At 39.2% G+C, this 253,853-nt stretch overlaps 1 protein-coding gene across 2 annotated transcripts; it reads right to left on the reverse strand.

The window, feature by feature from the left end:
• Window positions 1–3,282: 3,282 nt before the first annotated feature.
• RAPGEF4 (Rap guanine nucleotide exchange factor 4) lies at window positions 3,283–166,840 on the reverse strand. 2 transcript variants are annotated; one of them, XM_076342597.1, is made up of 31 exons: window positions 166,719–166,840; window positions 153,653–153,795; window positions 152,434–152,522; window positions 143,887–144,033; window positions 86,176–86,248; window positions 85,044–85,108; window positions 60,821–60,874; window positions 60,416–60,522; window positions 58,373–58,494; window positions 56,708–56,891; window positions 49,626–49,710; window positions 46,534–46,594; window positions 45,705–45,781; window positions 44,442–44,588; window positions 43,003–43,118; window positions 39,664–39,752; window positions 37,288–37,366; window positions 32,662–32,812; window positions 31,249–31,337; window positions 30,748–30,778; window positions 30,440–30,518; window positions 28,469–28,615; window positions 27,120–27,217; window positions 23,972–24,097; window positions 23,331–23,509; window positions 19,661–19,751; window positions 17,368–17,418; window positions 16,642–16,729; window positions 16,241–16,305; window positions 7,722–7,776; window positions 3,283–6,194 (listed from the first exon to the last, which is right to left on the reverse strand). In XM_076342597.1, the coding sequence occupies exons 1-31, from the start codon at window positions 166,781–166,783 to the stop codon at window positions 6,067–6,069; spliced, it is 3,081 nt and encodes a 1,026-aa protein (XP_076198712.1). In that variant the 5' UTR covers window positions 166,784–166,840; the 3' UTR covers window positions 3,283–6,066. The 2 variants fall into 2 exon arrangements, with proteins under 2 accessions (XP_076198712.1, XP_076198713.1); XM_076342598.1 differs by lacking the exon at window positions 60,821–60,874.
• Window positions 166,841–253,853: the final 87,013 nt, after the last annotated feature.

Consider the following 253,853-nt stretch of genomic DNA (forward strand, 5'->3'; position numbering starts at 1 on the left):
GCTGGCTCGGACAGCATCTGAAGAAAGAACTATTTAAAAACACAAGAGGTGGTGTTATAATGAGGAAACCATGGAGAGCAGAAAGCTTATGATTATTGACAGAAGTTGATTAAGAAATGGATTATTGTCTGTTAGGATGTTGGAGTATCTACTGTCACCTCTATTCTATGTATCTTTATGTAAATTTCCTATAATTGAGGTATTCATTTACAATCATTATTTTCATTGGTAACGTGCTTTATTTGCATTTGAAAGCAAAAAGAGGAAAAAAATTAAACGCGACTGGCTGACCCCTGCCATGTGACAAAGGCTTTGCTTTTTGTCACTCTGGCCCAAATGGATTAGGGCCAGGAAATAAAGGTCAGTCTCTTACCAGTACCCCTGTGTGTCACATTTTTATTACATGGAGTTTCCGAGAAAAATAATCCAATTTGCATCAGTAATTATGCATTCTTTATGCATTTTCATGTAGTTTTCTGAGTTTATTTTGAATTCAGAAATTACCTATGAGTGCCAAACCTATTAAAAATGAACCCTTTGTGAAATATCCTTCAGCGGTTAGTTGTAAATGGTAGATTTTGTAGCTGTACGTGCTCTCTTTTTTGCCCTTTTAACTGTAAGAATCTTCCCGTTTACAGTAGTCCCCCCATCACCTGGGTCATAAAACACCAAGACCATGGTTGGATTACTTTCCTTTGTGAATTTACAAGTTATTTCCTTAGTTAGGTGCTGTACGAGAGCTGTATTTTATTGCTAAAGCAGTGCACGGGGCAGATGAAGTAAGAGCCAGTCTTACATGTTCTTGGATGCCATGCGGGTAAATGCATGGAGGATGTACCCTGGGTGCTCCTATGGCACACTGACCACGGCCTTTCACCACGGGGAGAAGCTGGAGATCAGGTTTTAGCCACCAGCCGTGTCAGGGAGCTCCCTGTCCTGCAGGAGCTGGTTTGGGGCGGCAGTGCCTGTTCCCAAGAGAGGTGGAGGGGTGAGGGACCCCTCCGGCCGCTGAGGCCGGCCGTGCCGTCACCCTGGCCGAGGGCCAGCCAGCCCCACAGCACTGCCGTGGGGAGACGTCCGAGGGTGGCGGGGGTTCCCTGGGCACAGCTGCAGCCCTGGAGGCAGGGCTCCGCTGGCTGTTTGTGCTCGAGGTAAAGATAAGCTGCTGTAAAAGTTTCTGGTTTAGTAATTCTAATGATAACTTTTTAATCTGGTCATTATTTTCTTTGATTGCTACTACCTTGACCTCTGGTGACAGCTGCTGCTTGTGCCTGCTAAACTTTAATGCAGGCTACAGTAAAGAACATTATGATTATTTGAAAAGGCAGGGTGTAATGCATTTCAGATTAACAGTGGAAGAAAAGCTATTCAAGTTAGAGGTTCACTTTGCCATCTCACTCTCTATGCTGCTTTCCTTATTATCAGTACAAAAAATGAAATGAGAATAGCACATCTTTTAATTTTCTTCCACTATTACCTCTTGATTTGCATTCAGAGCTCCCAGAAGAAATACTGCTGAATTCAGAAGTAGTCTATTTAAGCTGCGTGGTGTTTAAAAATTGCTGGAAGAGGTTAAGGTACTGTATATTATGCAGTTGACCTTACTAAGAAGCTATGTTAACAATTTAGACTTATAATTTTCTGCCATTACATTTTGTTAAAATATTTCTTTTTTTTTTTTTTTTTTAAGCAAAATTCATTATCTCTTTTGGTACCCCTGCAGGTTAAACCTTTTGATTTCTCTCTAACTTATTTTGTAAGATTTCTAAATTGTATTTAAACTTCTTGTACTTTAAAGGTTGTTTTGCCAGTGTCTCTTTGAAAAGAGGGATTTTTTTTTGTCTCTGTCTCTCTCTTTGTACCTGGTCTGCAGAGGCTGTGTGCCTTCACAGCATTTTCCATAGAAGGAAAAAACCCAACCCCTCCGTCTGCAGAGTCCTGCAAATACACGTGAACTCTTTTATCTGGCACTATCATGTCTTTGTGGCTGATCGGGTTTGAACAAGATGTCCAGGGAAAATATTTTGGATCCTGCCTTTACCAAACAGTAGTAGCCTCCTGGTATGTTGGATTCAGGCTCCTCGGACTGAACCTTTGTTCCCTGGCTCTGTCTAGCGATGGCCAGCGCCGGGCCTGGCCATTGAGAAAAACAGCAAATCCTAACAAAGCAACAATAGTGAAATGTGCCAGGGGAGGGGGGAGCTGTACCCTGTGACTCTTTAGGCTCTGTAGCCCTAAATAGAGGCGTTTGTGCTCTGTACTGCTGCTTGAGCAAAAAGCCGTGTCCATAGTGGAACCCTGTAATGCAGAACTTTTTCTAAAATGTCCAAGGTGTCACCATCCCGGCTCCATGGGGTCTGCGGCTTCACAGGTCCCCGGCAGCAGATGTTTGTCATGGACACTGCCTCCCGGTCATCTCGCATCTAAAAACAATAGCTATGACTCTGCCAGTAAATAAAACAGGGTCAGGGGCTCTGGGGCCTGAGGCCAAGTAGCATGGACTGGCCGTATCGGCATTGTACCACCTGTGACCCACAGACATAACCGTTATTTTGAACAGGTTTATATTTTTTCAGACTGAAATGTTGAAATGAGGAGGGGGTTGTGCTGCAGCCTTTATGCTGTTCGTGCAAGCGAGTGTGGTGGAGGTGTGAAGCCTCCTGGGATGCGCTGGAGGACTGCGGGGCGGGGATGGAGGTGAGCTGGACAGGCTTGTCCGTATTTCCCACTGGCAGTGGTCCCTAGTGCATGCTCCCCCCCAGATAACGGCTGGACACTGTCATGAGGTGCTAGTTGGCATGGGCCAAAATCAGGCCAAGCAGTGTGCTACAACTAAAGCAGTACGGACTATCAGCGGTGCAGGTCTGGGGATTGCCCGACCCTCTTTTGGTTGGCTGTGTTGGCACAGCATCTGAGCCGGGGCTTGCAGGCCGGCCCCGAGAGTCAGCAGGTAAAGGGGTGTCTCTCCCTTGAAGCAGGATCAGGTTGTGACTCGCAGCTGCAAGCACAGGGTGAAGACGGTATGGGCATTTTGACATTTCAATGTTTCCTATTCATTCTTCACACTATTGCAACGGTCGCTTAGACTTCATACAGCAAGAGCAGTATGTCAACAGCTGCCTTCCTGTTGTAAAGTCAACACAGGGAGCGAGAGAAGCCCGGTATGGATCCCAGAGCCAGAAGGTGGTTTTATTCGTTTAATCTCTAGGTATGCAGACTGTGATCAGCACCATAGCAACTATCTGAGCCACTTGAATGAGTTAGATAGAGAGATAGCAACACTTGTTATTTACACAGCACCCTTTATTGGAAAATTAAAAAATGCCAGAGACCAGTTTCCGTGAGTAGGTAAACTGTATTCATTTGTCGACACGGAGGTGCCGTAAAACCTCTAGTTGTATCACTGGGATATATCTACATGATAGAGACTGTTTGGCAACAAATAAGTAAAACAGTTAGAGGTTCTAAGGAATAAAAGAATAAACCAAAGGGATAAAAACATACAAAACGCATGAAGAATCATTCTATGTGCAGAGCCAAGCTGAAACTTGGCAGCTTTATAAACCAGTTAACATTGAAATAAATGCAAGTCCAAACAATAGGAACAAATCTGGAACAAATAAAATCATGAACTCACAAATGTTATAAATTGATTGTAAAGATAAAAACATCTTTTGAATTGTGTCCCTATAGTTTATTCTACTGCATATTTCGCTTCTGGGAAGATTCTGTATCTGAAAAAGTCACATGAAGTATCTTCATAGAGCAGTACAAATGGAAATAAATATTTCTCACTTGGAATAAGACGACACACATTTGTCTCTGTGTTATTAGCTGGCTTTCCTCTGAATCATCTTGAACTTCTAGTCAGACAGCAAAGTTAAAATAAATTATTTCATCATGCTGCAGAATATTTCTTAACTGTGTAATTCTTTCCTTTGCAGAATGCAGGTACTGAGCAGATAGTCGTTCTATGTGTGAGCATTTCCCTGGTGACTCTCAGCTTTTGCAGAATTACGTTTTGACTAAAAGGATGTAATTATTTTTATAGATTAAAAAAAAAAATCTTTATGTGTATACTGATGCCACACAGTCCTGGTCAACGCCAAGAAAAGTATACGCTGCGTCTGAGACGAAATGTAGACTGTATCAGTGAGGTCATCTCTGAAGCTTAATTATGAGATAATAGTTGCAACTTGTAATTTCAGGCTTAATCAGTGTTATGACACCCAGCTTTGCGGGGCCGGTGTGAATGCAATAGGAAAGCCTTTTGCCATTTGAACATCATCATTCCCTTGGCACACACTCGGCCACCATCAGTGCTTGCCCAGCAGTAGCACAGCCATCCCGTGGAGTATTCAGGCTAGCACAAATGATCTTGGAGGGGACGGGTACGTGCCGGATCACCTCTTCCCTTGTGGCTGCAGGACCTGATAGACCTCCTGGGGTGAGTGAAACCAGAGGCCTCTCGAGTGCCACATTAGCTGGGGTCTCAACTTGAGTTAGCCAACCTGAGGTAAAACCCTGTCCAGGATAAGGTAACTTGTAGTGCTCACATTAGTGACCGAGCAGGACAAATTAGTCAGATAGCTAAAATGAAGAATACATCCCTTCTTCATATAAACCTTTCCAATTTAAATGTTTTCTGTCGTTACACAGGAGGGTAGGGGGGGCCTCCTTAGAAACTCTAAACAAACCAGCTAATAAAACCATAGCGTCACATCACCGCAAGACTGTCATCCCCTGTGGCAGGGATGGATCTGACTGGCTTTACATTGGTCATCCGTATCACAATGGATGTAGGCTAACTGCGGTTTCGAGGCCCAGCAGAAGACAAGCGAAGTTTGCTATATCAGCCAATTAATAGCATCGGTATTTATGCAGGAATGAAGCTGAAAGTGCAAATAAGGCCAGCGACTAAACCTTTCCGGCAATTACATTTAATAAGGTACTGCGTGTTATTTACAGAAAACATACATCACACAATTGCTGCACATAAATTGCACACGAAGTATAAAGACAGAAGCTGCACTCCCGTAACATGCTAAACAAAATAAATAAAACTGAATTATTTTGGCACAATAGCTATTACATAAATAAATATTCTAGAACATAATGAATTAACATTTATTTACAGTCTATTGAAAGTGCAAAACAATTGGCTGAAAATTAAGATATTTGTAAATGCTTAAGACCAGAAAACATGTGTTAACCAGCCACAATTAATTATAGCTGCAGTTTAAGGTTTTAATGTCCAGGAAATTATTCTCTTGAAATCCATTTGTGCATATTGTGCTCTTTTTGAACCAGTCCTTTGCTACCTTTATGCTATTGATTTCGACAACCTTACTATCGTAATGGAATTCTGTAAAAACCTGATTGGTAGTTTAAAAAAAGGAGTAAAATGTAAACACAGATTAATCTATTTATCATTCAAAATATTTTCAGTCCTGTCAGTTTTCTGAAATGGCCATACTGCTTGCAGTAGTAGGCAGTACGATTAAGATTAGAAATTTTTCTTAGTATCTGTTGTATTTCAAATGGAAATATTTGTAAGTCTTCTCTGAATGGAACTATACCTTGGACCTCTCTTGAACCTACATTCTTTCATCAGATGCTTACATACATCTTCTACTGAGGTCAACTGTAGCTGGGCAAGCTAAACTGATGATCAGTTTTGGTCCTGACCTGGAGAATAACTCATAAAATACAGATTTTTAATTAGGGAGAAAAACACTACCTCCCTTAGAATTGTTAGAAGCTTTTTGTGCATTTTTCACGAACTCTTCTGTTTTACCTTTTGCCTTTTTTTATCCATATGAGAAATCATTTACTACGCTTTAAGATGAATTAACAGTTCACAACATGGCCAGCCGTACAGCTACAGTGCACAAATTCTTCCTCAGCCAAAGTTCTCTGACAGGCTGGTACATTGTGCGTTGCCTAAGACCTTAGAATATGTTTTTGCTTATTTTTGTAGTGGCAGTGCGGTAGCAGAGAAAGTGAAGTTCTTTACAAGTGACCTTGACAGGATAAAAGATCATCTCTCATCATTGCTTCAAATGTTTATGCTCGACGCAGTTCTAGTCGGTGAGACATGTGTGATAAAGTTCTCTGGTTGTCAATCACATTTAATTGCCGCACATAGCTCCGAACATCCTGATGGTTCTTATTAGTTAGGGCTGCGTCGGGATCTGGTGAAAGAGAAATGATGTAGGATTGATACAGTTAAACGAACAAATGCCTGAACAGAATGCATAACTCTTTACAAGCTGTCACAGGAAATGCCAGATCCTGGTGAGTTAAAAAAAAAATTTAGAAATTGCTGTCTTTGAAACCTTTCCTCCATATCTGATAGTCTTTCTGGTTACGACCCCCACAAATCAACTTTTTCTCTCGGATATCCTTGGCTACATTTACTCAAATTGATGGCCCTTGGTTACAGTTTTACACATCACCTTACCGGTCAATAGCTATAAATTATACAGCTAACTAGTATGATTTAAAGCTGCCCATCTGCTTTTGAACCAGCAGCTTTCACACAGATTCAAAACTATAGAATTGATTTAAGCCTCCTTTCATGAAATATTCCCATTTCTAGCTCAGTATTAAATATTTCTAACGCTGTAGTGCTTAGTGGCTGCCCCATTCAAGCCTCAAAATTTACTACCTGTTTGCGTTACTTAACATAACCGCGTTATACCTACTCCAACAACAATTATGAAAAACCACCGAGTTAAAATCTGAGTGTCTTCAGCCTCACAGTGAAGAGCTTACAATTTAATGAAAGATGTGTTAGGTAACTTAAACTTCTCTGAAAGAAAGATACTGAAGCATCTACTATTTATAAATACACATATACACACACAAAAAGCATGGGACTTAGATACAGTTCTATATACTGACATTTTGTTATATCGTGTATAGTGAAAATCCACTTCCATTTCTAAATATGTGGAGGTCTCGCTAGCGCTTAATACATTAAAATTACATAGCCAGAAAAACCTTGATGGTGAGAGGGAAAACAAAAAGCTCCCTTAACTTGATCTTCTCAAGTTAAGCTTTGACCCAGATGGAAAGAAACTATTTTTATAAAAATGTATTGTGTTATATTATTTATTCTGTTCTTTGAGAAAGAGGAAGGCTGCTGTGAGGCAAAATGGAGGAAGCACTGAGGAAATGCCAGCGTGACTGGGACTGACAGTGCACCTAGATGGGCTGAGACCCGCAGAGCAAGCCTGTTTGACCATACAGCTCTGTCATCTTACATGGCCTCAAGTAAGTTCTGGTAATTACACTGACAAACAGGTTCATCACCTTAGGCAGTTACGTAATTTATAAACGTCATGGTTCCAGACTGGTTTCCTATAAAAACAGGGTTTATCCAAGCAAGTATCTTGCATGTATCTGTGTGCTGCTGTCTGCTAGCCTTATTTCAACCACTTCTGAACCCAGTGGCTAATTACAACCGATTCTAATTTGACAGATGTGTAGAGACCTCACAGATATTTAGCTCCTTCACAAGCTTGGAAAAGAGATGGAGGAGAAGGGGCTTATTAGAGCTTCCTGAAGGATATTTCACCCTGTGAAACATTGGAGGATCCAAACACGGAAGAATCACTGGAAACCAGGCTTTTAAATTCTGGTACACAGAGAATTACTTGTAATTACTGTAGCTACTGATGATAATGCTGACTGTGCAGATGTTGTAATACACTTACTGAAAGATTGGCTTCGGCAGAATTTCACCGTCCTGACAGTGTTGGCAATCATGCGCTGGAAAGAAAAGATGGGATGCAATCAGAGAACAAGCACTGTATTTCATCATCATTTAAACGAAGCACCTAACTGTGCCTGAGTGTGAAGACATATGCCAATAAAAGCAGTCATATGAATGAAAATATAATTTTAATGCTGATACCCTCATATGTAGGGTGTGATTTGCATTTACACAGGCTTTAAATGAGCATGAGTGTAATTTACATGCACTCAGAGAACCCTTTCCCTTGCTTGGATGCTGTAAAAAGCCTTAACTAAGAATGAAAATCAGCCCTTTCAATGTGCATTTCTTTGATAACATCTTCCCACATTAAAAAGTAAAAGGAGTATCATGTAGAACACCTTGGAGTATGTACACATGTTAATTTTAAGACCATCAGTTCCTAACAGCAAGGCCATTTCTAGAACATACTCAGCAATTAAAGAGCTTTCACCTTTCATATGAATTTGAGTTTAAAATGCAGCCCTCCTGGAAAATGACAGTGTAAAATGAGCATATGAGGGTGTATGTTCACTGATTCCCTCTGGAAGTATGCTCGATTAACAGGTGAGAAGGCCACCGTTAGAATGTGACCCTGTAGGCAAGTTTCATTAAACAGACCTGTTAGACAGTGTTAGCTTGCACAAGTGTATCTAACCCGACACGAAAAGTGGATTCACTTTTGGTGGACACTTCTACTGGCAATTCACAAAAAAAGCAGAAGTCACTTCAGTCCTTCTTGGCTGTGCTTGCTCTTCAGTAAATAAGCCACCATTTCACTCACTTAGCTAAGAAAGTATTAATCAATACATTTTGCTCTGATAAATCAGATGCTATTTTACAATAGTTTTTAAGAACAGAAATGAAGGTAAGTCATAAAGCAAAACATTTCAGATTTAGTTCTGGACTGCAAAATTTTAACTGGCACCACACAGGTAATACACCCACCAGCGCAGGGGCAAAATGAGTTCTGCAAAACATCAAACAAACTGAAACTTCAGCAGTAAAACTGACTTCCTTAGCTAGATAGTTTGATTCAATCACGGTTATAAGGACAACATTTGTTTCAGTTTCTTTTGCTTAGATTAAGAAAAAACAGAGGAGGGAAATGCTATTCCTAATCGTAGTCTAACGTTTGTTCCCGCACTTTAACACGGTCCGACAATTACAACACAGCTACATGTTTTAACACAGCACGCTCTCACCAGACTGCTTCATACCTTCTGGAAATTTTGTGTGAGATTAATAAGCTAGTTATAAGCCCTCACACAATGGAATGATATATTTCTTACTAGTAAACAGAAAAACCTAGGGCATACGCTCCTCAAAATTAATACACAATTGTAATCTTACATGAAAATGATGTTATAAATAAAATACCTTTGTGAAATCTGTCATTCCAGAAGTGGGAAGCACCAATGTAAAACATTCCTTACACACATACTGAATAATCTTAGACATTTTAATGCACTGTCAAGCATACAAAAATGGGTGTGACTGGTGGTCAGCATTAGAAACACTGTTGATATATGATGTACTACATTTTTGTGGATTACACATTTATAATCAAATGAAATGTAGCTATTCTGAAACCGACCTAAAATATTTTAATTCTAAAACACAACTTCCCAAAAGATCTAGGGAATTTGGATATGGGTCTGCTTATATTGTTCCTGAAGTCGTATGTATTTACATGTGGAAAATAAGTAGATTTCAAGTAAGAATCATTTTTATCCTATATTAATTTTCATACCTCCTCAAGCCATTACTACTAGGCAGATTTTCTAAGGCACTTACCTTGCAAACATTCTCATATGTGCCCAGCATTAAGCACGTGAATAAGCCCCATTGACTTCAGTGGAACCTCTTAAATACTCAAAGATAAGCACCCATTATAATATTGGATTGAGACAGAATGCACTGCATATTACAGTGTTGGTTCTTCAAGTCTAACCCAATCAAATGAAAATCAAAATGACATGAACATGTAAACATGAATATTTCATAACTCTATGGATTCATATTTGGCTCTGTTATGTGATGCTGCTATTTTGATTTATACCATTTCAAAAAGTACTCCCCTAAAATAACTATTTCAAGGAGAGACCATAAACCTGAAGTGCACCAGCCAACCTGATGAAGTTTCAAGAGCATCTAACTTCAGGGGAAGCTTGAACTTCATTTTCATGAAGATAGCTAGTGTTGCTTGATGTGCTTTCTAGATGGACTGTTAATACACACTATAATTTTTCATACCCGTAAATGTTTAGGTTTTGAAGCCTCATTTCATAATGATCTTTGGAGGTAGACTGTAGGCACGGTCTTTGATTAGTTTAGTATTAAGCCTCTTAGGTGAAAACTTAGATCTATCAAAAAAGCGTGTTCAGTGAAATCATTTTACTCTTTTTTTTCTTTATGTGGCGACTTTGTTCTGAAAAAAAGCCTAGCATTCAGAATAAGTACTGTAATGCTGTATTGTACTGAAAGACAAATTATGTGTGTAGCGAAGGTTTTTAAAAAGTTTTCACTATTTCTGAATTTCTCATTATATGGGCTATTCCAGGCAAGGAAAACCGAAGTGGCAATAAATTCGTCTGACTTCTGGTTAAAGGCTGAACTAACAGTTCAGCTGGCTTCCTTCAGTTGTCTGAAAGGCTTCATTTTTAGGAGTTACTTTGCCTATTCCTGAGGATAATCTCATTCAATCTGTGCATTCAGAAGTATCCTGGCAATGATGAAACACAAAAGAATGAGGAAGTGGGTGTTAAGGCAAAATAAATGGAGAAACTGCGGCCAGAAGACAGCACCGCAACCCAATGGGGAGATTCTGGAGCATTATGTGTCCTTGAAGAGCTCCTTTCACATTGCTTTTTTCCAGGTGCTGTTGTACTGTCTAATATAAACTCAAAAGAGCTCCTCTTTGGAAGGTGCAAATTGAATAGGAAAAACAGCATATGAAGCGGAAATGAATTTCCCTTCCTGAATCTTGTAGATAAGTTGGATTGTCTCCTTTTGATTCAAGAAAACTAGAAACACGTACAGAGAAAATGTTCAGATGGAACTTTAATTGCCAGCTCCTTACAATTTTTCTTCAAATAGAGGATTACCTCTTGTTAATGCCTGCAAAAATTAACCTCTGTTTACTCACTGTGCTAAGAAAGACCATTATCGAAAAGCCATACAAACCTAAATTTGGATCTTTCTGAAATAGAACCAACTGCATAATATAACAAGCAACCGCTACTACCAGCATGCTATATATATACAACAATACCCTTTCAAGTTTTAGGCAGTCTGGAATAGTGGCAGCAGGCCAGCACATTATCTTCTAATCCATTCCAAACCCAGGTTTCTAAATGTTATAAATATTCATATATGCCATAGAAAACTACTAAGGGCTTTAGTCACACACTTTTTGCATAATCTTTATGTTCCAAAAATGAAAGAATGTTTGCCCTTTTTTTGCATAAGGATCAGAGTGTGAATTCCCTTTTGTTCATCTCCACAAAACCTGAAAACCAATATGCGCAGATTCTCTAATCCTCATTTCACACCTGAAGGGTGAAGAGGCTTGACAAAAAGAAGCATCAGTGGCCAGCATCATGGCACTGTCTTATGCTGCCATGGCAGGTCAGCACTTTCAGAGCTCTTTCGTGACTTCTGCTCCCTCTACAGGTGCCATTTCTGAGACATGCTGGGTAGTGCGACATGGAGATGGTGCCACAGAAAGTGATCTTTGTTCAGGCTGTCTGATGATTTGAGAAATGGCACTGATAAAGTTCCCAAGTAATTGCATCTTCCCTCTGTCTATGAATACAAAATTCTGTACTGGCAGTCAGAGTGCATGATTATACAGCTGAGGTTTGAAAAAAGCGGAAATCAGTAAGTGGTCAAGAGTATGACATATTGCCCGTCCTTAAGGACAGTCATGCTCAGTACTTTCCTCACTTTCCTCTCTCTTCTTTCCCTGGCAAGACATAATTCTAGGAAAGGGCTTTTAAATGTTTTTCTAAATATATAGCTATAAAAGCAGTGTCACTTGAATGTTATCTATTGCCACGTACTGCGCTGCAGGTTGTAGGTTGTCCTGTATCTGCTAAATCATACAGAGTTTATAGGAACTAATACTACTGACAGCTTTGGGGGCTCTCCTTCACCTGAAAAGAGGGTCATTAATGGGCCTAAAAGACAAATGTGTATTCTAGATCACAAACTAATTGTGTTTGCCATCTACTGCCATCTTTTTATCTTTCACCTACTTGCAGCTCTCAAAATGTCCTCAGCCTGCCAAACTACAACTACAGCATTTTAAAAACATTACAAGCCTATTCATTCCTTGTTACATAGACGGGTCTTCTAAAGCAACACTTACAACTAACATCTACTGTCAACTCACTAGTGGAGAAAAGATGCAGGTACTTTTTACCACACAAGGTCATGGAGTATATGCCAAACTAGAAGGTACATCTGAGCAACACCATGGTGGAAACAGCTTGTACCTTGTCTCCATCAGCTTCTTACAGTGAGATAAGTAAAAGACCTTCAATACTTCTCTAAAACCATGTCTTGTTTTGTAAAAGACAAAGCCTTTTACTAAAGACTTATACTACTAATACCAGTAATTTAGTTACTCTGTCTACTTACTGATAAAAGCATAACTAACATGTTCCAGGCTGGATTTTAAGGCCAAATGCTTGTTCCCTCCATGCCCCACCCCTTGCTTCATGCAATTAAATGGCATAGTAAAGAGCACAAGTACAGTGCAAATGCAAAGAGTATACCTATTTCTGACATATTCAATATTGTTTGCCCACATCTTGTACAAACCAAATGGGTCCGCTTACAAACTTCCCTCTTCACACATAGCTGTGGCTCTACCACACATGGTATTCTCTTCCCTGGCTAGCTGTCCCTGCCCTCCCACTCCTCACAGCCTCCTCCAAATAAGAGGCATCCATGGGGATCAGGAGATGCGGAAGGGGAAGAAGGAGCAGGCAGTTACAAAGGCAGCAGCAGATAAAAGCTCAGCGATGCTCTGCAGAGTGATGTCCCCCCACTACTGCCAATACCACAGTTCTGTCACTATACCTTTGAAAAGACCGATTTATAGGAAAGTGTAGCAGGAAAAAATTGACTCGGTCCCTTTCCTTTTTAGCTTGACTTGCTAAAAAAACCTAGGCTAATGTAGTTTAACACCATCTGTCTGTTTTTCCCTTCTTCTCTAGATAATTTTGTCAAATTTGAAAAAAGAACCCAGAGTTTTCAAACATAAGAAAGCTCCTACCAATTTTCTGTGAAAATAGATGGCTGTGGACAAGAGAGAAATCGTGTAAGCGCCCTCTTCTCCTGTCTCCTTCAGGGAAAAGGCTGTAGTGCAAGTTCCTATGTTATGACAAAAGCCTATTCACACAGAATTCCCCAGCCATGAAGAAACCACACATGCCCTAGCCACGAGGAAAGCTCTGAGCAGAGCTCAGGCAGCCATGAAACACAAACATTTAGGAAACCAGGCCTCTCTGGCACTCAGGGAACTCCTGGCTCAGACACTGCCTGACAGCTCCTGCATGTTTTAAGATGCATCACTTAATATAAATAATAACAAAACCATCAGAAAACATAAAAGATTTAAAGGAAGCTGTTTCAGCTGAAGAGATGCCCCTAGATCAAACTTCTACTTTTGGCTGCCAGTTACAGGAATAAAGTTGTCAGCAGCACATCAGCTGTCGGGATCAGAGCTCTGTGGTGAGAATGAAGACACGATGCCAGAGGCTGTTCTCTGTTTCATCACTGTGCTTACACAAGAGTTGGAAGGACCCACCTCCTCCGGTGGCAAATGGCAACTACCAAGATATTTTTATTCATAAATTTCAGCAAGCATCAAAGTTAGGATGGATCAAGGGAAATCATCTTCCAAAGAATGAAGATGTTTTTGACAGATCAGTAAGAGTGGCTCCCAGCAATATTCAGAGGTATCTCCATCTGCTTGCAACAGAGCATCATGCAGCAGAACAAATAGGCAGAAACAACAAATGGCAGGACATGATTCCCATGAGGAAATCTGGTTTCTGCTTTTCTCCTGAAAATGGCAGAATAACATCACAGATTTACCTTGAGTTTATACTTATGTAAAAGAGCTGAATTTATCTGAGAGTTATCTGTCTGAGTGGTCTTGTCTTCACTAGTTAATATCTGGCAATTATGTGTGGATATGACAGTTGTAAGCTTAACACAAGTAGGCGGTAGCAACTGAGGTTTAACAGTAGGCTTTTCTTCTTTGCTTGACCTGATGACACATGCAAAAAGCTAAAAACTGCCAGGTCCACATTAGGATTTGTATGAATTATGTGGGTGGAATCTGAATACATGTTGCTTTGAAGAGCTATGGGTTGAGAGAAGCAGTAAAAACACCATAGAAGCATGCAGAATAGCTAGTGAAGAACATTAAAAACACAAAAGAGAAACTTGTAGTAAGGCCTGGAGAAAAAGCAGAGTGAGCTTTTAGGTAGAGCACTAACTGAAGAAAGCTTTAGAATACTGAGAAAGGAGAACGTTTCCCTTTCCGTTGTGTGGAGGAACATGAGAGATTATATTGATTCTTTGAAAAATATATAGCATCAAAAATACATTAATTGATCTTCACTTTCCCCTCCTAAAGGAAATGCTCAAAGCTCAGGTTACTGGTCAGAGTGATACTACATTCACGCAGTACAAAATTTTATTGAATACTTTTGGCTGCTACTAGTAAATCCATGTTCTGGAGATAACATACTTCTGAAGATAAGGCAATGTGCAGACTAGGGTGAAAAGGGCAGACCTGCAGGAGCTTAGATAGAGATCAGTTTAAGCTGCTATAAAATTTACTCTTGGCCTTGGGAGTGCCAACCTGTGGTATAAAGTGGTGCAGAACCATTTCTAAATGACAAGCTTGGGTTGAACTTCTGTCTATGGGCAAATGCGCACAGGAGAGCTCCTGCCTCCTGTAATGGCTTTTACATATAGTCAGGCATAAAGAAGAGCCTGAGGCATACAGCTTTGAGACCTGCAGATGTACCAGCTCTTCTGGCTCAGGAGGTGTAAGTAGGCCAAGTGAGGGGGAGAACATGGAGCCAGCCACATAGCCATGGCTATTGCAATGCAGCTGCCATCCCTCCTGGTTTGGAGGTGCTCCAGCCAAGTCCGAGATCCCTTTGTGTTCCCCAAAATATTTACTGTCTACACTAAAATATATACATTTATCTATCTAATTAGAACAGGCAGTCCAGGAAAAAGTCCTTTTCTGCAGATAGAAGGCTCAAGGAAGGAGATGGCAACACAGTCTGCGTATGCAATTACAGAATGTCATTATTGCAAAGTGAGGTCAGGCCCTTACTCAGGCCTTAGCACTACCATTTACCCACAAAAAAGTCTCAGCTTAGTAGAGAGGTATTTTCACCCTAGGACAGAGGCTGTCCTGGAGCTACAGACTAAAATCTAAAAGAAGAATTCACTCAGAGTGATGATCACTTTTCTGTGAAGTCTTCTAAAGAGCTGAACGTCCTCCTTTTTTCCGCTCTACGGTATCAGTGCTCAGAAGGTAAGACAAGCTCCTCCATAGTGCAGTGGAAATAACCATGGAGTGGTTCTGGTTACTATAGTACTAAGAACAAGCAGATGTAGGTGCCAGAGCAGATATGCTCTAGCATGGCTGCTTAATGGTGCTTTATTGCTGGAACAGTAAGTCAGGTTTGATTTTGCAGGGTAGCCGCTCATAGCTGGGCTTGGCTAACCCTGGTTCTCAGATGCAGGTGTCATTAACCACATTAATTAAGAACATGGCCTTAGCAACCAAGAAAATGGCTTCTCGCTGCTGAGAAACTTGAGTTTCAGCTGAGATTTCTGCCATGGGAAGTTGCCTGCCTGCAGTTTTTGAAAACGGTGTTTGAAATGATGAGAGCTTAGGTGCAGGATTTAAAATAAATCAAATTTGAGCATAATCTAGCCTTCTATCATTGATCCCCCTTTCCAATATGAAAGCAATCAAGTCACAGAAGTCTCCTTTCACTTATTAAAGGAAAGAAGAAAATTAGATGTTGTGCGCGTTCTGTATTAAAGCTCCTTTCATTTTCTGAGGAGCAATGCAGAACTATCCCAGCCTGAGGCAGTTCAGTCCTGTTTGAAGGAAAAGCAGTTAAAATCACAGCTTGGTCCCAAACTGGCTGTTAAAAATTGTCTCTAGCAGCTCTGCTTCCTGTCACTGCTGCTGCCTCTCCTAGGAAACATTTTGGCTGTGCATGGCTCAGTGGGCAGTTTCTTCTCCACCTCTGTGAGGTTTTCCAGAAACCCAGAGGTCCCAGGCACTGTGCACAATGCAGACTGTTTTTGCCAGCTCTTGGTCCTGCCTTCACTTTCTCTAGCCCTGGAAGTCATTGTTGAGAAGTTCACTCTTGAAGTGATGAATAGGGAGGTCTTTTTAAATTTTCATTTCAAATATGTCATACATACCATTTTTTCAAAGTTTACTAGATTGTCAGTGAATGTCTTGTTTCCCTCATGAGTAAACGTCATGTCTGTATAGAAATAAAAGCCACATAAAAGCCCATTACTGAATCATGGCCACATAAAACAGCAGAACATTTTATCTATCCCTTACAAAAATCAAAGCAGCTATAAAAGTAAAACATTTAGTTTTTAATTTGCAGCATTTCTGAGACTAGTAAAATTGAGGTATGATATTCAGATGCACTAAAGCAGTTTTTCTTGTCTCTGTGTCATGCTTTTTATAATGGAAAAAGATCATACCTCACACTGAGATTGATTTTTGCTTTTTCTTGCTGCTACTCTTATTCTTCAAATATTTGACAAATAGCTTTCAAGTTAATAATTCTGGTAAGATCCAAGCTTACCTTTTATAAGTAGTGGCATGAAAGGAATTATTGGAGGGTCCAATTTAGCTACAGTCAGTCTGTAGGCCCTATGGTTTCTTGATGGATCCTTAAGAAAAAAAGAGAAATCAAGTAATTACTAGTATGTATTATTATATGTATTGAGACACTGTATGCATTCATTTAGATGCCATGGCATTTATTAAAATCATTATTTTCTCCTGTGGCTTTAAAAGTGCATCTGCAAACTAAGACACCTTTTATCATTCTCCCATACAGCTTAGATGATGAGAATGCAGCCACTAAACATAAACATTTTTCATGCCAAATAGCAAGGTAAGATATGATTACCAAAAAATTGTTCATAAAAGGAATCACACATTTTTCCTCCCTCCTTGCAGCTGCAGATCCAGTTTCGCATATGTTGTAACACTAAAATGTATTGCCTGGAAAAATCCAGGTTGGAAAATATAATGTCCCATATGTAGTATCAGAAAACATGTGATAAAGCTTTTCTGAGTTCCCAGATTAACTTTGAGTGGTACATAAGTTCTCTCAGAGTAGGTTCCTAAGAGTATAATTTATTAGTCATACATACTTGTTTTAGCAGCTCTAAAATGGGATCATAAACTTCTTAAAGTCAAACAAGGACATATAAAATGTTCTGAATCAAGGAACTGAAATCAGTTACTCAGAAACTGAATTAGCTCAGATTGTGCATAGAATAAGGGATCTATTGCTATTCACCATTAAGCTTTCAAACTCTGCATAGATCTTCTTGAACTTGCTTGGAAGTTTCTGTTAATAAAAACAAAAATAGCAAACCTTAATTAAATCCAATTTGTGTGGCAATTTTACTGTAAATGCTAGTTCCTTCTACAACGCCCTAAGTCAGGAAAGTGCTCTTTTTGCCAGATATTTCTAACAATGTGCTAATCTAAAATACAACATGTTTCCTAGCAACCAGATTATAAATAGAGACGGGACCAGCCATGAAACCTGGATCCTGATTTAAACCCCAGCTTGAATTTACTCCTTTGGGATGTTTAGATTCAGATTTTTGTTTGGCTCACATCGCAATCACTGAATTCAGAATGTTAGTGAAAGTTCAGGTCAATGGTTTCAGGACATTCCTGATTATAGCCTATCTGAAAATATAATTTACACACAGCTTGCGTAGGGGTAGCTCAGCTTAATTATTCATACCTATGATGAACTGCCCTTGCAACATTCAAATCCATGCCTGGGCATTTCCAGGAGGTTTTTTTGTTCATGCTTATGTATCACCAACTATTGCTCAAATTCTTGACATGCCCAGCAGCCAAGGGCCTCTACAACTTTCTGGGGTATAAATTAATGAATAGTTTTTCAGTCCACAACACCTACACAAATAAATCATGGTCAGTTGATCATGCAGTGATTGGGATGAAATGGGCTTTACTAAATATTTTCTTTCCCCCTCATCTTATGTTATACATATTAAATAATTTTACTCTAAAGACTGTATGTTTTAAATTAGTTTCAGAGATCACAGTAATGTTTTATGCACACTCAGAATATGTCAGCTTTCTAGTTTTAATAAGAAATTTCTCTGTATTTGCTGATTAAATCAGACTACTACTGGCAGCAGGTATCATTAAAAATTAATAGAGACTTTATAGTGCAGAAATGATTTTTTGCAATACTTTCTACATTTGGAGTGTGTACCCTAGCAAGATATTTACACTGTGCCACAGCAAGGGCCTAATTTTTAATGATGTGTGTCAACAACTGTGTGCCTAGTTTGCATATGCATGCAGATTAGGTATTTGTGAAATAAGTGGTATAATTGGACATTTGCACCTGCAAATATCTAATTTGTGCATGCAACTAATGTAAATGCATGATAATATAGCAAAAATCAGGTCTTGATATGTTTGTTTTTAAGTATATTCTGTATATGTATCTGGCTAAAAATCAAGCTGCAGAGATTCTCTTGATAAACTGAGTGCCCTACAGAACCAGAGTGATAATATTTCCCTGAACTCAGGTTCATACTGCACATCTACAAATGATCTGTGCCCCTCCAGCTCAGACCCTGTGCCCATTTCAGACTGCTGTATGTAGTATATACATTCAATTCCCTCTTCTCTCTTCATATTACTCCTGTACTGTCTCAGCTCTCCCAACTGTTCCCCTCAGTAGCCACAAATGAAGGGTCATTATTTTGAGAAACTGATCTGCAAATCTTTGCCTTTAGCACGGATTGTATGTGCCACTTGCAACATGCACTTTTGAAAACTGGGCTGGTGTCTTCTCAGATGTGTTAGTCTGATCTCCTATTTCAGAGCACTTTTTAAAAGGTGTTCAAATTTTGGTCTCGGTTGCATCAATGACTATTTTGAATTTCTAATGAACAAAATACATGCACATTCAAAACTGCACTGCTTTTGACAACCAGTATGTTCTTAGTGGTTACATGTGCTTACTACCTCACCCTGCTGGACATTGCTCCCTTTTTATATACTCACATAGCAAAGAGCAAAGCCACAGAAAAAGGTGGAAGCTCTGAGAATGAAGACCAAACTGATAGTAAGCAGGGGAATGCATGTCAGAGAGAAAAACAGAACTAGTTAGGACAAACCCACATTTTAATAGGGCAACAGAGTCCATATGGAGATCAGAAAATAATATGTATAAACAGAGGGTGGACTTTAGAGAAGTATCTATGGAGTGATCTCACTAAATGATCAGTGAAGTCAAACAGAGGATGGACTGATGTAAGAGGTTAACTGGCTAACTCGTTCATGCTGTTGGGCAGTTTAGCTCATCAATAGAAGCTGCTGTTGTCACTCTTGTTAACTGCTTGTGAGTATTCAACACATGTATGGGTATACTGCCTTACTAATAAAAAGTGTCAGCCTTAGCTAAAAGCTTATGCTCAGGAGCTGAATTAGTAGATCTAATTTTATCAATAATAAAGGCCCAAGTCATGTTTTTGCTAACTAAAAGCACAAATCCCAGTCAAACTTCTTGAAATTGGATTTTAGCTAAGACTTACCTCCCATGTTAACGAGAGACGGCTCACAGCAACATTACTCAGTCCCATAATAATAGCGAAAAAGGAATTCAGATTTTTGTATTCTTTACAGCTGAAACACAAAGGGCCAGGTTTTAAGTTGTATGTATCAGTCAGGGCAAAAGTACACATGACAACCTTAAGAGAGCTGAACCCAACGCGTTCAACACTGAGCGCGTGAAAAAATGATCTCTCCCATCTGATGGCCTGTCCATTGGAGACTGCTGCCCCCTCAGATCTTCTGTCAGAGCTGCTCATACAAATTCTCCCACATCAGCTTAGGGACAGTGAGCAGGGTTAGTGAAGATAAGCTGAAATGCTAAAGCTACCCCAACTTATTCTAACTAGAACAGGTCAGGGAGTGCCTTGTTAGTGGATCTGAGGGGAGATAAGGATGAAAAGCAGCCAGGATAGGCTGTCAGTGATAACCTCTTCCCCAGGCACAACTAAATCCAGAAAGGGATATCTGTCCACAGCCTGTGACATTGAGAATGAATTGTGGCACGGTAAAAATAATTAGTACCACACAGCAGTAGTGCTCAAACATAGTAGGCAGCTGCAAATATATCTGCAATATGTAATTTGAATTTATCTTTCATTTTAAAAAGGAAAAGTTTTGCCAAATACCCTGTTAAGCAATGTAATTTGACAAAGTACTTGTTAAAATCCATCTAGATGCATGACATTCTACACCAAATATTCTGTAAATTCTACAGGCTCTACACTAAATAGCTCAGTTCCAGATAGCGGACCACTGTAAGGAAGGAGAAACAGTGCTGCATGGCTCCACTGCATATATGCTGCCTGTAAAATGTCAGAAAGTGGATCCTCCAAAGCACCACAGTGTGCTCCGAGCAGAAGTCCCTCTGCCTCCCAAAACAGACTGTATTGGAAAAATCTTCCTGTTAGTATGAATTGTGAACATACACCTATGCACACACGCTTGTCTCCAACACAAACACACATATGGTTAAAATCTCTCGGTACTTACAAGAGCATATTCATCTTGGCATTTTCCCTGTAAACACACACCCTTCAAAAATTTCTTACAGGCTTCTTGGGCTTGTAACATATGCATGTGTATGGAAAGAATGATTTTCAAAAACTGAATGAAAGTGTCTGAGTATAGCGATACGCAAGAAGGCTTCTAAATAGCCTGTGGGTATATTTATATATATACAAACTGGCTTTGTGGATATCCGTAAGAGTATGTGTGAGTACATCCTAGAAGGCCTTTCTAATACAATTAATATGGGAAGAACTCACTGTAGGAAATATAGTTTGCGTCTCCCCTCTGTTTGAAAGTTTAATCCTACAATGGCTGGAGAAAAGAGATGAACCTGGTAACCTCTACATCCTTTCCCAGCAGATGCAAAGGCAACAACGGCTCCTGGAACTGAAAGCACATGTGCACAGCACTTGGAGCCAGCACTTGGCCTTGCGCTTGCCCACACAGACAGGGAGCACCCATCACAGGGTGCGTGGGGTGGCAGACACTGTGATGTGCCTTCTGCGATGGCGTCTGAGCCCCCCGTCACAGAATTGAAACAGGGTTCTCAGTAGCAGTTATCTTTGAAAATCTGTACGTGCAAGGCATCTCGTTACCACCAGTCATGCCTAAGATTAATAGTGCAGCACTGAGCTGTTCTCCCCGAACACTTTTCTAATGAGTCTAGTACTTCTAGGTAGGGTAAAGTTCTCATTAGGTCTCAAGGATCTTCACAAGCAAAACTTCCTCAAAGATATTGCTTCAAGGCCTGGGCCCGCTTCTTTTGATCCAATTCCTTGGCTTTTTCTCCCCCCTAACTTCGGTGCACTTTGTGTTTGTTTTACCGCATGCTGTAGCACCTGTTACCATGGCAGCGCTGCACCGAGGGCAGCAGCCTGGCAAAACTTCCCAGCGCCTTTCCAGCGTCTGCAATTAAACCTGCCCGCTCAGTTTGCACGGAGGAAAATCTTGTGCTTCGGATTTCTCTGCTTTTAGGAGACAAAGAGGACTCAGCAGAGCAGACCGCTTTTAGCTATTTATTTTTAGCATTGTAGTGATACCAGAAACATGGAAGTAAACAGAAGGTTGTCAAGCTGTTGTAAATAGCATAGGATTAAACCCATGACACTGAGGAACCCACAGGCTAGGGTGGTTTATTAAGGAGATATTTAACTGTAATTTTTAGGATACTTGATTTCAAGTGTTTATGGAAATTACTATTGTATCTTAATTTACCACATTTCAACATTCTCCCATTTCGTGCCTCTGAGTTTAGAAGAGACCCCGACGTGTCTGCGTGTGGGTGCCACTGCCCTCTCCTGGACACAGCCCGCCAGACCGGCGGCTTCCCGGTTTTGCTCTGCGGAATAAGATCATGCAATATGCGGTATACATATTTTTAGAAACTAAAGAGGTAAATTCTGTCCTCCGTTCTGAATATAAACCTGATCCTGCATGCCCACTACTAGATTTTGAAAATCTTCAGCTTCGACTAACCGTAATCCGACCAGAGGGCCCAAAGCAGTTCCCAGAAGGAAGTCAGTACTTGCAGAGCGGGGCCCTTCCCGGAGGCGGGAGGCACGCTGATGCAGAGTTTCGATGTGAACACTGGTTTCAGCTATGTGGAATTATTAATTGGGAGGAGGGCAGCATCACAGCTGTAATAGTAATCTCTTCTTTCACACAACTACATTTAACGATGCAAAAAAGTTAAAACTCATGGTTTAACTGCAAGTAATAACGTCTTTGTTTCGTAAGACTGCCTAAAGGCCTCTAGTCACAATGCCCAAAGTCGTAGACAAACACTTAAATAGACAGTTCCTCACTGTACACCTCAGCAAACTGTTTGTTCAGATGGCGATGAATGTACTAAATACACGACAAACTGGAAAGGAAGGAAGAGGGTAACAGTGACAAAAAACTGTAGCTATGCAGGGCATGGGCATGCCCCTGCTCCTTCTGAAGTCAGTCACACCCTTGCCCTTGACTTCAGTGATAAGGAGTCAAGGCCGACATCTTTGGCATGAAGGCTCCAAAGAGTTTAAGTTTTAATATGAATAAAAGAATACAAGACAGCAAGAATTGCCTGCTACCCAACCTCAGACCCAGCAGTTAGTAACAAAAAAGGACATTCATATAGTTGCATTTTTAAACAAAAGTATTAGAAAAATATACCAAGCAGACTAAAGGTAACGTGAGCCTCGTCATCTCCGTACTACATCTCTTTGCTCTCCCCTCTTGGTTTTCCCACTCAGGGCAATTCTGAGAACAGAATTCCTGAACAGCGCCAGAAATACTTCTGTCCTCAGGAAAATTAAGGCTCAGTTTTGTTAATATTTACTAATTCACATATTAATATTTGCTAATACATGTAAGGGTAAATGAAGGATTCTCCTAATGAACTGAAATACATTTACTCACAAATTTTATGTGAAAACATGGCCCCAAGAGATCACAGATCAAGGAGCGATGGAGAGTAAGACAGGAAAGAAGACTACATATTAAAAAGGTTCTATACAGCCCTATAAGGAAATGGACAGAATTACCAAATAGAGAACATTTTAACCTCTACTGTGTGTGGCTGTCTGAAAATAAAGAAGAAAAATAACAACAAGTTGACTATACTGAACCTCATTTCCAGCTCACAGATGACTGTATACTTACTGGGCTGCTATCTTAATATACTTCTTTAACAGCTGAACACGCTTGCTGAGTTGAGAGCAAAGACAAATCTCAGTGACCACCCAGAACTGAATTTCATTAAATCTTCTTAAAAACAAGTCCAGATTTGCTGTCGTCTTTTTAAAATTGTGCCTTCCAAAAGTGTGATAGATCAATTCCAGCTAGGAAAAAGAAAACCATTTGGGATTTTTTTTTAGAAATCTCATCTTTTGGACAGAGGAAAGAGGCTAAGAATGACCAGGTAAGTATCTAGCCTGAAACTTGCTCTGCAGTTCATGTTTATTGCTGTACAGATGACAAGAATTCAGGTTGCAAATCCAGTAGACAATAGCTGAGGCATACTAAAAGCATAACTACAGGCTATGTATAAATAGCTTAATACCTTAAAACATACAAAAGTAGTTCAATAAGCAGCACATGTCCAGGAGAAGTTTAACTTTATTTTTGCATTTTGCCTATAATATTAAGAATGCCTTATACTTTCAAAACTTGTAGGTAGCTTTATTGCAGTATTTTTTAAAATCAAGGTTAGAGGAAGTTTTGCAAATAAGGCACAAACCTACAATGTCCAACTAAACATTTTCTAACAGATTCTAATCTGCTGAATAGATAGATCCTCATACCTCATGCACACAGTTGAAGAGCTCCCAGTCATAGATTGTCATCTGATGTGCTAAGTCTTTGGAGCTCATCAGTTCAAACGTTCCCACTGTACCAGTAGATGGTCCTTCTTGTTCTGGTAATGGTGCCTACAAATGGCAAAATAGTATAAAAATATTTTATAAATACTAAATTGCATGATTGGTACTTTTCTTCCATAATATTTCTGATATTTTTTTCCAGTGTGACCACTTTCCTAAGCATGTTTCTAATAATAAAACTGAAATTTGCTTTTAACCACAGGCTGGCATTAGGAAATGAGAAGCCCTGTGCAAAATCAGTATCCACTATGCACAGGATAGTCAGGGAAATTCTGAAAGCTTTTCGGAGGCACTGTACGGAAATGAAACAGACTGTTCTCAGTGTGTTATTTTTAGCATTGTTCTAAAATTTGAAGCCAGAAATAAATACTTCAATACATGCTCTGCTAACTAAAGCGTGTCTGTTTAGGAGCATAGGTCTTTCCACAAAGCTTTTGTTATCGGTTTCCTTTTTCACATACGCAAATAACTAGGCCACAAAGCACAAGCCAAATACTTTTGCGAATTACAGATTCTAATGATGAGAATTATTACACCTGCCATACTTCAGAAATCTGCAGTGATTGCAAGATCTTCTGATTGTTTATAAAATAAGCCTCATACTTTCTCTTTGACAGTACAGGGATGTACTACTTGTGATTGCAAAACTCCTGGCTGTGCTAATTAAAGTTATATGCACATCGTCTTTTGAGAAAGAATCCTTTAAAACATTCAAGTATAAAACATTTTTGAAAGACTTCCATACCACCCAATAAATGAGATGTGATTTACAGTTTTGCACACAAGTAAATCTTACATTAAAGAGAGATTTAAAACATGGCTTGAGATCAAGTCAGATTTGAAGTAGTCTGCTGTATATATTAGGGTCAAAGCGTTTGAACCAGCACTGCTAAAATACTAACAAACAACCCTCTTGCAAATTCAAATGCGTTACATCAGTAAAGCTTCCTGTGAACCCACGTTTTAATTGTTTTGTTTCCAGGAGAGGGCAGTAGAGTTCACTTACAAGTTTCCGAATTTCTCATCGGGTCTTTGTTAGACAATTACAGAGCAGGGAATTGTCCACAGGCTCCTTTCTGAGTACAAACTCAATGTACAGTCTGCAGGGTTAACAGACCATATTTACATACTGGATTATAAAAAATGAGCTTACTAAAATGAATCCCCTTTTATATAAGAATATTATATTACCAATAGAAAAAGGACTCACTGGATTCATACATCAAATCACCTTCTCAATAACACACAGTATGTAGGACCTTTATTTCTGTATGAGTTCTTGCTTTGTACTCTAGGGAAAACTTGTTGTTCAAATATCATCATAATACAAACTAATTAAAAATTATTAAACTAAACCACAGGCATTATTACCTTAAAAGCTCCATCTACAATTATAAAAAATAGTGTATATAAGCAAAGTATTATCTAAAAAAAATCAGGACATCCATCAATATTGTAACAGCCTGCAGATTACTCTGAATTTGTATGCACAAACACAAAATTTCTTTAGTTCAAGACAGAGTATGAATTAAAAGTACAGCAGTTTTGTGTAGAAAATCCTAATTTGTGGAAATCTGTGGAAAGAGAATTGCCCACAGACTGAAAAAGGGCTTTTTTCCCCTATTTGGAGACAAACACAACATAGCTGTTACCATAACAAACACATATTTTCCAAGGCTAGGAAAGAAGCACTTAGTTGTAAACTCACTGCATATTTGAAAATTCATCTAACCCAGAACAATTTTCACATGGGCATTTCCAAGTGTAATGTGAATAAATGTACAGGCAGCAGCCAGAAATTGGAACGTGAAAGGATTAAACGAGGAGGCAGGTAGGGTTGTAACATTTTTCAATTTGTTTATACCTATTGGAAAAAATGCAATTGACAAGGGGATGTATTCTGTTATGCAGTGTTGAGAACCTTTTTTAAGGTGCTGAGTGTTCCCAATTCCTACTGAAGTCAGTCCAGTTGACGAAAACTAGCACATTGCAGCCCTGTATCTTGGAGCTCCCTGTAGCATTTTGAGTACTTGATCCATGGTAAATAGCACAGGGGAAAAGGCACAGAAAGTCATGACAATTTGCTGCCAAAGCTATGTCTACACAGACAATGCAGAGCCATATAAAAGTACCCAGCGTAGTTGTGCTGATGCAATACCCCTGCTTTAGAGTAGCATGCCCCATGAGGGTATCTACTTGGCAGGATTAATTAACCTTAAGGGAACACCAGAATTTAATAAACTGAACAAGAGGTATCTCTGCATGGAACTACAGTATGCTGGATGTGTATTCCCTGGTTACTAAATTGAAAGCAGCAGCAAAGCATAGATTTTACCATATCTATAAAAGAAATCAGGCATACATACTAAGTGGCTTGTTAAAAGCATACAGGAGGCTGAAACAAGGCTAGGAGTAATAGAGTTCATGCTGACATGACTTGGCAATGACATTTGTTTTTAATGAAATAAAAGGAACAAAAAGTACAGTCAAATCAAACTCTATAAAAGCAGACCCCATGGAGATCGTTAGAATTACTGTATAAACTGTAACTACTTATGAACAATTCTACCTAAGAAAAAAACAAGACTTTATACCAGGAATATTTTCTGTGATTCTACTTAGAATCATCTGAGATTTTGACACAGTATTTTGTGGTGCTGAGAAATAAAAGATTTTAAGGAATTTACTGTTGGAATCAAGTCTCCAGAATGCTTTAATTGGTAAAATCTATCTTCAAGAATACATGCCTGTGGCCTTGAGGAGATAATTCTGTAATCAGGAATTACTGCAAGTCTTAGTGACAATATTCAGCTCTTCCTAAATGCTCAGTGTGACACAGAGAATACTGGGATCAAGTGCTGTCATGTGGATCAGATGGATTTCTGCTCTAGTTTAGGAAATGACAACATTACCTTGTTTTAATTTCAGGGCTCATCCCATAGCACTGTGACAAGCCCTTTGTTGTGAATGTTTCCACTAGTTTTTACCTAAAGCATTGATAATGCAAAAAGGGCCAAGTGTTCAAATAAACTGAAGAACTGAACTTCCTGAGAACTGCATACATACATACCAATGAATCGAACTGATCACGTGGGCAAGCAAACAGCCGTCCATTAACACTGAGAGTTGTAAACACTGAAACATCATGAGGTTTGAGCACAACCTTTTCTGTAAACATGAAACAAAAGATTGTTTATTATATATATGTAGAATTTACAGCAGGACTGATCCTACAGCTGCACAGATCACCCTTCTGGTAACAAATTTTGCACAGTAAACCAATGTCCAGGATACAAAATAGATGACAACAAGGTCCTCTTTATTGAAGAAAGGTGACAAGCAGCTCTGCCCAAACCAGTTTCCTACAGAACTGGCATACAGAACTAGAATCCCAGCCTCAAACTGTACAGACAGGTCAAGAAGCCTGTGCTGCCATCTCTAGGAACTACCTGCAAAAATTCAGCCATAATTAGGGACTCCATTCATTCTTCTCTGAGCTGTAAGCATTTGGAAAGCTGTTCTTAATAGAAGTTGCCTTGGAAGACAGCAACTGAATAAAGAGGTGGTGAAATGCAACTGTATTCAAGTCTCATTTATAGCAGTTCTAAAAGAGCATCACATCACAGGTAAAGAAAAGATAATGAAGTAACTTACAAAACAGTCTCTTCCAGCATGTGCTGGCTGTCAGCAAATCTGACAATAAAAAATTGCTGCAACTGCAAAAAGTAGAGCCGCCTGGTGTCAGTTCTCAGGAAGTGAGCTGTTTTTGGCAGGCATCACTGTTTGCAAAAATGCCTTCCAACACAGCTCTCATTAGCTCTGTGTGTGTCCACACAGTCATATTCAACCAGAGCACTTCAGCAACACCAATTCTCCAGCAGAATTCACCTTGCAGTTACTCTCCCATTTCCACATAGCGGGGAAATTACAGCCCCTACAGCCTACAGTGGGGGGCTGACTCCTGACCCTTCGTGAATGCTAGGTCAGTGGGCTTGGCACAAAGTTGCTCCGTAGTGTTTTACGTGGACAGAGTGGCCAGAATGATAGTGACCACTACTGGAATGTCTGCACTGCAGTGCTTTCTGCTGTTGCCGATTCATACGTCTAGCCTGAAATTATCCATGCTTACTTCCTATTTCTGTTGTTAAAAAACTCTTACAAGTCTTAACAGTGAAGGAAACTTAGAGTAGCTCTGCTCTGTAACATGCAGATACACAAGCTTTTCCATTTTTCCTGTCTCCCATGTGAGCTCTAGGCTGTGCCTGTAGTAGGGAAAGGACTTGCCTCTGAGACAGAACCTGTGTACCAGCCAAACATGCACATGAATATAAAAGCCATGACTGAATTAGTCTTTCAGTCCCTCCCGACATTCTGCTGCACTGTAAGTGAGAAGTGTTAAAGGTGATGCAAATACAGTACCTCCTCCTGAACTCATCTTTACTATGATGAGGCCTTCTCCAGAACCCAGCTTATCTGCTACTGCGCTGATCACTTCCTTCACAGAGGAAGACACTGGCACCCGGATAGTGGTATAGGTTTGGTCTATGCAGTACACCTTAAACAGAACTAAAGAAAAAAATTGCACTGTGTATGCCATGTGTAACAACCACAGAGACTTTACTGTACAAATTACTTTCACGTCAGTAACCACTCCTCACAAATTAAACAAAGCAACAATAAATCACTACAGTTTTGATAGCTCCCCATTCCTCAGATGTTCTACAACTTCTAGTATAGAAATCTCTGATTTCCTAGCGCTTTTAGTAAACCATGAAGTACTAGTGTTTCTGTATTGCTACATTATTTATGGATGCCAATTTAATCTGGCACTTGGTTATGTTCCAGACATTATAATATTTTAAATTAACACTTCTTTTCAAGAGTCAGGAAAACTGGTTGCAAACTCTCTTAATTACAGGAAAATAATTTTCATATTTACAAAATAGATTTGAAAATAGTTTTGGTTACAACCAGAACTTAAATCAAACTGTGTTGCGACCTGTTTTTTACAAGCAAGTATGTAATTGCTGAATCAAGAATGTTGTAGACGATGAAGAAAAATACCCTAACAGTAAGAATGCTCTTGAGTGTACAGTACAAATCGGCTCACAGAGTAATACATGAACCTAGGCCTCTGGCTGCCTAGAAATCAATATGATAGTACATTAGCCTGCAAAGCGGCCCTAGGTGACATGAATTTAAGACAGAAGAAGTTAGCAAAATACTTCTTCAGCTCAGCTGTCAAGCCAAGCCAAGCAGCCCCTGGGGTTATAGCTGTCTGTGGACTTTCAGTGTTCACTGTGCTGCCTGCCCTACGAATGAGAAAGGTGCAGCCATACGCAAGGGGCGGTTACTGCCTGTCCACACAGACACGGGAAGTAGTACTTCCCTGGCAGCAGCAACTGTTTCGCTCTTTGTAGACAATGATATGGACAACAGAAGCTGCATGCCTGGCAGGATGTCTGCTGCTCATACGCAGTTACTTCCAGCTTTTGAAACGGCTCTTCCGTTGGTTTGATTTATGCCACCAGCTTTCTCAGCTGTATGACCTTGCATTTTGTTCCCTTATTTTTACTGTTGTTCAATAGGAAGAGCTACCCTTTAATATCAAACACCTTGAAGCAGAAGCTATTTTCTGTGATGAAGATGCACCAAAACAACCATTGAGAGACTGGCCCTAACAGTTGCAAAGAAATCCTCAGATTTATGTGTTTTAAGGGGCGTGTATCTTTGTTTACAATGAACAGATCTCATCAGCAGAGCTCAGGATTTTGTTCACATAGCAGTGCTTTAACCTGCCTGAAGTAAAAGACAATATGAAAAGCCAGTGCAACTGAAAATGATATTCTGATACACTGCCATAAATTTTACCTTAATCTCTTCAGAGAATCAAACAATAGCAATAGGGCAAACCAGCAAATTTTGTTTTCTAGGCTGTGTGCCACAGGGCAGAGATCCACTGCATGATTATCTGCTCCACTCCTATCTCGCAAAGGAACAGCTGTACATGTTAGCTCAAACTACGTAGGGGAGACAGAGGCTCAAACATGACCTTCAGCACCCACTATTTATTGCACTGCCATTACCTGTATGGACAGTGTCTGTACTGGTTCTTACCTGTTTTGTTCATTCCCTATTTTAAAGGTTTTTACATCTTCCTCTGAGGAAGCACAGTGTTTGACAGCACAAGTAACTAAGGGAAAAGACCAGGAGCACTTCAAATCAATGATGGAGAATGTTGGGCTAACAAAAGCAAACAGAGTTTGCTTCAGGCCAGGCTTCAAAACTGTAGGTAGGTACTTTTATTTATTTTTAGACCTTTTTTTTGAGAGAGACAAATTTACTGCAAATCTCAGTGGCTCAAGAAAACTTTGCAGGGAAGGAACTCACCTTCGTCGCTGCCCCTGATAGGCTGGCGTTTCTGTGCTCTGTCATCACTTGTGTTGAACAGCTGTAGAAGAACTTTGTGCTGAAAATGAATCATCAGGATTCACATTAATGCAAAAAGAAACATTATGGGATAGACATGAACTACAATAGATCTCATCGATGTCAGGAAAAAGAGTAACAATGCAAAATTTAAAAGCTATTTCTCAATGTGTTGTTTTAATATGCCCATGATTACTGAAGAGAAGATGCTTATGGATTTGCTGTGCTAAAGCTTTTATTTTAGAAAATGGGCAAATAAATTATCTTACCTTCTTTTGTGGTGCTTTAGATTCTTCAGAACTATAAAAAGGTAAAGCATAGAATGTATAATTAAATATTACCTGGAAGATTTTGTGTACAAAATCATCTATCCAACACAGACACTTGTCAAACTACAATATCAACATATTCATGTTTGCATATATGAAAAGACTAGATAATACCATAGTTAATCTATGACCAAGGCAGGAAAAATACTATACAAAGTCCATGTAAGCATGAAATAAGAATCCAGTTTAGTTTCAATGGTGTGTACATAATTTCTTATTCCTTCTGTCAACCTTTTAATGAGAGTTTGGTGTTTGAAAGAATGTTGTGGAAAGAGAGGGCCATAGACATTCATTCAAACAAGTCCGCAAGCAAACATTCACTCTTGTATGACTGAGTGCCATTCACAGAATGGATTTTTAATAGAGATAAGCAATAAATTTTTTTCATCTATTTACTGAGAAAAAGGGTGGGGGGAGGAAAGAAGCAAAAACTGTACTTACACTTGCTTTACAATTTTCTCTAGCTCTGGAAGTTGCTCCCTTAGTGCTGCAATCATTCTAGTATCATCTGATACAGATACATAAAATTCCTGTAAATGACACAGAATAGTCTTTAAATAACTATAGGGGTAAATGAGCAGTACTCAGGATAGAGGATTATGAGATGACATCTGATAGCTTAATGATTATAAAGAATGATAATCTGCATAGAGGAACACATGCTGGGCCCAACCCTCTATTACTTCTACTTGTTTATCTCCAGCTGATTTAAAGCAAGAGTTACACATGCAGAAGGGAAGCCTGATGAGGCTCCTTAGCTCACTGTGTAACCACTGACTGCTTGTGCAAAAACTGCATTTTCAGATTATCAAGGATAAAGACTATAAAATTCACAAATAGTCTGGCATGATAGTTTCTTCTTTACCCACTGCTGTTGTAGTCCTCAGTGGTTCATTTGCTACTGAGTTGTTGACTCTCAGCTACTCCAGTCCACTACAATATTACCCTCCTTTAAACCCTACTCAGAACTTTTCCTGCCACGCCTACATAAAACTGACCCAAAGAAGGATCTATGTGCTTGCAACTAGTAATTGTTCTTTAACTTCTGGACTAATGAAAGACATTATGTCTGTCTCCAAAGTTTGTCTATTATGAAAAGCTTTCCCATGTGGGCTTGCTATGTGTCTGTCATACTTAAGGCCCCTCTCTATTCCCCCCTGCTAACTCTTAGATTCAATTTTAAGCTCTTTGGGGCAAGAACTTCCATTCAGCCAGTAACATACAGGGATTGTGTTCCATAAACACAATATATAATAATAATGGCAATCACGATGACTCAACATGACATTGGCAGTGCATCTTATCTTAGAAATACAAGGATATGGCACCTACCAAAAAGACCTTACAACCAATGTCTGAGGAATTAAATTATTTTAAGGGATCAGAAGGGTTCTGAAGACAAAGATCTTAAGTTCCAATAGCTGCAGTACAGCTTTCATTCACATGGAAAGGATTTTTGGTTTTGTAGACTAAGAACCTTCCAGCTCCTTCCTGGCACACCTCAGGCAGGATAAACAGCCCCCCAGTTCAACCTGTAGAGCCTCTGAACTATTTACAAGAAAATACTAAAAAAAGCAAATTCATCTATTGCTATAAAGCAATCTACTCATGCAGTGCTTTAAAGGGGTCTGCAACTCAGGCAGATATTTTCAGAGGTCCAGAGGTTGACAATGGTTCAAGCACTGTTGTCGTGCATATACTGTCTGCAGCTAAAACTGAGAAAACAGTTTTGCACTTTGAAATTACCTACTTCTCTTTAGTTCACAACAGAATTCTACAGACCGGGAACAGGCTTTCAGCTTATCTTGCTTGGTAGTTACTTTTCAGTACAATGATACAACGATTCCTTTATACCTCCAAAAAGGCCATTGCTGCTTCATCTTCTTGTAGTAAATCTCCATATAAAGCAGCCCACTGCAGAACCAGTCGAATGACTCGCCTTTTATTGTTGAGGGCATAATCCATTTTCTCCTGCTCTGTACCCTGGGAAGGCTGGGCATGATAGGTGCCACGGTGTCAAGGAAAACGCTCAGTGATTGAAAATATCAAAACCAGTATGAATTGACAAACAACTGACTTCCAACAAACCATTTTCAGGGTGTTCAAACATAACTTTCCAATATATACTTTTGATTTCTTACTGCTGCTAGCATAAAGACTTGTGAACCTTTCACGTTCATATTAAAAAGTAAAAAGACAGTGAATTCTCTAAAGAGCACAGGAATGATCACAATCCCACCAGAGAGACGGTTGCTGTAGGGGAGCAGAACAGAAATGACACTTGGAACAATAGAGAAGAGGATTAGCTGTGGAGACTGAAGAAGGACATTTTTCCTTGTTCTTCTTTGGACATAGTTGAAGAAAAAGAAAAATCTCACTTTGTGTTTATTAACAATTCCAGCCTTCCATTTGTGAGGAAGACTACTGGAATGAACCACCAGTGTCATTCCTTCTATTTTTAGAAGTTACTGTAACCCAAGGTGAACCTCAGTCCCATTATGGTAGGGGGACCTGAAGTTTACAGCCTAGACTGACTATAGAGACATGGGGTAAAATAATAAATTCTGTAGTAGCCTCATTTTACATATGAGGAAATCAGAAGTTTCCACTCTATCAAATAAAGTGTATTTGGGATAGTTATTTTGTGATAAACAATAAGAAAAAATGGGAAACATTTCATTGACCTTTTTCATGATGAAGTATCAACATTACAAAAATATGCAAATAGCAAAAAGGCCAAAAGTAACACTTATTGAAAGGAAGAAACCAAGAAAAATTAAAGGCACAATGGGCAATAAACTGAGAAAATTTCAGCCTTTAACCTATGTGAAAATGAAGAAGAATCCCCAGCAGAAACAGGACATGACAATTTGTGTGCCTACTTCTCACTGATCAGAGGTTGATCATTTGAACTGTTTCCCAATAAACTGATGGCTGAATGTAAAGTAAGCACAGAATGAGTGCAGTTACATCTTCAACTTTTCTTTCCGGATACCAAAATTCTGATTCTGGATTGTCATGAATAATACTATGCCCAATTATATAGCAATGTTTAATATTCAAATACTGACACTCTTTCACTCACAGCGAAGTCCAGCATTCTTTCAAGGTGCACTTTCAGTTGCTCTAACAAAAGATTTAAAATATTAATTAGAAAATTAAAATATTAATTAGAAATCAAAATTATCTAAGATATGTATTTTAAGCTTCTCATTTAGAAGCATTTCTTTAACAAATACTAGTAAAATATAATGGGAAAAAGTATGTATTAACTCACACTTTCCAAATGATCCTTTTGCCCCCCAAAACCCCTGCAGAGATTTGACATGCTACCAGGGTTACTGGGGCACTCATTTGACTGTCAAACTTTTAGAAATCTGCATCTTAATTTCATTCGGAAAGGTTTAAAATGACTAGAGAACTAAACATGTCAGTACATTTATGGGAGTAAATAAGTCAAAGGGTCATAAGAAGTAAATAATATATTGTAAGTTATGTGCTCTAATGTCTCAGGGAGCAAGTTTAATATTCTACTGAGTTATTTTTCTCAGGCCATTTTTACCTTTCAAACACTGTAATTATTTAATGTATTTTTACTTTCTTATGAACTGACTCACCACAGGCACTGGTAATTTTTCTGTATTTTTACTGCTCATTTATATTAATTGGTCTTTTATTAACATTATCACAGGGAAAGTCAACGAAGGGTTCTCCCATTTTCACGGGACCTACAGGATGCAACTTCACTGCAGACTGCAATCAGCAGTAAAATATGTATACTTGCAACAAGTGTCAGATAATTATAAAATATTTATCAACACCAACATGGTTAAAGTCCAATATATAGATTGAACTCTATTCCTAGCATATGCTAGGAAATGGAAGCGATTCTGAAGTCTGTTCTTCCCTGCATGGGAACACTTGAACATATCAGGAGCTGTACAAAATCAGCACTCATTACTACAGTAGAATGCAAACTGTTTTGCTGGCATGATGGTAAAGGAGGTTCACAAAACATTCATACAGAAACATGCTAAAGGACTGTCATCTACAGAGAGCAAAAGAGGAGTTTATACTTCATAAGTATTTAGACAGTGGTCTTTTAAAGATGCACACCTGCACACATGCTCACACACTTGCACTATCACAAGTGCACTTTTGGAGGTGCCACTCTACTTCAAGTTTTCTTTTAGGCTTTGTCCTGCCTCCCTCTGACAAGCTGTAGCTCTGAGAATTTGTCCATTTCCATCTCTGTGAGGAAGAGAGGGAAACAGGGGCCTTGGTCCACACACAGGACTGATGTCCTGATCCAGGACAGGGGAGCATGCCCTTTGCTTCCCTATAAAAAAGAAGTATGTGATTTTTTTTTTAATATTGCAGGATCCATATACTTTAATGACTAAAAAAGAGTGGTGCGCCAAGAGACAGCACAGTATAAGCACTGAATCCGCAGCAAGTAATAATGTTACTTAGCCAAAATGGTGCACCCGTCCATCCCTTTCAGGATTAAAGAACTTACAGATGACAAAACGCTGCTGTAAAAGAAGTGAAAACCCAAATAATTTATACCCTGTACTACGCTTGAAAGCACTACAGTGGTCTAGCTCTACTCATACTTGCATGCTGCCAGCTAAAATAGTATCCTAAGTGGGTGTAGGAAAATAGACTTGTATTGATTCAAAATTGGAGCTGGAGCAAAAACAGTGTCTCTGACTGAATCACCTTTCTTCTTTTTCTTTTTCTGTTTTAATTTCCTCACTGAGCATAACTAATCTCTCCTTAGTGTCACAGCACCGGCAAACATTTTTGTAGAGTGATTTTGCTCAAAAAAGATGAGCTTTGTTAGCAACCTTTCAACTCTAACAATAAATTTCAATGGTACAATCAACAGAGCACAGTTTGATTTTCCATATTCAGAATGGACCAAATAAACAATAATTCAGCTCTAGGAAAAGCTGACACTAAAGCAGTGGGATACCAGTTACTTCCAGCCTTCCTCCTCCTCTCTGAAAAGAATTAGCATGATGACTGCCATGACCCACTTAAGACCATGGCCTTAGCCTCCTCCTCAGAATAGATTTCATCACAAGTGAATATGTATACATAAGTGACACTATCACTTTGATCTTCAGAAAAGCTTTTCCCCTATAAACAATGAGGTACATTTTGCTTATGCCTCTGATTTTCGCAGTTATTGGATATCAGAGATATACTATTATAACTGAGGATAGACAAGCCTGAGTCTCAAATGGACTGATTGAATAATACAAGCTAGATAAATCAGAAAAAAAAACCATTAAAAGTGCTGCCCTTTTCTTCCCCTCTCAAAGCTGTCAGCAACAGCATGTCATAATACTTTTGATATCCAAAACTATGTGGTTTTGGAAAATATGTTTGCTTCAGGTGTATGAACAATTTTCTGCAGACCAGTTTTATGGGTCCAAAGGTTTTCAAAACAATTACTGTCCTTGCTAGGAGTAACATAAATGGATTCTCAAGCTTGCCAAACAAGGACACGATGCTCTATTTTGTGGTTTCAGGGTGTTAGCTTTCCCAGATGTCACTCGCCCCGCTGAGCTTCAAGGAAAGCACACTTTCACACCAATCTGATTCTAAAAAAAATAAATAGGGAATTGAAGTTATTATACCCCTGTCAGAATTCTATAAAACAGAAAACATTATATGTTTATTTAGTGCTCCCAGTCACTTGATAGCTTCAAGTCACTGTGCACAAGGAAAACTCTCAGTGCCCAACAGCTCCCAAACTAAATGATCTGCCAGTAACTGACTGATGGACATTTCAGACTCCTTCTGTAAAACATGGAGACAGTACAAGAATCACCTCCAGCTCTCAATGCTATCCACTGTAAGCTTTCATCTCCTAGGTATTCGCATGCAATTGAAATTTCTTGCAGTTTGTTAACATTTGCTATAGACTATTATTATAGATTATTATTATTTTTATTCATAACTATTATGACAGCATCAAGGAACTACTTACTTACTCATTATTCTATTAGTTTAGGCACCCTTTTGCTTAAGGCAGTTTGCAGCTTGTAATCTATAAAGTGGACCATTGAAATCACCAAAACTTAATTATCTTAGTTAAAATCTAGATGCTGTAGTTCAGCAAAAAACAAGAAAGACAGAAAGGATACAGGAAGGGTAATCAAAACTTTTATGTAATGTCACTTATCTGGTGGAGGGACAGTACATTTCTTTCCCTTGGAAGAGTAATCAGCACAGGAAAGATGCAGTTTTCATGCTCTGGGACTGTATCTCATCATGGGTATGAGTATGACTATCCATTTCAGAGTTGTTGAGCTATGGACAGCTTTTGGTCAGACACTGAGAACCTACCCACAAGGCACAGCCTCCATGAAACGTGATATACTTCTTGAGAGAGAGAAGTTTCAGTCTTATCACCGATAGGGATAGCTGTTAAAGGGATGTTAACTTTTGTTCCTTACAAAAGGATATTGTGCCATCAAGGCTGGGCAGAGCTGACTATTTGGCATAAAAACACAGTGCATCATAATAAAATCATTTAAAACAGAATCTGTGAAAAGAGGAGAAAGAAAACAGTCAATTAAGCCCCTGCAAACAGCTTGGGGATCACAAGGAAGAGTTTTCTTTCAGCTAAAATATATTATTAGCCCTCTGCAGATAATAAAGGGGTCTTTTTGCACTTTGTTTGTAGGCATTAAGTATGAAAATAGGGAATGAACAAATATGAGCTGAAATATTAAGCTTTTATTCTTGTCTGCATGAATTTTATTCCACTTATGTTAACAGGCATTTGCCTGTGTCAAAGGGAAATTTGGCACACCAAAAAAAACCCCATCTGTGCTGAAGTGAAATATTTGGATATACTTCTCTACAAGTGTAGAGATCTTAGCATGAGAAGAATCAGGTCTGCCACACTGAGTACCTAAGAAGTGCTGCTGCATTTGGCTTTAGGGAACTACAATACCAGACAGCACATTTAGTATAAATTACACAGAAGGCAAATAATTTATTTCTTTGCTGATTTCCTAACAATGAGCAGAAGGCCTAAAATAGGTAAATGGACAGTCAAATTTCTGGTTTTATTTTGATTCAAAAGTATCACAGCTGCTACATTTACATTAAAACGCATATGAACAATATGGTTGACATTTTCTCTGGCAAAAAATAGCAAGCTATTTTTTCTGTTAAAATGACCTGTGGTAGTGCTGGTGTAAATCCCAGCTTGCCTTATCTTTGTATTTGTGACAACAAGAAGGATTTATAAAGCCTGGCTGCAGAGGCCAGAATAAGTTTGGCAGTGAGAATAAACTTTATTTTACTTTTAAACTATGCAAGTCTTACATGGAATCACTGAGAAACAATAAACACAATACCCTGGGGTACCACTTCTACAGTGCAACTTTTGAGATAAGAGAAACATTTAAAAACCCTGTAAGTAAGGGATGTCAGAAAAAATATGGTGAGATAACTGTGTAATGTACTATTACATCATTGCTTCCACTGTAATTCATATAGGAAAATATCTCTCAGTTGACAAAATTCACCTCTGGAAGGGTGGGACTTTTTCTTTGCGTAATATCCAGAGCCAAGTGGATTTTAACTGTTCTTAAATAAAAGGAATGCATACGCTAAAAATTCGATTTTCCAGCACTCTCAGCTTCTATATCCTAAAAATAGCTTTGTTTGTGAATTGTGACATTTTGTATCCCGTTAGGATATAGGTATAATCTTGTCTTTGGATGTTTTGGGGAAAAGTTTTAAAAGATTTAAAAAATAATTAATTTTAGAAAAATGTATAATACATGCATACTATGAATAGTAAACTGGTGATTATATACTTGCAGGCTTAAAGAACAACATTCTGCTTGTAATGTTAATAAACAGGTATCTATGAAAAGGATCCTTTTTATTCTTAAAAGTGGTTAAAACACACACGGTAAAAGGATTTCTGTTATCTTTCAATTCTTCCACTATTTATGGACCACTATACAGGTTTCTCCAATACTATGAGGTCAGTAACAGATTAACTGGATTTAAGACCGCCTTTGAATATATACTTCTTAGACATCTGCAATGTAAAAAGAACTTGCTAAAGCGATATTATGTAGCTTAATACAGAAGTCTCTGCATTACTTTATCATAATTAGGAGGAATTTTTTGTGCCTGACTCTTTTTAAAAATTAAAATACTCACTAATAGCGACTCAGCAAATATCTATATCCCTAGATGTAAATTCTCTGTTCTCTTTACACTAATGAAAGGCAGCCTATTAAGTGCAGCTGCAGCAACCTGCATTCTCAGGACTTGGCCCATGGTATGCCAAGTTCTTCTCTTTTGAGGAACAATTCTTCTTTCCCTACACATGGGAAAGTACCACAAACAAGTAATTTAAATTGTGATACTTTAAATGTGATATGGGTATGAAAATCTGGGAATACTTATATTAGCATAACGCAATGGCTGGAGGTATCAAGCTAGTTCACAGTATTAAGTGACATCCAGAACAAGAAGTATGAGTACCATTATCATTGGGTGATAATGCATGCTCTGTCCTGGCCTTATAGTTGTGCCTAATTAAAGTCATAATGAGTGGTCTGGCACCTTTTGAGTTTTTGCTGTTCTACTCTGAACCAAAATTACAAATACAATAGAGTGGGCTAGGAGGAGTGGATTGTAATCTTTAATTCTGGATTTCCTAGGTTTTCTTGGGGTTGTTTCAGAGCAGTGGATAGTTCTTATTCTGGGAAAAACTACCACTAGCTACTTTTCAAAGCATCACATTGCGGTGTTCCCCCAGCAAGACCATCTTATGCAGCAATAATAACACAGCCTTTGTCATGTAGATACCTGTTGCTTCATTTAAAGTTGCTTCAGGGCGCATAGTTTCTAGAAAGTGCTCTAAAATTTTCTCTGGGGTTCCTGACATCACAATATACCTGAGGGAGGGAAAGGAGCAGTTAGTGTCGCATAGGCAAAACGGCTAATCAAGAAACAGTTGTGTACCAGTGAGAAGAGCAGGACCGATGAGTGCCAGAGTACAAATACCTGCTCTGACCAGAATCTCTGCGTGGCTTAGGACAAAACCACTCACAATCTTTGTTGGCTTCCCCCCTGTAAAATGGGAGCAATAACTCTCTCCACCCTACCCAGGGAGTGTGAGATGACAGGCAGCCCCCTCCCCACACAAGTACTCCAGTATAACACCACCACAGTTACACCGCAATCAGCAGAGCTGCACTGGTACAAACCTGGGGAAGTGCAATCAGAAATGCTTCTCCACTGAGAATAAATATCTCAGTAACGATAGCAATTTGCAGTCATTAGGGGGTCTTAACAGACTTACTATGAGCATGAAATGAGAACTGGTGTGTATTGGTGTCAGAGCAAGGAAACAATTTCCCTTCAGCGTCACTGACAGGGGTTGGTCTGAGAAGAAGGCGGTAGATAATGAAATAGCACACTGTATCTTCAAATTTGTGCAATGCCTTAGATAGCTGAAGTAAGTAAGTTTTTCAAGTGGATAAACTTAGGATTGTACCGTTTCCTGGAGTAAATTTAAGGAGGTAAGAGAACTAGTGCAATAGTCAGGTTTTTCTGCTTCATGCAAAAACACTGGCAAGATTTTAACTACCAGCAGAATATCATAGGACATTGCTAAACTTGTCCTGTCATCTTTTTTTTCTTTCTTTGCAGATCAGATTTTTCTATCTTTCCCTCCATTCTTTCAATCTTTGCATCTTTTTTTCCTTTTTTAAGTATGAAACGTAAAAAAAAAAAAAAAAAAAAGGAAAGAAAAAACCCTGAGAAGTGAAGATACTCTGCTCCTGCTGAGAAATAAGTGGTGGAGCTGAGCTCCTGGGAGCTCCTCCTCACTTTGAGCGCTGACCGTCACAGTTCTTTTACCTGCCAACCCCTTTGGAAGAACTGTATTGATGTCCCAAGAACACAAACACTTGTTAAGCCAGTGCACATTCTTGCAGAGATACTAACCAAGTATCTAAGTGAGTGAAGCAGAGAAATCACAGGTTGCTGTACTCTGAATATGAAAGTGAAAATGAACAGTGAAGTGACTTGCAGGGCTGCTGAATTCATCCTGCATGAGTGTGATCACCCATAAAGAGTTAGATCTTGGGAGTGAGAACTTCAGAGCTAGTCCTTCGCAGCGAAACTGTCACTGTTCGGAAGCATGGCTCGGGGAGCTATGTAGGAGCTATGCCTCCTCAGTAGAGGAGGCAGTAGAATCCAAACGGCAACTGAGAGGATCTGCTCCCAAAATGAAATTTTCCCCAAGACTAAGATGAAGAAAATGAGTTTCTTGGTTGACTGGATATCTCAGGGAACAACTTTGGGATGCAGAACACTTCTCTAGTGCAAATGCTATGTACCTGCTTAGGGAGCAAAGCCCAAAGGGCAGCTCATCTGAAGACATATCAGAGATGTAAGCTACCCAATTAAGGGCAAAGCAGCAAGCCTTTAAGAAGAGGTCCCTGTTAAGCTTCTCTTTTGGGCACAGTGATTTTCAAAAGTACTGAACACTCAGCTAACACATTCTAGTAACACATTCTGGAAATCAGAATACATCAGTAACTTTTATTTGGACTCTCAAGCATAAATGTAGCCACTTACTCTATTTACTAACAAAAGAAACAAAAGAAATGTCATCTTCAAAACCAGTGAACTCACTTTGAAAGATTTTAAACAAAAAGACACTGCCAACGCACTATTAACAAAGTAATCTGACTGCTGAAAAGCAGACAGTTAACTTTCAAGGTAGCTTCCTCTTTTGTGTAGTTTATGTCTATTTGTCATTGTTATCAGCAAAAGCTCCCTTGCTGGCACATTGATAGTACCCAAAAGCTAACCAAATGCATAGAATATTTACAGAAATGAAATTCTGAGCTTTACCTGAAAACATTCCTGGAATGTAAGCTCTAAAATACAGCCTAACTTAACCAGGGACCATAAATGTTTCTAGCTATTTTTATCAAATTCTGAACATGTTAAATAATACAAATAATGCTGGTGCAAAGAGTTGGCAAGGAAGATAGTGTTTGAAATATGTTTAAATGAAACTTTCATTCTTGAAAGCATGAAAAATATATCAGATCCAAGAAAATGGATTTAAATCTATGACCAAGTTGCTGTGCACTGCAGCTGCTGATGCAAATCCACTGGCTGCAGTCAAGTTCCCCTCATTTAGACAAAGAAAAATTTGTTACAACAGTACATGTTTTCCTGGTAGCATAGTTTGTTTTTCTAATAGATCAAGTGAAAGATGAAATGGCAGTTTCTGAAATATGTGAAATGTGTATATAAAATACAAGGAATGGTTTATTCAACCCTTCACAGTTCTTTACAAATCTTTATACTCAGTTATGCAGATAAAATAGGTATATGAAATCCCAGATCAGATAAAAACCGTACCCAAAATATCTCACAGTAAATTAGCTCTTTCTTTGAGAAAAAGTAAGGTCCAGGGTAAAGGATTCAAAACTTCTTGGTGCTTATTTTGTTGGAGTTGTTCGAGCGTTTCTGAAGAAAATTGTGCATCCATTTGCAAATAACGCATTTACAAAGCCTTTAGGGGTTTTACCAACATTTGGAATGATAATAGCCTCACTCTACTCTTATCACAGTAGTGTCCAAACAGAATTGTACTTTTTCCCTTTCAGTAAAGAAAATACAATGAATATTGTTATTACAGTGCAAACCTATTCTGTAAGATAAGCTGTGCGACTTTCATTGCATGAGATCTTTGTTTTGTATATAAATTGTACCTAGCAAACTCTTACTAGAATCCAGAGATCAAAATCCAAAATGAAAATATCTGTACTTAACAATAAAACAGTGTATTTTCCTCATGTCTTTTACACAGTAGCTCAGCTTAATAGGGTTTCAGCATTCTCCATGTGCAGTCTATTTAGAAGCTATTAGAAGCTATTACATGAGATAAGTATTTACAGCGAGATCTTTAGAGAATTATTGTGTAAAGACATAGAACTGGTGTGCTGCTGGAAATGGATATATATCCAGTATGGGGCATGTGATCAGCTGATGATTAAAAAAAAGAAAACTTTATATGCACTGCATTCTTCCATAGAAAGGGGGAATATGCTATTGTTAGGATAATACCCTATGAAAAGGTTAATCATTGTCTGACATTTGCACTATTGAATGAAAACATACTTGTGCTGAGGCTGTGAATTTCCTTGATTAGAAACTCTGTTTCCTGCTGGGACCTTCTCCAACACCAAGACATCTTGGTCGTGTTCTTTGAGTCTTACTGTATTTGCTTCCACATCCTGCAAGACAAGTTACTTTTAATAAAGTAACTGCACCCGATTTGGCTGATTAGTTTACTCTGAAAAAGTGCATGACTTTCAAACACAAAAGACACTGGGGTTGGTTCTTTTCCCCTGTACTTATCTATCTTTATCCTGTTTTTCTCACAGGCAGAATCAAGAGGGAAGCACTGGCACCGGGGGAAGAGGCAGAGAATTGTGGGAGGGACTAGAGCAAGAATGATGTAAAAAATCTCTGGCTATGGCAAAGGAAAAAAAGTTTGCCAAAAAACAGAGTCCCCCCCCAAACTTTCCATATGGAGTGTAATCTCTATCCCCACTTATATATGAACATTATTATGTATAATCTGACTTTTGTCTTTTTAAAAATAAAAGAAAATGGCACTTAAAAATGGTCTTAGCTCAGTAAACTGCCAGTAAACTTTTCATTTTCTACTACCAGATCACAGTAGAAAAAGAAAAAAAGAAGAATTAAATATAATGTACATTCAAATAACACAGATGAAAATCAGTAAGACCACGGACTTTGATCTTCTTTGAAGTACCGACCAAAGCTAAATCAGCTGTGAGTCTCCATGGCCAACCCAACCTTACTGCCAATGGGATCCTCATTCCCTTTTGTATAGTAAACACAATCTTATGTCATTTTTCTAGCACAGTACTCTGTCTGGAATGGTTTTATTGCTGCAATAGTGGGCATGTATGTATACATTCAAATACAGGATGATACTGGTTTTGACTTCCTATACTACGAGTGATCGCAAAACAGCCTGTATTTACAGAATTACAGCTGGACTTTGGAACACATTTGCCCTAATGTGAATAACTGTAAAATTAGTCTGGGAATATCTTTCTAGAGCTCTCTGATAAAGACATCGGTGTATTTACCTGTAGCTTATTTAATTTGCCAATTGATTCTGTCTTGAATCTATTGAGTTTAAGGTACCTGACACTGACCTATCTGGGAGAACGGGTGAAACGGGTGATCTTGTTTTATTCAATAGTTGGATGGAAGATCACCCAGAAATCCTGGACAGCATAAGGAAAAACTGAGCACTTGGCAAATTCTAGACCACAGAAATGTGAGAGACAAAAGATTCCATTTGGTCCCATTTTCATGGCTGAGCTAGGAACAGAAAAAGAGGAAAGATGATTAACATATTCTTTACTTGATCTTCTAGACTGTCACATCTCTGTTCTGCAATTAGGGACACTTCAAACAAGGTTATCAATATCAATATATGTCCATAGAAATAAGACAGACTCTAGAAAAATTTGCAATTTCTGATACCACGCTGTCGGGGTGGCCCTTCCCACTCTTACCCTAAGGATCCTGTTGAAGTCCTCCTTGTCTACTCTCAAGAAGTGGCAGTTGTCTTCACGCAGAACAATGGATGCTGCTCTGGGAGCATCATTCACAAGCGCTAACTTGCCAAAATCATCTCCTTCATGTAGAGTACATACCACACCCTGCACAGAGCAAAACATTTACATGCAGAAACCCATCATTACTCTGGATTCTATTGAAAGTCCTTGTACAAACACCGGACTTCACAATCAAATACCAAAACAAATCTATTTGGCAGGAAATCAACAGCCAAAATAATGACTAGGAAACAATACTCGCTAGCTGGTTATTACTATTACTAAAGAAAGGCAAGAATAGAAAAGAATTGGCTTGTTCTCTGAAATTACATTCAGCTTGAAGGACTCTTCCAGCCCTGCTGAAGACAGAAAGTTGTTGAGTTGTTTGTTTTTTATTTATAGAGGCCCTAAAAAATAAGATCAAGTTTGCAGAAATAACATATAACACCACATCCTCAGCTGGTGTAAATCAGCAGTGTTCTGTTTACTCCAATTTATAGTAACAGAGGATCTGGCCCATCCAGTGATGTAAAAAATGTAGCTAAATATGGGTAACTTAGGAACAGACTTAGCACCAGGGCCTCTATGCTAGATTTTGGTGAAATGCTTGGTGTTCAGAATGGAGGATTCTCAGTCACTGAATGAGAAATGAATAGGGAAGTAGGGATTTTTAAAGACTCAAGGGATTGCTGTGTACCAAAGTCCTATTTTTTGCCTTTAAAAATCTCTCTCATAAACAGGAAATTTAATAGAGATCGTTTTCAGCTTAACTAAAATGAAGAGCTGGCATAAATTTGGGAGGGGTTCATCCAACCTGAGAACCACTAGTCACAAAGCAGTACTTCTGTCAGACATGCCTGACATGTGTGACAAAAGTTAGTCATACAAATGCAAGAGAATATGGTGGTAAAGGGACAGGGCAAAAACCCCCATGAGACAGAAGTCTGGCAATTCACCAAATTCCAGCAAATGACTGTCCTAAAGATACTGATGTAACTCTGCTGAATTATATTCAGAAAGTGTGTAATATATGCCGAAATTATACAGCAATCAACTGGAAGTATAATCAGTGAAACCACTGGATCATTTCTTAATAAAATCACATTCAATTTGTTTCTTCAGACAAAGCAATTTCGCTCTAAATTAAACTGTATTCCTTCAAAGTTTACTCTTACAATTTCAATAATAAGAATCATATAAAAAGGCTTCTGAAAAAAATACCTTGCCATAAATGACTACGTTTACTGATCCCTTTAGGATAATGTACCAAGAAGTACCTTCTTCTCCCTGATTAAATACTACAAGAGAGAGAAAAGATTTTATGGTGAGAATATAGTTATTCAAAATATGAATGGGCCAGATTCTGCACTCAATAAAATTCAAGGTAACTCTACTGCAGTCATATTAATGTCCTTGAAAAAGGGCATACTATGATTTTAAAAGCAATTGCCTTCAGATTTTAGAAAAAAAAAACCCACACCCATATAGTAGTTACTTTATTACACTGATGTGAAAGGTACTTTTATTTTCCATGACAATTGCAACCACCACTTTATCAATACATGTCAGGTTATCAGTTACTAATCAGCACACAGATTTTGATCCCACCAGTAGCACCATGTTCTAACCCAATTCTCTAGTGGCTGTGTGTGAATTTGACACTCATTTGCTAAAACTTCTCAGTATAAACAGGTCTGAGTAATCTAACACTTTAAATCCTTTTTTTTGTGCAGCAAGATTTTTTTTAATACAAGGATAATATTAAAATACATTTTAAACAGAGATTGGTCCAACCCAAAATTTTAGATAAAAACACACCCAAATTGTAGGTGATACAGACATCCAACCAAGGATATAGAATTAATTTTGGTACTGTCCCTGTAATTGGGAACAGACTAAGCCAACACCTATTACCCTAGGTTTTAAACACTGAGTGCCAGTCAAGTTTGAAGAGTGCATCCAGGTTTTGCTCTTGTCATTTAAACATTAAGAATTTAAACATTCATGCTACAGATGAGAAAGAAGATCTGACAGGAATCCATTTACTTACAGACCGTTCCTGCTTTGGGATGTGACTCAAAAATGAGGACACCTGCTAATTCTCGCTTTACCTTAAAATAAAGAGAGAGAAATTATAGTTTTTATATGTATCTCATTCTTCCTGGTGAGAGGAAGTCACATAACACACCCCAGTCGCTGCCTTCCTTCCCTCTGCATCGTTCAGCACTCATTCAGAGTCACACAGCCAGAAAATGGTCTGCTTCACTTGATGTCCTATTTCCTACTGATTGGCTTTACAGAACATGAGCCTCTACATTTCCTGGCTCCAAATGGCTCAGACAAGGGCATCTTTAAGACACAGGTCTCCACATCTTTTTCATATGCACACACGTGAAACCATCATTAACAATTAACGTTAACATGATGGAAAATTTCAAACTGTAATAGCTAATCTATTACAGAAGATAGCTAGCAATTGCCAATTACTCTGTGGGGCTCTGCGGTACTCCTGTTCTTCCCTGAGAAATCCCTGATGTAAGTCTGGCCACTTCTGCTGCGTCGAGCTGTGAGGCACAGCCACCTGGACCTGCTGAGGCCCCTCTCCGCCTGACAGCTTTCCAGGCAAAATGTCCAGCCCACTACCTCTTCCAGGCACTGGAGAACGTGACACTGCCCTTGGTGTCAGCCTGCTCCTCGTTGGGTTTGTATTGCTCTGGTGTGATTAGCTCTTACGACTGACTGGGCAGTTGCCTCTAGTGAGACACTGTTAACAACCGCTTTTTTTCACTGTAAACACTGTTAATGTTACTTTCACAAAATAGTAGCAGCACTGGGAACCTCATATTATCCTGAGTTTTCCTATGTGCTTTATGTCTCTCTTCATACAACCGCAAGTCTCCAAGGACTTTGAGGCCAATTTCCTAGCAGTGGGATTCTTGTTTTCAGAGAATGTCAGCTGGTGACAATCCATGTTTCAGAGGTACTACCATGTAACTTAACTGTGCCAAATATAGATCAAAAGCTGGCTCCAACATATATTTAGTAGTAGTATTTTCACACCATTCTCCCAACTGTTTAAACTGAAAAAATTTTTGGGCCATGAAGAAAAACTTGGGGAGGAACTATTAAATTCTGGACACAATCCAGATGAGAGTCTGGTGGCTGCATCTCCTAAGATGGGTGGACAAATTCAGGCTCTGATGTCCTAAAGGCACCCACCAAACCTTTGCTCAAGCACCAAGCATAAACGTACCACACCAGCCACCTCTCCCAAAACTCTTTCCTGACAGCCAGTGCAAAGCACTCCTGTTTGCAGTCTGGAGAAGAAGAGGGATAAATAGAGGTGTTTGGACAGGTTTTTTTAGTACACTGACCAGTGAATGCACCCACAGGCCTGTGATTTCTATAACAATTAGCCCACCAAACTCTTTTATAACTTCTGCCTGAAGGCAATGATGCTTTCATACGGACAGGAAATAAAACCCCATTAGCACTGTTCTGCACATTGTAGAGAGCATTCCTATCCATGTACATCTTCAGATGCCTTCTCAGTTGCTTCAGACATTTGCCTCTGCAGTGAATGAATCCTCTTGATGAAGCCAAGAATTTGATTTGTTTTTAACACTGTGTTATATAATTGTTTTTCATTCATACATTAACTTCACAGGCTTCTCTAGCAGGGATTAGTTCACCGCCATGCGACATGAGTTTTATCCATTTTACTTCCTGCTGCTCGTGGCGTATCTAGAAAACGTATGACTTTAAGAATTATGCCTTGCTTAAAACACATAAACATTCCATTTGCTTTCAAGTCGATTGACCAGTAATCTTCTGGTTCATAGGAGCAATGCTGTCTGTTGCTCCTCTGAAGATTTTCTCTAAGCTAGTCATGGTTTCTGTCCTCTGCTTTAGTTCATGCTGCATGTAATGCTGACATTTCCAAATTCTTACTAAAAACATGGAAACAACTGCACTTCTTCAAAATGCCAAGTTTTCTTGCAGTTTGTATCATTTGCCATACTTGTTCTATATGCTACTCGCTGTGGATTCGGACCTCAAGTCTGAATTTCTTCTGAGCTGGAAATACTTTGTGTTTCGGATTTTTTTGTTCTGGTTTATGTCAGTAGTATCAAGAGTGTTCTCCACTCCCTCTCAGTATCTGTCTATCTTGGGTAGTTTCTTTTGTTTGATATGAAAAGGGTCATTTCTGGATCTTACAGAAGTCTGTCTTTAAATACTTTTTTCCTACATCCCAGAGATGTTTAAGGATTTTGGCTGGCTGTTCCTTCTTAGTTCAGTTACCAACTCTGGATGCATATTCTTTTTGAAAAACATTGCTCAGGTGTTACATGTTTGCACAGAGTACTATCTTTCTGTAATGCAGTTTCATAATTAGCTGCATCCGTCCAAGTTAACTGAGAATTATTGAAAATATCAAGAGCTTCCAAAGAAGCTATTGTCAAAAATAAATCTACTTTCTGACTGGCTTCCTTTTTCTGAAAGCACCCACATCTTGCTGCTACCAAGTAAAGTGCTATTTAGCTTGTTTCAGTTGCCTACGCAGTGTGTCAACAATGGTGAGACTTTAAACAGTTGCATTGTCTCCTCCAGGCATTTTCTCCATTTCATTTATTCTTGGTTCTCTGCACTGTTCTTGCCCACTCAGAGAGAAGGTGTCTGATGAGGTTTCCTTCACTCAGTGACCAAATTCCAAGCAGCCAGCACTGCACAGTACACCTTTCTGCACTGTGTAATTCCTCCTCTTAACTGGTTCAAGCCAAGACTTCTTATAGTTCAGAAATCAGACATCTATTCTGCAAAATTCAGTAGCACCACAGTCCCAGGTGTCAGGTCAGATTGCATGCATCTTAATTTAGACTCAGATGTGGACCCAGACGGAGGCACCCGTGCCAAGTGAGTGAGGTAGGGGTTGTGCAGAAACACATGAAGAGAATTATATCTGATATCCAAAAGACAACCTACATCTGCACAGTGCTTGGGTGGTCCTCACAGGTGGGAATAACTTGTTTGCATAGAACATATAAATGGAAAGGGCTGTAGGCGCTCCAATTCTAATAAAGCACCAGAAGTCAAAATTCAACCTCCCTTTTGGTGATGAGTTATATTTTTAAAAATACTTACTGTGGTAGAAAGATGAGATAAGGCCTTAATGTGAAGAAGTTCTTCATATATAATTTCTAAGTCATCTACAGTTCTCTGGCCAGGCCTATAGGGAGAAGATAAAAAGGACAGCAAAATGCAATAAATGCCCAAAATAAATGCTTCAGAGAAGTACAAAACAACACAAAATGCTGTTGTACTGTCTACTGGAGGGTACGTCCTCACTAAACAGGGACTGAACGATGGTTCTGGTTGGAGGACTGAAACACACAAAGGATGGAAGCGCTATGAAACCACCTGAATGACACTGAGCAGCAGCCATAGCAACCACCTTAGAGAGATCCTGATTAGGCAGCGTTCCTGATGAAACCAAGTGTTCTATAAGTAAAATGGTCAGATAAATCAGAAATGGTACATAAAGATCTGTTCCTTTCAAAAGGACTCCCAAGTGTGGGACCTGCACTATATTTCACATGCGGCACTAATTAGTTGTAGCAAACAGACAGTAGTAGTGGTTTGTAAAGGAGCGCGTGAATTTCTGCTGAACAAATTGGAAGAGGCAGCAGTGCATCTTAGAGGACAGTAAATGACTGCTACAGAGTTAATGCTGCATACTGTTGTTTAGCCACAAAGGTAAATAAGAACCACTCAGTAGTTTCACTGAGTGAAACTCAACTTCTCTCACTGAAAAATACAAGAAGCTGCCATTAATAAAAAGCATGCATTGATGAAGGAATAATCCTCCTATAGCATAATGAGGAATGAGGCTGCCACTGTGACTGAAATAATTGCATTTCTGTAGTCTACACACTGGAAAATTTTCTGATTGCTAAAAAAGGACACAAATGCTCTTAGGACTGCAGTGTGTCAGAGATGCTTTGGAGGATCTAATAAACAGTACCATGAGAAGGAGTTGTAGGAGCTTGTGAGTAACTCCTAATCTTTTTCCCACTCACAAGATTCTCTTCAGTTTAAGCGTCTAATACAACTTTATTTTCTAAATGGACAAATTCTCCTGTGATATAATTTCAGACAGCACATTGGAGTTACATACACACAGAGAGAAAAAATCCTTTAAAGCATTATCTCAAGTTACTTTTATAGAATGAAGTACTTTCAAACAACGTGTTTTAGATTTGTGAAAAGCAGAATATAAGTAAGTAAATTAATGGGCCAAGAACAGAAGAAAAGAGCAACCTAGTCATAAGAAGGAAGAGAGGATAAATTTAAGATGTGAGGAAATGGGATACAGGAAGTCGAGTCCAGGGGCAGGAGTTTCAAATGAGAAGGTTTACATGCTTGTATTAAGAACAGGCTAGTGAGCAGTTCCAAACCCCACTGTCTGCAATGTCTGGTGTCAAAAGAATTAACAGCACAGTTGAATCTTTGTACAGCCCTAAAAGAAATCATAGAATCATAGAATCATAGAATCACTGAGGTTGGAAAAGACCTCTAAGATCATCGAGTCCAACCGTCAACCCAACACCACCATGCCCACTAAACCATGTCCCTAAGTGCCTCATCTACTCGTCTTTTAAATACGTCCAGGAATGGGGACTCCACCACTTCCCTGGGCAGCCTGTTCCAATGTTTCACCACTCTTTCAGTAAAGAAATTTTTCCTTACATCCAATCTAAACCTCCCCTGGCGCAACTTGAGGCCATTTCCTCTCGTCCTATCGCTTGTTACTTGGGAGAAGAGACCGACACCCACCTCGCTACAACCTCCTTTCAGGTAGTTGTAGAGAGCGATGAGGTCTCCCCTCAGCCTCCTTTTCTGCAGGCTAAACAACCCCAGGTCCCTCAGCCGCTCCTCATAAGACTTGTTCTCCAGACCCCTCACCAGCCTCGTTGCCCTTCTCTGGACACGCTCCAGCACCTCGACGTCCTTCTTGTAGTGAGGGGCCCAAAACTGAACACAGTATTCGAGGTGCGGCCTCACCAGTGCCGAGTACACCAGTGCACGATCACTTCCCTGCTCCTGCTGGCCACACTGTTTCTGATACAGGCCAGGATGCCATTGGCCTTCTTGGCCGCCTGGGCACACTGCCGGCTCATGTTCAGCCGGCTGTCGACCAACACCCCCAGGTCCTTCTCTGCTGGGCAGCTTTCCAGCCACTAAATGTCACAATGAACCTTTCTGATAGAAGTTTTCCTCCTAAAATGTCAATATTACAGGAGATTCTAGCACCTAGAGGATCAGGAAAGTCATATAAAGAAATACAGTGCTCTACAGGTGTTCTGCCTAATCACCTCGTGGTTCAACAGTCTGTCTAAATCATATGTGAGGTAGAGGAAGTACCCATCAATCCTGTCACTCTGGAGTTATACTGCATCTTTTTGCAAAAGAAGTTTGACGGAGACTTCTTTTGGATGAAGGAAGTACTGAAGAAGTCATAGAAAACATAAGGACAACTGACATCTCTGCTAAGCAAGCTATATTTTTCATCTGTTCTTCACTTACCAATGACATGCATTTATTATTACCCAGATTAAAGACCAATTTAGACAAAAAACGTTTTGGATGAAACTATTCTTTTCTCATACAGAACGGAATAAACTGTTAAGGGAGAAAGAGAAACTGGTTTGGTACTGCTATGCCCTCTAGTGACTCAAACTACTCTTTACTATTTCTAAATCTGGCTTGACATTATAAGGCTGCCACTCCTACTGATTTATGTGGGGCAGTAGCAGCTTAATTAAGTACAGAATAAAGCTAAACCTGTACTAGCTACCTTTCACTGGAGATTTAAGAAATACAAGGTAAGGATTTTAACAAATAATACTTCCTATAGGAAGTAACAACTTTAATTTTATGACATGCTTGCAAAACCAGCATGTCTTGGAAAAGGGAAAACATAGTGTAACAAATGAACAAATTTCTACATGAACTTAAAATATAAAAGGATGATGTCTTACTCCATCAGACCTCTATCAAGACAAAAGTGTACACTCTTCTTTCAGTATGTCCATTTGCCTCCTGTGTTAGCACATTGGGAGGACTGACAATCTATAGTGGATGTACCCAGTCTACTTCTGCTTCTGCAGATGTCACATGGAGAGATATTAGGCATCACTGCTTCTGAAAAACCTGTGTGGTGACCCACTGATGTCGATTTGTAGGATCCTGCTGTGTAAAGACCTAGTTTCTGCAGGGGACACATTCTAACAGCAACAGCTGGTTATAGACAGGATAATAAATGGAATAGGTAGAGAAGGAGGCTACACATTAATGAACAGGAGAACTCAGGTCATATTAAGTGATCAATAAAACCTGTTCAGTGTTTGGAGAATTTATCAAGGTCAGAGACATTGAGCTTCTCTGTGACTAGGATGTTGACAATAACATAGTACTTTGCCATTAATAAACCATGTATGTGCAAGCAATATCATTGATTATTTTTATTACACAGCTAACCAGAAAATTCTCAGATAAGAAGAACAAGGGAAAAGATCAGAGACCCCATAACATTGTGTTTATACGTCAAATAAGCATATATTTCCAGAGTACAAATTTTGTCTTCAAGTACCATAAAGAATATATAGGAGACACAAATAATTTTACCCCCTACCTGTGTCTGAATGTGGAATTGAATGCACGTTCACTTATCTAGCACGGAAGCTAATTACGTAATCTTTGTACTCGAACCAGTGCTCCTTGATTAACTTCATAAATATCATTTATCACATATAATACCCGTAAACGTCAGTGGATATGTGGAAAGATAATCTGTATTTTCTGTCCTAGGAATAACACTTTGTTTATTAAATGTCATTGGCAGGAAACTCCACCAAGGACTATGGAACTTAATATAGTCTTTATGGAGAAATCCAGTATGGTTCTTACTACTAACAGCTGGGTGGAATATCTAAATAAAAAAATTTTAAGAACAAGAGAATAAATATATCTTGCTTAATTTTTACAAGACCTTCAAGAAGCTATAGATTCTTAGCAATAATTAAATTGTTATTTTATTATGCTGTTTACCATGTTTAGGTTTATTTTCACTTCCTCTCCCTAGCATCCTGTCAAGCTTACTTCTGCAGCTGACACTAAAATTTGATTACTGATCACATGTGGAATCAAACACTCTTTGTACTGTGAAAAATATTTGCTGAGTGAAGTCACAAAGAATATATAACACAGATTTATTGTTTCAGTCATACTGCTAACTTACTGTCACCTAGAGTATTAAAAAAGAATATAATCCATAACATCATCTGAGTTAAATACTGTTGTCTGATGAATATCAGTCTCCCTTTAAAGACTCCTGTTACTATTGTGTTTAGTTTTGTATTATAGCATCCTATTTCATTAGGATTTACCATCAAGTTAGCTGTATCTGAACACCATTAAAATAAAATAAAAATAACTAGAAAAATGTTTTCAGGACGTATTTTCATATTGAAGGTTTGAAATGCTTGTAAGGAATAGCTGTGTTAATTCTACAGTATTTTTTCCAGGGATTTGCTCAAGGTCTGCACCTGTGCTCCAGGCATTATAAGGAGCAGAGAGCTGTGTTTGCTACTTCACAAAAAGCTATTTTCACATTCACAGTGTATGTGTTTCCAAAGAAAAAAAAAACAGCCAATAGCAACAAGAGCCTGCCAAAAATTTCCCTGAGCTCTATTCTGTTTTTTAAACTATAGAACATTCTTTCACAGTTTGACAGTTAAAATGCTGCAGTTAATGTAATAAACAGAGAATTTTTTAAGTTGGCTGTCAAAACAAGTGACACTTTTTGCTAGAGATTTTCAGATTTTGAACAATAGAAAGTACCTTTCAAAGCAACAGCTTCATTATACAATCAAATTCTCAAAGTAATCTTCTCATCAAAGAACATTGTCTTATTTCTTTCAGGGTAATTATCTGAGTTCTGCAACCTCTCCGGAAATGGTGACTATTATAAAATGCAGCTGTGTTAGTTTGAAAATTGTGGGTCCTGCTCAGGTCAGCTAGAGCCAGTGTCTCTGAAGCCCTGACAATTCCTTGAACTTTTGGCAGCTGTAACCGTGTCTAGTCAAAACTAGCAGGACTCTGAGGATTCGTGGAGATTTTAACAGCTTTGATACAGCATAGCCCAGGGTGGATTTTCAACTAATAAAATCATAATGTATGTAAACTGAATACTAGAACAGTAGTTAATATGGTGCCTGATAGTACAAGCTTGCTTCCATGAGCAAAGGGCAGCAAAAATAAGCACTTTCAGGGATAAGGATAGGGAAAGATGATTGATGGCTGTCAGTCTTGAGAAAACCTCTTTCCCCTCACTATATTGCATGAAAAATCTCCTATGAATATTCTTTCAGGTGATGCTGTGCAAGTGACAACACAGAGGGGAAAGCAGTACTTTCCACAGCATCATTCCAGCCTGTCAGCTCTCTGCAAGGAGTGTGGATGATAATCAACATTGATCCTGCCAGGGTAAACTTACACTGGTTGCTCTGAAAGTCATGATGGAAAGCAAATGTAGTAGGAAGCCAAAAACTGTAATAACCTAAGGGAGCAATTCTCCAAGAGCTAACCTGCTCAGTCAGCCTGAGGCAAAGGAGATAGTACAGAGGTGCAGGGTCACAGCACACATAGCACTGTTCACGGTCTCCTAATGACTGGCATCTGCTCACGGGTGCAAGAAGCCCTCTTTCGCTCCTCAGTGGAGAATGCACAGGACATCTCTGTGAGGAGAAAACACCTCACTTCCCTGACACCATAAGGGTTTATGGAAGCGCCATGCTCCCAGTCTGGTTTGTCTATGTATTTTGTGTGACAGGGAGTGAGTGCTCCTTTGGTTGTGTTTGACTAGACCTCTAATAAACAGAGGAAAGAGAATTTATACTTTTAAAACTATTGCTGCATGGCAGTGTTACCTATTTTTGTAAGCACAAGTATCTGATGGCACTTTTTGAAATGCAATGCTTTTAGCAAGTTTTTGGAAAAGTGCCGTCTAAATGAGCTTGCTATCTAAACAGACAACACAGGGACAAGAATGGAGCAGGGAAAGGATACAGATGGAAACAGAACAGGAGCAAGCACTTGTGTTAAGTGGATTCAAAACATTTTTAGTAGAAAAAATGTTCTCACACTGTAGGCAGGGCCCAATCCTATCCCATAGCAAAGACAAACTTTGCCAATGGCCTCAAAGGAGCAGGATCCAGCTTTGTGTACTTATCTTTCTTGAACTGACCCTTACAAGTAAATCTTTGGTGAAGATGACCTTAAGTAATTCATTATTCTCAGTGCGCTTAATTAGCAGTAAAGTATGTCTTCAGTGGCGCCTAAACACTACCTGCAAAATGAAGAGGTTGCCTTCAATGGAGGGTCAAACAGAGTTTATACTGGTTGCTTTGAAGTCACTATAAAGCTGCCTGTAAAGAAGGCCTTTAGCACAGTTTTCAGTGTGACCAGAACGTATTGCTGAAAGGATGGTTAGCCAACTGATGAGAGGACATGATGTGATAGCTATGAAAAGGTTAGGCAGACATCCTCTGTGGCCTAGGTACAAAAAGCATTTTTTTTTAATGTATTGATTTTATAACAATAAGAATGGATAAATAAACCCACAGAGCCACATTTCACACCTTGCTAGCAAACTACAACAGGCCAAGTCCAGCCTATCTTAATTCAATAAGTTTCTACCAAAGATGAATCTAATTAACGGCTGCCACTGACGACTGCAATGGAAAGGTACCTGCTGTGCTGCCATCCTACCACTCTACTCACTCACAATAACTGAAAGCAGCATAGTTAATTGAATGGCACGTCTACACAGAAAGTGTTAACGGAACAGGACTCTTCTATTACCTGCAACTTACTTTTGGGGAGACTCAGAAATGAAATAAAAACTCACAATGCAGCATTTTCCTCAGGGTGAGTATGATGGCATTCATGGCCTTTGATGGTTATTCTCAACACACAGTTCAACTTATAAGCATTAATAAGGATGGGAAATGACTTAATATGGACTTAAAAACTTTAGAGGTTGAACAAACTGGCACTGACATGAAATAACTGGCCAAAGGATGCCCGATAATAAATGTACATTTCTCCTCTTTCCATGTCACAAGGAAGGCCCATGTACAATTTTAACACATTAATCTGCTTACGGTTTTCTGAGAATCATCCTCATATGAGCATCTGGCCCAATCTGAGACAGAAGAAGTATAGTGTCCTGTAGCTCCTCATCACACTCCTTTTTCTCTTCCTCGGTTGGCAAAGGGGCATCTTCACGCTCATCATCCAAAAATCGATAAAATAAGTATTTGTCTTGAAAGTGGTGTTCCTGATCCACTGAAAACAACATAACATACCAAATACTAAGCTCTCCTCATTAAAGTCAACCTTGTAGAAATCTGTGTAGCATTGTGTATGTCACAGATATATTAGTTAAGAAGGGAAAGAAACTGCAAGAGTATGAAACACCTTTATTTCCCACATATGTCCAAATTATGTAGCTTGGAGGGTACACTTTTAAATTGTGTACTACAAATACTTTCCAAAAGGCTTCTATATATGTGTGTTGTGGGTGTGTATACATACATGTGTGTGTGTGCACGCGTGTGTGTGTTTTTCTTATTAGATCTGGTTTTGTTCTTATTGTTTCAAACCATTTCAATTAAGCAAACAATTCACAGTGGGGAAATGGTTACCTCATGAATTTCTAAGAGGTGTTCTCTAGCATGAACACCTTGCCCTACATGTTTCAGACAGGGCTAAAAGGTAACAAAAGCATCTAAACTCTTTCTGATGTACCAGAAATGTACATCATCAAGATACAATCCCAGGGGCAAGTTCATTGACCTGTGTCCTGGTGGAAGAACTTAATAGAAAGACTACCAAGAGAAGAATTCTAAAGAGAGGCTATGATATGGCAAAGGACAAACCCTTGGTCTTCCAGGCAAGTCAGAGTGATGTGTTGAGTTGGAGACTGTGATGCAGCTTGCAACAGCTTGCCCCTGGGAGTTCAAGGGAATATTTGGCAGGAATTAAAGCTAGAGCCCTGAGGGTAAGGAAGCAGTGGAAACAATCTGACTTCTCAGTGTGGAAATTTCTCCCTGGGATATGGGAAGCACAACACAGGATAAATGGAAGTGTATTGTAATAGAGCTGCTCTTCTGGACTTAATAAAACTGTACATGCAAAGCTTCAAATACAAATATTGCTTTAGAAAGCTACCGTTTTGAGGGCTATAATATCCTGTTACCAAGTAAATCCTGCCAAATGGAAACTGGAAGTCAATGTAAAATACAGTCAGAAAACTAACATAAAATCCCAGATCTCTGCACTGGAATATTTGGAGTGCTGAACTTGGGAACCACTCCAAAAACCACTGAAAATCGTTCCAAAATTATGGATCTGAGCAAACACAAATCTTCACACTCACTTCCAAATGCTGCAAATCTTTGATGAAGATCAGTAATACTGATGGTATTACTGTGTGTGTATGGTAATACTTCTCTTGGTTTTGGCCTGAGTGCTATACAGTTCTTGCAACATAATCACAAGCTGGTATACTCCTAAGTATAATTAGAGTTATCATTATAAATTGTTCATTTACTTTTCAATATCTCATAAGTTAAAAAGGCATATTGGTAGCAAGATTCACGTAATACTGTCTGTGTGTTTCGCTTGCACTTATGAATGAACAGGTTGCTCTGCAGCATTTTCTTTGGGCTCATGATCCCTTACTTTTTCATGAAAGAGATCTACAGAGGCACTCATGTCACACATTGCCCATGTTTTAGTCAAGATGCTGATTTTCTTTATCTTACCATGGTTAAGAACACCTTCTTCCAGCAATACTTGCCACATGCCAACAGCCTGGGTTCGTGAATGGACACAAGTACTTTGCTGCATCATCCAGTCAACTAGTTCTGTCCCCACACAGCATTGCCTGAAGGACAAATAGATAGAAATGAAAACGGAGCTAGTCAAGAGAGAGATTGCACACAGTGTCTGCCAAGAACAGTGATATCTTAAACTCTGTATAACCTTAGACAAATCTCCCTACAGAAAACACAATGTCACCATCTACGTGTATATGCTTGAAATACCAGTGAAGGTGTTCAGTTTTGAGAGGGTCACCTCAGCAGAACAACAAGTGTTTGAGGAAATGCAAAGTTCAGAGGATCAGAGTGACCCTGTGCCACCTGGTACAAAACCTGTTGCACCAGTGCAACAACCTCCAACCCAGATTTCAAAGGAAACCTTCTCTGTATACCGTGGGATAGCAAAAGCCTCATGCTTTTCAGAATGCTGCATGAAAACAAACATCTAACACTGTAAAAGCTTTGCCAATGAGAACAGCCTCCACAGGAAGAGTGAGTATTATGAAGGTGTTCCTCCATTTGTAACCAAACTCCAGCCATACTGTATTTGGGGACATTGGTTTGTAGGTCTACAGTGCTTCTGAGGCTCTCTCATGCTAGGTGCTGGTCACCTGGCAGCTCCTGACTGACGCAGAGGCAGACAACAACAGGCCTCAAGTTCTGGAGAACGCCCAAAGAGGGGGAAAAAACCAAAAAGCGATGTGGTCACTAAGTAAAATTCTTTGTCATAACACTCCCTAGCTCAGCAGAACAGAAGCAAATGAGCAATGTGATCAAAAACTTACAAATCTATAACTGATCACACGTAGAACAGAGAGGAGGCTGGCTAGTCCTTCTAGACAGGCTCTCATGGCTCCACACTTCTTGCATCACTTTCAGAGACCAAGGAAACGTAATACTGAAATTGCTGAAATTTAGCTTAAATAATGCTCTTCCAATTAAAATCCCATTTTGATGACAAAACTTTCCCTCACCTGGATCCAATCTAAATTTTGGCATTCCATATTTAAAAAAAACAAGGATAGAACAGTAAGAGTTTTTCCCAGTTATGTATAAGATAAAATGGTGCAGTTGTTTGGACCAGCATTGGTCTTCATTTATCATACATGCTCTTTTGTTCTTCTAGAACGATGAGCAATGTCATATCAATATATATCAAATCATATATTCTCAGATCAACTCACAAGCTCCAAATACCTTGCATCATATTAAATACATTTCGGACTGAAATATGGAAAATCAATGCACTTACCTCAAAAGCAGATCAGCAACATATTGATTTACTATTTAGAAAAAGACATACTCAGAGATTTTAAACTAATTTTTATTTAAATATACTCCAAATGATGCATTAGGTATTTGATTTAAACATTAGACACTAAAACAAATTGATTGTTCCTTAAGCCAACAATAGATAGATCCTGACTCCTTCAAGTCAGATTCCTATTCTACAAGTGCCATTGTTATCCCACTTCAGCAAGACAGTGCTGCCACCAGCAGAAGGATAAGAAAGCCTGGCAATACACTGAAAAAGAAATTTTAAATATAACAGAAAATCTACATAAGGAATGTTTCTCACCAGGTTAATTTTCAGAACTCCACACTGAGCAACACCACTGTAGCAATCAATACAGTAACATAACATATTAATGAGCTTTCCTATTATCTCTTACTGATATACGAAGAGAACAGAATCTACATTTTAACTTGATATTGCACAGAATATTCCAGCTAACTATGCTATTAACTTCGGAAGAGTTTTTGTATGTGAATACTTTGTTCACAATCATGGACTCAATTTCCAGTCAAATTACTTCAGAAAAGATTTACCAGGCCCATTAAAGGCTGCATAACATCCAGACTCAAATAGCATCACAGAATAATTTCAGACCTTTTGAGACCCGCAAGTATGGTAAGGCATAAATCACAAATCAGAGAATGGCAGGCATAAAAATTCAGAGACCTCTATACAATCAGCTCACACACCTGTAAGTCTTCAGATGGTATTTACGATCTCTTATCATGTGAGGGGCTCGGGACAGAATTGTATTCCGCAAAATCTTTCCAGCTCTGAGGATCTTTTCTGAAGGAACCTTGGTGATCATGGAGAAAAAAAAAGGGACCAAGACACACAGATTTTAGCTTTCCACAATCTCTGTACTGCCTTCTGCAAAACAAAACACAAGTTCTCTTTTCCCTAAATTAAAAATCCTTGCACAGATGCTTACTTTTGCAAAGCAATGTAGTATATATTTGGGATTTTAAGTCTCACATACTTATCACATCTAACAGAAAGCATCACTTCAGCTGATACGCGTCACACTGTTGGAAATAGGAGTTATTTCCATTTGTCTAGCGGCCTGGCTCTACAGCACACCTATGCCCTATTACCTGTGTAATGGTTTTAGTAGGACGATGTGGGATGTGAGGTTCAATAAGAGGTGTCTGAAAAATAAAATGAAATGAAATAAATTTTTAAAGGTTGAGCAGTAAAATAAAATAAGGCTAAAATTAAAAACTGAACAAAGAAGCTGTAAAAACAAAGAAGGACGTTTAAGTCCAAGCTTTGCCCAGGGGCCGTGAGTAGAAAAAGCTCTCTGAAGACATCCTAAAGACAAACTTGGCTCTGAACGCTCAGCAAATTAAAACAGTGACATGACACGTGAAGATTAATAAACAAATGCATGTTAAACTTTCTAAAGCACTAACGAAGTGTGCAATGGTGAAACACCACACCAAATCTGAGGCTACGCGGGCATAGCTAGCTCTTCCACTTGCTGCTTTCGACCTGCAGTGGGCACAACAGCATTCCTCCACATGCGGCTGCCTCCGCCATTCAGTCCCCCACCACAGAAACTCTCTCCTCCTTCAGCACCTTTTTCTATTCAGCTCTCTTCTCCCTTACAGCATCACACAAGAAGACAGGAATGAAGAAAAAGCTCTGCTCCCACGCTCTGTCTTTTCTAAACTATCAGGCCTAGCTGGCAACCCTTTTATAGCCGCTCACCAGAGCTCTCTGAAATGTAAGAGCACGCAGGCCACTCGCAGAGACCTTAGTAAGGACTTTCACAAAGGGGCTGGTAAAGGAAAAAGAAAAGAGTAGAGCAGGTGACTTGGTTCTGCAAAGGGAAGAGTGAAAGGGAAGGCTATCAGGGCTCTCTCTATAAGAGAGAAGCAGAGAAGGGGATGAGAGAAATGGGAAAACAGGCACTTAACAAACAGGTGAAAAGAGAGGGGAGACAGGAAGCACATGGTACAACACAGAGGAAAAAGGAAAGCAGAGGGTTAAAGGACAGTAGAAATGGAGACAAAGGAGAACAAAACCAAACTTCAGCAGCCACCTCAGAATGATGGGAAGACGTTTTGCTCTGTCGGGACTTGTAGTTAACAGCATGGACCAAATCTCCTTCCAGTGTGAAATGTCAGGAGACACGACACAAGGGCTGAATTTGGCTGGTGTTGTGGGCTTGCTGACAGGCCAGATCATACCAAACACAGAGGTCTCCCACAAGGGCAAGACCTTGCACCTCAGCCCACGGCAGCCGTGGCTCCCTTACACCCGTACAGCAAAGGCAGGACAGCCAGGTCGGAAGTACAGTGAAACATATGCCATGTACTGCTGGGTTGCTGGGTATCGGTTTTCTTAAGCTGGGCACCTGTTTGTTAGCTCCCACAGGATTTTAATGATGTGACAAAGTCCTTGTAGTAATCAAATAGTGCTAGGAGCTCCGAATGCACCAGGAGATTATAGGTCAGCCAGGAAAAGGCAAGAATGAGGGAAGCACATGATAGGAATCAATAAAGATAAGATAATCTTAACGGAGAAGCCTGTATATGGAAAACAATGCAAATGGTTTTTCATTTCTACTCATACCTTCCAAGAAGTCTCTGAAAAGGCAAATCAATGCAATTAAATTGGGATTCCTGATTTTTCTCATTAATAAGTCAACAATTTTTCAAAGACTCATTTAAGCTATAAACATTTCTGTCCCACCAGAAGGGTGGTAGAACATCCCTCAGTATTTCTTCATTTCTGGAACTGTGTGGAGCATGCTTTAGACAGTCTACATTTGCAGTTAAAGCATGCTAAGAATAGCAATAATCTTTTGAAATATGCCTCTAATGCAAACAAAACCATTGAATAACAGTTTCAAACAGGTATATAAATAATGAAGTCAGAGATATCACTCTGAGTATTAATGATTTTTGCTTCCATTTTCTTTTAAAAGGATTTCAAGTCCTCACCAAGTTCAAGGAGACTGAAGGTAAATACATACTTAAATGGTTGGCTAAATTGGCATTAAAGTAATTATGAAAATTATTTTTAAGTTCTACATTCTTAAAAGCTTTTTTTTAAAATCAATAAAGCACAATAAACTCAATTTAGCTTCAGATTTTCATTCTAGTTAGGAATATACTTCAAAGGAGAGATAAAATGCGTAAGACAAGAAATATAAGAGACTTTTACAGCACCAGACTAGTGGAAATGAATCACATTTTAGTTCTTCAGAGTTTCCATTAAACTACAACAAAAATGCATAAAACTAATAGTTGAAAAAATTTAATTTGGATGAAGATTTGTCAATAAATCTCCCATCTTAAAACAGAATGTAAGAGAGCATTTAGAAGAAATCTGATTCAACCCAAAAATACAGAAAACACCCAAGGTGAAAGCTAAGGCACAGCACAAGAATCTGCAGAAAGCAGCAGGAAGGCTTGTTCACCTACATTTGATCCTGACCAATACAGAAGGATCAGCTGCGAAGACAGAAGGTATGTTGGGTGAAGGTGATCATGAAATGATCCAGTGTCAGAACTTTACAGAAGCAAGTAAGAACATCAAAGTAGAAACAATGGACTAGGAAGAAAAATTCCCATACAAACAGAATACTGATAGCTAAATTCCTGAGGCAGGTCATGGGGGAGCAAGTGTAAGGTAAAAGGAGTTAAAGAAAGCTGGTAGTTACTTAATGAAACAATACTAACCACACATACAATATATCCTAGCACAGATCTAGAAGTTGTAGTAAAGACTCATCTTAGCTAAAGAAAGAGCTCTGCACTGAAATACAAGAAGGAAATGTACAGAAAGGATAAAGTAAGGGGTTTACAAAAGGCAAGTGTAAAAAATAATTTGAATAATGAAGGACAAAATTAGAAAAGCAAAGGTATAAAATGAGACAGACCTACCAAGAAATGTCAAGAGCTACAGAAAATATTCCACAAGTACATTAGTAGTAAAACAAAGAGAAGGAAAAGTGTTGATGCACTGCTCAACAGAGGGAAATCTATTGACAGATAATTCAAGTAGGCCAGAAGCAGTTGATTTATTTTTTGTATCAGTGTTCACTAGAAAGATCAGTGGCAGACAGATGGCTAATATCCTAAGTAGTAGAGTGAAAGGGGTAAAATCTCAGCCTGAAAAAGCAAAAGAATGGATGAGAAAATATTACATAAATTAGCTATTTTCAGATTGGCTGGGTTTGTAGAATTTCATGCAGGAAACTTGAAGAGCTTGAAGAAACTTAAAGAGGGCTGCAGCCATCTCAGAACCATCAGCAGTCACCTCTGACAATTCTTGGGGACTAAGGAAGGCAGCAGAAGACAGAAAAATGGGAAAAGGAGGAGCTGAAAAATTATAGACATGTCAGCTTAACTTGTCTTCCTAGAAAAAGTCCATTTGTAAGCACCTGGAAAAGAACAGGGAGATGAGTCACATGTGACGTATATTAATCAAGAACAAATCATGCCACACTAATCTAATTTCTTTCCATGACCGGGTAGCAACACAGATAGATTGGGGAAGAAACAGTAGTTTTTCAACCCTTTACTTTAGTAAGACTTTGGCACTGTCTCATACAATAATCTCTTCTGCAAAGGGCAGATTAAATTCTTACAAAATAGGTGCAAAGCCAGCTGGAAAAGTATATTTTGAAAGCAATTACCAGTGAAGCACTGTCCAACTGGCAGTCATACCAGAGGTCTGTTCTGAGCAGCATTCTAAAGAATATGTCACATCTGATACTATTAAATGTTAACACGGGATGAAGTAGAATGTACACTGATTGATTCTGCAGGAGACTTCAGGATGGGAGGGACTGCATGTACATTGGAGAATAAGTTTGCAATTTGATACAGGTTTGACATTGGTCTGAAGAAAATATGATGCTGTTATGCATCACAGATAGTGCTGACTACTTTTCAGGCAGAATCAGCTATATAAAGACAGGGTAGGAAACAAGTGTCTTAGCAGCAGTTCCACAGAAAAAGAAATAAAGTTTATAACAGGTATTAAACAGAACTGAGTAAGCAATGCCATACTTGTGTGAAAGCAACAAATACTGTACTGGGATGTAGTAACAGGTTAGATACATAATGCAGTCCTGCTTTAGTCAGCCTAGATAAGACCTAAGCTAAAGCACTGTGTCTCAGTTGCCCACTTTACTTTGAAAGTATCTAAACCAACTAGACAGAATTTAGAGGAGAGCAACAAGAATAATCAGAAAGCACAACATAAATAATCAAAGTTGTTCAGCTAAGGAAAAGGCAAGTCTTAGCAGAAGTGTGATAAAAAAGACTTCAAATTTAAAAGGCCTTTGAAAAGAAAAAAGAAGTTACCTAGTCCATCGTGCAGAGATCAGGAAATAAAGAGTTGAAATTGCTGTAAGAAAGATTCAGGTTAGACATCAGTGAAGCTTTTCTAAGTGTGGACAGTGAATACTGGCACAGATTGCCAGGGAGGTGTGGTTCCTCCCTGGAAGTGACACAGCTATAGTGAATTGTGCATGTGGCTCAGGGATGGACTAGATGCTTTCCTGAAGTACCTTTTAGCCTCACTGTGTGGCACTGTGCAATTTTCGAGGACACCTTTACATGTGTAAAATTAGTTCAACCACAAGGTGGTGCTTAAAGGGATGATCAATAATACGACCCCCAGAGCAGCAAGCCCGGACTCAAGAAAGCAAAGCAGTCACTCCTACTGTGGAACAACGTCGTTGCCATCCAGAAGACATGCCCAGCAAGGAGTCCCCCCGACGTTACACCCTTTCAAAGCTACTGCAGTGAACTCTGGCTGCAATAGCGATGAGATGAAATGCAACAAATGGAACCACAGGGCTTGGACCGAGTTTGCTACAGAAAGGTAAGCTGTGCTTCAAAGGCAGAGAAATGTATCATCAATTAGTTAATAGGAGATATGATGTTCCTGCAACAACTTCCCATCAGAAAAAAATGGATTCAGTAAGGGATTGTATCTTAGGATAATAGTCACAACTTGGCTGAAGTCCAAGAAATGTTTTGTAAGTCTTTACAACCTTCGCTCTCCCAGTAAGGGATACTTTGAAAGCACTTAGAAAAAAAGAAGTAGCTCTCCCTATAAAACAGCAGAGAGTGAGCAGAGTGTTTAATTCCCTTCTTAACACATTCTGGTACCTCTGAAGAATTAATGTGACTAAAGCACATACATGTTGCACAGAGCTGTATGACTGCAGCTACTTGATCATCACATTTTTCAGGACTTCTGAATAAGGGAAAAGTTATCAGGTGAAGAGCTCAAATATGCAAGTCAGTTAGAATAGTTTACAAATTATTACCCATCTCCTGGCCACAGCAGTGACACGTGTACCTGCTCTTAGCTTTCCTTTAGCGTGAGAGAAAGCAACACAGCAGTACTGTCTTGAGCTTTAGCTACGTCGTGCCCTTTTCCAACTAGCGCACACACAGACAGTTTACTGTGATCTGCTGATCCCCCCTGTAGGGGAGAAGGTGCATATGGGTCTGGAGGGTAGAGAAGGGAAAGCTGCAGGTGCTGGTAGGGGGAAGCACAAAATGATCATGAGAAACTGTGATAAAATGGTTTTCAGCGTTAACGTTGCCAAACTTCATATCTGTACATTTATGGATTCACATTTGGGCCATTCAAACAAACCCTTCATGAAGCCAGTCACAAAACTTCCTATTTAAATTGGGGTGAAGCAGGGAAAGTAATAATTTTAGCCTCCATTCCTTTGAAGATTCAAATATTTATGCATGAGAGCAATACCATAGATTTAAATAGGACTATTCATGTGTATAATTTTATGCACACATTTAATCTCTGGAGAAATAGGCCTTAGATTACAAACTACAGGGCAAGGGCTGCCTTTATTTCTGTGCTTCTTACATCACTGAGCAAGCCATATGCAAACAAATAAATAATGAACAACAATAATAGAGACCTAACATGAGGTCTGTATTTGTCAAGTTATTTGAATCTGCTAAATAAAATCCAAGAACATCTCTTATAAAAATACATTTTTCTATTCCCCTTGTTAAATAGCTGTAAGAGGATGTTTCTTCTGAGCCTTTACATATGAATGAATGCTTTAGACCTACAGCGATTTGGATCTATAGAATCAAATGATAGAGGGGCCTATCTTACTACTATCAAATATTAATGTAGGAAATGTGTATTGCAAAGAACTAAGATGAAATAAAACAAAAACCAATGAATCATGTTTTTCCCATGACCTCAGTGTAGCTCATCTTTGAACAAAGAACAACTTTCTGTATTTATTGGAGTTAAGCATGGCATGTGAGGTTACCAAGGTGATCGGATAAACCTGTGCACTACTGTTGATCCCTTTATTTCCAACTGGGGCACTGAAAAGAGTTGCAAGTGACATCTGTTTTCCTGCTGGCTGGCAGGGGATCCAGAAGAAACAAAGGACAAAAGCCACACAAGTCCAAAGGTGGCAGCAGCAACAGCCACATCACTAAGAGGTCTGTTTGTTTTACACCCTCAGTATTTACTGCTATTGGTGATTTAGGGCCTAATCCAAATCCCACTGAAATCACTGGGAAGTCCCTAATTGACTCAATGGGTTTTGAGTCAGGCCCATAGCATTTGATTCTCCTAAGTGTATTTCAGGAAGTGGAGCATCTTTAGCCCTTACTGGTTCCAAATGACTTCTGATGACTGCCATTTATGACTAACATGCTTGAATATCCTTGTATACATCTCCTTGAAAGGCTATCAGTGCCCTACCTGTTTCACATGGGAGGAAATAAAACATACAAAAAACCTTTCCCACAATATTGGTGAAAGTATAGCCAGTCAGTAAGATACAGCCAACAATTAGCAAAAGTCCCCACAGCCCTCCCACACAACACCTCCCCCTTCTATTCTTATCATTCTTTCTCAAATCCATATATCCATTTCCAAAAAGTTGCCTTTTTTGTAGTATGTCATCTATCTGAGCTACTTCAGACTAAAGGCATAGATAAGAATTCCAAAGATGAGGGGCCTTTGTAGAGATGACTCTTTTTCCAATACAAACCAGTATTTCCAGCGCTACAGAATAACCATATAGCAGGGAAAAAAGGTCCTTTGAAAAGCATTTTTGTCAAAATTTGAAAGAAAATGTAACCAATATTGTAGGAATTTCTGTGCTCTGTTAGCCTGTGCTGGATCTCTGGAGTAGCCCTATGTAGAACATGCTGATACACTGACCAACTCTTGTCATCAGAAAACAACCTATGTCATGACCTCTAACCAACCCTGCAGGGTGCACAGTCTGTAAGAAACCTTGGCACACATTCCCTGCCACAGGGACTTCTGATGGTTGGGACCTGTTACCAGGATTGAGCTCTGCCCAACCGAGACCACAGTCATATCCGCAGAGAGACCTTACCCGCCCCTCCAGAGGACAAGAAAAGTGGAAACAGAAATACAATCATCACTACTATGCTGGAAACATTTCAGTCATCTCTTCACTATCTCCCCACAAATGCATGTAGCAGCTGAGAGAACGAACCTGTCCTCCCCAGCACTCTCCTCAAGACAGTACTGGCAGCCAAAGAGCAAAGTGCCTGCTCATGTCTCCTAAGTCCAAAACTGACAATGACTGACTTCATGCCAGGTCTGTAGGTGACTTAGCAACAGTTTGCAATTAACAAAGGACAAATTACCCAGAAAAAGCACTTGTTTCTGCTCTTCATCTATGTTTACCAAACAATGCAAGTATTAAAAGGACCTGTAGCCAGTCTAGATAGTCTAAAATTGTATTACCAAAGCATCTTCAAACCACCCATGCTCACAAAAGACAACCATAGAGCTTCTTAAGAAACATCAAAAGTGGGAAACAGGGCAAGGTATGGACAGAGGAAAACACAGTCACAAGGATGTTTGCAAAATTAGGGAACTTCCACAGAAACAGGAATTAATCACATCTTAAAAATCTTCTGAGTTTCATAAAACTACAGCACCTGTAATCTAAATACCCCAAACTACAAACTAACTAAACCAAGCAAAATAGACTAGTAGAAATTGTCAGGACCAGTGGTTAAGACAGCTCAGTTTTATTCTTTTTTTCTGAATTAATTGACTGCACGACCTTGCACAAATCACGTAATCATACTGTGTTTCATTCTCCCCTTTTTGGAGAGAGGAATACTAATAATTTCTACCTTTGTAAAATGCTTTGAATACTGTCAGCAAATGGACTACTATCAAAATATTCAGTGTAATGATGACTGTTTTAAAATCTATATTCTTTAAATGTAATACAATGTGAAGACTAAACTGTATTTTAAAATACATTCTAAAATTGCTTTTCTTTAGTAATCTACATGTATTAATAGCATAAACAGGAAAATGTGTCCCTTTAAATTCTCAAATACAATCAGTGTAGCAAATTTATTTTAGAAAGCTAAATTGAAATTGCATTATTAACACTTCTACAATGTTTCTTTAACAAACTGTAAATGTCCGTCCATTTAACGCAAAATGATTCAGCCATTACCAAAAATGATACTTCACTGTGAATGTCAAAGGGAAAAAGAATATTGAAACAGCTTATGACCAGTGCACAAAAACCCCCAGAACATGGCTAATGATGTCTTATTTTCCTGTCATTTTTCTGCTTCCCTGCTACAATGAAACAGCTGCTATAACTACACTGCATGCATTGAATAAAATGTCAGAAAATGCTAACTCTGCTGTAAGCATTCCTGATATTCTGATAGAGGTGTGACTACAGTTGCCATAAGGAATCTCAAGCCAGCGTTGTCATGGGTTTCTCTGCTGCTGCATTTTTTTAACCTACAAAAGAATAAAGCATTTTTTTTCAGTCTCTCATGAGAATTACTGGTTTCTTAGTATCCATGGCTTTAATAGTATGTTTACATGAAATTATTTACTTCTTGAGAAACAAACTATAATGATGAAGATGAAAAAGTATGATAAATACTAGGCAGCAAGGTTACTGGTTTTTAAGACCCGCCTCTCACCCATGCTATAGGTACACAGCAACTATTCAAAAGGCAAACTGAAGGGAAGTTAAAGATTAATGAGCTTCTGGAGGATTTATTTCACTTGTTCCCAGATACCTTTGTAACTTCTGCACACATCTCCCACCTCCAAGTCTCCCAGGAGGCATGCCTCTAGGCAAACAGGACTGGATGGCCTCTCCTACACTTCGATCACACCCAGATGCCAGAACTGCCCTCTGAGGACTAGGTGGTGAAATTTTAGATGAAGTGGTTTCATGCCAAACATAAGGGTGCCAAAAACTGGATGGAGTGTGAATTAGTGGGTGAAATTGTGAACCTATTAAAATCAATAGTGAAACTCTTGACTTTAGTGTAGTCAAAACACCACACAAGTGAGGCAAGAGCACTACTGTCTCCTGGGTGATAGCGGTTTATGTATTGTGTAACCCCAGCTAGTCTTTCCACCTCTGAGTGTTTCAGCTTCTCCATCTGTTAAATGGGGACGACAGTATCTACTCACATCTCTGACAAGTGATGAGAATGAGCAACTAAAAACACTGCTGAATGCTGCAACTAAAATCCTGGAAGTCTACTGTCTACAAATTCATCCTGAGCATTTTATAATGATTTTTAACACAGAAAGGAAAAGTCATCAAAGTGAGACAGGGCTAGAGGGCATTGAAGGTTACCGCCTGAATTCCCTGGGGAGGTCAGCAACAAGGTAAAGCCTCTGGCAAGCGGCGAAGAGAAGTTAATTTAAACCCATTTTGTGTCTCCTCTGGTGATTCCAGGTTCCTTCTTCTCCAAGTTCAGGACAGCGCATTGTGTGAACATACATGAAATGATGAAACATTGAAGGAGTGCAGCACATCTGCTTCAGATTCTAGCTGCCCTATCTACTCCTCATTCTTCTTCCTGTCATCCTTTTCAGAAATAAATTTTTGCTAAAAATGAAACTGAAAAAGAATGATCTAACAATATCCAGTGCAACACCTTCTGTTATCCTACTTCACAGAAGGAGATTTTTAATGATCTATGTAGATGTTTTCCATCTACATACAATATATTTCCTGAAAAAGGTAAATGGTTGTTTCTGTAGTATATGAAAGTAAACAGAAGAAAGAAATCCCACACTGATGGCTAGACCAGAACACATTTAAAAAAAAGCACATTCTTCTTTCAGCCAAGTATTTCTTTACTTCAACAGCTTTAAGTCTTCTGTCATAAACATAAAAACCATTAAAGCACTTCTGTTTAATTTACATATTTGTGCGTCAGTGGAAAAGACAAGCATTCTGCTCTTGGCAAATATCCACAAAACAACCTTCTTATCTTCTTTAAAACTTCTATTTCCCATGATGTCTACAAAAAGCTTGTCAAAGTGGAGGATACTGATGTGCTGAACCTGCTACCTATCCTGTCTCATCCAAGTCTTTCAGACTGTGCAGTTTATCTATTAGGTGGCTTTGTTCCAAAATTGGATTGTAGTCTCGTTAGGGTAGAGCCCTTCCTCCTAGAGCTTCTGATGCAAGAGACAGCTCCTGTCCCTGACTGGGATGTGTCAGCACCCCCACAGCTCTGCTAACTACAATGAACCTTCATGACCAGACATATCTAACCACATGGGGTGACCTCATCGCAGTCTACAACTTCCTCAAGGCGGGCAGCGGAGGGGGAGGTACTGATCTCCTCTCTCTGGTGACCAGCAATAGGACACGAGGAAATGGAAGGGGAAGCTCAGATTGGACATTAGGAAAAGGTTCTTCACTGAGAGGGTGGTTGGTCACCGGAACAGGCTCCCCAGGGAAGTGGTCACGACACCAAGCCTGTCAGAGTTCAAGGAGCATCTGGACGACGCTCTTAGTCATATGGTTTAGTTTTAGGTAGTCCTGCGAGAAGCAGGGAGTTGGACTCGATGATCCTTATGGGTCCCTTCCAACTTGAGATATTCTATGATTCTATGAAAACAGAAGGGACCTGGTCACGAGGGACAACATGCATCTTCTGAGGACAACCCATCAACATCACTACCTTCTCCTGCTATGAGGGCACATCATCATCTGATTCAGTCATGGGCAAAGTCCAATAGCATAAATTCAGGGGGTAAATACTGGCTATGAAGGGTAAGGGCATTTCTTTTTCTTTTACAGTAAAATCCAATTGTAGTCTCACACATTTAACTAGCATGAAATGAAACTCATAACGGCTGTATTAGTTAATCAGTTAATTCCATGTTCTTCAGATACTTTACTGGCAGTAATTGTATTGATTAAAAACATACAAAGGCATTTGGAATTAAATTATTAGATCTGAACAACATGGATTAATATACCCCGTTTTTCACATTAATTCCATAATGCAATGGGAATAATCAGTAAATAAAATACAAACATTAAGTTAATGTACATCTGTGTGAACAGTAGGTATTCCCCAAGAAAATAGTAAAAGAATAATACTAATGAAGTTTACTAATAAAAGAATAATACTCATGAGGTTTAACAAGGCCAAGTGCAAGGTCCTGCACTTGGGTCGGGGCAACCCCCAGTATCAATACAGGCTGGGGGATGAAGGGGTTGAGAGCAGCCCTGCCGAGAAGGACTTGGGGGTACTGGTGGATGAAAAGCTGGACATGAGCCAGCAATGTGCGCTCGCAGCCCAGAAGGCCAATTGTACCCTGGGCTGCATCCAAAGCAGCGTGGCCAGCAGGTCGAGGGAGGTGATTCTGCACCTCTACTCTGCTCTGGTGAGACCCCACCTGGAGTACTGCGTCCAGCTCTGGAGCCCTCAGCATAAGAAAGACACGGACCTGTTGGAGCGGGTCCAGAAGAGGGCCACGAAAATGATCAGGGGGATGGAACACCTCTCCTATGAAGAAAGGCTGAGAGAGCTGGGGTAGTTCAGCCTAGAGAAGAGAAGGCTTCGGGGAGACCTTCCTGCAGCCTATCAGTACTTAAACAGGGCTTATAAAAAAGATGGTGGCAGAGTTTTTAGCAGGGCCTGTTGCGACAGGACAAGGGGGAATGGCTTTAAACTAAAGGGGGGTAGATTTAGACTAGATATAAGGAAGAAATTTTTTACACTGAGGGTGGTGAAACGCTGGCACAGGTTGCCCAGAGGGGTGGTGGATGCCCCATCCCTGGAAACATTCAAGGTCAGGTTGGACGGGGCTCTGAGCAACCTGATCTAGTTGAAGATGTCCCTGCCCACGGCAGGGGGGCTGGACTAGATGACCTTTAAAGGTCCCTTCCAAGCCAAAGTATTTTATGATTCTATGATTCTATTCATTCCTGCCAATCTGAAAAAAATACAATTAGCATTGGAAAACAGTAAATATTTCGTATTTGTAAATTTGCTCCTTTCTTCCTCCTAACTTTCTACAGAGCTTGCAGCTGCCTAACTTGATACCATTTAAACCAGGCCTGTTCACATTTGTTCTTATTGTTTTGAATTTCAGCTCATCTTCCCTGATAAGTAGTGAGGGACAGATATTTCTAAACATACTCTGAGCTGCTTCTGTTGCTAAATGAATCTTTATTGCAACTTGAGAAAAAATTGGCTCCACAAATGCACACAGAACACTGCAATAATTAACCCAAGACTGATACGGAGATGTGAAATTACTCTACCTGACATTTTCCCTAGCAAACCACATCTCTTTACATCCCAATTCACCATAGTATGTTTCTGAAAGAGGTGACCTCTTTTTACCTCTCTCAGTATGTAGCCCAAGCTGTGTAAATTCTGTGATGTCTGGCTTTTAGGGATATCACAGAACCAGCCCTGTCCTTCTGAAATGGAAAGGGACCTACGGCATGTATTTTGTAATTTATCCCCTTTCTCCTATTTCTACTTAATGTTGGCGTTAATTTTCACATCATCGCTAAAAATATTGCTTCGTCCAGCTGAAATTCTGTCCCTGCATCCCTCAACCACTCACCTCCTTTTTAAACATAACCTCAAAATCTTCTTTGGCTTAATTGAGTCTACAGTGTCTCTTTGTGGACTGCATAAAGGATAAGGACTGTTGCACTATGTTAAGCAAATCACAGTGTGAAAATGTTTGCTGTTCCAGAGAAGTTTAATTACTGTAATCCAAACCAGCTTGCCTGGAAATACTGAATGTACATAGAGTATTCCCAGCTAACTTGTGTTAAAAAATCCATCATTTCTGCAATAATGTAGGAATCTTCAGCTTCTCCATGACAATTGGTTTAGGAGACTGTCTTGGGGAAAGGAAGATGCATCCTCCCCAGAGTAATTTCTAGTACAGTGAAGTCCAATATTATTGCAGGTTGCCCTGTGTCTGTATTGCCACAAGGTCACACAGCACTTTCCAGGCAGTAATCCAGGTTCTCTACCCCAAACAACATAACAGAAAAGCCAGACAAAACACAAAAGACAGCATTTCAAGAACACTGACTAACATTGAAGAAACCAAACAGACTAAGTAGCATTCAGGAGCTCTAGCAAGGCAACCTCCTGGTTTTCTTCTCGCTCTTCCTTCCCCCAGTTTGGACCAGTATACCAGGAAGACGAGACAGCCATTCTATTACACAGGCCCAGGACTGCTGTGGAGCAGTGGCTATACATTTACAGTATAAGGAATGCCAGAAACCTTACTGTTACAGTTTCATTGACACAGGTTTTTCCAACATTCCCCTGGAATCTGCAGCAGCTAACACTGACAGCAGAGTGTGAACTGAATTGGGGGAAACAAAAGGGCAGGGGGAGTGTTAGGCTCCTTTACCTTGTGGACCCCTATAGTTTTGCCAGTCAAGATGAGGTACCTTGTGCAGCTCGTGACAATAGGCTTTTCTTAGGTTTATTTCCTAGACTCATTTGGAATCATTGCCAGAACCCAGCAGCCTGCAGACCACAAGCTGAAAATCCCTAATCTAGACCGGCTTTGAACACAATTAAGACAACTCAAGAGTAAGGAGGGAGAGGGGAACAAATATTTGCCTGGATCTGTATGTGTATTACAGCAGTAACAGGAATACATCATACAAATCTGTATGTAAACACAGGAGACTGAAATCATACAGATTCATTTGTGATTTAGCAGAGAATTGCAACGGAGCTGCCAGCTGGCCTGACAAAACGATCCCCTGCCAGTTGTCCCTCTGCTTCCCCTGCAGCTGACGTGGGCTGGCAGAAATGCCAGGTTTGGGGCAGGAGAGAGTCTCAGTCTGTAGCTGACAGACCTGCTAGTGCTTTGTGCGGAGGTTAGACATTTAAGGCTGCAGACCGTTCACAGCAGCCTCAAAAAGGACCGCTGTTGTCCATCCCCTCCTTGAACCCCACACCCCGGCTCTGCCCTGTTGCTTGTGCTGGCCCTGGCCAGGAACCTAATTTTCATCCAAAACAGCAGAAAATTAAGCTCAGAAAAAAGGTTTATGCGTTTCTGACAGTTCTGCTCCCTTACCACCAGGCAAGGAGGAGTCTGTGATGGAAGAGAGGGCACGCGTAGCTGGATGTAGAGAGAAGGGACGTCAGGGGGGACACACGGGGGAGCACAGGTGCCCTACAGTCCTGGTGCAGGTCACTAGAAGCTGCTGTGGAAGGGCAACCACAGCCCCACGGTTCTCCCTGGGCCCAAATGTGCGCTGCTCTGGGAGGTGATGCTCCCACCATCTTCCTATTGCACAGACACCCTCTCCTACCTCTGCTCCTAGTGTCACTGCTGGCCTTCATGTGGCTCTAAGGTGGGCTGGGTCAGAAAACGGGTTCAGGTGAAAAGTAACCACCTGGGCCATTATGCAAAAGGCTACAAGGGAAGAGTGGCATGAGAGAAGATGTTTCTTTAGCCCCCTCAGATTAATGCATTTGAAGTCAGATACTTTAAAGAGTGAGGATGGACAAAGCAGTACTGGGAGGTTTACAAAGACTTAATCATAATTCTCCCCTGTTAAGCTACTGGCTCTTTCTCCATCCAGTTCATATCTAAGGTTATTATACAAATTGTTTTTATTATTTCATTTCCTAAGATGAAAACATGTGTGGCTGAGTAATCCTAATTATAAGCAGTGTAATAACTGGTATTGGAAGTAAAAACTTTTTTTTTTCTTTTTTCTTTTGGAACCTAAATTATGTATTCTTTTCATTTCTCTACTAGTCAACTCAGCTATGTATATTTGTATTTCCTCACTAACTGCTATCTTTAATTTTAAGACAGCTGCATCACTGATGATAAAGCACACAAAGATCAAACATGTTCACAATCTTGTGCCAAGCTTTCTTCCAGAAGGAAATTTACAAAAAGAATAAATAATGAAAAGTCATAAATCTTTAAACACCTGAACAGCACTTGCTCCTTAACCATCACTGGAGGTAATAGTCCAATTACATTTTCGGCTCTGTCATAGATATCTGACATTTTTGCCTCAGCAATTCTAACTCGGAATGGCTCTAAATGAGCGCCACAAACCGAACACTTGTTTTGGTGGCGGTGCTCTTTGCGTGGAGCCAGCACAACAGGCACCTGGTTCTTGACTAGCCAACACAAAAAGAAGAACAAAATCACTGGACAGCTTTTCCCCACTATTTATTAACCTCTCAAATTTTTGTCATCTGTACACAGACAAAAAAAGATGCTGCTAAATGATCAGATCAGACACATTGATTACTTCTTACTGACTCAGAACTATAATTGACTTTGTGGAATACCAATGTCCAGCAGGTACTGTAGGACAGGCAGTCAAAATGCTCTGCGAGAGATGATATGAGTGACTAGAAGGAATCTGATTTTAAGATCCCTGATCCAATTTTTCTGCCAAACTTGAGAAAATAATTACAAGATTCAAAAAAATTCATTTTGCTGTTTCAAATATAAGTGCCAAATGTGTTACTTGTATACGCTTGACTTGTCTGAAGACATGAACCTTGAAAAGGACTATCTTTTTTTCTCAGTATAATTACCCACTCTTTCTGCCTTTCAACTGCAAGAGATAAATGGAGCATATGTGCATGTTTTTTATGGGTTGGGACAGAATCATAGAAGACACAGCCAAGGAGCAAGAGTCATCAAATGTGACTCCACAGTATATATTATCAGACTGCCCTTGCCAGCACTGGCAGGTAAGGCAATATGCTGTTTCCCCAGACAACTGGGACTGAGAGTGATGCTCCTATTGAAAGAAGGTCCCACACCTACTTCACAATATTGAGTGTTTTACAAATTCTAGCGTTTTCTAGGAATTTCTGTTATTTTTCCATTATTTATTTTATTTGTCTAAACTATGATAGCAACACTCATTCAGCTAGGCAAGAGGAGTCAGAAAGGGAAAACACCTCTTCAGCCAAATTGCCTTTCCCATGCTACCTCAAGCACCTCCATAACCCTTTTGTGGGGAGAAGGTTACTGAGGGAGGAGGTGAGTACTTGCTTACTCTGCTACTCTGAAGAAGGCCAACAGTGTGAGTTAGATCCCCTCCAAATTACAAGATTAACAAAGAAACATATATAATTTAGTTTTTCATTTGTCTATTGATTTCTGAACTTCTTCCTCCCATTCACAGTGTCTCTTAGGGTTATCACACCAAGGACTGATCACGATAAGCTCCTGTAAGAAAACTCATTTGAAATGTATGAACACATATGAATTCCATGCCTTACAATGTTCTGAGTAAACCAGCGTCTTTCTGTCTGACAGTCACTCCATCTTTTCTGTGACTGCAAGCTCTTTGCAGCAGAGGCCTCCATCCCTCCTTTGCATCACAGCACACAGGACAAACAAGAATCGCAAGGTTTCAGGATAAACATAAATTGCAATAAAGGCTGACATAAAAATTAAAAAAAAGCAAGAGAAGCGGAGAGCACCAAAATAATAACAATAACTGCTTGAGGGGACTCTTCATTCAGACAAATACGGTGGAGATCATACACATTAATACTCAGATGTAAAAGTCATGGAACTAAAAACTCATACAGTTTAGCTCTAACATTGACTCGAGTATATGGATTGTTGTGCTGGTAACAGAGGAGCGCTCTCTCTCTCTCCTGTACCTCTCGTTCCTCATCTTTTCACTTCTCCCTCATGATAAAACGCCCACTTCCCTGATTCAGATCTTGCAGGTAGTTTCACAATGACTCAGAAAGTCATTGCAGCACTTAAAGAAGGATACAGATGCAGACACACTTTTCCAAGCTCGGTTTTCCCTTCCTGAGCAAAGGGCAGTGGTTGCTTCTGGAATGTTTTGCAGCTGTGACAGGAAAGGGAGGCTCTGTCTTCAGGTGCTGACAATTCAACTGTGCTGTGCTCTTGGACACTATTCACTATTTTTCCCATTATTCATCTTCTCCCAGGATAAATGTGGCAATTTGCTTATATTTTAAAACTGAAATACACCTACATATATTTAATCCTCTGTTGTTACTGCTCTTAGAAAATGAGGGTAAAATTTAAAGCAAGAATATTCCTTTAGCATCTGTAGGTTGCAAAATTCTGCCCTTTTCTGCAAAAAGTTAAATTCATCTACCAAGAGAAGTCTTGCCTCCATCTCTTACCAATCTCACTATCATTGTAGACAGCTCTGTTTATCCTTAGAGCTGTCCGTAGAACCACCACAATGAAAACTCCTCATTGTGGAAAGAAGGGACCATATTTTTTCTTCCAAATTCAAGGAAGGGCTTCAAGGAGCAGGGATCCTTGCACTGGATCAAGTACGCACTCAAGAGAAATTAAGTTATTTTGACACGTACGCTGGTAAATACACAGCAACCCGGACCAAGGATTCTGTTCTTTTTCTCCACAATGCTACTCATTCCTGTACAGTAATAGATCAAATGAGAATCACTAATTGCATCGGCAGGTTTCATATTGAGACTACTCTGGCTAGTTCTGTATTGGTCAGATTGGAGATTATACGGTCATATTATATTGGTCAGCTTATACGATTAGACACAGCAGAAGAAACTACTTCCAACAGAAACTGCCATTAGCATCTCCAGAATTCAGGGTACACAATGAAATCATGGGTCATAGATATTTAATAGATTATCAGGCAGCTGAACTGGATAACAGAAGATGGGGTGGTGCAAGCTTTTCTTTGAGGCATCACTATTCACACTGGCATTTGGGAGGGAAGCCTACAGCTGTGTATCATTCTCCATATGGCCGGAACTGGAGATAGCGATGTACCAAAACCTTCCCTGGCGGTTCTGCAACAATTTAGTTTATGCAAAGCCTACTTATGTAAGCCAGCAGACCTGCTAACAATTTTGTTTACATTAAAGAGCTCTGATGACATATAAAGACCTTCACATTTTTCATGATGAAGGTCATTACTAACGTATGAAAAATGTTTCACAGGCTCCTACTCATCTCACACTCCTGTCTTTGTTATCTCTCCTGCCATATGCTGTAACCATGCGACTCATTGCCAGGGACTATATGCACAGCCTCTGCACTAGCCAAATTGTTACAGGCTGTGATAATGATTGAACCCTGAGCACTTCCACTTAGAGCAAAATGAAGAACTTGAACAGACCTCTAAGCAAATTACTTTCATATATGTGAAATTGGTGCCAAAATATCAGAGCAGCCCCTAAAAGTAATCGGTACAGTTAGGACTGCATTAAGACATTATTTAGAAATATTTGCACATAGTGCTTTTATGCAACCACTTTAAAAACAGAAAAAGAAAGGGAATTATTTTTTTAACCCTATGCTAACATTGTATAGGAGAACTGACTCTGGCACAGAGCCCCAGAGAGGATAGGAATTAATGCACACATATCACTGGACAGTTATGTAAACCATCCACATAGAAAATCAGTTCTGTTATAACACAGTTTTCATGTGAATGTTGGAGAGGTTACCACTTCCAAACAAACATCTTGTCATTGCATCTATAATCTTGCTAGAACACTGCCTGCTTTCCTGCTCTCTCTCTCTTTTTATTCTTTCTTGTAGGCTCACAATTTCATGAGCATGCGAAACATTTCCCTTAGCATTCTGCTAATGCTCTATCAAATTCCACATTTGACAATCTACTGAATATGTTAAAAGATAAGCTTTCTTCTCGGTCATCTGGGAAAAGTAAATTGAAATATAGGGAAGTCAGAAGTAAAACTATTGTGTTTATTGCTAGAGTAGCTAATATGGTGAATGAACGTGATTATTACTGGTGTCTTGTGTGGGCTCTTCAAGGCTGCATCTACATCTTTACAAACAGTATACTTTCAAATGCCCAGAGCTATATTTAAGTGCTTGAAAATTGAAATAAGTGAATATTCATTTGCCTGGCAATGTTGAAAATTGCAGTATTTTGAGGATTAACACTTAGATTATGTCCTTCTCTGTCAACTGAAAGATCTTTTTGATATAATTTTATTAAATTAATTTAGAGTTGATAAAAAAGTTAATCATGTTTTCACAATCACTCCAATTATTTAAACACATAAAAATCAGCACAGCATCTAAGCCTTATTGAAAATTCAGTAAAGAAAAGGAATCTACATTTTATCACATCAAATTAACCAGGGAAAAAGATGGATGAAAAGGTAACTTTCAGAGGTGTATTTCAGCACATCCTATAGGAGCTTTGCTATACAAAATGTCTTCAAATAAATCACTTCCAATAAGCTTCCTGGCTAGAGGATTTGGAGTCATTACATGAAAAACATAAAGGGGACGTTTCAGCCTGTGAGCCTCACAAACTCGATCCATGTGTTTTTCGAATATTACTTCGTGCACTAGGGGGAGCTCCTGCAACTCTTTAGCACAATAGAACCCTAAACACAATATAGGGAACATAATGGAAATAAAGCATGAGAGAGATTTCGGAAAAAAGACATATTCTTCACCCAATAGCAAGAATGACTGTATGAATCTGCACAACTTAATCTGCTTATATCTTCTGTGTTCAGTATGGTTTCCTCAGTACAAAGGAGATGAAGAAGCATTTTCCCCCTTTCAGGATGTATGCTTTCAATGAAGAAGGCACAACTTTATCTAGGTTTTAAACAGTCATAGAGATTAAGTTGTACAAAGAAAGCTAGCGTGGTTTTTGAGGTGAGATGTTGTTTTAATTGAGTGTGTCACAGGAAAAATATATGTGAGCAGGTAATCAAAGTCTGTACCATAATAAACACGAAGAATTGAAGTCCATACCATAACAAACACGGATAAGAGGACTTCATTAACACTGCTCAGTCAGCCTCCATTCTTGAAATTCTCTGCTTTTGAGCACTTAATTTTTCAGCCTTCCTTTCAAGCAGAATTTTTTTTGCATAGTTTCTTGAGGATGTGGGGATTCTTTTAGCAAACTGCAATATAGGAGATTCCATTACGGAAACTTGGATCATTAGCAGGGTTAGGACTTTTTAACTATCGACTACTTGAATAAATAGAACAATTGTAGTTAATCACAGATTTCTATTCTTTCTGTGGATCGTTCCTATGCTCTCTTAGGCACAGCATCCACAGTTTGCAAAGGAGTTTAAGACATTTACTGATAGCAGAAAAAGGCATTCAGCACCACACTCCATAGGAGAGTGGAGATTCATGCTCTCGACCGGTCTGTCCTCTGTTCTTACCCACATTCATTCCTGTGTCTCTACAAGACATTTCTGCAATGCCCTCTTCTTTAAAACTACCATATATCCCATGCCTCCAGAGAAGAATGGGCTATTTCTTTACTCATTTCCTACTTGGGCACCAGTGGAGAGTATAAAAGCACAGGGGAGAGAACTGTGGTTTTCAGTTAGGGTCTGGCTTTATAATAATCAAAACGTTGCTCTAGCAACTAGAATGAGTGATTGTGAGAAAACCCACACCGTTAAGCATTGACACAGGAATGCCCAAGCAGCCCAGGACCAAAGATGAACAGTGTGGGAATTCTGCACACGCAACACGCACAGCCTGTGTTCACAAGCTTGCAGTTACACTGTAATGAGCCTCTAGTGAGCTGGTTTCAACTGAGATTTTTCAAGGCTTAACAAGACGCTTTATTTTGTAGGGGGTTGCAAATGGCACTCCTTATGCCAGAACAAGCCCCAGATGTCGAGCTGTTAGTCCAAAGAATAAGATTGCTAGTGTATCACTGGGAAAAGCTATTTAGTATGTGCTATGTATTTTCCCTCAACCTCCATGTCAGAGAGGTTTGATCCATTTCAATTTAAAAATCAGCCAGAAGCATACTCTCAGCATGGCAAATTCAGTGTAAACAGTGAAAAAGTGGCCAAATTGTAAGAACAGGATCTTGTAGTGGGAAGCACCATGAAACCCTGCTGCCAGCTCTGCTGGTAATGTATGGAAACAGAACCACTACCTATTCTGTCTGCATGCTGGAACCCGACCTCCCCCGCGTTCTAAGTACTCTTCTGTATCTTTTCCAAAAATGTATTTGAAATTATTATTGATTTTGTCATTTTGGCTTTAGGGTTATATTCATCTCACAGATCCAGCTATATCCAACTCTACCCCATGAGAATTTTTGAAAACTAGATCTAGAGAGACCGGTGTACAGATATTAGACTGACTAGTTAAAAAGACCGAAGCTGTGTTATTTTCCCTGATGTAAGACAGCTTTAAATTGACTTTGTTTCCATTCCCCAAAATGTAACTGAGGACAGTAACATACTCTGTCTCAGTATTTTATGCTCAATTTAACTGCTATATTCCATTAAATGATGTGCAATAATGTAACCCTAAATGCAAATGAATTCGTGTTTCATAAAAGAAAATCTCTTTGCTGCCTTCTCCAAATAGAATTTTTTTATAGATTTTAATGAACTAGGAAAACCAAACATCCCCATATGGTGAGAAAATTTCAAGGCACGTATTAAAAGAAAAATCTTATGTTACTCATCAAAAACTAATAGATGTGACAGGAGAAAAAAAATTAAGCTATGAAGATGAAACTCAAATAATTAGCAAATACGGAAAATCATCTATTACAGTGCTTGTAAGAGACTCAGCACAGGCTAAAAGACAAAAACATGCATTTCATATTTCAAGAGTGGAATATATTAAATTTCTTTTGAAGCAAATTATTTATAGTTATAAACTTCCCTGGAAAATTAAAACAACACACACACCCTGAAATAAATGCATCATTATGATCAGAACTACTGAAGACGTTCTGTCTAAGAGTGTAATGTTTTCTTACCATATGAAAGACTTTGAGGAACTTTCTCTGAACCTCAGAAAGTTCCTCACTCAGTCTTTTTCTGGACATTAGAGAGTAGCCTGCAGGCCTCTCCGAGCTGTATTTGCTGCTAGTCCCATAGGCATCATTCTGGCAATCTAATGATATAAAGTAAAGATACCCTACAAACATTTCCCTTTCCCTGGATGAATGCCCTTCCCTGATGCAGTAGCCATTTTGAGAGTCATATATCACCCTAAAAGAAGCAAAATATATAAAATCTACAAACACGGGGCTGTTTTCTGGTACCCGGTTATTTTGTATTTCAAATAGCTGGCAAAAATTCTGGCAATTTGGCCCTGCAATCCCAGTATCTCCCTGATCATTCAAAACTGACTGCAGGGCATGAAGATTGACATGTTGCGTAAGCACTGTAACAGTTGTACAGTTTAAAATTGCAGGAATGAAGCTCGCTTGCAGTAAACAAAATACTTGCGTATTTATCTCTGCTGCACTTACCTTTCACTTAACACAATTAAAGAGAACTGTGGCCATATGGCAAAAACACAGAACTAGGATTCATGAACCATTTCTATACTGTGTAGGTACTTCTGCCACATTTGTCATGGGACTGTCTGAGCTCCTCCAGGATGAAACAAGGTGACAAGCATCTGTCACATATTTACTCTCTCAGCTTCTCTCCACAGAAATGCGTACAGTGTGGGAGGGAGAAGGATGGCTGTTTTATATATGTGTCTTGGAAAGGAAGTTCATATGGTTTTGCAAAGGACCTTACTCCTGTAAAAGTCATTGAACAGTTTGAGCCTGCCCCAGCCAAGTTCTGTCTCCTACCCAGGTGAATGTTACTTTGTGCGGGAGGAGTCCTGTTGTGCTAGAAAAGCCCAGCTATTGGCAGCAGTATTAATCACTAAACTTTGCTCAGTTTCTAAAATACTTTGTACCTGAAAGTGTATACCACCCTTAGCTGAGCATCACTGCCCATTAATGGGGGGATATCACTTTCTAGGAAAGACAGGTGGTTTTACCTTGTTACCTCTATCTGCTTCAGAAAATACAACATCTTTTAGTTTGGATTCTACACCCGGTGCTTTCATTGAGAGGTCAAGCAAGACCCCTGATCTAGTTTAACTCCAAGTGTAGCACTGAAATGCCAACATCTTAGAGGCGCACTGAGACTTAACTCGTAACTGTTTGTAAAATGCTTACAGAATGAAAGGTGCTATCTAAGTATCTAAGAATTATTACTCAGTGCATGGAAAAATGTTTATTTTCATACAGGATAAGGCTGTGTCAGGAAGTGGTATAGCATTAGTGAATAAGACTCTAGAAAAAGGAACTGCATACCGTTACATTTATACATTTAATAAAGGCTGAATGTGACAAGTAAGAAAGGTCAGTACCCTTGAGGAAGCAGGACAGACAGACAGGGAGAGGTGGAAGTAGTTATTTTCGCATTAAGGAAACACGCTAAAATATTCATTGTCTTTATCGGCTGTCAAGAGATGTTTTTTGTATAACAAAAATACCTTTAACCTTTTAAAGACATCACACAACTGCATCCAATTAAACTCCTATGTCCAGAAAGAAGGCATCCAAGCATCTGTTTATTACTGTAAGTTTTCTACTCCTGCCATAAAAAAATCTGAAAGTTGTTAATCTTCACAGCAATGCCTGATACTGTTTCTTCCCACTATTATAATTACTTTAAACCCAGCATATAAATATTCATGAGTTCTTTCATGTGGGTCCTCATCTGGTGAGACCGAAGGCACAGAACTATTTTACAAAGGGGAACTGGGACGTAAAGTTGCTCTCTGAACACAGGAGAAAATTCACCCTGAGCAAAGGTCCAGAACAATGCCTATGCATCAGTTAAGATTCAGTTAAGCCTTAAAATAGGATGAATTATGAATTTTATGATCCATTGGCTATGCACTGGTCTTGTCACGGTGCTGCTTTTCTTCTTTACCCTCAGCACCTTTCTGACAAAGATCGCACAACCAGATTGTAACACAAACTTCGGCAGCAGTACACTTTCTAATAATGCTGATCCTGAACCAGTTGCTTTCTCCAGTTATATGATACAATGTCTAAAGCATCCTTATAATTTGTATACTGTACTCACATGCATCAGCCACATGCTTTGCATTTGCACATGGTTCTTTTCAATTTAATGCTGTACTTTTGCATTTTTCATTACCAAATCCCCCCACCACCACCAAAAAACAAAGGCAAAACTAGGTAGGATTTACCTTATTACAATTTTTAGAAACTTGGCAAAGAGCACTGCTTGACATACTGTCCTTATCTGGCAGTCCTAAAAAAAGAATACAGAAAATAAATACATACTGTATATTCTTTAAGTAACAGTGGAGATATTTATCAATAGAATAGCGAATTGGAGCGTTCAATACTTTGATAACATACACATTAATCTATGTTTTTTTAAGAGCAAAACAGATTTATTCAGACAAGTTTTCTCTTGCGAACACAAAAAAGACAAAAAGCTAACTTGCGTCAATACTATAAACAGCTTGCTAAATGTAGTACTTTCTCACAACTTAATATTTGAAGTATGTAGACAGGAATTATTTATATTTTTTCATTTAACATTATCTGTGTTTTAGTACCTTGAAGTCAAACGTGACATTGAATTTGCACTAACTAGCATTGCTATGCTATGCTATGCTATGCTATTGTTTCACAAATAGAACATATTGAACACACAACATACAGGGCAAAATTTGCACATGCAATTGCTAGCCATCAGATATTGTCCTGGTTGGCATCTAAATAATCCTCTGGCAACTAAATAAAAGTACCATGATTTACAGAAGTGACAAGTTCCAAAGGCTACCCTTGGATTCACGTCTACAGCACTATCCCACAGTTTGACAGGTTCTCATGAGGCAGACATACCCAAACTTACTTAGCTATGTAACTAAGGTCAGACAGCAGCATGTTTACTGCAGGCTGTCTGCCCAAGCACTAACCTAGGTTCCCAAGCAAGTTGTGTAGCCCATCCTAACTAAAAAAATAAGCCAGTTGGTTATATTTATTTTACTAGCAGGACTCATGGCCGTGTTCCACGGAATTCATGTAACACCTATAACCAGTTAAATGTTGCATGACATCATACAGTATGCTTTAGTCAACAGGCCTGGCTCATAGTGCAGATTTGTGTACAGCTTTGTGTACACTTTTATACAGTTGGGAATGCAGTTAGGCAAGTTCCAAAGTACTTCCTACTATATGAAGTATTAATACAGTCGTAATACTGAATTGAATTTAACATTTAAAATCCAACACCCAAAACCAGAGGACTTTCATCTTCCCCTTTCTTCTCTTTTTTCTAACATCTGACATCTATTTTCTCATACTTACTGTCATTGTTGGAGCCGGCTTCCATAACACCATAAGGAGGAGTGAGAAGTCCAGACATATACTGTCGATATTTCTGAAAGACAGCGATGGCACATTCAGTCAGCTACAGATGTATAAAGCCATTCAATGGATGATGTGGTATTTACATCTGTGTGTCTGCTGCCTTGTGCTTCACATGCATACAAGCAATCTGAGGCAGTCAGACATGTCTTTACTCTTAATACTACAAGGCCCGCTTTCTTGACTGGAGCACACTGCCTTTATTTTATCAAAAGTTGTGCTAAAACAGTTCCCTCCTCCATCTTCCCCAAAGCATGACTTTGAGGGCCCTAATAAACCAATATTGTACTTAGTTGTGTGATTTCCCATAAAGGCTGTTTTAAAGCTCGTTTGAAATTACACTACTCAGCTGAACTCAAGCTAGAAAGCTACTTTATTGTAGGGATGGAGACGAGGCTGTTAACTAAGAATTCATGAGAATCATGTACCACTACAATTTTGGTGTCAGATTTGAAACATACAAGATTTAGTGCAAAAATATTTAATTCCAACACACTAAGTTTGGTTTTCAGAAACTACAAGGTTATGAAACACCCAAACCCAGCACCTCATGTTATGCATACACACACACAAAAACTGTATTATCAGATGAAACTTTGTAACACTAAAAATAATGTCCCTTGTACCACTGTAAACTACATAATTGCAACTGATGTCAGTAACTGGTATTTTTCTTCAGTGAATGCTGGTGAAATGATCAATAAGGTTCAAAGCTCTGTCTAGGGCTTAAGAAATTCACAGAAGCTAAAAAATAACACCAAAGGAAAAAAATGTCCTTTTATCAAACACAAATCATTCAATGAATAAGTGAGACATTTTTGTTTTCAATCATACTATATTACTGTCATGCTTAAGGGTAAACAATTATAATTCCCTTTTGGAACTGTCAGAAAACAAGCTTGTGCAACAGGGATGCTGATGATCAGCATAAACAAAATGTTTCATGCTGTCCTTAGGGTGTGCAGTGAGCTGAACGTGAACAACCAACCAGCCGAAATTCGTGCAGGTTTCAACTAAGCACACATAATTGAGACGGAAAATTTCCCTCACAGTACAATTTTAATTTAAAAGTTTTATCCTTTGCTCTATGGAGCTGTTTGGATGTATTTAAAATATTCTTTATTATAAAGAATATTTTATATATTCTTTATATAGAATATATTTAAAATATAACTTTTAAAATGTTGTTTGCTGGATTGTAACAGATGCTTGAATTATCCTTTTAACATTTCTTTCTCTTGGAAATAGATATGAAAATATCACCAATTCTAGCACTAAAGACTGCCTGTCTTGCATTCTAAATAATAACAAGCTACACGTATTACATTAATCTTAATAATCCAATCCTATTTTTAGACAAGCTATTACATCCTAAAGCTTAGTAATGTATTATTTAAATCTCACCCATAATCCGGCTGAAAACTCGTAGGAGCAAGACTATGTTATATCCCTGGTCAGTTACACAAAATAAATGCTACTTCATTTGAGGATAAAACTCTCCTATTTTCTTTCCCAAACTGTTTGCTTTCCCATACTCTGCATCTAGTCCTATGCCTGCAACTCAGTAAAAGGAAGAACATGAGAAATAATTATTTTCTCAGTTCAACTAGTAAACCACACATGTAAAACAAGGGAAAAACTCATTTTGGTTGGCCAAATGAAAAAAAGGAAGGCATGTCACAAGGGGTTGAAATAACACTTTATTCAAACAGTAGATAAGCATTTTGTTCTATCTTCTACTGAATTTGGTCTTGAAATGTGATTTAGAAATGGAAAATTGAAATGTTTCATTTGGGATATGATAAAATCAAATTTTATAGGGTTTTTTCTTTTGTTCTTCCTCACTGTTCATATGATATTCGTTTCTTTGTTCTGTTTTTCCAAAAATAACATTTTCCCGGAAATACATTATTAGTCCACATTTAATCCACCTTGATAAGGAACTTGAATTGTAGGAAGACAGTCATTTTCTCTTTTACTTCCTACACCACGTTCACAGTCATCATACACTGCATGGCAGTTTCCCTTCTGATTAATTCTCTAATATTTTTCCTGATTATTATTCTCATGAAATGAAACATAGAACACACCATCTAATTTCCAAAAGATTTGGGGGCCTAGCTTAACAAAAATACCTACGGGTAGAATAAGCCAGAATTGCCCGTAACACTTGAAAGGAGGCACCTAACCCCACTCAGCCCCACCTCCTGCTCAGGATGCCAAAGCCCACCAGGAACAAAAGCACGGGCTGCCAAGGACTTCAGCTCTGTCATCTTCCACATGAAGGTCCCACCCTGCCATGGGATGAGTCTACTTACGAGTCTGACACAGCAAGCTCAGTGAGCACTGCTGCCTGTGAAGGAGTTCAGGCAGCATTACCAGAAGAGGCACTAATTCAAGACATGCACTCAGAAAGCTCAGTTGTTCAGACTCCTCCAGGGGACCTCTGTGTAAATGAAACTACCTTCTATATCTGGGTATCTGGAGGGAAGGCTGATCTGACTGCCTACACATGGTCTCCCATGAAGATACCTCGGTGGGGTGCGGGCTAACATAGGAGGTATAATTTACACCTAAAATTGTGTCACTGCATCAGCCAAATTAAATGTCAAGGGACACTTATTTGTCAAGAAGTCAGGGAAACACTGTTTGCTGGAAAACCTAAGTATCCAAAGAAAGACTTAAGTAACTGCATAAAGATTCACAGTATCAGGTGGAGTAATGAAGTTCCAGGCATGAGATCTCTCAAAGCTGAGATAATGAGGAAAACACAATACTGACTGTGAGATCTATCTTGTTACCATAATGTCTGTAAATGAAAAGAAAATGCAATAAGTTAAATTGTACTGGTAGGTGGCATTTAAAATCATCCTGAAGATTAAAAGACTAAATATTTACAAAAGGCTTTTGAAAACATATTCCACTGGTGGTATGAACTCTGGAAAGGCTTTCCTTATGAAAGACAACAACAGCTATCAAATCATCATAAGCTTGTTTATTACCAGAAGTCTCCAAGTTCTGTAAATCCAACATGACAGCAGGTTTTAAAACTACAGTCAGTGACCTATTCACTCTGTCTTCAGATATCTACCGATTTATAAACTCTATCATGCAACAGCTTAAAGATCAGACACTTCCTGCATCTAATCTGACAGCACAAGTAATAAAGACAGTATTTTTTCTTCCAGTTACTGACCGCCTCATATCCATGCAGTGGTGAAAATTAACACGACCTTTTCAGCCACTGCTATAGCCTAAAGCACAGAAGAGTGCTGACAAGGAACAGTTGGGGATGGGAGAAAAGGAGGAAAGAGAATCACACGCTTGCCTTACTGGGGAGGTGCTGTGGGTGAATTTTCATACCAACAGTTTTTAAGGCCACTTATTGTCAGGCTTTTCAGTGTGTTCCTTCGCATGCTCTTATTTAGACTTTATTTGCAGTTAGCTGCAGTTAGTTTCAGAGGTTTTCATGCCTACAATAGATTTTCTTTAACTCTGTGAACATAATTTGGTATATTTTCATATGCTAATGTTTAGAAAGGCAATTACTATAATTCTGATGCAACCTATCTTTAAATTCCTTACAAATTTTTCTAGTGTACATAAGGTATATAAAATATGTCGTTGTAGTTAGTCCCTCTCTTCTGCTGCAAGTACTGAAGAGCTAATAGCTGTTTAAAGGGAAAGAAGGAGCAAAGAAGAGACCTGTGCAATACAAACACTCCAAATCAAGCCAGGCAGATGTAAAGAAAATAATGAGCCTTTGTTGTCTTCCATGTGCATTGCATAGCAAAACCACAGCACTCTAACGGGAAAGACTCAGGACTGTTGAAGGGAAGACCTTCTGGGTATAAAGCTTTGAATGCAGGTTCCACACCAGATACTCCCCCAAGTGCAGCAGTTCTCCAGTCAGCAGAGTATCTGATGGGCTGTGTAATAAGGATCCAGGTAGTGATGGTTTGTAGCACTAGGGAGTCAAGCCAGCTTCTAATGCTTCCCCATCCCACGGTAAACCTCTATGTGGCCAGATACTAGGAAGTGAGGGTCTTGTTAAATTGCAGAAGGTTTTGTAGACCACAACAGGTTCTTCGTTGAACACATGATCTCTCCTTTCCCTTTCTCTTTCTCCCCGACTCAGAGTCTCAACCCACAGCGTCACTTTTGACCAGATGCACTTGTGCTGCTTCCTGTTCTGCCTACCACTGGCAGCAGAGAAGGTGACAAGGCAGAGCCTGCATTACTTGCAAACTTGGGAGTAACACAAAATAATTCATTTCAGTTGTAGAAATCCTAGGCCAAACGTCAAGGTGCCCTTTCTATACATGCTTTTCAAAACCTTGTGTAACTATTTTATTAGATGCTGTTATTTTGACTATTACCTGAGTTCTGCAATCCTCCTCTACTAGCTGTCCATACTCCTGTAATGGTTTCTCTTGGGGAACACATACCGTAGCTTGACAATGTGGGCCAGCTTCTCTATTTTCTTTTGACAATAAATAATTGATCACTGATGCTCTCAGTACAGCTCTGTTCTTCCTGTAAGTTGGCTGCACCAGTCATACCATTTTGGCAATGAACCACCTCCCTTGCGAGCATTACTCACAAGGGTGTGTCACTCCCATGGTGCATTGTTTCTTCTTATCTTTTTTCCAGAACAATAAGGAGTGATGTGAAAGAGCCCTTGAAGATCTCTGGACCCTCTTTTCACCCACCAAACCAAGCAAAGATTGCTGTCTCAAAGTCTAGATCTTTGCTTTGATCTGATGCTCCAAAGATTGCTCTTCACTGAACTGCCACGTAAAATCTCAGGTCATCTGCCTGCTATCCGTTAGTGTTTTCCAATAAAAAGTGCCTAATGTTCGTACAGAATTTCACAAAAAAACCCCCCTGATTATCATATTCATAGTTGTTTTTTACCCAAATCTTGTTACAAAGGGGAAACCAAACAACACACTTGCTGTTGCCCAATAGTATGTGCTGAGACCCACAGAAGACTCTGGCATAATTCTGATTTCAGATATTGCCGCCTTAGTACGTTTACAAATTAGTAAGCATATTTCTTCTAAGCAAGCTCAATCAGAAAATTTCCATACATTTCAGGTCAATGCCACTTAACTGGATATCACAAAAAGGACCTGACCCATGGCTGTTTAACATTGGATAGCAAATCATTGCTTGAAGCTGGTGCTTCACTCTAGAACACCAAGTATCTTGTGTATTACTAAACACTTGCCTTTGTCATTCACAGGATATATATATTCACCGTCACTCACAGTATAGGTAAGAGAAGAGAATTGAGGTATTTCTAAAGGAAAGGATAAAGACAAATTAGGAAAAAATGCTACAATAGCGAAAATACATCTTCATGTATTGTGGAAAAATAGAAAATAAACCATGTGAAGATCTTACCACGACTTACTGAACAGAGACTGTTTTGTATATGTCAGTCTATCAAGTCATTAAAATGAGATAGACAAGGCCTGAAATAGCAGAAGTGAAGTACCATTCAGTCATATTTAGACAAAATAAATACAGGAAATGCCTGTACTGAAATTGCTGAATCCTGATCCCAGAATTAGTACAGTTTATATAATAGCAGATGAATCTGCGTCTTTTCCATTTATTTACCTATTTACCATCTTCTGAATGTTTCTGCATGGCTCTAATCAACTATGCTTTAGATTTTATTTGATCTCTTTGTTTTGGAGGCATATATTTTTCTGTCACATTCCCACTTAAATCAATTTATCGTGCTTGAAAAGCTCTGTGTGCAGAATTTGCTTGATCACAGAATCCCCTTGAGTTTTAGTCAAGAAGAAAAATGCACCCAGCTCCCTGAAATCATGCCAAATAGCAGACTTGGCTACCAGATAGAAACCCAAAGATAAGACTGCACTGTAAAAAATCAAATCCAAGGAAATTAGAGCATGAGCAGTGATTAAACAAATTACACAGCCTATTCTGCTCCATCTAATTTAAATATAGAAATGACATCATGCAGCCCTCCGATTCTGTCTGCTAGAGGAATCCACTCAGGAAATGCAGTTGGGTGGAGACAGGACTTGGTTGGGAGGGGTGGGAAAGATTGCATACACTTAAAAGAGGACAAAGAAAATATATAAAGAAGAACAAACAGTCCACTTGATTTATGTGTTTTCTTTTACTACACTTGTGTAACCACAGAATAGATAATGTATTTATAGGGAAAAAATATAACAATTTAACTGCTTTTAACGTGAAGTTCAAGTTTTAAAAAGTGGCTGAAAAAGAGCATTATACAATTCCATATTTACTTTTTCACAGGGATTCTGTGTTGAATTTGTTCACTTTAAAATCAGATGATGATGACTGTCAGCGGCAGTGCTTCAAACTCAATACAAGATCAGAAAATCAAGCTGTGCTCTCCTTTCTTCCCCTTTCATTATCACTTGTAGGAGAGAGGCAGCAAATCACACCTTAGCTGGATTTTTCATATCATCTATGAATGATGCAAGTGGCAGAACAGAACCTCACTCTTCTTCAAACTGTTCTGCGATGCTAACAATTGTAAACCTGCATCTTTATTAGCAAAGCTAGCAGATATGTCTCGAAAACAGAAAGCAGAACTACTAAGAAAAAGGTACCTTTTTAATATAATTTTTCTTACCACTACAGCCAACCTTTAAACCTACATTGACAGCACTTAGGTCAAGCTAAGTCTGGCATCATCTCATGGGTCATGCACAAGGGAAACCTGTTCCAAGAACAACTTCCTAAAGTTCTGGGCACAAAATACTTCCTTTTACCCTCAGGCAGTCACACCTCCCATTTTCAGATACACTGTTTTAATGAGGGGAGGAGCAAAGATGCACTCTTTCAGGTGAGCTCAGTCTGGGTGTGCTATGCAAGAAGTGTACAAGGAAGATCAGAGACAGGTAATATGAGACTCGCATATTATGCCAGCTGAAGCCATGAGACTGGCTTTGTTCAGCTCCTCGCCTGGGCAGCTACAGGCTGCCTCCTACACTAGTTCTTCCATATGGGGTGCCTCCCTGAACTGATCTTTAGCATTTCTCTGGAGCAGAGCTTCAGCTGAGACAAAAGGTCACACCAGGAAGACATTTATGTTTGTAAAGTGCTTTGACAGAATGGTAAATTCTGTAATTGCAGCAACATACGTGTCTTGTTTCTGATCACCTATCTTAACCTGCAGAGCAAGCAAAAAGCAAGGATTGTGTGTACTAGAGAAGTCAGAAGTCAGCAAGAGCCCCTAAACCAAGTTATTGTTCCACCCTGAGGTTGCCACCTTGAAAATACAGAAGGCTTGATACACGTGACCAACATATCTTTGCATGAATGTTATGAAAAAGGCTTCATCTGAAGAAATGTATGTGGAACTAGGTATGTACCGCCGAGATAGAGAAGAGCTGCAAACCTCCCAGTGCAGGGTGTGCTCTGACAGTGGGTTGAAGTCATGCTCTTCTGTAGTGAAATTCTGCAAGGTCACCACAAGGTCTGTGCAGTACTTAAGTCCTAAAAATAGGTTTTAAGTGCAACTTAAATGACACATTGGCCTTATGTTGACACTGTGTGCAGCAGTGGCTTTATCCATTGTTCATAAACAGTTTCTTTTCTTCCCTCCCCCAATATTTTTCTACCACAAGATTTGAAACAAATAAAGAAAAAGCAAAATGGTGAGCTGATCTGTAACCCTGCTTTTTGTATTTACAACCTCTAAGAACAGAATTATGTTGGTCTAGGAACCTCTTTTCATCTGGAAGAAACTCTGGGTTAAATATTAATTCCTCTACAATCAATATAAACCTCTTAATGAGTTCAGTGGGGTCAGTCTAATGCCATGCTTTTGCTTCTCACAGAAACAAGCACATATCAACTTCCAATACTCTTCTAATATTAAAGGCTTCCTTTTCATGGATAATTCCTCAAAGTGATTGTTTCTACTCAATTGTGCCTAACAATAATGAGGATATTTCATAAGTGTAAATAAGTAAAATACAAGGGAATTGCCCTTATAACATTAGCCTTTCTTCAATGCTTTTTAAATATTATTTTGATTACAGTGTGAGCTGCTTTAAAAGCAGCTTGTGTAGCTCACTCAGTAACACTGCTGTGAAATCAAAACAATAAGTACAATACAAAATAAAAGGCAAAAACCTAAAGACAAACTAAATAATTATAATTCAGGAAGTATGACTGAACATAGTCTACTCCTTCTAGTGCATGGAAAAGAGTGTATTCCATCACAGAAAATCACTCACCATCAGATTGATGTCACTTAACAGCACCCCAAAATACCTGGGCCTCCAACTCTGCCAGCAGTCAGTGCAATGGCACCACTGGAATTACCTTGCCAGCATAAATTTCTCATAGGTCCAGCTGCTCAAATCCAGTCCCTTTCAGGCATAGTGTAGTATAATAAATGCTGCCTGTGGTACTTCCCCACTGGAGTTCACAATAACATTTCAGCTATTTTGTAATACAGTGTTTAGTTATAGTGCCTTACATCCTCATACACAGTCCAACATCTCATGGCCCTCATGTTTGAAGTTCCCTATAAAGGCCTGTGAAACACAGTCTCTTCTGATAGACTTGTACAACAGCATCTTATCTGAAGATACCAAAACGTATTGGACGGGAATGACTGACTTTTATCAAACTGAAATGCAAACAACATTAATAACGGTGATTCAGCTGTGCTGTAACATAGGGATTAGGTAAACCGCATGACCAATCTGCAATGCAACAGATGTATTTGGATGGGGCAGTTTTCAAGGTTTTTCCCTCTGACTGGAGTCAGTGCAAGTGACTTCCTCAAACCAAAGACATTTTATTTAACTGCTATTCCCTCACCCAGATTAAAAAAGCCCTCACACCAAATGCTGTTCTGCAATTCTAACCCAGAGTCTTGCTGTGGCTGTTTCTCACGCAATCCTTTCTTTAGGCAAAAAGTAAAGTAACATTATTCATTTCAGCTCAGCCCTAGAAACATTTTCAAACCTTATCACGAGAGGGGACAGTGAGGAATGGAGGCGTGCAGGGATGGGAAACAAGGAAGAACGTCCCACTGGAAGTTAAACGTTAGAAAAGAAAGAAACGTTAACAAGAAATAAGAAGGAAGGAAGTGAAAATGTTTTAGGGAGCAATGGGTGAAGGGTAGGAGGGGAGTGCAATACATAGCCTAAACAGATTCCTTCAGTCCACTGAACAGATGAGATATCACAGGGAGTGGACAGACTTCGGGGAAGAGGGCACACTATAAGAACAAAAGAAAAAAAAAGAGACAGTGTGAACTGGCTGACCGATATGCCTGATAAATGAACTCCCTCCTCTCTCTTGTTGCCACCGAAGAAGCAGATCTACCTGTTGATGTCTTAGAAACAGATAAGCAATTTCACAATAGGCAGAAGCTAGGCTCCTTAAATCTGGCTGTCATTGAGACAGTTTAGGCTTAAAGATTCTACAGATCGAGATGAACAGCACATAATACAACATAAAGCCTCTGCCAATTTTCCAATCACAAGCTTAATCTCTATTTTCCATAGTGAAGCATTGTTTATGTTTGTTATTTTTTATCTTGTGGCACCGGGATGTCAATTATAAGCAAAATTAGAAGAAAATAAGATAGAAAAATGTGAGTTTTAAAGGATTAAAATAGTATAAGCCAAGCAGAGTCCAAACTAAGAGTACTCTGAGATTCTGAGGAGTAACTTGTTTAAAGAAATTACAGAACATTCTCCCAGATTAATTCATCTGGGTAAAAATGATCCAAATCCTTTTAGTTACCATTTAAAAATTACTCAAATTGTGGTTTTTTCCAATTGAGCTGAGCATCAAGCATGTAGCTTAGTTTGACTAGGCTGACACTTCGGTGTGGGCTGGAATTTTGTATTCAAAAGCCTTTGTTTCCCATTTATTTCATTTTTTGAATGGGAGTTTCTTTCACAGTACAATACATAATCACAAAAAATGGTCACCTTGATTTTCATTCCTCATTATCAGCCTTCATTCTCACTATGATCTGTCACGTTATCTATCATCAAGATTAAAACAGCATTTGAGATATGCAGCTGGGCACAGTAATGAAGATGCACTGTAGATTTTAAGTGGAAAAAATAGTAAAGAGATGTTAAGGCTGAACCTACACATGAGCAAAAGAGGAATATGAAAAAAATGGAGACAACTCACAAGACAATCAAGGGTAAAGTACTGAACTAAACTGAGTAATAATCTTTCCAGAAAAAGAAAGAAGGGTGGAAGGAGAAGAGTGTAACATCGTATCAGACTCCTCCTCTGTCCAACAGAGCCCTGAAATCAGCTTGACTGGGGTCCAGCTTTGCTAAGTTCTACACATAAACTGAAAGGTCAGATCCTGTCTCTCCCTCCTCCCATCCAGAAAGGCTCACAGTGCACTTAGAGGCAGGATGGAAGCAGGCAAGTGGCACAGCACAAAAGGTGCAGAATGGCACAAATTAACTAAGTACACGAAGAGGATGTTTCACCAGGGATTTTTTTTCAAATAAAGCAAGTAAGATTATATCGGAGCCTGAGGTAACTGAGAACAAGAAGTTCACAGCTTTGGCATCCATCATAGGACAGACCTCCAAAGGCTGAAACAAAAATGCCTTAGGAAACACTCTCCCATTTGAAAGAATGATATTTGTTACATCCTTGCACTAAAGCTATACCACCAAAAAGGGATGCAACTAATAAAGAAACTGAGCCAACACTATCCCAAACAGAGGTTTAACTACACATAACCAGATTCAAAGAGACACAGTTATTACTATTAAGTTTACGTGGAAGGACTACACAAATGATGATGATGGAAGACTGTAAACAATCAACTGTAAGAGAAAGAGAAAGGGGGTTGCTGAAGACTCACTAACAGACCATTAAACTTTGCCATATACTACGTATATAACAACACAGCAGTTCTGTGAGGCAATTTGGCAAGGAAATTCCACATCTGAGGGGCAAAGAGAAAAGCTGATTCCTGCACTGAGAATCCTCCAGAAACAATTTGCCAAGCCCAAGCATCCAAAACCTGTCAGCACAAATGCTCAAGTACTGGCCTCTTGGGGGAGAGACAACTTCTGTCAAACTGGCTAAAAGATGCTCTCAGTGAAACATTCATGGCACTTAGTTTGCCATTCTGAAAGACTTGGCTTTTAAAAGTATATTCTAAAACTCGACTTGGTTTTAGAAGTTATCTATTTGATAGCAAGCTCACTAGGAACTGAAACAATTTTCTAAACTTTTATGTTTCTGTTCCACTTGGGCAAACCGCCATTTCTTCCGGGTACCCCCTCACACATGGCTAAAAATAATTTCATTAGCATATTGAAATCTCAACCTACTCCACTAGATGGATACTAGAAGGATAGGTTTAATACAGCTAGGACATACAATAGATCATTAATTTTGTAAGTAAAACATCTTTCTAGTCCATTGCTTTCAATTGTTCACTTCTTAGATATCTTTGTATTTCCTGCTCCTTCTTTATAGAATCATGTTTTATTTGCTTGTTTAAAGGATGACAAAAAGGTATTAAAATAAATACATCAGGCTGTGCTGGGTAGGCCCCACCACCTGCTTCTCATGAACCCTGGCTGTTCTTGTTCCAAACCCATTGGAAATGAGGTATTACAAGGGATAATATTTACACAAAGCAAACAGCAGTACTAGATAAATATGCTGTTTTTACATGGAAAGCAAACTAAATTGGTTTTCAGTAGAGGAGGAAAAATAACAGTGCACAATATTACCGCACTATGATTTTAAATCATTTCTGTAGATTATCAAATGAAGATGAATGGATTGTTTAAGACTTATATTGCACGAGTACATTTGGAAAATTCAGAGGCTCAACATGGACATTACAAAATTCTTTTTAAAAGGCCTTGCTAGGAGGATGCAGTAAATAACCCTGGCTCTGGCTGTGCAGTGGCAGCTGAGACGAGAGAGCACCTTGTCCACTCATCTTTCTGTCCATTTCTCTTACACTGAACAGTCCCTGATAATTTTCCCAACTTTCTCATTAAAAGCATACCCAAACAAAGTTCAATTGTTGTTTGTGTAATAATTGTGGCCACAACGTGCCAGACCTCCTGTACTCAATTGTGGGTGCAAAGACCCTGTTCTGCTGGTCTGCTTTCCTAACGAAATGTAACCACTTTGCCTGGCAGGAAATTCCTCCCTTTTCTCCCTTCTTCCCATAACTTTTTGATTCCAGTGGAAAAATTTTAAGCAAATTTGAGATAGGGCTCAAATAAGGTCCTAGAAGCCAAATAAAAATTAGTGATAGGAAAGAGGTCCCAAATATAGCGTCACTACTAAGGGAAAAGAGGGCAGCACTCTTTGTCACCCATTTCACTGGGTAACAGCCAGCGGACCAGTCTGTACACACACACCAGCTGGCTAATCCTCGTGGGTGTAACTCCAAACACCACATACGTTGTCTACCATCAAGTAGATACATCATGGAAGTTATGGTGGCAGGAAAGAGCAAAAATGGAGAGGAAATAAGCTTTTTCAGTCCTTCCACTCACAGAAAAACTTTTCAATATCATTTTCATTGGCTGTGATTATATTTATATCCCAAACTTATTTTGCAATTTCAATTCTTATTATTAGCAATTCTTCTAAGTGTTATCATCATGACCACGCACCGATGTCCTGAAGTTGCAATTTTTCAGGTTTTTGTGGACACCAGTATTAAAGGTGCTAAGCAGCCCAAACAGGCAGCTCTGGCTTGGAATGCATCATTATCACCTGCTGTTGTAGTGGTGAAAAATATACATGGGCATTCTTATGCACTCCTGATAGAAGAGAGGCAGGTTTTACTGAGAAGTAATCTGCTACACTTAACCCTTTTTCTGACAGCAAGAAGAATGATTAATTCTTGAAGCAAGTGCATTGCTATACTGGGACGAGACTTTCAGTCCCTCTAGAAGACAAGATGAGGTCACTAGTAATACTAGAGTTAGAACACTTCTTAATTGAAGGGCTACCTAATTTGCAACGACCTACACTTCAGTGTATTTTTGTAGGGCTCTTTCTCTGTTGTGAAGCAAGACAGACAAAGCTTGTTATTGTCACTTTGATACCGTGTATCCACTCACCGTTCAAAGGAAGTCTTTATATAGAATATGCAGTAAAATAAGCTACAACATGAGTCACACTGCAAGAGTCCATGCTTCTTGAGTGTTATGAGGCACCAGAGGAATCAAATGACTTGCATATGAGAACAAGGCATTATCCACCAAGCCACAAGTGTAATTATAGAACAGCCTTTAAGAAAGGTTTCATTAACAGAGAGAAAAAGCTGCCTTCACATCTAAATCCACTTCACATAATTCTTCTCTAAAACCGTATTAGAGACAAGTTTTGCAAACCGTACTGTAATAAAAATCAAACACATTGGAAATAAGGGAAAAATATTTTTTAAATTTTATATAATTATAAATTATATAAATATAAATTATATTTTATATTAAATATAATTTTTTTTTCACATAGTAACTGCTGTTTATCTGATCTGTCTTCCTTTGATAGTACTGAGACGAATTCAGCGTAATAGAATAAGGAAGCTGTACACATATGCTTAACATATTTAACTGGCTACTTTTCAGTTTACAAGTATTCCCCTGCATACTGCTAGCTGCTTGTTTAGGGAGCATCACAGAGCGCAATTTTAGCATTATACTGTCACTTCAGTTTTATAAACTTCAGATTTCTATGAAAATCTTGATATCCTTTAGAGAAGATAGCCACTGTAATCTCTGTCTTTTATGTAAGATTATTATTTGCATAACTCCTATGGAGTTAAAGTCCATTATATACAACTGTGTTAGAATGGATCCTCAGCTGACATAATTTAACAGCTTCACTGGCTTCAGCAAAACTGATTTGTATTCGTTTATGTTCCAATAGCACTAACGATCATCCGTCTTCTGACAGGAAGGCATATTGTCCACTAACTAGTACTGAAGACTAGATCTCAGGAGATCTCTGCCGTATTCCAAAGTATGCCACTCACTCACCATAACTGATACTGGAACCAAAACCGGTTCAAACTGGGAAATGTGATGTCTGACTACCCTGTAGCCTTCAGGAGACTTGCTGTTCATTTCTGCAGTGGGAAATTTAATCCTTGGGAAGGGCCACACGCAGACAGCCTACGTTCCAGCCGTGTCCTGGCCCTCTTCTATTCCCAGGCTCTGTTGCATTGCCTTACCAATAGGGAACACAGATGAGCACAGGACTTAAAAGGCCCCCACCACAGCCTTGATGCTACAGAAGAATCATATAACAATTTCAGAAATTGTTTTCACCTCCAAACTTCAGGAGGCCAACTCAACTGGTAATCGTCGGCTTCCGAGAAGAGGACCGGCTATGGTTTCCACTCGGCCAAAAGCCGTCGCCAGAAGGAATGTGGCGACCCAGACGGAGCTCACACGCAAGCATACAGCTGTCCAGGTCTCTGGCTGCAGGGAGTGCCTGAGCCTGTCAGCTGTGCCGGAGGGCGGCAGAGACAACACCTGTGTGCGGTGTGACCAGGTGGATGATCTGCTCGGCCTGGTGGCAGAGCTGAAGGAGGAGGTGGAAAGGTTGAGGAGTATCCGGGAGTGTGAGAGGGAGATAGATTGGTGGAGCCGCACCCTACCGTCCCTGAGGCAGAGGCAGCAGATGGAGGCTCCGCGAGAAGCAGAGGATCCCCTGCCTTCTTGCCACCAGGTAGAAAGAGGGGACCTAAGCAACGGGGGGGGATGGAAACGGGTCCCTGCTCGGCGTGCCAGGCGAACCCCTGCCCGGCCTCCCTCACCTTCCCGGTTGCCTTTACACAACAGATACGGGGCCCTGGAACTTGAGGGCGAGGCAAGCGAGGATGCAGACGAAGGTCCATCCGGGGGGTCGCCTAGGGTGAGGCAGTCAGCCCCACGCATTACGACTGCCGCTGCTAAGAAAAAAAGGAGGGTAATTGTCATAGGCGATTCCCTTCTGAGGGGAACAGAGGGCCCGATATGCCGACCGGACCCGTCCCACAGGGAAGTCTGCTGCCTCCCTGGGGCCCGGGTCAGAGACATCACTAGGAAGCTCCCTGGTTTGGTACGGCCTTCTGATTACTACCCGCTGCTGGTTATACAGGCTGGCAGTGATGAGGTTGCAGAGAGAAGTCCTGCAGTGATCAAAAGGGACTTCAGGGCACTGGGGCGACTGGTTCAAGGATCGGGAGCACAGGTAGTGTTTTCCTCTATCCCTACAGTGGCAGGGAAGGATACTGAAAGGAACAGGAAAACACACCTGATCAACAGGTGGCTCAAGGGCTGGTGCCATCGGCAGAATTTTGGTTTTTTTGATCATGGGGAGGTTTACATGGCACCGGGCCTGCTGGTGACAGACGGAGTCCAGCTGTCTCACAAGGGAAAAAGGATCATGGCTCATGAATTGGCAGGGCTCATTGAGAGGGCTTTAAACTAGGTTCGAAGGGGGAAGGGGATAAAACCAGGCTCGCTAGAGATGAGCCGAGGGGTGGCGTGCCGATGCCGGGGGCGAAATCGATAGCCCAGCTCAAGTGCATCTACACCAATGCACGCAGCATGGGCGGCAAACAGGAGGAGCTGGAAGCCATTGTGCAGCAGGAGAGATATGACTTAGTCGCCATCACAGAAACATGGTGGGGTGACTCTCATGACTGGAGTGCTGCAATGGATGGCTATAGACTCTTCAGAAGGGACAGGCGAGGAAGGAGAGGCGGTGGGGTGGCCCTGTATGTTAGGGAGTGTTTTGATTGTATAGAGCTCAACGACTGTGATGATGGTACAGTTGAGTGTCTATGGGTAAGGATGAGGGGGAAGGCCAACGAGGCAGATATCCTGCTGGGAGTCTGTTATAGACCACCCAACCAGGATGAAGGGGCGGATGAAGCGTTCTATAAGCGGCTGGCAGAAGTTTCTCAATCGCTAGCCCTTGTTCTCGTGGGGGACTTCAACTTCCCGGACGTCTGCTGGAAATACAACACGGCAGAGAGGAAGCAGTCTAGGAGGTTCCTGGAGTGTGTGGAAGACAACTTCCTGACACAGCTGGTAAGTGAGCCTACCAGGGGAGGTGCCTCGCTCGACCTGCTGTTTACAAACAGAGAAGGACTGGTGGGAGATGTGGTGGTCGGAGGCCGTCTTGGGCTTAGCGACCATGAAATGATAGAATTCTCGCTTCTTGGTGAAGTAAGGAGGGGGGGCAGCAAAACCACAACCATGGACTTCCAGAGGGCGGACTTTGGCCTGTTCAGGACGCTGGTTGAGAGAGTCCCGTGGGAGACGGTCCTGAAGGGCAAAGGGGTCCAGGAAGGCTGGACGATCTTCAAGAAGGAAGTCTTAAAGGCGCAGGAGCAGGCTGTCCCTGTACGCCGTAAGAAGAATGGGCGGGGAAGACGACCGGCCTGGCTGAACGGGGAGCTCTTGCTGGGACTCAGGAAAAAAAGGAGAGTTTACCGCTTGTGGAAGAAGGGGCAGGCGACTCAAGAAGAGTACAGGGATCTTGTTAGGTCGTGCAGAGAAGAAATGAGAAAGGCAAAAGCCCAACTAGAACACAATCTGGCCGCTGTCGTTAAAGACAACAAAAAAAGTTTTTACAAATATATTAATGACAAGAAGAGAGCCAAGGAGAATCTCCATCCTTTATTGGATGCAAGGGGGAACATTGTCACCGAGGATGAGGAAAAGGCTGAGGTACTCAATGCCTTCTTTGCCTCAGTCTTTAACAGGCAGACCAGTTATCCTCAGGGTACTCGGCCCCCCGAGCTGGAAGACGGGGACGGCGAGCAGGATGAACCCCCCGTAATCCAGGAGGAAGCAGTCAATGACCTGCTATGCCACCTGGATACTCACAAGTCTATGGGGCCGGATGGGATCCACCCGAGAGTGCTGAGGGAGCTGGCGGAGGTGCTCGCCAAGCCGCTCTCCATCATTTATCAGCAGTCCTGGTTAACGGGGGAGGTCCCGGACGACTGGAGGCTTGCCAATGTGACGCCCATCCACAAGAAGGGCCGGAAGGAGGATCCAGGGAACTACAGGCCTGTCAGCCTGACCTCGGTGCCGGGGAAGATTATGGAGCGGTTCATCTTGAGGGCGCTCACAAGGCATGAGTGGGACAACCAGGGGATCCGGCCTAGCCAGCATGGATTCATGAAAGGCAGGTCCTGCTTGACCAACCTGATCTCCTTCTATGACCAGGTGACCCGCCTAGTGGATGAGGGAAAGGCTGTGGATGTGGTCTACCTGGACTTCAGCAAGGCCTTTGACACTGTCTCCCACAGCATTCTCCTAGAGAAGCTGGCGGCTCACGGCTTAGACAGGTGGACTCTGCGCTGGGTCAAAAACTGGCTGGACGGCCGGGCCCAGAGAGTTGTGGTGAATGGAGTTACATCCAGTTGGCGGCCGGTCACGAGCGGTGTTCCCCAGGGCTCAGTACTGGGGCCGGTCTTGTTCAATATCTTTATCGATGATCTGGATGAGGGGATTGAGTGCACCCTCAGTAAGTTTGCAGACGACACCAAGTTGGGCGGGAGTGTTGATCTGCTCGAGGGTAGAAAGGCTCTGCAGAGGGACCTGGACAGGCTGGATCGATGGGCCCAGGCCAACTGTATGAGGTTCAACAAGGACAAGTGCCGGGTCCTGCACTTCGGCCACAACAACCCCATGCAGCGCTACAGGCTTGGGGAAGAGTGGCTGGAAAGCTGCCCAGCAGAGAAGGACCTGGGGGTGCTGGTTGACAGCCGGCTGAACATGAGCCGGCAGTGTGCCCAGGCGGCCAAGAAGGCCAATGGCATCCTGGGCTGTATCAGAAATAGTGTGGCCAGTAGGAGTAGGGAAGTGATCGTGCCCCTGTACTCGGCACTGGTGAGGCCACACCTTGAATACTGTGTTCAGTTTTGGGCCCCTCACTACAAGAAGGACGTTGAGGTGCTGGAGCGTGTCCAGAGAAGGGCAACGAGGCTGGTGAGGGGTCTGGAGAACAAGTCTTATGAGGAGCGGCTGAGGGAACTGGGGTTGTTTAGCCTGGAGAAAAGGAGGCTGAGGGGAGACCTCATCGCTCTCTACAACTACCTGAAAGGAGGTTGTAGCGAGGTGGGTGTTGGTCTTTTCTCCGAAGTAACAAGTGATAGGACGAGAGGAAATGGCCTCAAGTTGCGGCAGGGGAGGTTTAGATTGGATGTAAGGAAAAATTTCTTTACTGAAAGAGTGGTGAAACATTGGAACAGGCTGCCCAGGGAAGTGGTGGAGTCCCCATCCCTGGAGGTATTTAAAAGACGTGTAGATGAGGCGCTTAGGGACATGGTTTAGTGGGCATGGTGGTGTTGGGTTGACGGTTGGACTCAATGATCTTAGAGGTCTTTTCCAACCTCAATGATTCTATGATTCTATGATTCTATGAAATCACTGTAGGTTCCAAAAGCAGTAAACAAAAGCTGTATGAAATAGGTATTATGTACTCTTGCCACTGTCTTCAAAAACACCTGGTGGTATTCTCTCATGGCAAAATCACAAAGTTTTCACATCACCGGTATCACCTAAGTTTAGCATACTTGACAGGTATTACAAATCTGACATGATTAGAAAGAGCAGCGCATAAACAGGCCTGCAGACCTACTGAATGACTGCGCTGCCCAGCGAGTGTCAGTAGTGCTAGCTTCAGACAGAGCTAATCCTTCCTGCAAACAGAAACATGTGGGAAAAGCCAGACAAGAGGAAAAAGTGCTAGTGCCTGAATACTTCATACGGAATCGTTTGTCAACAATAGCATGGATCAAATCTGGCCTCTTAAAAAGGAAAACTGCTACAAGTGTCCAAAGGTGCCATTTTAATAAAGAAGTGAGCAAAAATAAGCAGATGTAAAATTAACTAAAATGCCAAGCAAGACCAACACTGCCAGCACAGGCCTGCTGATTTGCTCTGCCTCAAGACAGAAACTAAGGGTCTGATGCACCAATGTGTTACATTGGTTGCATTACTGGCATGATTTCATGCCAGTGTGACTTTTTTCCGAGAGATGTAAAACTCAAGTAATGCTCATATACCAGGTTAATTAGAGCAACAGAGATGTAACTCAGAAGAGGTTTCCAGAGTGCATACTAGTAGCAGAAGGAGATGATGGTGGCCGGAAAAGCTGTTTCAAGCTACCAGAAGATGAAAGGTAAAAGTGACAAGACTTTGGAATCAACTGACACTTTCTTTGTTGGAGCAGCAGTCCCAGTAGAGAAGTCGACTGTCTTTTCTCTAACTTGCACAGAGCTACATTTTATCTAGATCTCTCACCACCGTCCTAAACAGTTCAAAGAACAGTAACACACATGCATATAAACAACTCCTAAAGTGGCTCTGTTGAGTAGAAAAGGCTACAAAGAGCCTGACCCAAATCATCTCTGAATTTATCAGTATGTTTTAGAAGTTTCTGAAAGATAAAAGAAGTATCCCCTTAGAACTATAATTCTCAGTGTCACATGTTAGGCATTGCTTACTAATGAGAATTGATACCATGTTTGATGTGTTCCTTTATGGTTCTCTTCTCAGGCTTGCAGCAGAATGGTCAAACCTTGCAGCTACAGCATCCAGAGGCCAGTTTTGTGGTGGCCCCTTGTCACGCAGCCCAGGCCACACTCTCTTCCTGCGCGGACAGGTGGCAGAGTTCAGTCTGCAGCACCAAAACAGCCTGAGGGGCAGCAGGAGGCACTTGGCTATTAGGCAGCATGGTGGCCAAACAGCTGCTCCCCGGTACCCGACAGTAAAAAGCCATAGGCCAAACAGAAAGAACCTGCAGGGCAGGCGTGACCAGTTGGGCACCAGGGTTGTTCATGAGGGACTCTTTAACTTGAACTCTATAATCAGTGCATCACCATACCTGTGAACACAGTCCTGTGGAATGCTACTGAATTAAGTTCTTAATATTTGTAAAACACTTCAAGATATGTAGATTAAGGATCCCATAGAAGTGCTAACCAAAATAATATTATTCTGACATTGCATTCCTTCAGGAACAGACAGACAAACACTACAGTACGTAATTGGGCTGATATCTCTTTAAATATAGATCATTAGAGCTCTTCTGAGATTCCCATCAGTGTCAGTAAATGTATGTACAAAGAACTCCTCATTTGATTATCTTACAATACAAAACTCCATGCATATATCCACAATGATTATATATTCAGTACATTCCCTTTAATGTCAGTACATCAACTGTGTTTCAGTTGAGATTTAACATTCATCGTCACACGCAGGCAAGTTTTGTCTTGCTTTCTCATCTCCCACATTTGATCTGCCTCTTTAAACTTGGCATTTCTAGCAACCTCTCCCAGCTAGGTTTTAAAAGTAGATTCTTCCCTCTGCTCAATAAGCAAGAGAACAGTATATAATTTCCTGTTTTATGTATAACATCTGGCACTGTAGAAAGAACCATTGCAAATCTTACCAAGGCAGCAGAAAAAAATAGCTGAAAATCCTCCTGCATGGAAAACGGCTCTGCAGCACTGGCTGTGAAACCTATTACATATTATATGAAAGGTTAGCAGATTTCCAGGCAGAATATAGTACAGTATGTGGGATTTGATTGCTGTATAGAAACAGAGCACTGAGAGAGAGAGGGCCTTCCATCAAACACTAAATGACGAACCTCAATCTGCTTTTCTCTGCACTAAATAAAAAATGTCAAGAGAAATCTGGCAGGAGTCTACACTTCCTAATGTTAATATTTTGAGTGATAGCCTACACAAAGCATCTGCAACAAAATAACCTTCCCTATTTAACTAGCAAACAGGCTGAGGGTACAAAATTTCCCAAAGCATCAGAATGACTTAAGCAACCACGCTCCATTTATAGCAATGACTTAGGCATTTCAGAAACTACGCAGCACTGACACTCAGTGACCCCAGGGACAGAATTTAAAGATATTTAAGCATTCAGAGACACAGTTGCCTAAGTGCTGGCCTTCTTAACAATCCCACAAGAAGCATATGACAACCTGGGGCTTCCATGTGAGGTTATGAACTCCTATCTTTATCAAGCCTCCAACTCCAGTAAGAGGGTTATTAAATGAAGATGACCCTCTATTCAAATACAATCACAAAAAGGGGAACTATGATGGGGAAGTTCACCTTTGCAATGACAGCACATGACAAGGGCATGCAACTGCCAGTTCAGACTGTGCAGGGAGTGATCTTACAGTAGCATTAGAAGCTTCTAAAGCTGCAGAAGATGAGGCATTTGGTGTTTCACTCAGTTGTCCAAGCAGAAAGCAGACTGCCTGAATCAGGGGCCCAGTGAGGCAAGAAGAAAACTTGTTTCCCTGGTTGCACACTGGTAGACATCCCTTCCTCGTGGACTCTGGAGAGCACCAGTAGGATGAGAGGGCATTTGTCTTCCAGTGACTTTTAATTGCTTGAACTTTCCCTGTTAATAAAGCAATGTTGCTTTCCAAACCTTTCCATAACATTCTAGCTCTTCAGTTGCCTGTCAGCACTAAAGTGTCATGTGCTCCTTGAAGAAGCAAACTCTTCAGGAGGAGTCTGGGAAGGAAGTACCTGAGATACTGTAAGTGTCTGAAGCCAGGACTAGACCATGGAGCCTAGATAATTGTCAGGTTGTTTTACAGCTCCTGTCTGCAAAAGCACTGCCTAACTAGGAATCAAATACCTACAAAAACCTGTCCTACACATTTGTGGAAATAATAGCCAAAATTAACTTGGAACGTTGCCATGCACTTACGTAAGGTCATGACATGATGCGGTTATTTGTCGGTACTGATATTTATTGAAGTGGAATAAAGTGCTATTCATGAGCTAAAAGCCAACCCAATGTTTTATTCAGAATTAAAATGCTCTTTCCAAAGAGGATGGCTTTTCCAAAGTGGTAAGCATGGGGCCAATTCTGTTTCCCTTAATGTCAGAGGCAGCTTCTGAAAACAGCAGCCCTAATTTGAACCAATATGCTGGCTGTTCAGGGCAACTCCAGTCTGGCAAGCCTGCACTGTCTCCCCGGGAGATGAATATGGCTAAGGGCAAGCAAGCAAGCTGGCACAATAACAGGAGCTTGGGTGCAAAGGTAACTAGGGATTGACAAGGCTCTCCTGGCTAACTGGAAAACCTTTTCCCATTGTGAGTAAGCTGGGGGAAAGCTGGAGAAACTCTGTTATGATAAACTACATTTCAGAAGTGTTCTGCACAGAGGATGACCAGGACCATCAGTGAAAGACCAGTAGGAATTTTAATTACAATTCCATTACGACTGAAAATATTTCTGCCCAGTAGTATTACAGGGACTATATATTCCTCCCAGGCCTCCATTCTGTCCAAATTCAACACAACATACCCGGAGTCTAAACATTTTCGTTAGACCAATAATTTAATCTACCGTGTGCCTTTTTCTCTAAATACTTCTAAATACATTTTCACTGAGCTATTGCTGTTGTTGCACACCATTACAATTTAAATTACAAGGGTATATGATACGTACAGCTGATACTGAGTTCAAATTGTTAAAGAGAATGAGGTACTACTGCATATGTCTCATTACCAGGCCTTATGACCAACCCTTGAAATTTCCAGGAGGAGCAGCCCTACAAAGATGATGACAGCCAGTCCATTGTGTTTGGGGCATTGCTACCCAACAGTAAGGGCAGCCCAGATTCAAAATCTTTCTGTGACGTTTCAAAATATATCTTGCAGATCACTGGAAAACCCATTCCTGGCTCTTCAGTGTCCTCTTAAGAGGTGACAGAAATCACCAATATTAGTAAAACCAAAGCTACTGGCTAAAGCCAGGGAGTCCTAAAAGAAGAGTGCACCTGCAATGCACTCGCTGAGACTTTTATGTTAGCCATAGAAGTCATCTCAGCTGCACCTTTTTTTAACCTTGAAACTATAAATAAAAGTTGTAACAAAACATTTTTGGAAATGTTCTTTTTCCCCTAACATAATAAGGCCTACTTCAACAAAGATCTCAAATGCTAAGCTTTCATTCAGGCACAACTCTATCTACTGTACTCTTCAAGGAGTTCAAGTCAATAATGGATGTAGCTATTCAATATCACCCTCTAGCAACCCTCTTGCACCCTCTTCCCTCCCTCCTGCAGTCTATTCTTCATCAGCATCTAACTACCTATATTCCCAGCTTTAAAACTTTGTAGCAGACACTGATGATATTGAGTGACAATGCATGGTGTTACTCTGTCTATAAATCTCTTTTCTTGGAATTCCCTTTCTGAAGAACCAGTGCAAATGCAGATTACATCCAATCCCTTCATACGTTCCCATGCAGCCCACGGCTGTCAGCCGTGGTTCCACAATACAAAGCATTCAACGCAACAATGGCCTATGCCCTGCCAGCCGTTGGCTCCCACTCCTGTGCCCAACTTGTCATCTTCTTGGCCAGGTCTGCAAAGATTGGGGAGGGGGCCCTACTGTGGACAGGGATCAGTGAACAGATTTGGGTCTTTAAGAAATTGCTGCAGAGCCAAGAAAGAATGGCCAGAAAGGGGCAAGGCAAATCTTGAGGCAATATTTGCCTCTTTGTAACACGAGAAAATAGCCACATTTTTCTGCACAAGACCAGTTACACATTCACAAAAGTAACCAAAGCACGCTCTAAAACTCTAAAAAAGTAACAGAGCACTTGGTTTTGCTTTCCAATGTTACAGTAAATTGTTTTTACATCTTGTATATAACATTTTAGCAGTCTTTCAATGGAAACGAAGAAGATGCACACATATGTACATACTGCATATATTCCACTCTATGCTGCATTTCAGAGTATCTCACTGAAGCAATTTAATTAACATTAGCCAAAAAAGAAAAATGTAACATGGAGGTGATTCAAGATCTTTTTGTGCAATCTTTCTTCTCATTAAAAATAATCGCCCGTTTTCCACTGAAAGAAAAGCTAAAACAGTTGACTCCTGTCCACCCTGAATTTGCATGCAATGTCTCATTGTCTCCAACTGTACAAAGATGAATACCCAGATTAGTCAACCATTTCCAATGGTTTGTCTTCCAGATCATGGAGCATGTAAAAAAAATCTCTGACTGCAGCTGGCACCACTAATCCTTGGCCTGTCCACAGGGCAGGAAGAATCTAGGTACTAGAGGTTGCCCGCACATCTCACTTCTACGAAGCTTTCTGGTTGAAAGAGAGTACTTTGGAAATAACAGTAGACCTTCAGGCTTTGTTCTTTCATTTTAAAATACCTTCTGCTGTTCTGTTTCTACTAAGAAGTCAGCAGCCAACTATCAAGAAAAGAAAACTAGTCAAAGACCTTTGCAGGAGCCCCATGCTGACCCAGTAAGAGACATACTCAAAGAGCCTGTTTCTGGAGCCCTTTGTGTCTTATCTTAGTTCTCATGAGCTGTTACATTGCATTAAATTACTTACAGAAGCAAAGATAGAAACATCAAACTCATACACATCAAATGGGACAGTATCTTCTCTTTACAAAGTGCTGTCAAGACTTTCAAACTCAAAATTAAAATTAAACAGATTCAAGCTATGCTTCTTTCCTTGTCCTGATACCCCATTCCATGGTATTTTCCAGTAGACTGATACAGTGTTAACAGTTCCAGTAGTGTATTTAGGTGACTGTACAATAAGTCTACCCATTATTTTCCCTCTCCGTAATGACTGTCCTAGAGTCTTCTATAGAGCACATAATCATATCTAAAGATTTGGCTGTCCTTCTGATCCATCAGAGTATTAAAATGGACAGGCATTTGGTCTCCAAGCCCTTTTGAGAGCAGATTTTATCAGCATTCATTCACTGGAGTTCGTAAAGAAAGCAGCAGGCAAACAGAAGCAGGCAAAAAGAATGGTGCAGCAGCTGCATGGGTCATATGTACAGCCACCACTAAGATGACCTAAGCTCTTTTGATGTGCGGCTGCCCAAGTCAGGACCTGGGGTTTTATCCCATGTTTTAGAGCATGTCCTCTTCCTCATTTCCAGACAGGAAATTTAAACTGAATCTGTGGATGCATCTGGGGATTTAGTCATCTTCAGACTATCTCTAGGAATAAAAGTAGTAATGAATTTATCTAAAAATCAACTAACTCCTCACCCTCCCCTCCAATTCCCCCTGAAGCATTCACTGAATAATTTGCCAATTAAAAACTAGACAGTCCACACATTTGCTAGTCATTCATTTAAAAAAGACACAGGGCACCCATTTTAATGCTGCAGTCACATTTTAATCAAATATTCATCCTTAGAGGTCTTTGAAGGGAGAGATACGTTCCATTTGACAAGCCAATCCTTAAAATAACTTTTTTGTTTTAACAGTTAACAGGTCAAACGAGAATGCAGCAGGCAAGTCATGGATTAAGTAGTATGTTCAACAAATAGGACTCAGCGACATCAAGCAAGAGTCAGAAAGCACAAGCTGAGGGGGATGGGACAGTAATCAGGACATGCATTAACTTTTAAAGTTTGCCATTGTCCAATTGTTTTTGGATAGTGTGCAAGACAGTGCAGGTCATCTACTGGAGCAGGCACCTTCAGACTAGAGGCTGCAAAAGCTCAATGCCGTCTTGCAGCAGAAGTTCCATAAGGAAATGTGACTTGATCTAATTTTGGAATCTGGAAAAAAGACAACCATCAGGAAGGAAGTTTAAAAATATTTGGAAAAAAAGTCCTTTCAAAGAAAAAGGAAACTCAAACCAGATAAATTCAAATAGCAACAAGTCAGCATCAAACTGCAGTGACATGCCTCTTTGGAAACAGCACATAAGGATTGCTTGTCCCTCTCTGGAACACTTTAGACAAGGAGCAGGAAATCACTACTGTCTTTGGATGGGTTTAGCCCAGTGGTTTCCAGTTGTCCCTGTTACATACTGGTACTGCAGCCCTCCATTTGTGTCCAACACACATTAAACTCTGCTGAGTTAGGTCTGCACAGAGCTCCATAGACCTCCCCTTCAGTTTCAGACACTCCTATCTATAGATCAACCTTTGAAACAGAAGTCTGGAATACTCCAGACCCCACGGATGATCAAAGCTAACAGGAGATCTGCTAAGAAAAAGAATCATAACGGAGGAAACTATTTTCAGGTTTCTGGGATAAAGACACAAACCCCTAATTCCACATGAATTTTTCAGTACCGTGCATACACTGCCAGCTAGCACAATCCCTTGTGGGTTTCTGTAGGACTGCTTAGGCCAATAGGGAGTACTTGATAAAGCCTCACCCATACCTTCGTGGAAGATCAGGATCACCTCAGTCAGCTCCCCTGATTCACCTGGTAAATACAGTCTCTAAGGGACTAGTTTGCTGAGTCAATTCATCATTTAACTTGTTCAGTTTTTAAAAATTCTTGGGTCACAGAGAAATGAAATTAAGACTTTATTAGCTAACTCCCAGTTGTTGGAGCGTAAATCCTCATTATGCACTAAAATGGTCTAATTTACATTACAGTGATTCTCAGATGGGTGAATGGATGCATGTTTGCCTTACAATGATCCCAGAGGGCGAAGGTTTCCTCGCATTCTCATTTTGTTCTCCTCTCCTCTTCCTCCCTCCCACCCCTCTCTTTCTCAGAGAAAGTCAGAGGAAGGAAAAGGAACAACATAAAGCATTTGAAAAACACCCATTCTAAAAACGCTAATTTTCAAGGAAAGGTGTTGAAATGTTAGAATTGAGAAACATAACTGAAGGGAAAAGAATTCCAACTAGTCTTTCTAAAATGAAAGAACATTGGCTCTAGGCTCTTTTCCCTCTCTGTATATGAGATGGGCACAAGGGTCAACGAGATTTCACATATAAGGAACGGGAAAAAAAATCCATATACCAACCTTCTTCCATACCACCGTTGCTAAACTTTAAGTACAACTTCTCCTATGAACATATTTTATACATTTCAGACATTTTTAGTATACCAAAAGACAGTCTATCCTAAGCCTCCCCTTTGGTCTAATATGCCCCAACACTCTCTGCTGTGATCAATTTTGAATTCATAAACTAAACAAGGCCCAGCTGGGTAAATAATGAGCACCGACAGCACTGTAGGAAGTGGTTATTTATCCTAAATCGACCCTCAAACAACCTCATACGCTCTTTCTTGGAATCAACGCAGTGCTGGAATTTCACATTTCAGCAATACAATCTATGTCTTCACCACAAGTGCTAATTATAGAGAACTCAGCTGCTGCTTCTCTTTTTAAAGCAGTCTACCATTGTTCTCATACAGTCTAGCATTGTTAACTCACCTATGCGTTCAGCTGAGTAAAGTATCCCACACTTCCCGACCTGAGCTGCTACGCAGTATTGCTGTATGGTCTTTCAGGGAACGTAGTAGTGAAGCCCATCTGTAGTCATATTTCTGCATTGCCAAAGTTCTGTGCAACCATGGTGCAGTCAGTCTGTTAATTTTCCCTCTGACATGTGCACGTCAGTACTAAATCTCTGCATCTGTAAAACACTTTGGGATCCCTGACAAAGAAGGACTTTATGTAAATGTCAGCTTAATAACTTTCTTCTTGAGCAAAAACATTTTAGGAGAATTTAAACAGACATACAAGCCTAGCATTCTGGAAATTCTCACAGCTGCTGTTTGCTACCTAAACTCTGTGCTGCTTAGAGTCATGTGTGTTCACATGATCTGCTAAGCTGGGAGCTGGGGGCTGTCTCTTGCTCTTGAACTTTTTCCTCCTGGACTTTAAGATCTTCCCAGCAATGCTTTTATTGTATACTGCTGCGTACATGAGCACGCATGTAAAGGGCATGTGATGGCAGTTGCTTCTAAATGGTTTATAACTAGTCTCTCCTTTATTACCATTTCTTTGGGTATTGAAATAAATTCACTAAAATTTCCGGACTTTTTTTTAAAAAAACAATCAAACCAAAAACTAAAATAAATGCAACTTAGACCACACTTTGCCTCACATGGCAACCACAGAGTAAAGGAACCACGTGTTCAATTTTCATTTTCTCTAGATATGAAAATATGTATGCTAATTATCTTTAAAGAGTATTGATATCAATTTTGCTTTCCCAGGACTCAATACACAGAGCATACCTCATATAGGCTACAATGTTTTCAAGATTTATTTAAAGGCTAGGACAGAATGGAGTACTAATAACATCATTGCAGGCTTCCTGTGAGTAACAAACAAAGCATTAACTCTCTGGAAAGACATGAAGCTTATAAACTGAAACTCTGTCCAACACTATAGTGATGAGCATTTAGAAATATAAGCAATCATTATAAGAATAACATAACCCAACAAAATCCATAGGTCAGTCAGCTTTCTATTTCTGTGTTGTAACAGGAACTGTTGCATCAGCATAGGGCATTACAGGGGGATTAATGACTAGCTGGAATTAATGGCCCTGGGCTATGCCTGAGGCAATCAACTCCTCCCACCTACTCACTAATCCCAGGAGATACTCTAGTCTCCTTTGGAGCATTAACATCCAGCTTTTTAATAAAATCCTTTCTGCGCAGGATTTTTGTGCTTAGATTATTTAGACAACTTTATATACATATGTGTCCTGGTTTCGGCAGGGATAGAGTTAATTTCCTTCCTAGTAGCTGGTACAGGGCTGTGTTTTGGATTTAGGATGAGAACAAAGTTGATAACACACTGATGTTTTAGTTGTTGCTAGGTAATGCTTACACTAGTCAAGGACTTTTCAGCTTCCCATGCTCTACCGACTGAGAAGGCTGGAGGTGCACAAGAAGCTGGGAGGGGGCACAGCCAAACTGGCCCAAGGGACATTCCATACCATGTGATGCCATGCTCAGTACATAAACTGGGGAAAGCTGGCCGGGAGGGCCACTGCTCGGGGACTGGCTGGGCATCGGTCGGTGGGTGGTGAGCAATTGCACTGTGCATCACTTGCTTTGTGTATTATTATTTTTTTTTTATTATTATTATTATCATTTTATTTCAATTATTAAACTGTTTTTATCTCAACCCACGAGTTTTTCTCACTTGTGCTCTTCCAGTTCTCTCCCCCATCCCACCGGGGTGGGGGGAGTGAGCGAGTGGCTGCGTGGTGCTCAGTTGCCGACTGAGGTTAAACTGCGACAATATATGAGTAAAAATACAGTGAATTAGGGAGAGCATATTGGGGTGAAAAGCAGCATCAGTGCCTTCAAGACTACATTCAATGGGAACAAATGTTCTCAGATAACAAAGAATGCAAGTGGGCTTGTATTTTTGATCACTTGCTCTCTGTATATTTCAAGTGAGAGCTATATTGCATTAACAGCTTCCTGTTAGTCTTCCAGTGCTCCAGCTCCTTCAGAAAGTGTGTGCTTCACCCCTGCTCAACTTTCTTGTTTTGCCACACCCCACACCACTACCACTATTATCACCACTGTATAAATGTCACAGACTCTTCTGGATAGGTGCTAGGCACTTTCAAAATTGGCTATAATGCATGTACAACAAAGATGATAACCATTTTAGTCATCACTGCCATGAAGTTATTAGCACACTACAGACCTTAATTTGGGGGGGGGGGGAAGTGATACATCATATGTTACTTTAATCCCTGGCACAGTCTCTCCTCAGTTATGCTTTTTTACTCCTCACCCAAAAAAATCCCTTTGCAAGCATTCACTGACTGCCTCTTGGCATAGACTACAAATACATTACAGACTTTCAGCAGTTACAGTTGCATAAAGTATTGACTGCTTTTCTCAGGTGAGTCCACCAAAACTGCAAAAGACCCTTCAAATGTGGACCCTGGATATTTTTTTCCCCAGAAAAGCATTGCTCTGAAGAATAATCCATTTGACTGAGATGCAATCTGGAACGTTGCCACTCACCACCGCAGCAATTCTTGACATGACTAGCAACAAATGAAATTGAGAGAGGTCTTTGACTGCTGAGCACTATGTACTAACTCTCAGCAAGCTGAGCTCCACACTTACATTCAAATACTCTCTACTAACATATAGCCTACCCATAGAGTAAAGAACTCAGCAATCAGAAACACTGTTATCACATGGTATGAAAAAATAGGCTGTCTCATGCGTGTTTAAGCTTCCAGCTTGCTTGCTTGGTTATCAACCACTCTTGGTCAAATTCTCCGTCAAATGCACGCAAGGGCTTTCCCACTGAAGCCTATGTGGTCTGTGCATACATATCTAGATTAAAGAGGACAAAGTTTTGATTCCTGTAGCCAAACGTTGAAAATTTTCATAATTACATTTAATTTTTTTAAGCTCCTGAAAAATCTCACCTGTGCCTGTGTGTTCCTTCAAAGACACGGATCCAGTACCAGAACATGGTACTGGCTGTAACAGTTAATTGTATATGTAGCAATACAGCAAAAGTAGTAACAGACATAAAACAAACTTATTTGCCACCCTGTTGTTTCAGAATTGTCCACAGATTACTTTAATAGTAAAGGCATAGATCCATATCGAAGTATCTCCCCACTGTAAAATGGAGCTGGCAATTTTATCACTGCTTATCGTGGCCTGGGGAAATTATGCATTTGTGTATAATTATCAGTTTTCTGTAACCTTTCACTGTCTGCAGATTTTTTGTTGCAGCAATGGTGATGTTACTGGGATGGTTAACTTCCTTCCCCTAAAAAAACAGATAAAAGCTGAAATGACAGAGTTTCTGGCAAGAGAATTTCTGGCAGAGGAAGCAAAGTAGGAAATGCAGCTCCTGATATAAAACAGCCCACTCTGTCTTGTCTGAGAGAAGGCTTGCTGCCTGCGTATTTCTCAAATCGCTCTCCTGGATGAAAAATTGCCAGGGTTTAAAACATCTGAAGCTTTCTTGTTATGAGAATTATGTGCTTTACAGATCATGATAAATCCTGACTAAAATATGAAAGTGTCAGTGTTTCAAACAGTTCCTTTCCTTCAGTGAGGTTACATTTACAGTGCAATGAGTGGACTTGGATTACAGGGTCCTTTTTCACTTGAACAGACTGAAGATACATGTATATATTGTACAAGCAGTGTTCAAGCACCAAATAAAAATGATGAGAGACACCTCCCTGAAGGAATTAGTCCCTCAAGAATTTTCCTTGCATTATTCCTCACACCTTTCTTTCTGCCTTCTTCCTTCCTCTCACCACTCATCATCTGTCCAAGGAAAATAATGCCAGGTTATTCAATGGCCTTGTTATCACAAGATTTTGTTATGGTAAGTTGGTAAGTTGAGAAATGGGGTTTGTATGGACTTGTGGTGAAAAGTTCAACCTGTGTCTCCACCCCTTTTGGTGGGAAGTTCAGCTGGAGTCACTGAGGAAATACAAAACAGAGGCAGGAACATCGAGTTTTAAAAAGAGCACTGGCAGCCTAGTACTGTGACTGGCAACAAGGAACAGCCACCAATACTGCTCCCCCAGCTCAAACTGGAAAGCTAATTGGGACATGGCCCAAGTGTAGTACGAGAAGTCACACTATACTTCTCCCATGGTCTTGATCTCTGTCACCAATGCTAAAGGTGAATTCTATATTTTATCGCTCACTCTTCCTTTCAGTGATTGCTCCCTCCATCTTTTAGTTATTTGTTTAGATTTTCAGCACATAAAAATCCTGGCATTGCCATTATGGGCTCTGAGCCATCTGAGCAATCTTCTTAAAATACGCTAACACATCATCCATATGGTTATCCAATATGTAACTATTTACTTTCCAGGATAATAACAGAGAGGTAACAAAAACTGTTAAAAGCTTCACAAAACTTCATGAGACATTGTCACCCTAATTAGGAGTCTATGATTTTCACTGAATAGCAGAGTTATAGACATCAGTCTGCATGATCCCCTTTTTGAACATGTTTTCATTGTAAGTCTCCCCTAAACAAGACTGAAAAATCAGACGAGTGGTTGTCCTTAGGAGCTATCTGTTTGAGATTGTTGTGTGCACCCCAGCAGAGTCTGATACCATGCAGTTCACTACGTTCTGGAAGAAATCCCCTTCAGAGACAGCATTTTGCAAGGCTGGGAAGACTATCTGAAAGCTAGAAGGAGAGATACCAAGGAAATTCCTTTCCAGGTATGATATTCTTCCATAATAGCTTATAATTGTTAAATGGTTTTCAACACAGGTTCCAAGATTTGGTTAGAGGACACAATCAAGGTATAAAACAGTTTGGTTTTCTTGTAAGCTGTAGTTGGTACTATTTCTTTTATAGTCAACTTACATGTAAAATTCTCTTACCCCTTCCAGAGATTCACTGTTTCCCTAGAAGAAAATGGTACTTGGACGAGAGTTCACTTTGTTGAGACAGTTTCCACGTGTATTCTCTTCGCAGCATGTGCAATGCTGTCCAAGGGCAAAGTCGTCTATCACAATTTTCTAAGTGTACTTCAGGTGGTAACTGATGCTGTGAAAGTACGTGAGTTGATCTGTGGCTACTTTATATACTGTAGCTTGTGAGTTAACATTTTATGCCGGAAGTTGGTTGTGCTACGGAGTATTCCAGACACAATTCAGTGGATGGATTAGTGATTATTGAACTTGTGGAAGAAATCAATGAGCTCTTAGGCCTGCGTGCATAAAGCAAGATGGGAGCTTTTCTCGCATACTTCAAAGATCTAGAGTTCTTAGGTCTCTTGGGATAGTTGCAAAATGGTGTCTCCTTTTATCAGAAGTGACTAGAGCCCAGAAAGGACAAGGAGGAGCAGGAGGAAGGAAAGCCATGTCACTCCTTGTCCTGGCCAGGAGAACTGGTAAGCTTCAGGATGGGAACACAACGTATTCATTGCAGCAATACAGCAGTACACTTTCTCCTTTGGTATCACAGAACTTGAAGGGCCTCTCCTTGGGGCAATACAGTTTTCTTTTGTGACCAACAGAGAGAGAGTAGAGGCCAGACTTTCAAGTTCAAGTAGAAGTTGTACTGTTTTGTAGACAGAAAACTAGAAGAAATGCTATTTAATCAAAACAGTTTGAACCCCTGTGATTATACTCAGGTATTTTTCTCGGGACAGCCTTTTGTTTGTGTGAGATACCACCACAGGGCTCATGCTGCTTTAAGGTTTCAGGCCCTGCCTTGGTAACCTTGGTTAATAGAAGCTTTTCCATTAAACTCAATGGGAGCAAGAATATTTTGTATGTTGTTTGCCTGAATATCGTAGGTATAAGCAAATTCAATATACTGAAATTGGCATCAGTGAGCCCCCTGCAGCTCTGAAAGTGCAGGGATTAGTGTCCATTAGCACACTTTTCTCTAAAGTCCAAGAAACTATAATTAGCATAAATTTATTGACTAAAACTGAAGGTAGAAATGAAGACCAGGCTGGAGTCTAGTGAAAGAGCTTACAGGTAACAGTGAAACACTCAGCATAATAAACAGATAAACTCAGAATTTCACTCTAGAGGAAGAGGATGTGCCTTGTTTTGACTAATGGAAACTGCATCCAAGGTCCAATTCAGCCTACAGAAGGCACTCAATAGACTTTGGTCTCTTCAACTAAAAAGGAAACTTAAAAGAAGCAGTAACCTAAGTCCAGTTTTGTCACATGCAATGCAATTCATTTAGCATCCAATTTAAGTGTGACTGCATTATGAAACTTCACAGAAAGACACAGAAGCAAATGTTTGTTTTAAGATCACAATATGAGCACAACTGTAGGCTACCTTAGCAGACACAGCACTTCTAACTGTTCAAAACAACTTTGGTAGGAATCTTTACTGATTGTGTTCAGTTACAAGTAAAGGAAAACTACTTACTTGTTTCATTATCTTTGTAAACCAGAATAATCTCCTGCTGTTCTGATGAACACAGATCACAGAAAAAAAGGATGTCTCTATTTTACCAACAGAAGCCTAACTCCATTAAGAGGAGCCAGATTGATTACATTATTGTGTCACATGTGAAAGGAGAATATTTCACAGAACAAAAATATAGGAATCTTTGCCATGGAGTTTACACCTTCATGCCACATTGGGTACATTAGAACAGAAGTAACAAGGTCAAAGAAATCACCAATCCTCTTCGCTTCCTGTTCCCGTAGAGCTTTCCTCTTTTTGTGTTTATTATTTTGTAAGTCAGACTGTTAAAGCTACGGGTTCCCAATGGGACCTCAGCTTCAGGGGCTGAGTACAACTGAGAGCCTGTGTGATCATGCATATGCATATTTTGTACAAAAATAAACTCTCCACTCGGTCCATGTTTCATCTGCCATTTGGCCAGGTTGGTTATTTATTCTGCTGGGAAGAATGAGCATCCTTTTTGTCATAAAGCCTTACCTTCCCCTTTCTCCATTCCCATTTATCATTCTTGTAGTGAAGTTGCAACTATTAATAGATAAACCTTAACTTTTTTTTTGGTTAAGACCTATACAAAATATCTGTGTCTCAAGACCTGAAACTGGCCCACATTCTGAGTATTTTAGCTCTGTGAAGGGGACAATAGCCATACAAAACTATCCCTACATTTTTCAACTGCCACAGAAATAAACCATTTGTAGACTAACCACACACAGGCTACTTCTGTTCCTAAGCCTCCTGTTATTATATTTGGCCATAGCTACAACACTATAAAATAAATGGATGTTCTTCTGTATCTTTACACTTACTTTATCAAGTTCCTATCACTGAAGCATCCTTCACTCCTCCTTTTTCATATTTCATAAATTTGTTTGCTTGAAGCCCCTATCTGTCCCTAAAAATAAGTAAATAAATAAAGCATTATTGGGTTTTTTTTAATAAATGCTTCCAAATTTCCCTCACTTTCAGACTGCACGACCTGTCTCGGGTTTCCCTGCCTCTTTCCCTAAAGCCATGAGGGAGAGCCTGAAATTCCACATCAATAGCTTTTACTATACATTTTTTCTCTTTGAACAAAGCATCACCTTAACATCTGAACAGTAAAATTCCACCTTTCCTTTTTATTTTCCCATGCATTATTTAAACATACTGCTCTGAATTCTACAATTAGGGTATTCCTGGGTAGCTACGATCAACAACATCCTTATAGTCTGATACAGCAGGAAATGTGGGCTATCCAGGATAGTTTCACATATTTGTTTGCTATACAGTAGCCTCAATTTAAATATGATAATCTAATTTAGTAAAAAATGAACTGAAATCAGATTTACTGCAAAAACTTTTAAAATTTAATTTTCAGACTAGCAATCAATGCTTATTCAGTTTCCATCTCATCCCTGCCTTCCCTTTTTGCAGATGCTTAAGTGACATTAAATTAAACAATTGCACAAATTTTAAAAATTGTAGGAAAATTACCATCTGCACTTAATTCAGGAATAAAAAGGTCCACAGAAATCACTCTTTATGAGCATTTTTCTTAACAGAAAGAATAAAAAAATGTAAAAATTCTCACGGTAGAAGTAATATATAGAGATTTGTGGCATTCTGTCTTTCAAATCATTTTGAAACGTAAGATGACAGAAATGAAGAAGAGAGATCTCACTATCATCTCACCCAAAACCTTACTCAATTTCTGAGGTATGACTATTAGGATTAAATATTAAAACATCTTCAAAGAAAGAACTATGTTGAGACACACAGTAATAAAGCCCATTATTATTCACAGACATAAACAGTATCAAACTATTATCTGCTTAGTATTATACTTTGCTCCATTATATTTCCCCTAAATCTATGCAAAATAAAAATATAATCATGTAAACAACAATAATTACAACAGAAGGAAACAGAAAATAAAGAAATCTTAAACTTACATTGATGTGTTATTATAGGTCCTGCACAGCAAGTAGCCCTAAGGGTACATTTTAGTTTTTTTATCCATGCTCCGTTCTTGTTGCTGATGTGACCACTTAGGCACATGGTCAAGTTGCAATCAGCTTCTCTCTTAGTGATGTATGAGAGCTGTGCTGATTTATCTAGTCCTTCTGCAGCAGATTAGCACTAATGTTTCTGCTTCTGCATCCTACCTTTCTCTAGCGGTAGACTCTGCATTATCATTGGCAATCCGAATTAAAGAGCCAGTGAATGTAGCACAATTTTTTTTTCTTTTTGAAACCATTGCAAAGCAGGTAGTCTCACACAAATACCATGTTTTTATCCACTGAGCCTCTTTTTTAATATCTTTGGCAGGAACAGTAGTCAGAGATACAGAAGACTGGTTCCAGTACGTCTGCTCTAGTCTTTTAAACATATTCTGTTAAAGGAATATTCTCCTATGCAGATGGCCCTAGGCAAGAGATGACTGTAATACACCAACATTTCAGCCAAAAACATGGGATTTTCACTTTGTAACACAAAGGTATTATATGCATGCAGTGAAATTCCAGTTTATCCCAAAGAAGTAGACAATGTGAAATTAACTAATGCAAACAGGGCTTACAAAAAAAACAAGTTAAGTACCTTATATGTTAAAGGTACTTAACATATAAACTCATTTGGTTAAAAATTATTTCAGTGCCTTACAGTGTATGTGTTCATTACGAATTCTCTCTTTTCTCCTTAGGATTGACATATTTTACACCATGGGATTGTCGAATTCAGCTATTGAAAGTATTACAAAGAACCTGATTGAAACTTGTAACTATTTTGACTTTCCAGTAAACAAGTAGTATTTTAGCAGTAAAATGCAATTGTTAATTCATGATCTTTTCAATTCAAGATACCATGAGACACAGCTGTTTAAATTTTCATTAGGACTTTGAAAAATATTTAGGAAAAAATTGATGTCTTAGACCATCTAGTCTTGAAAATGTGAACATTCTGACAAGTTTGCTCACTGTCAAAATGACTCATATCACTGCTGTTACTGTATTGCTGCTGCTACTCTTTCGGATCACAGAAGTATTCCTCTCTGTCTTTAAGAAACAAATGCCATACCTGAATATTAAACAAGAAATATGTGCTGCTTAAACATCAGTAATATTTGAATAGCAGAAAAATTTCAGCTACTCATAAAGGCCTATCCTCTGTTTATTATCAGCATTCATTTTAAACAGACATTACATGGAGTGTCTTACCCTAAACAGGAAACCAGGAAAGAAAGAAAGAAGGAAATAGAATTAACTCATTACTTTATAATAAATCCTAAAACAAAGAGGGGCTATTTTTGCTCTAGTGTGAAAGTCTACTGTGGCAAAATGTGGCAACATCCATTTGAAAGTGCTTTCTGGATTTTACATATGCTTATTTTTACACCTGCCACAGGAGCATAGCAACCTTGGGGGCAGAATATAACAAAGACCTAAGCATGCTTGTTAGCACAGAATTGTTACAAAGGCAGTTTTAGATCTAGGTGCCGGACTGCACATGACTTCTTCAAGCTTCCCCTCTTTTTGTGTGTTGTTGATAAGGAATGAAACAGGTGACTGCAGAAGGGCATCCAGAAGCCAGAGTGAGAATCTCCTGAGGAAAGGTAACTGAAAAAAGTTTCAAAGCATCCCCAATGCTGAGCTGCCCACAGCTGGCTCAATGTAAACACTGAGGAGCTGATGTACCTTCAACCTCATGCCCTCCCAGCCTTCAGGCGGCTCCTTGCAAATGCTGAGTAAACATCTTATGATTTTGAATTTGAGAAGTCTCTCTGGATGATAGGTGCCTACCACTACACATTCAAAGACCTGAAGGTCTCTATTTCAAGAAAGATGGAGGCGGGGTGCTGCGCTTCTGCCTGGCTTTGAATCCTCCTCAGGACCAGACTCACCCAAAGAGCAGTAATTCTACTTTCAGTTGCTTTCTCTGGGCAATGAGATTCAAATTCCCAACTCTCATGCCTCAGGACAGTGTCCTAAAGAAATTGCTCTACTCCGCTAGCAGTGCTCCAACCCACATCCCTTCTGTGGAGAAATGTGCTACAATACCAAAAAAGTATTCAAGATTCACTACATCAGAGAGGGGACAGAACAGTGCTGACCTTCACAACAGGCTTCCACCAACAAAAAGGAGCGTGACTTGGATGTGGCAAACAAAAGTGGAAAGTGCTGTCAATTCTAAAGGCAGTATCAGTTGTACAGATACTTTTTCGCTAAGAACGGAAACAAAATTTGGACCCCATGGTTTCATGTAGGTCTTCGCTGTACTAGGAAAAAGGTTATGTTAGCCAAAATACTGAAACCTGGTACAGAAACAGCATTGGAGCTACTATTGCAGGTGTGACTCTAAAAAAAAGAATTCAACTCCACTTTAAACATATCAATTTTTTTGCCCCCAGACTCCCATTAGAAGTTTGTTTTAGAACCTCATTGCTCTGATGGTTAGAAAGAAACTTCTAATGTACACTCAAGCTGCATTAGTAGCTGAGCAACACTGTCCTTTAAGAGGTTTTTTCCCCTGAGCAGTGGTCTTATGTACTTGTAGACAGCAATCATATTGCCTATCAGCTCTCACATCAACAGACTAACCAAGACTTTGGTCTTACCATATGAAATAGACACTCCATCTCCCTTACCATGGTAGTCCTTCTCTGCACCTACCCCAGTTTGAGTTCATCTCTTCTGAATGTGGGTCAGCAAAACCATATATACTATGTTCCACTCAAGGACTTAGCACAGAATTTATTTTAGTAGACCAAACTGTGGTTTTAATACATTGTTGCAATAAAATGTAAACCTCCTACTTCTCATCTCCAGCAGCTAAAAACTACAACAGCTTGATCTGTGATGGAATTCTGACACATACCACTGGGATGTGTTAATATATATTTTCTCTGGTACACTACATGAGGCCATGAAGTAAGAATCAACATCAATCTCCATTACAGAATCACAGAATCACAGAATCGTTTAGGCTGGAAAAGACCTTTAAGACCATCACCATTAACTTAACACTGCCAAGTCCACCACTAACCCATGTCCCTAAGCACCACATCTACACGTCTTTTAAATACCTCCAGGGATGGTGACTCAACCACTTCCCTGGGCAGCCTGTTCCAATGCTTGATAACCCTTTTGGTGAAGACTTTTTTCGTAATATCCAATCTAAACCTCCCCTGGCGCAACTTGAGGCCATTTCCTCTCATCCTATGACTTGTTACTTGGGACAAAATGGGAATGGGCATTGACTTATATCAAGCAAAAATATGAGTATAACATTACTGCTGGCCCACTTGCTTAACTCCCAATTATTTACTGAAACAACATGTCAGTTTGATAACATAATTTCCAGTTCCCTCAACAAAGTTGGTTCCATATCTATTCAGCAGGGAGAATTAAAAATAGCCATGGTATCACTGTTTGCCACTAAAAAGCATCATCTGTCCTTCCTAAGCCCCAGTGGTTTGCTTAAGTGTTATACACAAGCTATGCAAATGACACACTAATACTTCAAACATGCAAATGGATTATATGTATTTCTACAGGAAATTACTCAAGGCAATTGAGAGTGTAAAGTCAAACAAATTATCATCTATAATTGAAAACATGCAAGTAATTTTTAATTAAACATGACTTCTCTACTGAAAAAACACATTAAAACCTTACTAAAAGGGAAGATAGCTAATTGGGGAAAAAAAGGAATGAACAAAACAATGTTTTGTAAAGAGGGTGTTGCTCAGGAAAAAAAATATTTAAAAAGCAGACTTTAAAATGTATTTCTAATTTATTCTTGATTCCAAGCCTACTTCAATTTCAAATAAATAAATACATGTAGGTAAAAAAAATGCAGCTTCTCAAAACCACAGATAAGATATCCAAGTGCTTATTTATGCAAGAAACTGATTTGTTTAAAATGTCAAATATTAGATTGAGATAGGCAGGAAGAATGTTGGAGGTTAAATGATCAATAAGATTATTCTTTGGGAGACATCTAAAACCTAGCAAAAACTACACACACAAAAAAAAAATCACAGAATTTTTAAGCCACATTCGGAGTCCCATCACAGAAAGGGCACCTAGCTGCTTGTGCTGAGGCCCCAAGAAAGCATAGTAAAGGGCAATCTCTTCAGTTGAGAGTCTGTGAGTTCAAGTAAGTGTTCCATATAATACATCTGGATGTTTATAGCTCGTTCAACCATTCAATAATCATCAAAAAGCTTTCAGAAAACAAATATATACTATCTTCTCACTTTGCATATGGAAAAAGCAAGAGGGTAAAATTAAATGCCTTGATCAAAATTGCAAAAAGACTTATGATTTTCATGTGGCAGGTTTATATCACCTGTCTTTTTGCAGCTAGAAATCACAATAGCTGCATAGCAGAGCTGGCACATCTTAGGCTTTCCATGGGGAGGAACACAGGAATTTACTGGTAGTCTATCTAACCCATGACAGCCCATTCCTCCCATGGAGCACTGCCATGACAGGGAAAAATTAAGGGAATATACCACAAGTTTCAAAAGGCCAACTCAGAGCTTGCCCTACATTTTAACCTCAGTCAGCAAATTATCATAGGGATAATACAATTTATGCCAGCAAAAGCTCTTTTACAACTATTCCTTATACCAGCCCTTCATTAGGCTAACTATACCACACAAAACCCCTGTTTTCCCAACCTGACACTATGACATTTTCCCCACAACCCTGCCAGCAAAATTTTAGTAGAGACCTCTTTAGTGAATAGAAGACCAAATAATCAATAATGTTTAGGAAAAATAAATCAGTAGGAACACTTTAACCGCAGGTATCCAGTTTACATTTCAAGGCGCTCTCTGCAAGAAAAACAGCAGGGAAAAACAAAAAAAAACTCTCTGCAAGAAAAACAGGGACCTTTCTTTCAAAATAAAAGTTGAGAAGGGATTTGAAATACAGAGACCTCTAAAATCAGGGGAGTCTACTAGCTGCAAACTGCACAGGCCACAACGTGGGCTACGTAAGCAGCAAGGATCAACCAAAAACAAAATAGAAGAGACTATACATATGCTGTCCCATGGACTACAGAATCCACTTGCCAAACAACAGTGTACTGACAATCACTGGAAAAAGCTGAATAGATAGAAAGCACAAGCCTACATTTTATCCTTCTAAATAGCAAACAGCCTCATGTTTTTCCTTAGAACAAGTGTTACAATGAAGTTGAATTTCTCACTTTTCTCAAAATGGCCCTATATGTCTGCTTGCGTTTTAGTGGCAGTGTTGTGAAATGTTCTTTTCCACTTCCCACATCAGGTCAGACTACAGGTTGAAGATGAAATAAAGGATGACAGTTATAAACTGTCTTACTGCATGGCAACATAACATTATAAGTGTTTCATCCCTTGCTTTCCCTTAAAGAATCTTTGGCATGCTGAATCTATCATTAAATGTATATTTAATAACCAAGAGAGCTAAACTTAGCTTTAATGCCTTCCAACCCAGCCAGATGAAATAGCTTCCTCAACTGAGACTAGTGCATCTGCCCAATGGCAGATATGGCCTCACAAAAAAATGTTAAACTTCAGAAAGCCCATGTGTAAAGGCCATTGTAAGACACACTTTAGATCACACTTAGAAAAAACATTAGAGAAGGTCAAAACCCAACTTGGGTGAAGAGAACAGGGAAAAATTGTTTCGGCAAATGTCAACAGCTACCCTAGGTAAAGAGGTAACATCACGTACAGTGAAGGTGGGACAGGTTCTTTTCAGCAGGGGATTCTTTTCACAGTTTTCTTTGTTTTTAACAAGCCTGGATTTGATTATGAGAACTCATGATACTTAGTGCATTTTTTTCACTTTTCTGTGCAGAAAAGCTTTTATAAGTTTCTGGTTCCTAGCACCACCCCCTAATCTCAATCAGTAAAACCTGAATAAGGCAGTTTTCTCAAAGAAGTATGCTACAAAAGGTAAAGGCAATCATGCACTAGTAAAAAGGCAAGAGTCCAAAAAGGAGATGGACCTGGTACTAAAATGTTATTGAAAAATGAGCTGTGGTTGTTTAACATTACTGCATTTTGGAAATCAAAGCCACTGGGAGAATGTATATGAGTAATCAACAAGCATCACGTTTGTTGAGTGGGCACAGAAACAAGAGTTACTTGTTTCAGCCATGTCAGAGGGATGAGCACAACATTAACAATCAAACTTCTGATGAGCAATTTCATTCTGAAAACAGAATGAAGTTTCTTAGTATACTTTCACTTGAATATTTACAGAAATCCTGCATAGAAGGAGATTGGAAATATTTTCTACTAGTCACTGAAATCAACTGTGCATATTTTGAATATTGCAGCTTCTGCAAAATATAGTGTATAATTATTACACTTCTGCTTTATCTTCCTGACCTTAATTAGCTGCTACCAAGCAGTTAGCCAGACAATTTTTGACTGGAGAACAAAATGTGACATGAAGCAAAAAGGTGAAGTTGGAGGTGAGTTGGGGTCACTCCTTCCTCCTTACACTTTCTTGCAACAGAGGCACAAAGGGATACTCCACAAACACCAGAACACATCTGCAATATGTGGAAATAAATACTTTATCATATTACAGAGTAACCAACAGTATTCACTGAGACAAGAGATCATTCAGAATTTATGGTTTTTATTTATTTAATGATATACATATTGATAGAAGGGCAAATGTAGCAGAACAATAATCATTATAAGAGGTCATTGTGAGGCAGTGCCAATAAAAACCTTCATTTGCTTTAATTTAAATGTTAGCAGATGTGCCAAAGAATAATGGAATGCAGGTTGCACCAGTTTATGCTGTGGTAAATTTTTGCCCTGGGACAGCTAGGAATAACTCAGAAGAGGAATGAAGTCTTTGGGAGAAAACAGGTGAGTAAGAGAGAGAAATAATTGGAATTATATATTCTTGTCAATACCTTATTTTCTAATTCACTTTTCCTTCTTTCATTTAAGAGTAAATTTTTACAATTGATTCTGTAAACATTTACAACACCAGAACTGCGGTAATTTTCCACTATTTGCCATCCAATGCACATGGATGGCATAATTTACACCATCACTAACCACTTTAGTTCAGACCAGGCTGTATCTAGCACCATGTACTAAGGTACCTTACAATAAACATAAAACCAAATACTTGGAAATTACTTTTCAAGAGTGAAGCAGCAAACATCACTACAGTTAGATCAGAGAGCCCTCACTCATAGTTAACAGAAACAAACCTGTAAAGCAGCAACACTGATTTAACCAAAGTTGGAGGCTTTTTATGTGGGTTGCTGTTGGTTTTTAATCTTAATTACTAAAGTAGTGGAAGAAAGGAATGCAGTAGCTGTCACATATTTAGATATCAGTAAAATATTTAATGGTCATAGCTCATCTTAAAAAAAACCTTAAAATGCTTTGGGTAGAAGCACCGTCATGCAAATTAACAATTGGCTAAATGACTGCAAACAAAAGGTAATGAAACATGGCAACACAAAAAGGAGGTGTCTAAATGAGTACTAAAGGGCTGGGCTTTGATTTTTTTATTCATAATCTCAAAAGGAGAATAAAAAACTTTATAACATTATGAAAACACTAGAAGATAAAAACACTGGACAAAAAATAAATATAATACATAAGACTGGGGAAATAGCAATGCTGAGGAAAAGATCCATTTGGAAAAATTCAATGGAGACATCATTTAAGTAGAGCTTATGAGTGAGACAAGTCTGGGAAGCAACAATACTGAACATAGTTGGAGTATACAGCACACCTCCTACTGCCATCGTTTCTAGCTCTGTATAGATGTTTATGTAAGTTTAACTACAGTGACAGTCTTTCTTAATACAATAGTAAAATGCTGTTATCTCAACAATTATCAAATTCTGGCACGAAAAACTGATAGTAAACATCAGATTAGGTATGTTCCAGATATAGATGAAAGACAGGGTTATATAATTTTGTGTTCCAGAGAGCTCATACAAAGAAGCATGATGGCATTTCAGTAAAATTAAAAACAGTTATGTGATTTTTTTTTTTAAGTTATGACAAAACATAGACATGACCACTGTGTGCAAATAGTGAAGGATATAAATACTGAGGACAGAGAGAAATCATCTGAGGGGCATGAAAGCAGTACAGACAAGAACCAAAGAATGAACTCTGAAAACAAATTTTGGAGGGGAAATCAGAATAAATTTGTTAGTAGCATGTGATGCACTTGGCTGTGGAATATTTCTCCAAAAGCAGCACCCATTCACAAGCCATTTGGCATGGATACTTAAAATGTGCAAAAACAAAACTTTAGAGAGCATAAAATACGGACCAATACCTCTCCAAAGGGGAGATGGAGAGAGTGAATGGAAAGAGAGAAATGGAAATAAAGATCTCATTAAATAAAGACATCATTTTCGTTCCAAAAGAAGGGACAGAACCAGTCCTACTCATGAAGACTGATGAGGAGGAAGCATGACAGGTTTTTATTTATGCAGTATGCTATGCTGTTACACTCCATTTTTACAATACATAAACAGTTCACCAAGGGCTTTTCTACAAGCTTCTCTGAAACAGCAGGTATTGGTCACAACAAGAGACAAAAGACATAGTATGTGGAGCCTTTTGCCACTGGCATGGCAAATTCTACTGTCCATTATTGCAATTAAATCAGTGCAATCGGACAGGTTTGGCTTAAGAATATTGTGCCTTTCTACATAATGTTAACAAGAGTAAACACAACTTAATGGAACTCCACCATCTTGTTTTAAGATTCCAAATGCTTAATCCATGCTGCTGCTCTCTCACCATGCAGAGTATCTAACAAAATAAGAGTATCTTCCCCCCACTTCTCCTATGCAGCAGTTTGTGATTAATGCCTAGTATGAATAGATGAGCACTGCTGTGGCAGTAAAAATGCCAAGATAGAGGTCCCACTACAGAAGGCAGCACATTCACGACCAGTAATACAGCACATGCCCAGCTTACAGTTTGAAAATTAAACTAGCAACATTAAGAGATTTTCTTTTCTATAGTATCAAAACTTCCATGTATGTTTCTATTTATTTTCTTCATGCTGAGCAATCTGATTTTGGGGACAGTCACATGGGCATCTTATAGCAAATTCTACTCACACAAAGCAAGCCATTCAAAAGCGTTCATTTAAAAAGAACACACCTAATATAAAGATAGCATTCATTATTACTTTAACAGCTTTCAAAGTAAGAGTTGCTTTTTCCTCCTGTAAAAAGCTCTTTAGCATATTAAATTAATAATTTTCATTTGTACATGTGGCAACAGCATTATCAGATAATGAAGATATGCATATGTAGACTGAAATAAAGAAGAGAAAATTTTAACAGTAAAGGTATACTTAAAAGGAAAAATCAACAGAAATATTAATTGGCAAGGACAGAAGAAACATGCTAAAGCTTTCATTAGCTGGGCACAAGGAAGAATAAATAGTCAATCATAGTCAAGAATCTATTTCTTTCTAGACATTTGATGTTATTTTTACATATACATACCACCACAAAGGATGAACTTTGGCATTGTTCTATGACCCCTCAGGGGAGTAGGCAGATATAAAGTACCTCTCCATCTCCCTGAAAAGGCTACTTGCACAAGAACAGCATCACAAGGGTTGCTTTTTGTGGGTCTACTGTTTTCTCACACATTAGAAAGCATCAAATTCATGCTAGTAGTATGAATTATTTTCTTAAATAAGGAGGGAAAATATAACTCATGGTCGTCTTCTGGATATCACAGCCATTCATTACATTTTATTCAATACAGATTAACTCAATTCTTATCCAAAGACATTGTCCAGTTAATGGATACCAGGAAAGGTAATTCACCTACCATTCTGTAATGACACTTGGATTAACACTATGGATGCTCACATAAAATCAATCCCTTAGAGAATTCTTATGGTAGTAAAATACGTATTCCTACCATTGCTAGGGCTTGGAGCATTTCCAGGATTTCCTGTGCCTCAGACCTTTACATAATTTTAGAGTACAAAGTTGACAACAATCCATTCAAGTATCAATACTTAAGGGCTGACCGGTAGCATGCATCATTTTCTGAAGTCATATCAAGTAATTCTTCAGAAAGGTTAAAAGGCAGAAAAATCCACATTCTGTTGTTAAAACAGGAAAAGTCTGTCTCAGAATAAAATGACACAAAGTACATTTTGTATATGAGATCAGATGGAATTAACACCCTCTATAAGGCAACTCCATATGGCAGATGTATGTAAACACATCAGACAGAAACAACTTGCAAAGATGAGAGTTCTGATGTGAACTTCTGCTGTAATCTCAAATCATATAATCTTTCAACCATACCACAGCAACAGCATAGGTAAATGCTCCAGCTATTACCTGCTCAGACTGAAGTGTAGCTCTTCTTTGATAAAGCATTATGTAAAATGGGTACCTTCTTAGTAACCAAATCTGCTACTCCACCAGTGTATTCAGACATATCTGCTTAACTGTCTACACTTTTACTAATTTCACTCCTTTAGCTCTGCAGAGCCAATGTACTAAGAAATACTAAGTGATGGCATAATTCTCACCAACTTCAACAGTGCAAGAATTATTTCCTAACTGCTTGGTGATCCCTGGTTATCTAATAGGATCTAAATGTCACAGATAAACCTAAGGAGAAATACCCAATGAACTCTTAACCAGAGATCAACAAAACTGACATTAAATGCCAGCAGGATCAAAAGTGACAAATGCAGAAAGAGAAACCACATTCACAAATCTGTGGCAGAGAAGCGTATCAGAAAACTGCCTGAGAAATGATGGCAGAAAGAAAAAAGGCCTTTGAAAAATGATTCGTGCTTCTAGAGAGGATACAGGCTTGAAGGGTATTGGCAGAAAGAAGAGAGAAAATAAGTCTGTACTGAGCTTTTAATCTTTCCTTAATTGTACTCAGAGTCTCCAGCATTATCCCCAGAGAGAATTAAGCATAAAACCCTAAGTAACTCAAACAAGTTCCCTTATAACTCAGTCCTTTCAGAACAGCATGATTTCTCTGAAGGACTCAGTTTCTCAAAGACCAGGTCATACAAAAATCATATTGTAATTCCTATTTTTATTCTGCTAAAACAAAACAATGATATTGCACCTGTTTCCACTAAACTGTACTCAGGAATGTCTGGATAGGGTTTTGTGGAAATTAACAGAATAAAGCTTGTCTCTCTGTTTTGGAAAATGAAGTGGTTAATACTCCAAGAAAATGGTTTGCATTGGTAGTCAGAAAAGACATTTTTCAAAGGTCACGAGAGAGGTGGAATACAAAATTAAATAGAAATTACTCAGGAAACAGTCAGAGGTTAAAATGTAAGCAAGCTGAATTTCATCAATAAATACTAAACACAGGTTGGCAAGGTTTAATTTTAAATGCTGATTATGTATCACCCTCAAACAAATGGTATGCAAGCCTGGCTTAGAGCTAAGTACAGCATCTAGAAGGACAAGAGTATTTTATCAAAGTAATTTAAAATTAACAGAAGTAAAGTTAGAAGATATTTAGTGTGTAAACTTTTATCTGTGAGTTTCAGGGTTTTTTAACTTCTTCATTTGAGATTTAACTGAGAAACTATTTTAAGCAGAGTTCAGAGGAAATACACACTAATGGTCTTATCTAATCAGGCATGAGATGAAGGATAAAGAAATTGAGCCTTAAGCATCACACCAGACTGATGGTATGAATCCACAAATTCTGATAAACCACCAATTTCAACAACAGCCTATAACAGAAATATTAGATGACAACATGAATTCTGTGAACATTCACTTCATCACAGAGTATAAAAATACAGGGAGCACATGCCCTAGGCCACCATGTCTTATTATGTGCTGTTCTTGAATATTTGTGGCATAAACAACTGTTCACCAAAAGAAAAAAAATATAGCCCTGAACACGTTGTTCCATAAATCTCCTTGAGATTTAAACATTTCAGAGGGCCTGCAGGCCCCTCAGGGCATGTTTCAGGCTTGGTATTTTCACATTGCCATTGAACAGATTTCTAGGAATTTCGTAGCTCACTGAACTAATGGAATTAGAGCAACACCCACTAACCCTGAGAATTTTAAGTGCTGGAGCTCCAGTGCTCAGATGGAAACAAGGATTGATTCAAAAGCAAGCACATGGATTATTTGGGGTTTTTAAATCTCTTTCTCTTCTTGATATCTGGGACTGGCCATAATCAGTGCAGATGACAGGCTGGGTGGGCCCTGTAATTCTTATTCTCTGCCACAGGAGAGATATTCCATATTCAGTTCTTAGTCTTTTATATCTTCATTTTTAAGTGTACCTCTGGGATGCCTAGAGTTTGTAAGGCTTTGATACAATTTACCTCAGTACAAGTATTGGGTTGACCATTTTGTTAAGCACCCCTCAACTACTAAGCCACAAAATCGTTTGAGTGATTCCAGCCTCATGCTCTCATGTTGCATCAGCTATGTCAGTAGATAGAAACTGTTACAGCAGGGAAGAGGGTAAAGAGGATTTAAACCTAATGCCAACAGCCTGTGCTGAGTATTATACAAGGAGAAGGAAGCAATTAGTAATTACCTGGGTTGAAATCCCACAATGCTCATTGACTTCAATAAGGTAGGGTTTCACCATGGATGAAAAGAGGGGAGGACCCAGTCTAAGGGAAAGGGCAAACATTGAACCTTACAGCTCTGATTATGACCAGAAACTGAACCATACAACTCTGATTATGACCAGGAGAAGACATCTATCAGAACTGTTCTATCTAAGGCAAGCAAAGGGCACTCTCTTTTTGAGCCCATTTATTAATCCATGTACCTAATAAATTGATAATGTCTGGGGTTTAGCTTGTTCTGAGTTTTAAGGTTTGAATGCTCATTCAGGGAGTGCTTCCTTAAGGAAGGAGGAATTTACATTGCGCTAAATAGGACTTGTAGGTTACATTTTTCTTGCTACATGAAAATGAAGACTTTTACAATATTTTTACAGAATATTTTATAAACTAAACAAGACTGTCAGAATAAAAAAGAATAATATATAATACAATAGCCTTGTTTTCAGTACGTGGTAACCTGCATAAGCTCTTCCACTGCCACAGATCTTACTGTCAAAGATCTCTAATTTTTTTTAATGCCAGCAGGTTTAAGCTAATGGATTTTTAAAATGTCAATATTAAAACATATCCATTGATCTAATAAATGGTATCACATTATTTGCCTGACCCATTATATAGTACAAGCAGAAAGCACCCATTCAAATGCAGCATGCAAGCACAAATTCTACAGGAATGCCTTGGAGGAACACATAATATCCATTGCTGTAAAGCAACAAAAACTCATTGCTAAAAGGAAGCTTCTAAGGGTTTACTAATTTTCTCAAGAACCTGGAGGAACCAGTAATAATAGTCAACCTTTTGTGTGAGGAAGAAAAAGCACAACTCATCTGAAAAGAAACCAAGGATTGAGTTAACACTGTCCAGAAGGTCAGAAAGGGTCAATCTCCAAAATAACCTCATCCATGTATGACCCCATGGTTGAGGTAAGGAACAGACAGTCTGTGTCAAATCCAAAAGTTTAGAAGTGTAAGCAAACCTTATGCAGTTGATCACTTTGGTATCCATTCTAGGGCAGGAAAGGACACTGCCAACCACAAATGCAGTTAGAACCAAAGCTCCAGGCAATTTGACACAGAAGTTTGACAAGGCAAATATGAATTTAATGTAGTAATATACACACACAATACATATTAGATAGATAGCAGATTATACACACACACACACATATCTACAAAGACATAATTGTGTTATGCATGTTTTCTCTCTGTGACAGATGAGAATGAGACACATATTTGATAGTTAAAATGTACAATTGGGAAAAAAGCCAGAAACTATTTTATAAGCCTCAAATCTTATGATTCTTCTGAAAGACATTTTTACCTAATAAAAATGAACAAATGAAAGACCAGAAGTTTGCTCCCTGAAATGAGATTCGTAGGCTCCCAGTTGTGTTTTGCAATATATGTTTTTGCCATTTAGCATATCATGCTTAGAGATACCACATTTAATAATACAATCTGCTGAGGATGAAAAGCATTTTCTTTGCTAATAAAAAAGCTGATTATAGAAAGTGCAAGTTTGGCAGTAAATCTTCAAAGAAAAATAGCAGCCTCAAAAACATCTGCAGACTTTAAGTGTATACATTTCAGCTTGTCAGATGTTCTTCTGTAATTTAAATATTTTAGGAATTAATCAAAATAATTTCTTTTCTTGAAAACCGATGAATTCATATTTTTCAACTTTACCTCTAACCATGATAAAATATGAGAAAACCAATAAAGGCATTATTTAACAGGGAGACTGACATGCTCGCTGGATGTTTCTATTTCTTTTTATCCACGAAGGAATCTCAAATAAGTCAAGCTTTCTGCAATATAATTTAAGACTCTTTGAAGTGCTAATAAACATATAAACATTTACAAGGGTTGTAAATAGGAATGACAATATATTTTTGCACCGTGTCTGATATAATAGGATTCAACAGGGGCTTCAAGCTGATGGGAATTACTACAGTGATACAGAATTGCACCTAAGAGAAATTACATGTTAGTATGGTTTAAGAGAAATCAGGCCTACAAAGCCTTATTCCATCTCCACATGGTAATCAGTGACACAGTCACAAAATGTTGCTATTGAAATAGATTCATAATAAAGAGGGAGGCTGAGCTGAAAACTGATTGTAGGGATGACGTATAAGAACATGCATGAGGCAAGTTTGTTGCAGAGAGACAAGGATCAGGCCTTTCCAATCAGCTTGTTATTTTTCAATCTTCTCAGTCGCTTAAGGGATGTCTGAAGTGCCTGCGTCTGTCGCCTTGAACCAATGATAACAACAAAGAAAGGGAAACTCACAGAGTTAAAACTAACTGGATCCCTTGATCTTCTGCAGAAATTGTGCCTCATTGACAATATTGACTATCATACATAATGGCACAGCAAATTATCTGAAACAGAGTGGATACTTATTGATTATGAACTTTTTGGTCATAATGCCATTATTTAGAAAAGAACACATCATAGCAAGACTCTATCAAAAGACTTGTACACTTCTATCAGTACATATCACGCCAAGAGAAAAGCTGTGTTACTGAAGTGAAAAATCTAGATTAATTCCTAGATATGTTTCTCTACTGCCAATGGCCAGGAAGGTTACCTTAGGAGATACACTGTCATAAACAGTGTTCACAAAATCTGCATCCATTTCTTAAAACATGAAGTGATTAATACACCTGAATGAAAGCAGCAGTCACTGTGTTGCTATGCTGACAAACATGTGGCTTGTTCTGATGTAAGTCTGGCTACTGAAGATAGAATGGCATTCCATACTCATTTAAATCCGCTCTACCAGACACAGCATCACTCATTAAAATTAGCAATGTTTGACAAAGCAAAACAAGAGAAAAAAAACCCTAAAAGCATATTACAAGGATGGTCAAAACCAGTATAGCAGCAGCACTAAAGGCCAGACTCTGCTCCCGCTTAGCTCCATGTGTAGCAAAGCAATTGTACTGTATTTACTTGAAATATGCTCAATTCACACCAGCAAAACTGGGAGTGCAATCTGACACTTCACAATTTTGGAATCTTTCCCTGCTACTCACTTGCATGCTTTATCAGTATTAACACAGAAGGTTATGAAGGTGGGATGTTAGTTACTTTCAAAGCTTTGCTCACATCTTGCCAATTCTGTGTTTACTGTCGTATTCTAAAGCTGGGGAGGGGAGGAGGACTTTTTATATTCCTCCTCCTTCCATGTGTTACTCTAGGAAAAAAATCTGCTTGCCTATCATCACTTCATTTTTCAATGTCTCTCACACTAGCTCTGTTTCTTTGCATACAAATTTGAATTGGTCATCAGCTGAAGATTTGCAGACAGCATAAGGCAACAGATTCCATACACTTGGGTCCTTCCACGTCTTCCTTCTGTGTTGTATTCTGTATCTGATAACATTATTCTGACAAGATGGCTATTTGAGAGGTTGGTGAACACAGTGTTCCAGCTACATTGCAAATGCAGGCTACTACAATTTGATCACTTTTACACTCCTCAAATAAAACCCCATTAGAGAGACAAATCATCAAGGTAGAGTTTGAGCAGTCAATGGAGAGTGTGACATGAAGCGGGTGAAGACAGCTGAGTGTTCCATGACCACCTTTTTATACTTTTGTGGGTCTCCAAGCACTTCACTATTTTAAATCACATGATCATCCATCCTGCAAAACTAAATATTCTGTATTTTATTAACTATAGTTTTATACCTCTACTATGTTCGCCTATGGGAAATCAGTACATCAGAGCAAAGACTTCTGCAATTGATTACTGGGCAATAAACTGGCGGAACAGTATACCATAAATCAAGCTGATAGTTTAGGGGCTGGACATGAATCTGATTTTTTGTTTGATTCCCCCCTCCCAATATTTCATTTCTCAGATCAAATTTAATCTCTCACTTAAATGAACTGGAAAGAATTTCTGGTATGGAATACTCATTGGTGAGAAGGTGCATTAGAAAGTACTGACATTTACATGAGATTCCTAATACTCCTTAAACATGTTGAAGTATTCCGGAGTCTACCAGAGAAAGAAGCAAGAACATTCTCAATGAACAATGTAACATATTTTCCAGCAGCCTAAGGCAAGGAAAAGGCTGCCTCTCTGAAATGCTGCCTACTGCATTACACTACAAAACACCTACATGAGATTCAGTAACATACTTCAATAAATAATGTACTTACAGCATGGCCAAATGGATAAAACAAATGAAAATCCTTACATGTTCATTTTCATTAATGTATTTTTACAGTGCCTTCGTAATTCCTACTGCCATAATTCTGACACATAAAATGAGGCATAAGATTATATTATACCTTGATATAAGGGATATGATTAGATATACCTTAAAAAGACAAACCGATATTACACGCAAATGCACTGAGAGCTGTGGTCTCAATTCTGATTAACTTAAGCCTTATTCAGAAATCTCACTGAACAGTGCTACAACATTTAAGTCAGCATGCCATTTCATATGTGTATTTCCTACACAGCACTCCATTGAAACTGTATGTAACATTTCTCCTGTTCTGACAGAGGATCTGTTTCTAAACTAGCTCATTAAAAACTAACATTCACAGTGTTCAGAAAACAAAGACGGTAAGAAAGCTGCTTCTCCCAAAGCTATCATTTCGGAGCAGTGAAGTCTGCTGAGGGCTACTGAATTATCATCAGATGGGCAAAAGCAGGAAGCAAGTTACGCTACTGTTTATTAGGCTACAAGATGTGTAAGTGCTGCTGAATATGAATAAAAAAGAATTAAAATATTCATTCTGACCTTATAGGGGCCAAGACTCCCTCTCTCCAAAGTTACTGCATACCGAAGTAATAGCTGTTCTTCATTTACTCGAGATCAAATGTTTCTCAAGGCATGTTCAGTAACTTCTAACATAATCTTATTCCACACAAAAGGAAATTGGTTATTTGTATGTTATCCAAGGAAGGCTGAGTAATTCCCTGTGGTAGGAAAAACCTCTAAAAATAAGTCACCTCTCAGCAGAATCACTCCCTTCCTGTCTGGGTATGAATTGGTTTGCAACTGCATGAAAGGACAAAGCTTGAGGATGAAGTACAGAGAACTTCTGTAATGATAACACTGCTCAAATACATTCATTTCACTCCTACTTGGTTTAAAAGAATCCAACTATTAGGGGTGGAGCAAGCCAGTGACCCAACAGGATGTGCATGACCAGAGCTCCTCATGTGTGGCCTTCTGCTTTCATGTTTATTTTTGGATGTATTTTCCTTTGTGCTTTGAAACAGCTTTTTGGGCAAGGTAGCGAGCACCGCACTAACTCATTGATGCTAAAGAGGGAAAGCAAATTCTTATCAACACAGAGTACTTCTTCCTACGGATTAATAGAGCATCTTGGAAGTCTACAGTGTTATAACAGTGATTAATAACTTTTTTCATGTTAGTGCTCTTCAGAGATGAAGGCCAGGGACAATCAGTGCACAAAGGCATGTCACCAGTGACTCCCATAATCTCCTAGAGCTTCTTCATCAGGGAACAGCGTTCAGCTGTGTGAGAACCTAACCAGAGATTTCATCATCTCCAATCTGCTATAGCAGCCACTGATAGAAAACAAGTGTCCAAGGACAAGTAAGCTTAGAAGTTCAACAGATGTTCCCGAACAGGATGCTACTTCAACAGATATAGTCATTACAGAAAACACTAGGCCATTTTAACTGGTAATTGTTGTTATCAGGACAATATCACTTGTTTTGACCAGCATTCCCTGACTGTTAAAAATGGAGGTCACAGAAAATCTTTCTGTATTTAAAGGGTTGATTGAATGTGTGGTTCTGTATATTACAGAAGGAATCTTATTATATTTTTGATAAAGAATATCCTATCTTTTCCTCAAAGAGTATTTAAATTTATAAGACTGACAGAATAGTGATAAAAAAGTCTCTTTAGAAGTAGCAATCTCTTTCTTTCAGGTATAGACCCAATTGTAATTGCACTCAAAGAAATTAATACACTTTGCTGTATGTTGTGCATTAAATATGTTTATAAGCCACATCTGGTCTGTGAAACATTCTATCAATACAATTGTTTCTTAGAGCAATACCGCTAATACAGGAAAAGTTACTTTTCAACTTAAACAAAACTCAGAAAAATCTGTAAATTCATAATATGAAGTTACAGAGATTCTGAAAATTCTTTCTAAACTTAGAAATAACTAAAATAGATAGGTATTATATCTTTCTCTCTCAAAATCTAGTTTTAGGATTTATACTAAAAGTTTCATAAGCAGTATAAATGGGTATTTATTTGTCTTTCAAAGAACTGCATAGATTTGTGGTAGAAAAACATTTTTTTCAAACATGAACTTCATCAGTAGGTTTCAGTGTTAACAAATTTTTACTATCAAGGTAGTTCATAGCTTTTAGTCCTATCATTTCAGATTAGTTGCACAATAAATTAAAGTCAATACTGAATCAATTTATACTGGTTCATTTTACAAGATTATATTCACAACCTAAAAATAAAAAAGAATATTAAAAACAGCAGTCTTGGAATGTCTATGCTCTGTATGCCAAAAATCTTTAATCAGCTAACAGAGAGTTTTCATTTGTTCTTTCCCTCAAAAGAAGGAAAAAAGTAAATTTCCTCAAAATTAAATTTCATGGGGAAAAAAAAACGCAAACAAAAAACTTAATCATATATAAAATATATTTTTTGCACTTCTATTATTAATCATAAAAACCCTACATTCATAAAAGCAGTAACCATTTTAAGAATTTCAACCCTACAGTTTATTTAGGTTGTTGTTAAACTACACTATTATATTATTTTGGAATTATTCAACTTTTTTTTAATGGAGAAACTACTTCTTTCTGGAATTAAATTCTCATTATCTGGAGAGTTAAAATTTGTATGCACTAGATTTTAGTTTTTACCACAGCTGGATTGTAATGACACTGACATTGTTGCCCTTTCCCATTTTTCCCACAGCACCACCGATAATAAGTATCTGCGATCCATTTCATTAAAAACAAATAAAAAAATTATCTGAATGGCACGTCACTGTATCAATAACCGTTTCCTCATATGGGCTTTGTCACAGCAAAGATATATGAATCTTAGGATAAGGTAGACAGAACAACACAGCATCCATAACATAACAAAAAGTTTCCCTGAAGAAAAGTATTTACTTTAATAATAATAATAATAATAATAATAATAATAATAATAATAATAATAATAATAATAATATACTGCTGCTATTGCTAGTATATTTGGGGGGAATTTTCTTAAATAATTTTCTGTCTGTTTTGAACATACTCTGTATATCATACTTTAGCTGCAGTTTATGTAGGCTTTGGGATTAGTAGATAGCAAAGAAACAAATATTGCCTTGGAAAAAATGAGCAACTTAATTCTACCTCAGACTAACCAGCAAAGCTGTATTTCGTGGCATAATTTTCCACTCACTAAGAGCACAGGGATAGCCTCCTTGAAAGAAAGCACGATAAATGAAAAGTTCACTGTAAAACTGCACAAAAGGCAAAGAAGCATCACAAAGCTAGACTGTGGTCTGTGACTGACACCTGCAGCATCTGTGACATGCTCTACTACACAATTTCATAAAAATTGTAATATACAAGATGTGTGCTAAGGCTCCCTATGATAGCTCCCAATACTTTCAACACACATGACCTTTCCCAAAATTATCTATCACCAAACAACTCATCAAAATCAGAAAAATTGTTAGAAACAACATTGTATTAGTGATTAAAGAGCAAATGACATTGGCGGGTTTTTTTAAAACAACTTTAAATATGCTTTAAGGTTCAAAATTTTTAAGAAGGGAACTTAACTTCCACTCCCCCAATATTTCTGATAGGAAACCAACAATCTCTGAATGCTTAGCAGGAAAGTCATATACATAGCAGAAATGACTCTGCTTATACCAATTAAAAGTGAATTAAAAAAAAAAAGTTACTCAAGAAACCTACAATTGGATTTATTCTCCTCCATCATGAGCTTGTAAAGTACTATCTACATTAAAATTTCTGACCACTGGCAAGTGTAGCATATGTTAAAACAGATGAGACCACTGGCATATTTAATCCTTTAATGCCAGGGTCTAAAACTATAATGCAACTCCTGTAGAGAAAAAAGCATGACCTGCAGAAAAATATTGCGTTGTGAATTTCTTCAAATTTGCTAGGAGACTTTACGAGCATTTTATTTTAGCTGTAAACATTGCCGAAAACCCAGTACAAATTATGGCTATGCAATTCGAAGAATGAAATCTGATACTGTCAGAGCATTAATGGCAAGCACATTTCATTCACACATTGGTCTTTCATGCCTTGGTCATGCTGCACCATTAACTATGCTCAAGGCAAAGTATTTGCAGGCAGGTGGTATTAGTGCTGTTTCCTCAGTCAGCGTAGCTAGTTGTGGATTTGATTTTCTTTCTGATACCCTTACAATTATTTGGAGTATAATACTGCTCTCTCTCAGGAAAAGAGAAAGCCAAAAAAACCCCATCTGTCTGCACTTAGGAGCGATGCTGAACTAAAATGCTACTACCAGCATCTATTTCTTAAATATAGTGTCCCTAGATCTGCAACTTTAGGACACTGTCACACCATCTGACAGCTCTACACAACACCTAAATTTGTACAGTCATCATTTAAAACAAGCTGGCAGTACAAAATGGCAGTAGTGTAGGCCAGGCCAACAGGATGCCTTCCAATTCCTAGAACACTTGTCAAATCAAGTGTGATGCTTACAAAAATGCAAACTGATTGAAGTTCAGTAACTTAGCACAGTAACATGTTAATGAAGCCCCCTCAACATGGATACCAAAGTACACGCAGATTATAGAAAGAAGAACCTCAGCAGTACGTTCTCCACAAAGGAAAGTTTTAAGGGAATTCACAGTAATCAGTAACTTAATTTTTAAGTGATCTTGATCCATCTGCAAATTCTAAACCCCTTACAGCTGCTGATGAGACAGGAGTAAAGGAGAATAATTTAAAATATCAGAGTATATTAAGGACAGACTCTCCTCGTAAATGCTGGCAATAAAAGCAAGTTTAAGGCTAAGAAAGCAACACCTGCAGTATATAAATAAATTCCACCAGAAATTTCACCTAAGTTATCTCATTAGAAGAAGCCCGCAGGAAAGAAATACAGGAGTATGTAATCATGCAGAATATGACGCACTAAAAAGAAGTAAAAAGACTTTTCTTTTTGTCCAAACTAATTTAAAAGAATTATTACTTTACTTATGGTATAAATGTGCTTATATTTCATTACAAACACTTAAAAGGTTAAATCACTTTTTTCTGCATAAATTGCAAATAAATCTGAATTTACCTCCCAAAGTGCTTTAAAGTCCTTCTGCTCAATTCGAAGGAGCTCGCTATATTCTCTGGTAACGATGGTAGCATGGCGAGGAGTGTTATCCAGAATGGACTCTCCAAAAGCAGTTCCTATTCCCAGAGTGCATATTGTCACAGCATCCTTTGAATTAAAAATAGAAGGACACATATTAAATATTCCAGGATGTTTTAAGAGTCTTTATGTCACATTTGCTAGTAGCACTGCCTGAAGATTCTTCAGCAATTTGCTTTAAAAGAAAATTAATTAAAACTGCCAACAAAAAAATCAATATGCTGATTAACAACACAGGAAGCCTCAATGTGGAAGCAAGTAGGACTTCTGTTTTCTATGATCATCAGTTGAATTAGACATTTCTGTCTGCAAAGCAGAGAACACAAGAGTCACCTTCACCTTTGGAAGAAAGTTATGACCTCTGTTCATCTACCTCTAAAGACTGTTGTGATGATGAGATCCTTTAGAAATGTCAGAGGTGATCAGAAGATAACTAGCATCAGAAATGCAATCTTGGAAAATAAATTTCTGCCCTATATAGGCTACCCTCATCAGAAAGAAAATTTGACTGTTATGTTTTCTCAGTAAATGTAACTTTCAATTATAATATCCTCTTGTATTTATAATGCTTTTCTCTATTGTACAAGGTCTGTGCGCAATGCAGTCGTACAGTTTAATCAACTCTTGGCCTTTCTGTTGAAAATGCCACTAAATCTCTCAATTGTTAATGGATGCCTGCCAATTAAGTACCAGACTAAAAAAAAAAAATAAATTCTTCTCACATAAGTCAGGGATTTCAAGAAAACTATTAAAAGTCCAAAACAACCTGGAATAGAGTATTCAGGATGGTCCCAAACATGCAGTAAAGTCCACTTCAAAAGAGTCTATGTGAGCACATGCCATTCATGTGATGGAAAGACGTCTAAATCAATCCCCCTTGGCCAGGAACTCCTCTGTAATAGCTCTAATATAAATTATGAGCTACTGCAGACAAAAAATTAGAATACTTGAAATTAAATAACTTGCTGAATCAAGATCTTTAGATACATGTTGTATTTTAGGCTTACAAGTTGCTATGTTCCTGAGCACAGGCTTGAAGCTGAACACTTATGTATGTCTCTTTCTAAGTTGGGCCTTAACTGACTGTCTTTTGAGTAACTAAAAAAAAAAAATAGCAAGAACATTAAAAACTTAAACTGATACAAACTGCACTTTAGTAAGGAAATCATACATGCACACAGACAAATACACATAAAGATATAAAAACACATGCTAATTTTACTTGATACAACATTAGAAATATAGTTTAATTCTAAAATATAGGATTCATGAAATGTCTACAAAAATAAAAGCAGAAAATTTTGTCATCCCATCCACTACATCCTTGGGGCTGATAATCCAGGAGAGATGCATGACCATATTTCAGTATCATTTTCTGTGTTTAAAATTGCATTGTTTTCCTTTCATGCATCTAATAAGTGGTACTAGGCAAATGTTATTAAGATCAAGTTAGTAGCTTTGTAATTGCATTACAAAGACAAATGCCCATAATAGTCCAGTTCCCTGAACCATAGCAAATTGCTTTTGCACAGATATTACCATATAAAATTATGCGTTCAGGAAAACAAAATCAATTATGTCTTAGAAAAGTTCTAGGAAGAATTTACCAATTGTTAGAAATAAATTTTCAAGGAAGGCAAATATGAACAGACACTGTTTAAAAGAAAAAATATTTGGAAATGAGCACCTAGGCACCTAAATAGAACTCTCTACAAACAGCCTATAATACAGGCTAGACACTAAAGTTCTGCCTTAACATGCTTACCTTTCAGAGCTCAAACACTATATGCATGCTACCATCCTCACTCAGCTCAAAGGAGCTACAAAGAAGATGTGCCTACTGCTCACACAAAATTTGATCTCCAGGTCTCCAATACATTATTCTCAACTTTATTTAGAAAGTTCAGATAAAAGATCTCTGTTTAGGGTAGAATAACCAAATAGCCTGGCAGAAAAAGAAACTTTTCCATTAGGTGGATCATAAACAATATTTACATCTTCCAACTTCTTTCTCACTCCCTTCCCTCCGTCCAAAAAAATAAACTCCTTTGAAACGTTTCACTTTTTTTGATTCTTTCCAACCCTAAAGAATGTATCTTCAAAGACAGAATAGAGAATAGGAGAAAAGGAAAGGTGTTGGTTAAGGAACCACTTTCTAAGATAACTTCTGATCAGGCAGCTGTTCAGCCTGAGAAATAAATAAACATTGTGGGGTGTTAAGTCAAGGAGCTGGAATGGTCCTATCTATGTTCATTAAAGAAAAGTCCAGGCTTCTATCAAGTGAAAGTTCTTTCAGTTTTTTGCCCCAGCCATCATTGCTCTCCATAGAGATGCAGTTTCACAGCCAGCTGGGGAGCAAGCCCATCTGTCTTCTTCAAGACTTCAGAGCCCCATTTTCTCGCTGCCCCTTGTTTGTACATCTCCAGCCTCCTGGGGAATCAGGTGTGCATTTCCTATTACGCCTGTTAACCTTACACTCAAGAATCTCCTGCTGTTCAGTGTAGACTTCAGGAGGATTGCTGGCAGCTCAAAACTCAGTTTGCTGTTCCCCTCTGCAATCCCAGAAGCAGTAGGGGTTCTAGCTGCTGGTAACCAGCTAAAATTCACACAGCTATTTAAAAGGCAGTATTAAAGACTTAGAAAGATGAGATTGTTTCCATTGCTATCTGTCCTCTGAACACACTATAAAATGGTAGCGTTCAAATCAGAGGCTGTTTGCGTATCCAGTTTCACTGACTCTCACTGGCAGGTGAGACACATGCAGTGAAAGAGTTGTTAAATCTCCCCCCCATCAATCTAAACATTATTGAATTTGTAAGACCATTCTATGGAATGGATGAGAATCAGAAACAAGGCTCTGCCTTATTCCTTCCCCTGCCATCACAAGGCACATCCCTGCATGCTCCTCCCTGACTTGTGACACTTTCTATTTTCCAACCTGGCAAACGGAATTTTTGTACTGTGTGTAAACAAAACCATGGTGTCTGAAAGAGAAATTAAGAAAACAGGAAAAAAAATTACAAGTGCTAGGTTGAAAGGGACTGGGCACTTTTCTTTGAAATCTTAGTTTATTCAATATTTTGAGTTTATAAGGGAGTTGATGTAGCTAGTTTGTTTTTAATTTCATCATTTTCCCACACCTTGTACCTTTAACTCACCTCTGCACCTGTGTCCCTCCAGGACTCCATACCATCTCCATGTTTAATTGGAGATGTGCAAAAGCTGGCATTTTGAAAAGTTTGCTTATTATTACTTCAACACAGTTCAGTTTGTCCTCAGCAAAAATTTCCTTTTATAACAGAGAAACCATGAAAGTAAACTATCTATTCTATGAAGTAATTTTCCTGGTCCATTACCTCTACTGGAGTATGTTTCAGCCATTCAGATAGGAAATCCTTATCAAACTACTTTTAAAGATAACATAGAAATATCTTCCCACACTGGAATTGCAGTTTGCCAACATATGTTAGGCCATCCTTTTTACACAAGACAAGGTGATTTGCTTAAAGGAAGCATTGTGCTTCTAGAAAGACTGTGACCAACTTCTCTTCTAGCTCCTAATTAAAATATTTACAGATCAGATTAATAGTACCGTAATAACATTCATTATTTCCATACCTTTCTATCTGATCCTCTAAAAGCTACCTGCAACATCTTGGACTTTTTGCCAGGTTACCTGGCAGACAGAATTGAAACGATTTTTCTATATTAACTTTCAATAAGCTAAGTTCAAAACCAAAATTAGGACAACCATGACACTGTGGAGCTCAGCATGGGCCAACACACGCTGCTTCTCAGCTGAGTACATTAGTCCAGCCAATCTCTGTGTTACAATAGGTAGAGCAGTTCTCATGCTCAAACGAAATAATTTAAAGGTAGCTTGGGCATATTTACACTACACTGCAGACTACAGTACAAACCTATGTCAAGACTTCACATAGGTTATCTCCAAAATACGTGATGGCTATTTACATGCATACAAAATGGCATTTACATGCAGAAAGCAGTATTGCAGGGACTGTCCTGTTTAAATCCTGTTCCTTGTTTCCACTACATCTTATCACATACCTCCTTTGTCCTCAGTTTCAAACAGCCAGGAAATTCTTCCCTTTCTTACGTGGACATCTGAACCTCTTTCTTCACAGTCATTCTTCTCAACAACCCCACTAACTTATTTGGCTTTTGATCCCCAGCCCTCTGCACCTTCCTAAACTGACACTGACGTACCACCCAAACACCCACAGCTACTCCTTTAAAGCTTTTCTAAAAAAGGCTAATTGTTTGTAAAGTCAATGCCCTGCGTTCAGTTTGGTCTGTTTTTAAAATCTGATCAGCTTAAAAAAAATCCACCAAAACACAGGCAAGATAAACTAGCAATAGCTCCCAGTGCACTCTATGATTCAGCTGGCAGACTACAGCAAAACTGCAGATCAAATTGCTATTTGGTCTTTGTCTTTCTTCTCTTCATTCCTTCCCATTTTATCAGATAGGAATATAAATCTTAATCATTTGGGGTAAAAGGCTCTGAATCTAGTTCAGTAAAACACAATGCTGCAGAATCTGGCAAAGATGTCACACTGATGCTTTTGTCATAATGCATTTATTCCCAGCTTTATTCTGAGACATTACCAACAGTCATTCTTCAGAACCTGTTCATTTTTAAAATAGAGTTCAAAAATTAAACATACACAAGGCAGTCAGCAGTATTTTTAAGACAACACCAAACTAGGAATATCTCTAAGAGGAACTTTTATTACTGCATACCTTGGTTGTAACATTGGGTAGGTAACAGTGCCAAATAAAAATTAAATTCAGAATATGTTCATAACTGAGGGTAAAGACCTCTTTCTGATAGATTCTAAACAGGCTGCATTTTCTGTTTTTAAGTACAATATTTATCAGGTTATTTGTTACAAACAAGTTGAGGCAAGACCAAAACAGTTCATTACACTGACCTCTGCAATTCAGAGTGTGACATTTTTACCTTAAAAAAAAAAAGTCCTCTTCAGTCTCTTCTTGATTGTTGAATATCCAGAAAATTCATAAATAATGTGTCTAGAAAGCAGACCAGCCACAGATTACCCACTCTGGATGGGTAATCCTGTCAGAACTCTGTATCATAAACTATATTGTCCCCTTTCAACGGCAAATGAAATTACAACCATGATTAGCAGCAGCTAGAATATTTTACCACCTCAGTGAAACAGAACTAACGGTAACAGAGAAATCTACTCTGGTCAAACTCTTTAAAACAGGTATATTGTGAGTAGTTGAATATGATTTTCAGATTAGCCATTTTAATTTTAAATAGTGCCTGTACTCAGTTTGTTATATATTCTAACACTGCCCTCTTGTGACACAATACAGTTTTGCAAGCAGTCAGAAAGGATTTTTCCAAACCAAGATGAAAGTGAGGCTTTATCTATGAGATCCTAAATATGTGTTTGTCTTTATTAAAACATTTAAATCAGTACATGGAATGCTTCCTCTTATCATAATAGCAAATAATAGGTAATGTTAATATTTCTGTTTATATGAATTCTCAACTTGGTCCTAATCAGTATTACTAACATTTTCTGTGAGAAACCACAGGTGTCCGCATGAGTAAGCTCATGTGCAGCAAGAATGTCTATGAATTAACACTTCACTAGCTACACTGAAGTCTTGATCCATTAGTGCATTTAGATATAATTTCTAGTGCAAGACATGTAACTACATGCCTCTGTAGGAGCAAAGGCCATTAAGACATTCTTAGTAAGCATCAAGTGCACAATAACTTACTGCACTTTTAATGGGAGAAAGCTACCAAACACCAAAGGTGACTGCATAAAGAGTTAGCACATGGAGGCTGCTACACAACGCATTTATTCCCAGGTTGCTGAAATTTAAGTTCCCCAGGTAGACAGATAAACACCTAGTAAAAGTGGGACTAATATATTTTTAATCAAGAGAACTGATTTTCCATATTTACATTAACACTGTAGGCATCATCATATAATCATAGGATAATTCAAGCTGCAAGAAAACTCAGGAGGTCATCTAGTACAACCTCCTGCTCATCTTAAGTATTAAAAGATTATTAGTCATGTCTAAAGGCTTTTTAACCAATAGGAACCTAAGTACAAAGTTCGCTTCTCTCTTCCTAGAAGAGATGGCATAATCCTTCTGTACTTTCACATGAGACTAAAACTTCTAAACTTGTAAACTCAGGTAAACTTCTGTATCTCTTCTGCTCTGCTGGAAGTTTCTCATTAGCATTAGTGCCATTTATGGTATAACAGTAACAGCAGAGCAATTAATCATTACTATGACTTTGCAAAGGAAACTTTGGCTCCTGGGTGCTGTTATTGGAAAATGTGCTCCAGGGTAGGTTACAAGCATCCCTACATCTTAAGCACTGGTCATCCATTCCCAGCTGGGAGCACAATGCTGACAACTGAGTCTGTCAGGGCTGCCCGCCTATGGAGCTACACTGTTATTTCCTCCATCATCTGGGTTTGTAGCGAGCACAGTAGGCAGGGAGTGCTAGCAAGTACTTCAAGCTCAAGAATGACTAGCACTATGCCAACAAGGAAGTACAGGCAAGACTGGAACAGGGCACCCAGGAGCTAAAGGCAGAACAAGGAGCATGAGACCAAGCATGGACAAGGAGGGACATGGTATAAACACCAAGCTGGAGCAAAACCAGAGAAAATACTGGACTCAAATACTATTTAGGAGTCCCCAACCACCAAACTTATCCAGCACTGGAATGGTAAATGCACAAGCTGCTGTCCTTTTGGCAGTGAGGCTGTATCCTATGGCAACTAGGCAGTGGTAAGAATTCAGTTCATTGTTCCTGTGAGAAGGAAACACGAGGTTAAGAAATTACTGCAGAATATAATTTCTAGAACTAGAACTACATGAATTGTAGTTCTGTAGTTTCCTGTTGGCAGGAAAATGCAGTGAACCTGAATAAGCTGAACAAAATAGTTACATTAGATTTCTTAAAAGGCTGAAATGTTCCATCCTCCATCTAATGGAACAAATCAACACTCCAGATTCTTAATTTAACTTCCACATCCAGAACACTTTTGTGGATATATTTCTTTCTGATTCAGTAAAGAGCATTGGTCCTTAACAATAGTGTAGTGCCATCTTTTGGCAAACACCGGAAAATATTCTTGAGTGCTTTAGACCTGCACAGAAAAGGGTCTCCAGAAGAGCTCAGTACTGTTCCAAATTGTGACAATACCAATGACAGCCAGGCCACGCTGAGAATTGCTCAAATTAGGCTAATTATACTCTCAATAAGTCTCTACTTAGTATAGTGAAGAGGTTGCTAAAAATAAGTATATGAAAGAAGTTCCTTTTGTATCTATCATTTTACTGTAAGAAGCAGTGCTCACACTAAGATAGTATGTGAGTAGTGCTCACATCAGCAAGAAGACCCAGTGCTCACACACTGCCCTGACTTGCATTCTGACCCAATTTCACTGGTGATGCAGTGCTCAAAAAAGTGAAAAAACCAATTTCTGCCAATCTTCTATGAGCAAGAAACCTTCCCCAATCAGCCAAACTGTGGGCAAAGAATACACCACCACCCCACGCATGCTACATTCAATCAAGGTGGGAAAACGGGGTAGTGTTATACTTCAAGTCCTGGGTAGCTATACCACTCATGTGAAGGCACAATGAGTCACATGTCAGAGGCACAACCCCATGCTGAGCTACATGACGGGACAATCGCAGATCTCAAACATGGGAGCAGGGAACGGGACATGATGCCTTCCCAGAAGACTCAGCTCACAGCAGGAAGTGCATGACTTGTCAGCATAACATTAGAAGACATGGGTGGGAGACTCTCTCCAGGAGAAATAGCTCATCCTTTTTTTTTTTAATTTACTCTAAATTCCCAATTTTGTAAATCCAGGAGTGCCAAGATACTGAGAAATCACTTGCAATTTGGGGGGAATTTTACTCGTTCTTCTATTTCTTAACACTGAACAGGTATTACCTCCAGGCTTCTGGTCTAACATGGCAGCAGTTCCAATACTCTGCTATTACTATAATACTTCCCCATTCTTGCAGTGGAGACTGCAGTATGCTGTTATCAGACTGCACTGTTGGTGGGTTTGGTTTGAACCTTCTGAACAAGGACTAAATTAAAATATTTCCAGGGAATGAATTAACAACTCTTAGATCTTTAGCTTAACTTCATATGGCACTATTAGAAAAGACAGAGGAGTCTTGTTTCATATTAAAATGTAGACCCCTTTTCAGAGCATTACATTTCAGTTTTCTTGAAATCAATGGCATGATTTGCCTCCACAGACAAAGGACAACTGAGACTAAAGGAGACTCAGAGAAACATGCTTGTGATAAGACAAAATATCTGTACGATATATGTCATTGTTATCTACCTCAGCATAAGTCATACCCTTTCTTTGTACTAGTGACTGGATGGTTTCAATGAAAAATCTATTTTACCTGGTGGTTGCTTGTATCAGAAACCTTCACATCCAGTGATCCTGTCAGAACAGCATACCAGTTCGTCCCAATATCACCCTGACGGAATACTGGAAAGATGAAATCTTGTAAATAAAAGCTATCTCATTAAGTTTAGCAACATTAACAAACATTTTCCCTGTACATTACTGTAGTCACTGCTGACACTACAGAATTGACCGTATCAGACTACTTACTTACTATTACAATAATATTTCCAATAACACTGGAAAGCACATATTTTAGTAAACTGGTCGATACACTACAGAAACAATGAAAGCACATAGAATTTCTTCACTCTTCTCCCCAGTTTGCTTCTCTTTTACTGCTATCTTAGTTAATAAACAAAACAAACAAAAAACCCCAAACAAACAAAAAAGACTTTCTGAACAATGTGCCTTTGAAATTCAGAATCTTCCAGGGCAGACACAGCTCCCACTGACTTCAGTAAGAGTTCTGGCTGAGAAGCAACTGCAGGACTTTGATGTTCAGGCATTCCAACCCTGTGATTACAGAGCATCAGAGTTCCTATCACTCTAAGCAAACCCCAGTGCTGTGTGCCTAAAGCATGCCAGATTTACCTGAGGGGTACCTGAGACTCTACCAAACACAACAGGTCTCCATCAGCTATTCCCCTGGTACAGCTCTAGGAACTCACATATTCCCATCACAGGACCACCGCTTATTTCCATCTCAGCTTCATAGACCAAGCACAGCTGTCCACCTTCATCTGGCACACAGGCTGCCAGAGCAGGCACAGAGCTGTTGCACCCCACAGCAGTATGCAGCTCGGCAAATCTGTCTTGTGTTATCCAGAGTGACTGCAAACCACACGCTATTAGCAATATGCCTAGGTGATACACTTTTGCCCCTGACATCACAAAGCACCTACAAAAGAGATCAATAATACATTTACAGGGGAAGAATGAGGCTTAAGTGCAATGACTTGCTTCTAATCTTTCAACAAAACAGTGGCAGAGTCCTAAATCCAATAATGTGTGCCTTGTTACCACAGATTCACTACACACTGTATTTGTAGAGCAAGCAGCACTTTAGTCCTGCCTTCCCCCATGACTATGACTGTAAACATTTTTATGGCCGTTCCCCTGACCGTGCTCTCTCATCGATCTCCTAGAGACAATCCCAGCCTCACCCCCAATTTTATCTACATAAAATAGATCATCATATGAAGCTCTCTTACATGTGATTCCTTTTTCCAGATTTTCATAATATCCACAGAGACATATTTGCTGAAGAAGGTTTGGATGAAATTTCTCAAAAGCTTTCACTTCTTTCAGTCGTGTGAATATTATATCTACATCTTCACTGGAACGTTCCAAAGGTCTGCAAGAAAACAAAGGACAAAATTCTTAAGGGCTTTATCAGAGAAATATCCCCACCTGTGCGCACCAACTTACAAATGTTTGCATTAAATGTCACACTATAATATAAACCAATTAAAATGCATTTTACAGGTACATAATGGTGAAACCCTTCCAAAACATCCTAACAACTGTCCGTTATCAACTTGAGCATGATTGTTATCATTTCAACACAGGCAGTGTCCAGAAGCCCCATTTAGCACCAAAGTCCTGCTGTAGCAATTACTGTAAAAGTATATATGATGATACAGTATATATGATGATACGAATAAACAGATGTCCAAACATACAAGAGGTATGTGGAATCGGTGCTCAAAATAGAAGTTCTCAATCTGGCTAAAAGAAAAGCTTTAGATATCAGCAGTAACGCCTATCTCTTCTGCATTCTACTGGGTACAAACTAACTTGAGTGTTCTGTTTTCTCCTGCAAGCAAGAAAGACAACTTTAATAAAGTACATTCTCTTTCACGCAGTTCCTGTCTCTTAATGTTGGACAAATTAAATATGCAAGCAAGAATCTTAACTCTTCATTGGTAAAAGTAAAGAGTTTTAATCCAAATATTTAAAGTATTTAAAAGCTATGACAGTAACACCTTCAAAAAAAGAAGATTTCAAGAAAAATAAAATTGTAGAACAAAGTAGCATGTGGATCAGCAGTCCAGCAGGTTCAGAAAACTACTACATATTAATGAAACTAAAGTGAATTAGCTCCATAACATACATTTTAAATGTGATTATCAAACATTATGAATCAGCAGGTAAATCAACCACTAACTGACAGCATTAGAAAGAATCTTTCATAACAGACTAAATGCCTATCACTACGCATAGAAAGAAACATAGAACATTCCTAGAAGATCATGCTGGATCAGATGCAGAAAATCATTTATCTATAAAGGGGTACCAGAAAGACAGACAACTGTCGGTGATCATTAGACCTATCACTCATTCAAATGCTAATTTTACTGACAAAAATGTTCTTTTAGCTAGTGGATGAGCTTCTAAATGAATAGAAGTCAGGTAGCTTACAATGAACCAAGACTAAGTTCACAAATACATCTTTATCATCTTATTGTTGCACCCACAGTGTAAGCACTCCTTCCAACAGGATTTTTTTAAAGATTCCTCTTTGGAATCAAAGACTTAAGGGATCCAAATCTTTGTCTCAGGGAAGAAGCCCAGATCCTACTCACATTGCATCTCTGTCTCGTCTTTCTTATTAAATTAAGTCTAGGAGGGATTAAATCTCTATCCTCATTTATACTCCAACTTACCCTTATTAACCACAGATGAAAATAATAACTCTCTGGTGTATACAGTTGCTTCTACATCACAGTGACATCCTCTTATCACTTCAAACCACAACCAACTACAACAGCTCCCTTTTGAAATATTTCAGGTAGGATTTTCACCCATTCCTTTTTTTTAACTGTGCACTAGCTGACACGTACTAATAAGCATTAACTCTCTTGTCAAAATCCTTTTAAGAAGATTAGGAAGTGCCGCCTGCAAACAGATTTAAAATCCATTTATACAAGATCCCTATCCAAACTACACCAGTGCTTGGAACATTAACTCCCTTAATTTAGGGACTCTCAAAATTAACAGCAAAAGCCGACAATGAAAAAAGGGAGATCATTCTCAAAATATCCCCTTTTCCTAGAAAAACTGTGTCTGAGACTGTTTCATTCATACAACTGCTCATAGCTGACTCCGTTCAAGTCCATCAGTTCATTTGCATAGAATTGACTGTAGGATCTTGGTGTTTAACACAAACAGGGTTAGCAAGCAACATGCATCAGGTTGTATAACCTTAATCAACACTGTTCTCTCAGTGCTCTTTCTGAAATGCGAGTGCAGAAATCTCTTCCACTTCTGGTTCTGTCAAAAGGACAAGATTTGGGGGGATTTAATTCATAGACTGTGCAGCTTTTTTCCCTGAGAGTTGCTGAAGGCTCAAGAGACGGGGTTTCCATCTAGTTCAGAAGAAGGTGAGAGCAGGGCTCACTTCCACTGATGTGGCAAGGAGCGTCTTGCGTCAGGCAGATGAACTGCAGGAGCAGCTCTTTTTTCTGACAAAACTGCTTCATGACCCCAGTAAAGTGAGTCATCACGGAAAGGCAAGCATTCTCACAGGTGCTTTTCACTTTTCAGAGCCACACTTTTCAGAGTTCTAAACATCAGCACAGCAGTGAGAAACCAAACTCTGTATTTATTGGGAAAGACAAATTCAAGTTGTGTGTTCCTAGTGGCTTACTTTAGCAAGCAGCTGAGCTACAGCACTTTGTATCAGTAGCAGTTACTTCCACCTGGAGTACATGAAGTGGGCATTTGAAGGGGGACACGCGGACATGCTCTAAATAAAAAGAGGAATCCAAATCTCTAAGTAATATGCATAGTAGTAATCTAAAAATTGTTATATTCCTTACAATGTTTCTTAACAATTCATTACTGCCAGCCATTTGTTTCAGTAGCCTTTCTTCAAAATATACTGGGTTTAATATTACTGTGTGCAACTAAATTTCCACAAATATTTTTACTGGGAGGGCACACATTTTGATCCAGCACATTTGGAAACGAAGCTATAATTTGGGAGAGGCTTTCAGTGAATGATATTACTATTAATCTATCTTAGAAAAGGTACCTTCTCCTCCAGCTGTGTTTTACAGAAAAAAAAAAGCAGCAGCCAGCACGGAAACATGCAAGGAATCTTAACTGTGCCCCAACTTATTAATGTCTCTCAAATGAGACACACAGACAAACACCTAGTTTAAGATTTAGCTGTTTGGTTAAGAACGTGAATAACCATAAAAAAGAACTAGGGTCCAAGTTGTTTGACAACAAAATGCCTTTGGACTTGATCAGAGCTCCTGGGAAATGTCCCCAGTGTCTAGGAGGAAGGAATTAGCTAACACTAGGTGTCCCAAGCTGAGGTGGCCCGTAGTCCTTACTAGGACATGGAATTTTGCCTGTGTAAAAACTCCAGATTGCAGCGTAACAGTAATAGCAATAGCACTCAAACTCATTTCTATTAAGTGCTTATAATCTATAACAATGAGACTGGTTTCAAAAAGATAGTTTTACTTAGTGAGAGAGCATAATGAGAATAATAAAATACCATGGTGTCAATTAACTGCTTTTCCACATGCCTGCAAAACTCAGGCAAAGTTTGACCACTTTCTACAAAGTATCTTTTAATAAAATTATCATCATTGTAACTGTTGTCATCATCATTAAATTAACATTAATGAATCTATTTATGATGCCAAATTCTGTTTTCTATTTTTTAAGTACAAGCTGCCTAGCATGGAACAACATCGGCACAGGACAACATAAATTTACTTCCTCATTGCAGCTATCTTACTAAATTGCTGTAAATTTGGCTTTTTTAAAGCATAGTTTGGAATAATATTTAAACAGCTAATATTATAATATATTCCTTAGAACATTAATGATTAAACCTATTAATTAGAAAAGTACTACTGATGGCAGATGGAGAATTATTCAAGCTTTAGTGTCACTGTAGTCACAATGATAGGAGGCAGTGGTATTAATCCAGAAAGGAACCATTCCCCAAACCAGGGAGACGGGCTGCAAAAGTCAGCCCCAAGGAGGTGAATCTCCCTACACCCCCTACATGGCTCCAAAAGCCTCTGGAAAGGCTTTTCCAGAGACCGTATCAGAGCACCTGAAGTCACTCCTCTGTGATCACCACTGCTGTTCACTGGAGAGCAATCTCACTAAGCTTAGCCCCCTTCTGCTAAACCAGTGCTGGTGAGGATGTCCTTCTGTTCTGTTCTGTGACACTGATGCTGGTATACTACCGGTGTCCCCTTACTGCTGATGCTGCAGACTTGTAACTTGATATCCGTGAGCATAAGAAGTTAAAAAATGCCTTTCAGTGAGACTTCAACTACCACTGGATTTTCTACTAAAGCTTCTGTCCTTTCCTATATGTACTCCTGTTTCTGAAAGCTCTAGCCCAATGTATGGAATAGGACCACAGATGAATCTAGAAGTGTGAATAATTCTCTCAAATCAATTAAAATTCTTCAGCTCTCAACAGTTTGGTAGAGGTATCAGCTAGAGTAGAAGCACTTTAAGGCAAGGCCATCCTTCTTGTAGAACATCTATGACTCTATCCAGTGAAGCACCCACTGCCTAGGCTGCCTCACCCAATTTTAAAATAAATTTTAAGTAAAACAAACTGTGGAAGTGTTACATCTGTCTTCATCCTCTTTGCTTAAAAAACCAGCTTCTTACTCCTTTTTCCCAAATTTTCAGCATCTTTGTGAGGCAGCTGCTGCTATACGTCCATTTCCCTTGTTTGCACGTTACAAGCCCAGAAAGAGCTTTAGCAGCTGCTGTAGTAACCACACTTCACTAACTGGACCAGCAACCATAAGTGAGTAGGTATCATGCCATGACGATAGCAAATGCCAGGACAAAACCACGTGGGAGGAGTGACTGATTTGGAAATGAAAACTTCACACTTAGCATCTCTTACCATGAAGGATAATGCATGGGTGACATTCCTACACCCCCTGCTCCAATCTTCAATTTAATATGATTCTCCCTAAATTTGTATCTCAACAGGGTACCACGCTAACATCTCATTTCACTGTGGCCAAAGTGAGGTCAGCATTTCCAGTGTTGCAAAGCAAGGCTACAAAATGATTAGGAAATGATGAAAAGCAAGAGTATTTAATTTATTTTCACTACCCTACAAGCCTTTCTGCTTTGTTTGACCACTGAACACTTTATCCAGCTCCTTATTTATTTTACTAATTTGCCTCTTCAGAGCATAGTTAAGTCTTATCTGGCAGTAATATTTCCACACAAGACGTCATCCATCTTCTCCTTCTGCTTCTTCAATACAACATCACAGCATACATATCCAAGTGACAGCATCAATGCTAGTTATACATCTCCATTCAATTATGTCAATAAGGCTTCTTTAAAGGATATTTTACCTGATTTATTTGGTTGTGAAGATTTCAGGCATGTATTTTATAGAGGTAAAACAATTTTCTTGACAATGTCTGCTTGACTATCTGTAAAAGGAGATTATAAAAAAAACTTGCCAGAAGTGTATCTTCAGAAGGCCATTTCATATTTTTAAGGGCAAACTATTCAAGCTTGAAGTTTAAATACAGACAGAGGATAATTTCTACAATTCTTCACATACACAATTTGGGCAAGTATTTCTGTTCATGTGTAGCACATATAGCTTTATACAACAAACTATTCTCATGGTGTTAAGATTAAATATTTGAATGTTTATATATGCTGTGAAAGACTTGTTAACCTAGAAGAAAGGAACAAGTTGGAGTTTTTTGTTTTATTTTCATCAAGTTTATCTAACTATAACCTATTACTTTCTCTTCTACCATATATGTTCTTTTTTTAGGTTCTTCCTCATAATTGGTTTGACACTTGAAAAAGAAAAGATAGAAGATATGTAGTTTTACCTTCTTTGCCAAGATACCTCTAGAATTTTAAAATGTTTATTTCTATAACGTGTGTTCAAAAATCTGAACCCTGCTCTAACTGAATGGAAACACTGAGGTCCATTTCCTTCCCCTGCTCTTTTTAACTCTTTAAACGGGCAATATTGCATTTCAGACAGCAATGAACAGCCCCTGAAGGATGAGCAGATATGATGTATTTCTTCCACTGGGGAGGCTGTTTGTAGAAAACAGGAGTATCACACTACATAATAGACAAATGAAACTAGTTCATCTCTGGATTAAAACTGAAGCATCTATTCAAAGATGCAAAGGCAAACTGTATGAGCTGGAAGGTATCAGTAACACTACCATGGACCATTTGGTGAATTTTAACAGTATTTTGAAGTATATTCTGCTTTGAAACATGAGCAAGGAGAGAACAGCAAGGAATGCCACTGAAACCAGACCATTCCTCTGTGCTACCTGTACTTTCTCCTACCCTTTCCTGACATGCAGAAAAGCAAAGCAGTAGGATGCAGAAGAATACTAGTACCAAGATACCATTTTTCTTTAGTGACAGCAGGACAACACTGAAGCACCTCTCTCCTCCAGGCAATGCTGTAAGGCTCTTCCGACTTTTAATTTCTCTTTGAGAAAGGAAAGTTTAAGAGAGGGATACCAGTGACCTATCAAAGCACTTTAGACTTGGGGTAAGAGATTTAAGTCCTAGATATAAATGAAGTTACTTTTAATCTTAAGTAATGTCCAGGTAAGGGTTTACTTTGCACTTGTTACAGTGGTATTACCAAATTCCTGTTTTCAACATTTACATTTCAGCTCCTCTTTCCCTTGTCATGGGAAAAGCCTCATTATGAGGCTTTCAAACAATAATCAAATTACAGTTCTTTTCTTTTGATTTCCATTTTATGAGACTTTGGGATTCCGGTTTTCACATTTCCTCTGACGCACAGGAAATAAAATTTTATTTAAACCCTGTTCCCTAGGATTCTTATACATACAAATCATTCCAGAGTTTAAAAAAAAAATGCAACACAAGTAAAACTGCTGATGCTTAGTTTCCAACAAATTACTACTGTCACCTACACTCAGAACCCCTGTGATAATCTCTCATGTCCTGCTATGCAAGGCACAAGAAATGCTGTAGATAATCCTGTTCTATGCAGGTACTGATTGACCAGTCAGTTAAATGCAGACCAACTGGCTGTCACCTGCAGTCAGACAGAATTGGTAATAGTTGAGTTCTGTCTTCCTCAGTGAGGGCCAAAAGAATGCAAGTATGGGGGACTCTCCTTTACCTACACACTCATCTCATTATTATATTACTCAATTATATTTGTGCATTCAACTCAGTTTGGCCAATGCACTGAAAAACTATTGGAGGATTAGACAGAGCAATCAAGTGTGCTTCATTTCTTTACATACCCTGCTCTACAAATTATGCATCCTTCCAATAGGTCAATTTTTAGATCTTTATAAACAGTGGAATGGCAAAAGATGTATTTATTAAGTAATGACATTCATAAAGATTTATCTCAAGTTAAAAATACACTACCTGAACAATACAGCTATAATAGGAAACAAAACATAAAAACAATTTTTTCGCCTTCATATGCTTTTTAAAAAGACAAAATACTTCAAGAGAAAAAATAAAATTGCAAGAAAATTTTCTCCTTTCATTTATGAAAATTTTTATGTATGGTGCATGTTTTGCAACCAAGGTGTGACTAAATCTTATTGAATAAACTCTCCAACTTTCATAAACACGAACTGGAGCTCTGGACAGTTAAAATTCCATTTGACAGAAGTAGATCTGGATGAAATTACATTAACCAGCACTGTAGCTTCATAATAGACATTAAAAGCACTTTAATATGAAGACAGACTCTGAGATACATTGCAAATGAAATTTGTAATTGAACAATATGCACAAGTGATGAAATCCTTTGATTCAAACTGGCCACTGCCATCCACCAATACACTATGCTAAATGCACCTTTACCCATTTAGGATCTGCATTGTTACAGCTAATGAAAATTTAAAGCTTACAGCAACTATGAAATAACTTCTACAGGTTTATATTGACATACATTTTGACAACTGCTGAATTCAAAGATGAAGTGGAAAGTCAGTTCAAGAAACGTTCATTGAGGATACTGATAAAGCAGCAGGAGCAGTAAGTGACCATGCCAAATATACTGCAGAAAATACTAACAGAACAAAGGCAGTATCATAAGAATGATGAGCTTGTTAAATGCAGCAAATTGCAAGATGCAGACGAAAACAGATGTCAACACTGGATAAGAAAAATACTTGTATTTGAAAAATACCTGGTGGCCACCTGACTTTGAGGACATGATTTCAAATAGCTGGTTTGTTGTTTTTTTATTCCTTTGCTGGAATATGAGGTTTTGTTATAAAAGAAATTTAATCTGCTCACAATACGGGATTTTAGAGATCAAATCCTAACAACATGCCATAAATAACTCAGGCAATGACAGTTCAGACAAGTTCCCAGTTTCATCTGGTAAAAGAGAAAACCTACGGTGGCACAAGTACCACACCAACCATGCGGCCACTTCACAAGACTACCAACTAAATTTGAATATATCATGTCCTAATAAGCATATGCACATACTAGTTTGCTCTGGTGGGCCATGACAATGTTTATACACATGAATGCTAGGGCAATCACTTTTTCTTCCTCTTAATACCTGTCCATAGAACAAGTGTGTAACTTACTGCAACCACGTGTAACAAATGGAAGCTGATACTAGAAATGCCTAAGCCCATAAGCAGAGAATAAAACACCTTGAATTTGTTTAAAATACAACTCTTGCTCTCACTATGAGTTATTTTGAATTCATATATTCAATAAAATGCACAGACCTACAAGCTTATGGCAAGCTATATTAACAATTATTTTGGTCTCTCTGAGGAGATATGGAAAGAAAAAAGGCTTTTTTATTATTCATCAAAGACTGCACCTTTGCACTGGACTAGAAAATGAGCTGCATGATGCGGAAAGATAAATTTGTTATTATTCATCACTCTCAGAAGACTGCACCTTTGCATGAGTGCTAGAAAGCACTTAGACTATGTCTATACTGCTCTGTCTCCGAGTTTCCACATTGCGGTGCCTGCTGTTGATACATCCCCATGCAGACTTGATCCAAGCATACAGCAGCTTAGCCACGTACTACATACAGTGAGAAAACACCAAGCACACAGGCCAACAGGAGCTGCAGTGTATGTCCATGATTTTGTTCAGAACCAAACTACGTGAAAAATGGTGGTGTTATTTCTAGGGATTTGTTACAAATAAAAAGCAAGGGTAGAAATTTAAAATATATAGAAGTCAGTGTATGTTTTACCAATCACATAAAAACGTATTTTAAAAGTAAATAAAATAGCATCGTAAAGCAATTCTAAAATATTAACAATATTGCCTGATTATAAAACTATATCCCATTACCTTTGACATAATTATAGGTTATAGAGGATGACAAGCATTTTCCATATTTCTTTTACAACAATTCTTTCAGAATATCAGTTCTTCATTCCAGCCTATCTGTATAGGTCTCTCACAAGAGACCTGTTGACTACCAAGCATATACAAATAACTTACATCTCAAATATATGTTACAATGAACTAAAAACCAAATCCTGATTCAAATATGTTGCTGTTACAGCTTCAGTCTGAATTTACACTCAAATCTATGGGAGCTTGGCTTAAGGTACAGATCCGAGATATTACCCTTAATGTGTTATTTTGGTTTTGTTAGATGTAAATGATGCAAGTCGAAAGTCTAACAAGGATGACAAGGATATAAAAGCTCAGTATGTACAATATGTCCTTGAAACACCCATTCATTTTTAAATAATTTATAAATAGCTGAGCAAAGATCATAACATTCTTAGCACAACAGGCTAGCAAAGTTACATGCTTTGCTCTGTGATCCGCTCCTCCAGTCTGCTAGGGCACTGAAGGTTATATTTAATACAGAGAAAAACACAAGATGCCATAGGCAGGTATGAAATCCTGGCATCTCTGACTGTTGTGAATGCTGTACATCATTAAAAAGTTTGTATCTGAATCCAGTTAAAACACTTATCTGAATTCACAACTGTGATCAGGTTTAGACAAATAATAGTTATGTAAAAAATACTTTGTCTACCATTCAGTAAAGATATGTCAACATGGAAATTTCCTGGTTAGATAGCCTTTGGTGTGAAAGAAACCACATGAGTAAAGACACTGTTCCTAAGACAATTATACACACTTGCTTAAATCAGCAACCTTCTTTTACTTATGTGCAGATCGGACATACAGAAAAATGCTAAGATGGTAGGCATGCTTCAGCTCCCTAGGAAATCAGTGGTAAGGCAAATATTTACTTCAAAGATAAAAAGACTGGTTTCCTGAACACAAAAATTATTTACGTCTCCAGGTACAACCAGGATGTACAGTTGCTTACTGCTGATCACCTCTCTCTCCTGCAAAAATAAAATATTCTTGATAGAGCACAGTGTTCTGACCTTTTCTGTTCCTGCTTTTCCTTACCTTTGCACTTGTGACTTTATATATAAATACTGTCGCACTTGTGACTTTATATATACTGTCCTGTGTATTTGATTTTTAAGTGCTGATCTTTGGCTTTTGTGGTTAGTAACCACACATGGAAGCTGCATGGTCGAAGCACTGGTGGCCCTAGCCCACAGTACCCTACACACTAATAACATTTCTCCTGAAACATTTTGGTGGTTCTTCATTTTTATATGTGCTCTCATTTTAGATGTTAGTAGTTCCAGTTTGGTATGTGACTTGGGGAAAACATGACAAACATATACAAAGTACAACGTTTCTGTACATTATGTATTTTGTTATTTCCATTTAGAGTTTAATTCTCCTTTTTTGCAGAATGAAGTTGGATAATCCATATTACATGCTAAATTAATTGTCTTTGCTGAGGCTCATCTAAAATTCTAAAGCATACCAGTTTTAGAATTGCCTTCCTCCTGAAAATATAAATACATTCATTAACTAAAACATATTAAAACTACATTTATTATTTAATAAAAACACATGGTATCCTACAGAGAATTGACTCATTAAATGATCCTATATTTACAGAATCCACACCTAGGTTAGAAAATGCTGTAAGATTTTTTAAAAGGCTTAAAATACATAGAAATTACATAATAATTAAAATGAGTACACTGATAGATCATCTATAGAAAAGAAATACACTCTAGAAATATGTGTGTAAATTAATTAAAAATGCTTTCTCTAATAGTACTTAGATTCCTATAGTACTTTTCCAACATAGCTTTAACTGTATTTTTTAAATGGAAAACCAGAACAAAACGCGTACATGCATTTCCTATGATCACAAAGCAAAGCATGGCAGAGACCACGAAAAAACCTACAATCTCTCATGTCTTGGGTTTGTCCTACATCCAGGTTGCCTTCTAGAAAAGAAGGATATTAATACATAATCTTTCAGGGCACCTGGAACTGATTCCTTCCATGCAACAGATTGGTGCTACTAGCTTACTCCAAGTAACAAAAAGGGAAGAAAAAGTTTCCTCTTAAGAGCGCCAATGAAATTCCCATTATAAAAATGGTCAGCATATTAATTTTCATATAAATATAATGGCAGAGAGATTTCTAAATGAAATGCCTCACGTGTTTCCTAAAAACATCATTCACTCCGCAAGGCTACGCGCCTCATTAAGCATGAACCCTTGAATTTCAGTTTACAATTTAGATCTCACAATCTATTGCATTTAAGAAGCCTGAGAAATGACAGGATCACCTATTTAAAAGTACTGGGGCTCATACTCTGCTTCTTCACATCCGCTCAACGTCAGTTTACAGGGCAGAGAATCAGGCCCTCTGCTTCACTTCGGTTTTTATATGGCTAGGCTACCATCACCAGTTCTGTTTATATTTACATTTAGAGTACTTTGAACATTTATACACATTATTTAACCTCTAAGAGGTTATTCTTCTTTTAAGTCACATGTTACAGAGGGGAATCAGTATTTGTGGTAGGTGTCTAGACCAAAAGTTTCATTAGCTTCTTACAGTTTGCTGCCTGGACTGTTAAGGAAAACCTAATTAGAGGTGCAGTCCTACAACACTAGGAGGTTACCTGGAAATGGCAGAAATGGTGAGAAGAGGAAGATTCTTTCTGTGTGCACGAAGGGTTCTCCTCACAGCACAGCCGCAAATGGCATCAACCGTCAAAAGCTGGGTAATGATGCTCAGTAAACCACTATACGCCATGTAAATGAAGTCTCTCCAACAGCTTTATTTGAACCGTATAGCGTACTTATGGTCTAAATTTTTGTTAACTGTTTTCCTAGACTACAGGAGACACAGTGAGCGCTTGGAAATCAAATGACTTCACTTCTGACCTAATCCAGTAAGTGTTGAAGGTAGGAATACAGCAAAGGACATTCAAACCACCCACCATGCAACTCGACACTGCAAGACTCACTTTCTGCTGCAACACCCAGGGAAAGCACTCCAAAGAATTTATTTTTTAAAATAAATAAATAATTTGCCTGTATTTTTAGAAGTGAGCGCACCACCCCTGAGCACACGTTGGCCAGCCGTAACTCCCACCCACGCGGTGCTGGCCGCCCGCCTCTGTCTGACCCGCAGCAAACGCTGCCGCCAGCCTGGGGGACAACCGCAGGCCCCCAAGACGCCGCAGCGCGGAGAAGAGGCTGTCGCCGCTGAGGGAAGCCTCCGGCGGCCTCTTTCGGGGCGGACATTTTCCACACACCCCACCCCCCACCCCCCTTCCGGCCAACAGTCCTTGCACCTGCTTGCGCCACGGAGCGCTGAGGCGAGGGTCTGTCCTTTCTCGCCCGACCTGTGAAGCGGCTTGGCCGGGGGCTGTGAGGTGGGGGGGGGGGCCGTGTGCTGAGGTGAGGCGAGGCGGGGGGCGGTGTGCTGAGGTGAGGCGAGGAGCGACGTGCAGAGGCGAGGCGGAGAGCGGACTGGAGCGCGAACGCCGGGGGCAGCGGGTCTACCATGGCTGGCACGCCCCGCCCGGCAGACCCAGGCCCCCGACGCCCTCTCCCCGCCCTGGAGCTCCCTCTCCTCTACCACGTGCAGCATTTTCCGGGCAACAGGGCCTGGCGGAGAGCAGCTGTCCCAGCGGGGACTGCCCGTCCCCTCCGCTGCCAGAGCATTTCGAGCCCTCCTCCTGCCCCGCCGCCCCGGCTCTGCTTCCTCCGGGCATTTTGCGTCCCACCTGCACGGTCCTTATGTAAGGCAGGATCTGATGGGGAGCGGGGGGGGTGTCAGCACACACACACACACACACACACACGCATGCAGGGGGGCAGGTTACACGCGCACAGCATCCCTCCGCAGCCGCTCCTGTGAAGATGCCGATACCTTTTATCCAGGCAAGCGATCCACTCGCCGGAGGATGAGGAATGGGAGGTGTGAGCGGCGACCATGTTGGACAGGGATCAGGTCCTCGCACACCCGGCTGGCGGCGGCTCCCCCCGCCCGCCCGCCGGTCGGTCGGTCCGTCCGTCCTCCCTCGCTCCCTCCCTCCGCGCACGGCGCGATGGGCTCGCCCAGGCCCCCGCGGCAGCCCGCCCTGTCCGCCGCAGGCAGCGGTGCGCGGAGGTGCGGGTCTGCCTGACCGCTGCCCGCCTCGGCGGCCCTCCCGCCTCGGCCCGCGGCTGGGCTGTGACCTGGCGCCGCCTCGGCCGTCTCGGGGCACCCGCCGGCCCGGCCGGGAGGAGCGCCCGGCCCTGCCGCCCCTCAGCCGGCAGGTAGCAGCCCGGGGAGGGGGCGGAAAGGAGTTAGTTACTCCCCTCCTGGAAGGTGTTGTCGTCCTTCCCTAGCTTTCGTGAGCTCCTCAGTACGCACACTTGAGCCCGGCTTACGGGTCCCTGCCCTTGCTTTACCAGAGATGTCCTTGACTGGGTTTGGGGTAGGGGGGGAAATGCAAGCTTTTTAATTACAGTAAGCAGCTCAGGAGTATTTTGGCAGCTGTTCAGAGCCTTGTGTGTCTGTCCCCCCAGTAGTAAACCCACAGTAGCTGAGCAGAAGGAAGGTGCAGTCCACATTTCAGGAATTTTTCTGAAGCCTTCCTCCAGCCTGCTGTCCATCCTGTCATCGCCCATGAAACTCTGTCCTAAAGGCTCTGGTTTAATGTAGGTGAAAAATAAGCTGGGCGGTACAGCCCATGAATAGGATTTAACAATTGGAAGGAATGCAACACACAGCATGAGAAAGGTGAGTCTAGTATACAATGAAAAACATCCATACTCCTGTTGTGATAGTGTGGCCTGCAAGATGCAGGTTTTTTAAGGATGCTAATGCATACATGATTAAAAAAGTGATGAGCAGAGGAAGGAATGCAGAGTAGCAGGTCTCCCGGTTTTGCGAAATTCTATGTGAAATACTTTCTACAAAATATTTCAGGATTTAGATCATATCTTCCCAAGTAATCTGTGTATAACCATAAGATTCAGCTTACAGTCAACAGAACCTGCCTTGAAAAGCATGGGAGAAGGGTAGGAAGCTACACAAACCTCAGCAGGATGTTTGGGGTTACATGTAGATGATAGCAAAGTAAAACTCAAACTGTGCCTTCCTTCAGGCTTATATCTCCTTTCTGCTTTAGTGTGGACACAAATGATTAATTCAGATGCTGATAATTTGCCAGTGCCTTTTACAGTTCTCCATGGGCTATCTTCTCTGCCCTCTGTTCTAGTCATCTCTTTTGCTGTACCAAGTGTAATTTTCTCATATACGTGTGCTACTTCACATTTCACATCTACCTTTTAACAGCCTCATTGCTGCCAGAGCTTCTTCAGCACTTTAACAGAAATAAACGTTAACATCAGAATACTGAACAGTATGATGAAAAATCTAAGGAAATATATCTAAAAATCCCTTTTGCTAGAAGGATACAGCTAAGAAATTGGCATAGCAGAGGAGAAAGAATGCCACAAAAGCCAATTCTTTCATTTTGCCTTAAAAAAACTAAAGTGCATGCCAGAGGGATAGAAGAGGCTGCCACTCAGTGAGATCAAAGCTGCAGCTTTTCCTTCGCTATAGTCCGTGGGGAAAGAAAATGAGAAATTCTTGCATCTAAGTAATCAATCTACTTGAGGAAAATCTATGCTATTCATTCCTCAATATGTGAGTGTTTGGGAACCAACAGAACAAGAGCTTCAAATGTAAGAAACTAAATTCTCAAATTATTTATAACATAGTATGTACATTACATATGAATCAATAAAGCTCACTAATTTTGTATTTCCATTATAAAACGTTCATCACGTTATTCCACATAATTACAGTTTTTCTTCCAGAGCAATCACACAAGGCAGCCCTTACTGCCCTTTCTCCCCTCAACCCAGTTTAAGCTGCAGTAGATGCTTTTTCCTCTTAACTGGCATCAGGCCTGAGAAGGAGCCCAGAAATGACTCGTAGCTGAAGGCCTTTATCTTTTCTCACGGGCCGTTTCACTGACACAAACAGCATTACGCATACCAGTACCAGCAGTTTTGTACATAGCAACAGCGTAGCTCAGTCAGCAAAACCACAGTGCCGCAACTGTTTAGTGTTCGCTCAAGCCACCTCTGTCAAGTCCTCTCCCATGCGTATAATGTTTAATGACCCAACCGCTAGAGGACAGGCTAGGCCTCCATAAAAGGTAGCAAGCAGGGATATTTCCTTGGTAAGCAGATGGCTAGGAGAAAATAGTCCGAGCTTGAAAAGACAAGACCTTTGGAATGCCCTCCTGGGATGCAACTTGTGAAAACCTTTGTAGGTGCTCATGAACCTACCCTTGACCAAGCAACCTACCTTCCCTGGGACAGCCCTCTGCAGTTACCAATGCCTTTGATTCCAAGCAATGCGGTGCCTGTAGGCATGAGGGGGATGTCGCTCCAATGCCTGGCTGTGGGCAGACACAGCTCAGAGATGTACCTTTTTGTGGAGTAACCATTAAATGAGAGTTTAACCCTTTGTGGATTGTGCAAGCTAGGCAGGCCCAGAATGGGCTAGGAACACTGGGTATATCCATACTTCATTCAGAAGTCTCTCAATTACAGAGCAATTAGAGCAAGACAGCCAAAATACACCTCTGGCAGTTGGATTATGAGTAATCATGTAGCTTTCTGATTAAGACATGAGTGAAACTGCTCAGAGAAACTTAGGAAGCAGGGAATAAATATTTGATTGGTTCAGATATCAGCCTGTGTCAACCAAAGGGTCTCCAAACTGCACAGAAATGTCAGGAGCTCCTGACTACTGAAATCAGAAATCCTGGACGTCAGCTCAGTGCGTGTTCTCCTGAGATAAAAGGTACCAAATAAGCAGTATATATCTCACATGACAAGTCAAATAGAATGCAGATTATCCTGTGTCTCTTAAGAATTCAGACCAAAACAAACCTAGGAAACATATCATTTGAGAATACTGGCCTTATTTTAATGGGGTTAAGTGCCCATTCACCTGTGAGTAAGAGCATATGCTAGAAGGAAAATGCTGAAGCACACTTCATTAGTATAAGGACCATATCTCCTCTTGGTGCCTCACAGTGCCCATTCTTCATTACTTTTCTAAGTTATACACTTGTATGAAAAAGAGATGACCCAAAAGATATTTGAGACCCAGGATTGTTAATGGCCAAATATGCACTTATGGTCAGTCTTACCTATATCTACACATACCTTCTACTACACCTTTCGTGAAGTTTCACCTGAGAAAACATTAAGGATTATGCATCATTAAAATGACTGGTGGTGTGAAAATATCTTTCTCAGAAATACATCCTTCTTTTGCAGCATTCGTGGAACTCCACAATAGATTTAATTTCTCCACATTGAACAGAAGGCTAATGGGACTTTTTACAATCTGATTTGTGAGACTTGATTATGCAGCCAGAAATTTGGGATGGCAGCTGCTTTCAAAGGAGATTGTTGCTGGGAAATGGAGATTTGCCAGCTGCGGTATGTGAAAGATCAACTGGCCTTTTAACTTTTCACAGTTTACAAAGGAGTGACAGGGCCATGCAGAAGCCCTTAAGCCACAGAAAACCAGAAATCGGCCAGCCTTCAAGTTATCCTGTGCCTGTAAGACTAAGAGTCAGGAAGTGTAGGGTCCAAACTGTTGTTTGCATTATGGGACATAAGGCAGATCATGTTGAATTTCATACCTTTACTATTTCTTTGCTTTTTCTTGCCAATAAAAATACTTGTTCCTTCACTTTTTTACTCAAATACAGCCAAAGAGCTCTTGCTAAAATCTTCCAGAAAAAAATAAATTCCCCTCAAACAGGAGCTTGCTATGAAAAACTTGAACCAAAAGACTAAATGATAGTTGTTAGAGCTTGAAAACAAATTACTAAATGTATTTATTAAGGTGTGCATCACACAGTAATAGGGTACAAAAGAGGGCTACTGTGGAAACCTCTTTACACCACTACTTATATCAAGAACTTCAAGAAGTTTCAAGCAACTGCAATAATACTGTTAAAACAAAGGACAGTAAGGGTTGTCCTATTTTCTACAGCAGTTTTGGATGCTATTGCAATGAAATTGCAGTTATGATATAGTGAGGAATTAGTGGACACAGAATCTATGACCTGTCCATTGGCATCACAGGGCTAGCAAACTAAAGCAATTTAATTTCAGAGCAAGCTCACAGAAAACCCCAGAAGCTCAGTCCTCAGTTCTGGCCATCTGTGTTCAAGAGAGTACCTAGGGGAAACAGCTGGCTTCCAGCCACCAGTGTACTCCCCTGATTCCTATGTCTGTTGAAGTATTGCTCAGCCTCAGGACTTTTCTAATTCAGACGGACTGTACTGAATCTAATTGATAGCACAAGGCATTGGCTACAATCCTTTGTCCCCAAAATACAGCTGGGATACAGGGTAAGATAAGGCCAGCTCCAGCAGCTTTAAAACATTTAAGATTTCCTTTCTCTAGAGGAATCTCAAGTTTGTCACTTAAGCTGATTTTAAACATGTTTTTTGTTGCTATATGGAGGCCAAATTAATTACGTAAGTCCAGCATGAGCACATAAATTCTACCTCAAACACTAGTTTAAACTAATGTATCACTCGGAAGTCCTGGAATTAAAATTGAGCCTGACAGAACTATGATGCGTGTTTAGAATCCAGCAGTGCCACATTCAGTGTGGTTAGGGTTGAGGGAACCAAAATGTATTATCATTTGTACATACACAACACCTACTGACTTCAAAGGAGTAATCAGGATATAGTGGAATAAGGACAGAGAAACCTGCATATGAGTTCTTTTGGGATTTGTATGCTGTGAGGGCTGCGAAAGATGTGATGATGTACAAACTTAAAACCAATGCATATATTAATAAAACCGTCCTATAAAGCCTACAAGCAACATATTAGTTCTCCCCTCCAATGCTAATCCTTAAACCTAGCATATAATGACATAGCAAAGGCTTTTTTAGAACAAGTAAGGACTTCCTTCCCAAATCAACTTCCTGCATCATTCCTTGTTCTCTTTCTTGCTCCTGTCCTCACTGATTCAGGACAACTCCCCAGTTACCTTCAAAGCACCTTCTTCAGAAATTCCACGGCACCACAAGTCTTTCCCCCCATCATTCAGGAAACCCTTCCACCACACTTCTCATGATAGCTCTACAGTGATAGCTCTACAGTGATATTCTGGAAAAAGTCTCAGTGTTGCCAACAACAAAACAGATATAAGTGAGATAGATACCAGATAGACTGGTAAGAAACATATACTGGAAAGAAAACATACAATGTCCTATATAGAAGACATAGCACGAGCACAGGTGCAAGGTGGAGAAAACACAGCTGAGCTGATGTTTATGTGAATCAATAAAGTTCAGATTCTGGACTCTCTAAAATTAGTTGGCAGTTTGCTGTTGTGTTCAGCAGGACCAGACTCTTTCTTAAATTCCTGAAAGCAAAAGAGGCAACTGGACTTACAGCATATGTCCAATTTTATATATGCCTTACTAGTTATGCAGATTTTCTGAACAGTAAAGGATTGCTTATTCACTACATATAGTGCTGCATTCTGCATCATTTTACCCATCCTTATTTGACACTGTCCTTCCTAATGAATGTAAAATAAAAGCATTGTCCATATCATAGTAAGGGCCAAACCAAGGAGGATTGTATTAGTTTATACTCCTTGAAATAAAATACTCTCAAATTCGTAGCATGAATTACAATGAGTCTGTGATACCATTTCTCATGATGCAGCAATCACCTTTTGTATTATTACTTGGCCCAGGTTTAGCAGCATGTTGCACAGAAGTGCTATAAACATTTTTCTGTTTGATGACCAATATCAAAGCCTTTCTGTGGAGTCGCATTTTGAACAGATGGTCATTTGATTTGCACACCTGAAATCTGAGCCCATATCCTGAGATTAATTCCAAAAAGACTCAGAGAAACCATACAGTAAGAAATATGCTTCAAATTACTAATGTTGACAACATTATGAGTATGCATAGGTTTCATATTTTTACTTTAACTACTTTCTGTTGGATAGGGGTTTTCTCTATAGGATTTTTGTCAAATTCTTCCAGTCTTACAAAACTAGGTGAGCAGGGGAAGGTATGAATGGGGCTATTCTGTTTAATCCACTTCCCCAGTTATGCCAAGACGTAGATAGCTAGGCTGGGAACGGAAGGCAGAATCTCAGAATCTTATGTCACAGGGAAAAAAAAGTCTACTGAAATAAATAAACAACAAGTTCTAACTTAGTCACAAGAGTATTGTAAAGATTAATTAGCTGACGAAGTATAGCTCTTTGAAGATACAATACATAAATGTTCTTTTAATTTATTAGGGTTTAGTTCTACAGACACATCAACATACTGGGTTTAAACAGAACTCTGTATGCACAACTCAGGACAACATAAGGAATTTCAAGATGATAAATATCAGGAAAATACTTTGCAGTTGCCAAAGATACGAGGCAGGCTGGGACTCAGACTGTGCTATGTCCATTTTCAGTATAACATTCAGGAGGCAGTAGAACTTAGCGCCACACTAGACCCACACAGCCTGCCATCGTGCTCCTTACTCTGAGTATGGGGCAGACACATCAGTGCTTCTTAACGGACCCGAATCAAACTGATCAGCTGGGGCTGAATCACAGACGTGGTCAAGAGGGTCTGGCTTTATGCCCAGTCATAGGAATAGGGTTCATGGAGTGCTAGGCTGGCTCTCCGCATACTCACAAGGGCCTGACAGGTACGTTATTTCAGCTCCTCGCTGTCTGAAAGCAGCTGTGCTGCCTCTGGGCCTAACCTGACCCTACAAGTGTTCATTTATAACATAACAGCATGCACTTAGAAACTCCACTGTACCTTATCCGCACTGCGCTGTCAGCTCAAATGTCTCACTTTCTCTGGGACATACTTAACTTACCATGGCTAATGGAATTAATCATTGGATTGTAATTATTCATTCTTTCACCCAAGGTACAAAAATGAATTAAGTTCTTATAGTCTATGTGTTTAATTCCTTATTCATTTATCCTTCCTTGCCAGCTTTGGTGTATTCCAACAATGGTAAATTTTCATCAAAGGCTGAAAGGAAAGGTGGTTTTGCTTAGCTGCAGAGCCAGATGAACACATTTTTAACTGTTTGAGCTGAGTTTTATCTTAACAACTTAGTGTCAGCTCTCTCTGCTAGATACAGAGGGATATGCGTCTGGGCAGGAAGAGCATTAGTTCATGGTCTGCCCCTAAATCTGCTGCAGCTGCTATTGAAACCATTAGGCTATCCTAATTTGTTATTACGAAATAACTAGTTTTCATCATTTTACTGGGTGGAGTCTGAGGGAAAGCCTGGGAATTCCTAGGAGCAAGGTACCCCATTAAACATCCTTGTGGTCACTATGTCCTCACAGATGATAGCTCAGCAAGAAAATTTGTAATGGGTAGAAGGTGATCCTCCTTAGGTCCCTTATTTTCATAATAATTGATCTTTCCATACTAAATTCAAATAGATTTCATTTTCAACCTCGCTTGATCACTATAGGAAATTTATTTTTCCTAAAGTCTGTTCCCCATTTCTCCTAGCAATCAGTTCCAGAAATCAAATATATCTATTTATAATTCTTTTCACAATTGTGTTTTTATATTGATGTATAGGTACTTAAAAAACAAAGCTCTGATGCAATGTCGAGATTCTTCTATTTATCTCTATTTTTGTATTATTCATGAGATGTGTGGCATAAAATCAGTTGACTGCAGTCCCCCTGAGCTCCTTCATGATAATTCATGAAACAACCTCTCAGTTGTAGAGACTTTTATTTATGTGAGTACCATACCTCTCCTTAGAGTTAAGAGGTTTTCAAGGGAAAAAGGGACATGATACTTAGAATCCTGGCAAATAAAATTTCTGTCCTGTGGTTCACAGGTGATTTCAATAGCCTTCCCTCTCTAGCTCCCAATGCCTGTTGTTTTTAAATAGAGATGAGCAACCTTAGCTGTCCCACTGATTCCTGGTTTGTAAAATTGAGATCTGTAAAATATTATCCATATCATAAAATAAATGCTTCTAAAAAGCTTTGTCAATGAGTCCTATATAACTGGGACATGTAATTTAATTAGACCTTATATGAAATAATGACTTGTGATCTGCAGTGAATAAAGAAACAAGTCTTCTAATTATTTTCTGCAAATTCTTTCAGTCAAGAAGATAGACAACTATGAGTCCAATTCTGTAAAGTGAACTCAGATAAAACCCACAAATTATTTTAGTGCAAGTAATAATTTCATAAATGCATTCAATGAAAGTCAAGGACATTCAGTAAGTCTGAGACTGTCCTGTTTACATAGGTGTTCTTCACTACTCTAAGGACAGGATTGTAATTAGCATCACAGGAGTACTCCAATGAAAGCATTCAGAGCTTTATATTTACTTGTACAGTGCAGTATGGTCTGTTACAGGTAAAGCTCGTACATGACACCCATTTGCACATGACAACACATTTATATAGTAATTCATTGTGCAGTTTCATATACATTCAGTGCAGCTATTCTATTCATCACAATACAGTAAACAAGTTAATTCTTTCTGCAAGGTTTGGTTCACAGGATTACAGATTTAGTTTTTCTGAGAGCCTGCTGGGGGCACCAACACACACCCGTAAAAAAAAAAAAAATGAAATTAGGCAAATGAAACAAGAAAGACAAATTCAATCATTTATTTATGTGGTAAAAATGTCACAGTACACTCAGATTATATATAAGTTTATAGTCTTCTTTTCACAGCTTTGAAAATACACCTTACAATAAATTTGCTTGCAGGCTTATACACTCAAATAATTCAGACCAAATGGCTAAAGAGTGAGCTGAATACAGCATAGGCAGCCCTAATAATGTATTCTGTCTGAGAAAAAAAGGTGAACCAATTGGTAAGTGGGGAAAGAAACTGCCGTGGCTGTGGGCTGCATCCCGGCTGGTACAGACAGGTGGCATTTGTTGTTAAAAACCAGGCTGTTGAGTTGCGTAACAGGAAACTCGGCTATAGCAGCTCTGTAGTCAAATAGTAATCATGAGGTGCTACCTCATGTGTGTAAAAACAACAGGAGGAGACCTGGGTGGATTAAAAATATGTTCATGACACAACAGTAGCATAAAACTAATAAATACCTAGTTTGAAGCATGTTTTTTTCACACGTAAGTTGCATGGGTTGTAGAGAAAAGTTACACAAATCTGAAAGCTTTAAGCGGAGACTGTACAACGTACAGCAAATCTTTACAGAGATGCTCTGTTGTCTTCAGTGTTCTCTAATTTTCCTGATGGAAGAAAGACTCCGCATTTCAGATTCTCCCTTGTCCCCTGAAATTAGCAACATTCATGCCTGACGGCAGCTTTTAAATTATCTTGAAGTGCCCATTTTTCTAATGCTTCTTTCATAGTGGAAAGATGGGAAGGGTAGATAAACAAAAAAAGCAAATGGGAGGCCGGCACAAAAAAAGGGTAAGAGGTGAGCATCAGACTGGAGAGAAAAAAGATTGCTCGGTCAGAAGTTCATTGACTCCAAATTTGTACAGGATCTGAATTTCTCAAGGGCCATGGAGAAGAATCTCATTTACAAAATACCATGCAGATAAAGAAAAAATGAAGTTACCACTGGGGAAGTAACAGGAGACAAAGACCTCTTAGACCCTAAGCAGAAGAGGTTGGGCTTCTAGAAGCAGCCAAGAAATGCAGTGAGGAAGCACCTCCTCATTGCCCTAATGGCTCATCAACTGTCTGGTATTTGGAAGTGTTCCTGAAAAGGGAAAGAGAAGTGACAAAATATTGCACAATTGCTGGCAGCTTTTATTACCCTCCCATAGCCACAACTTGCTCCTGACAAGGCAGAGATTCATTCCGTATTAACATTTTCTGACATTTTGATTTTTGTGTTCTTGTTCTATTTCTATTCAATCTAACCTGTTCCATTATTCAATCATTGTTACAGTAATTATTTTTTTTTTAACATTCAAGTGAAATTTCCTACACTTCAATTTGTGCCTGTTGCCTCTTGTTCTGTCTCTGGACATCCCTGAGGGGAGTCTGGCTTCGTCTTCCTTATTCCACCCCCCCATCAAGTATTTATAAATATTGATAAGATCCCCCCTGAGTCTTCTCTTCCCCAGGCTAACCAGTCCCAGCTCTCTCAGCCTCTCCCCATATGTCAGATGCTCTAGTCCCTTAATCATCTTCATTACCCTTTCCTGGGCTCTCCCCTCTAAGTCCATGTTTTGTCGGGAGCCCAGAACTGGACACAGCACTCCAGATGTGGCCTCATCAGTGCTGGGTAGAGGAGAACAATCACGTCTCTCAATGTGCTGGCCATACTCTCCCTCACGCAGCCCCAGATGTTGTTGGCTTTCTGTGCTACAAGGGCGCTTTGCTGGCTCATGTTCAAATAAAATGAGATAAAACAGATACGGGAAATAGATCTTTCATTATTCCAAGCCTGGACCTTGAAATGCATTGTAGTTCACAAGTCAAGGCCTGCACAGTCAGCTCCCCATGGAAATGCAAAATTCCGTGAGTTTGTTTTAGATGACTGCTCCTAGAAAGCTTAAACTTCATTGTACGATTGTTAGAGTATTGCAGCCACAGGAGGTGGAAAAGGAAGTGGGGCTGGAGGGCTCATTCTGGGACCTCACTGCCAGACTTCCCGTGGCCAGTACTGCCAGAGCTACCGTTGGTCATGCTGGTGACAAAATTGAGGTTCCTTTACATGTCTCACACTTGGAGCCTTTTTTCAGACATTTATGGGCTTGTCAAATTTTAAGGTCTTAAACTGAATTTTTCCATATTTGGGGTCTATCGTCTGTCAGAAAGCCTCAGCCAATGCCATTCAGTCACCCTAACAGCTTAGGACATATACATTGTTCTGCTATTGTGAACATTCTGGTGACCTTTTCTTTAAGCGCCTTTATTTTCTTCCTGGTCTCAAACAGGGACCTGAGATCTGAAAGGATATCCTTTCTGAAAATCTATCCAGGTTTTTGTTTTTTTCCAGTGAGAGTACACACATGCAGGATGTTTCTCTTAGAGGCTGGAGCTCAAGTCTCTTAAGTCCATCCTACTGAGCCACCTGAAAAGAGGGAATAACAGTGATACCTCTGTATTTCCCAGCAGACTGGGAATTTCACTGTTGTGAAAGTTAATAATATTTGAAAAGCACCTTCATTCTACAGTGATGAGCACAGAGAAAAGCTCATAAAGGTATCATTAACCTTGTGGTCACAATAGGGTCTGAACAGACCGTATTAAATTAAACACAAGACATGAGCAACACAGAAAACAGTTCATTGGGGAAGCATAGTCCATTTGTTCACTGTGTGGAAGGAGCATCCTCATGAAAAAAAAAAAGGGGGAATCTGATCATAAATAACTTCAATAAATATATACAAGTTGGCTATGGATGATTTTAATCCAGTCATTTCCTAGATTTTGAGTGCTTGACCTTGCAATTTTAATATTGTTCAGATACACATAATTTGTGACCACTGAGAGTGGCCAGCTTTCCTTACTGCCTGTAAATATTTCTTCTAGTCAAGAGCCATAAAAATTAACCTACTGGGTACCTCAGAGGGCTAGGACGGAAGAGGATCTCTAGGGACAGTTCGCTCCAGGATTCCCTGTGATGCTTTTACTTCACAGCAGGATGGGTATGGGCTAGATCTCAGTACAGCCCAGAAATACTGCCCTCAGCCGACCTTCTTGGCATACTTCCAGCCCTCACGGGATGTTCAGAATATCCAGCAGGCCTCACGTTGCCATAATCCCCAGGGATGGTTATGTGGCACAGCCCCAGCATGAGGGCTAAAATTGATCAATTTATGAGCCATGTGCTGATCAAAAAATATTAAGTCACCCCTAGACAGTTTTTAGAAGCACATGCACCCATCCTTCTCCCTTACCTCCTTAGCAGAGCTCTCAAAAGAGAAGTTCATGGAAGTACCTACGTTTGCTCTCCTTAGTAATTTAAGCCCTCAAAAGAGCAGTAGTTTGTTAGCCCACCTTTGCCAAAACAGTTTCTAAACAATGTAATTAAAAGGTTTGAGGAATTTTGTTACGTTTGTGCCTTTTACACAACCTAATAACTTTTCTAGGGTGAAATCAGTGTGGATAGGGATACAGATACTACACATTTCTTTCTGCTACAGCATGATCCCAGGAAAAAAACAAGGAAAGTGCTGATTCACTGCTATTGTTGATCTTTTTCAGGCTTACTTACATAGAATATTTTAGGTTTTCAGCTAAGGTTTTTGAGTGTTGAGGGATGTACACTCTACAAGCACACATTGTCTCTGACTAACCCATCTCATTTCACTTTGGCAGAGGGACTGATTTATTCTAGGCTTTCTCCTCTCTGGAAGAGATGAGGTTACAGTATCCTTCTATTGAGAACATATTACACAAATCCACCAAAAATGCTTCAGTTAATATTTGCTAGCAGACAAACCAGGGAAACATGCAAATCGTACAACTTTCATTTGTTAAGGCATTTTTGGTTTTGCCCTCAATAAGCCAAGAAATATTATGTCATCTTATTATAATCTTGTAAAACATTTAAATATTTGAAACTAACATAGGGCTTCTTTCCCTCTGGGAAAGAAGACCGTGAGGATAACATGCCACTGTCCAATTACAGCAATATATGTATTGAAGTAAAAATATTTAAACAGAAGTTATAAAAGACTTCATTTCCATTGTACAGCAGAAGCACATCTGCTGTACTTTAAATACTTCTTATCCATGCCAAAGGGATACTATGAAGAGAAAATGCATTTTTATGTGCTTTTCCTTTGAGTTTACCCTATGTGAATACGGAAAGAGTCTTTTCAGTAGGAAAAAAGGCACTGATTGTGATCACTTGACATTTTGTGTTTGCCCTACAGCTGCCATTTGTGAGTAGTATGGAAATCAAGTCCCGGCTCTTGATTTCTGGCCTGATCTTTTAAAAACCTTCAATATTGTTAAAATAGTATTGGGCAGGAAGGAAAGGAGGGACAGCATGGTGTGAGATCAAACTAATATAAAAATGCTGCAGTGCTACACTCACTTCCTACCAAAACATTTTCAGGCATTATCTTATTGGTATTGTTCTTTACAAAGAAAGTATTTTATGTCACATTATTATCACCAGAGATGAAGTGCACCATCATAACTGATGTTATTATACAGCCTCATTTTGGGGACGTGCTTGGGTTTTAGTATTAATGCTTCAAGCACATATGAGGTCCAGACTTAGGCAGCAATGGAGTGGTGGCTTTAGAGTAGTAGCCTTAATTACTTATAAGGTAAGGCTCTTATGTTTGCTCACTGGTGAGTCTAGAAGACTTTATACAGTTATATTTAGCGGAGATATTTAGCGAGAAGCATCCACCTCTATTAACTATGTACTTTACTAATGCAATAGCCTCAACATTAAAAAGCACTCCAGCAGGCAGTCAGCCTTCCTTCCCAGAGCTACTTATGTTCACAAACCTGTTATGCGTTCCTAGCTGACACAGGTACCCAATCTCTTACTTTTACCATATAAGTTTATCCATAAGATATTATTTAAAGCTAACAGCTGGATGGGGCACAGGAAGAAGAAAACCTGAAAGCTTTTGTTTTATACAGATTCTTCCGGGAAGCAAGTGTGCAGCAGCAGTCTGACAGGGGATCCACATCAAGCTAGTGGCACTGCTTCCATGTGGTGCCAAGAGCCCAAGAAAAAGCTCTCAGGGACACAGAAGTTTTGCCATTAACCCAAGTGAGATTGGAGTAGGAGTGGAATATAAAAGTTACGCACATGGAGGTGATACAGAAGTGGCCCTGTAGATCCTGTAGACCCTAAACATAGGACACAGAGACAACATTGCTCATCACTATCTTGCATGGGGTTTTGGAGAAAGTGGAATGGGATCTGTAATCCATTACCTAAGGCTGCTGGGTACAAGAAATACAAACACATTCACTTCGTAGGTACAAAAATTGCCAGCATTTTGGTACTATTAACAAGCACTCTGAGAGGATTAATGTGCTTGTTATAAATTGTACTGTTGCCATTATGCTTTTGCATTTGTAACTGCTACAACATGAAATCAGATTAACTAATATTATGCTCTAATGTACTCTAATGTACTCTACATTTTCAATTATTTCCAAAGCACAGTTTATGAAAATGATGCTCATTTTCTGGCAGAAGAATATTTTATGCCATAGCAGACACCTCAATTATAAGACATTATACAAGAGAGATTTGAAAGTAATGTTTTTGTGCTTCACTTGTCTTCATTTGTAGTGCAAGAAGCTTATGAGATTTGTATCTCTTCTGATAATACTTTCCTTCTGCTTTCTTTAAATTTTTACTGTGCCTTGGTTTAGAAATTTCAACTATTGCCTTTTGGTTTTGGCATTTTTGTTGTTCTAATTTTAGTTTTAACCGAAACCACTTATCTCCTTATGGTGCACAAAGTAGGATTTGTATGCAATCTTAACAACAGCTTTTTAGATTTCTCATAAATTAAATAAAAAAGGAACTGAATGTGAATTAGTTCAGAAGTGTAGCCAAGTGACCTTATCAGCCAAGTGACCCTAGCGGTGCTTTGTAGAAAGATCATTATTATTTTTCTCAATGTTTTTGCTGTTTAATATTCCACTGCAAGAAACAGAACTGTTCTCCCTGTTCCTACCACTGCAAAGTGAATACCTGCTACCTTCTCCAACATTACCATAAAACAATTTGCAAAGTGAATTGCATTCACCAGTGTGCATGGTCCTTGCTTTTATTCTTCACTCTATGAATGTAATTAAATTTCGCTTTCCAAACAGTAGACAGAGAAATAAATACTTTTAAGTGAACTGCACAGCTATGTATCAAACCAGAAATGAAAAGACCATCTGACTGAGAAATGTGTTGAAAAGCTTATGTTGAGAACTCCAGAAATCCTCTTCAAAACAAACTATCTGAAAATAACTTTCTTCATTTATGAAACTGGGCTTGTTCAATTTCTGATAAAAATAGCAAATCTTCTTAGACTGTAGAAGTTAGATAAAACTAAATCAGATGTAGTTTGAAGACAGATACAACTGTCAGCTCACAAGCTGCTGGACAATAGCTTGCTGGAGGTAGGGGAGGCTTTGGCTGTCACCAGAAATGTTCTGACTTCATAATCATGAGAAAAAAAGCCAACCTTCTCTCCCACCTCCAAAAGCAGGATTAGAAAGCCTTTCAGTACGAGACTACACTTTTGCAAATAACATGGAAACAAGGAAAAAGAATCTGGAAAAATATAAGTCTAAGAAATGTCTGGTTTAAATATATGGGGCAATGGAAGTATATTCCTAGATTATTCTAAGCCAAACACTGTTACTTTATTTATCATTCTAGCTGTTGTCAAGGATCTACAAATCATTTTAAAAAGCATGCAGAAATTAATTAACATTCTATGTTCATTTCTGAAAATTTTTACACATCTGCAGCATTAGAGCATTTGAGAATTCCCAGGATTCCAGTGGAATAGGGAGAGTCAAGTATGCGTATGCTGAAGTCTTTATGTGATCAGGGATGTCATTCCTATTCTTTTTGTAATTTCTTTTCAGGTTTTTATTGTTGTATCACTATAAAGGTGATGGTTTAAAAAGTAACAACAAGAAGTCTCTGACAGTATTATCCAGTTTATTAGGGCCAAACCTGAAAGGTACTACAGACAGTAAACCTACTTTTTGTCAGTGATTGTAAGCATATTTGTAGAAATTAAGGTTATTTAATTTCATAAATAAATCATTTCTCACCAAAAAAACAGTGACCTCTAACAGCAGTGAAAAGCACCCATTGTGTAAAGATGGTGCACAATGATTAGGGTTTCCCTGGTTGGTAGTTTCAAAGAAGCCAAGAAGATGCACAGAACTGACAACTATCAGACTGACAAATGACAAAACAATTGAACTGAACTTAAACTGCACAATCATAGTGAATTGTTACTAGTATTTCCTATACAGCATACTAATCCTTTAATATTTTTCTTTTTAAAACTACCTAAGTATTCAGGATAGTGAAAGAAGCAGTATATTGATATTTCAGGGAAAAAATGTCAATGAGATTTCAGGCATCCTCTAGTGTGGGTATAAATACATGGCTTCAGGAGTACTGACACTGACTTGGGATGAGTCAGTTTGAGTAAGGAGGAATCGGTGGTATTTTTCATTGGTGTTTTTAATATGTCTGTCATAATGATTCCCCACACCAAATACCAGCTGAAGGGTCATACCAAATTTTGCTGTAAAAGACCCTATCAGCCACTGATTAATATGCTGTAATCTATAGTACCTGTTCATTCTTCTTCTCTAGTTTTATGAGATTCCGTAGTTGCAGTTTCTGAGCTTTCTCTGCTGGATAAAGTCGTGTAAAAAAAAAAGGAAAAATACTGAATTTATCATGACTTATAAGATCACAATTTTACCATGTAAAACTATGTGAAAGATGATTCGTACTCCAAGAAAGTTAGAGAATGTTGTTATAATTGTTTGTCTCGGCCACAAGTTCACCAACTGTATATATTTAAGTAGTTCTCACTGTTTCCATTTGCAGATAAAAATGTGATCATATGATCCTTTCAAGATAAGCTACCACTAATTTTAAACACTATGGTTAGTCCCTCTTTATTTTTCAAAATAGGATCTCACGGAATTTCACTGTGTTGAATGCAACTCCTTGAGTTGTGAAATGCTTGCCGAGAACTTTTAAAATTCCAAAGATATTTTAGTCCTGACAACATGTGATGTGTGGTATGTCATTCAACCCCTCATGAGAATACAACATTTTTGCCTGTATGTTGTAAATGGATCCATTTGCTCCATTTACATTTTGTGTTCCTGCAGCTACTCTGAACTCTGAAGTTACTTCAGCTGACAGTACAACCAAGTCTTTTGTCGACTGGTTACTTTAAGACTCCTAACTGCATTTAAATCCAGCACATCACTTAAGCTTCAAATCTGAGGGCTGTCTCAATGTCTTAAGATTAATTCTTCCCAGGAAAGTTAAGAATAGGTATTTTTTCAATTATTTTAATGAAAATTTTGCAGCTTAAAATGAACAAGACTGAAATCATCACCATTCCTTACCCTACCTCCAAACATGTCCACAGTAAAAAACGGAGGCGTTCTTACCATTGGAAGCTCCAGAGCAGATGGAGTTTGGCTGTTCTGAGTCAGGGTCACAAGGTTTCATATTTCCCTCTGCTTAAGCCTTGTAACACTTGGTAAGTATTAGTCATATACCAGGCTTCTGCATGTTGCCCTTATCAGTGTGGCTGGAAGGAAAAGTAGCTTTTTTGGTAAACTGGGGAGGCTGAGCAGAGATTTCAAATTGGCATAAAGTCAGCATCAGCATCCTGAGGCCATTAGTACTGCCTGGCTTCTGCCAACCAGACTAGCAAATTGCTCATATTTGCTCTTGAACTTTGTTCTGCATATGGCAGGGCAGAGAACAGCTGAAGAAATGGACCAACCAGTGAAAACTTTCTGTAATTAGCTGATTATGACTGTGCGCTTCAGTGTTGACTCTGCAACTTGGCAATGCTATCCATTGCTCACATTTGAGGAGGTATATCAGGCAGACATTTAACAGTATTTGAGTTTATAAGATTACATGTGAACACACGTTTGTAGCTGTCAGGAGCAGAAGCTAAAATATTTTCAGTTAACTCCATTGCCAACTAAACAGAAACTGTAACTAAGCAACACAGAAACACCACTTCAGTTATTCATGACTCGGAAACACGATTTAACCAATGTCTGCCTCCCCCTCATCCCCCAACTAAAATGTCTAGATTTACTTGGCTGCTTTATTTCACTAATCTGCAATATGTTATATATCAAAATTTAAAAAGCCAATATGAAACTGAATCCTCCTCACCACAAAAATTAGTAGAGCAGTTTGATAATGCTGAGTCCAGGCACAACATTTTCAAAAACTAAAAATAGTTTAACATTATTATATGGAGAACGAGATAAGGAATAAATTAAAGAAATGCTTTTCAACTACATTTTTTCTTTATAAAACTGCAAGTGGCTTTTTACTTAGAGGTTTAGAAGGACACCTTCACAGGCAACGCCGGTGTTACTGTCCCAGTAATACAGGCTTACACCTGTGCCTAAAGCAGTAACCCATCACTTGAACTAGGTCAAAAATACTTCTTCCCAACAATACAGTAGTATGGGCAATGTGAACTTCCATTGTGACTTTAAGGCAGTATGTTATGCAAAATGTTTGCCCTGGTGATTCTCCATCCCTACTAATCCTGTTCCTTCTTCCCTTTCTCGGGGTCTCAGTGGGTGAAGAAAGGTAGCAGAGCTACTGTTAAACTCAGTCCTGGGCTAGGAATTCTTATAGAGCATTTAGCATTATACAGGAAGCAACTTTTCTCAAAGGCAGGATGGTATATGTACTGGTTTATACAACTGAGATGTGTAGGCGTTTATTGAGAAGCCAAAATTTTTCTACACCTCTCAAGTATAAAGAGATCTAGATGGTCAATAATACACGTTCCATGAGAATGCTATGCTAATTATCCCATGAGTCATTCCACATGAAATTATACGTTTCTACAATCTGCACCAGTATTTAAGCTTCTGTCTCTAGACAAATAAGCAATGTACAGTGAAACATACTTTTCAAGCTACTACCAGTGGGTTCATAAGGAGTATTGTAAGTTCACAACTCCACTGGAAAAAATGGGGGCTGCACCTGAAATTTACTTCTGAGTCCAGAATTTTAAGCAGAAATGAAGTTACCAGTTTTGTTAGTTGCTGCCTTGGAAGATGTGCAAAGTCCAAGTTAGAAAACTTCATAATGCCAATATTATGGGAATTCTGCAGGGTTGTATCTGTGAGGTATTTTCTGTAATAGCACCTTAAATCTAAAAAGAGCAAAAGGCTATTAAAACCACAAAAGAAGTCTGTTTTGCTTTTCATTGATGTCACATCAAATTAGCTCTAGTGTGGAAAAATACATATATTCACATATGAAAATGTGCAATATACAGCTACTGCTTACTTGTTAAGGGGCTCTGGGAGACATTTTTCATCTTTTTCAAATGGAAACAGATAAGATTTTCAACTGAAAAAGAAATATGTCTGCACATATGACTATTTCACCACCTTATTAACATATGCTGAGCACTTTGAAAGCAAAAAACAATGTCTCTGCCTTCATCACTTTAATATGTATGAAGAATACTGTATCTCTTTTCCCAAATTGTCAAGGTACAGAATGAGCATTCAAAAAATATTCAAGTAAATCCTTCATTTGCTGTTATAATTACTTCTTGGACAAGTTATGGAGTTTGAATTTTTATACCAATTTTTATCACCGTTTCAGATTTCAAAAAATAACTAAATTTTAAAAACATAAATTAAAAATATTTATTTTGGCCATCTAAAGAACTTGGTTTATGTTTTCATATTTTGACACAGGCATTAAAAAGGTACCATTTTGAGTTTCACTGAAAAGGAATACATTTTTTATTTTAAAAAACCCAAAACTTTTTAACCAATGGTAGTAACTATTTTAAATAGTTCTTTATGGACAACAGAATGAGACACCTGAGCTATCTTGGGTCCTGGGAGCAATCTCACAACATTAGTGCTGACCTACATGTATTTTGATTAGCTCACTGAGAGCCCCAGTGGTATCCAGCTATTCCGTTCTCTTTTGGATAATGCATGTCCCTCAGGCATAGTAATTAACCTTACACAGGCCCTTCCCTTGTTATGTATTAATCACATTTGTATGGGTTACACACATCATAGCACTATAGGATTTCCCAGTTACAGGGTTTTTTCGGGTTTGGGAGAGGACAACTCCTTTCTATTTTTTATTTCTTTATCCTTGTCATTGTACCTCTGTAAGACAGGTACCTAACATGATGGTTTCTAAAGAGTTCAGATCTACCTTTATGAGCTAACATCCCCCTAAATGTTATTATAGGCAAAAAGAGCTTCAACAAAAGCAAACTAAATAGGCTGCTTCTTGGCTGAGCTCGGAAAGAGACCTGCCAACAAGACAAGGAGCTTTCAGAATTGTAAATGGTGCAAATGAGAAATAAAAGAATTATAAGCCTAGTGTTCTCCTCAGCTGTCATCCTCCCCCTTGGTTGCAGTCCAGCAGCTTTTCAGAGACTTGTTTTCAGGCCAATAAAAGTCCTCTTCCTCCTACCTCAATCAAGAGCCACATTTAGGTTAGAATTAATCCCATCAGCCAGAATGTTCTTTGTGTCCCTGCAACTTGTACCTGTGTCATTCAACAGGCTTGAGAAAAGTAGGTATCACTCCTACTAGGCTTGAAAGCAGAAGAAACACGTGCAATCTGGCAGATTTCCTGATACAGCCCAGAACCTGGATACTTGATGTCCTGAGCCCGTTTTGAAAGAGAGCAAGGGAGATGTAGCAAAATATTTTTCAGCTTTTCTTGTCTATCAGACCAACCAATAAAGAGTTTCAGAAGTTCCTACTTCTTTTCAAAATCTATCTTTTAAAGCCAAATGTCTTCTAGGTGTTAAGCCCTGAACAGATTTTTTTTTTCTTATTCTGGAGCTCTTACCATGTGGGATCTGAAAACACATTTACAGCTTGTATATACCTGGCAGGTATAGACAGCAACATTTCTCATGGTCTGAGTCCCCATCATCCAGATTTGAGACCTGTTTGGAGCACTTAATGCTACTTTTTGCCCACATGTGAAGGGCTTTCTGTTCATGAAAGTTAGAGCTCTGGGGAGAAACACTGCTCAGGTCTTACCCCCGAGTTGAATGAGGATGCAGTTACAATGCACAACTTGAGATCACATCCCGTACCCCACTAACGACAGCTGTTTATTACCATACAAATCTGAAAGAGTCCAAATCTGAATGGAAAAAAGCAGCTTTTCGTAGGACTTATGCTATGCTCTTGAAGGATCTTTTAAAATAAATGGCAAATAAAGTATGATTTTATTCTCAGAGGAGATGACAAAATAAAAATGCCTTAATAGAACTACATGCATATTTAAACACATTTATACTTCCTTGCAAGTATGATAGATGGGAGTCCTCCCTGAGTTACAGCACCAGAGCAAAGCCCACTACATTTATAACAGCCCCCCAAAAGCTGTAGACAGTGTGCTTCATCCCAGTCTAGCCATAAAGAATATATTTCTCTCATGTGGAGTTTCCTTCATTCAAAGTATTTCCCATGCCCCGGCTCCATAGCCTGATCCCTTATTATCCTATATTTCAAATACTTCTGTTGTGGACTTCCAGTTTGAAACTGTCATTTTGCCCATTTTCTCTCTTTCAGGCTGTTGGGGCACCTATGTTCCTGTGAGCATGGATGAACCGTTACATCCTCTAGGACTTTGTGACCTTGCAACAGTGGATAAGTGCCCTGAAACTGCCCCTGCCCATCCATTTATTTTCCAGCACAACCTTAAAATCCTGTGCATTAGAATGTTTTGCTTGTCAAAACAATATTCAGTCCTGAGTGCACTTATAGTTGATGGTGTGAAAGATAGTGTTAAACAGTTTAAGGGATTTTCTCATGCATTACTGTTCTTCGAAATACCCTCAGAGAAGGAGGATAGTGGTTGTGTGTGTCATCAGCTTCGGAAACCGTTTGGTTTTCATCTCAGTCCACTGACCAAAAAGAGATGAGTCACTTATTATTATAAGTATCCTGTCTCCCATTGCTTTGTTTAGGTTTGCACCTACCTCCTCCTGAACAGAAGAAAAGATTAATCACACAAACATGCCGGTACACAGATGATACAATGAGGAATTAAAACACTGTTCTCAGTTTGCTGTGTTTTACTACCTAAAGAGCTGTGTGCTAGGAGTAGTTCCTGGAAAGACTCCCTCGCTCAGAAAGTGGTCAGCCCAGGCAGGGAGAGGAGGGTTCTGAGCAGCACAGGGCTTCCCAAATTGCCCTGATAGCATTTAAAATGCTAATCTGAACTTTGTAAAGAGCAAACTCAGTTTGGGAAAGTACAAAGGAAATTTAGTAATTGACATCAGATAAAGATGATAAGAAACAGCAGTATCCATAGAAAGGCTCTCTAAGTCTTCTGTCCTTTCCTTACGCATTCAGCCATTTAGAGTAAGAGAATAAAATTATTTGAAGTGTGTTTCTGTGTTATTTTCCAGAAGAAAATTAGAACTGCAACAGGGCCTCTTCATTTCTTTTGGGCAGGGGATCAAGTTGAAAAGCAAAACGTTCCAGGAGCTTAGTGCCAACACCATGCTTCCATAAGAATAAATCAAAATTATGACAGCTACTCCGTAATAAGCACCTTTTCATGCTTATGTTCATTAAGTCAATGTATGAACCAGACACTGTTAAGAAAAGGCAATCTTTGATGCACAGTTGATCATTGCCGTAAGTAGTATAGTACCTGACGGAATTTAATTGATTTTGGGTTTGAAATTAACCTGAAAAACTAAAAAGTGCATCCTTTTTTATTCTATTACTCAGATTAACAAGAATGGTGAAGCAGTTAGAAGACTGTGGTCAGCAGAATGACAGTCAGTAACTTCTATTACGTAGATGAGTGTTTTGTGTATAAAATTGCTACTTCTTATACCACTTTTAAAATCTATGCTGAAGCTTTTAATCAATGCCATTCAGGCTTCGAAGCAGCTCCCACACTCTCTCAGGATTGCCTTGCCACTACTGTCTTAAAGTGCTCTCCTCCTACAGAGGATCTGGTCAGCCATAGCAGCAGCTGCAGGAACAGCGCGTTCAGCATGCCAGACTGAAATTCATGTTTCAGGAATGTCTCCTAGGGGGGTTGAGCAATTCAGTCAGATTCATAGTTAAAAGCCTTTCACTGTAACACAATTACCCTGCAGTAGAGAAGAGGAATGGTCAGCATTTGTTTGCTACAAATGTGCTTTGCAAAAACCACTATTACGAAATCCTTCCTCAGGTGAAAATTCCACTGACAATGAGATTTACCTCTGCTAAAATTACAGACTGTTGGATTGGGAATATAAGGAAAAAAACAAAGTGATCAACAACATTTTATATGGGTTTCAACATCCATTTGCTAAAAAATACTAGGTTTTTTTCTGTCTGGAAAGTAGTAACTACCACTGTCCAGCAGGACCCCACCAGTGCCAGGAACCTGTGGTTTAGGGGCTGTTTAGAAAAGCATATATTTTATTTTTTCTGGTTCTGATTGATTCTCATTATCATACAAAACACAGAAGGTCCTTGCAAAGAATATATCATCTGCCTTAGGCAGGTGGGGTACTCTCACTGACCAAGTTACAGATTTAACTGGCCTGTAGCCATCCAATTCGCAATTTCCATCACACATTCTGCAATTCTGGCTTAGTCTGAGTCATGGCCTGAAAAAAGAGAGGAAACCACCACTGTCTGGCCAAACTGTCTCATCTTGCAATATGAGTACTGTGTACTCCTCTGCCTCATGATTCCCACAATCAAGTTCTAGCCTTCCAGCCCACCAGGGAACAAAAGTGAGGGTATCCAAACTTGTCCTTCTTTAGACCACCTTTCTGCCTGCTGGTAAGTGAAATGAAGGCTCACACACAGCGAGTGGGGCAGAAGATTGAAGCACGCATATGCTAGCGAGAGTTGTGTGATACAGGGTAAGAAGAAAAGAGTGAGGGGTGACTTGGATGCTTTATAGATTATTTATGAGAGTCAGAGGTTGTGACGGTAAGTAAAGCTTGGGGGGGGTGGGGGCTTGGGGAGGAGGTAGGGCCAGACCACAGACGGAGGTAGTTAAGGCACTTGTTTCCCACTCAGCTGAGATCTAAGCAGGGGAAAGACAGAAGAAAAAGGAAAAGAGAAGTAGTGAGTGATGATGCAAGCAAAAAAATGGAGGGAAGAAACTGTGAGGGGTAATGCAGGGAATGGGGGAAAGCTGTCTGGAGATTGGCTCTCAAGACATTCGGGTGTTCACTCAAAAGACCCAGGGTACAGAAGGTGGTTTCTTATCTCAGGATACGACACAAAACTAAGATGTTAACACTTTGTGCATGTACCCATCAGCCAGCAGTATGACAGTGAAACACCTAGGCCAATGCACAGGTTGATTCTGCCAGAACAGACATAAAGGAGAGAGCTTGACCAGTCAGACCTGCGCAACCTCTTTGGCTTTGCAGGGATTAGTATCTAATTTTTGGCCTGACATGAACTCCCCCAGTCAAGTAAGTTGAGTGGTGTGAAAGACAAAGGTCTATAATTCAGTTGAAGGATTGTATACTCCATATTGTCTGAACAAGCAGTGTCATGGGAACATAATTTTCCTCCTTTCCACACTTACTTTCTTTTGCAGTCCAGAACTGATATGCTTTCAAAAGTACATTTTGTAAGGGATTATACAGATGACATGGTCAGTGCACAGAAAAGAGGCAATTCATGGACTCGTCAGACAAATCTGTAACCTGGACATAGGACAAAAAGAGAAACTGACATGATAGCAAGGTTGCTGGTCTGGACGGGGGAGGAGGCAGAACATCTAAAACAGAAGGAAAAGAGACTGAATTTTTGTAATGTTAAATTTGAGCTGGTGGTCCAGGTGATGTTCACAAGCACCGTGCTCTTTTCTTCCAAGCTGCTACAGAATAATAATAATTGCATGGGTTAAGTTCAGTTAGGCTACTGAAACAAATGTCTTGTAGCTAAATTAAACAAGAGAGGCTTCAAATCACAGTGCAAGTGTGTGTAATCACTCCACAGGTACATGTAAGACTGCAATGATTTTAAATGCATTGGGAAGAGGTGATTTCAGGAAATATCTATCTACCTTCATATAAAGGAGAAACAAGAGAAACACAAGAAATAGGAAAAAACTACTGAGAAAACATTAAATACAGCCTGAAATAGCACTAGGAGAATGGTTGTTAGAAAAACTTCCATATATTTTGTGCTGAAACCTGGTGATGCTACAGGCGAACGAATTTGCTTCTTGTTGTTCAGATCCTCCTATAAGCACAAAATTAGATCTTCATACATTCTTCAATGCAGCTCTCTACAGAGATCCCCTGCTTTTATCATGAGCTTCTTTTCCAACAGAAACAGTCTGCAGGAGCTCAAACTCTGGATAACCACTTAGGCCAAAAAGCAATAAAAATAATAAATACCTTTTGTGTCCTTCAAAATGAGTCGTGTTGTTCAAAAGGTAGGAGGGATTTACTCATAATGGACAGGCAGTGATGATTCAGCAATTACATTTTCAACAGACTGTCAAACAGACTTCACTGAACTGTAAGAATGCATCTGTACTGATCTCATGGAAATATACAAAGGGAGTTGTTTTTACATGACTAGAAGCGAACGCATTACTCAGAACCAGAAGTATAAAAGAGAGACTGATGAGCAGCCAAGTCTCCTAGCAGACAAGCCGAACAGATTTCTAAGCCCTCTTGAAGCTGTCTTTGCGTTCCTTCCTGGAAGAACATGTTCATAAGCAGTTATCCGGATTTCTTTCAAAGATGCGCTCCCATCATACAGCTCCGGGTCACTACTGCTAAATGCCAAAAACACACTGATACTTCATTCCCTGCTTCCAGAAAGACTTGAAAATGCATCAAATGTTAAAAATGTTTGACATTGCAAAGTACCACATGATTAGTTGATCACAAGTGAGTTCTGGTCTATCAGAAAGTTTGCATATAAAGATTTTTAGGAAATCCTTGAAGGGAAATAACATCTACCTTTGCAGCACCTAGTGAAGCCTAGCCTTTATATATATGTAAAATACAGGTAAATCCCTGCTACGCCAATCTATTCCGAATGAGTATGGTCTCTCTTTCTGGAGTCCAGTTGATTTCAAAAGGCCCACATAGATATTAATGTCTATGTATGTAGGACAGAAACTTAGAAGTCTATGTGGATACAGAGAACTTTTTCCATCAACTTTAGGAAGAGCTGGGTAGGACTCAAATGCCTGTGATGCAGTTGTCTTTGAGACTGAACCAACCTTTCAGCCACCTCCACCCCCTTTGTATTCAGATGAAAATGATACATTTAAATCTATTGACAATGCTTACAGAACTTAACAGTTCTGTATAACCACCGCTTTCTAACTTGAAAATCAGTAACAGTTTATGATTATTTAAAATGAAGAAATACTTTTCTTCTGAGACACAAGTCAAGGAAAACTTTAAAGGGAATATGATATAAAAACATTCTAAAAAACAGTTCCAATGTGGATGGAACCATATACAAATGGCACTCAGTCAAGAATTTCTTAGAACCATCCAACTGAGAGGTTAGAGTTCAAAGACTTTAAAATTCAGATTTATTTCTGGCTGAACGAAATATGTAGTGTTGACTTCCTGCTGCTTCAAGTAAAAGGCACTGGGCAGATTCCACCAAAACAAACGGAAAATGGAGCTTAAGTAGGGTAGCATAAGACAGACCAGCCAAGCTCCAGCACTTTTGCATTTACTCTGCTTTTCTTATCCCATAGGATGGAATACAACAAAATGTGTTTGTGTGTGTGTACCCATGCAGAAGGCTATGTGAAAGTATATAAATATATACTTGCACACAGTTATTCTTTACAATAAATAAATAAATATAATACACTTTGTTCTACACATTAGCATTCAGGCTCTGGCTGCCAGATCAGAACATTTTGTGTGTATGCATTGCTTGGAAAATGACAAAAAAAGGCAGCTGGAATCTTTGGCAAGTTATGTAGTGCTCCTCACAATCAGCATGCAGAAGGTTAAAATTAGAGTCAGAGTTTGTTTTTGACATATTTTAAAAATAACTGACATTTGTCCTGGGAATGTACAACATCTAGCGTGCATTAGAAAAAAAATCTTTCTACATCTGAGCACACTGTAGCAAAACAAAAAAGGAAAGCTTTCAACAAGCAAAAAAAAGCAAAACAGCAACATGGTCTTGAGATGCATAAACAGGAGAACAACCTGCAGGGCACGAGAAATAATCCCTCTGCTCTGCTCTGTGTTGCTTAGGCCACAGCTAAAGCACCATGTCCGATTTTGGGCACTGTATTTCAGAAAGGTTTTGGTGTGAGAGGACTAGAGGCAACATGATGACAGTCTTCAAGGATAGAAAAGGCCATTGTAAAGAGGAGAATAATATTAAGTGTTTTCCCTGTCTACTTTGCACAGGGCAAGAAGTAATAAACTGGAACAAAGTTTAAAATTAGACATTGGGGGGCGGGGGGAATCTAACAGTGCATGTACTGAAAGACTGGAATAGATTGCCTGGAGAGATTGCGGGTTGTCAGTTATCAAAGTTTTTTAGGAAGAAACGAGGTAAATGTCTGTCAGGAATGATAGAACTATAACTCATCCCATTACAGGGCAGGCAGATGGGCTAGGTGACTTCTGGAGGTTTTTGCCACATCTACAGGTCCATGATTCGTTGAGAGGAGTGGTAGCATGCTAAGACATGAACCTCCCTCATAAGTTGTGAAATTTCCTGAGTGTACAGTGTCTGAATGGACAGATTCTGGTTCTGTTCACATTCAGTTTGTATTAGTTTCCTTTCAGCACAAGTTTTTACACAGTTTAGGCATCAGTCTCTGATAATCTCTTTTTGCTTAATCACTCAAATACGAAGTTTTCAAATGGATCTTTTGGATTTGCCTTGGAGAGGCAATACGTCACACTACTGAAATTTGCATCTCTCAGATTATATTTATATAATGTAGTGTTATGTATATATTATAACAAGCAAGTAAAAACTGTTTTATGATGAAATAACTCAGTGCTTGAAAATTGGATCAGCTGTTACGTTTATGGTTTAATGTCTTAATTACTGTTGCCTTAGATGGATTTTTTCCTACTGATTGTGCTACTACTTCACTTATTCACAATATGTGTCCAAATTGAGGGCCACTAGGAGTTTCATGCTATCAGCATGGCCCAGAGCCATTTCCCTTTTCTTTCCCTATTCTTTTTTTTTTTTCTTAATCCGTTCATTAGGCTTTTCCCTCACCTCCAGACTTAATAAGCTTGATCGATAAAGGAAACAACAATGAAAAAAATTCAAGAACAGTACTCCCCCTCTGCAAAAATACAATTTTAAAGCAAACAATGTTAATATAGAACTGCTGGAACCAGAACATAACAACAATAAAACTGACTTTTTCTTGACCTCAGATTTGCTTTTAAAGTTATGGAATATTTCCAGTTGTGTGGGTGTATAAAAGAAAGCAGGAACTCTGAATACTAACTACACCAGCTTTAAGTTCTCTTCCCACTCACAAAACACCACTTACATGCAAGCAGATGATAGGATATCAAAATACTAATACCGTTCAGATCTTCGTTACACATGTACTAATGCTGAGGCTGAGAAAATGGCTAGTAAAATATGTGCTTAAAATGCTTTGTAAGTTCAATTCCAAAGCATGAAGTGTTTTTCTGCACACATAATATTATCGTGAATAGCTCTCCTGATGATCAGTGATCTCCAAAGACAGCATGAAGAACCCTCATCCAAATGCACCATGAGAAATGGCTACCTTTAACATGTCCTTTTATTATATTCATGCTAAACAGGGCTATTTTTCCAAAGGAAAGGCAATTTCTATAATTTCTAATCACATTTTAAAATGTGTTACTTATTTTTGGTAATCCAGCTCAGATGACACATACAAGCTACAGGGAAGAGGAAAAGAAAGAATGAAGGTGAGACAATTCCTGTCTGAGCGTGACAGCAATACAATACCCCACACAAGTAATACACTGAACTGTTTTGAAAGCCAGGTGTTTTCTGTTGTTCTTTACAAGAAGCAGCAGTAAAAAAAATATTTCTACACTTAACACAAAGTATTTCCCAATTTCCTCATTAAAACCAGGAACTCACATCAAGAGTCAACATACCAGTAAATAAAAATGGTACTACTACCACCTTCCAGTTATATTCATATCTGTTTTGGTTTACATATGTGATGCAGTACATTTAGCTCAATCACCAGCAATGAGAACAGGACTTCTGGCCAGCCAGAATTTTGGGGATCTGAAACTTCAAGCTGAGCATACACACTCACGTTAATTTTTGGTCCAACAATTAGAATGAGAAAGAATACCGCACAAGCATCATGGCTAAAAAAAAAAAAAAAAAAAGGTGCCATTATGTGTATAATGTAATACCATCTGCAGTAGACTGCATATTAAAACAGCAATAAATCTAGCGCATTAATCCAGGCTTTGCAATTACCCTATATGGACTGGAATAAAGGGAAGAATAATAACAGATCATATTAATTTTTTCTGTTTTTTTAAACTTTTGCTGTTGTTCAACATTACACAAAGTTTGTACGGATTCTCCATAAAAATAAGCCAGTGGTTTATTTATTGTGTGTAAGCAAGTAGCTATAAATGAATTTATTACAAGTGTCTGAAGGAATCTTTGTGAAACGTGTGTTAGTAAAATAGCATTACATTCAGCTAAAAATGAAAATCCAAATTAGTTGCAAAATCCTATCATTATAGTGATTAAATCCAAGGCTTACCTAAGCCTATATTTCAAATGAAATGTTTCTGAATTTATTTAAAAGGCTGTGACTAGACTACTTAACAGCAAGAGCTTAGCACAAAAAAATGCTGCTACAGCAGCCTGTCACCCTTCAGCCAGCAGCTTTATCTTTCACTAGATTCTAAAATGCTTTTTCCCTTTCATTGTAGATGTACAGTTGTAGCAGCATATTTCACAGCAACGCTGCAGCTGCACTTTAAAGCATAAATTCAAACTTAAATTTTCAGAAGGTGAGCCAAATTTAACCTTATTTCCATATTTGGATGCTTACCACTGTAACTGAGATAAAGAAAATGAAACAAATCACTTTCAGAAAAGTCTTGCTGTTTTTCTCTACCACAAAAAGCCATGCATGAATTTGACAGTTCAACTACCTGTGCCATTTAGTCCGGTTCATCTCTTCCCCCTCCCGTGCCCTCCACGTGGATTGAACAGCCCCTCCAGAACGGGCCGTGTTCCTCTGGAATTACTAGAAGGGCATGTAACGTACCAGCATGTCACGAAGCCAAAACTAGTCTGGGTAGTAACCATTTTCATCTGTAGTCTATGAGATGACCTATGTGTGGCTGAAGAGAAATGCACAGTCAATGCATTTCCTTCTAAGTTCTTGAATGCTAAACAATAAGTAAGCAGAAATTTGCCAGAAGGAATAACCTTTGTCAGTAGTCTCAGAGGAAAATGCTAAAATAGCATGCAGGAATTAGCCTGTTCAGTGATTCTTCTGGAACAGAAACATTACATTTGTCACTATTAATCAAATCATTGCTTTGTCCAGCCCATCATTCAGCCTCTGACAGTGGCAAGTACTAGGTATTTCAGAGAAAGTGCAAGGAAACCCTATAGAGGACAATAACAAAATACCTTATTCTAGATGTTTTCTCTTTCTGGCCCAATCAATTTTTTTTGTGTTGTCCAGAATATTTGTGGCTGTTCTTATTACCCTTCAGAAATTAATTGGTTTTTTGTTCAGTCCCACTAATCTATTGGTTTTGCAGATATCTTGTACTAGTGAATGATTCAATTTATTTATGCATTGCATCTAAAATATATTTCACTAGCTCTAAACTTAGGTTTTAAATGTGTGACACTTCTCTGTTTCATCTCTGCACTGACCTTGGATTGGGAGAAGTAGTAATTGAATGTAGCAAATCTATCTTCCTATTTTTTATATCTCTACATTACCTGTTTGCTGATCTTCATAAAGCTACACAGTCCCAGACTTTTCAGCCCCTCTCATTTGGAAATCTACACATTTAGCTTTGCATTTGATCCCTTTTCTTATTTTGCCCATCTTTTTGAGAACATGTGTTCAAAACTTGAACGTAGAGTTTCAAAAGGAAGTAAAATTTGAGGTCTTTGCATGCACACAGGCAGCTTAGCAGAACAGATTTGCTGTGCAAGCCCAATCAGCTGCACAGCATACAAGCAGTACTTGGGGTACACTCACCATCCGGTGAGAACGTACTGTCACAGGGTCCCTTTCCTCTCTTGGTCCAGAATCTGAGCACCGGGAGCCGATGCCTTCAGGCAGCACTGATGTGGTGCCAAAGGCTGTGTCATACTTGTTTGGAGGATGGTGAATCATCTGCGTAGGTAAAGCACAATGTATTGCTGAACCTTCACTGGCTCTGTTTAGCCAAAATCTAAACCGCTGTTCCTGTAAAAGGCCCGGTTGCTGTACTGTCACCAACTCTTAGGCTAGCTAGCTAGAAAGGACCAGTGTGGTCAGTTGTAGGCAAGAACCAGCAACCATTTAAACTAAGAACTGACTACTGCACTCAGCCATGTCCTAGTGCTTCAACCCAACCTGATGCTTTTATTGCATTGAAGACATGGGAAAGATTTACGTTTTATTATCTGTACAAGTTAAAAGACAGAAAGTCTGCACACGCTGTGTTTCATTACGGAGATGAGTTTTCTTCAGGTAAGTAACTGGATTTGCATGAGATTGCAAAGACAGACACTACAGAAATTGTATGATGACCAAAGTTATTTTGTAAAAGATCGTATCCTATTTTATCTCCGCTGTTGCTAGAAGGGGGATCACAGTGTTACAGTGGGTGTGGTTAGGCTAAACATTCTGTAGTGTGTGACCTGCATATTCCCAGAAGCACAAACATTTCTCTGAGCGAAAGGAACGTGCCCTTTCAGGCAGCTTACCTTCTGAATATTCAGTATACCCGTCACAAGTCTTGTTTAGACTAGTACAAAGTATGTGGGGACTTTCTTACTGGGTCAGCAAAGCTTACTATAAGGAGCAAAAGGCAGATGGACATGAAGCTGGCTGCATGCTGCAGAAACCAATATGCCTTAAGCATGTTGACCCAATGGGCTGCCTAGGCAGGAACAGCTCTTACTAAAGTTCATTTGAACTGACAGAGTTAATGCTTTTAAATGTAAGTGAATAGATCTAAGACACAACGTATTGGCTTGTATTGCAAGCTGAGATAGTACAGGCCCAATTCACCAAACCAACAGAATAAAACAAGGCTGTTTTAATATACTTCATGGTATATCAATATTCTGATGATTGCAACACTTCTTGCTCAACTCCAAGTTTCAAATTCATTTTTGTACGAAGGAATTCATACCGCTTGACCCAGAAGAGATGTAATAAATACAGTAAGGCTGAGAAATTTTTCATATAATTGAACTCTCAGAAAAGATACTACAGCATTTGGAGAGACGAGGCAAATTGCTTTTATGCCTTTCTCCTACCAAATATTAACAAAAAGATTGATACCTTCTTGGCACGGGCTGCAGCCAATGAATGAAAACCCTTTGAGGACAACAGGGATTCTGTGCAGAGCATTTAAAAGACTTTGCTTTACCTTCCAGACAGCTCTTCATCAACACACCTGCATCTCAATGACAGACTAATAATCTGGAACTTAGAAAAAAACCCCATCTAAATGTATATATTCCTTTTTAAATGACATGAATATGATCATATCAATCTAATAAAATAGTCTCAAGAATTTTCAATCACCTGAAAAACCTTATACCAGTCAAGTACTTGTACCAAAAAGTGAATCTCTTCAACACAGTAATATACTTACTATGCTTAAGAAAGAAGAACAGAGTGGGAACTGGCAGCCAAGGAAAGATGATTTTATACATCTTGTAGGCAGTTCAAAATAACCATGTCAGGACTTGTTACACTATTATCAGCATATATGCTAGTTGTGCACAAGTTACATCTTGTTATTTCTCGACCATTAGGTATAGAACAGTTTTACATCTCTGAGCAGTCAGATATAGCTGAAGACACCAAAGAAAACAGAAAGTACCTCTAGTTATGTATCCTGAGTTCAAATGTCAAAAAAAAAAAATCAACATTTGCCTAAAAATTCAACATTTGGTATATTTCCAAGAAAAATTATTTTCCAATTAAAAAAAAAATCAAATTTCCAGGAAAAATGCTTTTTTTAACTACACATGGTGCTTATATCTAAAGAGAATTTTAAAGAATGAAGATCACATAAAAAATTCATAAGACTTGGCAAAAATGTCTGCTTTATAATTAATTATTTTCTTTTGGAGAAATATTTTTCATCCTGAAAACGAATCCATGTTACAAAGAGCAGATTATAGTAACCATTCTGGGTTAAAGCTAAAAACAAAACTAAAATTGTTTTACTTGTCTTTCTTTTATCTAATTTAATTCACCACTAGCCAATTAATTTAAATAACAGCAACCAGCTCTTAAATAATCTTCTGATGAAAAGCTAAAAACAGACTTATTGCCAGTGATGACAGGAGATTTCCATATGCGTATAAAGAAATTCTTACATATCTGTGTAAATCACTTTGTATTGGTTGATTTGATAAGCATGCAATTAATGTCAGTTTTGGGGGTATGATTCCCTGGGATGGTAATGCTATTGCTGAAACATATACATACACACACACTCTTAAGTTGCTTGTTCTGGGTAAATTCCTGTAAATGATCAAATATAAAGACCACATGACCATTTAGTTTATATGCAGAACAAAATTATGGTTCACAGAATCACAGAATCGTTGGGATTAGAAGGACCTTTGGAGATCATCTAGTCCAACTTCCTTCTCAAAGCACATTCTAGATGACTCATATCAAAATGCCCCTTACCGATTCACACTTCTACGAATTTTCACTTTTTTCACCTATTACAACAAAGGCCTTAAATCACCTTTTCATGCTATTTCTATACAGTGGTGATAGGTGCCTTGGAAATCTTCTACAAAGCAGGTAGTTGGTTTCTTTGGAACACATCATCTGTTGAACCAAACTAATCATATTCATTATTCTGAGATGCTCATGACATAAAATCTAACTGGAATCAGCTTTGCTATGACATTATTTGTATCCTTCAGCCTCTTCAGTCTACAAAATTCATCTTTTCTTATTTATACTTTAATTTTGCTCTCTAGTCTTTGTATAAAAGCCACATTCTTTCAAGAGCAAGATCTATTAATAGCTTAGTGCACTGAAGATACACATGCTAAATAGCAACACTCCTGGACTGAATATTCGACTCTGAGTAATGCAACAATAGTGGTCCTTCACAGAGGACTGTAATATAACTACACATGCTATATATCTGGGATATTCTTTGTAATAATATAATAAGTAAATACCAGTCAACAAACTAAGGTTCCAGTTTTCCAGGCTCAGATAATAAATAATGCTTCCTGTTTCTTGCTTGTTATTTTTGAGGTTCCTTCCTCAGAGCTCAACACAGCGATGATGGGATACTTCCCCCGCACCAGAATGGCAGTAGGGAAGGTAGTTTTCATTTGTTCTACTGCCTGGACTGAATTATTTTGCAATCACGTGGCCATTTCCTTTTATTGTAGTGGAATTCCTTAACTGAGCAAGATTAAAAGTGAACTGTCTATATAACAAAGAATACTGAAGCAGAAGGAGTGGGAGGAACACCAGAAAAATAGGGAGCATGGAGTAGGAGCAGAGAAATATCAAAAAGGGTTGTGGAGCACATTGTAGAAGAGGGCGAGAGATCATCAAATAGTCCTCTACAAATCTACTATATTAACCAATTTCTAGGGCAGAGGGTTAAGTGGTATTTCTAGTCCTATTTTGTTACTCAAAGAAACTTCCTATATCATTAGCCTCCTTTAACTACAGTATAAAAATGTCATAGCAAGGGGTTTGTTGTGTTTGTTTTTAGAGAAATTAAAGAATGACTATGAGAGATACACGTGACTAGTTCCTAAGGAATGCACGCAGCAATACTTCTCTAAATATATGAAAAACTTTTATGGAAGCATCTAAACCACTAGACTTTGTATCTAGCCTTCTTTGGAAAGAAGGATGAACTGGCTTGGCTTTGCCAGTCTGTTAGACATATTTAAAAGAAACTCAAGAAAAGGAAAGAGTCCGAATAGACGTCATGAAAACTAAGAAGATAAGAAAAGTTGAAGTTCTGAAAAGAACCCTTTCACCGAGCCTGCTAATAAAGACGGTCCATCTCTTCATTACCATGCTACTCATCCACCTCTCTTACACTGCACAAAAGGGAAAAAAGCGGTCTTTATAGTTGTACATGATTATATTTTCCTTTTGTATTGAGTTCAAAGTCTTTTCTAAAAAAGCAAGAGTAGATTGCTCACAATGTAATGGGCCATTCCCAGGAAACGAAAAAATGGCCTTACCGTTTTATATTAATACAATAGGTTATGTATAAAACAGGTTTTAAAAAGTTAATGCATATTAGCTTAGAACAGCCATATTTTAACACTGTGCGACTGAAAGTTCCAGTAGAGCAGATGAATGGAACTACAGAAGAAAAAAACCCTCTATGACAAAGGGATAAAGGTTTAACTAAAAGGACTCAAATCTGTATTTCAGGTGCCTCTTTACCTTCCATCAGGAAACGAGTTATTAGGAGTAATGAAATCAGAGATAGAAAATACAAAAACTTTTTAGATCCTTCTGTGCAAGGCGGCGACACTGGCCTTTACTTCTTCACTTTATAATGATTCCTTTGAGTTTTGGTTCTGAAAAAGCTGTGAAACATCTTCCTGTTATTTCTTTTTCATCTTTCCAAACACCGGCCAGGAATAACCCCATCCTATTCTTTTCTTGGGTTTTTGAAACACATATTGACTGTAATGACTATAAATTATCTGGTTAATGTGCTGGATTTATAAAAGTGTTAGAGCTCCTCTACGCTGCTACCAGGTGCCTCTGAGAAGGTGTGAGGCACAAGACAGAATCTTACTTTTTCCATGCCTGCTTCTACTTTAGACCACTGCAAATATTTAACTTTTGAAAATTTTGTAAGTTAACTGGATTTTAGGACAGTCTCACCACATCACTCTCTGCCTGATGGGCTGTTAGCTCTTTCTTCACCAGAAGCAGCAGTAGTTTGCTAGGCAACATCACCTCTGCCGAGTGCCTCCCTATAGTCACCGTCTTGATGGTCAACTTCTGGGTGATAATCTTCCTTAAGTTTGCTTTTAAGTTTCAGATACAGGCTTTTACTGAACTCCATCACATCTACATATGTAAAAGAAGCAACTGTAACATAGCTATGGTCACTCTTAGTATACTGTACTGACTACTCTAAAACCACCACAAGTACTGAACCAGTAGAAGTTTTCAGGATGCGTTATTATACATAGACACACTGCAAAATACAGGAAGCCAGCTGATAAACCTTGCAGCACCTGCATCTTCAGCACTTGTCTTTGGCTGCTGACCTAGGAATGTAGTTGAATGCCTTAAGTGCTGCACGACAGAAATAAACTGGTACTACAGAATTATATATCCCCTCCATAACCTATTCAGTCTCCTAAACCAACACTGGAACAAAATCAGGGTCTTGGGATAAAATGTCTTAAGAAACACCAAAACCACCTCTTCTTACCTCAAAATCTTCTTCAGATCATTTTGATCTGAGCAGAGCCATGACAACCAGAACCAAAAAGGAAGCATTTCAGTGTCCAGAGAGGAGCTTCTGCAGTAGAATATTCCAGGCTCTGGGATTTCTCATGACAAAGATTAGCAGCAGTCATATTAGAATTTTTTTGAAGACTTTTTTGGACAGCTCAACATCTACTACGTAAAGGAAACTTCCAAAATTTAAACAAGTGCTCTCCTCCAACAGTTCCTCCCATCCCACCTAAAATCCAATTCAAAAAATACAAACCATCTTAAAAAGAGTTGCCAGTAGTCTGGCATTATCAAACATTGGCTGACCTCATCTCTTACAATGCCTGTTTCTTTGCTGATGGCATCAACCAAATTATTTAGATACATAATACTATTTGGGATTCCTGCCATGCTTTGCATTTGACTGGTAATTCCTGATAGAAAAGTGCCCTGTATACAGGAAGCAGGACCGCATATGCTAGTGATGATCTCAAGTAAAGGATATTACAAAACCAGAGCTTTGAATACAAATTTATCTACTATAGAACTAAAAAATACCTATTTTCTGGTAGAAGACTTTCAGAGTTTCTGCTCTATATCAACCATTCTCAGGAGAAAATGTATTTGACCTTCTTCATATCTATAACTATTGTTTCATTTATGCTGTGGTACTTCCTCGTGGTCCCAGTTTGGATTGAAACCACTTTTGATCTACACCATCTGGCACTGTATGCACACCATCGAAAGACAACCCCTGCCTTGTGCAGCAGAAAGTTTAAAAATCAACAGTACTTGAAGATAGAATTTTTATTATCTTTCTAGAGGTATATTATCAGGTTGTGAACATACTACCAAAGTGAAAATGGCAGACCTGACCTCTCCCCGACTTTTCTGAGTAGCTTCATGAATCCAGTTTTTGTTTGCACAAATGGTGCACATGGAGAGAATCCTTTTATTCCTATGAATGAAAGTATTTGTGTGCAAATGAGCACATTCACATGCAAATGAATGTATTTGCACAACAAGCATTTGCCCACCTGCCACATGAACCTTGGCTTTTCAACTTTCAGCGCCTGGGTGCTCAGAAGCAGAGAGTGAATAGGAGAACAAGAATGCCAGCAATATTTCAAAAGTTGAACGGTCAGTCACTATGAACAGGGAGCAGGAAGGATAAAGGAAAACAAAGGGGAAAAAATGAAGAAAAATGGAAATGTACAGAGAAGATTCTTACAACTGTTCAGATAAGGCAAGTAGAAAGGCCACCACTTCCCAGAGCTGAAGCAACGGCAAACTGGAAGCAAGGAAAGACGAGGAAGTACTATAAATGAAATCAAGGCTTTTGACAAATTCCTTTGCTTGCCTTCTTATTTAGCAGCTAAATAAATTGCATGCAAGGATAAAAATTTCTCTGAAATAATGGAGTCTTACCACACTGAGATCCTGTAGATGAGACCTGGAGAGATTCTTAAAATACAGGAAAATTAGTTTTTTCCATTCACATATTTCCATTCTTTTTCCTTCTACAAATAATCAGCTCATAAGAAATAGAAGTGCTGTTGCTTTCTAAACGTCCCTGTGCTGCTCAGGATCACTGCTACTTTGACAGCACAGGGTGCTAATCTGTTTCACCAGGCCACTTTGGCCTTCTAGTAACAAAAGTTTAACAGTCAGTACTGAAAAAAAATCTGAGGGTAGTGCATCATGCAGTTGAGGACCTGCATCCTTAAACCCCATATTATCAGAAGCAGCAAGACTATCCAGCTCATTTCTTATCTGTTTCTCATTACACCTTGTATGCAGCCAAGAAATTGGAGCATATATCCCAAAAGTCTATCCCAAAGACAAAAAAAACCACCAAAACCCCATTGCACTGGCAATGGCTCTTCAGGAGCTGGCTGCTGACATACGCATGCAGCAGGTGGACATTCAGTGAAGCATATAAATCCCCTACAGAAGACCAAGTGAGCAGGCTTTCTGGATATAGAGCAGCCTGCCAAAGTATGGCTGCTAGGTGGCTGATGCATTGTATCTCACAGGAGCCTTCCTGCACCCAGCAGAAGATTTTGGGACTGTGCAGCCCCCAGAGATTATTTTTTTCTTTTTAATTTAAAATGTGTGATTACGCCTTACTTTCTGCCACCTGTTCTGCTTATAAACTTCTGCAGGGCCCCTCTTTCTGCTCTAATTTCCAACAAGCTGTCATGTTACCCTAACCCATGGAGCTACCTCCTCCCCTAGGCATTGAGATGACTCATGTGCATTCATGTATGCAGAGTGGCAGCTGGCCCTAAGGCCAACCAGAGATGTGATCCATATATCAGATGCTTAATTTTCTTGAAACTCTGCACCCTGCTAAAATAAAGTAGACAACTCATGTAAAGCTTCACTTCTAGCAACATTTCTGTCATTTCCATGCCTGCTATAATGGTTTCTGGAAAGCTACAGTTCACAAAAAATGTATGGAAAAACTGGGAACACCATTAAAATTTTCAGCATTTCGGACTCAAGACATCCTTCTTCCTACAGGAACCCCAGGTGCAAATTCAGGAGGCCCCCTCAGACAAAATTAGATGTATTCTCTCTGAAATCATAGTCAGCTTGCTACTACAGGGTAGCCATCCTTACCCACACACTCCTCCTCCTCTTTCTTCACTTTCCACCAGCTCGCCAGACAACAAAGCCTGTATGATGTATATCACTTAATTTTGTGTTACCAAACCCTCACCAACATAATTTCAGCTAGTACCAAGCATAGTCTCTGTAAACATTTCTTCAGGGTGTTTGTGCAAATCATTGCAAAACCCCACAAGGTACTATTGTCCAGTAATGCTGCAAAATGTGACTCTCATGACTGGAGTGCTGCAATGGATGGCTATAGACTCTTCAGAAAGGGACAGGCGAGGAAGGAGAGGCGGTGGGGTGGCTCTGTATGTTAGGGAGTGTTTTGACTGTCTACAGCTCAATGATTGTGATGATGATACGGTTGAGTGTCTATGGGTAAGGATGAGGGGGAAGGCCAACGAGGCAGATATCCTGCTGGGAGTCTGTTATAGACCACCCAACCAGGATGAAGGGGCGGATGAAGCGTTCTACAAGTGGCTGGCAGAAGTCTCTCAATCACTAACCCTTGTTCTCGTGGGGGACTTCAACTTCCCAGACGTCTGCTGGAAATACAACACGGCAGAGAGGAAGCAGTCTAGGAGGTTCCTGGAGTGTGTGGAAGACAACTTCCTGACACAGCTGGTAAGTGAGCCTACCAGGGGAGGTGCCTCGCTCGACCTGCTGTTTACAAACAGAGAAGGACTGGTGGGAGATGTGGTGGTCGGAGGCCGTCTTGGGCTTAGCGACCATGAAATGGTAGAATTCTCGCTTCTTGGTGAGGTAAGGAGGGGGGGCAGCAAAACTACAACCATGGACTTCCGGAGGGCAGACTTTGGCCTGTTCAGGACGCTGGTTGAGAGAGTCCCTTGGGAGACAGTCCTGAAGGGCAAAGGGGTCCAGGAAGGCTGGACGATCTTCAAGAAGGAAGTCTTAAAGGCGCAGGAGCAGGCTGTCCCTGTACGCCGTAAGAAGAATGGGCGGGGAAGACGACCGGCCTGGCTGAACGGGGAGCTCTTGCTGGGACTCAGGAAAAAAAGGAGAGTTTACCGCTTGTGGAAGAAGGGGCAGGCGACTCAAGAAGAGTACAGGGATCTCGTTAGGTCGTGCAGAGAGGAAATGAGAAAGGCAAAAGCCGAGCTAGAACGCAATCTGGCTGCTGTCGTTAAAGACAACAAAAAAAGTTTTTACAAATATATTAATGACAAGAAGAGAGCCAAGGAGAATCTCCATCCTTTATTGGATGCGAGGGGGGAACATTGTCACCGAGGATGAGGAAAAGGCTGAGGTACTCAATACCTTCTTTGCCTCAGTCTTTAACAGGCAGACCAGTTATCCTCAGGGTACTCGGCCCCCTGAGCTGAAAGACAGGGACAGTGAGCAGGATGAACCCCTCATAATCCAAGAGGAAGCAGTCAACGACCTGCTATGCCACCTGGATACTCACAAGTCTATGGGGCCGGATGGGATCCACCCGAGGGTGCTGAGGGAGCTGGCGGAGGAGCTCACCAAGCCACTCTCCATCATCTATCAGCAATCCTGGTTAACGGGGGAGGTCCCGGACGACTGGAGGCTTGCCAATGTGACGCCCATCCACAAGAAGGGCCGGAAGGAGGATCCGGGGAACTACAGGCCTGTCAGCCTGACCTCGGTGCCGGGAAAGATTATGGAGCGGTTCATCTTGAGGGCGCTCACAAGGCATGAGCGGGACAACCAGGGGATCAGGCCAAGCCAGCACGGGTTTATGAGAGGCAGGTCCTGCTTGACCAACCTGATCTCCTTCTATGACCAGGTGACCCGCCTAGTGGATGAGGGAAAGGCTGTGGATGTGGTCTACCTGGACTTCAGCAAGGCCTTTGACACAGTCTCCCACAGCATTCTCCTAGAGAAGCTGGCAGCCCATGGCTTAGGCAGGTGTACTCTACGCTGGGTCAAAAACTGGCTGGATGGCCAGGCCCAGAGAGTTGTGGTGAATGGAGTCAAATCCAGTTGGCGGCCGGTCACGAGTGGTGTTCCCCAGGGCTCAGTTTTGGGGCCGGTCTTGTTCAATATCTTTATCGATGATCTGGATGAGGGGATCGAGTGCTCCCTCAGTAAGTTTGCAGACGACACCAAGTTGGGCGGGAGTGTTGATCTGCTCGAGGGTAGGAAGGCTCTGCAGAGGGACCTGGACAGGCTGGATCGATGGGCCGAGGCCAACTGTGTGAGATTCAACAAGGCCAAGTGCCGGGTCCTGCACTTCAGCCTCAACAACCCCATGCAGCGCTACAGGCTTGGGGAAGAGTGGCTGGAAAGATGCCCAGCGGAAAAGGACCTGGGGGTGTTGGTTGACAGCTGGCTGAACATGAGCCGGCAGTGTGCCCAGGCGGCCAAGAAGGCCAATGGCATCCTGGCCTGTATCAGAAATAGTGTGGCCAGCAGGAGTAGGGAAGTGATCGTGCCCCTGTACTCGGCCCTGGTGAGGCCGCACCTCGAATACTGTGTTCAGTTTTGGGCCCCTCACTACAAGAAGGACGTTGAGGTGCTGGAGCGTGTCCAGAGAAGGGCAACGAGGCTGGTGAGGGGTCTGGAGAACAAGTCTTATGAGGAGCGGCTGAGGGAACTGGGGTTGTTTAGCCTGGAGAAAAGGAGGCTGAGGGGAGACCTCATCGCTCTCTACAACTACCTGAAAGGAGGTTGTAGCAAGGTGGGTGTCGGTCTCTTCTCCCAAGTAACAAGCGATAGGACGAGAGGAAATGGCCTCAAGTTGCACCAGGGGAGGTTTAGATTGGACGTGAGGAAAAATGTCTTTACTGAAAGAGTGGTGAAACATTGGAACAGGCTGCCCAGGGAAGTGGTTGAGTCACCATCCCTGGACGTATTTAAAAGACGAGTAGATGAGACGCTTAGGGACATGGTTTAGTGGGCATGGTGGTGTTGGGTTGATGGTTGGACTCGATGATCTTAGAGGTCTCTTCCAACCTTAATGATTCTATGATTGATTCTATGAAAAAAGGAAACAATATGAAAACAATTTAAATAAAAAGCAGTTGTCGATGCCAAAAAGGCATTATAACATGAATCTTCTTCAAACAGAAGTTGCCAGTGCATCTTAGTATGGAGTTTAAATGTGAGATTTATACTGTAAGAACAAAGAACACCCCAGAAAACAGATGTGATCATCACTTTTTAAGGTTTCCTGAATGCCCCTGAATGAGATCAATGAAGGAAGATGTCCTGATATCTGTCAAAAATTTGAATACTTCTGCTATTTGAAGAATGGGATGTAAAATTAGATTAAGAAATACAGAAGTCTCAGCCTTTGATCTCCAACTGTTTGCAGATTCAAACTTAAAAGCCAGCCAGAAACAGAAATGCTAATTTATTGCTGGATAAGCTTATTTCATTTCTTCATAGTATTTCTGGCTGTCCACGTGTATACATCCCAAGACAAAGCACAAGAAAGACTCAGCAGCTGAGACTGTGGTCCCAGTTGTGTCACACTGAAAATACATAGAGATATCTGGACACCTGGTTAGCTGGCTGATTGAAAAACAAATATTGAACCACAGGACATTTCCCTGTCACTAAGGTTTAAAAAAAAAAAAAAAAATTAAGGCAATTGTAAATCTATACCTTAAAGATTTATTCATATCATTATATAGAATTTCAAAGTTATAATAAAGTGAAAGGTTACCCTTATTCTGAATGACCAGGAATTCCACATCAGCCACATGCAGTCGCGAAGATCCTTTGCAGTACCAATTTAAACAATTCTTAAGGTAACAAGACAGACTAATTCAATATAAAGTATGTTCGGTAACAGGGATTCATCTTTTGATGAAACACATCCACCCCCAGGTTTTTTCTTAAAGTAAAACTTTCTCAGAGTGTACCATCTTTGTTGTCACTTTATGTGTCCGCTGCAGGGGTCAGCTGTGCTAACAATTGTAGATGTAGGCAGAGAGGCTGAACTATGCCAAAAGGTGTAAGGAGTTGAGCCAGATGCTAAAAACTTGTAAACAAACAGTGTCTTCACTGCAAGCTTGATCACTGCCCAACAATAGATTTTTCTAATCATCTCAGTAAAGAAATCATACATGGTTATACTCATGTATAGACAACAGCAATTTTAATGTAAAGATGACCAGTAAGGCATGATACCTCAGCAATGGAAGCCAGGGCAGGAAAAAATCGACCATTCACATTATGTAAGGACTGCACACATCAAAAAAAAAAGAAAAGATATTATGCACATGAAAAAGACATTATTGACCAAAATGAACAGAATTACATGGGATTATTGGTTATATGTTAATGTTCTTGATATTTATAGGAGAGTCGCAGAAAACAACCTGCACCATCGCTGTCCCAGATCATCTCTAAAAATAAGATGCAGTAGTACAGAAGTAGCCAGAAAGGGGTTGTTTAATGAATGCTATTAAAAAAAAAATTCTAGTGTCTTGTATTCTAACAATGGCTATTTTCTAGCCATTCTTTAAACATGTGTTGTTACGTAGAATGACTAAAGGGGGGTTGATCAAAGGGTACAAGAACCCTTCATCTTTCTGTCACGTGCTGAAATTCAGCCCAAGAGAATAGCAACCAGTAGATATCCAGATGAAATTCTTATGGAGTCCTGTATACACACAATGACTTTAGTCCTTCTTCTATATTTTCCTCAGAAAGAACCAATTCCTAATGGTTTGATTATAGTAAACAAGCAAGCCTTTCAGGGTGGCATGGAAGGGAGGTGTGCTGGTGTGACTCTGAATCTCAGTAGCTTGTTTTTAATAATAAACATACACTAAAACTCAAGAGGGATATGTTTGCAGGACACTATCAACTTCCCGTTATAGCCGCAAGACATTTACAACATTTAAGAAGTAACATTTCCAAGCAACGTTTGGAATGAGTTTAGGGGTGTTTGGTCACTGGGCAACTTTTGGTACATTCTTGGATTTTAGCACATTACCTTGAAAATGTTCCAGTTTGACCCCATGAGTAGGGACTGCCTGGGTAGCTGAGTCAAAATGAGAAGCAGGCTGTAATGCAGGAAGGAGGTTCAGGCGATGAAAGCAGTCCCATTGCATTGTATGAACATATTTCTCCCTGAAGACGTCACAGTTTGGAGGTTTTCTTGTGACCAAAACAAATAAAAGCTTTTGGGGCTTTCTGAGTGTTTATACACCACAACAGGAGCAACAGGGGAAAACCACAAAATGCGTTTCCCTCCTCCATTTCTAGCTCTGAACGGGAAATGAAGAGAAAGAAACCTTGGAAGATTTACTCGATGCTTTAAGGTTTCTAAAAAATGATCCTGAAGTGATCATTGCAGGATTTCACTCGCTGCCTCTAGAAGTATTTTCAAACAGGTTTTCCTCCTTCACACACATTGTGAATTTGAACAGTGCCTCGATTAAGCATTTGATTTCTCCCCCCCGCCCCCCCCGGGAACTGAAATAGATTTCAGTGTCTACACAAAGTGTCTCACTACTATATGCAATGTAGCCTGTGAAATAAACCCACATGACTTTATTTACCATGTCAGCTTTTATAAAAATCTGGTTTTAAACTTCTCCAAGTTTCAGAACCTCAGGAGCTGTTAGAAGCTTTGCCTGTTTGCTGGCCTGTTGCCTTCTGCTCTAAGCAGTGCCGAGAGCTGCACGTCTCACTGTCGTGGCCAGTGCTTTCGCTGGCATGCTCTGAACAGCTCCTGCTCAAATCGCAGCTATAATATTTTATTAAACCATGCAGTTATCACCATAATCCCACACTAGAGCCTGAGGAACCTAGCTCTGATAGTAGTGTGTATTTTCAGTTCAAAGCCTGCAGCCGGGAGATTATTAAATCCCCCAGATGTGAGAAAATTTTCCCATCCCAGAGTCAAACCAGTGAGAAAGCACACAGCTCCCCCAGCCCCCTCTTTAGGCTGAAGTCAAGTAATTTACTCCACGTTTTCAGATTGGTGAAATTAATTCCCCTCACACCCCCAAACCCACCACCATGAGGTTTTGCATCTTCTCCGACTGCTGGATAAAAGATATATGACTTGGGCTTTTTACAGGCACTAGTGGAAGAGTACAGGAAAGAAAAAACTAAGACTTTTCACCCCATTTCAGAGTTCCCAAATTTCTTATGCCCAGCTGTCCACCCAACTAATAATGTTTTGCCTGGACAGGGCATCACACAGCACTTCTTGCCAGAATTTGTCACCCTCTATGAAGCATTAATTCATATACAAATTACACTTAGACACACGAGACAGTTAAAGGAGCAGCCCCACAGACAAACAATGATGTTCTTGCACTGAAACAGCACCAAATACTACAACCACATGATAGTAATGAAGAAGGTTGCCCATCTCACCCCACCAAAAAATTAGAGAGCACATTTGCACATATCAACAGGCTTGTACAAAACTGGAACTGAACTCATGAGTACATCTCCAAAAATACAGGCTCAGAGAGATGAGATAAACAGCAGCATCACAACAAGGAACTAGATATGTTTCAGGAGGTCCAGTATCTCTTATCCCATATACCACTACACCACACTGTAAGTTAAGGGCTTGGAGCAAATGTCGATTCTCTCTGCAGGGGAATAAAGCCTGTATCTACAGCACATAAAAAATAAAATTCCAAGACTGTTGAGAATCAAGAGTAACAAAGCAACGCCTCTCTTATTTCTAATTCCACAAGGCAATGATGTTAATATTAATGAGCCAAGAAAACCCTTGCCACTCATTTTCGAATGTTCATTCGTGTTCTGCGCTCTGCACCAGATCCTTCAGCGACTTGCAGGTTCAAAGACTGCAAGGGAGACAGGGTTACTCAGGGCTACAAGCAAAGAAATAATGTAGTGCTTTAATCACAGACCATCCTTAAGTGGAAACCATAAATTAAGGATCTATACCTATATTACAGCCTTTCTTGAGAAATGTTATGTATTTTACAGAATTATAATTTCAGTTCTAAGTAGACTTTATCAATGTCTACAGGTGTTTTAATTGTCTATTGGTATATACTTACTGGTAGTTTGATGGAGCGTGTTCTACAGCACTAATAAAAAATATTGATCTATAGCTCTAAAGTACCTTAGCATTGAGTCATAAACCCCATTTCAATAGGACTTAATAATGTGATTTTCTTCTTTTTTGTGATTTAATGCACTATGGCTATTTTATGCTAAAGTTAGCTTTCCCACTTGAGGCTCATAAACCAGAGAGCAAGCAAAAGAATGATGATAAACTATGCCATCACAGATAAATGTAAAAGAATATAAATTAGACACACATCTCTGTCAAAGATTTAGATGGTCCTGTTGGAGATCCTTGACCATAGCAATAACTGTTCTCCAAAATCCCCTCATTTTCTCCCTCCCTTCATTTATTGATCCGCCTTAAAGACCTCAGTCTTAGTTTCACCTTGGCTTCCAGATATTCACACACACAAAGCGTAGTAATGGTCATAGTGCCTGACATCAGTGAAACTCATGAAATATTTTCAAATTTTGACACCTAATTTTTTTAGAAGTGGTTTCTGAACACTTTAAGTGACAGATTCAGGGCTAGATGCAGCTGCAGTGTGGAGGAAGCAAATGAAGCAAACTGCTCTTGCATCCCATGAACTGGCAACTCTGTCATACAGCATGATGGGGAGACAGGCACCACAGTCCCTTGGGACTCCCACTAATCCTGTGCCAAAAATTTGCTGTCAAATCACCTTTGAAGATTCTAATGAGAAGGCTGATTCACTGCGTATATTTTTTGATATTATGAAACTTTGCGTCTTCCAGAAATGTCACTGATTTTTGGGCTATTTTACAAGGCAGGTGTGAAACAAATCAGACGTTATGCCTTGCCAAACTAAAAATCCAAGAAATACTGGACTTGAGCATCATGCAGACGAAATTTGATAAAAATTAGCAGTAACTATGTAGCTGACAAAAATCAAGGTATAGTTTCTGATGACGAACCCCATGAATTTGGTTTTATTGTTACATTATGTTACTGACTGAGGTCCTTTCAGCTGTGTTTGGCCTGTAGCAGAGAGTCCCATTACTTTGCTTTTATGATGTTAATGACAATAGCAATAATTTTAAAAAGGCAAATGTCAGCTAACACAGAGCCATCTTGAGTTTGTTTTGTGGCTGTGCATCTAGAAATATTTGCTACAATTACGTAGCTGGGGCAGCTGTGTGCATCATATTTTGCTGGTTTGGGAATTGTGTGCTCTTTTGGACAAGCCAGGCAGGCCTTTTGAATAAGTGGCTTTAGTGTCTTTCTTGGTAGATGGCAATAGTGGCTAAATGATTAAATGCAGGAGATGGCAAAAATAACAAGTCAGTACTAATTATCAAATATTTGGGGTGTCATAGAATAATGATGGCACACAGCTTTTGCAAGAGGAAATTATCCAGCTTTGCTAGTCGATTCAGATGCCAAGCTCCAAATTTGCTTGTTTGATTGGGCTGGCATTCTTTCCTCAGAGACTAGAAAAAGCTCCCATAAGCTTTCATTGGCCTAAATCAGAAACATCTGCTAAAAGCATGAATCACTCGTTGGTTGAGATCAACAGTCAGAAACCTGCACAAGGGCAGATTTTTTCCCCTCAGATAGGTGACAATTCAGTCATATGCCATCATTACTCTGCATGTCAACCTATGCATATATTTCATTGAATTGCTAACTCAGCCCAAGCCTGCATCTTTCTTTGAGCTTTGTGATATTCTAAAATCAAAATTGAACGTCCTACACATTTCTGTCTTCCCTCAGAGCAGTGCTTTGTTATGCTTCACAACAGCATACAAATGCATTAGGAGTTCCAGAAAGCTAAGGGAAAAAAAAAGTCTTACAGTCCTTCAGAGTAGCTGAAATACAGTGGAAACATAAACTCAAACATTAATTTCTTTTCCACCTCATACTCTTCTGCTTTAGATATAGAGATTTGATTTAGAGCATTCTGTGAAACTACTTCTAGCTGATGCACGCTACAGACCTACCAGGATCCACATCATTACTGTTTTTGAGGAAAAAAACCTCCTGAGCCCCATCTACAGGTATCAGCTATACCTCACTGAAAGTAAGCACAAATATACAGGACTATTCAGCACGTAACTGTGAAGTGTCCGTGTTAGGGTATGTTTGGCCGGCTGTGCTAATTGCATCCAAACCCCCACGCCCACACTCCTGCTGGCACTGCTCCATCTCCCCATTTACTATAGCTCTGCCTCGTTCCCTCTAATAGATTCTGGCATATTCTCCAACCCCACTATTTCTAATCCTGACATCCCTTTGCCAAATCGTGGAGGCAGCTTGGGGAAAAGGAAAAACAAAACAAAGCAACCATCATCTTCAGCTGAAACTCACCAGCGTGCATGGCTGCCTTCCAACATGTCTGGCAATGCCTGGTTGCTCCAGGAGCTACTGCAGAAGTTGGAAACTTGAGGGGAAGGAGAAAAAATACACAACAGGCACAGAAATTAATGTTAGTGGCTTCAAAAGGAACAGCCATCTGTTTTCCTTACTCCCTGGCAGCAGCAGGAGCTCCCTGCAGTGAGGATGGGGATTTGGCAGGTTTCCGTAACCCTGTTGAGCTTTTACTGTCCCTACCAGCTTCCCCTGCTGCTTCTCTCCACACCCTCAGACCAATTATACTTTGACTTTTTCCTGCAGCAGCAGTGCCTACGCAACCTTACACTCATGGGCACTTTAATCAGCAACACCTAGTCAAAACCAGCATAGTTCAACTACCGCTTAAGCATGGCATTCCTAAATTTGGAATTAATATGATTTTGCAGCCATGCTGCACCCAAATCACAGGAAAACTGGTTTTAAAATGTAGCTGAGGCAGAGTTTACACCTGAGAAAAAGAACTTGGTTTAGTTCTGTGATAACATGGTCTGACCTATGTCACCCAGGATGTCAAGAAAAATTGTGTTATATTTTCCCACCGTGGCTGCCATTTGAATTTTTATTAGCATAATGCTGCTTTCCCATGCAGAAGGTTGCCAAGAAAACAGAGCATGAAACCTGTCACAGAAATGCAACAAAGAGGTTTCAGAGCCTTTATTTTCAACTAGATTTGAACTGATTTCAGAAATTTGTTCAGTGTTTCAGTTTATTATTAATATTTCTCATCATGGTGTGCTATAGATCAAATTTTAAGAAAAGCAGCAAGTACTAGAAAAAATGTAACAGGTAAAAGAATGTAAGAACATACATTAGGCACAGTAAAAAAAACCAGCTACCCACAATCTTCCCTTAGAGTAGCAGCTTTTTAGTACAGTTCTTCAAGGCTGTTTCTGTTCTCAGTTATCACAGTTTTAATATAACTTACAATCACTTCCTAGAGACTTAGTTATCCGGATTTTACAAAGCGTTATCTGCTTTAGGGAAAACCAGAGCGCTGCATACAGTAATCTGTTGTGCAAGAGCAAGAGCAGCTGGTGTAGCTTACATAAAGTGGCAAATAGCCCAATGCAATAAAATGTAAGCATGTTCATAGCAACAGCAACTATTGGCATAGAACAGATGCCAGAATGTGTTTCTATTTGGATCACAAATAAAATGATCTGTTTATCTTCTATCATAATGAAGACAAAACAACAGGATGCCATTTCCGTAAATTTGGGGGTGACAAATTCTCTTTGAAATTTAGATTTTCTTATTTTTATTTTACATATATTTCATGCTCCCAGTTACAAGGTCTGGGTTATTCACATAGATTTAAGCAAGTTGAAATCCAATTAGTTAATTTATCTATCACCTTATAATCTTAATTGTGGGTTTGGAAGGGGTTTGTTTGTCTGTTTGTTTTGGGGTGGGTTTTTTGTTTTGTTTTGGCTTTTTTACATAAGAGCAGAACTAGCTAAATGGAACATGGAATCAGTGAGTATTTATATATATATATTTTTTTTTAAAGGAAGGAGATTGGCCATTCAAACATATAGTCCCTGTCTCAGACAGTTTATTCTTTTCTTACGAGTTGTGCTGCAATAACTTTAACCACCAGGTGTACTTGGATCACAGATTACTTAACGCTCTGCTCTTGTATTACCAGAAGCACATTGGAAGAAGGCTTGAACTAGGCTGCATCCCAGCTGCAATATGCATTGTACAAACATACAGTAGTTGACAGTACAACAAAGATTCCTGGGATAGGGATGAGGAGAAAGATGTGACCTGCTTAAGACTTCTGAAGCTACTGAAATATAGACTAAAAATAGTAGCAATGATCTCCATCACATCAGAATCCATTCTGCCCATGGACTTAGTGGCAATTTTATCACTGTCTGCAGAGGGTGCAGTTTCAGACCCTGTATTTTCCATATACCTCCAAAAGAAAGGTGATCTTATGAAGACTCTACATGCTGTCCGAAGAGTTCAGTTCTGGTTGGGAAGGCGTTTACAAATCCTCTTCAAGACTGTATTTTATCTCTTTTTTCTTTTTTAAAGGAACATGCACTCAGTTTGGTTCTGCAAGATGATCAGATCCCCATTTTCTACTCCAAGGGCCTTGCCAGAAATGCTTAGTGTTTCGAAGAATTAGTCCCTTAGAAGTCTATGTTTCCTTATCATTGAAAGCAACACAAACTATAGGCCCAGAAATACTCGTAGCCAGAGTTTTCAACCAACTCTGCCTATAAGCCACTGGCCAAGTTATTTGCTGAGGAGTGAAAGCCCTCCATGGGTCTATGTTAACAGGTATGAGATAAAAGGAGGAGGTAGGGAAAGGAAAATGGCTGCTTTGATTAATTTTCTCCATCTTTTTGCGGGCAAAATTGTAATGATACTGAAACTTAACATCTTGCCTTTTGCATAGTGGTAACAGCAGGAAGCATGGCTTAACTATATGTGACAGCCACAATGACTCTTCATGCAATATATTTAATGATCTGTGTTTAATGAGAGCTGAGACACTTCATGGGCACTGTCCATAACAGTCCTTCTCTGAGGCTATAGTTACACATTTAATGTGAGAAGAAACTCTAGAGGAAGTATTTTCTCACTCTCTCTGCTATGACTACGAAGTCATCCAAAGTGAAATGAATGTTGGAATGACCCTGTGAAAAACAGGAAATAAAAGCTCAGCAGAGGGAGCCACCCCATTCTTCTGAGTGGATTAACCCAGCTTCCTCGCAATGATAATTTTAACAGTGCTATTAATAAAGCCTTCCATTTTTCTTGTCAGGTCATTTACCTTCCATGAGTAAATTCCCATTTCAGTGTCATAACTGGGTAGGACTTGGGATGCAGTGCTTACCTCCTCCCACCTCCCTCCCCATAACTTCCTAGTCAAGAAGGTGCTAGTTCTAAGGAATCTACAAGAACCTACGGGTGGATTGAAACTCACCACAAAAAGCAGCAAACCGGTCCTACTGTTAATATCTCCAGAGTGCCACCAAGCCACTGGGAAGTGAAGGGCACTTAGAGGAATAAACGCGCTCTGCAGAGGAACAAACAAACAAATAATATTTTTTGTTTAATAATTCCACAGTTGTGACTTCCAGCACATTTGAGCCTCCTCCATTTGCACATAGGAATACCTGCAAAGCACATCAGAGGCCATCACAGCTAAAGGACCGAAAGTTACACTTTGCACATGGATCTCTGCGAACAAAAAAAATGAGGGAAACACCCAGTTTAGCATGAACATTATGGTCTGGATTGTGCTTTAGAGGCTTAGCCCTTTCTCAGTTGGCAGGAGGAATGAGGAGTTGTTCTGTTGGTATTTTGGCGTTTTAGCGCAAATGCCTCCTGGGGCCTAAAAAGCACTTTCTGGAGCAGCAACTACCTGGTGGGTTCAATGAGTGCAGCTTGGACTTGGCACCCACTAGCAGATCTAGCACATCACGCTGCAAAGGAATGGGGCTTGGGACCTTACACCTATCACCATCCGCAGGCTCAGAGCTTTTCATACTGCATTTTTGATTCCTCTTATGTCATGGATCCAGTGTAAATTTGACCCTGCTTAGGAAGATCATCACTCCCAGCAGAGACTCTGCTCCCTAGGAAGAGAAACTGAAGGAAATACTCCTTGAGCTCTCTCTATCCTGAAACATTAGGATTACTAATAGAGCTCCCAGCTGCTATGATAGTTTTCATAATATAAACATGTGCCTGCTGCAATGACACAACCAAAGTAATAGACATTTGGCCACTATACAGCTAGAAATTACTTTTCAGCACTACAGAACCAGGCCAGTTACAAACAAGTAAGCTATAGCTAAAAGATAGGATAATCCTGTCCCGGTCTGACAGCCATCCAATCCTCTGGATGCATATATGTTTTTAAATAGTCACTTTAGCTCTGTATTAAAGGTTTGTTTGAAGCCAAGAGCTCATTACTCTAAGAAAACTGCATTCCTTTGGGTTAATATTTCACTTGACAGGAATCCTTTCTGGCTGGAGGTCGACTATGCAAACAGGTTTGTATCTCATTGTTTCCAGGAACAAGAGTTTTTCAAACCCTTCTCAAACACAGCTGAATCAAAATATATACTCCCGAATTCTCTTCCTTCTATTTAAATCCGTAACTCCAGGTGTACTCTTTTCTCTAAGAATAGCATGTTTCTTTACATTAGTTACATATTATTTAAGTACAGTGTATTTATATTAATAACAAATTGAATATCCTAAAAGCATATGGTTTCAGAGCTCTCACATAAAAAGCCATTAAAATTATTTAGTCTCAAGGGGACATTCAGGACAACAATTCCCTTTCTTTTCCATCTGGGACTATCTGGCCTCACTGGGCCTGATCTCATGTCAGGAAATGTGTCTTCCTGCTACATCTATTATTATTATCTCCTCTGAGTAACATACAAGACAAACATACAACAAAAATATCACATGCCACTACATTACCTAATCTTCTATTCCTGTCCTACAACACATTGGTCACTAACAAAAAGCACTACCTTTCTTCTAAAATCTTTTATATCGGCAGCCGCTGCTTATATCTTACCTTACATACAGTGGGCACAGAACAGTTTGGATTTTATGCTCCTACTTTCACATTTCACTTTTGTCTCCCTGGAGCCTACTACAAGGAAGTGCACCAGAAATTTGGGCATTAAGCTGGAAACAGGAAGACTGGGAAAAAAGCCCCACAACTGAGTCAGAAAAGCTAGTAAGTGATTCAAGTGTGTAAGATGAGTAAGGACAATGAATCACAGGGGCATTATAAACTGGATATTGACAATAGTTTGCTTTCAATAATTTTGTAAAATGCTTACTTCTTTTTGAGTGCTTTGAGTCTCCCAACAGCAAATCTTTATTGAAAAATATGTGTAGTGAAGATAAACAAGACTGCTTCAACATACTTCTGGGCCAAAATCTCAGTCCAACTCTTTATGCAGGATAGAGGTACTATTGCTTTTTGGCTTCCAAAAAGTGCATCAGCCATTACCCAGCAGCAACTTTTCCAAAAAGGTAGAACAGAGTATCATTGTATATCACTTACCAACACACTGATCATAAATACTTCTGATTTACAATAATATATCAGAAAATTTTTCAGATATTAACTATTTATAGGACTAACCTCAGATTGCCTCTTCAAAGCACATCTAATTACCTCTCTTCTGCAATAAATCAGCAAAGGAATTAAGAAGGGAGTCCTGAATCCTTACCCTCATAAATACAGGCAGGAGTTCCCAGTCCACATGCTACCAGTGAAATCAATGCAGCTTGCACCTTGTGCCCTTCTTGGCCTTCTCAAACACAGGCAGGTGATGACTCAGAGTGTATTGCCTATTTCCTCCTCTACCCCAGTTTCCTGAGGAAGCCACAGCCCTCCGTAGTATGATACGCATCAATCACGTGATTTAAACAAGTCCCTCAGCCCAGTAACAAAGGCATGTCTGTTATGTTGGGGAAAATTGTAAGCATTCTGGGTCATTCAACAAGACTGCTTGCATGTCCTGTCCTGTTACTGGGCTTGTACCCACCACACGACAGAGAATGTCTGAATTTTCATCAAATTCCAGATATGTCTTACCCCACAGTGAGAAGCCATGTCCCATGATCCTCAAATGCCTCTGTAGGAAGCTCTGCGGCTTCTTCTACCTGAAATGTTGGGCATCATTAATGCTGTAGGGACAAATGCACTCATCTAGTCTCAATGACAGTAAACAGAAGACTAGAATGGTTTAATTCCTGCTTCAGTTTCAATAGCTGTGCTTGCATCAGAGTTCACCTTTCCTAAAACATCCATTCTTGATTCAATAATTTCTAGTGATGGATGATCACTGGAACCACTGGTAGGCACAGCCTTTGGTTACCAGTTCATTAATCACTGTAGCCATTAAAAACCTATCTTTCATTTCTGGTCTAGATACAATTTCCTATTTTGTATTTGAGCAGTAGGCTGAAGATCCTTATTCTAAAACTTCTGTGCCTTCCATTATGTTTTTAATAGATTGTGATCAAGCTGGCTATTCACCTAATCTTTTAAGAGCTAAATAGAGTGAACTTCATTAAAGTTTTTGCTGCTATTTTTCAGCCCTTAAATTACTCTTTTGCTTCTCGTCTGTACAACCTCCAGTATAGCAGGTCCCTAGGTCTTTTGATTCCCCTACTGCAAAGTGAATGGAGGAAGGGTATTTGAGATGTCCTGAGCATTTGCAACAGCCTGATATGACCAAGAGCGGGCATATTTCTGTTGCCAGTGCTCAGAGCAGGAGGGAGGAGAGGTAAGAGGGAAAGCCCTTCTGTCCCTTAATCGTCTTTCCCTTTCCAGTACCTCTATGCTCTGCTCACAATGACATACTAAAAATTATCATTGGGACTGTTGTAGTCCATATGACATTTGTCCTGTTGACTTTTCTTTTGTTATTCTATTTTATTAACCAAGAGGCCTCAAGTCTAAAAGTCTTATAAAAAATCTGTGCTTATTGTATTGATATTATGACAGAAGTTTGTAGCCTCATCCAAAAACATTAAGGTAATTTGATAAAACCTGATGGGGGAAGGGTTGGGGTTTTTTGTTTTTTTAAACAGATCTCTCTTTTCTGTAATGGCGCTCACATTGATTGGCTCTGTTAATTACCTTTCTTGGCCCAGGTCTCTTCACACCCAGTCTGCTCTACCTTTTCATTTGAATTCACTAATTTAAAGAGTACGCATGGGTGTAAATAAGGTGTCAATGTTATCAGTCCTTATTCTGCAATACCAGGTCTCCATTTATGAGCTTAGCTTTTAGAAGCTGTTATTTACCCCATCACAGGATTCTTGCAGATGACAGTAATTCTTCAGATTGTGACTTGCTTTTTCTGTCAATAAACATTGGCTCAACAGTATATTTAGCAGCTTAGAACATCAAAAAAAGGAAAAAAATTGTCCAAATCCTGACAACAATTCTGTAGTCACCAACTTACACATTATCACACAGGACCACAGAATAAGGAAGCTGAGAGGAATCTCTAGATTGACACCTGCGCTGTTCCAGCCAAGCCCTCTAGGTTAAGGTCTTCTCTTACCAGAGATGGAGCAATCCCGGCCAAGTGTTTCTATGGATAGCAGAGCTTCAGCGTGAAGGAAACCCACTGCATGCCCCACTTGCCAAACTGAAGGTACTTTTGTATTTGTGTGGCCTTTCTGTAGTATCATGTGTTAGCATTTGAGTTACACAGAAGCGTTATGATAGTATTTATTTTTCACTCTGAAGATATGTATTAGCCAGAACTGGAATATTCTGTTAATTTTGAGAAACTCTGCTTAAGGAACTCTGTTTAACGTAACAAGTGCAAAAACATATTTTTAATTCTGTCAAAACTTATTTCATCACCTAGACCTGTATAACTCACAGAAACAAGAAACAAAAACGGGTTAAAGATTTCAGGAGAAACAAACAAGCAAAAACAGAATACTTCAGCACACAGAAAGATTTTATATATAAGATTTTTATATATAAAACACTGAAATTGAAAACTGCATTGATTGCAATTCCTATAGTATGTAGCTTCTGGGAAAATGGGCTGAACATTTTCCTCCCTTGTTTATTTAATGAGAATACTTCTCTCTCTCCCCCCCCCCCCCCCCCCCCAGTGACACAGGTGTTGGGTTAATCTTTCAACTCTTACAGAGGACACAAGAGTAGGACAGTAATGGAATTACTGTGAGGTGGCTGGGCATGATTCACCCATTACTATATCTCATTCTTCAATTATTGCAATGTAGTGATAGAACACCCATCAAAGTTAGAGATATAGTTGCAGGCAAAGGTCAAAGGGAGATCATTTACAATCCAGCACTTTATCTGTTCCTTCTAGTTATGAGGGAAAAGAATCCTCATGGTTATCCTACTTTCATCAGCAATGACATGGAACAAGTACCGACAGACCTCGGCATATATGGGGAACTTACGACTATCTCATTCTCCAAGTGCTGCTGGACTTGTGTGTAAATTAAAGCTTTATGGCTTGATCCAAAGCCAGCTGAAACTACTTATTTCTGCTGATTTCAATCAATTTGGAATCAAGACTTACCTCAAAAGTGTTCTAAATCATTAGGATAACATTAGCTACTACCTCTTTTTATTGCATCTGAATTGTGCTGTGAAAAGTGTTCAGTGTCTTAAACAATAACATCACATTTATTCAAAACAAGGCTAAATGAGGGATAGGCCTTGTACTAAAGAGGAAAGCCTAGGGAAAGGTGCATCTTCTCTCCTGTATAAAATATATTCCGGTGGCAATTAGTGCCCAAAGTGAGCGTAATCGTAACAATATTTAAGATGAAAGTCCATCAAGACAGAAAATATAAAGGGACAATGACCAGACTGAATAAAGATTTTTTGGTTATATAAAGCATGCTATACAAGTGCATAAGGTAGAACACATACATTTTGCAATCATCAGCATCATCTTTAAATATATGTACATAAATTCAAACCACTCTAGCATATGGCTATACTGATGCACGCTCAAGGGCACTCCCCCGAGCAAGCCGCAATGACCCCTTCAAGTGGCAGATGGAGTGCATAAACGGGCCTTGCTCAGCACAGAACGGATCGAAGAGCTGCCGTTCCACCTCAGCACCATGTCTGAAGTTCTTGCGTTTGGTTTCATTCAGAGTGGGACAAACCCAAAACCTTTCGCACGTTCTCGTTATAGGCAATCATTTCCACACATTTGTTCAAACCAAAGCCAGTGGTTTATGATTCAGAACAGGGCAGAGGGAGAGGAGGAATGATTCTGTAATTCCATAACTATTTTAGCATTTTACTAGTCTTTGAACTTCTGCAGATAAATTGGGCTACAGGAATAATTCTAGGAAACAGCAATGTATTATACGCTAAATACCTTCTCAGATGTTTGGATATAGAGAGGGTATTTGAATAATTGTGTTTAGGTTTTATTAACTCTGTGCAGACGTGGCTGAAAATATTAGAGTGATCTAGTTGAAAACAAATGCAAACAAGCAGAGTTAAAGCATGTCTAGTGTGAGCAATAGGGTGTTTATGCTATCCTCACACATACCAAACAAGCAAGTCTACCCACCTTTTTATTTGCGGCTTACCCTTATGCACTATGTACTCTACAACTGTCTTAACATGTATTGGCACGTCTGACCCCTATGTGAAAGACGAAGAGGATTCTTTGCTTCACTTCATGTGTACCAGGCATTAGACCCATGCAAAGCAAAGCAATAAATTATTCTTCTGATTTGGTTATGCTACCCCCTGACTTGATAGTGCTTCTGCTCCTTTTCTACTTGTTTTACAAAGGAAAAAAAAATAACCAGAGAAAGCAACAACAAACAGGAATCTGCATGTACATAACTTTCAGGTTTTGTTTAGCTTGAAACAAAAGATTTTTTTTTTATCTTTAAGAATTAAGATATGAAGTACAGAACAAAGGACTACACAAATAAGATGGAAAGAGCAGTACCCAGTTTTCTGCTGACCTGACTCTCCAGAGCAGACAGTACCTTTCCTTTGCAGATTCCTGGTCATATTGAAGTGGAAATTTTAGTTACAGCTATTTTGTTTCATAGTGGCCAGTCTGAAACACCTGCTACCCAGTTGACAGAAACATTCATGACTGGAATGAAATTAAATTTGTTCAAGAAGATATAGTGCTACAGAGGACTTCATCACTTGAAGGAACAGGAGTCAGATCACAAAGTCTTCACATAGTCACTCAGAAATAGCACTTGAAAAATTCAGCTTTGCAACCCAAATATACTTCTATAATGGACGCTTCTAAAATATATTTTCCCTTTGAACTGATTTGTTTGACCTTTCTACAAGGCTTGCTGACGTGGAGCAGTGGGTAACTCGAAGTGAGTACACCTGCATGGGCAATTAACCGCACATGTCTGAGCCAGGCTCGGCACATGGAGGTGCACTAGGGATGGAAACAGGCAATTACAAGAACCCAGGCGTTACTGAAAGGAGGTGAAAACACAGGTGGAGTTGAAACAAGTTTTTAAAAAACTGTTTAAAGGGATGAAAGGGCAACCATTAAAAAAGCAATGTTTTGTAGATTTTTAGGGTGGAGAAAGCCACATGTAAGCGTTAAAACCTGAAATTGTAATCACTTAATTTTACAAATCAAAGTTTATTAATCTGATTAAGTTGCGAAGCAGCTAGTTTTAAATAGTAAGTAAAGGGTACATATATATGTAAAAAAGGTAAGTGGAAAATGTTTACCATTTGAGTTAGTCAAATTTTGCTGTTGGACAGAGAGAGGTGCAAACTTGTATCACCTTCATAAAAGATGTTCATTTATGAAACAAATTTCATTTGTTGTTCATTTACTAAAGATTTAATACAAACAAATACAAATAAACTGTGCTGGTTTACTAACATAATTTGGCAAACTACGCAATCCTTTTAATGAGAGTTTTAAAAGGCTGAAAAGGCAAAACAAAACTTTAAATATAAATTAACTCAGGTTAGAGGGAGATGATGTTTCAATACCAGGAATTCAGCATGAGGAAGAAAAATATTTTCAAACACTACTGGAAGAGAATTCTAGCTGCAGAAATGCTGCTGTTTGTTTCCTTCTCTGAAAAGGAGATAGAAACCTCCTCAGGAACAAAAAACCCAAACCATAGTTTGTATTGTATACAGTTTCAAAAAAGCCAGGACAGCTCACCGCAGCTGGGGTGAGCTGTGTTCAGCACCACTGCCGCAGTCACAGAAGGTTTGTGTGGAGGAGTCGATGCAGACAGACCCATTTTGTGCAGCTTCTGGTCCAGGCTGGTGAGGTGCAAATCATTTGCTCTTCAGAAGTGTGCACCAGTGCTCTGCCTCAACTATTATGCACCGACTAGAATATCAGTGGGGTTAATTGTTTTCATGGAAGTGTTGTATTAACCATGGAAGTGGTACCAACTCACCAAATCTCCATCATTCAAAGAGGTTACTGTTTTAGGGAGGGCATGGCAGGATCCAGCTTTGTCCAGGAAGAGGCCTCTCAGCAGCCACATGACTCTTCCTTCATTGCAGGAGCAGTGCTGAGGGGCTACAGCCATCTTAATCTCGCAATAAAACCACCTGCAATCCAGGTGCATTTCTGGTGAAAGCCATATTCGTAAACAAAATTACCTTTCTACCACCTCTCCTGGTGGCAGAGGGGACTAAGAGACAGTGGTACAGTCAGATCACTCGGCAGGACTGTGTGGGCAATGAGAAGGGTCAAGCGCTGATGTTGGTGATTTAGGAGACAGTACTAGGACAGAAGGGTACTATTTCTGTTACAAAATTTAAATTGAACCAAAATTAGATCATACTACTGGTATCTGGAAAGGAACACCTGTTACAGTAATATTAGAAAGTAGAACTTTAAAAAAAAGATCTTTCACACTGGCAGGAGATGCTATTTCAGCCCTAACAAATCCCTGTGGATGGCATAGCAAGAGGCTTGACTGGTAGTTCCTTATCCCAGAGTAACTTGTCATAATATCAAATTTTGTATGTATCTAAGACTAGATTCTGGCCCTTAAGGAAAGAGGCAGTGTCCCCCTAAACTAAATTCATAATCTCAGAAGTTTTTATATCTAATCCAGGCTCTTTTTGCAGAGCTTATTCATGGTTTTAGTACATATATGGTTGATGATAGTATTCACAAACAATCTTTTTTCATGCCTTGATCCATCCTAAGTAAATTAAATTAAGGGGGAAATATGATCCTGCAATTATAAATTAAATTATCATCAAGGTAATATTAAAATAGAACACATTAATGCTGCATAGACAACTCTAATTCTGACTGCTTCTAATTTTTAAGTGCTTGACTTTGCAACCAATTTTATTTCATTTTAACACGCATGTGAAGTATAGCATTTACATGAAACTTCCTGCATTTACAAAAAGAAAATCTGCTGGGTAAAAACAGATTTTAACCATATGGAAGTATGGTTATAATTTACTTACTTGCAAGGGGTCATCAGCAATACCAGACCTTTAGATCTATTTTTTTAAGCCTTTGCTAGTTGAGTTCAAAAAGCAACAGAAAGCTGGAGAAGGCTTTTTTTTCCAGCTTGGACCACTTACATTGCCAGTGGGTTTCATAGCTGTTTGCAGAGCGTCTGTAAACCCCAGCACTCATCTGCTGGGTCCTACAGTGCAGTTTGGGGAATAAGGCTTCTTTAATGGTTACATTCTGCTCCTGGTTCCTGCCATATTATTACTTTGTTCATATCCTGTAAGATGTCCCTGTCTACAGCCTGTCCCATCAAGCCCTTCCCGCTCCCTCTGTTGCTGACTCGGCTCTGTTTCTCGTTCCTTTGTTTTCAGGTCAGGTTGCCTTCCGCTTCTCATTTACACTGCCTGGGCGTCCTAAGTTGGAAGACAAAGCACAGCCTCTGGTCTGGCACTGTAAGGGCCTTGGCCCCTTGCTCAGAGCCGGGGAATCCTCAGACAGCTTCACCACCAACCTCCAGCTGAGCACCCACAAATAGGCAGATCTGTACAAGAATAGCAGTGGTTATTTCTCTGAGCCTGAGATGACAGAGAGGTCCTTACCCTCCTTACTGAACCTTGCTTCAAAATATGGAAGGCAGCATTTCAACAACATGGCTATAAGAATTTAGAAATTGCTTTCCTCTTATTGAGCATCAGTTCTCTCTAGGACTTTCATGTCTACTGTGTGCAGAAGGAACTCTTTTGGGAAAGGTATTTTCTTTAGTCACTGAGGTGGATTGGTGAGCTGGAGCCTGTTGCATCTGATGTTTTTCATGACCCCATAGCACATTCTGCATCTGTCACCAGAAAGTTCCCTTCAAGAGAATTAAGGCCCACTCTGGGTTTGTTCAATTGTTTTTCTTCCTATTATAGGAAAGGCTTTACAAAATATGTGTGACAAACTGCCTTGGTATGATCTTGTACCTTAGACATGGCCAGCTTTTTTCTGTTAGGAAGTTTTCTTTCCCACTTGCTATGAGGTCAGCCTTTTGGCATTCTTGTAGCATTTTCTTTACTTGCTTCACCTAAAGTTAAGTCAGAGATAATTTTCTTTGCTCACAGAGCTTGTTAAATTTTGCCATCAAGGTTTTTGTCTTTCATCCCACAAAGTTCCCGAGCAGATGATACTAATAAAGCTCTGTGACATGTATTTGACTATTTTATTCAGTGTTATGTACAAATAATTTCATTTAATCTCATAAAGCCCATACCAATTATTTGCCATTGGTCCTACCCCTTCCACTAACTCCTCATAATTGACTCTGAAATGGTGGGCTTGAAATAAAAGTGCAAGAATGGGCCACTTGGGAACCGGCAGAACATACTAAATCGTGTCCACCCCTCAATGACAATATATTGATTCCCAAGGTAATATTAATATTCAACAGCTAGTGCAGCTACTCATATTTGTAAGCTGCACTCCACTGATACAAGGTATTCTTTTCTGTCTAACTTAAATAGAGTTGTATTAGCTTTGGGCCAAGAACAATTAGGAACCTCATGAAGTTTCGTTGGTTCCTTTGTGTTCTCTTCCCTGCGTTACTGGAAATTTTATTCTTGAAAACATAATCTGACATGGCAGTACATATATCTTGCAAGAGTGGGACATCTTAGGTTTTGCAGAATATATTTAACATTTCTAACTGGTTACATACATGGCTAACTCACATTCATTATTTTTAAGGAGGAGGTTCATTCTACAGAACCTTAGCCTAGCCAGAAATGTTACCCACATGATATTTGTCTGTATTTATGAGCTCTTCGTAGATACTCTGTCTTGGCTTCCTTTTTTATGTTCTATCTAAAATCCCTTTCTCAAGTTCTTTTAGTATTGGATTGATTCTTAGATTTGTGTTTCTTTCTGAAGTATCTCCAATTTTGCTTCCGAAATCAGGAGTTGTGTTTGAGTTGCATTTACTTCAGACTCCCCTTCATGAGCCTTGTTTCTTCCAGCTTAACATTAAAGTTCTCTTTGACCTCTCCAGAAGCCACATTAGTTAAGTTCAACAGTTTGTGTTAGCCTATTATCCCGTCACTAGCAGCAAATGCCTGGGAAAGAATAAAACAGGGCAAGACCTTAGTGATCCTTTCCCAGACTACCCTCTCTGAACATTGAATAATTTCCAATTCGCCTACAATTTACTTGTTTATTTTGATACATGCAACTGGAAATATAAGTTCTACTAAAATTATTTTCAGGAGTAAAATTTAATTTAATTCCCTTTCTTCTATTTTAGATGTCCTACTTGCATGAGGAAGATGCTATAAAGAGACATAGTCACCATTAAATTCAAACCAAGATAGCATAAGGGTAAGAGCTGGGTGTTTAAGAAATAATGCTTTTATCTTGTCACACTGTGCACTGAGATTAATCTTTAACATTTTATAATTCTATGACGCATGTTGGATTATGACTCAGTAATGACATTTTAACTGTCCATACAGTGCAAGCTTGGAGTCCACTGTAAAAGAGACATTAAATATAATGAAAGTAGAAAAAACAAAAAAATTAGAGTGTCTAAGAGGTTCCCTTTTCATATTGTAACGTGTAGTAATGAGTCAAGAAAAGTAATTAAGAGAATGACACGACAAGAAGACCAGTGGGTATTTTGGTTAGTTCATGGTACAACTAAGGAAACCACAAAACCACATCACTCCCTAGTCTGCTTAACCAGTTACAACAGAAAATATTTCTGGTTTTGTTTCTAGAACTGCAAACCACAAGAATAAAGAAGGTTTAGCTTATTCTCAGGAATTAACCTACATTGCTTTCAGAACCTTACTGACATTTAAAACTAACATCTCGGTGCTTGGATGTGACATGAAGCAAGCCATATAAGCACTGGTACTGTGTATGCCTCATGAACTGTAAAAACTTAATTCTGACTATTTTCTGCTTCTTCCAGATGGAATAAAATTACTTCTGATTCCTGCAAGAATCAACATGTCTCCTAGCCATATTTTATGTCATGCTACAAAGGGAAAAGACAGTTATCAGTGTATTTAAATAATCAAGTTTCATTTTCATCTATCGACTGTTTCACAAAATAAACAATGAGTAATACAAATTGGGGGAAAAGTTTGTTCTCTGTTCTTGGCAATTCTTCAGTGATTGTGTATAGCTGGGCCTGACAGCTACTGTTTGTTGTCTGCTAATGTTGTTTTCTTTGCTTAAAAGGTATACCATGACCTTATGCCTATGCTTCTTACTCAGCAGTACCTGTATGCAGCAGACAGATAGAAGCCAGCATGCATCTGTCCCACTGGTTTGGAACAGTGCTGAGATCAGTAGCCAGTATTTCAGCCAAGCACCTGAGGGATCTCGAATTTGGTGGTTATGTCCAGCCATGCTCCTGGATGACAGTGCTGACCCAGAAAGGGTCCTGAGGGCTTTCTTAATGGTTTCCACAAAGCCTTCTCAAAGCAGCTGTGCAAGATGTTACAGGATCCTTTAGTATCCCTAGAGCACAACAGATATGCTCCCTACCTCAGAATCATTGGAGGAGTATGGAGTAAAAGCACGGCCAACCCATTTAGAAAGTTAGCCCTACTAACTTTCTGGTCACACAGACAGCCCCTCCACGTTCAGCTATATTGGCTTCTGGGTATGCAACGGCAGAGTTGTGTAAACAGCTGCAGCACAGCCAGGAATCCAGGAACATAGCTGGAAATGTTTTCTGCTTCTGAAAAAGTCTGAACTTTGCAAGTATAATTAAATCTTTCTTTAAATGGAAAGCCAAAGAATGGCATTTTTCTTCGATGCAGATCATAGTCAAACAGCTCCTAGTTGTAAGTATAGCAGTACTTTAAATCAATCACTGCAGTCTTTAAGCTGGAAATAACCTAGAAGCACCTCTGTGTTTGACATCTGTAACAAAATGAATGACTGGTTAGCATTCTTCCTACTGCAAATCCTGTCGGTTCTTCTTTTTCCATCTGCCTATAAAAGGTTATCTAGAAATTAGCTCACAGGTTATTATATACAGACAGTAATCTGTTGACCAAATACCTGTCAGGAACCGGGATTTTCTTCTCCATTTATGAATCTTTTAATAACATAATAAGCAGAGCAAATATATATTGATGTTCCAGATAACTGTTTGTGACGACCAATATTTTTTCGTGTATTCATGATTCAGTAAAGAGAAACATGAGGAAAACCAACATTATTCAGGATAGCCAAATCCAGAAGGACACCAAAGAATATCAGAAAGATTTAGTAATAGTAGGTGACTAATACTGAAATATCTAGGTCTTTCAACTTTTACAAAGGATCAGTAAGCATATGGTACAGCACAATAGTTCAGTTCCAAGATTTGTTTGTTTATTTAGCAAGGGATTGTCTGAAATGGTGGCAATCTGCAGAATGTCTATAACCTGTTTAAAAATTTACTCAAAGCATCCTCCATTTGGGTGTGATTCCTAGGGAAACAGATAGACCTCATATGGCAATCCAGCTACGCTCTCACAACTGCCTCTTAAACTGTTTCCTCTTGATGACTGCTTGGTGAGAAATATTTTTGAAGTCTTCTGTTAATCATCACTAGAGTAGATAATAGCTTAATATATTCATTGTTCAAGAAAGCAAACATTTAAATAATTATATCAGAGCTTTGCAGGGTACAAATGATCAAAATGTGTTAATCCTTCTTCTCATTCCTTACAGAAGCATTCAAATAGTCTGTTGACAAAACAACATTTTCCAAAGAACAAAGACAATTTTGGAAGACTAAAGAATAGCTTTCCTAGTCTAAGTGCCTAACTATAAATCATACTTGAGTACTATATGATAAGTTAAAAAGGAAAAGAAAATCACTCTTCTATTTTCTGAGCAATTTTCTGGGCATTATTAATAAAGAAAGAGCTCTTAGGGAGCTCTCTTTATAGGATGTTCTAATTGAGTATTAAAATCCACCATATAGACCGTAATCTGTGGAATTGTTTTTGCTAAGTACCCTCACACTACTAACATTAATGGTTGAGTCCTTAACTGTTAAACTTTTAATATTGCTATCAGTATGTTATTTAAAATTAAATCTAAAAATCACCAAGGAAAAACATTAATACTATTAAATGCCCCAAACGTACTCAAAAACATAGTTCTTGAAATATTGACCTTCACAAAGCTGAAATTAGGCTTACTTCCAAGGACTTTATGTTTGAATTGTGAAGAGCTTATGCATTATTTTTATGAACTAAAAATACACCCATTTGATGTTATGAATGTAGTTTTTTGAGAGGTTTTTGGGTTGCTTTTTCTTTTTTAATCAAGCAGAATTGATGATTTAGTAAGCATATGAGCCTATTTCTGAGCTTCCTTGTTAGAAACAGTTCTGGAACTCTGTGACGAGGGATGCTATTCAAGAACCATGTGATAGGCATTTAGCTTTCTAAAATGTGCAGCATGTGAGATGAACCAAGGCGCAGTAATTGCAATGCTTCCCAGACCTTTTCATTTGAAGACTTCCAATGCCTGTTGTGGCAAATCTCAGCTTGGCAGTTTTCCACATCTACTGGAATAACTGCCTCATCTCTCCTCATTGGACATGCTTCCTTCCCTTTATTTCTACTTTAAGCCTGACCCTAAAGGTCCCCAGGTTTACTTTCTTTACCCTGTTGCTTATGCTATTTATATTCATAGGTCCATGCTATTTGTGTTCATAGGTCTCTGCTGTATATTTCTTAAAGGGGAAGAATAGACCTTTGGAAACAAAGACTTTTACTTTAGCACGTCTTTGCTTTAGACTGCATGATGCTAGACTTCTAGATGGCTTTTCTATGATGGGAAGGCACTCAACTGCAAATTTACTGGTGCATCTGTCCCCCGCCGTGGTGAAGCACCTGCTGGCAGAGGCACCCTGGGCTTTTGCACCTGGCATTTGGCATGGCAGAACTCTGTGTGCTCCCCTTGGTCTCAGAGGACTCTACTGTCTTGTCATGCCTTCCACAGCTCTATCTGCTACTTCTTTGTAGAAAGGGAACCACAGAGGGTAGCTGACCCACAGGCACAGGATGTACATGCTCTCCCTTCCTCAGGATATCAGGAAGCATGGATTTTCCACACCTCTGTCTCTTTACAGGCTCTTCTCTCAGTTTCCCTCCTCAGGGAAATGATAGCAGCAAAATTTGTGCAGATGCTAGAAACTTTAATTGGTGCAGCAAGTCTGCAGACCTCAGTGAAATAACTGAAAACATATCCTAAATTTCCACATTCCCATTCTGTTGCCACTCTTGAGCATTTTTTTTAGTTTACGTTAGAATTCCCCCTTCCTGCATGTGCGTTGTTCTCCTAATTAGGGTCATCTTTGGCATCTACAATTATTGCTGTTCTTCTATCTTATATAAATTACTGATGTTCCACCATTTACCTAAAATGGTGAGTGACATTCCTTCCATAATCTCTAATTGTTTTTGAAAGCTGATTCTCATCATCTTCATCAGGTGATCCTTTGTCTTCTTAGTTCACTTGGTAGAATCAGTTTCCCTGGCACAGCCATTTACTTAGCATATCCATTCTAGTGCTCAGATAAATCTATTTAAATGTTAATAAGCCTCACTCCTCCTACCACCCAACTCAGACATGCACAGTGTATTTTTCAGTGCCAATGGGTGTCTCAAAAGAAATTAACCCATTGACTTAAGATAATACAAAATTAAATTACTAACTTGGTTACTCTTCGTGTTCCATAAAAAGAATGCAGAAATCTTTCTTCCATGCTCAGTATCCTTGCATCCCATCAGCGTTATTCAGCATCCTGGAGCTGTTTGGAAAAGAGATTGTGCCTGTTGCCTCCTACTCAGATGCAAAGATATTTAATTGAATTCAATCTCCCTCATCAAATGTCAGCTGTACTAAAGATTTATTTTTGTATGGCTGTGCCTTGCGTAATGCTTACCAAGCTTCCTGCATAGCTCAACAGAGTTATCGCATGGCCATCATGAAATGAGTTGGAATTATATTTCTCATCTCCTGGGCCAATTTATTGCACTACGTGGGAGAGTTTCTAATCTCAGCTATACTAAAATCAATTATAACACTCTGGATATTTGCCAGCACAAGATCAGATTCTGACTCATTCTTTTGTGGTTTTTTCCTCCTCATTTCCTTTTCATTATGAAACTTTGTGACATAGTCAGAAATTGGTTATAAAATGATATATTTTTGCTAATGTGTTTTGTATTTGGAAACTTCTATTCAAAGCAGTTAGTTCTTATATAATTGGGCATGCATACTTTTGTTCTATGTGCTTTGAATACCCACATTTTTAGACACAAAAGCCTGGCTAAATCTACGTTAGATTGTAGACATCTTAAATTCCTTTTTAATTATTAACACAAATAATTGATTCTAAAATCCGCTACCCCATAAGCAGTATGCTATAACAAATTGCTTTGGTTTAGGAGGGCGTGGAATTTACGCCCCCCCCCCCCCTTATTGTATATTATGCATGACTTACCAGTGAAAAAAAGAACCACAAATGATAGCTTTTCCAACAACTCCTAGAAAACATTTCTTTTATGTAAGCACATCTATCATGCAACTTACTGCTTGTTTAGTAACATAAACTTTACTTTCTCCCAAAAAGTGGGATAACTTGACTCAAGTGGCCCAGGGTGTAAGTCACTGTGAGAAATATTTCCAACATTTTGGTCAACAAATCCAGCTTCCAGGCATTCTGATGCTCTTTAAAACCTTTCCCTCCCAAGGCATTCACCAGGCCTTCCTATCAGTTAAGTCCCCTCACCTCTTACTTTGAAAGTTTGTTTGTCATTTAATAAGTGAATAGGCTTTTTAATAAGATTTCTGAACAGGGTTCATTTTCCCTTGTCAGTTCACAACAAAAGCAGAATTAGAATGGAATTAGCTCGGTTGTGAGATTTTCACCTTGTTCTTTAACCTAGCCTTTTCACAGAGGAAGCTATTAATGGCAATCTGATTAATGGAATACATGGAATACTTCCTCTCCACCCCCAGTTTCCAAGAATTGTTCGGTTTTGTTTTCCAAAATAAAAAGTAGCTGCAGCAATTCACACTCTTTTTTATTTCCACACATAGAGAAGCCTGAAAACAAGCTAAGCCCAACCTTCCCAAATTGGACCAAATATTGCTCTCATTTACACCCTAAAAATAAACATGAATGAAGCGGGAAGCAGAAAATAAGCTACCGACTGTAATCATTCTAAGTGACTAATCTGTTTGCTTTAGTTACTATATCCACCCATTTTCCTTATTTTTCATTTGCTTCCACTTTGTATCAAATTTATTACACGAACACATGCAAGTCTACCTACTACATCCAGGCTTCACAGCGTTGGCTAATCTTCCCAGTACTTTTCATGCAGAACATCACGAAACAGCTAGAACAGATGTTGCATTCGGCCTGCAATTTGCTTTGAGCCCATGATATGTCTGGCTAAATCAGTGAGCAGCTGTAAAATTATATTTTCCCATAGGAGGGGGTACCCTGCAAAGATAGCAGGGGAGAGAGATGAGCGATATTCTTCAAGAGATAAACATAGGTCTCCCAAACATTCAAAGAATGATGTTATCCTAGAGGAAATAAACTCACAGTTCTCTATTTAGCAGAATATCTTTTTCTGAAGTCTCATGGAACATATTATTTTACTGCTACAATACTTAGGTTAGGGAGCAGAAATAAAAAACTAAACGGCTGCCATGTCAATGAAATGCTGCGATGCTCAAGCTACTGAACGAGCCCCAGGGGCTCGGCGCCTTGGGGAGTGGTACAGCCAGGCTCCCAGGCCCCAGTGGGAAGCTGTGATTCTCACCTATGCCAGCGGGCAAAGTAGAAAGAAGTAGCAATATGTGTTGAAAATGGAAACAGTTTCCCTTGAAAAGCGGGGTCCTTGTTCAGGCTGGTCAAATATTTGCTATCAAAACTGTTCTTCAGTGGCAGACTATTCTCATAAGTATTTTTTTTTCTAAAATGTATCTCTTATCTTTGGAAAACTGACTTTTCATTATTAAAAAAAAATCTCTTAAGGACATAGAAGGTTTCAAGTAAAAACTGAAAACCGTCCAAAATTTTCTCTGTGAAAATAAAGGCCTTTTTTGTTCCTGTCTAGTCCTTGCCTCTTTTACCACTCCACAGCTAGTCTTAGAGTTATTAACAAATAGAAACCTTTGTTAGAAATTAGTTCTGGTTGAAAATATGTCACAAGAACCTGCCTAAAGGCAGAGACTATCTAATAAATATTTTCCTTCTCATTTTTTATTTTATTCTTTTATCAATTTGCAGTGAAGTTCTCATTTATTGAGTAAATATTTGAAACATTGAGCAAATATTGAATAAATAGTTCTTATTACTTGAAAACAGATCATGAGCTTTACATCTTTATTTATGTGAACATCAGTTCCCCACAACACCAAAAAAATAATCATGCACTAGCTTCTATTATTATTCCACTCTGTTTTTATTTATTATATGTTCTGTTACAGCACCTCAAAGCCCCAGCATGACAAGTGAACGGAGAATAAAGAGGTAATCCCTGCCTCGGCGTTTGTGATCTTCACAGGACTTTGCAGGCTGAAGCCAACAAGCTCCTCCAGACTCCGCACCTTTGAGATCCAAGCCAGCTCCAAGCTGGGAGCAGCATCGTTCACTCAAGTCAGTAAGTCCTTGTCCTGGTTTCGGCAGGGATAGAGTTAATTTCCTTCCTAGTAGCTGGTACAGGGCTGTGTTTTGGATTTAGGGTGAGAACAATGTTGATAACACACCGATGTTTTAGTTGTTGCTAGGTAGTGTTTACACTAGCCAAGGACTTTTCAGCTCCCCATGCTCTACCGACTGAGAAGGCTGGAGGTGCACAAGAAGCTGGGAGGGGGCACAGCCAGGACAGCTGACCCAAACTGGCCAAAGGGACATTCCATACCATGTGACATCATGCTCAGTATATAAAGCCAGGGGAAGAAGAAGGAAGGGGGGGACGTTTGGAGTGATGGCGTTTGTCTTCCCAAGTCACCATTACGCGTGATGGAGCCCTGCTTTCCTGGAGATGGCTGAACACCTGCCTGCCGATGGGAAGGAGTGAATGAATTCCTTGTTTTGCTTTGCTTGCGTGCATGGCTTTTGCTTTACCTATTAAACTGTCTTTATCTCAACCCACGAGTTTTTCTCAATTTTACCCTTCTGATTCTCTCCCCCATCCCACCGGGGGGGAGTGAGCGAGTGGCTGCGTGGTGCTTAGTTGCCGACTGAGATTAAACCATGACAGTCCTGCTGAAAGGCAGCATGTGCTCCTGCAGCAACAGCCCTGAGTTAGTACATCTGCCTGCAGCCTTCTCACTACACCTTTCAGGTGGGCTCATAGCTCTCCATGAGAGACAATATAGGCATACCCTGGGTATAAAATATGAGCCAGTAGACGAATATATGAAGACAGTTGACAAACAAGGAAAGAAGGGAAAATAAGGCAGCCTTGATAACCAAGCTACTATCCAGTTTCTGTAGGCACTACAGTTACGGGTAAGTTCAAAGAAGCCATTTCAGAGAACAAGATGATTTTTTTGCAGATGCCTACAGGAAGGTCTCACACAGCGTGTTAAGAAGCATAAGAGTGTATAAAAGTGCTTCCTTGAAAATTAATCAATTATGTGATGGAGACCAGAATCCAGTCAATTGCAGTCTCCAATGAAAGACTATACTATCAGGGGAGTCTAGGACTCTAGGCATAAGAACAGATAGCATATGTCTGAAATCATGGAGAACCAGTGGAGGAGGGCCATGGTCAAAGCAACAGGCTGGGAGAATGACCCTTGCAGCAGCTTTCTGAACATACAGAGTGGGGAAAACTGCATTTGTTGAAGCTGGAGAAGAGGATTTGGCAGTGATTGGAAAGTGAGATAATCAGACTTGATCAGTGAGTTTTAGCAATGAGTTTAGAGTATCTTAGACTTGTTTGGAAAAAAAAAAGTGTACTGCAGCAGCACTCACTTTGGCTCACCTGCCTGGTTAAATCAGACATATGAATGTTTTGCATGACAGGAATGCTACAAAACAGCCAAAGCAGACCTTCTATTTTTCTGCAATACACTTCAGCTTGTTTGTATATATTACAAAAAGGAAATATTTATTCAACATTTGAGAAAAGAACAGAACAGGACTTTGAAGAGAGATTAACTACCTAGTTGTGGGGGGGAGGTTGCATGTTTGGGTTGTTCCAGTATCATACAAATCAAAAATCTAAAGCGGTTGTTTTTTTGATTTTTGTTGTGGTTTTTTTTTTTTTCTCCCCAGGCAAACCTCCTATGGATGCCAGTGAGACTTTTTGGGTAAAAAGATTTCAAGATTTAGCCCATGTTAGGTTGTAAAAATGATGTAAGTGGTTCTGTCATGCTATCTGTAGCAATCAAGTATGTTTCAAGCAGCATAATTCAGGAAGGAAGGAATACAAAAGAGTTATCTATATATATTTGTAAATATGAAGCAAATTAAATTTGTATAGAAATATTTATCATATGTATTTGATTGATCAAAAGCAAGGGTATTTCTAGATACTGCATCTATGTGAATGTTCTAAAAGTTTGATTTAAGAAAAAATGTTCTAATAACTGCTGCCCTTAATAAACCTGCATTTAATGCTTTTAAATATTGCCATTGATACAGTTAATTAAAATGAAAGATGTGTTTGTGTACAGGTAGGCATATATACATATATGTAATACATAAATTAGTTTTGAAACATTTATTTCAAGGCTTAAAGTAAAATATTTTAAGGCACTACAGTATGAATTATGACTTATTTTTAGATGTGGAAGTTTCAATGTAATGTCATTAAACCAACCCCTGTCTCAGCCTCCCCGTCTCCTCATTCCCCTCCAATTACGAAGCCACAACAGAAATTTCCAAATCTAGTTTTTACTTTCCCTAACTTCTCTGCAAGTTAGGCTGCAATCGGTGAAGAAGTGAAAGACCGGACCTGTGGGCAATGTGCTGTGGGCAATATCAATTTGAATGTTTCATGACACCGACACCAATAAAAGGACTGGGCACTGATACCACTGTCTTGTTACTGCTAAGCCTTTTGGACAAGGGATCGGAAGACTTCAAGACAAAGGCAAGATCTTCTTTGCCTCTCTAAAAAACTAGATTCGTACACTTCTGTCATTCTTTATTGAAGAAAATGGGGCTGCAACATGAGTGGACAGCTAATGGCACAGAAATAAAGCAGAGCACAAGACTTGTTCTGCAGATATCATGCAAATAGCACCTAGCAATTGTGGTATAACGTACTTTTAGAATGGTAGTACTACTACAATGTCAATATAATGCCCATTACTACTTGTAACGTAGCTGCAACTGTACGCCAAGTTTACAGTTAATAGTTTACAGTATGAATTTAGTGGGAAACTATTGGGACTACTCAAAGGGTTCATAGAAATTAAGAATGGAGAGACCCAGAGAAGTCACGTATTACATCCCCTGTCCCAAACAGGATCAGTTCTGCCTAGAACACTCTTAAGAGAGGCTTGTATTACAAGTTCTTAAAAAACTTCCGACGATGAAGATGCCACAGTCTCCCTAGATACGTGCTCCGCAATCTATATCTGTTAGAAATCTTTCCATAGCATGTAATCTAAGTCTCCTTTGCTGTTTTAAGCACATTACCATATCCACTAAGAAAAGGGCAAGAAATAAAGAGTGTATTGCTTTCCTCAAACTAGCAAACTATTGTATACTTGAAAATGGTTATTAAGTCTCCCTTCAGTCTATCCTCACCACACTTAACAACCCATTTCAGTCTGCTTTTTTAACTCATGTTCTGTTAAAAAAAAAAAAAAAAAAGTTTTTCTCTTCCTGGCAATCATTATACACTTTTAAGGTGAGATATCAAAGTGTATTCTATCTTGGAAAACATTTATAAAGAGTAAGGAATATGACCAGCAAGAAATAAAGTATCAGACTAAAATATAATAGTAAAAAATCCTGTACTGTGTATGAAATGAGGAGCTATGCTAATGCATGCTAACATAAAATGAGTTTAGTCAAGCCTTCCCTTAAGCAGTTTGAAAATACCTATCACTATATGGAAATATATGTAATAATGTAAATTATTATGAAATATATGTAATTTCCATATGCAAATTATTGTATTAGAAAGGCTCAATTCTCCTTTCTGTAATTGGCTTTGGCCGCCAAGCAACATGCTAACAATGAATTTCGTCTCCTTTTATAGCACATCTGCTGGTAGCGGATGACAGTCAATTGGCAGAACTGATATCCCAAGCACTGGCAAAAAATCAACTTTTTTTTCCCCTTGATTTCATTCATTTCCTGCCAGTTGAAAATCACAGCCTCCCAAAAATGGTATCAGTTCATACTGGCCCTCAGAACAGCGTGGCATTACTGTAGTTTAAGAAGATGAAGGTAATTTGAAGTGAACTAATAGGATTTGTTAGAAAAGGAATGAACAGATTACTTAGTACAATCTGGGAATTTTCTGCTCTTTAAATAAGGATATATCTGCTGATGTACAATTCTCTACACAATTCAAATGCAAAACTTGCACAAAGAAAAAGACGTTTCAGGGACAGGGTGGAGAGGTCAATGTATATTCCCACCCCTGAGAAAACACGTGAAAATAATCTGGTCCTGCAACTTTCTGGCTGAAATGGCAACCTTCTCTTTACACCAGCTGTTCGAAAAGGCATAGAAGTCATTTCTAAGTTTGATGAGACAGAGGACAGGGAAAATAACAAAGATATTGAGCTGGCCAAATAATATGCCTACTTACACCCTTGTGGAGAAAGTTCAGCACTGGGCAACATGGCTTTTCTTACTACGGAGACCCAATGCAATGCGGAGACAGCCCCGTTCCCTCGCAACGCCAAGCACTGCTATTCTCCATTCCCTGGGGCGCCGAAGCAAAGTATTTCTGTGCTGCCCTGACACAGGTGTTTCAGACAGACACAGACAATGTGCCAAGTTGCCTGTACTGGCACTAGCACTTCATCCCTGCCAAGGCAAGGAATTCCCAGGTAGCTCCATTACCATTAAAGGCCATCACTGTGGTCCTTCCTATCTCCCCCTCCAACTCCTAAGAGACTACTGTGTTTTGCAACAAGCGTGAAACGGTTGCTGAATTGAGCTTATCCTCTAAAACGCCAGATGTGAATTGTACTAAGTACATTTGAGACTATTTGAGAATACTTTTTTTCTTTAACAGAAGTTGCCTAACAAGACAGAGTTCCACAAATGTCAACATAATTACAATATTTAGGAAAATACAGATTAAAAAAACCCTGAGGTCCTAACTTGTATCTGTGCAAACATCTAGCAACATTTCAGTTTCCTTTCTGAAATGCATTTTGCTTTCTGCAGATAAGCTTGGAGGCTGCTTGTTCAATATTCAGGTAAAAACATGTAAGTTTTTCCGGTTTTCTTTTTTTCTTTTTTTTTATTTACGTGAATATGGTTTATATGAGGGATGTCAAACTAAATACAGTTGTATAGCAAAAATATGGAAGTAAATAAAGCCTAGGTTTTCTTGGAAACAAGAAGATCATACTGTTAGCAGCAATGATTGCAAAATGTTCACTTCAAAAGAATTAACTTCATAAGAAATTCAACACATACTGTATCTAGTGCTACTCATTATTTCTCCATGTAGTGCTTATTAAAAAATCCTATTTTTTGAAAATATGTAATACAATGAACAATGCAAAAAAAAATAAAAACCTACTGCTCTTTTTGGTTTAAAAATTGTCCGGCATTTCCTTACTGATGTTCTTTTAGTGAGAGTAATATTCACAGATATCACTGTTGTTCTTTAATTAGAGTATTCTACCTTGACAGAACAGTTTAGAAATAATGTTTTACTTAAAATGTTGTTTTATTTCTCTGTAGAATAAGGTGTTAATCACCTTGTTAGACTCCAAGGTGTGATAAAGAAGCCCTCACTCGGTGTATTTCTTCCACTTCTTCTGCAACACATATATGTAAACAAGTGTTACTGGCATGGCGATGCAGTTCATTGGAAGGTAAGTCAAAATGGAAGTCCTCTATCGATATTTGCTTTGCTTCTGTTAACATCAAACTAAACAAGTTTGCAAGTTTTGTCTTTGATGAATCTGTATGCCCTGAAAGACTGCAGCCACAAACGGAGGGGCCACACTGATATCTTTACAACACACACTAAGTGGTGCCTTCTCTTCCCCATCATCTGACTGAGATCATGGGCTGGTATATGCAAGGTCTCACTCAATGTCAATCAGAATAACAAAATCTAGCTTTTTCTTCTGACATCTGTCCTCGGATTACAGGCATTTTTTCCACATTTGTACCAGTACTATAAATTAAATAATTCCATGCCACTCAAATATACTAATTTTTATGTGAATTCAGATATTCAGATGAAAATATTTCAAGATTAGCTTGAAATGGCTTCTAAATACTTCTGTAATAAACCTATGACAAAATACTAGCTATATTACCTGTAATCGTAGATCTATTACCTGTAGCGTGCTTGGGAAGTATGACTTGGCCTGATTTACCCTCATTTTTGAGGATGTTCTAATAACATTTGAGCTGAGCTGAGTTGCAGACACACTAACCCAAACAAGTTTAACAGATGGTATGATGATGACCTCACACTGTGGTCTAGAGAGGTTGACGAAATGACTGCATAACAGAAAGAAGCCTCCAGAATAGGATAAAATACAGATTTAGGTGAAGATAAACAACGAGGCTATGGGGTATATAAGAAACTTACACAATAAATTTAAGTATGTTCCGTAGAATGATAGTTTTCATTGACATGTGATGAGGCCACTTTGATGGCTGCACCTGCTGGATAAAACAGAGGGTTGAATAGATTCTCAGACTTACTATCTACACAAACTGTGTATCTGCTCCGTAGTCCATAAACCCAGCAAAGACAAGCCAGATACTCCTATTGACTTTAAACCTAGTCTATGTCTAAGTGCTTTCCTTTGCAGGGATATTTTCCAAAACTGTTTTTCCCCTATGTAGCAATATAATGTATAAAAATAACTACCATGGGAAGATGGTAACTTTTTTTTTCTTTTGGTGATTAAAGTTTTTCTTAACAGTTAATAATCAAAAAATTCAGTTCATTCTGAATTGAAAGTTTCTTATTTTGTGTCTCTAATTCAGTTAATTTTGAAGTAAGAAGAAAAATGTTTTCTGATTATTTTTGTCCTGGTGCCTAGCTCAGGGCTTGAAGCATGAGAAACAATCCACAGAGAGGTGATGTTAGTGGGCAGATCACAAGGCACAGAAAACGTAGCAAAGGCCATGGTTGTCATTGATTACAGTTTTTTCACGTGAACATCATCATGACAAATGGGTGACTCTGTATTTTTGCATTGATTTGAAGGAGCTTTGAGTCACAGTGTCTTCTTTTAAAGAGGAGATGACTTAAAGAATTCCTCTTTTTTTTTTTATATAGGCAGGCTACATGTCTGCACTAAAGTACAAAAGAAACTTTGTGATGTAGCACAATACCAACTTTTTATGACTGTAAGTTTTTATTGCCTCGGAATAAGCTAGGGAGGACAACGAACAAGCTACATAGCTCTCACCGGCTGACATCTAGTAAAGGCTTTATATGTCACTATGATAGCAATCAAACAAGTTTAAAGAGAATACTTTACAACTCGTGCACTCCCATCCTGTACTTTTTCTAAACTTCCCTATACCACAGAAAGAGAGGGTCAAATTTCTCCCTAATGTCTATGAGTGTGGTTCCAGTGTTGGCAGAGCCATGCTTATTCCCATCACCTGAGATGGGTGTGAAGGAAACTATCTACACCAAGCACAACCAGCACAACACTTCTGCCTCAGTTTGCGGAATGTGAACTCTTTGTGGCACGTAGGGGAGCACTACTACATGGTGAGGCCGAATCTGCAGAGTCTAATTCTAGTGGAGTTCACTTGCTCGTATTTTGAACGTCTGTAGTCTAATGTGAATTGAATGTTAAGTAAACCAACTTAGTTTATTAGTAGAGCATGGCATATTGCCATTTATTTCAATTCAAGTTCTTTTCCACATCACATGCCTTTTGTGTATTTCATACATGCTTGAAAGATACTATTTTTGGAATAGTTTTCAAGGGTTTTGCTATGTTTATGGAACTGGTTCTTGTACTTTTCCTGAAAATCTGGGTAGTTAGTCCCTTGTGTGCAAAGCTCTCACAACAGAGAAAAAAGATTAAATCAATGAGAGTGAAACAACCCAGAAGTTACCCTCCATAAGTTTTATTCATTTAAAATTCTAACTTTAGGCTGTACTGGGGAGCTTTTCGGGCCAGAAAATAAATGCTGAAAAATAACAATAAGAAAAAGCTCCTATTTATGAAACAAAGCAAAAGTAGACAAGTTATTGAGCTTTTATTACTGCAGAGCTGAATGTTGCCTAGTCTGCATCTCAGACAGAAGTAATCTTGGGAAGAAACTTAGGAGCTAGGGAGCAAGAAATATTTTCTGACTATTTCTGATATTAAGAAATGGGCAGCTGCTTAAAAATGCTCAGTGGTTTGGAATGTCAGCCCAAGCACTGGGAAATGACTTGGTGGAAAGGTTCACAGCAAAAATCATCCAGTGCACATCCATGCTTTCAAACCAGGCCTTCCAAAGGCACGCCAGGTTCTTGTGTGACCTGGAAATGGGACAGATTAGCAGCATACGAGGACTTGCTTTTTGCTGGTAGGTCTAACTGTGTAGAGAGATACTTCCAAAGTCTCATTAGGATACCAGTCTTTGGAAGGATGTGATTACAAACACGGCATAATTTACTTTGCCGGCATGCTTTACCACAAGGCTATGATCTCCAGCTCTCCCGTGTTTGGCATGTGAATTATACACCTAGAGCTACAGGTACAATAAATATATCAGAGCTAGATTGTACCTCAAGGCAAATATTCTGTTGATTCTGCTGTCCTTCCTGTTACGTCTTGTGATGTTTTGCCATACTCATCTACTCACCCCATAAGACATCCATGTGAGCAGCTCTGTGGTTTTATTTTCATGTTTAAACCAAGTTGCTGTAATCAGCTTTTCTGTAACCTAAACTGCAGTCGTTATGACCATATTAAAGTACAACATTTCAGGCTCAGCCTGTAACTCTGCTATTAGAGGTTTAAACCTCAGTGTGGAGAAAGTCTATAATGAAAGTGAAGCTCTCTTTCATTTCCTATGATTCAGCGTAGCCGTACTTGAGAATCGCCAGGTTTTGCTTCCCGTGCTGTGACATTTGAGACCTGCCCTCCGAGTGCCGGTGGAAGGCTGAGGACTCGCCAGCTCAGCGCTACAGATGATATCACAGTGATGGTAAACCACTGCCTCAGTGCTGGCTTGGAGGCAAAGATAACACCAAGTGAGTATGTGGGATGGTTGTTAAGGACTCCACTTGTGAACCTCATCAAAAGCGCATTAATTTCAGAGGGAAGGTGGTTTTTTCAATTATTTCAGTGTACTTTAGATTAATCCCCGAGACATTCTTCTTGTTTAAAGTGTTAATGAAAAATATTAAGGATCAGGGTGTAAGGAGGTACTAAATGCGGGAACAGAATCTTTTGAAGGCAGTAACTTGCTTTAAGGCCACTAGTAGCAGTACATTACTACTTAAATAAAGATACAGGAACAAATGTTTTATCCCTTATATGGGTACATCCCCATTGAATTTGCTGTAAGAATAACACTAAGAATAATATAAGAGCTATCTTTTTAACAGTTTGTTTCTAAAGCACGTTTAGTTGAGGGTCCCTCAGTTTAGTAGTTACCTCTCAATGGTATATCCTACATTAAAAAGTCATTGCGAATAGCCTCTCATCCTTCTGTTCCAAAAATAAGAAGTGCAAATCAAGCTAGCAGCTTTGCAGTCAGAAAACCTAGGAACCAAATTCTGAAATAGCTCCAGCTGTGACGCCTAGGAAATCAGCCAGGCTGGTTTCAACTCCTGTGAAATTAGAAACTTCAGCCTACCGATAAAAGGAATGGACACTTTGTTTATCTTCCTAGAGAGTACTGATACACATCTTCAATATGTCTAGTTCAGTCAATATACTGTCAAAGTGAATCCCTTAGTAGTAGTCACTGAAACAGTGACAATCCACCAGTCGCTAATGATGTTCTTAAAGCTGTTCTGAAAGTGACACTTGAAGGCAAAGGTCTGAGAGCAATTTTTAAATTAGATCAGATTTTTGAACAGGCGGCTGGCAGGTTCTCCTTTCTCTTTCTCCAGTGCAGGTGGAGTTAATGCCTTCTATTCACCAGGCACTATTTTTTCGGTCCTCTTAGAGTAGCACAAAACTTGGGGATTGTTTCTGATAGATCACTTGTTTGCTTGGATTTGGGGAATTCAGGTTTCTTTTTTCCACTTGCTTTAGGGGTTATGGTAGGAAAGACTTCAGTCATAAGTTTGCTATTTCTTGGTACATCTGGACAATGTATTATTGGATTCAAAAACTAAATTAAAAATGAGGGGGGAAAAAGGTTCAGTTCAAGTGAAATGCATTTTTTTCTCTTTTTCTAAAAAAAAAATCAGTTTCTGTTAATGCAAAATATTTTCTTTAGCCTAAATGTTTCACTTTATAGTTATTTAGTCCTCTAAAGTATTTTTAAATTAGAACTTTATTTTCCAAATAAAAACTGAATGTTTTGATTTGGAAATGTCAAAATAAGCTCTAAATTTGATTTATTTTTACCCTTAAAGCTATTTTACAGATTCACAGATTTGGAAAATAATTATTATTTCTCTGAAAATGTTGATGTGAATTTAGTATTTGCATAAAATGCCTTTTTAATGCCTTTCCCTCACATTTCCAACAGAATTGCAGATACATCTAGTAGTGGGGGACTGATTCTTATTTTCTGTCTACATAAGGTTTGCAAAATGCACGTTTCCTAATACATTGCAAGGAATCATCATGGAAATTGTCCTGATAGGTATCAGATTAAAATTATTTTCTCTTTGTTGTGTAATTTATACCATACACCTAAATTCTATGTCCTGTTTTATCTCCTCCTTTTGTTTTTATTTTGACACAACTATCATTCAGACTTACCTATTTAAAAAATAACTGAATTTTTGAAGATCAATTTGTTTCATATTTTTCTTCTGTTTTGTAACATTGATTTTATATATATATATATATATATTCTAAACCTAGATGATGTCAAGCAATACTTGGAATGACAGAATTTCAAAATACTGCCTTATTTATTTGAAATTATTGATAAGTGAAGGAAATAGCTCACCTATGTGTAAGATCATGCTTCTGCTTTTTGCTTTTTCCAACGTAACTACTACTTCAATATAGAAGATATGCGGTTGGAATGCTTCTGATTTGCTTTCAGACTGCATTGGTTTAGCTTTATATTGTAATCTAAACTCTAGTATCTGTATACTTGTCTCTTTGCTTATATATAGCTATAGTTTTTTAAAAAGACTAGGGAATCTGAATATTAAAATTAAGATACCTTATAAGGACTTAATTTCAAAGCATTTAAGGTTATCTTCTAACTCAAAAATAAGTGTGTTACATATACATAAATAGGTATAACTGTGATATAGACATTTTAACAGAGGGAGTTTTAAATAATGCTATGAAACAACATAGATGTATAATGTTATTTAATTTTTTTTTAAAGTTATCATAGTTGTGTGTGGACAGGATTTATTTCACATGATTTTCATGGCATTCCTGATTATAATTCAGATCAGGGCTTGCACTTTTATTGTACAGAAACACTTTGGGGTTTGTATAAAACAGCTTGCTCGGACAGAAGCTAGCACATCAGAATAAGAAATTGTGCTGTCAACTCCAGAATTAAAGAAGCCAGTTACCCTCCCAATGTGTGTTTCTTGGTTGACTGACTTTGGCTTTAAAAAAGATGCAACTTCAAAATAAGACTTTTCTTGTGACTAATACATTCGTCAGGTTTCAGTCTTGTGTGGCTTATACGGGATTCTCTAGTGGCTTCTAAGGGGTGATCTCTTGCTATAACCTTTCCTTTGATTGATCTTGCCAGGTCTTTCTTTCTCCTCTCTCTCCGGCTGCCTATTTTTACAAAACTGGTAGGAACATAATTATTGTTGAAAACTCTCAGCCTGTGTCAAATCTGGTTGAACCAGTTGGCCAGTTTTCAAAAGTCCTTGCAGAGCAGGACAGTCAGAGGCACACAGAGACAGTACGACAGCATAAGCTTTCTTGCACTGGAAATCAGTACAATCAACAATAACCACAAACTTTATTTCCTAAAATCCTGTAAATTCTATAAAACTGTGTCAACAGTACTCCAGTTATCAGGCTGAAAAATGCAGTGACAGACTTTTCTGTTCCAAGAGCTTTTGGTGGGATTCTCTTATTAAGACCCCCTGCCTCCTTGTCACGCCAACATCTGCTTATTGTGCTTGAGAAACCCGGCATGATCTTGAACCACTGTTTCACACAATTCTATAACGTCGTAATTTCTTTCCTCCCCTGTTCTTTTTCTTCCATTAATCTGCCAATGTGGCAAGTGGCTTTGGTGGTTTGGACACTTTAGGAATTGGGCTTGTAAGGTGAGGAAAGTCTCAAGCATCTTCTGTTCAGCCTTCCTGGCAATAAAGACTTCTTTCTTTTAATGCAACTTTGAAATTCAACTGCCAATATTTTACCTTGAGGCTTAAGAGATTCTGGAGACTCAAGACTTAAGAGATTCTTCTAATTTTATCTCCAACATGTCTTGGAGCTGTAATGTAAGGAACCCTCCTTAGTTTGCAAAGACCATTAGTAACGTGTGCTGACAGGCCAGCTGCGCTCAATGCGGGTTTCAGTGATGTTCCACCAACCTTCATTTAACATTTGTGGTTCTGTGGCCAGAATATGTGGGCAGGGTATTAATTCACAGCATTTCTGGGGAACAGCATCCTGGGTGGGCTGTAGAAGGAAGTGATGGAACTAGTCATTAATTAAATTCACGCTTCTGCAGACAGCCCTATCCTTGAAGGACCTATCTCTTAGCGAACAAGCAGCAAAGAAAATACTGATTTATGAACGTTAATCCAGCAAGATAGACACTGATGTGTTATTCACCAGAATGGCCCCTCCCTGGAGTTTGCATGACAGCCATGTTTGGGAACAAGAGAGGGCAGCCCTCCTTTGCTGGAGCTGCTTCTGTTTCTGAAATTCCACTTCATATCCCATGTTTAAAGTTTGCTGTGGCACAAATATTACTGCAATGAGAGAGAACCAGGCAAGCTGAGGACTTGAGTCTTGACATCTTGTTAATAGCACTGCTTGGTATGAATTTTCTAACTAAAGTTTGCTTGCAACGGTATAGGTTTTTTTTACTTACTTGCACTAAAAATAAATCTTGTTAAGGTTTGTACTAACAGTAAATTTTTTTCTTTATCAAAGTGCGAGTTATAGGATATGTATTTCACATTAGGCCTATAAAATACATCATCCTCCAGTAAGCGCAGCTCTATTCAAAGGGCTTTTTCTTTATAACTTGGCTCAGCTGACCATGGAATGGGAGAATGGGGGAGGCTCAGAAGTGGCAATAGCAGGAGAAACCAAAAATAAAGCTGCAGGATTACAGCATTGCTGTTAGCCATTTCAACTTCAACTACTGTATTTTTACCAGCTGCTTCTTGAACGTGCTGAGGAGCAGTTTGAGGAAAGAGAAACAAAACCTGGAGCAGACACTAACTTACCCAAAACACTGTGGCTCCAATTTTAGAAATTAAAATGAATATTGAACATATATATAATTATATATAATGGCAAAGACAGACACGATGGTGTCAGGCATTCTCTGTGGTGCTGCTGGCATGCAGTAGAGCAATTGCCACATTATCCAGCACAATTTGGATGGAACCGAGTCAAATTTAATTAGCTCCTGTCTTTAGAGCATTTCTTCACCCACAGCACTTGTAGTCTTTAGGGTCCTGCTGTGCAACTGTAATGTTCTACACAAAATGCAAGCTGTTAGGGGAATCCCATTCCGAAATCTGCTCTAGTTTACCATTACATACTGTAACTCCTGCACTAGTGGTGGTCGGGTTTTTGTTTGTCACTTTCTTCTAGGATATCTTTACATCCTTATTTCACATGGTACTGTATGGCCGCCTGGCTGGTCCAGCCCTTAAGCCTTGGAAATGTTCTTCATGGATTTGACCATATTTAGACCCTGAGCTTTTTTCTTGCAGATTTTTGTTCCATATCTGTCCATAGTCATTGCCACACTGCCTTTACCAAATGACTTGTCTCATCTGCTCTGAAACTTTCTGCCTCTCCTTGACCATTAAATACCATTTTGGACTTTTGTTCTGTTTTATTTTTGTGAAGAAGTGCTACAAAGTAATGAGTTTAAAATGCTACTTTATTGTTTTAGTTTTGTATTTAACATAAGTACAGTCTTCTAAAATTAAAGATTGCTTTCTTAATTCTAATGATAGGCATCACAAAATTGCCCACCAAACTTACAGAAGGTGCTCTATTTCAAATTCAAAATTGCTGTTTGAATTATACTGAGTATGACTGAAATACTTCCAGAACATTTTAATTACTCCTAAATGATAGAAAAATATTTTCTTAAAATACAACTTTAAAAATCTACAGAAATAGTTGTGGAACTCTGAATGCTTAATTATTCCTTCTATTCCGGGCTTTTTGCAAAAGTATAAAAAAACCCACTGACTTGTTCTACTTAAAACTGCTGATGTAACTCACGTTAAACAGATTAAATACAAATTTGGTGAGACTGCACTTCAAATCACATGATAAAACTAAAATGTGGATAAAGCAGATGATAACTTTTAAAGAGTAAAAGTTCAGAGAATTAAGTTTTGCAATGAATGCTGGAGACACGGTTTTGTCTCACACAGGCTTCTTCAGATCAGCTGGTCAGCGGCTTTAACAATGTTGAACCGTTACACCGGCTGTTGAGCTCTCCTTGCCCTGGGAGGCACTTACTCTTTCTCGGCTGTGTTCTGCCCAGTCAGTTGTAGGGATCAATAAAGCAGCAACGGAGAGAGAGGGAGCTTTACCATCCAGCCCCCAGCCAAAACATTGCTTGCTCAAGTTATTTAGTTTCTAAGAAGACTTAAGACCAAAATTTTTGTAAGTTGATTAAAGTATGTTAATGGGGTGATGATACCAGTTTCAAACTTGTTTGGCGTAGAATGTGTACTTAATGGTTTCTTATGCTCATCTTGAATGAACAGCAGCAATTGAATCCACCAGTATCAATAAATATTAACCCAGACCACTAAATACATGCCCCATTTTAGCTACATTAATCATTCAAATGAAGTCTAAAAGGATGTCAGTCGTTACAAGTTGAAAGGATATAAACTATTTAAGAAATGACAGTTTATCTAAGCTCATCTATTTACATATTTGTTGGATCTTTCTTACAGGATAATTTCACAACAATAACAGAATATCACTCTCATCCAGACCTCCTGAGAGTCTTTTTCCTTGCTCAGTTCTGTTTTAGACACTTTTTTGAGGTACTCATAGGGAATGTCTGCTGTCAACAGGAATGTCTCTGTCAACATCACCCCCAAACCATAAGCACAGGCACATGTGTGCCATTGGAGAGGGATTTTGAAACAGTTAAGCCAAGACAAGAGTAGTCACAGGAACATTGTTCCATTCAGAAGATGCTTAATCACTCTCTGATGACCACTGAAATGGATTCCTTTTGCACATATACGCCCCTGTAATCAGAGTGAATTCTGAAATAAACTGTACCTCAGTGGCAGTTTGAACAACTGGGTTTGCAGAAGTGCCCTCAATTTTTTTCTTTTTTCTTGGAAACACTTTCCTCTTTGTCTGTCTTCATCAGATTAATGAGTTCATATACCGCAACACTGATTCCCTTTTCCCACAAGAAGATTTTGAGCTACCAAGGTCCCCCTTGAAACTCGTATTTTTTTCATAAGCTTAGATGACAAAACGTAGATGCTTCTTGCTCAGTGCAAACCATTTGCTTATTCACTGTTGTTTCACCATCTTTCAAGGAAACCACCACAGACTGAATGTGTAAGATACTCTTCCTGGGTTTTATTGCAGTTATTCACTATGATGAAATCATAAACTACGTCACCTTCCCAGACTTCTTGCTCAAATTCCAGAGGTCTTTATCTTGAGTTCTTCTGATCTTTTTAATCATTGTTTCAGTAAACAATTCTCTTATTGCTTTCACATCAGTTCACCTAGAATGCAATTCAGACTCTTTCCTCACTAGAAACCGATCGACCCTGATAAATATTGTCCTTCCTAAGCAGCACAGCTAGCCAAAATAACCTATATGTTTTCCTAGTTAGGGTAGGAAATTGTAAGGAAATAGGAGTCCTTTGATGCAATTAAATCTGTTTTCAGGATCTGTAATTACAATTCCTGCTTTCTCAAGCATGGAAGAATTCAAAACGCAAGAGTTTTCCTGCTCCAGCCTCTTTTAGCCAGCACCCAATACAAAGGCCTCTGACTTTCCTGGGCACGCTTTAGAGCTGCTTTGGGCTTTGTTATTATGTTGTTCCTGAGCTCTGCCTTTGTTTTCTTTGAATGGTCTCCTATGTACTGCCAGGCTCCCCGAGCAGCGTGCAGAACGTTCTCTGCCACAGTGTTCAAACAGCTGAGCAACCTTGTATTTACCTTTGGCTTGTGAAAGAAACGTTTGCTTAGTATTCTCTTGCCAATGTTTATTGAAAGATGGTGGTTAAGTCCCGCAATTTCAACCCAACCTACAAACACTTTACAAAGGACTATCTCAGGAGGATGTGGGCGAAAGATCACCACTACTTGTTCTAGATAAGATCTATGTATTCTCAAAATAAGAAACATTTGTTGCTCTTACAGTGAAACTATATCTGTATTAAAATTTTATTCAAAATGGTGTTTCCAAGTGTATCTAAGACTGCTAGTGGCAGGTCTTGGTGAAATGCCATTGCCCCTGCGATGTTTGAAAACCCAGAAGAAAGTCTCAACAATTTTGTCCCTGCTTTGCATTAGCAAAATGAAGCATTAGAAAAATGTATCAATAATAAGATTTTATTGCAAAATCATGATTAAGGTTAACTTGAAACCGTATCATAGATTTTGAATCAAGCTGTGAGATATTCCGGGCATTGTGATTCCCAGTTAAGCCAAAGTCAATTGGGCTGTCTGGGGAAACGTATAAATTTTACCCTTGATTTGAGTAATAAACCAGTGAAACAATTCTTTTCAGAGAGTTAAATATTTAGACTTCTAAATAATTGTTACACAGAATAATTTACTATTTACTTCCTTTAGTGCTCTCCTAATTATTTTGTGAGATTTTTTATATATGCTCTGTAGAAGTAGCCACGCTAGAAACTGGACAGTCATCCAAATTCTGTCTTTAACTGATAAATAGGTTGAAGGCAGTGCTTTTATTTGGACTAACAAATGGAAGGACTGGATATACGCAATACTGCTTGCAAAACTGCAGCTATTACTGCCTAAGGCAGTAAGATGACGGGCATAATGCCCTCGGTCCTGGGGAGCTGCAGTGACTTCCAGGCCGGGGAGCGTGCGAGGGAAGGCGGCAGGCTCGCCCGATCGCCCTGCGCAGACACGTGACAGTACCCACGAACTTGCTCGCAGGGTGCAGGAAGCCGCGCTGCGTGTCTCC

This window comes from Aptenodytes patagonicus, chromosome 6 (assembly GCF_965638725.1).
Source record: "Aptenodytes patagonicus chromosome 6, bAptPat1.pri.cur, whole genome shotgun sequence".
Lineage (NCBI taxonomy): Eukaryota > Metazoa > Chordata > Aves > Sphenisciformes > Spheniscidae > Aptenodytes > Aptenodytes patagonicus.

What these genes read in the sequence shown, in the direction of transcription:
- RAPGEF4 (XM_076342597.1), bottom strand. Translation starts at nt 166,783, where the DNA reads ATGGTCGCCGCTCACACCTCCCATTCCTCATCCTCCGGCGAGTGGATC. An exon ending in AGCCGGCTCCAACAATGACA is followed by an intron (nt 85,109 to 86,175) that starts GTAAGTATGAGA and finishes TTCTTTTTTTAG; the next exon opens with GACTGCCAGATAAGGACAGT. An exon ending in AGAAGGTGTTCTTAACCATG is followed by an intron (nt 56,892 to 58,372) that starts GTAAGATAAAGA and finishes TGTTGTTTTCAG; the next exon opens with TGGATCAGGAACACCACTTT.